General features: G+C 53.0%; 19 protein-coding genes across 56 annotated transcripts; 9 read left to right on the top strand and 10 right to left on the bottom strand.

The window, feature by feature from the left end:
* Nucleotides 1-3370: 3370 nt before the first annotated feature.
* NDUFS5 (NADH:ubiquinone oxidoreductase subunit S5) lies at nt 3371-4660 on the bottom strand. Its single transcript, XM_037381850.1, has 2 exons — nt 4325-4660; nt 3371-3665 (listed from the first exon to the last, which is right to left on the bottom strand). Exons 1-2 carry the CDS (start codon nt 4538-4540, stop codon nt 3561-3563), a joined length of 321 nt encoding a protein of 106 aa, XP_037237747.1. The 5' UTR covers nt 4541-4660; the 3' UTR covers nt 3371-3560.
* A 1093-nt stretch (nt 4661-5753) lies between these two features.
* AZIN2 (antizyme inhibitor 2) lies at nt 5754-22699 on the bottom strand. 13 transcript variants are annotated; one of them, XM_037378655.1, is made up of 11 exons: nt 22608-22699; nt 13282-13477; nt 10575-10689; nt 9232-9398; nt 8960-9133; nt 8060-8232; nt 7814-7945; nt 7316-7481; nt 6850-7197; nt 6372-6586; nt 5754-6039 (listed from the first exon to the last, which is right to left on the bottom strand). In XM_037378655.1, the coding sequence occupies exons 4-11, from the start codon at nt 9328-9330 to the stop codon at nt 5898-5900; spliced, it is 1449 nt and encodes a 482-aa protein (XP_037234552.1). In that variant the 5' UTR covers nt 9331-9398; nt 10575-10689; nt 13282-13477; nt 22608-22699; the 3' UTR covers nt 5754-5897. The 13 variants fall into 13 exon arrangements, 12 of the variants coding, with proteins under 12 accessions (XP_037234552.1, XP_037234549.1, XP_037234548.1 ...); XM_037378652.1 differs by lacking the exon at nt 22608-22699 and adding an exon at nt 13740-14860; XM_037378651.1 differs by lacking the exon at nt 22608-22699 and adding an exon at nt 13740-14860 and having other exon boundaries at nt 13282-13550.
* AK2 (adenylate kinase 2) lies at nt 12291-19703 on the top strand. Of its 2 annotated transcripts, XM_037378663.1 has the most exons (7): nt 12292-12422; nt 12927-13052; nt 14943-15053; nt 15159-15253; nt 15950-16022; nt 16590-16785; nt 18880-19703. In XM_037378663.1, the coding sequence occupies exons 1-7, from the start codon at nt 12309-12311 to the stop codon at nt 18885-18887; spliced, it is 723 nt and encodes a 240-aa protein (XP_037234560.1). In that variant the 5' UTR covers nt 12292-12308; the 3' UTR covers nt 18888-19703. The 2 variants fall into 2 exon arrangements, with proteins under 2 accessions (XP_037234559.1, XP_037234560.1); XM_037378662.1 differs by lacking the exon at nt 18880-19703 and having other exon boundaries at nt 12291-12422; nt 16590-16984.
* On the top strand, nt 19798-48121 carry RNF19B (ring finger protein 19B). 2 transcript variants are annotated; one of them, XM_037378647.1, is made up of 10 exons: nt 19798-22649; nt 35826-36515; nt 41430-41635; nt 43290-43434; nt 43881-44043; nt 44689-44803; nt 45293-45433; nt 45719-45926; nt 46716-46847; nt 47342-48121. In XM_037378647.1, exons 1-10 carry the CDS (start codon nt 22564-22566, stop codon nt 47814-47816), a joined length of 2361 nt encoding a protein of 786 aa, XP_037234544.1. In that variant the 5' UTR covers nt 19798-22563; the 3' UTR covers nt 47817-48121. The 2 variants fall into 2 exon arrangements, with proteins under 2 accessions (XP_037234544.1, XP_037234545.1); XM_037378648.1 differs by having other exon boundaries at nt 19798-22082.
* Nucleotides 48122-49424: 1303 nt separating this feature from the next.
* Nucleotides 49425-51718, top strand: TMEM54 (transmembrane protein 54). The gene is made up of 5 exons (XM_037380075.1): nt 49425-49437; nt 49941-50224; nt 50692-50751; nt 50919-51101; nt 51189-51718. The coding sequence occupies exons 1-5, from the start codon at nt 49425-49427 to the stop codon at nt 51537-51539; spliced, it is 891 nt and encodes a 296-aa protein (XP_037235972.1). The 3' UTR covers nt 51540-51718.
* Nucleotides 51719-51839: 121 nt separating this feature from the next.
* On the bottom strand, nt 51840-55487 carry HPCA (hippocalcin). The gene is made up of 4 exons (XM_037378665.1): nt 55420-55487; nt 53552-54013; nt 52763-52868; nt 51840-52481 (listed from the first exon to the last, which is right to left on the bottom strand). The coding sequence occupies exons 2-4, from the start codon at nt 53927-53929 to the stop codon at nt 52384-52386; spliced, it is 582 nt and encodes a 193-aa protein (XP_037234562.1). The 5' UTR covers nt 53930-54013; nt 55420-55487; the 3' UTR covers nt 51840-52383.
* A 9140-nt stretch (nt 55488-64627) lies between these two features.
* FNDC5 (fibronectin type III domain containing 5) lies at nt 64628-82549 on the top strand. The gene is made up of 6 exons (XM_037381185.1): nt 64628-65029; nt 74251-74366; nt 74671-74869; nt 76320-76412; nt 79794-79927; nt 80745-82549. The coding sequence occupies exons 1-6, from the start codon at nt 64951-64953 to the stop codon at nt 80784-80786; spliced, it is 663 nt and encodes a 220-aa protein (XP_037237082.1). The 5' UTR covers nt 64628-64950; the 3' UTR covers nt 80787-82549.
* Nucleotides 70517-98156, bottom strand: LOC119145085 (S100P binding protein). 4 transcript variants are annotated; one of them, XM_037381183.1, is made up of 4 exons: nt 98126-98156; nt 94515-95828; nt 94200-94297; nt 70517-70696 (listed from the first exon to the last, which is right to left on the bottom strand). In XM_037381183.1, exons 2-4 carry the CDS (start codon nt 95727-95729, stop codon nt 70573-70575), a joined length of 1437 nt encoding a protein of 478 aa, XP_037237080.1. In that variant the 5' UTR covers nt 95730-95828; nt 98126-98156; the 3' UTR covers nt 70517-70572. The 4 variants fall into 4 exon arrangements, with proteins under 4 accessions (XP_037237080.1, XP_037237079.1, XP_037237078.1 ...); XM_037381182.1 differs by having other exon boundaries at nt 96643-98149; XM_037381181.1 differs by lacking the exon at nt 98126-98156 and having other exon boundaries at nt 94515-96625.
* Nucleotides 98157-98219: 63 nt separating this feature from the next.
* Nucleotides 98220-103733, top strand: YARS1 (tyrosyl-tRNA synthetase 1). Its single transcript, XM_037381505.1, has 14 exons — nt 98220-98296; nt 98403-98467; nt 98725-98871; nt 98984-99159; nt 99400-99529; nt 99878-99958; nt 100307-100399; nt 100598-100733; nt 100962-101047; nt 101515-101650; nt 102031-102125; nt 102261-102454; nt 102596-102737; nt 102948-103733. The coding sequence occupies exons 1-14, from the start codon at nt 98281-98283 to the stop codon at nt 103056-103058; spliced, it is 1608 nt and encodes a 535-aa protein (XP_037237402.1). The 5' UTR covers nt 98220-98280; the 3' UTR covers nt 103059-103733.
* Nucleotides 103734-103946: 213 nt separating this feature from the next.
* Nucleotides 103947-120528, bottom strand: KIAA1522 (KIAA1522 ortholog). Of its 2 annotated transcripts, none has more exons than XM_037381058.1 (7): nt 120299-120528; nt 110133-110288; nt 109865-109920; nt 108516-108633; nt 108022-108138; nt 105008-107902; nt 103947-104791 (listed from the first exon to the last, which is right to left on the bottom strand). In XM_037381058.1, the coding sequence occupies exons 1-7, from the start codon at nt 120384-120386 to the stop codon at nt 104769-104771; spliced, it is 3453 nt and encodes a 1150-aa protein (XP_037236955.1). In that variant the 5' UTR covers nt 120387-120528; the 3' UTR covers nt 103947-104768. The 2 variants fall into 2 exon arrangements, with proteins under 2 accessions (XP_037236955.1, XP_037236956.1); XM_037381059.1 differs by lacking the exon at nt 120299-120528 and adding an exon at nt 111753-112146.
* A 14546-nt stretch (nt 120529-135074) lies between these two features.
* SYNC (syncoilin, intermediate filament protein) lies at nt 135075-142269 on the top strand. 2 transcript variants are annotated; one of them, XM_037382133.1, is made up of 4 exons: nt 135075-135187; nt 137735-139109; nt 140375-140499; nt 141687-142269. In XM_037382133.1, exons 2-4 carry the CDS (start codon nt 137742-137744, stop codon nt 141748-141750), a joined length of 1557 nt encoding a protein of 518 aa, XP_037238030.1. In that variant the 5' UTR covers nt 135075-135187; nt 137735-137741; the 3' UTR covers nt 141751-142269. The 2 variants fall into 2 exon arrangements, with proteins under 2 accessions (XP_037238030.1, XP_037238029.1); XM_037382132.1 differs by lacking the exon at nt 135075-135187 and adding an exon at nt 136178-136328.
* Nucleotides 142270-142657: 388 nt separating this feature from the next.
* RBBP4 (RB binding protein 4, chromatin remodeling factor) lies at nt 142658-151720 on the bottom strand. 2 transcript variants are annotated; one of them, XM_037381018.1, is made up of 12 exons: nt 151526-151720; nt 150383-150530; nt 149590-149735; nt 148089-148262; nt 147068-147183; nt 146732-146892; nt 146478-146604; nt 146286-146363; nt 145055-145131; nt 144873-144930; nt 144667-144777; nt 142658-143810 (listed from the first exon to the last, which is right to left on the bottom strand). In XM_037381018.1, the coding sequence occupies exons 1-12, from the start codon at nt 151539-151541 to the stop codon at nt 143745-143747; spliced, it is 1278 nt and encodes a 425-aa protein (XP_037236915.1). In that variant the 5' UTR covers nt 151542-151720; the 3' UTR covers nt 142658-143744. The 2 variants fall into 2 exon arrangements, with proteins under 2 accessions (XP_037236915.1, XP_037236916.1); XM_037381019.1 differs by having other exon boundaries at nt 150383-150527; nt 151526-151698.
* A 200-nt stretch (nt 151721-151920) lies between these two features.
* ZBTB8OS (zinc finger and BTB domain containing 8 opposite strand) lies at nt 151921-157946 on the top strand. 4 transcript variants are annotated; one of them, XM_037381358.1, is made up of 8 exons: nt 151921-152016; nt 153421-153571; nt 154962-154986; nt 155548-155669; nt 155900-155982; nt 156394-156446; nt 156888-156924; nt 157643-157946. In XM_037381358.1, exons 2-8 carry the CDS (start codon nt 153484-153486, stop codon nt 157727-157729), a joined length of 495 nt encoding a protein of 164 aa, XP_037237255.1. In that variant the 5' UTR covers nt 151921-152016; nt 153421-153483; the 3' UTR covers nt 157730-157946. The 4 variants fall into 4 exon arrangements, with proteins under 4 accessions (XP_037237255.1, XP_037237254.1, XP_037237251.1 ...); XM_037381357.1 differs by having other exon boundaries at nt 151925-152301; XM_037381354.1 differs by having other exon boundaries at nt 151925-152241.
* A 720-nt stretch (nt 157947-158666) lies between these two features.
* LOC119145166 (zinc finger and BTB domain-containing protein 8A-like) lies at nt 158667-166704 on the bottom strand. 2 transcript variants are annotated; one of them, XM_037381352.1, is made up of 5 exons: nt 165420-166704; nt 165199-165320; nt 163244-164231; nt 162139-162308; nt 158667-161883 (listed from the first exon to the last, which is right to left on the bottom strand). In XM_037381352.1, the coding sequence occupies exons 3-5, from the start codon at nt 164199-164201 to the stop codon at nt 161554-161556; spliced, it is 1458 nt and encodes a 485-aa protein (XP_037237249.1). In that variant the 5' UTR covers nt 164202-164231; nt 165199-165320; nt 165420-166704; the 3' UTR covers nt 158667-161553. The 2 variants fall into 2 exon arrangements, with proteins under 2 accessions (XP_037237249.1, XP_037237248.1); XM_037381351.1 differs by having other exon boundaries at nt 165199-166704.
* A 2111-nt stretch (nt 166705-168815) lies between these two features.
* ZBTB8A (zinc finger and BTB domain containing 8A) lies at nt 168816-174668 on the bottom strand. Its single transcript, XM_037381350.1, has 4 exons — nt 174321-174668; nt 173203-174170; nt 172534-172703; nt 168816-172123 (listed from the first exon to the last, which is right to left on the bottom strand). The coding sequence occupies exons 1-4, from the start codon at nt 174401-174403 to the stop codon at nt 171791-171793; spliced, it is 1554 nt and encodes a 517-aa protein (XP_037237247.1). The 5' UTR covers nt 174404-174668; the 3' UTR covers nt 168816-171790.
* Nucleotides 174669-181006: 6338 nt separating this feature from the next.
* ZBTB8B (zinc finger and BTB domain containing 8B) lies at nt 181007-191883 on the bottom strand. 9 transcript variants are annotated; one of them, XM_037381345.1, is made up of 6 exons: nt 191838-191882; nt 191168-191466; nt 190513-190963; nt 189704-189892; nt 187665-187843; nt 181007-187348 (listed from the first exon to the last, which is right to left on the bottom strand). In XM_037381345.1, the coding sequence occupies exons 2-6, from the start codon at nt 191456-191458 to the stop codon at nt 187031-187033; spliced, it is 1428 nt and encodes a 475-aa protein (XP_037237242.1). In that variant the 5' UTR covers nt 191459-191466; nt 191838-191882; the 3' UTR covers nt 181007-187030. The 9 variants fall into 9 exon arrangements, 7 of the variants coding, with proteins under 7 accessions (XP_037237242.1, XP_037237240.1, XP_037237241.1 ...); XR_005103334.1 differs by adding an exon at nt 188981-189097 and having other exon boundaries at nt 187020-187348; nt 189704-189879; nt 190513-191466; nt 191838-191883; XM_037381343.1 differs by having other exon boundaries at nt 190513-191466.
* Nucleotides 191884-191904: 21 nt separating this feature from the next.
* Nucleotides 191905-199821, top strand: BSDC1 (BSD domain containing 1). The gene is made up of 11 exons (XM_037381353.1): nt 191905-191971; nt 192154-192214; nt 192965-193081; nt 193718-193888; nt 194004-194058; nt 194456-194571; nt 194953-195021; nt 195232-195313; nt 195503-196042; nt 197099-197202; nt 197784-199821. Exons 1-11 carry the CDS (start codon nt 191961-191963, stop codon nt 197814-197816), a joined length of 1359 nt encoding a protein of 452 aa, XP_037237250.1. The 5' UTR covers nt 191905-191960; the 3' UTR covers nt 197817-199821.
* A 316-nt stretch (nt 199822-200137) lies between these two features.
* On the bottom strand, nt 200138-201706 carry TSSK3 (testis specific serine kinase 3). The gene is made up of 2 exons (XM_037382148.1): nt 201562-201706; nt 200138-200799 (listed from the first exon to the last, which is right to left on the bottom strand). The coding sequence occupies exons 1-2, from the start codon at nt 201704-201706 to the stop codon at nt 200138-200140; spliced, it is 807 nt and encodes a 268-aa protein (XP_037238045.1).
* Nucleotides 201707-203739: 2033 nt separating this feature from the next.
* Nucleotides 203740-226201, top strand: KPNA6 (karyopherin subunit alpha 6). Of its 6 annotated transcripts, XM_037380231.1 has the most exons (15): nt 203740-203857; nt 204372-204654; nt 215930-216156; nt 216808-216903; nt 217205-217304; nt 217609-217703; nt 218769-218900; nt 219128-219216; nt 220235-220334; nt 221365-221528; nt 222345-222423; nt 222517-222642; nt 223247-223374; nt 223874-224052; nt 225087-226201. In XM_037380231.1, the coding sequence occupies exons 3-15, from the start codon at nt 215935-215937 to the stop codon at nt 225269-225271; spliced, it is 1695 nt and encodes a 564-aa protein (XP_037236128.1). In that variant the 5' UTR covers nt 203740-203857; nt 204372-204654; nt 215930-215934; the 3' UTR covers nt 225272-226201. The 6 variants fall into 6 exon arrangements, with proteins under 6 accessions (XP_037236128.1, XP_037236126.1, XP_037236131.1 ...); XM_037380229.1 differs by lacking the exon at nt 204372-204654; XM_037380234.1 differs by lacking the exon at nt 204372-204654 and having other exon boundaries at nt 203741-203857; nt 215930-216063.
* The last annotated feature ends 288 nt before the right edge of the window (nt 226202-226489 follow it).

Below are 226489 nucleotides of genomic sequence, written 5' to 3' on the forward strand. Positions count from 1 at the left end.
CTCCCGCCAGAGCTGGGTGGTGGGTTTTTTATCTCTCCATGAAATTGATTGTTTTCAGCAGGTCTTTGGTTATTTTCTTTTATCTGCCAAAATTTCTAACAGAGCTTTTAACTACAACGAATAGATCCACTCCTCCCAGCCCCTGCTATTCACCGCTTGCCCTTGGCTGCGTTAACATCTATTTCCAGAACAATTAGATTCTGGATGGGTCTAAAGAGCCACTCGGGAGGCAGAAGTGTTTAGATACATTTCAATATTTCCTCCGACATCTGGACAGCTCGATGAGATGAATCACTCTTGACACCACCAAGTTGCCAGGCTTTTTGCTGAGCCCGTTTTTCCCCTCTCCCTGAAAAAGCAACCATTCCCTTTCACAGATTTTTTTTTTTTTTTTTTTTTTTTTTGCAAACAGGAGGAGCACTCCAGCCCGTGGTGCCACACGGCCCCGCATGCTGCCAACCTTCCCAGCCTGCTTTCGCTGGGAAAGGGGAGGGCAATTAAGCATCCTCCATAATGAGCGATGGAGTGCAGGCGTGGCACAGGGGCTCCCAGCTGGCCCCGCTCTCCCAATTTCCATCCTTCACCGAAGCCCAGGGGCCGATCCCGGGGGAATCGTGGTCCGGCTTGGTGGGGAAATGGCTCCCGACACACCAGCCCATGGGGTGCAGGTGCCTCCTGCCGCACCGGCACAGCTCAGCCCTGCTCGGCGCTTTCTGGAGGTGCAATGCTGGGCCCCGCATCCCGCACCCACACAGCTCCCACCCCCCCGGCTCTCCACTGCAGATAAACACCCTGCAGCCAACGGCTCACGCGGCACGGTTCGATTTCTATCCCCAGCCGTGGTTTGCCCTCTCTGTTCATGGTTTATTAGATCTGGCGGCTGGTGGCTGGCGGCACCGGCAGCCCCCCACCCCGCAGAGCCCACAGCCCTCACGCCGGGAGCGCCCCAGGGCATTTTCACCTGAAGCCATTCACGTTCCTGCCCATTTCTCCACACCGCTCTCCCATCTTTCTGGTGTTTCCCTCCACTGCTACCCAGGGAGCTCCCCTCTTGCCTGCTTTTATAGCCCAAACGCTGTAAGCCACCTGAGAGTCAGCACTGTTATGCACGTTCTCTGTTGAAACCAATTGTCACCAAACAGTTTTTCGTATTTGGAAGTGCCAAGTGAAATCCCTGAGGATTATCAGCCCCGTTACGCACAGGGAGAGCAGCTCCCCATCTCTGGTAGCCAATGCCAGGATACTGGGCAATCACGCCCAGGTCCAGCCAGAACAGGGTTTCGGTTCAATTATTCCTGCCACAGGCAGGAAATAAGAGAAAAATATCAAAACTGTGAAAAGAGAAAAAAAAAAAAAAAGAAAAAACAAAAAGAAAACACCACATTATTTCTGGCATAACCTAAAATAGAGACAACATAGGAACAGCAGCGCGCTGACCAGCGGAGCCCCGAGCGCTGGCAGACACAGGGAGGAGCCAGCCCTGGGTCTCAGACTGAGAATTTGAACCCAGACCTGGATTTCGGGGCTCTCCAATGCCACCCTCCCCCAGCGCCTGCCCCTGCCAGGGAGAAACGTGGCTCCATCCCACATGCCGGGATGACTGCAGCCTGAATCAGCCGGAGCGGAGGGAACCCATCTGGGCTGTAGTAATCGATCCATCTGGGCCTGGGGGAAGGGAGAAACCTTCCGGCTGCGCTCGGAAAAGCTGGTTTGGAGGGAGCTGCGGGAGAGGAGCTCGACAAAGAGCAGCAGAAATCCCAAAAAGGCCAAACCCTGCTGGGATGGCACCCACAGCCTGTGTGGAACTGGGGTGAAAAAAACAGGGAAGTGTTTCTTCCAGCCTATTTTGTTCAGCCATGTGCAAGTAACAAAATTCTGCTGGTTCGGGTCCCTGCGCCAGGCACCCCGGGATGGCCCAGGGGCAGGGCAGACAGCCTCAAAAGCACAGCACCCAGCTGTGGCCCCTCATACCCAAGGGCGCTACTCTTCCAGGGTCAGGGCTCTGCGGGCCCCTTCCCACCCCCAGGAAGCATCCATGTGTCTGCCACAGGGTCCGTGCCCCTGGGAGCCCAAAGCAGCGGCAGTGGCTCCCTCTCTGCAGGCAGATGAGGGGTCCCAGCCATGAGAGTTTGGTTTTTCACTCCTATCACGGTCCACATTAGGTGATACTTTAATTTCAACCCCTTAAATTTCAGGTGGACACTATCCGAACGCACACCGCTCATCAAACCAGCTGCTCTCCCCCAGCCAGTTAACCACTCACAAGGTGTTTGGAGAAAGAGGAGGTCTGCCACAGCCGCCTTCGGCCCTCGAGGGAGGACATGTCTTCAGAGGTGTGTGTCCAAAGTACTGGTGATCCACTGACAAAAGCATTTGCAGGGCAGGAGTTAAGAGGACTGTATCTACGACCAGAAGCAACAGCCCCACAGACAGTCTCTGCCAGCCAGAGGTTACACCACGCTCGGGTCAGCATTTATCATCCCAGTGTGGGGATTTGTGAGGATCAGGAAACTTATAGGCTCCACCTGTATCAAAGATTAAGCATTAAACCCACAATCACCAGTATTAAAAATATAGATTAAAGCACAGATCTGCCCTCTACCTACTTCCAGGTACTCACCTATTTAACGCTGTTACAAAACTGTGCTCAATTTGGAGGGAACGGGGGGAAACACCCGCCCTGGGAAGGGACACCACCAGCTGTGCAGGTGGGTCCCGCTGCCAGGGCCCAGCGTGGAGGGACAAACTGCCACGGCCGTGCCAGGGCCACCTGCCAGCCACTGTCAGCAGGGCTCAGCACCCACCGTGGCGCTCAATGGATCCCGCTGACACACGGGATTTCGAAGCAAAGCTCCCAGTGAGGAGACCTGCCTCTGACACACTGAAAGGGCAGGAGAGAAACTGAATCCATCCCCTACTGCTCCGAATCCAGGCAGAAATGAGTTATTTTAACCAGGTTTTCACCTCGTACACTATGACCACCAGCTGGAGAGCAACTGGGAACATCCCAGCACACATCAGTCCCTACAGTGCAGGCTGTAAATTAAGATGAAGTTTTGCAGAATAAGCTTGCAGAGGCGGGGTGGTTTTTTTCTCTTCAGGTTAATCCTCTCATTTCCAGCAGCAACTGCTGCCTCGGAGGCCTGCCCACAGGTCAGTGGGAGGGATGGGCTGCAGGCACCAAGAGAGAACTTGTGATGGCCCATGGCACCAGCTCCCTCCAGCTCCAGGAGCATCTCACCTCCTCAAGGGCATGTCCCCAGCACCGCCGCAGTGTTTTAGGGTGTCTCCAAAGCTCCCCGGGCAGCACTGCCACAGAGAGACCTTCAAGCCATGCTTCACACAGAAAAAAAGACAAGACAGAGCCAAACACTGTTCTGAAGATGACATTTACTAGCCCAAGCGATGCCCAATGTGTCATTCCCCTTCAGCAGGGGCAGGGCCCCCACGCAGACCCCACCCACTGCTACAGCATAACCCAGTTGTGCCGCGGGTTTTCTTCCCAGAGAAGCTCCACATCAATGACACCACAGGTGACCAACAGCCACATCCCCTGCAAGTCAAGGCCGCGGCTCCTCTTTGCCTTTGTGGTAGTCGGGCGGCGTGTACTTCCCTTCCTTGATCATCTTGTCCCTCTGCTTGAGGATGGTTCTTAGCCGCGCAGCCTGGCAAAGCGCACATGAGAGGGTGGGGGCAGACACACCACAGGGTGCAGGCAGTCACAGAAGCACTTAGATGGTCTCTACTGCACCTCCCGGCAGCCCCTCAGAAACTGCGTGCACATGGAACCCACGCTAACCCTGCCCTCAGGCTTCCCACGCGTGTTTGAGACTCCTGCCCAAGACTTTTGGGCTTTCAGGCTGCTGCTTCACACTTTACTCCTAATGATAATGGGGCTCTCAGCCCACAGCTGACCAGGCAGTACGTTCTCCTGTAGCTGCTGCAGTTGCGGACCGCCCATAGCTGCTGCAGGAGGAGGGCCGTGCAGGCAGGGGGGAAGGGGCTGCAGAGGACACAGCCCTGCTGCTACCGCAACCCTCCCCCCCGCCTTGGGGAAGGGGCTGCCGCAGGACCAGCCCACCCACTCGCACCTGCATACAGCCCTGCTGCCAGCAAGGCGGTGTCACCTAACGGGCCACACCCCTGGCAGCACCCCCCACCCCCATCCCCCGCCCCAGCCTGGGCCGGAGCCCCCAGACCTTCTCAAGAGCTTGGCCTCCACCCCCAGCACCCCCTCCCCAGCCTGGCCCAGCGCCTCAGCTGTTCCCAGCCCTGGGGTCCCAGTGCCCTCCCCCCCCGAGCCCCGCAGCCCCCCAGCGCTCACCAGCTTGGTGCGGTGCATGCACTCCATGAAGTCCTCGTACTCGGGCTGGCACTCGCGGCGGGCGCGGGTCTGGCCCAGGCCGTGCCCGCACTCCACCCACTCCCGCTCGAAGGCGTGACAGGCCCCGGCCTTGCCGTAGGGCTGCGGCATGCTCTGCCGCAACAGCCACCGGTCTAAATCGATCCCCAGCTGCCGCTGCAGGTCCCAGAACGGCATGGCTCCGCACTTATTGCGACACCGACGCTGTCACAACCCCGACACCCTCAGGGCCAGCCGCCGCGCTTCACAGACCTGCCACCGCCGCCGTCCTTCACGGGCTTTTCACGACGCTGCCCGCCGTCAAGCGCAAAGGCAGGCGCGACACCTACGTCGCGCTTTACGGCTGGGCGGCTCCGGCGGGGCCAGAGAGACGAGAGGCAGGAGCGGCCTCCCCCGCTGCAGCGCCCCGGGCGGGCCGGAGGACAGGCCGCCCGCCGCGCCCCAGCGCCCCCTGCCGGCCGCCGCGGCAGCATCCCCAGAACTCCCAGTGCCCTCACAGTGCTCCCAGTGCCCTCCCAGTGCTCCCCAGAGCAATGCCTCCTCACTGCCTCCACCCCAGTGAGTGCCCCCCAGTATCACCCCGGTGTCCCACTGCTCCCAGTGCGCCCCACACCCGTACATCACAGTCCTCCCAGTGCCCTCCAGTTCCCCCAGTCCCAGCTTTCAGGGTCTCGCAGCATCCCTTTCTTTGGCTGCTCGGGGCTCCCGGTGCCCCCTGCCCCATGCCGCAGGGCTGTACCTGTGCGGGACCCCCACACGCAGCCCAGGGGCAGGGGGCTTCATTAGTGCTGCCAAGGGCTCATGGAGCAGGGGGCTGCCCCAGTAATACCCACAGCCTGGAACCCACCCCCCAATTTCCATACTTCACCCCTGCCCCCAAAATCCCAGGGGTCCCTCCGGCTGCCTGAGGAGTATCCAAAGTTCAGGTGAACGGCCCCAAACTTCCCTAACAAGCAAAGCCTCGTTACCCACTGTGGCAGCCACCCCAGTACTCCCAGTGCCTTCCCCGGGCTCCCCCAGTGCTCCCCAGAGCAACACCTCCCCACTGCCCCCACCCCAGCAAGTGCCCCCAGTATCACATGAGAGCATGTGATTTACATGTCCCACTGCTCCCAGTGCACCCCACACCCATACATCACAGTCCTCCCAGTGCCCTCCAGTTCCCCCAGTCCCAGCTTCCAGGGTCTTGTTAACCTTCCCTAATGAGCAAAGCCTCGTTACGCAGCTAATTGCTCACCGCACACTGATTCGCTGCCACCTCCAGCCTGCATCCCAATCCCTGAGCTGTGCCGGACCACCATTTATTACCATAACTCTTAAAAATAACCCCAAATAGACCCCCACACACACCCGCCCAGACCCCTTTGGGAGGCAGACGCCACCGCACCAGCAGCAGGAACAACATTTATGGTTTGTGCTCCAAAGTCCTCGTGGTGGGTCCCCTGGGAGAGCGGAGCGGGATGATGCCAGGCAGGACATGCTGCCACATCCCGGTCACCGCGGGGCTGGTACCCACCGCCGGCACCGCTGCTGCTCAGATGATGCTGGCCGGCGCCAAGGCCGGGGTGATGCACGGCGCCTCAGCCGTCTCCCAGCCGCAGGATAGTGGGGCGCAGAGGGTCTCGCGGTCGTCTTCTGCTGCTGGCGGCTTCCCCAGGAAGAGCTGGACGGCTTTCCTGCAAGCGGGAGACAGCTGAGGGGAGCACCTCCTTGTGCAGGGTGGGTGTGGGGAAAAGGGAGCACCGGGGGTCTCATGCCCCCAGAGCAACAGCTGGAGATGAGCCACCCGCAGCTTCCCCAGTGAAAAACTGGCTCAAGTCTGTCAGTATTTAAAATAATGTGAGTTTTGCCTTTGCGGCCAGGTTTTGACCTCTGAGGCTGGGATTACCCCCTGACTCTCCAGTTTCTGGGACTCAGGTTTGACCCTCTGCCTTGGGCAGGGACAGACAGCATCTCCCACGGGATTCTGCCCTCCCCCTCTCCCTGCTCACGCAGGACCACCTCTTACCAGGCCACGCGGGACATAGCGTAGGTGATCTGCGGCTGGGGACACCCCCCGAGCGGGGCCGAGCTTGCGATGGTGTAGGCACCCATATCCTTGAAAATCAGCCAGTCCCCAACCTGCAGCTCGGGCAGCTCCAGGCCGTCAGCAATGTGATCCTCCGCGTGTCCCGGGGGGCCCCGCAGGCTGCTGCTGTGCGAGGGGTGGTCTGGGCAGGGTCTCTGCAGGGGACACACCGAGCAGCTGCAGGGGATGAGGATGCAGCAGTGCCACAGTGACCTGCGTCCACCTCCATCTGCCCTGAAGATCCAACCGTGGGAGCCCACAGACTCCGGCTCTCCGGGTACATCCCCAAAGCCCCTGCTCCCCCCTGGCACGGAGCCTGGGGCCAGCCACGATGCAAAGGGGAGCAGGGTCAGCTGAGGTGATGCAACACAGTGTGAGGGACCTGCTGGGGTCTCCTCAAAGCAGCCCGGACCCTCACCTTGTGCAGCTGAGGGCTGGGGCAGGGGCTGTCAAACAGGAGGCAGCTGAAGGTGCCGTGGATGCCATCGCTGAGGTGGTACACCAGGCTCTTCTTGCTGACAGAGTCTTCCTCTGGAAGGGAGCAGGGAGAGGGCTCAGGGGGGCTCAGGCACACAGGTGGGTCCATCCCACCATCCCACCCACCGTCAGAGCCAGGCTGCTCTGTGGGAACCTCTTCCATGGCAGTGATGCTGGCAGCAAAGGTGAAGGCGGAGGTGACGTAGTATCGCCCGGGTCTTGCAACAATCTCCACCCCGCAGCCGTCTGGGAAATACAAGTCCAAGGCAGAGTTGATCATGGCAGCCATCTGGAGGGGAAGAAGATGTTCCCCCTCGGTTAGCTCAGCCCCCCCGCAGGGAGCCAGACCCAGGAATACCCTCCAGCCTCACTCTGCCTGCTGAGCGCACGTGTTGGGAGCCACATACCTCTTCGAACGGAGCTCTGGTGTCCTTGGTGCCAGGGAATCCCCCTCCGATGTCCAGGAGGCGCATTTGGTAGCCCAGCTCCGTGCCCACGTCAAAGGCCAGCTGCGCCGCAGCCACAGCCCGAGCAAAGGCCTGGGGCTCCAGCCCGCGGCTCCCCAGGTGAAAGCTGAGGGGACACCCCCTCTTTCAGCAGGGTTCACTGGTCCCCAGATGGCAGCGAGGGGACATGGCGCTGGGATTATCGCTCACTGCGGGCAGCTCTGTGATTCTCGGGCACCATCCCAAGCCAGACTGCTTGGCCAGCCCCGCAGAGCCCCCCAGCCCCCCTCCGAGGGCTAAATGCCCCAAACTGGTCCCAGCAAGGGTCAGCCTCCGCCAGTCTCTGCCTTCACCTTGCTCCCAGCCACAGCAGTGGTGGGTCTATGGCCCCCAGAGCTTCCCATAGCCTGGTCCAGCCGGGGCTGAGCACCCCTGTGGACAAAGGACCATGCGCCATACCTGATGCCAACAACCTCCACAGCCTGCTCCTTCGCTGTCTCTAGCAGGTGCCGGCAGGACTCGAGCGTGGTCCCAAACGCCATGCTCGGGTGGGCAGAAGGGCTGGAATCAGCAGCGATACCCAATAACATCCTGCAGAGCAAAGCCACACTGCGTTGAGGGGTCTTCAGGCCCTCTCTCACCCCACAGCCACCCCCCCAGCTCCTACTCCAGCCCCACGCTCCACCGATGCCGCCGGACACCCACCTGGCACGAGGGTGGCTCCTGGCCACCTTGCTCAGCTCCACCTCATTGTCGAAGGTCATCAGCTGCACGCCGTGGCTGGCCGCGTACTTGATGTGGGCAACCTGCTTGCAGGGGCTGCTGTAGAAGATCTTGTCAGCTGGGACGCCGATGTTTTGAACCCGTGCGATCTCCACCTGTGGGGATACGACATGCGTGTGGGCAGATCCTTGGGACCGGTGCTGCCCACGCCTGGGCACGGTCAGCCCGGGGCCTCGGCCAGCTTGCAGCATTGTGGAGGGCAAACTGCCAGCATTGCAGCCTGGGCTTTTCAAAGGAAAATCCACAAGAGCTCCAAGGGATCACAGTGGACTTTGTCCTGGCAGGGGCAGGCTGCGGCAAGATGTTTACAAGCAGCGTGAGACCAGGAGGAGAGAAAACCAGCAGGTTTAGTAGGTGTGGGTTTGGTCCATATGTCACCTGTGAGCTGCAGTGAGGCTGACGGCTGCAGCGCGGGTCTGAGCTGTCACAACTCTTTGCACTTTCTCCTCCTGGTAACACGTCCTATCTAATTACATGGGTTAACTTTGGTTCCTTCCTGGAAATCTGGCTATTGCAAATGACAAGCAGGAGGGACAAGGCTTAAAGCCACCAAGAATTGGATGGCTGTGGCAGTGGCACCCCAGGGACGTGCCCTGCCACCAGCCAAGCCTGCCAGCTGGGACACCAGTTCCAGAGACAGGAATGTTGGTCAAAGGGTGACCAGACAAGCGTGGATGGGGATTTCTGGGCTGAGTCAGGAGGGTTTTGACAGCAGAGGGAAACTCCTGCCCCTATAAATGTCATCTAATGAACGGTGAGCTCTGCCACTCTCCCACAAATGGCCAAGGGATGCTCACCCGAGCCGTCCTCCCACAGCCCTACCTTGTTGGTACAGGCAAAGCCTGCCCCCAGCTCAGCCAGCAGTCGAATCACTCCTTCACTGCTGTTGCACTTCACTGGGAAGTAGGGTTTCACACGGGGCAAGGCCTTCAGGAAACACAGGTGTTTCTTCACAATGTCCCCAAGGTCCGCCACAAAGAAGGCTTGCTGGTTGCTCTAGGAGAAAGCCGGAGTGAGCAGCAGTCGCCTCGCTACGACCGTCTCTGCCAAGCAGGTGCTGGCTGCTGGGGAGCAGCAGAGCCACCAGCCCTTACCGCCCGGCACAGCTCCACCAGGATGTTCTCCAGGAGGTCTCTGGTGGTGAAGCCTTCCTCCACCATCATGAAATTGGATTCGTTCAGGTACCCATTCATGGTCAGGGTGTGCTAACGCTAGTTTAATGCCTCCTCAGGTAGGGTATGACTTCTAAGTATGCAACACACTGTAGAAAGAAAGGGAATATTAGGGGTAGGGACCAGAAACTCCACCAGCGTACAGCACCCAGCCTGCACCCTGGGGTGCTCCCTGTCCCGACCATGGGAGCGCTGCCCTGGGTAAAGCCCTCTGCTGCTCTCCTCCAAACCAGTGCCTCAGCTGAGGGCCCTGCTCTGGGTTAAAGCATTTTCTCCAGGTGGAGGAGACACTTTTCTCAGCAGTTCAGAGCTTTCTTCTGGCACGCAGCAGCCCTGTCTTCAGCAGCAGTTCAGGCACCAACACAGTTAACAACAAAGCCAATTTCACTGCAAAGAGGATGGCCTATATATGCCAGAACGTGTCCCTTCACGCTCTGGCATGTAGCTAGATCTGCTGTACATCGCACAGGGTGAAGTTCCCTTGCGGTTTCCAAATAGCTGAAGTTTCACAGACCCACCTTCCCAGGCACACAAGCCCCAGGAAAAGGGAGGCATCCTTAAAGAGCTCAGCACAGGCCACTCACTGACACCGGCTGACCTGAGGATGGTCTGGATTCATGCTGTGGTTCATTTCACGTCTCTCCCATGGCACAGGGTGTGGACCAAGAGGACAAGTTAAGCTGAACAATGTTTCCTGGCTCGCACACTTAAAACCTTCAGCTTTAAATTTGCACACTTAGCTTTAACAGCCTCCTCCCCTGGATCCATCCCATCCCATAACCCAGGGAACCGATGACCTAGCTCAGGCTCTCAGGAAACATTTCCACTCCAGTAATCCAGGTCTAGCTCCAGGGCTCTTGCAGGAACATGGTCTCTCAGAGCTGAAGTGAGGAGACAGAGGTTTCATTTCTCAGAGCTGCACAGCACCTCCTCCTCTGCAGAGACCTACTTACGACATTTCGGGTGGGCACTAGGACAAAGACCACACTGATCCCGGAGTGGCAGGGTGTTGTAATCCATTGAGCAAGCACCACCAGCAAACTTCAGAGATGGGGAATGGGGAGAAAAATTGGGTTTTCAAGCTCTTAGAGCTTCATACTCAGGAAAGGAGAGCGACTCCTCTAGCCTTACCCTTCACTCCCCAGAGACATCACTAACCAGCACCCAGCCCGCCCTGGTTGGACACAGAAACAATAAGCAATTAAGTGGGTCATTCCTGTCAGCCCTAGGAAAACATGCCCCAGCCTCGGACACCCCCTCCTTACCGGGGTCCAGTGCCTCCCTCCCAGGTGACTAGGCGTGCTGCCAGGGGGGCTCCCCAAAGAACACCAAGCTCCTGCAGCACCCCAAGGTGTAGCTGTGGCTGGGGGTTCGAGGTCTCTGGGGAGAAGTGCAAGGGGTTAATGAGGGAGAGGGGTACTGATGGCAGGATGCCCTCCACCCGCTATTCCCAAAACTTGGCAATCGCAGGCATCCCTCATCAGCCCCCTCCTCACTGTGCCAGGCAAGCCAGCTTCCCCAGCAGCCCGCGCAGTCCCCCCAACCCCGTTACCTTAGAAAGCATTTAAGCAGATTATGCCCATGGGTCTGCCAAGAGAATGAACTGGCCCCAGCAGTGGCTGTTTGTCCTGCTCCGGTTCCCTGCCTGCCCTAAGCCCCTGGACCAGCTAACCCTGGGGGTGGGGGGTGGGCCCTGCACCCCTTGTATCCCAGTACCCCGCTCCCTGCTCTGCCTCACCATAGCCATGGCAACAAAACCCAGCCACCCCATTGGCTGAGCTGCCTCCGAGCATCCTTCATCACTTTTGGGAAATGCTCCCCCCCGCAGCAGACACCCTAGGTTCTCACTGAGTCCCCACCGTGCCAGCAGTTCATCCCCAGCCTGACGGTGCGGAGCATGGCGAGCCTACCTGCAGCCCAGCCCTGGTGCAAGGGCGCTCGTGGCTGTGCACGCATTGCGTGTACAGGAACCCTTGAGGGGAAGAGAGCCCAGAATACCTCTGAAACGCTGCTGCCAGGAAAACGAGGCCTCCTGCAGATTAAAGGCTGAGCAGCGCCTGTTTGGCTGGGACACCGGCCAAGGAAGGTAGACGGGAAGACGTCAGGGACTGATTCTGCCCTTGTTGTGCCACTGCTGGATTCGGTGGGTTCCCAGACAGCAGATCCAGCTCTGCCATACATGCAGATGCCCCCTCAGATCGATCAGTCCTGTCTTTGCCTGCATTTGTGCACTTGGAAACAGTTCCACCACTCCATCCCACAAATACCACCAGCTGAGCAGGGGATTTTTTCTTTCTTCTTGTTAATTTGCAGTTCCCTCTCTGGTGCCGCTGAGGAGACAGTGTTCTGTATGTGGAGGGGTGGGTGCCCTCACTGAGGAGTGAGAGGGAACGACTGCTCCTGGGCTCCTGTATTCAACACTGTCGTCTTGGCTTTGCCAGGGACTATCCCAGCACCCAGCGCCAAGGAAGCGCCCGTGAGATCCTGGCCTGTTTTCCCGGTGCTCCAGCCCAGCGCCCAGCCCTGCACCGTGCCAGGCAGGACGGCGGAGCCCTGCAGAGAGCAGCGGGCCGGGAGGAGGGCAGAGCGGTGCCGGCTCTCGGCTCGCTTTCCGGAGTGCAGCGGGGGGAACCGGGCCCACGCAGCAGCCGCCGGCCCACGCCGCGCCAGCACGGCGCGCTGTCACCCACGCCGTGCCGCGGAACCACGCCCACCCGCTGCAAAACCGCGCCCACCACATACGTAGCCACGCCCCCCGCTGCAAACCCGTTCCCACCACCTACGTGGCCACGCCCACACGCTGTGAAACTACGTCCACTACTTACGTAGCCCCGCCCACTCGCTGCGAAACCGCGCCCACTACCTTGTAGCCACGCCTATCCGCTGCGAAACCACGCCCGCTACACGCGAAATCCTGCCCACCCGCGGCGGAGCCCCGCCCACTCGCCCGCTGCCCCGGCGTCACCGCCCCCGTGACGGGCGCGCAGTCGGCGGCGGCCATGGCTCCGAGCGCGCAGGCGGGGGGCGGCCGCGGGCAGGCCCCGGGCCCGGGGCTGCGGCAGGGCATCCGCGCCGTCCTGCTGGGGCCGCCCGGCGCCGGCAAGGGCACGCAGGTGAGGGGACACGTGAGGGCCCTTTGCACGGGAGCGGTGCGGGTGTCCTGGGCTGCCCTCCTGGGACAGGTCGGCGGGCACGGGCCGGGCCTGCCCACCGCCGGGCCCGGCGTCTGAGCCCCCGCCTGGAGGGACGCGGGTGCCCGGCCTCTTCCTGCCGAGGTCCTGGGGCGTGCGGCCTGCCCTTGCTCCGGAGGGCACCGCGCCTGCCTTCCCCCGGGGGCTCGGCCACACGGGCCTCCCGCCCGCAGGGACCCGGAGTCCTTTGTCCCGGAGCCCCTCTCCAGGGGCCCGGTGCCTGCCCCCGCCTCCCGCAGCTACCTGCCCTCCGGGCTGTTGTGCCGGGCCCACCACGTGTCGGCCGGGCCCCGACCGTCCCGCCGCTGCGGGTGGCGGTAGACCCCCACGGGAGGGGGATCCAGCCCCCGGCTGGGCCTGAGCCCCCGGGGTCCTGCCCCCCACCCCCCCACGGGGAGCTTACCCCCTGTCTGTCCTCTCCGGCAGGCCCCGAAGCTGGCTGAGACCTACTGCGTCTGCCACCTGGCCACCGGGGACATGCTGCGGGCCATGGTGGCCTCCGGCTCCGACCTGGGCAAGCGGCTCAAAGAGACGATGGATGCGGGGAAGCTGGTGGGTAGTGGGGAGATGTGCCGGGAGGGGCGGTGAGCTGGCAGCACCTGGAACCGGAGCAGTCAAAAGCACCGTCTAATTAGAAGCCTCAGTGACAAAACCCAATTAGTGGCGGGAGGCAGATTGCAGGGTGAAGGCAGGGGTGGGGTAGGGATTTTCCCTCTCATTATCCTGCAGGAGAAGCATCCTATAAAAACATCCTTCCTCTTCAAAATTCTTCTTTGCTTACCAGAAGCCTGTGTCCCTGGGTTGGTTCTTTCTTTCTTTTTTTTCTTTTTCACGTTGCTTTTCTGCTCATGGGATGTGGCTTGGCTGGCTGCTGTGGCTCTGCAATGCTGTTTGAGGTGCAGGTTTATTCGCGGAGTGACAGGGTCTCACAGCCATGCTTTGCAGCTCCTGGCTTCCTTCACATGATGCCTGGACTCCTGTGGGGTGGAAGACTTTGTTCAGAGGGTTCATCTGCATCCCAGCTCTTGCATAAATGCTATTTGCCTGTAACTGTAAGGTAAAAATAGACCTGGGGTGGGGTGGGTGCTGTGTAGTGCTGTGAGAGAGAGACACTTTGGATCCCCAAGAGACAAGAGTTAAGATCTTTGACACATTCATTTTCTGAATGTCCAACTGTCTTGCTAAAATAACTGAAATATCTTAGGGAAACTTGAGGGACAGCAAATTGCAGCAACTCACCCCAAGGCGAAGTGGGGTGGGTCTTGAGCATCGCTTCTGGTTGGCGTGGGCTCATAAGACCCCACGGAGAATCTGCGGGCCACAGGTGGGAAGAGCGACGTGGCTTATCTCCAGCTTTTGCTCAAAGCTTGCATTGCAACACCGAGCCTGCAGTGTCCCAGCTGGTTATGAAAGATAGGGGACGTTATCTGGCACGGCTGGTGGTATCTGCCACGTGTGTGTGTGGCAGCCGGCACTGGGCTGCTCGGTGGGTGTATCTTTGCAGCGTGGTCTGGCTCTGTGATAACTCAGCTGGGAGCACAGCAGCCTTCGGGTTGGGTTTTTACGCTTGATGATGAAGCAGGACCCCTTTCTCCAAGCAGGGTAATCAGGAAAGTGCAGAAGTGACTTGTTGCTTCACGCAGACTGCTCCCCACCCTTACGCTTCCTGCTCCAGGGCTCTTGTTTGTGTGCTGTGATGGTGTGGTCCCCAGTCCTGCTGGGTCCCAGCTGCGTGTGCTGGAGAAAAAAGAGCTGCTGAGGAGAGCTACTCTCAAATAAACAGCTACTGTTGGGGCTGCAGCATCTGTTAGTACTATCCAAATGCTGCAGTGAAGACAAGGCATTAATCCCAGCAGTATGCTGGGATCGTGATATGGGGAAAAACTATCCAGCGAGGCCAGAGCGTGTCAGGAAGTATTGGGCATTTACCTTCGTACAAGGTTTACAAGAGTCAATGAGCAACTCACCTGCTTTGCCCTTCCTGCCCAGGCCTGCCTACTGAGGGGGATGTGTGGGTGAAGGTACAAAGTAACAGGAAATAAAGGTTATGGTGATATTTTGTATTGTGAATTGGTTTTAAAAAAAAATAATCAAAACAGTTCTTCAAGCTGACTGTCTCCCTTGAAATACAGCAACCTTTGTAACAGTGAGGTTACAGCACTGGTCCAAGTCCCTGCACAGGCTGGAGTGTCCCTGGTGTGAAATATGTGTTGACAACCATGGCAGGGAGCACTTCTCTGACATGGACAGGTCTGAACATGCAGCTTTTGCCCTGTTAACAGCAGTGCCCTGCGTTGTGGCTGCCGCTTCTGGGACCAGAAACGGCTCTAAAAGGGGCCTGATGCAGCCTGGACACTGGCGTGAGTACAGCAGCTCTAGAGGCAGCTGCGTGTAAAACTGGGGTGTCCCTCTTCACCATGTGTCTGTCTCTCCTCTCCGCAGGTGAGTGATGAGATGGTGGTGGAGCTGATTGAGAACAACCTTGACTCCCCTCCCTGCAAGAACGGCTTCCTCCTGGACGGCTTCCCACGCACGGTGAAGCAGGCTGAAATGGTACGTGAGCTCCTGTTTGGGGACTGCTCTGGCATCTCCTTCCCTGGAGACGGGAGTCCCTTGGCCATGCTTCTGCCCCTCTGAGCTGGGTGTGTTCTGCTGCAGCTGGATGAGCTCCTGGAGAAGAGGAGAGAAAAGCTGGACTCCGTCATTGAGTTCAGCATCCCTGACTCCTTGCTGATCCGGAGAATCACTGGACGGTAATCCTTCTCTCCCAAACACCCAGTGCATGGGGCAGGTTTTCGTAGTCTGTGGGAGAGTGTCCTAATTTTGGATCCCAGGTTCACTCTGGCAGTGCTTAGGGCTAGCTGCAGTACTGCTCCGTGTTAGATTTCTGCTCTGTTTGAGCCTTCCTGCCCTGATCGCTCACCTGCTCTCCCGTGCCTGGGCTTGAACAGCCCCTTCGTTGCCTTATAAATAGGGGCTGCCGAGATGATTCGGTGTCCTTGGTGACCCAGCTCAGCCTTTAAGCCTGGTGTCTGACAGCTAATGTCTTCATGCTCTTGCTTCTCCGGAGCCATTACTACTCCCTTACGCAGGACACCGTGCATAGGTGTTCAGGCACTGCCGAACACTCTGTCCAGGGTCAGTTGTGGCTGTGCAGGCACACAGATGTCTCCCAGTGTTTGCTGCTGCACTGTCACCCTCACCTCCAGGAGCTAACCGCTTTCCCCAGAAAAGCCTAAAGTAAAAATCTCTTTTCCATCTTCTAGCACAGCTGCTTTTTTCAAATGCCTGAAGTGGCCCTTGATACAGAAATAACTAAAGAGATTTTTCTTAGCAGAGAGAGGCTAATTGGGTTGTTATTGCAGATGTTTCTGTGCTGATGAGTGGCAGGTTCAGGAGACCTTGTCTTCACACTGGGCTACTCTGCTGACACTTGCTTTCTCTCTTAGGCTGATTCACCCAGCGAGTGGCCGCTCTTATCACGAGGAGTTCAGACCCCCGAAAGAGCACATGAAGGACGATGTATGTGAGCTCCCAAGGCCACAACTTATGTTGCTTTGGGTTTAGCTGATGCTTTGCAGCATCCCTGGAAAAAACTAAGTTCTTTCCTTCTGTCCTGGTTTTCTGGGGAGTGTGGGGAACTGCCTGGGCAGCCTGAGCCGACAACACCGTGGGGAGTCTGGCGGGATGAGTGAAGGGCATGGCTATTCTGCAGGGCCAGCCTGGGCTCTGTCAGCCTCAGAACTTGTTGGACTGTGTCCATAGCTGAAATTGTGGTGGGTTCTGACTGGTTTCTCTCCTGGGAAGCCAACTGTAGCTGGTGTCTGCCTTCGAGGCTCCTTCTAGCAAGCAGAGTGGTGTATGGGGGCAGGACCATGGTGCTGTATCCCCTCTTCAGTGACTGCTCTGGGACTTGTTTCAGCTGCTCTGGGTTCACCCCACGCTCCCCTGCAGACCTGGGGACCACCCTGCAGCTCTGCATTGTAGCCTGTCTTGGAGGAGGGGAGCAGGGGTTGTCATAGCTGTGGAGAGAAGGGGGGAGTGTGCCAGGCTGCAGCTAGCTGGAGGTTGTCCCCTTGCTTCTCCCAGGTCACTGGAGAGCCCCTGATCCGTCGTTCGGACGATAATGAAACAGCCTTGAAAACCCGCCTGAAGGCCTATCACACGCAGACCTCTCCCCTGGTCTCCTACTACAGCAAGCGAGGGATCCATACGGCGGTGGATGCCTCCCAGTCTCCCGACGTGGTGTTTGCTAGCATCCTGGCAGCCTTCTCGAGAGCAACATGTAAAGACCTGGTTATGTTCATTTAGGGCTCTGTCCCAGGACGGAGCTCTCCCTTTCCTCTCTGTCTCTCCATCTCTGTCTCTCTGGGGCCAGGGAAGGTGAAGAGCTAAGCAGAGTAGAAGAGGAGGGGGGACAAGGCAATGCAGCCCAAGGCAGGGCTGTGCTAATTCTCAATTAAACAAGCTGTTAACGGTCTCCATCTCGGTATATGTGAACATCAGTCTGTCTGCGCATGCCAGAGATTTGTCCCCTAGAGGTCGCAGCGAGCCCAAGCACACGCTGCCAGAAATGGGGGTTTGCACCCCTTTGGGATCCAAAGGCGCTTGTTTCATTCTAGAGCTGTAGCTCCCTGGAAGGAACTGTACTTTCAGCTCCTCCTGGCTGCTCCGCAGGGGAGTGGCAGAAGGTTGGAGATCTGGACTGAGCTGTTGGGGGAAGGACCTTCACAGGGTGCTGGATAGGTGATGCTCTGTCCGCTGCAGGAAACAAAACACGGGTTTGCTTGTGGGAAGCATGTGAAAGGTTCTGTCTGTGTGTGTCAGCCCAGGGAGAGCCATGGGAGGGACAGTCTGGCTGTGTGCATGAGTGCAGCCTGCTGCTGCTCGGGGCTGGGTGAGAACTTGTTCTTGTCGTACGTGTTTTACTCTCTGTGGGACGGCAGGTTACCTGAGAGCACAGCCTGTCTTTTGTTCTGATGGGGCTTGTGGGGCACGGAGAGGGTGGGTGAGAGCTGGGAGGTTTCAGCCTCTTCTCATTTGTGAACCCCAACGCAGCAAATATTAGTGAGATGCTTTTTGCCTTTTTTTTTTTTTAAATAACATGAAGTCTCTGGTCTGACAGTCGCTGTATGTGGCAAGTTGGGATCTCCTGAGGACAAGAAAAAGACTTGGGTTTTATCTCTTCACTCTTGCCTTGGCTTTGGCCAGGAAGATGAAGATGTGTTGAGCTTCTCCTGATCCTGAGGTCTAAATAAAGCCTTATTGCAAAACAAATGATTTTTCAAGGCTCAAGAGACAGCGTTATTAACTGCTGGCTTCGTGTGCCCTTGAGCCAACGACCTTCATTATGAGACCATGGAAATGTACTTGTTTCTTGAGCAAATCAAACAGCTTTGTCAGGCTGTCCATTTGAGGGCACCATGCGCAGTGTGGTTAGTACCCTGGCTTTTGGGGGGCATTATGATGCTATATGGTGACCCTGCGAGGCTGGTGATAACCTTTGCCCATGCAGAATTCTAGCCCTTCCTAGAGGACCTCGCTGTAAATGCAGATTGGCCCAGATGAAACTTTGTCCTTTGGCCTTCTGTGGATGTTTACTGATTTAGTGTTACTGAGTACCCTTCTCTTTGGAGGAGGCGGCCTGTCTCCCTCCTGTGCACTGAGCTGCTGTGGCCTGTGTGCCTAGAGCAGATGCCTAATCCTCAGGAATCCCTTGCTCTTTTTTTTTTTTTTCTTGATAATTTCTCTTTTGTCTGAAAATACCTCTCTGTCCTCATATATCCTTTCTAGGAAAACAACCTCTTCCCTTCCAGCAAACTGGAAATAACACCAGGAACTGAAAGCAGTTGACTTGTTGCTCTTGAAAGCACGTGATTGTGGGGAGAGAGGGTTTGAAAGTAAACGGTGCTGGTTTCGTCAGCAGCCTGCAGTCCCCTGAGATCCCCAGATGGCCGTTGCCTTGTCGATTGTTTCTGTTCCCAGTGCGTGTCGGTGTGCTGGGAGGTCAGGGTAGCATTTGGCATAGGACTGCTGTGCTGCAGGGTGGTGGAAAGTGTGTTTTAAAGCTGCCCTAGCATCTCGGTGACTGTAAAGAAATTCTGACTGGGAGCAGCTTTTATCTGGGCATCTTGAGAGAGCTGCAGCTCCCTACACGCTGCTATAATGGCAGGAAAGGGTTCCCGGCCAGCTGGTGTTCTTGGATTTGGTCATGGTTTTACTCCACAGCAAGAACAATGTGTTCTTCCACTTTTCGTTCCTTTTCCCCCTTGTGCTCACTTTGCATCCAGCTCACGAGCCTTGTTCTGCCATAAACCATGATTAATTTTGGTTTTTTCCCTAAATCTATTTTTTTTCTCTTTGTTCCCATTTATTCCAGCTGAGTGACTCCGTGAACCAGATGCGACACCACCAAACGCTGCACACTCTGCTACATCACCCATTGCAGCCCTCCCCTGGGTGGAGGGGGAGGCAGGGAGGGCAGCTGGTGCGGGGTTATGATTGATGGGAGGGGGAAAAGGAGGTGGTAGACAAGGGATTTGGGGGCTAATTTGGTTGGGTTTTGTTTGGAGTTTTTATTCAGCGGAATCATTGTGAAGAGGAGATGGCCTTATCCTGAGAAATCACTGTTTGGGGAGGCAAAACAATTTTTGTACAGGGTAAAACATCTCCGCCAGTGATCAGATGTAGGTACTTGAGCTGTTAGGAGTGTAGGGCTAGATGCTGTGCCAGGTTTCTCCAGGACTTTCAGGGCTTGTCTCATGGGCTGTTAGTACTCTAAGGCCACTGCAAGGTTTGCTGTGATTTTTTTGAAAGTTGCTTCCTGTCAGCGAGGACCAAACTGAACAAATGACTCGTCATTTCTGAAAGGAAAAAAAAAAAATGCCATGGCCTTTTCCTGGAAGTTTTGGTTTTCTTGTTCTGCTGCAGTCCTAAACCCTGGCATAAAGACTTCTCAAGGTTTCTCTCCTGCTGCACAGAGGGGCTGCGGCTCTAGTCCAAGCCTGCCTTACTTGGCAATGGGGTGGCTTCTCTGTGGTCTTGACCAAGCTGGAATTCACACAATGCTGAAGAAATGCAAAAGAGACGTTCTTAATTGACTGCAAAAAATAACACTTAATTGGTTTTTTGCATTTCTTTTTAGATCAAATGGTGCCTTGTCTAACCTCTGAATCAATAATAAAATAACCCCTTTACATTTTTTATCTGTTGCTGTGTCCTCTTTGACCTGCAGACAGTGTGGAAGATGAGGAGGCAGATGACAGCATAGCCAACTAACAATTGAGCTGGGTGGATTCTTGGGCCTGATCCTGTCTCAAGGATATTGTTCTGTGTGCTTGAAAATGTGGCTTGTAATTCCTTTTATCTCTCTTCCTTGCTGAATGTGTTCCAATGCTTTGTAGCGCTATAGCAATAGTGTCTTTTGCTGGTCTTCTCTCTCCTGTTTCTTTGTGTGATGCTGAAAGCACTGAGCCCCTGTGTATCCTGACCCTTTCTAGCCAGAGCTCCTTTCAGGTATTTTCAGCTGATGTAATTCCTAGCCTTTTTCCTCCCTTCACATCGCCAGCGTGTGGAGGAGCTGATGTTATTTCCTTCTCTCCTCCTGCAGCAACTGGAAGCCACGTATTGTGTCTTCTGTTTCTGCACATTTTTCTGCCTTTCGAACCTTGTTGCATTCCTCCCTTCCTCTCCACTGGTCTCTCTAAATACACAGGGCAAAATCTGCTCTAACGCAGGGAAGAGCAGCATTTCCTGGCCTCCCTGTATCCTGCCTCCACAGGGACTCTGGTGCTCCGAGGTATCTCAGAGGAAGGCTGTTTGTGGCGTGCTCATGGAGAGTCATTGTTTCTCCACAGTGCCTTTGGTACCACCCTTGTAGCCCTGCTCATGTTTGGGGCTTTGGTTTAGGCACCGTGGACCAGCATCAGAAAGGGTCAGGCTGCATACACCCATTTCCTCCAGCAATTACTGGTTTCTTCAGCATAATTGGGCTCTCTTGCTCCTCCACCATTCAGTCTCTGTGTGCTCTGGTGTTCTCATTACCTCTGTGTACCTCCGGATTAGCATTCTCTCTCTTTTGAAGGCAAGCTTGTGCCACTCTGGCACTTGTGATGTTCTTCCCTTGTTTCTTTTGATGATGGATGTTAAGCTATGCTTTTCCTTGTTGTTTGAGATTTTTGTCCTCTACTACTTGCCTGCTGTTGTTTTAAAAACCTGTTCTGCCTGCTTCTCCTGGCTTTCTAGTACGTGGGATGGAGAAGTCTTGGCTCCTCTGGGCTGGGCTTCTTCTGTTTGATCCTTAGCTAAGTGCAGAGTGTGAAATGAATTGTTGGGGTGCTGTGGGAAAGGCTGCTGTGGGGAGGCTGTTTAGCTTGAGCCTATGTCTTCTGTCATTGGATCTGTTCTGTGACCTGTCTGTGTCATGTTGACCTTGAATGTTTTCCACAGCATGCAATGCTCTGCAGGTGCTGTAAATTCCTTCTGTTCAACCATTTCATTCCAGCAAGCTGCTTATCAGGCACTCTTTTGAAAACTGTGTTCATATTTCATACACACAATTATTCAGCAACTATAAAAGGGGAAAATTCCTATTTATAGCACAAGGACCAGCATCAAATAGGACACTGAATTCTCACTGATAGAGGAAGTGACCTGTTCTCTAATGCAGCAATATTTCTGCTGAAAAGAAACAGCATCTTGGATGGGGGGGAGGGTTGAAAAGCCCTGGACCATCTCTTTCCATTAAAAATGTGCTGCAGTCCTAAAAATACAGTATCTGCCCTTCTCCCTTGCCGATGAAGCCATCTGCAACAGAGATTGCAGAAAAACCTTTCACTGTGGATTTGTGGTTAGTAGTAATGAGTCCACCGACTCCTGGTGGTCTGGTTTGGAGCCTGGTCTTAAGTTTCCAATCAATATCTGATCTCTGACCTTGACCTGGGAGCGAGGAGAACACTGCAAAGACTGCCTGCTGCGGGCAGGGAGCACAAATCCCTTGTCTGTAGACTTTGTACACACTCATGTGTGCAGCCCTGAAACAGAACGAGCACGTGGGGCTGAGGAACAAAGAACTGGCTGAGAGCGATGAATGGAGGGGGTGGAAAGGTGGGAAGAGCGCTGGGGGGTAACTGCTGTGAGGTAAGTGAGTGCCTGTTTTGTCTGAGCCTGCTTCCCATGACTGCCTCTGCTCTCCCTTCCAGGTACGTTGAGCCACGGCTTCTCCCAAGGCCATCACCGACCTTTGCCTGCTGCTGTTCCCTGTTGTCACCCTGTCCTTCTCAGGGTGTCCGAGCTCTTTAGGAAGAGCTGCAGTGGGTGATACCAAGCGAGACCCTGGGAGGTGGAGGAACAGCGGATGGGATTCCCTCTCCTGTCGCTGTGGCAACCGTTGGGAAGGGAAGCAGCAGTGGGGTGTGATGGGCGGCTGCATGCCTGTGGAGGGGTGTGATGGGGAGGCTGCGGAGGCAGGGCTGCGCTGACATCACCCGGGGAGGTGGCGCAGAGGGAAGGGGAGTGGGGAAGAGAGAGCCAGGGAGACTGCGGAGGGGAGAGCGCTGCATCAGGAGTGGGCTCCGGGGAGAGGTAAGAGATGCTCCGGGGGGCAGCGGGTCAGGGTGGGCTCCACGAGCGGCTGTGAGGTCAAAGCCTGCCTCGGCATCTTTCTGGCTTAACGTGCTGGCGTGGGGTGGCTCTTGGGCAGAAGCAACATTATACAATGCCTTAACAGCCTGCCACAGGAGGGCTTGGTCCTCGGGCAGTAATACCAGGTCAGTGCCTGGGTGGCTGGTGCAGAAACTGTAAATGTTGTCCCTGTGTGTGTCACTGACACTGCTGGGAAGAGCCAGGAGTACCTGCACCTCCAGGATGGGCTAAAGGGACTGGGGAGCAGCCCTGGTTCCTCTCTGGAGAAGGGGATCGGAGTTCTCTCTTGGGATTAGAGCACGAATCGTTGATGAAATGAATCAGAAGTTTGGAGACCCAGTCCCCTGAGCTGCATCTAACTAACAGGAGGCTGTAAGCAGAGCTGGTGCACCGGGACCAAGCCCAGAAGCATGAATTTAGGATGGGAATCCTCAGCTGCACATCTCTAGCAGCCTCAACACTTACCCTGCCTGTCCAGGAAGCAATAGTTCTCAGGAAGGCAGCCAGGTACACAATTATTGCTGGGAGCTATCTGGATGTGGATCCTGGGGATCTGCAGACCTGGAAGGCAAAATAACAAAGTCCTTGAAACTGCTCTGGATGTCGTATTGCCTTTTAGCATAACGGTTGCATAACGGGATCTGATCTGCTAGCGGAGAGAACAAGGGGTGGCGGTCACCTCTGTGCCCTGCAGCATGCCAGTGCTACCTATGTGCTCTGCTGGCCCATGGCCCTGGAGTGAATTTCATCTCTCCTCTTAATCCAAAAGCTGGGCTCGTTCTTTAATGCTTGAAAAAGCTGGTGGGTTTACAGCTCCGATTCCACAGCGGGAGGTGTACGGACTGTACACCTACAAGCAGGCTGGGCAGTAGTGCCCTGCAGTACATTAGCAAACCAGAAAGCGAGTTCATTAGCACTTACTCAATCTGTGCTAACCGGACTTTTGCCCATCACGATCCTCAATGTGTATCTGACTGAGGAAAGTACATCTGGGGTCAGAAGCCCATTGCTGGTAACCCCTGTGGGTGTTAGAAACCAGTACTGGGGTGGAGATGGAAGGAGGCACAAAGCAGAAGCTCAGTAGGGCTGAAGAAACCTTGTTTGAAATCCAAAACCAGGAAAAGGCCAATGCTCTTGTCATGACCATTTTGCTGAAATAACGTGTTCCCCGTGTCGGTTAAAGGGCTGGGGGCAGCAGTGGGGCCATGAAGAATTGTGGTCAGGAATGCCTGAGAGTGCATGAGAGAGCAGATTTGCAATATGGAGCACAAATATGCTTTAAATGCGGGAGGCTATTGCTGCGAGATGCACGATCCTCTCCCATGAAGGCACAGATGCTGGATCTATAGGGAGCATTTGGGAGCGGCCCAGGCCGGCTGTACTACTGTCTATTTTATGGTCATTCTGTGAACAGCAACAGCTTGTGCTGCTGTGTGGGACTTCTGTGGGAGCAACGGGTCAGAGGCCCCACGCTTGGAGGCTTTTAGGAGCAAGCTGCGGTGTTGTCACCCAGGTGGCTGCGTGGCCAGCTGCATTTCATGCCTCTGACGTGGGCGGGCAGGGGAGGAGAGGACCTGCTAGCAGCTCTCTGTGCCAGCCCTCAGTGCTGCACAGGGCAGCTGTGGTGGGAGGGAGCCAGCTCTGGATGGGCCCAGGCGCTCCCAAACGAGACCTTGCTGGGCACAGCCTGAACCAGGCTTCAGGATGCAGTTTAGGAAGGGTGCAGGAAGGAGTTAACACTGCCTTTCTGCAGTTTCAGACCCCGAGGTTGCAGTTCTGCATGGCCAGCAAGGTCTCGTTTGGGAGCGCCTGGACCCATCCAGAGCTGGCTCCCTCCAGAACTGCTTCTAAGTCACGTTTCAACTTGATTTTTTTCAAGGTTATTCAAAATGTAGTGGGGGAATGGCACCAGGACCTCCTAAGCAGAAAGGCCAAGTCAAACCTCCTTGACCTTCTCCACTGCTCAGCTGGCTCTATACTTGCCTACACTGCAAAAGGGATGATCATGTGAATATTACACAGCCTGGCATCTGCACATCAGCTGAAGCAGCTGAGTCTCTTGACACGCTCCTAGTGCCTTCATGCAATCTTGTTCCACAGCCATGCTGTATGAACTGTGCAGTTGGTCCCTACCATAGGCTTTCACTGCTAGATATACAATAATACAGAAATATAATAAATGGGAACTTGTGCTCTTCTGGGTGGCGGTATGCAGCCTGCAACACAAGCCCTCCTGGGAAAAGAGGGTTGCGGACCTGCAAGCCTCTGCAGCAACCCAGGGCAGCGGGAGGAGCTGCCCTTGTGCCAGTGTCCAGAGAGGGCCCTGGAAGCTGAGCCAGGTCCTGTAAGACATTTTAATCCTTCCTATTCCACAGTCTGTCTTGGCCATGACTCCACTGCAGTGAATGTTTTCCTGTTCCTTTGGCAGGGATGCACACAGGCACTCACAGGCGCCTACCCTGTGTTTGTTTTCACTCCTTATCTGGTACCATTAAGCGCAGGCAGGGAAGGCAGCACAGCAGCTGAGTCAAGGAGAGTGGGTTGGTGTGTTCCCACCGCTGCCTGGGCCACCCTGGAGTCCCCTCTATCCTCTTACTAAACCCAGGCTGGAATTTCCTTCTGCTGAGGTAGCTATTTGTTTAATAGCTGAGGGTACTTGTGTAATCAATAGTTGTCTGGTTCCCAAAGGAAATACTACCCTTTGGCCAAATCAACATTTCTATCTTTGCTATAAACCTGGTCTTAACTCAGCTCTGGGGGACTTTCGGTGCATTCCTGAACTACCTGTGCAACCCTGCCCCTTTTCTTTCCTACTGCTAGCATTGCTTTTTCTCTCTGAGGTTAAGCAAGAAGGGCTAGAAGTACATGGAGAAACTGCTGGAGCTGTTTCACTCTCTTTGGTCTTAGCCCCTCTCATGGCTCTGCCCAAACAGCTCATTCTCTGTGCTTGCTTCTCAGAGGAGGGCGGTGAGGACAGAGTCAATGGGATCCTCACGGCCAAGGGCATAGCTGATATAACTCCCAGTCCATGGGCTCCAGGAGAACTTGGCTCAGCTGCTGTCAGCAGAAGAAAAACTGTTCCCATCACACAGCAGGACCTGTATCCCAGAGAAGCAGGGCTGGAAGAGACAGTGCGCATAGTAAGGCTCCATGGCTGCAAATAAATTTTCCTTGCAAACAGGCAAAGGCACCGACTCCCTGGAGCTGGATTTCCACTGGTTCCGTCTCAGCAGCCAAAGACTGGGCTGTGGTTCTGGGCCCCAGTTTCCTCTGACCAAAGGAGGCCACGGGGTTTGTTCTGCTGCTGGGGCAGTTGAAACACCCTTGCTGTGTATTGTTAGCATCTCTGCACATCTCTCTTATTTCCAAACCAGAAAAGGTCACAGAGACCCAAGAGAAACCCACTTCCCTCCTTCACTGGAACTCCTCTTTCTGCCTTGCACATGCTTTTGTTGCCATCTCTTGCTCGCCAAACACAGGAACAAACACTGGGGTTTGGCAGGGCTCAAAGCCCTGGCTTGTTGGATGGGAAAGAGGCATTCTTGGTCCTCAGCCCAGGGACAGGGCTCTGCTCCACGTCCACTGCCAGGTTCTCCAGCTGCAATTTTGGTGCTCATCCCATGCTGAGAGCACTGTTCCTATGTGTCTGGGGATGGGCAGTACCCCTGGGTGCTGGGTTGTGAATCCTGCAGGAGATCCACAGAAAGTGGGTGGGAATAGCTGGAGCAGGACCCAGAGCTACGTGAACCGCAGCATGCTGCTGTGGCTGAGCTGCACGTACAGTGGGAAGCGCAGGAGTCAGTGCTGCCTTGAGAGGCTTTTCCCCAAATATGCCTGGTGGCAGGGGAGCAGGGAAAGGCAGAGGGGGGCCATGTAAAGTCAGGCTGTCTCAGCTTTGTTTAAATAGGGCTGTTATTGCCAACAGTTGCCCCCTGAGAGAGTGCAGGGCTTACGCTGGGAAGGGATCCTGTAACTCTCGAGACAGCTGGGAGGCACTTGGCACATACTGCTGTTTCAGTGGCAGGCACTGGACTTTCTCTGGTGCTCAGGGGACCTGGGATGGCAGCCAGGATCAGAGAGGGCAGAGACGGTCATAGCTGCTGCCTCCCTGTTAGAAGAATGCTATGGAGCAAGAGGAGCAGGGCCTGAGTTCGGAGAAGCATTTGAGGTCTCGGTGGATGCTGATTGCCCCAGAAACCTCCCACTCAATTTTCTGCTGTGCACAGTCCAGCCTCCTCAGACAGCACAGGGGGTAGTTTGCTTAATGACTGGCTAAGGCAGCTCACAGGCAGCATCAGCCCCAGAGAGGGCAGGGGGTTTCTCACGGTGGTGAAGGGATGCAGGACAGGAGGGAGGGAGAAGCGGAATTTCCTGGCTGTGGTAAAGGTGGGCTCTGCTTGAAGAGAAGGTAGAGGGAATGGGCTTGTGGTCATGGCATTAGGTCGAGGGAAGGAAGGGGTGGGTCAGTGGCAAACCCCAGCAGAACAAACTCCATTTACCTTTCCATGCTGGCCCATGAAAGAAGGACACACCGAACTACAGCTCCCCTCTCCCCTTGCCAACCTTGTTCTGCTGCAGAGAGAACAGAGCGCTGGGGGAGCAGCCCTGGGCTGAACAAGGCTGAGGGCAGGGGCTTGGCCACCAAGGGTCAGGCTGGGGAAATATCTCATCTGAGACAAGGGAACCCTGACCAAGCTGATTTTCAAAGTGAGACACTCATATGTTTCCCACCTGGTTAGTGCTGGCTCAGCCCTCTGGAAAATGACACACGTTTTCCTTGCTGCAGGGCCAGAGGGCTGTGCTGGGAGTACTCTGCTGCTCTCCCATCCCGGCTGCAGACGGGAGGTGCTGCTGGCAGGGTGCAGAATCACTCCTCTTTCCCCTTTTGACAGCTGTTGCTAGTTATGAAAATGGGAATGTTCCCTAGCCAGTTCTTAGCAGGAACCGCCCTTTCCAGGGCTGGCTGCATGGGCTGTTTCTTCCTCTTCCCACCTCCTGACAGTAGTTAGATCTGGGTACGTTCTAGTCTTGGCGAAGCACTGGCCTTCCCTGCTCCACTCCTCACACAATGCACAGGAGAGGCCCGTGGTTGTGGCCTGTGAAGGGGCGGATGTTTGTTTCTTGCCTCAGATCAATACAATTCTTGAGTCAATTCTCTTCCTAAAGCACAAAGAAAGAAATAAGAAACGCTGGGACCAGTCCTGCTGTGGGGATTTATACCCCAAGCTGTCTGCAAATAAGCCTTGTTCCTAGCACAGAGACCCTGACACCAGCTACGGTCCCCTCTCCCCACAGTGCAGGGTGGCGATCACACCTCGCAGGAGAGTGGTAGGGACATCACAGCATCTTGCAGGAAACTCGTTTCTTGTCACATCCGATGGAGAGGCCAAGTGAGTGTCCAACAGCATGGACAAGGGAACACCGGGCAAAGCTTAGTGAAGACGGGAAGGAGACAGCAGGGTTTATTGGTACTGGAAGCTGTGGGTGTCCAAAGCTTAGCAAGATTTGCAAAGGGGTCAAGCATCTCTATAGGCAGTGAGGCTGTGCAGAAGTTACCACTGATTTTAGTTGCAGTAGGGTAGGAAACCCTGGGGTTCGGAGCTTAAGCCAATTTCTAAGAGAAAATAGCCAAACTAGCACGAAAGGGAAACAACTCCACGCCAGCTTACTTGCCCTGTCCTTGCAGCAGCCAGTGTTGGCTACTCAGAGGATACTGATGGCACAGAAGTGGGTGGATTCAGGCCACATCCTACCCCAGCAGGATGAGTTCCTTGGAAAGCCCAAATGGCACAACTGAGCTAACTCAGGAAGAAGTTGTCTGGCTAATGCCAAGGTCAGTCTGAGTAACTCCCTTCACTATCTCTTCCACTTTTGTTGTGTGATGAGGCAGGAAGCTGAAAACTCCGCAGCTGCTTTTGGGACCCCAGGCACAGGTCGGTGAGCAGCGGCCGCCCTGGTTCTGAAATAACAGATGAGTGTGTTAGCACCAAGCTCCCTGTGCTCAGCTCCCTCCCTCCCTCCTAACGGCACATGACAGAATTTCCTTGTTTTTTATTTCAGAGCTCAGGGAAAATTTCTGCCACCAGCTCTGAGTTAAATAAAAAGTTGGCAAATTCAGGAGGAAATGTGGCTTCATGCAGCAAGGGGCTAACCTTTGGAATTACTTTGCAAGTTGGTTAAGTGAAATATGATAACTGGTTTGGAAATATCCTGATGGTTTTATGGCCTTTAATAATGTCTGTACTTCTGTACCCAGACAAGGGTCAGCAGACCGCTCCAAGACATGACTAGATCCCCCTAGAGGGATAAAGAAAGAATTCTCTTCCTGTCTTTCCCCGTCTTGTTGTGATTCCCATTGCTCAGTTTCTGTAAAGCACAGGAATTACCCCAGGCCAGAGCAACCACATGGCCTGTTCCCATGAACCCCACTTTGGTATGAGAGCAATCTCTGTGTTACAGCACTTCTGGAGGTGCTGAGGTGGTATGTGTTTTGGAAACTTTGCCTCTGAGACAAAGAAGTGCAGAGTTGTTACTCAGGAGAAAGAAATACCACATCTGTGTCCTCAGGAGCAGATGGTAGGGTTTGAGCTCCATGCTAATATTCTCCCAACTGGTCCTGAAGTGACCCGAGATGTTCAGATCTCTCTGTGAGAGACTGAGGGAGTGTGGATATGTCTCTTCCCCTGCCAAGATGAAAACAGTCCTGAAAGGACTTTTCTTATTTAGCTTATACTGTCCCCAGCTCCAGCGCAGGGCTGTGAGGGTTGGGTGGCAGCTCTAAAGGGGTCTTATTTCACCGTGTCCAGTGACGCTCTTGTCCTTGAAAGTTCTGCTGAGACTTTTCTCTTCCCAGTTGTTAACTGGTGCTTTGTGGGATCAAGGCTCAAACCTCCTTTGAGGCCAAGCAGCCATAGGGACAGGCTTCAGCCACCACTTGCCCACAACAGGCAGGTCCCTCTGGTACTCAATTCACTGGAGCCTTCTCCCATTAGCAGGTCACTGCGAGCAGTGGATTATAGCCTGGCAACAGGGACACTGAAACAGGCAAGCCCCGAAACTGCAGCGCCTGCTCCACTACACAGCAAAATAGGTCGTGCATCAGCAAATGAAAAAGGACAGATGGTGTCTGCTAATACAGCTTAGTTTATGGCCTGCAGGATTAACTCACTAGTTGTCATGTCTGCAGAAAATAGGAAATGGGTGGGTCGGGTGGAGGAAACATGTGGTGTGCCCAGCCCTACCTGTGTTTGTAGGAGGCACCAGCTGGAAAGGATGTCAGAGATGCTGTGAGGTTTTGAGATGCTGCTGAAGGGCTGCCAGTGCCTCTCTGGGGGCCTGGGCACTAGAACTAATGCCTTGTACCAAGCCTTCCCATCCAGCTCCGGTTCCCACACTCCCACCGCAAAGGTCAGTGCTGTAGGGAGAAAGATGCTGAACCATGCAGGGATCCTCAACAGAGACAGGGACACTGTTTGTGGTCTCTGCGCCAGCAACGGCTCTGCAGGAGAAGCCCACAGCTTCCTGTCCTGCGCCAGCTGCAGGACAGCCTCCAGTTCAGCCTTTTGAACTCCCAAGCAGCCACGTGTCTGCAGGAGTAAGACAGAAAGCTGAGGCAGAAGCCTCAGGTCTTTTCAGTGCCTCCTCTGTGACACACTGTTCCCTTTCCTGGAAACCAGGCCAGTGCCTCACTCTGTTCTCCTTGCAGAAATCGAGCCCCGTGCCAGTGCTCTAGCTTCTCTGCATCTGCTCTCTTGAGGGCAGAACAAACCCTTCCTCGGTCCTCCACAAATGGTCCTCCTGAAGATTTCACCTTGATCCTTGCTGCCTCTGTTGCGGCCACGTTTGCTCACGTCCTGCAAGATGCTGAGCATCCCAAAAACCAGCTGTCATCAGGGAGACAGGAGAGCCTCCAGAGCCAGTGCTAGGTTCCTGCCCTGCCATGCCATCTCCATGCCTCTTGCTGGTGGGACCTGGCTCTCCCCACTGAGTGCCTGGCCACCCCAGCACAGTGTGGCCAGGACAGGGAGCTGCCTGCAGCTGGCAGAGGTGTTTGTCACCCCCACCTTCTTCTAGCCACAACCAGCTGTCACAGGCACTGGGGTTTTCTCCAGTGACTAATTTGCCTGTGTTTATGCCAACAGCAAACACATAATTGTCTGTTTAACAGCTCGGGTGAGGAGGGAGTCTGGCTGCTTTCTCGTACTGTAGGGATCAGACCAACACTTTCCTGATGGCAGCACCCTACTGTGCTAAACCTTCTCAGTTACAAATCCCCTGTCATTAAGGATAGCAGGTCACCAGTAAAAGTGAATCAAGAGCAAGGATCATTGTTATTTCTGTCCCCAAAGCCATACAATGAGTGTGCGGGACAGCAGGTGTACAAAGAAATCAGAACAGCCTGTGCTTTTATTACAGAAGGAAATGCTTCTTTTGTAGAAGGGAAAAGCATGTCAGATTACTATTAAAAGTAATTGCTTAATGCTCCTTACCTTTACGTCATTGCTGAAGTAGACAGTGGTTATCTCCGAGTCCCTGTTCGGGGTCTCCTTTCGATGCACATCTCAGTGACAGGGCTAACCCCGTGGCCATCCTGGCTGGCTGAGCCCTGGAGGAGACAGAATGGTGAGCTACATGGGCATGCAAGCCTCCAAGTTCTTCCCCCTCAAAATTTCCCCACCTCCCACCTCTTTTATCAGCTGCTGACAAGACTTGCCATGTGTGTAGGCGGCTCCCAAGCTTACAAGACGATTCCCTGCTACCCCCACCTCCATCCCTGAGAGTATTCAGGATTTTGAGGAGGGGAAGCACAGCATTCCTCTGTTTGCAGGCCTGTTCTGCAAGGGACGTGCGACGCTTTCAGAGTTACCATGTGGTAACTCTCTCCCAGTATTTCACATGACAGCATCTTCCCCGGAAAGTCACAGCAGGGAGTGGAAGATTGCTGTGCTGTGCGTGTGGGTGTTAGGAGGGAGCAGAGTGGGATGGGGAGAGGAGGTGTAACCACAGACTAAACCAGAACAAATCCTCTTGGAAGAGCCTTGAATTTGTGATCCTAGGGTTCGCATCTCCTGCCTTTTCCTCTTCATTTAAAAGAATGTCAATCCTTGTTAAGTCTAGCAGAGAAAAAGAGTCAAGCAGAATCATCTCTTCCTTTCCTGAACACATCTCAGGGGACCACGAGAGGCAAACAGAACATGAACTAACTAGATCAACCCAGAAAGTGTGTGCAGATTTGCACACTGGGGAGAGCCCTCCCCAGCCACTGGTGTCTTCCCTGGAGAGACATAAATGGCCGTTAATGACATCTCCATCTGAGAAATGATCAGAGTGCATGTCATTACAAACCAGTGTTTCCCCAGGGCCCTGGCAGAAAATGACCCCAATGAGCTTCAGTTCTTGAATACACAGCTGCTACCTCGTGAATGCAAAGCATCCCTCGCTACCGATCTCAAAGCTCTCAGAGTTACGCTTCGTCAAAGCCCTCCAACAGACCAAGACTGCCATCCCTGCTCTGCACACCAAGGGGCCCCAAGAGGACTGAGGGAAGCCCACATGCTCCTGGCACGACTCTTCAGGGCAGGGAGCTGGGATGAGAGCCCACACTGCACCTCTGAGAGGTTTAAAACTACCTTTGTGCCACTTGGATTTGTCTGTCCCTCTCGTCTTCATCTAGATCTGCGAGTACAGCAGCCTCTCAGGTTTGTCTGCAAAGTGTCACAGCATGCGCTTGGCTGTGCCCTGTGGTGGGTCCACAGGAGAGAGACCCTTAGAGCTGTAACCTGCATCTTGGCACTGGTGAATCCTGACGCCTCTGGATCCCTTTGACAGCCCTGGCTATCCCACCTGAGCAGGGCCAAAGGTCTCAACCTGCCCAGCGTGGCCAGAGCTGAGTCATTCCAGAGTGCCCCTGTCTGGCAATAAGGAAGAATTCCCGGTATAAAGCTGTTCCCCTCCTTCCCCCATTTCATCACGTCTGTGGCTATTTCACAAAGAAGTAACATGAGCTGGATTTTCTCTAAACTCAATCTGCTCCGCAACACAGCCTGTCACCCACAAATAAGCACCCATCCCTTCCTGGTTAAAGAGGGAGAAACCCCAAGAAGACCCACGCACTTCTAGAGAAAAGTCTCTTCCAGGGAGCGGTTCACACCTCAGGGTCAGAATGACCTGGAGGTTTCAGGCAGACTGAATCTTTCCGTGTCCCAAAATAGCCGTTTCAACATCCCCCTGTGTCCTGCAGGCCAGGGGTGAGAGCAACAGGCAGTTATTACCATACCTGTGACATCTGGCTAACCAGGAAAGGGGGTGGTGAGCAAAGGGGACGTGGCAGGAGCTGGAGTTTCTAATTTATCGGCTGCAAACCAAAGCCAGTGGGCCTGCCCGCCAGCACCCCACCGCAGCAATATTCCCAGCCATGGTACACACCAGTCCCTCCATGCAAATCCTCCCAGTCTGAGAGCCGAGTTTCGCAATCCCTTCCCCGCAGCCAGCCTCTGCTTTCACTCTCTGAATTACGAAGGGGAATTTTCATTACATCACCAGAGGCATCTTCCTCCTTTATGCCAGTGACAGAGCTGTCACTCTGCTTTGCAGGGGGTTTTGGGGTGTGGGTGGCTGGGCTATTTCTTTGGAAAGCAGTATTGTGCCTCTCAAAAGTGGGTTCAGCCCAGCCCAGCCTCCCTAGCTGGTCCATCCAGACTGGGAACGGCACTGGGCAGTGCAGGTTGGCTCCAGCTGGTGCCTGGACAAAGCACGCCCTGCACTGCTGCTGGAAGCTTTCCTGGGAGATACAGCGTATTCAGGTGGCTTTAAAAGTCGCCTGTGCCAAATCCTGCCCTGATTTAAGCAGCGGGGTTGGAAGTCAGCAGTCTTCTAGCTTTCTGCCAGTGTAAGCAAGAGCAAATTTGCCTATTGGAGCTGGAATTTGTGAAGCGGTTCACTGAAGCATTTGAATCCTGCCCACCTCGCCCCACCCCTCCCTTCTATTTTATTTTAATTTTTATTTATCTTTTCAAATATCCCTCAGTTAAACAAACGGTCAAACTGGTGACCATTTCCCTGCAGCCCTAGGGAGGGGCTGAGCTGATCTCATTCCCAATCCGGTGACTTTCCAATCAGCTTCTTTCCTCCCCTCCCTGGCAGCCTGCTTCCGTGCCCTCTCCTTCCCAGCCCCAGCTCCTGGCTGGGTTGGTCTCTTTTTTCAATTTGAATCAAAACAAACTACCAGGTTCAAACTGCTCCCTAGTCAGGAACATGCTGAACGGGAGCCTCTGCTCCTGGCAAGGGCTACGGAAACTTGCCACGAAGAAACACCTCAGCCATGGAGAGAACTTGTTTTCAAGTAGATGGTATGTCTGGACCACAGCAAGGTCAGGACAGTTAGAAGTCTGTATCTCTGAGCTCTGTAAAAGCACCGAATTCCCTCAAACATACAAAGACTGGCAAGAGGTCTGTGCAGCTCGGGAGCAGGGGAGATGACTCTGATGGCAGCACGAGTCCCTTGGATTTACCCTGGCCTCCCCCAGCCCTGTTTGTCGCATTCCTCATATGAAGGAATGAAGAGTCATTTCTGCCCCATCAGCGCATCGCGAGCTGATGCCTTTCCCAGGGACTCCAGATGGTTTTGCTCTCTGTCTCTCTGTTTGTGTCTGCACTACTGGTAATTCAGGCCTGTCTCACATTAGCTTTTGAGATGAAACCTTCCCACAATTAGTTACAGTCTGTGCTCTTGCGCTGCAAAGGACGTAGGGCTGAGCTGTCAGAGCGCTGTCTGGGAGATCCGTCCCACACACGAGTCCTGTTCAGGTTTCTCTATTTCAGTCAGGAGTGTGATTTTTCTAGTGAAATCATCAAACCAAGACAGTCTCTGCTACAGATGGGTAGCGACAGCCATTTAGAGATGCCTCATACCTGGCTCATCTCAGACAGGAATGGCAAATTTCAATATAATCTTGTTTTACACCAGTGCAACATCCCTCCTCCCTTTCTCTGGCCTTCTTTTCCCACCACTGAAATAGGGAGAGGATCCTGTCACTCCAGGAGCGCCACATCACAACTGTCAGAAAAATGCTAAGCTTCTTCATGCCTGCCCATTACCTGCCAGGGACCGGAGCTCAGCAGCTCACACTGCTCAGGGGCAACACGCTCCACAGACACCCTTGTAGCACCCCTGCCTCTCTTGGAGGAGAAATGTTTGGCTCCCTTGCTAAATTAGCTTGCTAATAACAGGGTTCTTGATATCCCAGGCAGGAATTTAACACTCCAAGGCCAATCCTAAGTGTGGTCCAAAACTGCCAGCTGGGCCAAAGCCATTTGTATTGTGGCAGGAATGCCAGAGCGCAGCTGAGATGAGGGATAGCTGGAAAATATCTGGGAAATATAAGCTCTAGGGAAGGACTTGGGTGCAGCAGGTATCTCAAGATAAGCACTAAGTGAGGGTATATGGCAGGCACAGAATTAATGAAGAAAAGCACAAGGAAGGTAACAAGAGAGCTGAAGGGTATTAGGAGAGGCGGAAGCTTCATTTGTATGCTTTTGTGCAGGTGATTCACTCCCTCTGTGCCTTCATTCATCCATCCATCAAACAGGGAAGCGGCATCATTATCGCTGCTGTATAGACAGGCACGGGGTCTTTGCCTACAGCAAGTCAGGCAGCGCAAGCACTGAAATGCAGGTGCTTCTGACTGGCAGCCTGGGTTCGGTTCGCTAAATCCCATTCTCCATCCCAGAGGCACCGAACAGGGCCTCTGCAGCCAGGAAGGAGCCTGGTAATAACTATGCAAATAGGCTTTGCTGAGAGGAATGGTTTCAGGAATGATGATGGCTGGAAGGCAGTGATGAAGCCACACTTGTCACATGAATAACTACAGTCTGTCCAGTCAGGAGCTGACAGTCTACAGGGAAAGCAGCCCCTTCTGTGCCAATTTAACACGCACTCCAGAGCCACAGCAGATCTTTCTGCTTCGCCTCCCCTGCATAATAAGAGGCAGCGTCCTTCCCATTAGCTGATCTGCCTTTGAACAGGAGGCGAGCTTGGCAGCCCCCATGGGCACGGGGGAACCCTGGAAGGAAACAGAGGCTTTTACATGATGTGGGTTGTTGTTTCAGTGTCTCTGCACGAGAGGCTAAACCCTGCAGTTAGGAAGAGTTCCTCAGTCGGTAAATCTCCACTCGACGCTTCACAAATATCACAGAGGAACAAGGTCCCTTGGTGGGATGAATGGATTTAGATTTAGAGGGGACTCCTGCGGTTACAGACTCCCCTTCTCCAACAAGAGACACGTTACAAAGCGAACCGCCCCAGGGAACACCCCACACTCATCCCCCGGCTCCCTCACACCCACCTGGGTCGGGGGATGCCTGGGGCTGGGTGAGGCCTGCAGGCCGCCGTGGCCCACGCCAGGCCAGGTAGTGGTGCTCCAGGCCACGGGGCCCCGCCAGCACCCAGGACGTGCGGCTGGATGCCGAGGGGAGCCGCTGGGGCGGGCGGGCAACCGGCGCCGCTACGCCGCGGGCCTCGGGCCTTGGGCCTCCCCATGGGCGCTGCCCGCAACCAAAATGGCGGCGCGGACGGCCGCGCCCGGGGCGGGGCGGGGCGGGGCGGGGCGGGGCGGGGCGGCTGCGCAGTGGGCGGGGCGGGCGCGGTGCCGCACTCACTCAGCTCCGGCGCCGCTGTCGTTGCAGCGGGGCGGTGGGACGCTGCGCCCGGAGCTGCCCCTCGTCCTGCGGAACGACCCTCGCCTGGCGCCGCCGCCACACCCGGACTCCCACCGCCGGCGGACACCGCTGCCCGGCCGCCGCCATGGGCTCTGAGCGGGACTCTGAGTCGCCGCGCTCCTCCTCCATCCACTCGGCCGCCGCCAAGTGCCCGAAGCCCGGCCGCCGCCGCCGCCTCTCCTTCCAGAGCGTCTTCTCCGCCGCCGCCGCCTCTGCCGCCGGCGGCCGCCGCCGCACCAAGGCCGAGCCGCCCCCCGCCGCCCCGCCGCCGCCCCCCGCTGCCCCGCCGGCCCCACCGCCGCCGCCGCCCCCGCCGCCGCCCCCCGAGGAAGCCCCGGTGGTCCCGGAGGGCGGCGGCGAAGAGGAGCTGGAGTGCCCGCTGTGCCTGGTGCGGCAGCCGGCGGAGAACGCCCCGCGGCTGCTGTCGTGTCCGCACCGGTCGTGCGGGGCCTGCCTGCGGCAGTACCTGCGCATCGAGATCACCGAGTCCCGCGTCAACATCTGCTGCCCCGAGTGCAGCGAGCGCCTCAACCCCGCCGACATCCGCCGCCTGCTCCGCGACTCCCCGCACCTGGTGGCCAAGTACGAGGAGTTCATGCTGCGCCGCTGCCTGGCCGCAGACCCCGACTGCCGCTGGTGCCCGGCCCCCGACTGCGGGTGAGTCCGGGGGTGCTGCCCCCCATCCTGGGACAGCCGGGGGAGGGGGGACCCTCTGTCCCATAGGGTGCTGCCCCCCGTCCTGGGACAGCCTGGGGAGTGCTGCTGTCCCCGTAGGGTGCTGCCCCACTATCCTGGGACAGCTTGGGGAGGGGGAGCTCTCTGACCCCATAGGGTGCTGCCCCCCCCCCATCCTGGGACAGCCTGGGGAGGGGGAGCCCTCTGTCCCCATAGGGTGCTGCCCTCTCCATACTGAGACAGTCTGGGGAGGGGGGACCTGCTGTCCCCCGTCCTGGGACAGCTGGGGGAGGGGGGACCCTCTGTCCCATAGGGTGCTGTCCCCATAGGGTGCTGCCCCCCATCCTGGGACAGCCGGGGGAGGGGGGACCCTCTGTCCCATAGGGTGCTGTCCCCATAGGGTGCTGCCCCCCATTCTGGGACAGCCTGGGGAGGGGGAGCTCTCTGTCCCCATAGGGTGTTGTCCCCATAGGGTGTTGTCCCCCATCCTGGGACAGCCGGGGGAGGGGGAGCTCTCTGTCCCCATAGGGTGCTGCCCCCTCCATACTGAGACAGCCTGGGGAGGGGGGACCTGCTGTCCCCATAAGGTGCTGCCCCATCCATCCGTCCTGGGACTGTTTGGGGAAGGGCAGCCCACACCCTGGTGGAGTGCTGCTCATCCCCAGCAGGTCCTGGGACAGCTGGGTGAGGTGGGACCCACTGTCCCAGGGGGATACTGCCTTTCCCCAGCAGGTTCTGGGTATGGCATCCCAGCTGGGATGGTCCTGGGACCCGCTGTCCTGCTGGGGTGCTGCCCATCCCAGGACAGCGCAGGGAAGGGTGGCTCACCCCTAGTGGGGTGCTGCTGCTGATAGACACTTCTGGTCCTGCCGAGTGCCATGAAGAGCCCTCGTTGCAGGTGTTCTTTGCTTGCTTGTCAGCAGTCTCTTCAGCACAGTACATGGGCACCAAAATGACACTCTGTCTCTGCTGCCTTGCTAGAGCATCAGGATTTGACCTTGGGGACTGTGGAAATACAGGCAAATCGGGTATGAGTGATAGGACTTGAAGGGGGTTTTAGCTGAGCCATCATTTCCCTAATTTAAAGCTTTTTTTTCCCACACAAATGGGAAGCGTGGAGTTTCCCGGCTGCGGGTATTGCTGCGAGCGTGGGGACAGTGCACAGGGACACCCTGCAGCTTCCACGGTAGGGACGAAGGACCCGAAAATGGTCACTTTTTCCCAGTGAGGATGTGTATGCATGGCACAGAGGAGTGATGTTGACTCATCCATTGCCTAAGTGAGGAAATGTCTGTCCAGAAGTCAGCCAAGCCTGATGACTTTATAGTTATGTGTGTGTTGCTTTCATTTTCTCTTCTCTTTTCTTTCAAATGAACTCTGTTAGGTTTCTGTTTGAGCATGAGCCAAAGCTGCCTGGAAAAGGGCTTTGTTCGGGAAACTTAGAGAAGTGCTACGAAGTTTAGCTAGAACTCGGCTTGGATTGCGATTGTGGGTAGCAAGAACATGAAAGGAAAGTCTGACCTAGTAGTCAGAATGGAAAGCCTGGTGGGAGGGTTGTGAAGATTTAATCAGAGCATTGTAATAGCCTTCCTATGCAAATCGGTTAACCTGGCTCAGGTTACCCATTTCACCTCTGGATAAGGGCTTGTTTCTTCAGAAGGCGACGTTAATTGCGAACAACAGCTTTGCACCTTTTCAAAGCAAAATTAACTGCTAGATCTTGATATTTCAGTAGTGCTGGGGATAAGATCAGGGAGATAGAGCAGGTTATGCAGCTCGAAGAGCAATACCAGAGGGAATGCCCCTGTTGTCAGTGCTAACCGGCTAGAGAAAATCCGGTTCCTGCTTACTGAGTCTCAGCTTTTTGGCTGCTATGATATTTATCTGTGCCCAGGATAAGGTGTAAATGCAACAGACATCGCCCAGGCTGTCTGGTTGGAAGGAGGAGGCCCCAGCACAGCCCAGAGGTTGTTGACTCTTTGACAGTAACCCAGCCTGAGTCTGTTCTGACTGTTGCTTGAGGGGGGTTTGGGCAGACTGGTGCAATGCACAGCTCTTCGTGCTAGCAAAACCCTCCTGCCTGGTTAGCAGCGTGAGCCAGGCGATGTGCTCGGGCATCCTCTGAGCTGCCCAGCAGAAGCAAGAAGCAACCCCTGGGGCTGCTGGAGACCGGGCATCTCTGGTGGAGCAGTGCTGCTGGTGTGTCTGTAGTGCTCAAACAAAGGCTGCTGGAATCAGCCCTCGGGCAGGGAGAGGAATTAATCACCCTATTCATTCTTCCCAGCGAGCTTGTGTCGCTGTGCTTATGTAAAGTCACAGTATGAATTATTTACAACGGGCTTTCCCACTGTAGTAGTGGCGGTGTACGGAGCCAGAGCGGGAGAGTAGGACAGGGGGCACAGCGATGCGTGGCACGGGGTGTCACCTACGGCCAAGGTGATGACATCCAGGGGCTGCTGGGCCATGATGGACAAAACCCCAGGCATGTGGCACACAGCATCCTATGCCTTCCACGCCTACCGCAGTCTTTGTAAATGAAAGAGCCTGGCTGTGCTGCTGGGGAGGAGGAGGACCAACATGACACCGGTGCATGTTGCCATGGAAGCGCTGGTCAATTGATGCGCCATCAGTCGCAATACAAATCGTTTTCTATGTTTGCAGCTTTTTTATTTGTTTCCGTGCTACAATCAGGTGGTATCGCTGTCTAGTGTTTGTCACACTACATCTCTCCTAGGAGCTTGGGAGAATAACAGAATCTTTAAAGAAACGGAGCTGTGTGGGCTGAGCTCGGTGAATGAGGCTGGAGGCAACCGGTGAGGCTCAGGCTCCCACAGAGCAGCAGGAGGAGGGACGGAGGCAACTCGTGGCCATCCAAGGAGTGGGCTGGAAGCGGAGTTGTGCGATTCCTGGGATCTTGGGAAGACGGTTGCTGTCATCGCTGTGTGGGGACAAGTCAGTTTCCCTTTTTGGCTGCTGGGGTTGAGCCTGGAAGTGGCAGTTGAAGGCAGCGATGTGCCAGAGGTCAGGTGTGGAGAGGGCACGCGTTGGCCGCCCGCATCCTGCTGTGGCTAATCCTGGGCACGTTGCTTCAAGAGCCTCTTTCTAGCTGACCTTGAATGTGGAGGTGTGTTATTTCTTTCCCTAACAAACAGCCGTGTAGTTTGTTTCCCTACAGCTGTGGGCTTGTTTGTGACGTTTGTCATTTCTCTAGGAATAACATATAAAAGGCAATGATTGTTATTTCTGGTAGGATTTGCTCGAGTGTTTAGAAAAACCTTACCTTTCCAGTGAGGGGTTAATTTGGAGCACGGGGTTGCTTACACTGAGTTTTCCTAGCCCACTGTTATGATTTGAAATAGCAATGTGTCATAACACAGCTGGTCAGATAGCCCTTTTTTTTTTTTTTTTTTTTTTTCTCTGAGGGTAGGTCCTTGGCTGTATATTAGTGACAGGGTGAGGATGCTTGGTGGGATCTTCCCTAGACAAGGAGTCCCTGTGGGTCAAGTTTGTCCCTTCCAAACCCCCAGGCTGTCTGTATCGTGACTCTTCTCCAGTACTGGCTTCACATGCAGGAGCGTGCAGCTGTTGATGCACACGGGCACCCTATGGTCGTGCCTCCCAGCCCTGTGCTCAGCGTGGAGATGTTGTTTCTTTGGTGATTGTGTCGTACCCTGGCAGATGAAGTCGCACAAACTCCCACGGGATATGAATCATTGTGGTATGACACATTCAGCGGTTCTCACGCTGCTGCCTCTGAGAAGAGGCAATACAACTTGAGCTACACAAGCTCTAAATATAAAACCTTAAATAGGAGTTATTCTCCTTTGACCGCTAACAAAAATACTGAGGATGAGCAACAAAAATACCCTTTGCCGTACTGGTGTCGCAGAACTGGAAGGCACTTCTGGAATTGCTCGGTTCAGCCCCTGCCAGTGGAAACGAGCTCACCCTAGGTGACTGTAAGTCAGCTTTCCTATAGTGGTGCGTGGTGGTGCTGCTTAGGCTTCTGTGTGTGCAGCACGCTTCCTTCGGGGAGCATCACGCCGCTGTCGGAGGAAGCGAGCTGGTTGAACCTGGCATCCCTCCCTTGCGCATTCAGGTGGTTTCACTCAAGCTTACTCCGAAGGCAGCGTTGCTCTTCACTGTCCTTTAAAAAAGGAAATTCTGTGGAGATCAACAAGAGCTTGCTTCTTGAGATAGCTACCCACAGAAACCCCTGCTCTTTTGCTTTTTTAGACTCATTCAGTTGATAGAAGTGCCCAGGACAGCCTCAGCTTTCCTAGACTCCTCCAGGCTGTATAGCATCCACCCGTATGCCTGTTCTGAGGAGCTGGGGTGTGTGTGTTTAGCTGCAGGTGCCTGGGAAGAGCAGCGTGAGCCTGTCCTAGGAGCCTGAACCGGCCGAAACGGCAAGCTGTTAGCTGGGTGCGTCAGGCAAGACAAATCTGGTCTGTGGAACTGACAGTGAGAACTGCCAGCAGTTATTGAGGAGAAAATTCAATATTGTAAGCTGTCTGTATAAAAGGTATCTGCCCCAAGTAACCCAATTAGCACTACTTAATTTCAGGCCCTGCAGTGCAAGCCACAGGACTGGAGAGAGCAGGAATTTGTCTAGCGTGCAGGCTGCTGTACAGCCAGCGATCAGAAATGAGATGAAAGAAATGAGCTGGGAGAGGTGTGCTGACCATCTGCACTGGCCGACGGGCCCCGCGGGGCAGCATTGGGGGTTAAAGCATGTACTCAGCGTAGCCTGCGAGCTTGCTGCAGCACCTCTTCAATCAGCTGCTCGGAGCAGAGCAGCTGAGGCAGGAGGGCAGAGCTGAATTAAAGGGCTGGCTGGACTGTCGCTTGGTAACTTTGCCTTTTACTAATTCACCTGGTGGCTTCCTTCTCCAGTTATGCGGTTATTGCCTATGGCTGCGCCAGCTGCCCCAAGCTGACCTGCGAGAGGGACGGCTGCCAGACGGAGTTCTGCTATCACTGCAAGCAGATATGGCATCCCAACCAAACCTGTGACATGGCCCGCCAGCAAAGAGCGCAGACGCTCCGAGTACGGACCAAGCACACGTCGGGTCTCAGTTACGGACAAGAATCTGGGCCGGGTATGGATTCACGTGGTTTTTTTGGTTACTCAGTGCTGCAGTTACGCTTGTGAGGCTGAGCAAAAGCCATCTGTGTGCAAAACCCGCTCGCATCAAAGCAGCGGGGCGGGGGTGCCCTGTGGGGAGCCCCGCTGCATGGCACAGCTGAGGGTCTCCAGCAGCCAGGGGTGAGAACAGCTGTGAAACTCGGAGTCATTTCCCCTTCTTGTGTTTTAGAATAAATCTGTCAGGCTCCTCCAAGAACGCAAAGCAGATCGGTAGGTGAGGGTGTGCTTTGCATCCTGCGTCACGGCAGCTCCCCTCATCCGCCCCAGCTAGGCTTGTGGCTCTTTTGATCTTGGATGTTCTCATTTCTTGCTGCTCTAAACCCTGAACAAATGGGTACTTTTTACCCTTGCAGCTTCAAATATGCCTGCTGTGGTAGTGAAGAGTAACATTCATGCCTAACTGAGTGTGGGGAGCCTCACTCCGGGCGCTGTTAGGTGTTAATAATGTCAGGTCCAGAAAAAATGTCAACCCACAGACTCCTACGCTGCCTGGTAGGAGCTGCTGTGTCTACTGAGTTCGTGTTTGTTAAAAATAACCGTATTGCCTCTGGGAGTGGGCAGTAAGGCCATTTTATAAAGTCCCACCCTACCCCCAGACAAAATACTCTGCTTTTCCCCCTATGTCAGGAGTTTAAATGTTAATATGATTACTTGGAATGGAGCTGTCGTGGATGGTTCAGAGGTGGCTTAGTGGTGTGTTGAGGTTCAACATGCCCCAGTTAGAGGGCCCTGATAATGGGCAGCATAGACCCTGCCACAGCCTGTGGTACAAACCAGCAAGCAAAAAATAGTTTCTGAGGGTTTTGAGGGGTTTTTTCATCCTTTAAAGGAGATCCCAGCCAGGAAGAGCTTAGCACTTAGCCACTGAAAGGAAGATTCTTGAGACAGTGGTTTTTCCCCACCCCGTTCTTGCTGGCTTCAACATAGTGATTAATAAGGTGCGAGCTGGTCCCGGCAGCTGGATTTCATCTTGTTGAGTGTTGCAGAGGCTGCCAGCAAAGCCCTGAACCACCGCACAGCCATTGCATAACGCGATCAGATGACACTTGAGTTAAGGAAGGGATGAAGGACCCTTATCCTGCTCTGCCAGCAGCAAACTGGGGACTGGACAGCCTCTAGACCAGACCCCCCGTGTGCAGCTGCAGACCCCCTTTGCCTTTCGGCTGCTTTTGAAGGCCAGTTTCAGAGTTCTTCTGATGCCGCCTTCTCCCAGTTGTTCTGTCATTTTTGGCCGGTGAATCACCTTAGTGGAGCAATTTATGTAATGGTTCATTCTTACGCTGTTGCCTTGGCTAGCGCAGGGCCGGTATGACTTGTTCCCAGCATTTAAGCACGTTCTGGAAACCATCCCGTTTGAGGCTAGGATAAGGTCCCTGCTGTCCAGGGAAATGGCTTTTTGGTGGGATCTGTCTCATCGATCTCTCTCTCTGAAGATAATAAGTAATACACAACAATAAAGACGCAACCGTCCCCACCTCATCTGTGCTAAGCAAAGGGGCTCTCCCTGTGCAGAAAATGCAGGTTTCAATCCCTCACGAGATCCCCCTCGTTGATTCTAATGACTCGCAGGAGAAAGTCCAACTCAGTGCCATGCTTCCTCCCCGCAGCCGATGACATCAAGCCGTGTCCGCGCTGCAGCGCTTACATCATCAAGATGAACGACGGGAGCTGTAACCACATGACCTGCGCGGTGTGTGGCTGCGAGTTCTGCTGGCTGTGCATGAAGGAGATCTCGGATCTGCATTACCTCAGGTGAGGAGGGGAGCGCCACGCCTGCCTTCCTGCCGCTGGGGTAGCACGTGCTCCTCCCAGGCTGTTTGGAGGAGGTCACGTCGTGCGTCGGCCTTTCATCCTCCTGCCTCGCTAATCAATCCGAAAAATTTTCTTCTTTCTGATCCAAAGAGATCAACTTTCCTCCCACTTGACCGTACGAGGATGCTCTTCCACTCCAAAAGCTCCTCCTGATAACAACTGCATTTGAGAGCTCTTCCCATGTTAAACACAGGCAGCGTGATAATCACCTTGATGAGCAAATTAATCTTGATGGGGGGGTGAAGAGGGAAGCCTTTTTCCTGCTGTCTACCTGCTTCCCAAGTTTTGGGTTTTGTTCATGTGAAAGTTGAAATTAGCGTTCTCGGGAGCACTTAGGAATTGCTATGGTGTTAATATAGTATTTTTTTTTTTTTCCTTCCATTAAGCCCCTCGGGCTGTACATTCTGGGGCAAAAAGCCATGGAGTCGTAAAAAGAAGATTCTCTGGCAGCTGGGCACGTTGATTGGTGCTCCTGTAGGCATTTCCCTCATCGCTGGCATTGCCATTCCTGCTATGGTCATCGGCATCCCTGTGTATGTTGGGAGGAAGGTGAGTGTGGAGAGCAGCAGGCTGGGGCTGAGGGGTGTGGGCCGTTCTCTGTACTCGAGGCATCCGGCCAGAAATTTGGAGCTGATACAAAGGGTGGATCTTGTCACAGAACCAAAATTCCGTTGTCTCTTCTGAACCTTATCTTTTGGGTTTTGTGTGGGGAGAGGGAAGGTGGTGGCTGATAGCCCTTCAGGCTGAAGTCCTCTCAAATGTATTTTGCGTTGCTCTTGTGCCTCTGCCGTGAGCCAGGAGTACCCAAGGAGAAGCCTGGTCCCTTTTTAACACATCCTGTGATGATGGGCTCTATGGGACAGTGGCTGGGCCCTAAGTGTCACACTTTGGCTTGCATAAGTCACTTGTGTTTGGATGCTGACTGCCCCAGCTGTGTGATGCTGTGGTGCGTCTGTGCTGCTAAAGAGGTGTCGAGAGGGAAGAAATGACGTGTCAGCACTGTATTTGTAGTGGCTGCTTTTTCTTAAACACAGACCCACCTGCTAGATCTGGTCTGTGAGGAGCTGTGGTCAAGATGAGGTTCCTTAAGGGTGAATGCAGCTGACAAGGCTGTAAAATCACAAATTCATGTCTTCTGCTGGTGTTTGCTCACAGCCAGGCTCTGTTCTCACCTAGTGCTTCTCCTTCCATCAGATCCACAGCAGGTATGAGGGAAAGAAAACCTCTAAGCACAAGAGGAACTTGGCCATTACTGGTGGGGTCACCTTGTCTGTCATTGCCTCTCCCGTCATCGCTGCTGTCAGTGTTGGTAAGTGGGCACAGTCCCATTCCTTTCTGGTGGGCCAGTAGTCACTGAGACAAGTGGGTAGCCCAGCCCTGTGAGATGGGGGTGCCCAGAGGGCAGTTTCCAGGCGGCTGCTTGTGTGCTTTTCTGGGCACAACCCTCCGTTTCACATCCAGGCTACCCATCCTGATGTGCTTGAGTTGGCCTGGAGCCAGCACGGGGCTTGTCTGGAGCACCATTTGCCTTGTGCCACAGCCCGTAGTGGAGTCCCCTGGCGCCACTGAACCTGGGGGTTCAGCCAAGGCTGTCTGCGCTCTTTGGGTCCCTTCATCCTGCGCTGTAGTGGCACAAACAAAGGGTTCATCCACTGTCTTGTCTGCAAAATTATGAACTAAGACCTTTAAAAGCAGCGTAAACGCAACTGGAAGAGTCCCTGCCCCAAAAAGTCCTTTCTGTCTGCCCAGCGCAGCTCAGCCTTTACCTCCTCTTAACTCAGCACATCCTGCTCCCTAGGTATTGGCGTCCCCATCATGCTGGCTTACGTCTACGGCGTGGTGCCGATCTCACTGTGCCGAGGCGGTGGCTGTGGAGTCAGCACTGCCAACGGCAAAGGTGTGAAAATCGAGTTTGATGAAGATGATGGACCCATCACAGGTAATGTGGCAACTGCTGAAGGGAAGGGGGTGGACCAAGACCCTGGGATGAAACGGTAGGGGGTCCTAACATTTCCCAAACCTGAACACCTGCATTTAGAAGCAGTTTATTTGCTTCGGTCTCCTGGTGATCAGCTGTGTAGCTCTCGAAGGAGGATCTCGTCCTTTCCTTGCCCTGGATGAGGGAGGGAGGCAGTCTGCGATGAGGCACGTGCTGCCTGCTGGCTGGCCCCCAGCTCTGCCCAGCGTCTGCTGATGCTGGTTCCTGTGCTCTTCTTCCCTGCAGTGGCTGATGCCTGGCGAGCCCTGAAGAACCCCAGCATCGGCGAAAGCAGCATTGAGGGGCTCACCAGCGTGCTGAGCACCAGCGGCAGCCCCACTGATGGGCTCAGCGTGATGCAGGGCAACTACAGCGAGACGGCCAGCTTCGCCGCCCTCTCGGGTGGCACCCTGAGCGGTGGTGTCCTCTCGGGAGGCAAGGGGAAGTACAGCAGGTAACTGAACACATGGGCCCAGCGAGGAAAAGGTAGAAGCTCCCAAGGTTTGTGTTGGTTGAGCAGGTTTAGTTCGAGGAGCTCTCCAGGACTGCGAGGGGTCCGTCTTTGACCTGGGAGTTGTGTCCTAGTGGTTTTGCATCTTGGTCTGTTGGAGAGTAACCAGTCCCAACAGGTCAGGCTACTTCTGGAGTCAGTGCTAGGCTGGCTCTTGCAAGGAGGACAAAATAAATTTCTGTCCCTACCGAGCTCCTTAAAACTGCAGAGCTGTGATGCTTCGGGTTAATTGGGAACAGCGCGGAGATGCTTGCGTGGCCTGCTTGAAGACCTTCCAGTCCTCTTATCCCAGCCTAGAGGCTTTGATGCTTCCTGTTCTCCAGTGGCCTCTAGCAAGCAGGGTCACTGCTTTCCAAGTCAGGAGGTTACACCACAGTTTTCCTCTCCGCTTGCCTGTGAGTCAGTTTGCTGGGTAATTAGAGACACGTGTTGATATGGCAGCCAGTGTATAATCACGGCTGTGTGCTCGGCTCGTGAAAATCAGTTCTTAGCAGGAATTGCATGAGTCATCGATACAAACACAACTTCGCTTTCGTCATGGAAAACAGAATGGGTTTACCTAAATGGAGCCAGAAATGGGCCTAAATGAGAGGAACTGTTGGGGTTAAACTCTGTCATGCCAAGCTGTGCCAGCACAGAGGGTCTCTTGCATTCCCGTGACGAACAGTGACCGCTTGGTGCCCCTTGGGGACCATCTAAAGCATTTCTGAGGAATCCTCTTTTTTCCTGCAGGCTGGAAGTTCAGGCAGATGTCCAGAAGGAGATTTTCCCCAAAGACTCGGTCAGCTTGGGGGCTATCAGTGACAACGCCAGCACTCGAGCCATGGCTGGTTCTATCATCAGCTCCTACAACCCCCAGGACAGGTAGGAGGACTTGCAGTGGTGAGAGGAGTGTTGGTAACGGGTGTCCTGGAAAAAATCTGTGCTCTGTGAGGTGCTGCTGTGGGTGGTGGGGTGGTGGTGGTGGTTGCACCAGCCCATTGTTCTGCAGCTGGCAAGCGGGTTGGGCCTTTTACTAGCACAGGAGGACGACTGGGGCCAGTGTGGGAGCAGCCTCCATGTGTAGTGTGGTGGCTGAGGAGGGGATCTGCAGCACAGGGCCCTCAAGGTCTGTTCCTGGCTGCTCACAGGGACTCTGGTGCTTTCCCAGTTCAGTTCAGCTCACAGCCTGGGGATGATCTTGGCTGCTGGAGGAGAGCAGCGAGCGCTGTTGTTTCCCAGATGCTGTGGCGTGATGAGCAGCATCTTCTTCATGTCTAGGAAGTGTGATCCTCCCAGTACAGCGATGCGGTGCCTGGTGGTGACCCGGTGGAACCCAGTCACTGTACCCAGTAACGTGAGGGTGCTTGTTTCTGCAGGGAGTGCAATAACATGGAGATTCAGGTGGACATTGAAGCCAAACCAAGTCACTACCAGCTGGCCAGCGGCAGCAGTACAGAGGACTCTCTGCATGTCCATACCCAAATGGCAGAGAATGAGGAGGAGGAGGACGAGGACGAGGAGGAAGAGGATGGTGGGCAGGAGCAGATGTGCAAACACCAAAGCTGTGAGCAAAAGGACTGCATTGCCAGCAAAACCTGGGACATCACCCTGGCCCAGCCTGAGAGCATACGGAGTGACCTGGAGAGCTCCGACAGTCAGTCGGACGACGTGCCAGACATTACCTCGGATGAATGCGACTCCCCTCACTCTCAGACTGCAGCAGCCTGCCCACAGACCCCCAAAGCTAGAGGTGCCGAGAGCCCAAGTGCCCACCTGAGCCACTGTGCCCAAGCCGAGGGCTGCAGGCTGGATGAAATAGTCAAACTGGAGTGCATCGAAGCCAGAGTATGAGTTGGCCCTCTCCTGCTGAAGAGCACACTCACCGTCATTGCATCTTTCGGGGCTGAGTTGTGTCCGTGTTGGCTTCTGTTTGCGATTCTCCAGCTGGCTCCCCAGCCTCGCCTCGGGGAGTTACTGTTTCTTACATGACAAAAAAGAAAAAGGAAAGAAAAAAAAAATCCCCTGCCCTCTTTTTGTTTTAATTTATTGGTTCAAGCTCTGTGAGGTGTGTAAGAGTGTAAATATGTACGTGTGTCTGTACGTCTGCAAAAACATCCTAAGGGACTATTTGAATAAAGACTCTGGTTGTCATTCGACTCGCATCCAGCTCATCCTTGCAAAGATGCACGGTGACATCCTCTGGCTGCCTTTGCCCCTTGCTCAAGGATTTGTAAACACTGCCCTAGCCAAAGGCATGGGGAAAATGAGGGCACCTCCTCTTCTGCCTCTATGAAGTGAGGTGTGGCAGCCTTGTTCTGTCTGCAGCGGCGATGGGGACAGGGCATGTGCTCAGACCTGCTGTGTCCTGGAGCCGTTGAAGGGAGAGGTCTCCCGTCTCCCCCCTCCCTGTGCAGCAGAGCTGTGTGCAAGTTAAAAGAGGGCAAGGATGGGGACTAACGCTGCGCTGAGCCGAATTCCCAGCGCTGCTGGGTGTAAGGGATCTAAGGAGACCCAGGGCTGGGCTGGCGGCTCAGGCAGGGTATTGGGGACAAGTATCTGAGCCTCTGCCTGGACCAAGCCCTTCCCCAGACCAGTCCCAGGAGCCAGAGCTGCGTCGCCGTCCCTGTAATTAATATTTTTGCTGCCTCACATCTGCAATGAGCTTTGCAGAGAGCATTGCTTGGCAAGGATCTCCCACAAGTGAGGGAGGGCTCCCCAGAACACTCCCAGCATGAGCAGACCTGGGTGGCTCTTCCCACAGCCGCCTCAGCAAGCCATTGTCCCCAGCCCCTCTCAGCCTCTTGCTGTCACATAACTTCCCTGGAAGCTTCATCAGGGCAATTGCCACCAAACCGGCTCCTCTGAGTCACCACTCGGGAAATCAGCCCCAGCCCTGAGCCCTCTGCTTTTCCCTTTGGCTGCAAGTCAATCCCTGGCACTGACGCTGCTGGTCTCTGCCCAGTGGTCCGGCAGCATCCCACCCCACGGGGCTGCTCCATCCCAGCCCCCCTCAGCCCGTGGCCTTGGACCTGGCTGGCTGGATCCCAGCCTGCTGCCATCGCTTCTGGACCAACCTGAGTGTGCTGGGGAGGTGGAGGCAGCGGGATGGATGGAGAAGGGGATGAGACAGCGTGGCGTGGCATGTTGGCACCACGCAGCGTGCCACGGCATGGCCACCAGCTCGGCAGCAAGGGGGGCGAGGGGTGGGGACAGGGCTGTGCTTCCCCTGGGCAGATGCAGGCGGAGGTGGAGTTAGCCCTTTGCTCATCCTAGGGAGCTGGTCCGACAGGAATTGAAGTAGCAGTGGGGTGCAGCACGCAAGCAGCTCCGGTGGCCTTGTCCTCATCCCAGTTGGTCCCAGCTCTGGTCCTGCCCAGCCATGTGGGAGCCCAATGGATCCGGGGCTGAAGGCCTGGGGGCATCGAGGGGTGCTGAGGGCCTGATCCTGTCCCAGTGACGATGTGTCAAGTGGGTGAGTCTGGGTCCGGCGCGGTGATTGCGACAGGAGGGTGTCCCAGCCCTACGTGCGGCTCCCCTCTCCTGCGGGGGAAACTGAGGCAGGGAGGGAGGGGAGCTGGGGGGCTGGGACGGGGTTGGGGACAGAGCAGGGCTGAGCACTCAAGTGGAGTGACGGTGGGTGCTTGAAGAGAGCGGCCCTGGGGTGGGTTCTGCGGGGGGGAACAGCCCCGCTGCTGCTGCTGTCACTCCTCAAAGCGTCGGGTGCCGATACCCAGCTGCTGTTCGCGGGCAGCTGCTCTCCCCGGAGCTTCTGCATCGCTGCAGGGGGCCCCAGCCCTTCCCAGCCCCACGGGGGATGCCTGGCCCCACGGCTGCTGGCCCCACACCGCCACCCTGGTCCTAGGAGAGCCGGCCGGAGCGGTGGTTTGCTTACGTGGGCTGCCACCACATCACCTGCCTTGTCCCCTGCCAGCACGGAGCACGTCCTATAGGGCTGTCCCCAAAGCCTGTGCTAAGCACGGTGCAAGGGCAGGAGGGACAGCTGGGTGCTGGCCACCCCACACCGTGCAGCCCCCTTACCCAGCCCTGCTCCCCCCTCCGTCCCAGGCCACCTCGATCCCAGCAGCCACCAAAGGGTCCTCATGAAAACTGGCCTCATCCTCCTCATCATCGGGCACCTCAACTTCATCGCTGGTGCCCTGGTCCACGGCACTGTCCTCCGCTTCGTGGTTGACCCCCGGGATGCCATTTCCCTGCAGTATGTCATCGCCAACGCTGCCTCCGTCATCTCCGCGCTGCTGGTACCACGGGGTGCAGGGTAGGGAGGCACGGGGGGGCATGGGGGGCATCTGGGGTGGATGCAGATGTGTGTAGGGTGGGCAGGAGGTGGGATGTGGGAGGATGCGAGATGGATGTGCTGTGGATGCTGGGTGGGCAGGAGGTGGGATGCGGGAGGATGCAGGATGGACGTGCTGTGGATGCAGGGTGGGCAGGAGGATGCGGGAAGGTGCTGTGGATGCAGGGTGGGCAGGAGGTGGGGTGCAGGATGGACACTGCTCTGTCTCCCCTTCCCTGCTCTAAATAAGCCTTTCTAGCCCCAAACGAGGTGGGATAAATGCACAGGGACTAGTTGGAGATGCAGCACTGCCCCCTGCCATGCCGAATTGGCCAGATGGGCTTTCAGGAACAATGTCAACAAGGAAAGGGGACTGATGTCCCCAGGGCAGGCAGGCGCTGTGCTCACTGACCTCCCTGCGCTTCCTCACAGACCATCTCCTGCGGAATAGCTGCCCTCATGCTGTCCCGCTGCCTCGCCCCCACCACCCTGGTAAGCACCCCCGGCCCCGCAGCCCCTCGCCCAGCACCCAGCAGGCTGCGGCCAGCCCACGGAGCATGCACAGCCACCACGTCCCCTCGCTCTGGGGAAGGGAGCCTGGACAGGCGGCTGTGCACGGCCCTGGCTCGCTGCGCTGCTTCTTCTCTCCCCTCCTGCAGAAATGGGCAGTTTTCGCCCTGAGCACCAGCAGCAGCCTGGGCTGCCTGTCCTGCCTGCTGGGGCTGGCTGTCTCCATCGGGCTGACACTGGGCACGCAGGGTCGGGCGCTGCTGGCCCCCTGCCCCATCGCTGGCATTGCCCTGGTCTCCCGCGAGTGCCCCTTTGATCCCACCCGCGTCTACGTGAGTCCCCAGTGGGCCGTGGGCTGTGGGTGCCCGCGCTGGGGATGGGGAGGATGTGTGGGGACCTGACGCCCCGTGTCCCCGCAGAGCTCCACGCTGTGCCTCTGGGCCATCTCCCTCCTGCTCGACTCGATGGAGATCATCTTCAGCATCCGCTGCCTCCTGCTCACCGTTGACCTCCTCCACCTCGGCTGCTGCTGCCACGGGGCGCACCGGAGGAAGGTGACGCCTGGTCCCCAGGCTCAGCACCGACCCACTTCCATGCAGGGCTGGGATGGACCTGGCTGGGCTCGGGAGCACCCGGGTGGGGGTAAGATTTGGCAACCTGAAGGTCTCATCCCCCCACTCTCGTTCTCATCATCCCCTCTGCCTTGCAGGTCTCCTTGCAGGCAGCCCCTGCGGAGAGCCCGGACGCTGGGCAGTGCCTGGGTTTGCTGAGGCTGGACAGTGTGGAAACTGCCTGGCTCTGAGCGGGACCCAAGGGGTGACCCCACGGATGTGCCCCTGCCAGCCCTGCACCGTCCCAGCGCCCACACAGGCCCATGACAGGACCCAGCTGCCCCCCAGCCTGGCTACTGGGCGAACGCATCACCTGGACACCACCAGCCAAGACACATGAGCCCATCCCTGTGGCCTCGGGCCATCTGGGGCTGCAGTGAGAGAGGCAACCGGGCTGGCTCCAGACCCTGCAGGGAGAAGCTTTCCCCTCGGCGTCCACGGCCCCTTTCCAACTGCTGATTGCACTGACACAAATTTTATTCTGCAGGTATTAAAAGACCAGAAGCGTGTCCCCTCCCTGCGGCCCCTGCCCGTGTGCCGGCCATGGGGAAGGGGCTGGCCCGGCCCCATGACCGTGGCAGTGTGTGCACGTGTGGGGGGTGCTGAGGGGGCCCCCAAGCCACCGGGTCTTTGTCCCCTAGGCCATGTCCCCACGCCTGCTGGAGATGCAGCGGTGGCTTTGCTGCCAGCCTTTCCCACCGGGCTGGGTTGTTCCCCTGCTCCGAGCCCCCAGTGCTGGGGGGGGACCATCCTCGCTCAGGGCAGACCCTGCCTCCATCCTTCCCCCAGTCAAGCCAGTGCGGGAGCCCCGTGGTGATGGGGACTGTCCCCCCTCAGCTCCCCCTTGCCCCAGCCTCAGTTGGGCTCCAGCTCTCTCCCCGCAAGGGGCCACGGGGTCACAGTGGTGGGGACCACGGGGACCGGGCAAGGGACAGCGGCAGTGGCCAGCTGCAGGGTCAGGGGGTGATGTGGGGCTGTGGGGGGCTGCGGGGGTCCACGGGGCTCAGAACTGCGTGGCGCCGCTGGGGTCGCACTGCAGCAGGCGCACGATGGACGGGTCGCTCTTGGCACCTTTGATGAACTCCTCCAGCGAGAGCTTGCCTGCAGGGGGGACACACAGCTCAGCCACCCGGTCCTGGCTGGGCAAATGGGACCAGACACCTCCTGGCACACACCTGGACACCCACCCACCCAGGATGAGCACCCCTGGGCTCTGCTCCCTGGGCTGGGGGAGCACACCGAGCCCCTCCGGCTGCTGGGGCTCCCCCCGGCCACGCTGGCAGACGTGAGCCATTTAATCAGCGTGCGTGCGGCTCCTTCTAAGACCCCCGGATTTAGCCATGAGACCTTTCCCTTAATCCCCTCCATCTCCTCTCATTTACCGTCATTATTAGTATCCATCTGTCGGAAGATTTTTTCCGTTCTTTTCTCCGGAGTCGATTCATCTTCAGGCATGTTCATCACAGAGGAGACCATTTTGTAGATGGCCTGGGAGAGGGAGATGGGGACCAGGGTGGGTGCAAGGTGGGCGCCTGCCATCACCCACCTGAGATGGGGGATGGAGCTCTGGGCTTTGCCGCCCTGGTGTTGTTTAACACCCTCCCCACGCCGTCAGGCTACGGGAGCTTTAGCTCCCAGCACAGCCGGGGTGGATGCAAGCAGCAGCCCCAAGGAACCAACCCGGCTGGAGCTGCTCCTGCAGGGAGGAGATGCCCACTGAGATGCCACCACCATGGCCTCACGAGCCACCTTCTGATGGCAATGCCACCAGGCTGCAGTTTGGGCAAGGAGAACATCTCCTGTCGGTTTGCCAACAACCCATCCCTCTGCCCCAGGCTGCTCGGGGACAGCAGCTGTGCACCCAGCCCCCCCCCAGCAGCACGTGAGGGGTGGGACCAGCGGGGAGACCCCCAAGATGGGGTAACAAAGGGGTGTCCCCAGGACAGGGAAGGACCAAGGGATGCCCTGGGACAGACTGATCACTGCAGCCGCAGAGCTCAGCACGTGGCTCTGCAGACAGCAGCAGGCTCCATCCCTGGCACTGTCAAGCCCTGTACCTGGGGTAACACAGGGTGCATGTCCCCAGCCCGGGGGGGGGACGGCCACCATGACACCAGGGTGACACACAGGACCACACACAAGGAGCCGCAGCAGGGTGAGGAGCCCGGTACCTGCACGATCTCCAGCATCTCCTCCCGACTGATGTAGCCGTTGCCGTCCAGGTCATACATGCTGAAGGCCCACATGAGCTTCTGCTCCAGCTTCCCGCGGGAGGTGACGCTCAGGGCGATGATGAACTCTCGGAAGTCGATGGTGCCATCGCCGTTGGTGTCGAAGGTGCGGAAGACATGCTCAGCGAACTTGGAGGCGTCACCGTAGGGGAAGAAGTTGGCATAGATCTTCTTGAACTCCTCCACGTTGAGGATGCCCGAGGGACAGTCCTTCAGGAAACCCTTGTACCAGCCCTGCAGCTCCAGGTCGGAGAACTCGGTGTTTTCCCGCAGGTCCTGGAGCATCTCAGGGCGCAGTTTGCTGTTCTGCTTCCCCATGCCGCTGGGATGTGCCGGCTGTCCAGGGGGATGAGCGCTGCAGCAGGGCAGGCACCTGGCCCGGCTTTGGGGGGTCCCTCTGTGCTACAGGAGGGGAGAGGGACAAGGCAGTGCTTCCTGGCAGACCCCGGACACCCGGGCGGACACCGATATGGTCCCCTCCATCCCCGCTGTCCTCTCTGAGCCGTCGGGGCCAGCCCCAGGGACCACCCAGCGCAGGGCAGCGCCATCCCCCTCGCGTTTGCGTAATAAACCCTTATAGCTCATTTGCATAATATATAGGTGATATATAGCTGGCATCAAGGGGGCAGAGCAGCCTGGAGGAGGGGAAGGGGATGGATTTGGCCGCCGCAGGGCACTGGCTGGGGTCTGGGTCCAGCCCAGCTTTGGGGCTGGACAGATTTGGGTCAGCTCCCTTGGAGGGAGGGTTATTTTCAGCTCCTCCACTGCCTCCGTTAATATTTGATGCCTCCAGCAGGCACTGGAGCCCCGGGAAGGACCAGGGGCTGCAGGGCTCTGCTCGGGGGGAGCCCCCTCCCTGTTTCCTTCCTTCCCTCCCCACATCCCTGGGGGATCCAGTGCACCCCATCCTGCCAGGGTCACCCCTGTGCAGCGCAGAGGGGCCAGGGGGAGGTCAGGGTGGGTGCCCAGAATCTGGCCACACACCCCAGGTCCCCATGCCAGGGGCTTTGGGGGGACCTTGACCTGCTGTCCCCACCCCAGGCTGTGTTGTGACCCCTGTGTGGGGAGAGGATGGGCTCGAGGGACTTCAATGGGTCCATGGGTGCCTGGAGCACCCAACTGTCTTATCCAAAGTAAGGAGGGGCCCCAGCACCCCTAAAGCCCCCATCCTTTGGGATCGCAAAGCAAGCAGTACTCCCCCAAGAGGAGCAGCCCAGTAGGGCGGGACCCCCCCAGTTACAGGGGGCTGGGACCCCACAGTGTCTCTCCATCACACACACACCCAGCTCCATCCCTGCTCCAGCAGCCAGAGGATCTGTGTGTCCCCACCCCACACAGGGGTCCCCAGCCAGGGCCCCCCAGGGCTGGCACGACCCCCAGCCCCACTGCCCGGGGCAGCTCTGGGAGGGGAGCCTCCGGGGGGGTTCAGCACCCTACGAGGGGTTTGCAAGGACAACCCCCCCCCCCCGAGCGGGCGTCTCCAGAAGGGTGGTTGGGCTCCCCCGGGGAAGATGCTCCTGGGGTGGGAGGGGGTTACAGGGGATTCCTCCCAAACCGGGCACCGCCGGAGAAAGGGGGGCTGCCGGGGACACACCCAAGGGAAGGTCCCCCGGGGGGGGGGGATCACCAGGCACCCCCCGGCAAGATGCGGCGGGGCGGGGGAGGGGGGCTCTGCAGCCGCCGGCGGGGAGCGACGTGCCGGAGGCTGGCTCCGTGCCCGTGCCCTGGTCTCCCCGGTTCCCCAGTGCCCCCTCCGGCCTCCCCCTCGCCCCCCACCCCCGGTCCCCCCCCTCCCCGCCTGCTCCTACCTGCCCGGGGAAGAGCCGCCGCCGCCGCCGTGCGCCAGCGCAGCCCGGGAGCGCCCGCCGGTAGTGCCCGCCGCAGCGCCGGGCTGCGGGGGGGCACCGGGGGCACCGGCGCGGGGGGGCACCGGGGGCAGCCCCCCGGGACCCTCCCCAGCCGCCCCGGGGCACCGCGCACACCCCCACCCCCACCCCTCGGGACACTGCCCCGTGCAGCGCCCTGCGGTGGGGCTTGGGGCGCAGCCCCCCGTCCCCCGGCAGCTTTGGGGGCGAGGGGAGACCTTTCCTGCACCAGCAAGGGCTGGGGCGGTGCTGGGAGCACTGGGAGGTCCTGGGGCACTGGGAGCACCAGGAGCACCGGGAGCACCAGGAGGTCTTGGGGCACCGGGAGCACTGGGAGTACTGAGGGCACTGGGAGGTCCTGGGGCACTGGGAGCATCAGCAGGTCTCAGGGCACTGGGAGCCCTGGGAGTATGGGGAGCACTAAAGGCACCGCGTGGTTTTGTGGCACCGAGAGCACTGGGAGGTCCTGGGGCACTGGGAGCACCAGAAGCACCAGGAGCAACAGGAGGTCTTGGGGCAGTGGGACCGCTGGGAGTACTGGGAGCACTGAGGGCACCGGGAGGTCCTGGGGCACTGGGAGCACCAGGAGCACTGGGAACACCAGGAGGTCTTGAGGCACTGGTAGCACAGGGAGCACCAGGAGGTTTTGGGGCACTGGGAGCACTGGGAGCACCAGCAGCACACCACTGTGGCTGTGTCAGGACACCAACCAGGCGAGGGTCCGGGGTGGGGTCTCCAAGGGCTCTGTTATGGATGTCATCTGTCCCTTCGGCAGGGTGCCATCCTGTCCGGCTGTGCGGGGGTGGGATGAGAGAGCACAAGGGTGTGTAAAAACACACCGGCACATCCCTGCGCCCGCACTGAACTGGGGATCACCCTCCCCATGCGCCGTCCCTGCCACCACCCCTGCCTGTCCCCATCCCATCCCCCCAGAGAGAGCCACTGCCCCAGGACACGGGCCAGGGTGGTCCCTGCAGGGGCAGAGAGAGCCAGGGGCCGCAGGGGTCCCCCCCATGTGCCTAGGGCATCCTGGGGGCTCAGGCACAGGCTTGGCCGTCACCTGACTGCTGGCCTAGGAAGGTGCCAAGCCAGGCATTTTGGGGCTAGAAGGGGACATTTTGGGCTGAGGGTCCCCAGCACGCAGCCGGCGCCGATGCCCCGTAGCATCACAACATCCTCAGTCATTCCAGGAGCTGGATGGAACAAAGCAGCTTTCGGCAGCTGCTCCGAGCACCGGGAAAAGGCTCCGGTGGAGACAGATGCTCGCTATAAGGAGGTGCCATTCCCAGCAGGTTTTCCTGTGTCCCTGCACCAGCTCCCTCCGTTTGCAAAGCCCGGGATTGTTCGGCAATACCGTGGGGAGCAGATGGCAGGGGCAGATGGGAGGAAGAGGCACTCTTCTCCCAATTACACAAATAAACATACATAAAGTGATTAAACCCACAGGACCATCACTGGTCTGGGGGGCACAGGGAAGGGGCTGGGGTGGCTGCTGCGGAACAGGGAGCTGGGGGGAAGGACCACTTGAAAGACCCAGGATGGGGTTAATTCATCCCAAAATCTGCTGGGCGAGGAGATCAGTGAGGCTGGTGCCTGTTGAGGGACACTTGGCACCTCCAGGCCTAAACCATCAGCCTGAAGCAGGAGATGGGGATCGGCCAAAATCCACGGGCACGTTTTGAGACACCAGTGGGCAGTGCCTGACCGAATTGCCGACGGGCCAGCAAGGGGACACAGCCCAGCCCATGGTGCTGGCCCATGAGGACCACAGGGACCTCATTGTACTGCCGGAACGAGCAGTTATTAGCAATAAAGACAATATTGGTCCCTCATTGTGTTTTTTCTCCTTTTTTAATAGCCTCATGGTGGTACCGTTGCATTGCCTGTTGCTGGAGGACTCGAGAGGACCAGAGACCTGCGCAGGCTCCTTCCTGCCCTTCACCTGCACCTTTCGGTGCTGAGCGTCCTCCTGGGTGCTGCTGTCTCCCCGACAGTTCTTCCTCACCCTCCACATCGCAGCAGCTGTGTCCATGCCCCAGCCTGGCCGAGGGACTGGTGGCTCCACAGGGCTGGGAACCCTCCACAGAGTATGGGCAGGGGTTTCGTGTAGGACCAGCATGGAGCCCAAGGAGTGTTTTGGGAATGTGATTGGGCTGGAAACAAAGGAACTGGTGATGGGAGCTGCTGCGGTGGGGTGTTCCCCCATCCTGTGTGAGAGAGATGTTTGGAGAGGGATGGGGACTGGAACTGGGGCCTTGGGGTGAAAGGAAGGTGGGGGGAAAGGAGAGATTTGGGGCTGGAGCCGGGCACCCCCTGTGCCAGGCGATGCCCCCCAGTGCAGCGGTGCTGGGGCTGGGGGAAAGCGTGGGGCCCCAAGGTGGGGGTGCCATTTCCCCTCTGATAATCTTCATATCTATTTTAATCTGCATGAGTGGCAGAGGGCACAACTGACGCAGGCTGATTTGAAATCATCCCATTTCCGACTCAAACCCGGCCCTAAACCCACCTAATCCCCACGCTGGAAGGGATTGCAGGAGGGAGAGAGAGGATAATACGGGGTGCGGGGGGCACAAGCAGGGTCGTACTCTGCCATCAAACACCAAATGGTTTACAGGGTCCCTGGGGCTGGGAGCAAATGACCCGCCCATCCCATCCCATCCCACCCCATCCCATCCCATCCCATCCCATCCCATCCCATCCCATCCCATCCCATCCCACCCCACCCCATCCCATCCCATCCCACCCCATCCCATCCCATCCCATCCCATCCCATCCCACCCCATCCCATCCCGTCCCACCCCATCCCACCCCATCCCACCCCATCCCATCCCACCCCACCCCACCCCATCCCACCCCATCCCATCCCACCCCACCCCATCCCACCCCATCCCACCCCACCCCATCCCACCCCATCCCATCCCATCCCACACCATCCCATCCCACCCCACCCCATCCCACCCCATCCCATCCCATCCCCTCCGGCTCCCACATCCTCCACCCCAAAGCCTGGTGGGTTTTTGGAGCACTGCCCTCTCCATCACCCCTTCGTCCTCGAGCAGGGCCAGGCGCCATGGCTTGTGCTCCCACCCATCGACCTGGGGGATCAGCCATGTCATGGGGAGCGGGACCATCTCCCGGGGATGCCAGGGCCCCAGAACAGCCGGGGCAGGGAGCGGGGCTGGCTCCCGCTGGCCCCAGCCTTGCAGCCAAGCTGGGGGCAGAGATGCTGCCAGGAGGATGCTGCGACAGCCGCAGGTGCTGCTGCGATGCCTTCCCTGCTGCTGGCGGGGAGAGACGTGGGGTGCTGGCAATGCCCTGGCTGGGAGATTCCCCCTCCTCTTCCTCCTCCTCCTTCTCCTTCTCCTGCTCGAAGGGATTTCTGTGGGAACTTCCTTGCGTTGTCATAGCAGCTGTGAAGCTCCATCTTCGCTGCAGCAGGGATGGGGCTGCAGGGCAGACCCTCCCCTGGAGGGGGGACATCCCTGTGTCCCTGTGCCCCGCTGCAGGAGTACACGGCTCCCTGGGGTGCACAGCTACACACACGTGTGCACGCAGAGCATGTGTTGGCTTTGGCATGGCCCTGGCTGCTGTCACCAAGCTGGTGGGGCTCAGCCATGCCCTGGTGGGGCTCAGCCATGCCCTGGTGGGGCTCAGCCATGCCCGGGGAGCCCAGGGCTCAGCACACACGGGGCATTCAGAGCCTTTGGTGATTTGGGCTCCAGCATCCCAGTCTTGCCAGCCCCACATGCCTATGGGAGCATCCTCATGTGCACCCACACAGCCGGGGTGGCACAGAGGGAGCTCAGGCATGGCCGGGGTGGCTGTGGGTGCCCTACCACCACGTCCTAAGGAGGGTTAGCACCCAGCAGACAAACAGGCATCATCCCTGCCGCCTGCTGGGGTATTGGGATGAGCTGGGAGGGGAGAGGGCAAAGCAAGAGGGGTCCAACCCCTGGCTGTGCCAGCAAAGCCCACCAAGGTCTCCCCAAGACCCTGCAGACCCCTCCTGTGGGCCCACGCTGACCCCAGAGCTTGTCCCTGTCCCCACGCTGTGCACGGCCCTGCGGAGGACACGGTGAAGGTAAGCGGAGCCGCAGCAGGGGCGCAGGGCAGGGGCTGCAGGAATAGCCGAGGATTAAAAGCAAATGCCCAGATAATGAGGATCTTTGGTAAAAAGCCCATTTGTATAATGTAAATCTCTAATAGGCTTCCTGGAATACAAAGCCCTTTGTGATGCCCGATCTCATCTGGATCAGGAGCCGCTCGCGCGCCCGCTAAAGCTTGACTTAGCACCATGGGGGTGCAGGGATGTTTCATAACGCAGCGGCTCCATCCCACATCCCCACGTCCCCGCGATGCCCACGGTGCCGCCCTGAAGCACGTACAGCGCCCCTGGCTCGGGCAGCCAAGGTCAGGGCTCCTGGGGACACGTGTCCTGGTCCCTGTGGGGCACCTGGCTGTTGGCACCTGGACACGTGTGTTCAGCAGTGCCGTGACACGGAGCTGGGAGGTCTTTTGGGGTGCAGTTTGGGCACAAGCGGCTGTATAAATGGGCCCGGGGGCGTTTGGGGGGGCTGTCGGGGGGGGCCGCGGGCAGCTTGGTGCCCCAGCTGTCTGTGCCACCTTCCCCCGGCAGTGCCTGCAGAAATGCAAAACCTCGAAGGGTGTCCCCACCGTGGAGGCAGTTTGTCACCAAGCCCGGAGGGTCACGGGGGTCCTAGAGCTGTGGTGGGGACAGCCCATGGCCGGGGTCTGCCCCAGCTCGTCCTGCCTGGGGGTTTGGGGTGGCTGGCAGGGCTGGCTGGGACATGTCCTGGGGGGGGCTGCAGCTTGTCCCTGCTGTGTCCCACCACGGGGCCGAGGATGTCACCGTCTCAGGGAGGTGACGGTCCTGCTGATGCAGGAAAGGGGAGAGTGTGGGGGGGCTGGACCCAGCCCTGGCCCTTGGCCCCCTGCCCTCCCCAAGGGCTGGAGGGATTAAACGCCATCGCTACTGCCACCAGTGCCGCCAGTGCCACCAGTGCCACCAGTGCAACGGCCACGCGTGAGCCCCGGGCTCCCCCTCGTGGCATCTCGCCCCCTCTCATGGGGTGACCGAGGGGCCACGGGGACGCGCGGGAGCGGGGGGGCAGCCGGGGCCGAGGGCCGGGGAGCCCGTGCCAGGGCTCTGGGGGTGTGGGGGGTCCCAGCCGGGGGGTCCCAGCCGGGGGGTCCCAGCCGGGGGGTCCCAGCCGGGGGGCCACACTCCCCCCGCGCCATCCCCGCCCGGCTCCCGGCCCCCGCGGCGGGACCCCGAGGGACGCGTCTGGGCCGAGGCCGGGGTCCCCTCCCGGGGGGCCCGAAGGAATGGGGGGTCCCGGCTGCCCCCCCGGCGCTGTGCGGCGTCGGCAGGTGGCAGCAGCGGCCTTCGGCAGCGCCGGGCTGCGGGTGGCACCGGGAACGGCCCCCTGGCCGCCCCCCGCCCGCCGGGCCCGCCCCCCTGCTCCCCCCCCCCCCCGCTCCCCCTGCACCCCCTGCACCCTCTGCACCCCCTGCACCCTGCCAACCAGGCCCACAGCACCCCCTGCACCCCCAGCACCCCATGCCTCCCCCCCACCCCTGCACCCCCTTCACCCTCTGCACCCCCTGCACCCCCTGCGCCCTGCCAGCCAGGCCCACAGCACCCACAGCACCCCCCTCCGCCCTCCCCCGTACCCCCTGCATCCCCTGCACCCCCTGCACTCTGCCAGCCGGGCCCCCTGCACACCCTGCACCCCCTTCACTCCCTGCACCCCTTGCACCCCTTGCACCCTGCCAGCCAGGCCCCCAGCACCCCTCTGCACTTTGCACAGCATACGCCTGCCCCCCACATCACCCTCAGCACCCAGACAGCACCCCCAGCACCCCCTGCACAGCACCATCTGCACCCCCCAAACCCCCTGCACCCCACAGCACCCTGCCCAGCACCACACCCTGGCAGCCCCCCATGCAGGACGCACACAGCCAGCACCCGGTGCAGCTCTCCCCAGCCTCCCCTGCAGCCCCGATCCCCTTCACGTGTGACCCCTGCAGTGTTCCCTCAAACATGCAGACTCCCCCCGCCAGAGCAGTGTCCCCCTGACACACAGCACACACACCCCCCCGACACACAGCATCCCCTCTGGGTGATGCTGGGCAGGGGTCCTAGGGGGCTGGGGGGGGGCAGAGGCCCTGGAGCTGGTCCCCGTGAGTAGCCACACAGGTTATGTGATGGGGTGCCAGGCATCTTCACCCCAAGGGCTTAGGGTGCCGCAGGGAGGTGTAGATGATGGTTTGGGGTGACCAAGTCTGGGGCACAATTATGGCTTGGAAGGAACAGGGTCTTCTGGGGAGAAGCATCACAAGTTCCCCTGAATCTGCCAGCATCTCTCTGTCCGCCATCATTCCCTGGGGACCCCAGGACTGGGACTGTCCCTCTTGGGGGACATCCAGAGCATCTCCACACACCACATCCATCTCCCTCATGGGCTGCCCAGGAGGTAACCTGGGCCAAAAAGGACCCCTGGCAGTGGCCCTGCCCCACAGCGCTGATTTAGGGACAGTTTTCTGTGCCATGGGGATATGGTCTCGGTGCTCAGCTCCCACCAGAGCCTGGCCTGGTGTATTTAGGGTGAGCTGGGACAGGATGGGGGCTGGGTGCGAGAAGGAGGAGGAGGAGGATGGCTGGCAGCCTCCCAGGTGTCCGTCTGGTGATGCGAGAGGGAAGAAAAGCGACTGGCGAGCCTAAGTGCGTAATTAGAGCTGTGACTTAATTGGCACACCGGGTACGCATGATGGGCTTCGCGTGGCTTGAATAGTGATGTGCTGGTAGAGGCTGGGGAAGCAGAGGAGGCTGGGCACTGCACAGAGCGGCAACGGGAGCCCAGAGGGGACCAGGGGGGGCCAGGACACCCTGAAAAGCCTTACCTGGTGATGGGAAAGGACACAGACAGCATGGGCTGCCCTGTGCAGCCGGGACCAGAGCGCTGGGAGGGGACCTCAGTGCAGTGGTGATGTCCCAGGGTACCTGCTGAGGATGGCCGACATCACAGGGCTGGGAAAGAGCAAATGTTTCCCTTTATATGGAAAGGGGAGAAGGAAAAACCAAGGAATTACAGTGTTAACTGTGTTCAGCCTCTGGAAAAATACCAGAACACATCAAAAACCCTCTTGTGGGAGCCTGGGAGTTAGCGGGGTGACAGGGAGCAGTCCTCTTGCATCTGCCAGGAGCAACCAGGGCAAAACACTATCCATCCTGTGTGCTGGGGCCCAGCCTCAGCTCGCTGTCGGCACAGGATGGGACCCAGTCCAGGCGGCACCTTCCCGGGGCCAGCAGGGCAGCCTGGCTGCAGGGAATTACTGGTTTTGTGTGACAACCCCTCTGTCTCACGGCTGCCAGGGGATTTGGGGCTCCCAGTATGGAGGCAGGGAAATGCCGCTGTTGGCAGCGTGGAAGCACATCCCGCTGTGACCTCGGCTCTGCATTTCTGCTGGCAGCCGAAGCCAGCTTGGCCGTGCCCGCCTCGGCACCGGGGGCTCGTGGTCCCGCTCTGGGTGCACAGCCTGTGGAGGAAACAACAGCAGGAGCCCAGAGCCTGGCAGGGTCTCCTGCCCAGCCTCCTGCTCCGGCGAGGAAAGGCCCATGGGAAGCAGGAGCCTGGCCTGCAGCCACCACTGCATGGCTGTGCCAAAATCCCAGCTCCATCAGCTGAGCTCACCCAGCCCAGCCACATGTGACTGGATTTGGGGTGAGCACCAAGCTCAGTGCAGGCTGCTCCGGTGAGAGGCTGAGCCCCCCCATCATCCTGGGTGTCCCGCTCCTCCCTTGCACCTTCTCCACCGCTGATGTGATGAAATTTTAATCTGCTGCCAGGCAGGAGATGAAAGGGAGGCACCGCAGGCGCTTCCCCGGGAAGCAGCCGGCTGCAGCTGAGCGCCCCGGTGCTGGATGTGTGCGGCGTGGGTACGGCCCCAGCACCCCGATGCAGACACCGCGATGGGAATTACCGTCGTCTCAGGCCGGGGAAAGAAAGCGGGATGGCACAGGGCTGGGGTTTGGCAGGACAGGGCTGGCTCCTGGCTCTGGCGGGAGCTTTTTGGGTCTCTCTGGGGCAGTGGGTGCCTGCTGCTTCCCCGGGAAGGGGCTTTGGTTCATGGGGAGACACTGGGAGCTCTACAGGATCTCCTCTACGTGACGGGACCCCCCAGCTGGGGCGTCTCTCATTGTGATCCACAAGCACGACCGCAGTCTGTGCCCAGCCGGAGGGTCCCCAGTACTGCTGTGGGAGGAGGGGAAAGGGGCAGAGGCTGCTGATGCCAAGCCCCTCACGCCTGGTTCTCTCCCCACTCCATCCAGCTTGACTCTGTTGACACCACCGGTGCAGAGTGGAGAGGAACCACCAGCCCATAAACCAATCCATTGGGATCAGGCTGGGCACAAGCGAGAGGCTCCCAGCGATGCCCCTGGGAACCCGCAGGCCACACCACGCTCCCTGGAAGGTGGCAGCAGATAAATACCTGGGCCAGGCAGGCAGCGAGGGAGCGATTCTGCCCGGACACACGGCCCAGACCCCACCATCTCCCTCCCCAGCTGCTCCCAGTCAGACCCATCCACGTGTGCTGGGACCCGCAGCCCAGGGCTGTGGCAGCCGGACCCCGGCCGGGGCAGGACCCCTTGCTTGTGCAGCAGAGGGGTGGCAGTGGTGGCCGGAGCAGGGTGACCCCATCCAGCATCACTCGCTTTGGCAGCTGGTTGCTGAGTGGGGAACGGCTTCTGTTCCCTACAACTAGTTGCCATCAATCAAGGTGCTGCCGGCTTAATTAACCCGGAGGCACAGCTAATTCCAGCAGCTCATCTAATCCTCATTAGCTTGGAATTCACGCGGGGCCTGCGTGAAATCCCGGCCGTAAAATGGCACCGCTGCTGCACACGGGGGGCTCGGCCCGGGGCGAGAGCCCCCCGCCCTCCCCCGGTGGCCCGGGGGCGAGCATCCCCCGGAGGGCCGGCCCGGGGGTGTGCCGGGACCCCGGCGGGAGGGCGGGACGGGGAAACTGAGGCAGGCCCCGGGGCCGGGCTGGGGGGGTGGGGAGCGAGCCGGCCCCGTCCCGCCGCCCCCGGGGCCGGGGGAGGGACCGGAGCGGGGCTGCCCGGCGCTGCAGCGGGCGGAGCCGGGGCTCGGCGGGGCCGCGCCCGCCCCCGCCTCCCGGCCGAGCCCAGCCCGTTCCGTTCCGTACCGAACCGAGCCGTGCCGGGCGCTGCCGGGCGGTGCTGAGCCCAGCCGAGCCGTGCCCAGCCCAGCCGCACCGGGCGGCCCCGGGGCGCTACCAGGCGGTACCGGGCGGCCGCGGCGGTACCGGGCCCGGCGCTCTCCGCGGTGCTGAAAGGCGCCGCCGCGCCCGCAGGACGCGCCGCCGGCGGGGCCCGGCTCGGCCCGGCCCGGAGCGGCTCGGCCCGGCGCGGCGCGGCGGCCGCGGGGGATGGAGCCCTTCCTGGGCTGCACCGGCGCCGCGCTCCTGCTCTGCTTCAGCTACGCCGGTCTGCGCCCGGTGGCGGCAGGTAAGGGCCGCCGGGCCCCGGGAGTGCTGCCCGGGGGGGGTGGGGCGGCGGAGGGGTCCCCCCGGTGCGCACGGGTGGGAGCGGAGGGTGAAGCGTGGGCGCTGCCTGGAGCCGTGCCGAGGGGACGGGGTCTGGGGGCACCGCCGGCCGGGACTGTGCCGGTAACTGGGTTTGGAAGAGGTGGGAGATTCCGGACACGCAGCCCCGGAGCAGCGGTGCCGGGAAGCAGCGGGGTCTCGCCCCCTCGGTGTCCCAGCGTGGGCGCTTGCAGCCGGCCATCCCCGGGGAGGGCGGCTCGCAACGGTGTGGGGTGAAAATAGGGGCTGGGGGAGAGCCAGTGGAGACCCCTGCCCAGGGCCGGGCACGGCGAGGCAAAGGCTCTCGTGCCCCCAAGCAGCGCTGGAGGCAACAGCAGATGGGCTCTGCCAACGCCACGGCACGGCGGCCTTGGCAATCCCCTTCCCCGGCTCCCGCTCACCCCAGGCTGGCCGGGGACCGCCGCGAGCTGCTGGGGGAGCACGGCTGCCCCAGAGGGGTGCGCTCTCCGGGGGCTCAGCACAGCCTGGCCACGTCAAACCGGGCTCCCTCCAGCTGAGCACGTCCTCCAAAGTGGGGGATCTTTCGGGAAGGTGAAGGTCCCCACGAGCGAGCTCTAATTCTGGAATGACCGGGACGTGCTCAGGTCCACCCTTCTCCCCTGCATCAGCCGGGCTGAGCCTTCACCCAGGCACCCCGTGTGTGTGTGCCACTCTGGGCAGGTGCTGGTGGGGGCTTCCCAGCCCAAGCCAGACACCCACCCTGGCTCTGTGCGGTCAGCTGGAGGGCCGTCTCCCTCACTGGCTGCAAGATGTTGGTGGAACAGCTGCTTTGATTTGCAAAACGCTGATTGCCAGAATATCTTGCATTCCAGGAGGCTGGGGGTGACTATTAGGGATGCAGAGCTCCGGGGAGTGGAAATTCCTGCGCCGGAGCCAGCCCCTGGAGTTGCTGGAGTTACATTCGCCCTTATCCTGTCTGCGCCGGGGCTGCAGCAACCCCCCGAATGCCTTCGGCTCTGACAGACGCATCCTTGGCCAGACATCAGCACTCTGAAGTTGCCGTTTCCCAACTGACAGACCCGGGGAGATTAATGCAACATTCCCAAAAAGGAGGGAGCAATGGGGAAAACACCGCGGCACAATGGAGGCGCCTGCAGTTGTCACAGCCCTCCCGATTTTCTGTAAACTAGGCCACTTCCCCTGCTCTTCCTTATCCTTGAATCACCTCAGCCAGCAACTGAGAGTAAACATGGAGTTGTGTCCCTGCCCATAACCGCCTTCTGCTCCCGTCTTACAGGCAGCGTTTGTGTGCCGTAAGGTGTCCGTGCCACATCACGAGCCGGGCAGCTCTGTAAACACGGGGAGCTGCCGTGTCTCGCAGCTACAGCGGGCGGTGGGGAGGCAGGAGGCTCGGTCCTGGGCTCTCAAGAAGCTGTGTGACCTTGGTGCTGTGCCACGCACCCCCACCACCTCCTCTTTCTGTGGTCTCCTTTGCCAAGGGTTGGGACGTGCTCTCCCCGCACCCCCGGCGAGGCAGCGAACTTGTGCTGTGCCTGTTTATCAGAGACGGAAAAGAGGGATGAGGGTACGGAGTGATTTTCCCAAGGTCACGCAGAGGTAGCGGCAGCATCACCACCAGCTCTGTGTCTGCAGCCCTCCCTGAGGATGTGGCCACGAGGCCACCAAGGCGTGCAAGCCAAGAAGCATTGGCAAAGCCTGTGGAGAGGAAATTGTCCCCAGCAGGGTCAGGCAGAGATGGAGGCTCGGTGATCCTTCCCCTTCAGACCCAGAGCTCATGCAAGTGGGATGCCTGTTGTGAAAGGTTAGAGCTGCTGCCCCCCGGAGAGGACCGGTGCAGGCTCCCCCCTGCCAATGCAGCGGTGAGGGTTGGGGACCGAGCAGCACCGAGCACAGGCCCTGCTCTGAAAGAGGGGGGATGGCCAGTCAGGACCATTTTGTGGCAAGGTGATGCCAAGGTGAGCGAGAAGTGGAAGCAGGACTGGGAGGACAGGGTAGCTGAGAAATAACCTTCACACTAACACTCTCTGATAGCCCCCAGCATCCCATCAGCGCCGTGGGGGTGAAGCCCTCTGACTCACTCCTACTGCTGCCTGCTCGAGAGGGTCCCGAGAAAACATCCAGGGCGGGTGGCACATCAGAAATACAATCTAATTTTGCCCCAGCACTTGCTCGGGAAGCCAGCTGGCCCACCCTGCTCAGCCTGCACGGTCCGAGCTGCCAGCAGCCCCCTCCTCATTAGACAGAGCTAATGAAGAGGGAGGTGAGCTGTGCCAGGCTCGGCGGCACAGGGCTGCTGCAAGGCAATGCTGCACAACGGTGATGAAAGACCCCAAAACAGGCCACGGCCCCTGCAACTTGCTAGGGCAAACGACATCCCTGCAAGGTGCCCGCCTGCAGAGCAACTCACGTCGGGTTTATTTTTGAGATGGAGGGGAAAACTTCACCCTTGAGCCCAGCCCAGGGCCCCATCCAGCCTGCACAGGACCTGGACCGGCCTCCAACCCAAGGGACCTCTTAACAGGGGCTCTGCTGCCCAAAAAGGGGCCAAAACTACCCAGCTGAATTCTGGTCACTGCTTAGGTTTAAAGCATGTCCTCACACCCTGAGCCACCCTGCAAACCAGGCTCCTCTTCCTCTGCTGAGGGGTGTCTCCATCCCCACCTCCTCCCCAGGCAGCCCCACCAGCCGCAGGGGGGAAGGAGAGTGAAGCCAGGGTGACAACTGGAGTGCGGATGCCGTTCCCTGACCTGTACCTCGCTGGGCATCCTCACCTCCTCCTCTGAGCCAGGGGAGCTGAGCTCCCCCATGGCCCGGCAGGATCAAACCCAGAAGCGAGCGATAGGCTCGGCACGCACGAGAAAGCAGCGTTCGGCTGACAGCTATTTGGGCACAGCAAACTGACCCGCTCCGGCCCCTTCCCCTCTCACGGAGGCCATGGAGATTCCTGGCCAGCTGATGGATGGCGTAAGCACTTTATTGATTTCTGCATTCAGTGTAGGAAAGATTTAATTGAAATATGGAGGTTTCCAACCTCCGTGTCAGCCTCTCAGCAGGGATGTTGCTGTGCAAAGCAGCCAAGGTTGTGCCATCCTCTTCCAAGCGCTGTCTCCCTCCGGGAACATACATGTGGAAAACAGAGATCCCTCCCAGAGAGGGACATGCTCGCACACATCAACCACACACACCACCACAGGATCCCAAAGCAGCCTTCATGGAATGGCACACGTGTGCTGGTACTGAATATGGCCTCATCCTTTTGGCATTTATTGTTAAATAATCCCCTCCTGGTTTATATAGTACCCAGAGACCAAATTAAGGCCTGAGTTAAGTATAATTCAGTTAAAAGCAGAAATCTATTGAGCAGCGAAGCATGCAAATCTTTATGTGTGCAGTAAAAATCAAAGCATTGGATACAGGAGCAGAGCTGGGTCAGGACCAGGCAGCAAACTCCCGGGAGAGGTCTGGGTACCAGCATCCAGCGGCTGGCTGGGAAACTCCAGGGCTTGCTCACCCTCTCTGCCTCGGACAGGTTTTTCTCTTCTTTCTCTAATATTACATAGGTGTGGGCTGAGAAGAGCTAGAAAAGACCGTGGTACCCCATCCTCCCCGGACATTCAGGTCCTGGATAAAACGTGCCAGGGCAATGACTCTGCTCTGGGCTGGCACGTTAAAACCCAAGTCATGGCACGGGTGAGATCCGAGCGAATCCTGCCTGGCTTCGCGACTCAGAGAGCCCGGCATGTGGCAGGACGGGACATTCTCCAAATTAGAAATACCCCTTCCTTCTGCCCTAGGAATTCCTGATGGCTGGGCTGGACACAGTGAGCATCTCTGTGCTCCCTGAAAAGGCTCCATCCTCCCTGACAGCATTTCCACCCGCACATTCAGGCACCCACTCTCTGGGGAACTGGCAATAAGGCTGAGGGGTGGGTAGGAGGGGGCTCGCCTATTAATAACCCGCTCGTACAGGGGAGTGGGCGGTCAGCAGGAAATAATTGCCTCTTTCTCAGGCTGAAGAACCACCAGTTGGTCTTTCTGCTCTTTGAAATTGTCAGAGCTTAGCAAATAGCCCCCCTTCCCATGCGGCCAGGAATGGGACGGCAGCGGTGGGCTCTTCTCCCTCCCACTCCCCTGCAGGCTGCCTTCGTTAAAACCCTGGGGAAGCTGAACGGCGTGCCAGCCCTTCCTACGTACCCCATAAACTGACAAGCAATTATAGCCCCTGAAGGGAGCCATGCTGGGTGAGCAAAGAAAGGCTCAGAAAGGCAGTGAAAACGAGTCTTTTTGTACCCAGGCCCAGGGAGCAGGCAGCACACAGGACCTTAAGGTCCTCCTTCCCCGTGCAGGTCGTCTCCTTCCATCTCCCGCACCCACAGGGAAGGTTGGAGCGCAGGAATAAAGAACTGCTGGTATTTAAGGCTGACATTCACTGCTGCCCGCAGGAAAGGGCATGCAGCTTGCAGGTGGGTAGCACTGAAGGAGCAGCTTCAAAGCCTCAGCAGGCATTCTGCTCGCTGGACCATGACCCAGGGGCTCTGAGGCAGCTGAGCCTTTCACGGCAGGGAAGGAGCTGCTTGTGGGAGAGGCGCTAACTGGATTGGAAAAGGCTGTGTCTACAGCGTAGCCTCAGCCATGTAGGAAGCAACTGTATTTCACTCCAGGCTGGAGTTTCCAGGACAGTTGAATTCAGAAGGAATAGTTTTGGGGCTCAGCTGGGCCCCTTGGCTGGGCAGGTAAATCCAGGAACGTGCTCTAATTTCAAACCTCTAGCCTGACCACAGGACTCGGCTGGCAGGGGTGACAAAGGGTGTGGTGTTTGCACAAATTCTTCCTTTTCCTCTAAGCAATGATTCCCCAGCAGCTTGTGTGGCTAAAGGTAGCAAGCTGGCTCTCACCTCCAGCCCTACCATAAAACCTTGTGGCAGAAGGTGCAAATTGAGAGTGGCTTCCTCGCGACGACAGTAAGGAGAGGGACCATCAGAGACGCCAGGAGCTCTGAGCATCTCCCGGTGATGTCTTTGTGGCCTAGGTACCTCCCTGGTCCTAGAGGTGCCAGACAAGACACCCCTCTTGTTCACCCCACCACCCTCGATCAGCAGCCCCACCTTCACAGGTGACAGCAGCAGTGGGATGGAGACAAACCTTTACCCTCTCTTTCTTCCTCTGCATCCCATCCCATCCCATCCCATCCCATCCCATCCCATCCCATCCCACACTACAGCTCCAGCGGTGAAGTCACGGAATCATAGACTGGTTTGGGTTGGAAGGGACCTTTAAGATCATCTAGTTCCAACCAGGGCAGGCGAGTACTTTCCTCTTCCTTGTCCTGGCAGCTGCTGTCTCGATAATGAAAAGCCGGGTAGGAATCAGTCCAAAGCTGTAAAGTATGGGGTGGGGTTTTTTTTCTCTCTCTCAAAAAGTCCATTGATAATGAGCAAAGCATTTAATGAGACACTAGAAGGAGTTCTCAGCATAAAGAGGGGATTAAGGGTAATCTTCATCGCACATGCCTCCTTGCTGTGCAGAGGCGGTTCTGACCTGCTCTTGCCAAAAGGGCCCAGAGTGGGTAGGAGTGATGCAGGGCTGAGACTCATCTGATGAAGGGTCCCTGTGGGAAGGAAACAAGACACGGTTTGAGCATGATCAGGTCTGAAGCAGCCATTCACGTCTAAAAAGTGTGATTTCATCTGAATTAATCAGGGCTTCCCCTTAAAGAAGGGTCTGCAATTTCCGCTGACGTGAAAACGAGAGCATCTTTTCATCCAAGCACACGGCTCCGATTCCAATTTGGCCAAACAGATCCTCTGCCGGTTTGCAATGTGTGATTTGCTCTGGCAGGCATCGCAGCCTCTGCGCTGGGATGAAGCTAAAACGCTAAACCAGAAATCTTGCACCATATGGGTCCCTTACAGACCAGACAGGGGATGTGCCGCCCTCAGCATCTCTGGAGAAAACACGCACGAGAAAGGTTTGATGCACAGCAGGCTCCCTGCTATCTTGCCCTCAGCAGGGAAGGAACAGCCCCTGGGACCATCCCACCCTCTGTGCCCGCTCCCAGAACATCAGCAGCTCCTCTGGCCACCACAGGCAAAGCTTCCAGGAGTCACATATGACTCTAGAAGGAAGCAAACACTTGGATTTGGCACCTCAAGGCAAGAGACGCTGACCCCCTGCAGCCAGCTGGTAAACAGAAATTACACCTTCTCCACCTGACCTCAGCCAGGCTGGCACTACAAAGAGCCGCAACCGGCCCAGGAAGCCAAAAGCAGTGTGGAATACCTTGGAAGAGTGTTTAGATTTTAGAAAGTCATGATCTCATCGTGCATCTCCTGGGAGCGGGGAGAAAAGCATCCTCGCGGTTTAAAATTTTGGTTCCAAATAATTTACTCAGCTCTGGGAACAGGAAGCTCATTTTCCTGGCTTTGTATTTTTCTCAAATGCCACGCTTAATTCTCTTTTAATATTGCTTTTATACCGGTTTGACACGACCGATTCATGTGTAGCTACTCCTAATCTGTGGTAGTGGAAGGAAAAGCACGCTCCGATCTGCTATCCCAGATTTCACTGTATTATCTGCTGACTTCAACTACCCCATCTTTCTCGCAGGTATTACTACAAAGGGGGTTTTCTAGAGTTCTCTCGACCATCCACACAGCTGATTTCTCCCCTGCCTACTCCGAGAGTCCTGCTTTGCAGGCTTCAAGCACCGCGTTGCAGCTTTGCTGAGTGCTTCCTTTCTGCCTTGCAGCCCTTCACCCTCTCCCACCACTTCACAGAGAGGTTGCTCAATCTTCTCCAGCTCTGCTAGGTCTTCCCAACTCCCCCACATCTTATGTCATCAGGAAACTTTTAAGACACTTTTCATGCTATGCCTCCCTCAAGGTCACAAATTTCAAAGGGGACTCAAGCACCAAGCGCAGCGTGCTGTACGTTCCCTTTTCTCAGCCTGAAGCTTCCTTTTTTTGATACTCTGCTCTCTGTTCCTGTGGGGTTAATTCCTCTCTTTTCAAAGGCCTCCTCAACCTAAGCTGGGTAAATCAGTGGTAGCTCCTAAAAGAAAGAAAATATTTAGCTCCTAAAAATATCCAGGAAAGGCAGCCATGCCGCGATTTAACTGTACAGCTGTACTTTGAGAAGGACGAAGTGCCTGGCTGCAGCTGGAGACTGTTTTGTCTCCCATCTCTCAACTCCGTCATGTCCTCTGTATGTTCTAGCAAATTCATCAGGCATGACTCACAGACCTTCCCTGTACGCATTCCCATCTGCTGACTGCCCCTTCCTAAAATTAGACCCTACTCTTGTTGGCACATGGGTTCAGTCACGGGGGAAGGTGAGGAGCTGCAGACCCACGTCCCTTCCTTGTGTCACAGCAGGGAGCTGAGTCCAGAAGGGACTGGTGTCAGGCTGAGGAGGACCATCCATCTCCCCTGCTCAGCTTGTCCTCGGCCCTGCTGCTGCAGCGGAGGGTGACATGATAAACGTTTCTGTTCTCCGAGAGCTGGCTGGAGACCACTGCCTCATTTCACGAAGGCCAGCCCCTGGGAGATGAGAACGTTCTGGGTCAATACCAACGTGATCTACTCCAGAGTGGAAGGACACCTCCCGCTGTGAAATCTGGGAGACCACGATGGCTTGCTCCTTCTCCTTCTGAAGTCCCAGGCTTGTGTGCACCTTTCAACGATCTTTTTGCTCACTGAGGGACTCACGAGAATCAGTCTGGGTCCAAACGGCTTGTCCAGACATCCCGTTCCTATGGGTCTCACTGGTGGGTGTGGGTCTCCCATCTGGTGGAAAGAGGAGCTCTGCAGGCTGGGCTCTGGGCGTTGTTTGGGGCGGAGAGAAAGGAATAAGGTCATCGCTCTGCTAAGTGTAGAACAGCACTGACCTTCAGGCTGGGGAGTTTCATGCTCCCGTTATTTTCTCTGTTCCCGGGGGAACATTCACCAGTAGTGAAGTCAGTTGTTAGGAGACACTGACACTACAGCTAGAATATTTTCGGCCACATTCAGGCGGCTGGGACTGACTATAAATCCAACAAGTGTTACTGGAGACATGCACACATGCATCCTTCTTTTACTGTTGACCTCAGCCCCAGCCCCAGCAGGGCAGTGTTGGGCAATGCTTACAAAGGAATAAAGGTATTATTCTTTGATGAGTATCAGCAAAAAATGAATTCTCACCCTACTGACCTCCTGGGGGTAGTTAGAGTCCTAGTAGTCTCATTGGCATTTACTGCCTTTGGGTTCAGGGCACAAGCTGGAGATTGTGAATTAAATTTGACCAGAGGAGAGGGAACAGGAGTTCAACCCGCTGCGCTGCGCACTGGAAGGACTGTGCCAAGCCTACGAGGTAAAACCTTCCCCCTTGAGATGTCAAGAAGGGCTTTGCACTCTGCAGCTCCCTTGGGAAGAGGATCCCAGTAAGTGTGCAGGAGCCCAGCTCTCCTTGGTGAGGCTGGCAGCTCCCCACATCCACCCTGCAGCTGGAAACTCAGCTGCACTCTGGAGCTGGGAATAAACACAGAGCCTTGGGCTACTGCTTTCACGCCTGCCCTTTTCACATTACAATGGTCCATCCGTGCTGTTGCAGCATGTTCTGTCCTGTTAGCTGCAAGGGGATGCTTGCTGGATGCCCTCTGACCATCTGAGTAGACAGCCATCAGCTGCAAAACGTGTATAAAAAAATTATTCTGTCAAACTAACTGGGAAAAGCAAAAGAAACACTCCCATTTACTACTCCTGAATTTCAAACCTCCAGAGTGCTCATCAAAGCATTCAGTTTTCATCCTTCCAAGACAGATTTTGCATTTCCTCCCAGCTGTCACTGTCAGACCGTAATAGGAAACAACAGAGAAAACGTGGTATGTGGCTGGGAAGGACGAGATGAATGAGCTACTCAATGGTCTGCTGTGTGGTCAAAAGAAACTCTTTCCACGGGTTCGTTATTTCACATGTCTGATGCAATTCATATTATCAGCAGAAATCTCCTAGAACCTCACTGGTAATTAAGACATACCTGCAATTTCTAGGTCCCATATCCAGAACCACATATAGGAAAGACCTTAAGCAAGGTCCTTTGCCACTCCCTTCCGTGCCCTTGCTCTGTCTCCTGCCTGCGGCTGTGACTTTGCCTCTGTAAAGGCTCTGCTCTCCCTCCTTGCAGACAGCCCATCGGCTCCAGTAAATGTCACAGTCAAACACCTGAAAGCCAACTCAGCTGTTGTGACTTGGGATGTTCTGGAAGATGAAGTTGTCATTGGATTTGCCATTTCCCAACAGGTACGGTGCCTACAGTTACCCAGTTTCAGTCATGTTCATCTTCACCCCAGGTCCCCTCAGTTTCCAAATTCTCTTGCTGTAGTTTAAGCCCATTTCTTCTCGTCCTGTCCCTTGTGGTCTCGGAGGGGACTTGGCTTCCCATCCTCTTTGCAGCAGTGCTTCACGTTTTGGTGGCTGCAGAGAGGAAAGGGTCTGATGGTCTCCACATCCGTGGTGGACAGGGCAGGAGGCAGTGGTCTTAGATGACAGCAGTGCACACGGGAGGCCTCTCCACCACTCTGTGCTCTCCTCTCTCGGCTTCCAGAAGAAGGACGTGCGGATGCTGCGCTTCATCCAGGAGGTGAACACCACCACCCGCTCCTGTGCCCTCTGGGACCTAGAGGAGGACACTGAGTACATTGTGCATGTCCAGTCCATCAGCATCCAAGGCCAGAGCCCTGCCAGTGAGCCAGTTCTCTTCAAGACCCCCAGGGAAGCTGAGAAACTAGCCTCTAAAAATAAAGGCAAGTGTGGGTGAGTTCCTATGTGGCCCCTGGGACGCCCAGGCAGTGTAGGGCTCTGCAGAGAGGAAAGCAGTATCCTGTGCAACGAGAACAGCTGGGTTAAACACATGCAGGGCCACGTGCCCTCTCACAGCCCCACGCAGACAGGCGGGATGCCCTGAGTGTACACAGCAGACGAGGCTGACCAGTGCACAAAGCGATAGAGAGATGTTGCCAAAGCCTGGCTGTTCATTTCTCCCATTTCAGATGAGGTTTAATAGACAAAGTGAGAAGGAGAAGGTTTCCAGACTGGGAGCTGTGTGTCCAGCATCCTTGCAAGTGGAGAATGCCAGGGGAAATTCCTGAGAAGCCCATGAACTCGTGTGGAACTAGACCCCTGGATGACACTGGGCACAACACCGCTGTGCTCACAGGGTACCTGGGGGGCATTCGCTGAGCCTCCTCTGCTTAGATTCCAGGACAGCGGGGGAAAAAATTACCCAGAGATTCCCATTTTTCTTATATTTCAAATATTTCCGTCGAATCACAGAAAGCTGAGGTGTGAAGGGACCTCTTGAGATCACCTAATGCAAACCCCTGCTCAAGGAGGGTCACCTAGAGCAGGCTGTCCAGGACCATGGCCAGTTGAGTTTTGAGTATCTCCATGGAGGAAATCAGGGACGTCCTCACTGGCAACTCCTTCCCTTGTTCCTCTTAAGCCAAACCAGATTGTTGAAGGTTTTCTGTCAGCAAGAATCTGTGATGTAAAAAGGGCTAGGGAGCACAGGGGTCTGGGATATAAAGGGTTACTGCCTCTTAATTACTATAAAGGACCCAGCCTGTTGCAAGGCTTTTGGCCATGGTTCCTCGGATGCTGTGAGTTCTTAACTCTTCCTGCTAAAATGATTTGGTGTCTGTAAATACTGAACTGCTGTTCATCTGAAAGCACTAAAAGGAGCACTGCTTCCCTCCCTGGAGGCCTGAACTGTAATCTTCTTAGCGCTTTGAAGCCAAGGAGGTGCATTACGCTCTGCAAAAAGGCCCTGCTCATTTCTGAATCCCATGGCTCCACTGAAAAATATCAGGCCAGGCTCCACGCTCCTGCGCTGGGAGAGGAACTGCTGAAGCATGCAAGGCTTTGTGACAGGCGCAGACGGCACTAACAGAGACCAGAGACAGAGCAGAGCGAGCCGCCACGGGGCAAGGTGACATGTGGACTTACCCCATGGCAGCTCCTCTGCGGATCCTCCCTTGCCCCAGCGCCCGCAGGCTGGCGGGGGCAGTTGCTGCAGAGCAGCTGCTGCCCTGCAAGCTCAGATCGTAGCTCGCATGAGTGATGGGCGAGGACTCTCTCCCTGCTAGCTTTGACCCTGACACATTAATGATGTGAGTCAAGGGCACTGTTTAGCAGTGTCTAGCGCAGCCCGAGCCGTGTAGTTCGGTTTCATGATGTCTCTTTCCCCTTGTGCAGATGAGGTGACAATGAAGGAGATGGCGAAGAAGAACCAACAGCTACGAGCAGGGGAAATTCTCATCATTGTTGTGGTGTTGTTTATGTGGGCAGGTCAGTTCAACCTTTCTGTCAAAAGCATGTAATATCCTAGAGACCGCTGGCTTGCTCGGTTTGCATGTGTAATCATGGAAGACCTGAAAAGAAAAACCCTTCCTCCCGTAAATTCAGCTGTAAGGGCGCCTCAGTTCCCTCTGCAGCATCACAAGTGGGGCAGTGCCAAAAGCAGGTGAATCAGTGGTCTGATCTGCTCCAGCAGGAAGTAGGTAATGGACCTGATGAACCAATTGCCTAATTTCCCATGGCTAATCCTGTAATCTCAATTTTTCCAGAATGCACTGATGGTAATGCCCTCAGCCTCCCAACAGGATGCCTCGAGCCCTTCAAATGATACAGGTCACTGTAATTATCTGGCTATTATATGACTCCAACTCTCATGCAAAACAGCAATTGAAGAGTCTCACTCTCAACACTCACTATTACATATACACTAAAACCCACTTCAGAATCAATTAAAATAATGGAAGCATGGAAAGAACAAATAGCCCCAAACATCAAAACACCAATAAACCCAGATCCTCTCAACACCTACTATTAAAATACAAAGAATAGTATTTAGTAGGAAGAGGCGGGACAATAGCAGAAATACATTAACCAAAAGGAAGGAAAAGTCTACATGAGCTCGGGACGGGGGCAGGAGGAAGGACTAGCGTTAGCTGAAAGCTGTTGTCCCCCAGAGTGCTTTGGAGCCAAACTTTCAGCAATCCTTTGAAATGCCCCCCTCGTCCTCCTTCCACCTTGCAGCCACTAATCTTTTTAATCCAAGCGGAGGTTCTGCTACAAGACGGCTCCTGTAGTATATGATTTTACAAGCAAGCCCACAGGCCCAGCTGCAGCTGCGAGCACCCAGTGCTCTGGAAAGTACAGTAAAATCATCCCAGGGCCACTTTGCTGTGGGATGTGATGGATACAGGTAGGCACATACATTAACGGAGCATCAGATCAATGTGCTACTTCATTATGAAGATCCCTCACTACGTCTTCCTGTAATAAATACAAATATATAAATTAGATTTCCAAAGAGAAGCAAGAGTTTTCCAACATGAGTTTGGGATCACATTTCAACAGAGCTTACAGCAAAACGTACCTAGGGTAGATCTTGCTCGTATGTTTGATGCTAGTAAACATGGAGAGGAAAATGCCTCTGACTCCTGCTCTGTCTGCTTAGAAGGTCTGAAGTGGCCTTAGCCAGCCTCTCAGCTTGTTCAGTTTGGAAATTACACGCATGAGTTAATGGGAAGTAAAGTTTGCACATGTTCGATTTCTGTTTAGAGCCCCAGCGTCCCCTGGCTGCCAGTCAGCTGCGTCAAACATTAATGAAAGCGCATTTACAGAGCACATTACCCAAGGGGGGATGGTTCAGGTGACCCAAGGAAATTGGCAGGAAGGGAAATTAGCACTATGGTAAATCTATGATCCGTAAAAGACAACCTTTATCGCTCTGTATTTAGGCCTCTTGTCTCAGTCAAACCACTTTCCCACACACAGAATTTTCCTGGGTCAGAAAACTGAACCACAATAGCACTGAGTGGCTATTGGCTCCGGCAACTTAACGTTATGCTCACCACTGAAACGACGTGGCCCCTAAAGGTGGTGGTCTGTCCTCTCTGCTGCTGTAAACTAACAATCCTGACTTGGTAGGGGATGCATCAGCTTACTCCAACAGAAGATTCAGCCCATTTATACTAGAGTCTGCTGAGGCAATATATCTCCAGGGAGAGACATGAAGAGGAAACCAGTCACTGATCTCAGACCTGTCTCGAAAGAGGGGGATGGAGGAATTAACTGTCCTGTACAGTTCTGCAGTGAGAATCCAGTGCGATTCCAACTGTGAATCCAGCTGACACAGAATCAGATCCATTTATAATATTTTTTTGCCCTCTCAAGTCCTGAGTTTACCATATATTACTTGCATTTCCAGAGACTGGACAGTAATTATTGCTAAAGATGATAACTAAATGAAAACCTCAACTAAAATGTTTCCAAAATCTCTAGTCTATGAGCTTTTCAGCATTTATGTCAAGTTTTAGTCGTGCGCATACAAATTCAAATGCCCTGCCGGTAAAAATCATTAATAATTACATGAAGCAACTGAACAACCGATTCAGCTCCCAGTTAGTATAACCTAAAACTCGGATCAGTGTCAGAAAAAGAAGTCGCTAATACCACAGTTTCCCTTCTAGACATATGACTTAGATTAAAAAAGGGAAGTGGGTGGAGGGAAAATCTCTCTACATCTAGTGGTTTCTTCACAAAGTCACAATATATAAAAATCCCTTTCTAGCTCTTAACCTGCCCTGGCCATAACCTGAACAAATGATGATGTTTTAGCAAATGTGAACTGGAACCAGTCAGTGCCCCAGGCTCTGAACTGAGACAAGACCCGAGCTCTCGTGCTGTATTTTTGGTATTGTTCACAGCACTTTGCTTCTTTATGCGTCAGTTTTACCATCAGAAATCACAGAATGCATAACTGTGGCAGATGTTAACCTGTCCTCTGAGGATCAGCCATTTGTTCACACACACAAGGAAGAATTTGGACCACTGTGTTTATCAGTAACACCTGGGGGCAGCTGCCATAACACCTCACTTTATAAAGCAGTTTGTGATGAGCTGGTGAGAGCTTTACATATGTTTTGCTATTATGGGAGCTGGAATATTTTCCAGTAAAGGAGAAGCAGCATCTGCCTGGGGCTGCTTAACCTCTATGTTTGGAATCTGCAGGCAGAGAAGTTATTTGGTCAAAATGTCACATAAAATCTTCCGAGAAAGACATCTGCAGTCGTCTTACGTGTCATGGCTGCCCCTGCTTTTCTCATGTGCCTCTGTGTGTGGGAGGAAATTTCCACTGGCAGCTTTTGCTGCCGTCGCTGTTGCATATTTGCAGATGTTGTCCTGCTGCTCAAAAGGCCCTGGCTTGTACAAGCAGGTACGGTACCTGCCTCTCATTTGCCAGCTCCAGCCCGTTCTCTTCACCCCAGAGGAAAAAGATCAGAGGACACATTTTCACCAACCAAAAATTCCAGGTGCTCCTGTGTTTGCAAAGCAAAGATCCCATTTAACTACACAGTTAGTGTTGATCACTATCCAAACGTAGGCTTAAAACACTTGTCCCATTTAATGGCAGGGAAGTTGGAATATAATTAATCTTCTGTCCTTCTGTCTAACTAGTTTAGCATTAAATTAAGCATCGAGAAGGAAACAGCCAGAGGGCTGACTAGCTGTGTTAGAAAATGATCTTTAGGAGCAATTGTAAATGCCGCTGAGATCTCTACCAGAAGGCACAAAGCCGGCTGGCAAGCAAGGGATCTCTGATCTCTGCAGGCTCCAGGGGCTGAGCTCCTTTGTGTGATCACTAATGCTTTTTCCTGTTAGGGGTGATCGCCCTGTTTTGCAGACAGTACGATATCATCAAAGATAATGAGCCAAATAACAGCAAGGAGAAAGTCAAGAGCGCCTCGGAGAACAGCACTCCCGAGCACCAGAGCGGAGGGCTCCTTCGCAGCAAGGTGAGATGTTGCTGGCACGCAGTGGGGGACAGGGCAGACAATCAACTTCCAGCTGGGCCTCAGCTAAATCACCCCAAAAGTAGACTCCATTAAACATCCTCCCTCCAGCTAGGATGCAGAAAGGAAACATCCCTTCACATCCACACGTGCCAGTACCACGGCTTCACTAGTGGTCTGAGCCTCCCAGATGCATCACAGCACGAGCACCTCACTCCCACCTCTGGATTAGCCTGCACATCCATCAGTAAAACAGATTACAATCCATATTTCTGGAATATCTGAACATCTTTGGAGGAAAAATGCACTGAGCGATGCTGCAGTCCTTCAGCTGCTTGGGTCCCTACTCGCCCAGCGGCCCCCTTGGGTGGCATGTGGTAAAGAGGGTATTACTCTTGCAATTAACTGATGAGCTGATCAGCAGGAGCATGGCTGGTAAGACCCATGATGTTAAAGGTATGCCATATTCATAATGTAAGCAGACTCAAGCCTATAATTTGTACCAACTTATTTCAATTAACCTAACTTTCTTGTGTTTCTATTCACAATTTGCACTCTGGCACATCCCCACCACTTCACATTTACTTATTATTTGAAACAGTCTGCTAATTCATGCTCGTTCAGAAGCAGGTAGTGCTGAACCATGCAACCCTAAAGCCTCAGCTCTGGCCGTCTTTCATTATCCTGAGGCGATGGGAACAAGAACTTTTCCAAAACCAAAAACTGACCAGCACGCTGCACTGATCTCTGATGTGTTTTTTTTCCCCTCTCTAGCAACTCCTATACATCCTTTCTTCCTTTGTCTCCTCTTCTCTCCTAGTTTCCAAAAAACAAGCCCTCAGTGAATATCATTGAAGCATGACAGCCTGCCATCTGATAGATGGACTCCATTCCTCACTCTCACTTTCTGCCTCTGAGCCTTGATGACTAGGGAGGTGAAATATTGTTGGAGCAATTTGAAAAGAGACCTGGCGATTGTCACTTGCTGGCATGCACCTCCTTGTCCATGTTCTGCAAAACATCTGGCCAGAAAGAAAAATCCTGCAAAAAACCCTGAAACCCAAACAATTAAGATGGAAAAGCATCAGTGAGACAGCTGCTGCCGGTGATCCTGTACCGGACTCACGAATCACCTGGGCTGAAGCAACTTCTCACGCACTCCTCTCCACCCTCACACTCCGTCTTCTGGAACAATTTTCCTGTCTTTGGAAATGTACAAGGTTTTGTTGTATCTTTATTTTGTCTCACTGTCACTCCACCTTGACAGTATTAACATGAGCTCAGGCATCAGTCACTGTCACTCCTCTCCAAGCAAGAAAGGAGGAAAGCTCATCACAGACACGACGAGCAACCAGATTTTGGCTGCTGTGTGCTCTCGGCTTGCTTTGTTCCATTGATGTGTGTCGTGTAACACGTCTTGCAGGTGGGTTTTTAAAACAAAACCAGGAAAAAAAAAAAAAGCATACCCCAGTTTCCATTCCTACTGCAAGAACTTCCCTGGTTGTTCTCCAGTTAGGCTGCAGCACGTCTCTTGACACCGTTGCTGTCTCTCCTATCTCGCACTGGTGCTCTTCACCTCAGGTAATCGGGGCACGCCGAACACTGAGGCACAGACCAACATGAGGGGACACCAGAAGCTGTTATTTAGCTTCCAGGATAATTTCAACCATTTTCTTCACACTATTTTCAGCTGGGCCTGAGTCCACCACCAGTGTGATAAAAGGTCCATAAAAATGTAGCCAGTCAGCAAAAAAAGAAAAAGAAAAAAAAGAAAAAAAAAAAAAGAAAAAAACTCATGATACCGGTTGCTATGCAAGGTCTCCAGTGGCAATAGCTATTTATTGTGAAAGGCTCTTGCCTAAGGGACCTTTTTCTGAGGGCTTAAGTTCTTAAATTGCTTCTTTTAGTAGGATTCCTGTGGGAAGGTCTGGTTCTCCCTACACATCCTGTCTGCACTATTTTTGTGACGTTGTAATGTCAGGTATCTGCTGGAGGCAATCCTCCAGCAAAAGGATGGCAGTGAATGGGAAAGGGGCTGGGGTTCTCCTCTCTTTTATTAAGTGCTTGATGTTTGTAGGCTGACAGGATCCCTGGGATTGCTGGTGCTCTGGAAACTGGTAGATCCAAGTCCATCACATGGAAAAATGTACTCTTTGCAGTGTGCCATGGGGTAGCTGTACTTATGTAATTACTCCACATGACCACTCCATATGCACTAGGGGATGAGGCAAGATCCTACTTATTCCATCAAATACCAGGACAGGTTGGCCTGAGTAAGGTTTTAATCTCGTTACAACAAACCTGCACTCAGATGAGCCTGGTTTAAGAGTCCCTGCAAAGAAACGGGCTGGTAGTAACAGAGTTCAGCCATCTCTCCTCTTCCACTGCCACCAGCCTTTCCAAAAGAGTTGATGCAAGAGGCACTAGTAAGTCTGCTTGAGATGCGTTGGTGAACAAACCAGGGCTTCCCTTGTGCTGGTTTCAGAAGGCAGGCCAACCCCAAAGGTCTCTTCAGTGGATCCTTTGCCAGAACATACTCCTCCATCACCAAGAGGGAGAGGTCAACACCTCTGATACAGACAGAGCAATAAACATTTTATAATGTACAATAAAAGATTAAAGGCATCTCCTGTGTCCTTGTAAGTCTGAATGTAGTAATATTTCATCTATGCAATATCTCATTAACACACACAACAGAACAGGGGGGTTTTCTCTGTGACTTCCCAGTGACTAACAGCATAAAATGTTTTCTCAGTGTCTGGGTTCACCAGAGTTCACTCTGGCTGCACGACAAGGGGGGGGGCGAGGGGAAGACTTGCAACATAAATAGCACTACAGCCATACCTAGCAAGATTCTTCAGATAGGTCTGTTATCTCCTAAGAAAGAAATGTCATTTGGAATCCATACCCCTATAAAGAGAGATTTAGGACAGATGGTACAGCATGTGCAAAATGATAAGGGAGATGCTCTCTCATAATCCTAGAGCAGACAGCCAAGCAAGCAGCCCTCAGAAGCCTGCTAGTGAGGAAATTCAGCCTGGTAATTTGGCAGGTTTGGAGTGTAGAGGGTTGTGCCTCTGTTTTTAAAGACAGTTGTCCCTGGGAGTTCCCACCATATCCCCTTTCTTGCAGTAACTGTTGTTGTTCTCTAGTGACAGGTTTAAACTATTTCTTTCCTAACAGAAATGTGCTCGCTCCTTGTCCGGTAGAAAATAATTAAAATGTAAAACATCAGCATTTTCACAGAGTTAAGCATTCGCAGGCTTTAAAATTAAGGTAATAATGCTATTAGTAATAAGAAACAAATGTAGGCTGGCAGCAACTCAACTCATCGGAGAGGGACTCCAAGCGAAGTGATTCTCTTAAAGGAAATGTTTCCAGTAATTCTGAAGGGATGCAATAAGCCCACACTTTAGGAAAAGGCGTTTCCCATTACAGCAGAAGAATTAGTTACTTCAGATCCTACTTTTCCGAGGGTCATCAACATCAAAGCTTTAACTGCTGTTTCAGTATCAGCTTCCACTGTAACCCATCAGTCAGAAACCATTAAATCTCTGGGACTGAGCCCATCTTTAGAATAGATACCTCAGTCTCATCAACTGTTGCCAAAAGATACTCCTGAGGTGTTTTACAGTAAATAAAGGGAAGACATCGAGAAAAAAATACCCATAAGACGGTGCTGAGGAAAGTCATGTTGAGCCACAGAGGAAGACACCCTGAAGGCCACCCCCATTCCCCTGCCTGTTTTCGCCTGACTGCTGATTTTGACCGGTTGTTGGGAGGCAGGAGCTAGGAAAAGGAGGTTTCAATAAATACTAAAATTCAGTAAGTGGGAAGGAGCTGGCACGCCAGGGGTCCCAGAGAGCCCTGCATGAACTGAGACCCTGCTGATGCCAAAAGCAAAGGAAAGCATTCCTTCAGCCAGCTCCGCCGACGCCGTGCAGCCCCTGGGGGACTAATCCTGTTGATTTCCAAAAAATCACTGAGCAGAGACGATGGGCACAAGAAGGAGCAAGGAGCTGAAAACACAACCCTTTTCCCATATACACGCAGCGCGTGTTTCAAGTGAAGCACCACTTGCCTTCATCCTTTCAAGCACTGTAATATTATGCCTACAAGTAAAATTTAGCCAATATATTCCTCCCCCACGAGTTTAGTAAAATGGAGCCACAGGAGGTGGTGTGGAGCAAACAATCCTGCACAGCGTGTCCTTCCAACTGACAACACACAGCATCATACATTTCGCACCACCTCCCCCCGTACAACAAGCAGCAGCACCAGCTCTGTTCTCCGTCTCCTCGGAGGAAAACGAGAACATTAGGCATTTTATCCCCTGACAGTTCAATGGCATCAGAGGAGGAAACACCTACATGACAGAAAGTGTTAGTATAATCTCAGCTGGTAATAACTTTCTGGAGGAGATGTAAATGCAGAGGAACAGACTGCTAATGCCAGTATTTGCCAAAGACATTAAAGGTTACATCACTCAAAAGTGTATGTCACAGCTGCACACCCATTTTGCTGATAAAAATATGGCAATCCATTGCCTGAGTAGTCAGACTTCACTTCCCAAGGAGAGAGTTGAAGATTATACCATATGTTATACCAAATGTAATTTCCCCACATTTGCAGAAAAGCTTCCTAACGACATGTAATGAGCTATTACTGGCTAGTCTGGAAGCAGAAGCCTAGCTGACCAAATTCAATCAGCTTTCTAGCATTTGTTAAAAAGCTGTATGATCAACATGCTATTTATGCTAAAGTATCTTCTGTTTCCTCCAAAAATCTGGTGTCTATTAAATTGTCTGATGACCCTATAGATTAAAATTATTATGTTCCTACTTGTTGGTGCTTTAGCCCACACATCTCGAGGAAAGCGAGCTGGATTCTCTTTCAGCTCATGCACCAGCATCAATTTTGTTTAACTAAGTTCCAAATGAAGAATCTTTATTATTAGCGACAGAGCCAGGAAAGACACAGCTTGAATTTTAGATCCCAGATGGAGTCAGCAAAGCTGGCAGCCAGAAAAGCCATCTTTTTCTTTGCAATCTGAACACATTGGATGCGGAGCCATTGAGTGGCAATAATGACATAGCCCCACGATGCCATTTGACACTTCACAGCACATCGCTGTCCTTTTTAACTGACAAAACCCCCCACATTTAGTGCCACCAACTGCTAAATATAATCTATTTATACCATCCAGACCCGTTCTGCAGAAGATGCAAGCAGCGTGGTACTAGACATTCTCTCAAACCAAAGGGAGGATATTATCAGCTTCCACTGTTTCAGATTTCAGGACGTAATTTCTTCCTCCCATTTAGCATTACCTTATAGCACAAAAGTAGGAAAGAGTTGGTTAGCTTTTGAGAGGATGGCAGGAAAAAGAAAACCACAGTAGTTTTAATTTCAGTCTCATTGTTTTCTAGCTGCTGCTGCTGTTAGACTGCGATACATTGATGAATGTTATTAAATTTTTAATTTTAAGACATTTCATCACAGAGCTCACACAGGGCTTGCACAAACCCATTTCCTCCAGTCTTATCTGATATTGCTGGATTCTACTACAGCAAGAATCGTAGATGGAGCCCTTGGCTACAGTCTAGCAGCAAACATGCAGTATGACCTTCCACAAAGGCTTAACACACAATCTCTCCCTCCCCTTGCAGTATCTCTACCATTCAGCATATATTAATCACAGTTGCAATGTCAAAGAATGAAATCTTCAGCCATGAGGCTGCCCAGAAGCCTAAAGTCTTTACAAAGCGCAGAGCTGCTCCATGGCAGTGTTCATTCCTGTGAAAGATTTACATTCACAAAGACCACAAAACACACATTCTGGAGGAGGTACCCGCTTCTGCCCGAGGTCCTCCAGCACAGGGAAGCTAGTCTTGGACACAGCACACGTACAGACACCATCATCCCGCTGTCATGGTAAGGTGCTGCCTGTTCAGAATAATATCATTTTCTCAGCATGGCTGAACTGGCAACAGAATGCCTGCTTTAAGAGAAGGATAATATAAATAACATCCTGACTGATATGCATCACTTAATAATCTCATAAAGAGATATGTAACAAAATCAAGACAGCTAGCATGGAAATCTCTGAGCACATAAAAGGCAACACCTCAGCATGCAGAGCAAAGGCAGCAGATTGCCTGTGGTCTTCCTGCCGCTCTGTTCCTGCTCCGTTCTATCATCGCTGATCAGCAGTGACCATCGATCACTGGCTGAGACGGAGCTTCGCTATCCCAGCAGTATGTGACTGCAACAGCTGCCGCCAGGCCTGCATTACTTCAGGGCCTCCCAAGAGCCAGTCTGTTCGTTTAATATCAGATAAACCCTCCAGCAGACAAGCCAGTCTGCTTTTGCAGGGGGGTGGGGAACAGGCTCGGCAGTCAGGCTCCTGCTAGCCCCGTTGCCTTCTCACAATGCCTGGAACAAGGAGACCTGAAGCAAAAGTCTTCCTTCATTACGTGTTAAGAGAAGGTGGACTTTACAGATATGATGGCCACATGAAACTGCCACCAAGATCACAATTACTCCTTTTTCAGAGAAGTCTCTTCAACTTGCTTTAAAAGACAACAGCCACCATGTAATAACCCCCCCAACTTCCCATTCAACAGCTGCCAATGGATGTCGCCTTCTCTTTCTATGTGCCCTGTGAACAAAATTGACAGCAGTAAAAGTCACTTGAGAGGCCACGCAGGCATTAAGAAGACAGTTATCAACTGGAGAGGATCAGTTATTGACACAAAGCCCTAACACTGGGCACGCACCACCCATGCCTGTACAACCCAGGAAAAAAAAAAAAAGACATCCCCTGCCCCACAAAATTGCTGTATATGGATTACTTTGTTAATGGAGGCGGTATTATCTCTGAGTTAGTGCAGTCAGGCAATGCCAGGCTCTGTTCCAAGCTCCGCTGCTTATCCTTTGGACAAATTACTTTGATTCTCTGTGCCTCAGTCACTGCACATCTAGGACAATGACAAACTTTGCTTTTTAAAGCCACTTCCTCCACTCCCATTTTGGATTTGAAAGGTGCTGCACAAGGGCAAAATAATAAAATCTATGAACACGACACTGAAAAACATGAGTGCTGTTACCTAAGTTTTATTTCAAGATCACATTAGCCAAAAGTGTCACCAAAAAAATTCAAAATAATATAATAAAAATATAGTACAATTTCCTCCGTGAAGAAAAAATAATTTTCTCCCTGAACTCCACCTACAAACACCTAAAGGGCTCCTAAGGCTTGTGCAGGCGCTGCTAGCACCCCTGGGAAGAGCATTTTGCAGAAGATCAACCCATCTCTCTGTTCTATACATCCTCCAAATCAATTTGTTAGGGAAGGAGATGGAAGCAGCACAGAGGCCAGCAGTTGCTGTTGGATTGTGTAGCTTAAATAAACACGAGGTCACACTCTTCTGGGCAGTTCAGAAAGCAGGCAAGTGAAAGAGGGCAGCCTCACAATAACACAGCAGAAAGGAAAAGGACATCTAACAGGTGCAAAATGTTTATAAACTGAAGCCTAAATCTCATTAAATGTTTTTACAAGAAAAGTTACAAATTAAACAAGTAAAAACAATCAAAAAAGGCAAACTTTTTCAGGGACAGGAAGAACAACAAGGCAAGACATAACCAAACCAGGTAAATCAACAGCTGCTCCTGAGTTTATAGTAAACGAACACAAGTCTGTCAAATGGAGGGGGACAGGAGCCACAAGCTGTTCTCACAGTTTAAAACCTCAGTGTTACTCAAAGGGATGGCAATCACCATAGGAGATTTAATGCCAAGGCTTAGGAGCAGGCTTTAAAGAAGGTTTTTCCACTTCAAAGCACGTTTTCTAGTTTCCATCACTGAAGTATTATGACATCTTCACATCCAACATGCAATCTTGCCTCTTGAACACCAACTACATTTGTTACCTGCTTTGAAAGGAGGTTGTTTTCAGAGGGTAACACTGATGCAAAACATAGAAGTTACCTACACAAACCAGATCACATTGAAATTGCATTTCAAAACCAGTTCCAAATGTTTCTAAAACATAGAAACTTCCATTGGCCTTACTAAAAACAGATCATGAAACAACTTATCAAAATACAAACCACTCAAAACCAGAACAATTAAAACCAACTCTAAATGCAGAAGAACCAGCACAGTCTCTCAGCCGCAAAATCAAACATTAGGAAAGGCTGTGACAGGGCTATGGTGGAAGTGGTCAGGAATGCTCTGGAAATAGTGGTGTCTGGCCAAGTTCTTGCTCACCCATGTGTAAAGCTGAACCTTTGGGTAGGTTTCCTGTTGGACCTTGGGTAATTGCTGCAAAAGTAAGTAAAACAGTTAAAACACACACAAGAGAAGTGTATGCGCAGCTGGAACAGCATCTTCTTGGAAAAAGCCTTCCTCATTCCTTGGGGCTTGCAGCTGGTACCTAATTTTCTTGTTACGAAGTTTTAAAAGGGAAACCACATTGTAAGAAGGCACCTTGTAAGTGACAACATGGAAGTTTAAAAGACTGTCCTTTCAGGAACACTGCCTTGTGCTTTATTACCCTCTTTGCAAAGCGCTTTCTCCCTGGCCCAGCAGAGAAGGCTGAAGGCTTGACTACACAGCAGTTTACAAGAAGGAAATTTTCCTCACAAAGTGCTGTACACACATTAAATACTCTCATTTGCTACGTCTAAGCACGTTCTGAAGTAACAAGACAAAACGCCATAAACTTTAAGCAGTCTTATAGGAGTAAGATTAAAAAACAAATTACATTTCAATAAGCTTGGTTATCTCTGCAGGCCTTGGAGTGTTACAAAGCTTTTCCACATCATTAGAGGTTGCTTTACCCCTTCTGCATTTTGAAAAAAACCAACTCTGCTACCTTATTTTTTTATTTGTGCACAGGCATCAGCATAACTCAGGAAATAGCATTTATAAACTGCAGACCCATCTGAAGGAACATGAACAACCACAGGGGTCATTCCCACTATCAAAAGAGTTTGGAGAAGAAGCATCTGGGTTGTCACATCCACAACACCGAGACTTTCATTTCTACAGCAGTTGCTCAGCAAGAGCAGCTAGTGACCACACAGGTCTCAAGCCAGCAAAGCAACTTGTTTGTGCCAACAGCTGGAGAAGAGATACCTCTGTTACACTCAATGTATATTTATCGTAAAGCTCAGAAAAGCTATGTTGTGACTGGATCATGCAGGCTGCTCCCTAGAGGTCTTCTAGGTCAGAGTTACAGGGGTCACGGAGCTCCAAACTTTTACTCATTACTCAGGCGCTCCAGTACTACTACCTTACAGCCAGTGTTACTGTGTACGCAGAACAGGCACCTCTACCCAAAAGAGTAGATCTGAAGGCCTCGCACAGCAAATCCTTGGCAAGAGACAGCTCAGCAGAATGCAAGAATCCTTGAATTCTTATCACAAAATATGAAACAACCATACTTACAAAACCATAAGAAACAACCCCCAACCTTGCTGTAGCATTTGCCCTTCTGCTTGCTCAGGGTAAGTCCTACAGCTTAGTGGAAGGCAACTTCCCTGGAATAATGCCCCTGCTGGACTCCACTGTTTCAAGATTCTCTCGGTACAGAACAGTGTGTGTCCTTGCCCAGTCGAAACTCAAAGTTTTTTCCATCCTGCCACTGCAGTCATGTGATTAATGTGAATCACGGTTCTGCGTAGCACTTCTTCCTTTCCAGGGAACATAACGTTTCTTGAGCAAATCCAAGTCTCCTTCATAAACTGCTGTATCAGCTTTTATTTACCCAAAGGAATAACTTCTTGTCAAAAAAAAAAAAAAGATACTTCTAGAAGAGATTTCAGAAGTGTTCTTGAAAAATCCACGTTTTGGGGCTGCATTGTTTAGGAAGGAGGGAAGCACTCCAAGACAGCCAACAAAAGGCAAACTCTCACCATCGCACAACAGTCCACATTGTCTGCAATAAGTTGATGCAATATGTGTGTCTGACTAGAAGAAATCACAACTTTTCACAAATGCTTAGCCTTCCTACAGTTAAGTTCCCCTCCCCTGCCATTCTGAGTCCCAGTCAAAATGGGTCATAGAAAGAGGGGTGTCATTTCCTACTGCCAGGGGTGCACCCTTCACCCCTACACCTGAGGGAAGACAAGAAGTTGTGCAAACTACCACCATGACTCATGAGTACTTCACACCAGTAAGAGGTTTGAGCTCCTCCACAAGAGGCAAAGTCGCAGGAGCAGACTAACCCCGTCAAGTATTTGGAGAGAGCTGTTATCTCAGTGCCTCACCTAACTATCTAACCCGGGGCTCAGACTAAGAATCCTTACGGCCATTACACATGGGGAAAGGAGACAATGACACCCTAAATCAGTTCTGTTCCATGGCAGTTCAGTTTAAAACATTTCAATTTCCTTCTCCTCAGGTACAGTCCATTCTCCCTCCTTCCCCAACAGCTGAGACCATACACATTTAGGATGAGATTTTCCAGGAAGTTCCACCCTCATTTAGAAACCAGGAGCCCTGATTATCTCAGCAAAAACATGTGATTTGCCACTAGAGAAGACCCTGGACCAGTCCTGGGGACCAGGGAGTATCACACTCCGCTAAGAACAGCCAACTCCTCCCACCACTGCCCTCGCCATAAGCCTCCTTGCAATCTGTTTTATCAGTTCCTACCCCATCCCCTACTCCAAACCCAATTTCACATCCCTCTTACAATTTAGCATTCGTAGGTGGATTTCATTTGCTTTGCAGTGAAAGCAAATTTGAAGCCCTCCTAGGCTCAGCCATAAATTTAATTCCTCCTTTATGTCAGCACAGCCCAAATCCTGTACCTTCCCTGAACACTTTCCATTCAAGCAAAATGATTTCGGGCAGGTAAAAACTGTTTCAAGATTAAAGTTTTTCCTCAGCCAGCACAGTACCAATCCACAGATCAGACTTTCAAGGCAGAATCTGCTAGCACAGCACTCATTTGTATTTCACAGATTTGTTTCTCCTTATGTTCCCTTACACTAGTCTCCCCTTCCATCACCTTAAACCTAGTGTGTCTGGTTTTTTAAAGATATCAGTCTTTGTTATTACAGTAAGACCAGATGGTCTGTGACTCTTTGTAAGGTATTTCCTCCTCCTCCCTTTGATTCAAGAGGGATCCAAGAAAATAATTTCTCAGGTTTCTCCCAGGTTGTAAGAAGTCTAACAAAATTGCTAAGCATCATAAACCTTTACCAAACAAACCAAGCCTCAACGAGAACTGCTGGTGGAGTCCTGCTAGCAGGAGCACTCAGAGAAAGCAGTGGCTGGAGGTCAGACAGGAACCACCCCAGGTTCCCAGGTACCCAGGGGTGCATAATTCTGCCAAGAGTGATCCCGCTCAAAATAACATGAGGATATATGTCTGAGCAGCAGGTGGCACGAGCACTATCCCATATGCACAACCGCAATGTTAATGACCTATGAAAGCAGAGCTCCTGAAGTACAGATGTTCGGGTGGAAACTAAGAGCAGGCTATGTTTACGGAGGGAAATGCTTTTTCTATTAAGTTTGCCCTTCCCCTGCCCACTTAAAAATGGGCCTATCCAGCTACACACATTGCTGAGGACAAAGCTAAGCAGCAGAGTGCTGACATACAGTGCCAAGAGTCACAGTTATAAAAGTAGGAGCCTCATTATTTCTGTAGACTGATACAGACTACCCATCAGAATTGCCGAGGAGGATCTCATCAAGAAGGATATGATTCTATTTACTGTTGGATAAAGGGTAATAATGAAGTGTGAACGCTAACAAATGGTCAGCTGGCAGAAATCTTGTGGTCAATTATCAGTTTCAGCCACCCATTTCCAAGCAGATGTTCAAATTGCATCTCATCTTTACATCTGCTACAACACAGCCTCAGCAGCATTTAGATTCCAATGGGAAGCTGCAAGTAAATGTATCTATTCAGGTTTAATATCCTCTAGAAACTAGAATGAGAGGAAGCACAGCCCTAACCATAGGTCATCTCCCAGCTCACTCGAGATGGCTAGATGTGAAAAGTTTACTCTGAATACAAAAAGATTTCTTCCAACCAGTCTGTGTTCAAAGATTGCACACGTGCCAGCCAGTGCAACCTTCAGCACAAAATCACCCAACACAGATATAAGAAAGTTGTATTTATAGCCTACAAGTGCAAGATACCACGCAGATAAGTGATAAGACAAAACCTCTGCTGTAGCCAGCCTGTAATTCACCCAGACAACAGAAGAGCAAGGAGCAGGAGACAGGATACAAGGAAGAACAGACAGATTACGTAAAAGAGGGGATAGCAAAGTCAAACACTACCATGAGACAAATGCCAGGAGATTTGCAATACAAAACAGAGCTGAAGATCTGTAGCAGCAATATATTAGTTACCGCTTCCCAAAGGGAATTCCCTTGAGGACTCTGAAACCTGCTAATTTTCCTTTAGGAATTTCTTGGGATCTCTCTGCATTTCTGCATCTCCTACACAAACGATATATGAGATACCGCTGCGGATCCAGGTGCACTGAAGTACTACACAGGGTCAAAGTCAGCCCACTGAGGAGGTTTTTCTGTGACAACTGGGGAAGCCCGCGCTGTCTGTCAGGCTGAATTCCAAGCCTACAGCTATTTGGAATAAGAGAGGTTTGCACTAATAGGAAAATCAAATTGTGTGCATCACAGACAATGTTCTTCCCTGGCAAAATAGATCTCTATTCCACTCACCAGCCTTGTTCATTTGGAGCTCCTGCCTGATTTTCTGTGACTCAGAACATACGTCTTGCATTTTTAATTTGAAAGGAAGAGAAAACAGGCCATTTTGGCTTTCCTTGCATAGTCCCCTCTGCATTACTTATGCTGTATTCATACACTGGGAAGCAGCCCTGTGGCTATGCAGCTGTTCGTGCTGCCCAGATAAGTGCATGCTCCGTGCAATGAGCCACAAAACTGTCAGTTTCTTATAACTCTCAAGAAATGACAATTATTGCTTATGAACGCTCAGAATAACCACAGTGGGAGGCCACCTCTAGAAGCTACCAGAACACTCTTTACCCTTCAGAACATCCCAGTTTACCCATCAACCTGCCAGATACTGTTCTTCAGCTGATATCCATTGCTGCTCTTCACTTTAAACCTCCACAGCATTCCTGATGTACAGCAGCAAGCCCCCTGTATAATGTTTCCCAGGTATCCCAAATTGTGAAACTCATCTGAACCAGTCCTGGAACAGGACTGATTGCTGTACAGGAACTCACTGGTGGTAGTGCTAGCAAGTATAGCAGGCACTTTTTATTTCCCTATTTTGAACAAGGATGTTCAAAACATCAAAGAATACAAGTTCAGCAAGCCAGGCCTCCTGCTAGGATAGCTGTCCTCCACCCTGCCCTCCTTACCAGGACAGTCTTACCCCATCCCATCGGGGGTTACCAGGTGCAGGAGCTACAGTTTTCTTCATAGGGATGTGCACACTCTGAATATAAATGTTCCTTTTGCTCAAGTTCTGCTTCCAAAACGCATAGGTGTTGTTTCAGTTTTTAAAATAAAAGACAGTGTTAATTTTTTTAGACAATTTGTCAAATTAGGTTACATAAGACTTTGCAGAAGTCCTGCAGGACTACTGCAGCCATGAACTTCTTGCAGCACTATTCTGTGATTGCAAACATAAAAGTATTTATTCGAATAAAGCTGCAAAGGTAACACACTGAGAGCAAAGTAGGAGTGAGTGTCAGCTGAGTGAACCAGCAAGTGCCTGTCCTGACTAACAAGCCAGGAACCTGCAGCGAGCCCTCAAAACCAGCAGCTTTTCACTTTACTCGAGGCCACACTGGGAACGGCAACACACGGAACATCTGAGCGCCACAAGTCTGCAGCGGCCACGGGGACAAACCACTGAACTGACAACTCCAGGCCCTGGAGTGCAGGGGTGAGAGCACACAACCCCCCCCCTGCACAGCACCCGGAGCTGCTCGGCTGCTGCCATCTGCCGGAATCACTCCAGGAGGAGAGGAGCCAACAAGCCAAAACAGCACAAACATTTCTTCTGCCCCGCAGACCACTTGCCCAGGACTGTCTTAGCAGCCTTCTTTCCAATTTGGATCAGCCCTATGTTCTTCCTCCTCTTACAGCATCTTACAGGGTAAAATATTAAGTGCTTCCCCCTCTATTTCAGTGCATCTTAAGAAAAAAATAAACGATAAAACCAGCAGCACATGACTAACCAAACTGGTTTAGGAAACTACTGGGATATTTTTCAAAGTGCAAAGGCATTTAGAGGCTCCTAAGAAATTACCTTTCTTCCTCCTCCTGTGGCACAGGAATAACTTCACCAGGTTTCTTCCCACCGATTGTCTCTTCCTGCCCAATCTGGCCTACAGCTGTATCACTGAACTAGAAAGGTAAGGAAAAAAAGGGATTAACACCTAATTTAAAAATCATTCCATGTAAGTCTCGCTTAATATAAAAATCTCACTTTCCCCCACTTGAAAAACCTTCCCTCACTGTGTAAAAATGCACACCTGTGTGCATATGGACATTACTGCAAGCAAAAATCAAAAGGAATGGAAATAAAAACATTTCAATTACAAGAATTAAGATGTGTGTTTACTTTAATGGTGTTTGATGGCTGTTCAGGTTCTGTAGACTCCCCTTGATCATCCTCTGGAGTGTCCAATTTCCTTGAAAAACAGATCTTTGCTGCTTTGGAAAGTTCTTGGTTTCTGGACCCAGAAGATGGTGTGGGACACCTTGGCAACACAGGTGCTGAACTCTCATCAGCTGTACTCTGGCCACAGGCAAGGTCAGAAGAGGGCACACATCTTTCCACACGATCACCACAGAAATTAGACTCATTCCTGCTCTTAGACACATCCCTGCTCGTAAAGGGAGTCTCTCCCTGGCAATCCACACCCAGGCTTTGCCGGCCATTAGACACCAGCCCCTCCAACTCTTCGAGAACACGGCTAGTAGCAGCTTTATCATACTCCAGGCAATCGCTTATGATTGCTTCTGAAAATTCTTTTTCAACTTCCTCCCAATAATTGGCCTCCAGAGACTGATCTACACAGTCAGCATCAAATGGGCTAAGACTCAGAAGCTCCTGAATGTCAAGGTCAGACAGCATGCGAGTTACTTGGAGCGACTGCAGATGGTTCTCATCCAAAGTAGTGTTTTCATTCACAAGTCTAGGATGACACTCAGAAGTGACTGGAGAACACTCTCTGGGCAGAGGTGCATCTGGTTCCTCTGCGATCTCTGAGGTTACCTTTGCATCTTCACTGATAACTGATGCCCCAGTACAGCTGCTGCTCTCGCCCTTTTCAGTCTCTCCATTTACATTTTGGCTCAGAGTGCTCTTTCTAGTTAGGTACCGCTCAGACTCCATGCAATCATCTGCCAAGATTTCCTGGATCTCTTCCTCAGTGTAACTGAAAGGAGAATTCCCTTCTTCACCGTCTGACGGTTCCAACAAGGAGTCATCTGGCTCACTATCATCAAAACATCTGGTTGTATCTAGAGAAATTACTACATCGTTGTATTGTGATGCAGGACTGGCAACAAGGTCATCATGGCCAGCATCATCCAGAAAATGAGGGGACCCTTGAAAGCCCACAGAACCTGGGGAGGAGAGCAGCAGTTTCTCTGAGGGATCTGGAATGCTACAGTGGTGACTCAACACACAAGCTTTCTTAGCTGACTGCATGACCTGAACCTGCTCTGCGGAATCCAACAGCCTTTTGGCCCTGGGAACAGTATCACAAACAGTAGGTGTAGATTCGTGACAAAGGCAAAGCCCAGAGGCCTGAGGGGACTGGTCATCCATGCTGCTGTCTTCCTGTGCCTCAGTGACCCTGTGCCTGCTGCTTTCAGCTCTAGAAGTCTGTTCTGAAGTTCATCTGATCCTGGTGCCCTCTGAGCAGCCCTTTGACAAAAGAAATCAGTGGGAGTCAGCTCCAACATGCCAGCAAAAACAACATCCTAAATAAAAGAAACTCAGTTGTTTTCCAAAGATGCAGTAATATAACGAGGAAGGTCAAACCACTAGCTGAGGCACAACAGTTTTAACTCCTCGATCTCTGTTACCTCTGACCATTTTAGGTCTTAACAACATATAATAACCACCAGTCCTTCATTCCATGAACGTTCTCACGCACAAGGTTGTTTGGCTTTCTCAAGCACAACTGATACAAGCCCCAATCATCAACACAATCTGTACCATCTCCTCCAAAGCTGCTGTAAATCAGTCACCCTAACACCAGATAACAGTACGTACAAATTACATTCTTTATGACCTTATATTTCAAGTACAGAGCACGCTTTTGGTATTAAACAAAGCTTCACAAGTGTCTCAACCCCCACCTCCATCCTTTAAAGATACTAATGTCTTTTTTGGGTTAGGAAAAACTGAGCAACGGAAGAGTAACTCTGTCAGGGAGCTAAGAGGACATTCAGCACAGTATTAGTCACTAACACACTCATACAAAACATAAATTATAATGAAAGATCAGAAGATAAAGAATCTTCCCATAAAATTCAATAGTTTTAAGATATTCACAAATAAAACCTGTTTTCCTCTTAGTGAAGACTCACACTAACATGAATCTTTTGACTTAAAAGCCCTGCACTCGACTCTCACGCAGCAGGAGAATCTGGACTAAGGAAAGGTATTTCCTGTCCTCTTTGGCCAAGAAATTTAAAGGAATAACTTTTGTCTTTCTGTTGCTTTGACTACTTACTGCTTTCAAAAAGAGGTGGTGGGGGGTGTACCTACTCCAGGAATAAAACCCAGGCAGTTCTGCTGCTTGCTTTTGTTATTCTGTCCTAATAATAAAAAAGCAAGCACTTTCACAATAATGCTGTAACCACACTGAAGGAAGAAAATACCTCAGGAACCTGCTATGTACGTACAGTACCTATACAAGAACACATGGAGTCATGAGCAGTCCTCACTAAATAGCACTTGCCTGGAGTTCTGTAATTCAGCACCACTGCTCAAGTGCTTCAAAGAGAAACAAAAGACAAACAGGAATAAATTAAACATAGATTTAGCCCTACAGAGTAAAGCAGTCTGATAATCAGCTCCTAACCGATAAAGACTTGGAAGAGAAACAAATGTTTTAAGCCTTTTTGCTGGAACTGGCTTCCAAAAAGTACATTTGGAGATGTTCACGTGCTCAGCCTGTAGAGGAGGAAATGGTTTCTTTACTGCTGTGACCTTCCCAAGCCAACTGACTGCAGCCTACGCTGGGTCTGTACCTTCAGCCCTAATCAACTGGTTCTGGACTCTGATAACTATGCAATCGATGATTGATAAGCCCAGACAGAGCCCCTTGCCATTTTCTGTAGTAGCGTGTTGGGTTCATAGACTGTTCAAGGATTGATACCAGGGAACGCTCTGTAAGGGTTGGAATCACTCAAACTGATGTAAGCCAAGGCCGCGGGCTGCCAGTCTCTCACCCTGTCCCTCATTCCAGCACTGGTGCTTGTACAGTCAGACCAAGCTGGAGCCAGCTCACCCCCAGCTGCAAAAGCACCAGCATGGATGGGCCATTCTACCAGGGGCTGCCAAAGGAGGGCTCTTTGGAGAGTTACACATGCTTTATGTGGGTTTCTAGCACAGTTCCAATAAATAACGAGATCAAAATACAAAGCTATTGAGAAACACAGCTCTGCCAAGGCTCGTGGACTGGCCACCTTGCCTCATCCACTCTCTGCAGCCACACACAGATCTCGCAAGCCTGCAGGGCTCCACTGCTGTGGGATCTGCTCCCTGAAAAGAGCAGGGGGCACCTGCTAGAGAAAACCATCACAGGCCACAGGGCACCAGCCCGCTCAGCCGAGGTTTGCCCACCGCCTGGGTTTCCTTCTTCGAACCAGCAAAATCTCGAGGCATGGGGATCCCGCTCCCACCTCACCCGAGAGCACGAAGGCAAACGCCAGCGTTACACGCTCACAGCTCCCTCACCTCACCCTGTCACGGGCCTACTCGCGCCGGCTACCGGCTTGGCCCTAACGGCTGCCCCTACCTCAACGGCCCCGCCCCGAGGGAGGGGCCCGGCCCACGCCCTCCCCCCGGCCAGGCAAGACACTGGGCGCCCCCGGCCCGGAAAGAGAAGTGAAAAAAAAACCCAAATAAATAAACAGAGAGCTACAGTAAGTCAAATGAACCGTCGAGGCCTACGCGAGGCCGAGCGGCGCAACGGGCCACTCTGCGCTCACCCGCCGCCATCTTAACGGCGTGGGCAGCCCCGCCCCCTGTGCGCGAGGCACCGCCTCATTGGCGGACCGCGGCCACGCCCCCCCTCATCGGCAGCTCGGCGCTCGAGCGGCGGAAGTGACGGCCAGGCGCGGCAGGCGAGCGCCGAGCGGGGCTGATGCAACCGGGGGAAGGTCGGTGGGGCTGGGCCGGGGGAGCGGGGCGGCCTCGGGGCTGGGCGGGGCCTCGGGGGCTCCCGGGGGGCTGGTGCCGCCGGTAACGCTGTCTCGTTCCCTGCAGACGCCGCTATGGAGGCCGCGCCCGGCCCGCAGGAGAAGTATCACCTCATCACACGGAACCTGCAGGTACCGGCGGGCGGTGGGCGGGCGGGCGGCCGGGGCAGGCCGCGGGGGAGGATCGGGGCCTGGAAGGCCCTGGGTGTAGCGGAGGGGGCCCGGATCAGCTGCAGGAGCCGGAAGGAGCCGCGGGGACACCCTGTGTGCAGGGTGGGCCGGAGCCAGGGCTCAGCTCTCCAGCAGCGCTGCCGGCCTGCCCGCGCCCTGCCCCAGCGCCTTCCCAGGCAGGCTCAGCCGTGCCAGATGTGTGTCTTGGCCCTGCACAGGAGGTGCTGGGGGAGGATAAGCTTATGGCCATCCTGAAGGAGCGAGAGTTGAAGATCTACTGGGGGACCGCCACCACGGGCAAGCCGCATGTGGCCTACTTCGTGCCCATGTCCAAGATCGCAGACTTTCTGAAGGCCGGGTGTGAGGTACGGGGCCAGGCTGGGAGCTCGGACCCTGCGGGACTGTGTTACCATGCTACTGGGCGGTACGTGTATTTCCCCTGACTGCTGCGGCACTGACTGTCCCCCTCCGTGCTAGGTGACGATACTCTTTGCTGATCTCCACGCTTACCTAGACAACATGAAGGCCCCCTGGGAGCTGCTGGAGTTGCGCACCCGCTATTATGAGAACGTGATCAAAGCCATGCTGGAGAGCATTGGGGTGCCCCTGGAAAAGCTGAAGTTTGTCCGAGGCACTGACTACCAGCTCAGCAAGTGAGTCCTGGGGCGCCTGGCCCTCCTGGGCAGGGGAAGGCTGACCTGGGGCTCTGCTCTTCCTGAGCTTGCGAGCTTGCGCTTTTCCTGGGTCTGCTCCCAGGCACTGTCATTCATTCAGGGAAAAAAGTGAAGGTGCCTCCAGGCCTCGGTTTCTCTCGTGGCCAGAGCCAGTTTTTGTGTGAAGCAGCTCTAAAAGATGTCCCCCTCACCAGTGCTAACTGCTGTCCCTTCCCACAGGGAGTACACGCTGGACGTGTACCGCCTCTCCTCTGTGGTGACACAGCACGATGCAAAGAAGGCGGGAGCGGAGGTGGTGAAGCAGGTGGAGCACCCCTTGCTGAGCGGTTTGCTCTACCCAGGCCTGCAGGTGCGTTGCGGCGAGGCAGGTCGGCAGAGCCTCTTGGCCAGGGAGGTGCTGGGCGAAGCCAGGACTGCAGGGGCACATGAGGCTGCATGCCAAGGTCATTATACTCCACCCCAGTATTACAACTGGCAGCAGCACAACACATAACCCAAGCACAGAGCTGCTTTTACAGCAACTCTGGCCAGCTGCAGGACAGCAGGCAGTCTGGAGAGCTCCTGTCCTTCCTAGGGTGGGTGTGCCCTGGCAGAGGCTGGGCACATGCTGGGGGATGGGCAGGATCTCTGAAGACTGAGGACACCCAGAGTGTGAAGTCCTGGGACCAGTCTCAAGGCTATGTGTGTCTCTCCACAGGCTCTGGATGAGGAGTACCTCAAGGTCGATGCACAGTTTGGAGGAGTTGATCAGAGGAAGATATTCACCTTTGCAGAGAAGGTCAGGAACTGGGGTGTTTCTGAGCCCTCTGCAGTGCTGCTGCCTGGGGCAGCAGCTCAAAACACTCACAGATCCACTGGGAAAAGCGTGTCTGTGATTACGGTTGGCACCATTGTGCTCTTCACAGCTCCTGCTGCTGCTCTCATGATCTGCAGGGCTCTAGTGTGCTGCCACGCATCCCTGGCTGTGGCTGTCTGTGCCTTGGGAACTCAACGATAGCTTTCTGGACAATAGTTCCATTACTCTGGGTCCCCAAGTTATCTGGACTCAGGAGCAAACAGGGATTGTGAGTTAAAGCTGATCTTCAGAAGAGGATTGTCCGTGACTTGCCTTCTTGCTTTTTCCCAGTACCTTCCTTCCTTGGGCTATGCCAAGCGTGTCCACTTAATGAACCCAATGGTTCCTGGTCTGACAGGCAGCAAAATGAGCTCATCAGAAGAGGTTGGTCCCTGAATAGTGGCTGTGGTCAGGGGTTCTGGGGGGGGCACAGGTTGATGGCTGGGGGCAGGGAGGCTGCACCCCAAGAGAAGGTGACTTCTCTCTCCACTCACACTGGGGTCTGAGAGCAGCAACTTCAGCATGAGTTGTCTCTTTTGGGCAGGAGGTTGGGTAAAGGGCTGGGGAAATTTCTTCCTGCAGGACTCAAAGATTGATCTTCTGGATCGCAAGGAGGATGTGAAGAAGAAGTTGAAGAAGGCTTTCTGTGAACCAGGGAACGTGGAGAACAACGGTGTCCTCTCCTTCATCAAGCACGTCCTCTTTCCCCTCAAATCAGGTGAGGGGCTCACCTTGCTTGAGCACTGGGTCTGGTTTTTCCTGTGGGTTAGAGGAGGGGACAGGAGCGTGTGTCCCCTGAAGCCAGCTGCCCCTGAGTGCCACCTCCCCAGCCACTGCTGCGGTCCCCCTCGGCTCTTGGGCAAAGTGGGGCGGGTGGTTTTTCTGGCAGAGCAGGGAGTGAGTCTTCACCTAAGTTAGTCTGAGCCTTAAAATCTCTGTGTCACAGAGTTTGTCGTTCTACGAGAGGAAAAATGGGGAGGAAACAAAACCTACACAGCCTATGAGGCCCTGGAGAAAGACTTTGCTGAGCAGGTGAGTGCTGGGAGGGACTGAACCCTCTCCCTGTCCCTGAGGATCCCGAGAGCTCTCTGGCAGGACGCTGAGTAGCTGTGGGAGATAGAAATCCACACCAGGAAGAGGTGTGGAGCGAGCATGGCCCAGTGGCTGTAGGGTGACAGGGTGCTCCTAGCCGGGAGAGCCTGAAGGTGAGAGGATGGATGAAGGATGTGGGGGCACCAGCTGTCCTGGTGTGGGACAGGACCACGTCAGCCACATCCTGGAACAGAGCAGCAGTTTAGCTGTTTTCGGCTGTTCCCAGCTGAGGCTGCAAGCAAAAGTGTCCAGAAGAGGGGCTTTGATGTCCGAGGGGGAATTAGGCCAAGGGTTGGGGTTCATCGCCCCACCCTGCGTTGTCTGGCCTCAGATCGGTGAGTCACATTCAGCTGCTCCCCCTGCCCTGGATGTTCCATGCAGGAACCCGTCTGTTTGTCATGATACAGGTCGTCCATCCCGGAGACCTGAAGAACTCGGTGGAAGTGGCCCTGAACAAACTACTTGACCCCATCAGAGAGAAATTCAACAGCCCGGAACTGAAGCAGCTGACCAATGCAGCGTATCCCAACCCATCCAAAGCCAGTAAGGAGGTGCTGGGAGCTGGGGGAAGTGAGGGCCCTGGCCACGCAGGGCTGGGTGGGAGAGTGTCCCTCCAGGGGCTGACGTTAGAGAGAAGTTCTGAAACCTCAGTCTCGAGAGGAGCCCCGGAGAGCATTAGGAAGGGTGAGGAAAGGCCAGTGCCAGGGCTGTTTGCTTGCCCCAGAGAGGACAGACGCCAGCACGCTTCTCTGGTGCTTGAGAGGCCAGCAAAGCAGAGGAGGGACTGTGCTTCCTGATACACAGACAATCATGGAATTTAGCAGGCCCCAGGGCCATCATTTGGGGGTCACTGTGCACTCCCAGGGCTTGGCCAGCTCCCTGGGTTTATGCTGAGTGGTGTGACTGTTCCCTTTGCACTGCAGAGCCTGCAGAGAAGGGCACCAAGAACTCTGAGCCAGAGAACGTGGTCCCATCCCGGCTGGATATCCGTGTCGGCAAAGTGATCAGTGTGGAAAAGGTATGGGCACAACGGGGAGAGGGGGGTAACCTTCCCACATGGTGACGTGGGCACTTTAGGGGCGGGGTGTCTGCACCCTACTTCCCTGCCACCCCAGTCCCCTTCTCTGCTCCTCACCTTGCTTCTGCTTGGCAGCACCCAGATGCCGACAGCCTGTACGTGGAGAAGATCGACGTGGGCGAGCCTGAGCCCCGCACTGTGGTCAGCGGCCTGGTGCAGTTCGTCCCCAAGGAGCAGCTGCAGGACAGGCTGGTGGTGCTGCTTTGCAACCTCAAGCCCCAGAAGATGAGGGGTGTGGAGTCGCAGGGCATGGTGCTGTGCGCCTCCAGGTGAGGGAGGGGGGCGTTGGGGCTGCACCCCTCCAGGGGCACGGGCTGGATCCCCCTCTCCTGCCCCAGGGCCCGGCAGTGCTGAGGGGCCAGGTGGGTGCTGCCTTGGGGTGACTCTGCTTCCTCCGCACCCCTCTGCAGCGTGGGGGAGCCGCGGCAGGTGGAGCCCCTGGACCCGCCGGCCGGGTGCTGCGCCGGGGAGCGCGTCTACGTGGAGGGCTATGAGGGCGGGGAGCCCGACGACGAGCTCAAGCCGAAGAAGAAGGTTTTTGAGAAGCTGCAGGTGAGGAGCTGTGCTGAGGGGCTGGGCCACAACTTGAAGTAGCTGGGGCTCCAAGAACGGAGTGGGGCAGTGCTTAGGGCCACATAATGCCCCTGTCCCCACCTCTGGGTGACCCCGAAGTAGCTATTTGTCACTCTGTGCCCCCCTGTTTGTTACTGTCAGCAAAGCCGTGGAGGAGACAAACCTCCCCTGCTCTGCTCTGCTCCCCAGGCCGACTTCCGCGTCTCCGAGGACTGTGTCGCCCAGTGGAAGGAGAGAAACTTCCTGACCAAGCTGGGGAGAGTCTCCTGTAAAAGCCTGAAGGGTGGGAGCATCAGCTAACAAGCACCAGAACCGCTGCTCACGCCTCCTGCCTGGCCCCCTCCACCACCTCCGCCAGGCTCTCCCTCCCGGTCTCTGCCATCTCCTCCCCAGTGCCCCAAGCGGGGCGCTCGGCCCTGCGGGACCTGGGGGCTCTGGGACTGAATTTGCCACCTCCCACCTGGAGAGCTGCCTCCAGCATCCCCGTCACCCTGGGCCTGCCCAGCCAGCGTCCGTGCCTCAGCTGTGGGCCAGCTCCGGGGACTGGCCGTGGCACCACACCTAAGGGACCTGTGTGACTTGTGCCTGTGGCCTTCGGCTCTACACTGGGGCCATCGGCTCGCTCCCAGTTGTGCCACAGACTGCACGCCCTGCCCACTGGTCCTGACTGGGATGGCATGTGTGGGCACGGCAGCGCGAGGGCAGAAAGGGAAGGCTGCTTGCTCAAACCTGTGTTGCTGCTAACAGAGCTGGGGGCAGCTGCCTGGCAGCCAGGCGGGCCCCGTCCCCTGCTCTGCCCGGGCAGCCCCTGCCCCACGCTCCGCTCGCCCACGGCCGCTGCTGGTGCTGCTCTTTGGCCAGGAGCCCAGGCAGCACTTGTAGGTCCGTCCTGAGCCTGTGGCGGGGGGCGTGGGCCTTAAACACTGACTCGGGAACCATCTGTCTGTCGTAAACCCAAATAAAATGTCAAGCTGACTGCACCCGGGTGTGCCTGTCTGTCCGGGGCGAGATGGCTGAGCTGGCAGCCAGCTCTGCTGCTGTTTCAGTGCTGCCTGAGCCCCCTGCCCACCCGGGAGCCGGCCCGCTGGGGGTCTGTGCCTGCCCCACAGCTCGACAGCGCCGGGAAGGGCAGCTGGCACGCGTGGCAAGGCTGTGGCCGTAAGCCAGGAAGCACAGGAGGCAGCAAGCTTCGGTCATCATTTTTACCAGCCAGGTACAGAGCTCTGAGCAGCTACTCAGCGGCAGAGGGTTGGTTGCTTTTGGTTTGGTTTGGTTGGTTTGGTTTTGTGTTTTTTTTTTACAATCAAAGAAATCAAAATGACCCCGAGTTTACAGAAACAGAAATCAAGGCTCTACCCCAGGGCCCGAAGACCAGCTCGCGGGGCAGCCAGGCTCCCCCTCCACCCTGTGGCCAGCACGGCTGTGGGCTGGCTATGCCAGGCAGTGGGCTAGTGCCCACAGCCTGCACTGCTGTGAGGAGAGCGGTGCTGGCCGAGAGCCCCTCTTGCCTCTCCATCAAGGGCTGGAGCCCTTGACCAGCGCGTCCGTCCCATCCCGCTGCTCCTGCCCGCATTCCCCTGGGAACTGCTGTGGCTGAAACCTTCCTGTTCGCTTGTCCAAAGTGCTTCAATTCCTCGCGGGCCCGGCTGACCGGGAGCAGAGCGGCTCCAGCTCCAGCATCTTCGGCCCCTGCGCTCCTCTTAGCGTGGCTGCTCAGCTCCGTACGCAAACCAAGCGGCAGCTCAGCAGGGAGGAGGTGCTGGCTCGGCACCAGCCTCGAGTCCAGTAAAAAAAAAAAAAAAAAAAAAAAAGCAAAATAAAGCTGTAGTACTTAGGAAAAGTGAAACCAACACCATTTTTGCATAAATATCATCAAGGCCGTGGAGGCTAAGGCTGTTTGCTTCCTGTATTAAGTTAGTTGCCAGTTCCACACTCGTCTGTTGACCTGCCCAGGTCCCTGAGAGAATTGGATTCCTGTCCGTGGGGGCACCAGTCCTGCAGCTTCGTCCTTCAGGCTGTCTCTCCCCGTCCATCTGCAAGGCACGAGCGAAGAGCCCATCAGGCACCCTGAGCCCCGGCTGCCCCCAGCCCTGCCCCAAGTCTGGTCCCATGGCCAGGCTCTCCCAATTGTCCCAGTGCCACCCCAGCACGGCCTGTGTGCTGGGCTGGGAGCCTGCAGCTCAGGAGCCCGAGCACCTATAGCAGCAGCAGCCCGCAGCGGGGCCGAGTTGGGCCCGCATCCCACGTACCTTGTGCCGGCGGCTCCGTGGTGCTCCTGCCCTCCGTCCCCGAGGCCGCCGTCCCCGCCAGCTCGCTCTTAGTCCTGCTCCCGTCCACCGGCACGGCCTTGGCTTTCCCATCCCGCACGGGGGAGCCCGGTGCCTCCAGCCCCGGCGCCTTCGGGCTCAGGGGGGAAGGAGCCGGCCCGGGGCCAAGCGAAGGCTTCTTGGCTACCGGAGGGGGGATCTTGCTGGGTTTTCGGTGGGCTTGCGCCTTGCCGGGGCCCTGCTGGGCAGTAGCCGGGGCTGCCGAACGTTGGCCCGAGAAATTCATCAGCTCGGCCACCAAGTTCTTCTTCAGGTCAGCCTGCGCCTCGGGGGACGAGGCCGTCTCGATCACCAGCTTCTTGGAGCTCTTGGCGAAGATGAAGCTGGCGGTGGAGGCCGGCGACTTGTGCCTGGGGGAGAGCCGGCCGTCCCCGGCGGGCCCCTCGGTGCCAGGCAGTGCTGCTCTGCTGCCCGCCAGCTTCTCCGCAGCCTCACCGGTGGACAAGGCAGCGGCCTTGAGGTGCACGGCGTGGTGGAGCTGGTTGGAAGGCACCGCGTCTTTGGCAGGAGGGGGCTGCCGTGTGGACAGGGACCGGCGGACGGGCTTCTGGGGTGCCGGCCGCTCCTCAGCACCGGCCCCGGCCCCGGCGGGCGGCTCGACGCTCACGGAGCGCAGCCGCACCATCTGCAGCAGTGAGGGCGTGACGATGGGCAGGCTGGCGTCCTCCTTGGGCACGGGGCCGCTCTTGCTCCGCGACACCGGCTCCTTCTTGGCGTCTGCCCGGGGGCCGTTGGCCGCCTTCTTAAGACTGATTTGGGGCGGCAGAGCCGGAGCTGAGGGTGGGGGGAGAGGTGGCGGCGGCGGGGGGGGCACAGCAGCCTCGGGAGGGGGCTTGGTGAGGGAAGGCGGCTGCGGTGCTCCGGCCGGCGGCGGGCCTTGCTGCTGGCTGCGTGAGGAGACGGCGGCTGAGAAGGAGGAAGATGCAGCCCCTGGGCTCGGTGTCGCTTTCTGCTCAGCTGCCGGAGACGGGGTGGCATCGGGCAGGCTCGAGAAATAGGCTTCATCCGGAGGGGGGAAGTCTGCCATGGACAGGTCGTGCTCCTCAGGGGCTGGCGGGGGAGGCGGGGGCCAGGCGGTGTCAGCGGCGGTCTCACTGGCAGCCTGGGGGCTCTCCTCCGCCTTCTTTGCTGGCGGGGGAGGCGGGTGGTAGGCAGGTGGCGGCGATGGTGGTGGTGACTTGCCGTTGGGCTTGGCTGAGGGCTCCGGGCAGACAGTACTGGGTGCTGGTGGGTCTGGTGAGGGGAGGAGGGGGCCGGCGGGGGCCACGGGCTGCTGGAGCTTGGTGGGCGGTGGGGAGAAGGGAGCAGGCACCTTGGGGTGCGGCGGGATGATGAACCGGTCCAAGCGGCACGGCAGTGTCTCGGGGGGAGCTGGGTCCGAGGCTGAGGAGGAGATGGAGGTGAGGGAGGAAGACACGGAGAGCGCAGGCGACTGTAAGGAGCAGACCCGCTCCGGTTTCTGGGGCTGAGCCCTGCCCGGGGACACAGCTGGGGGTCCCAGCCCCTTGGCAGGCAGTGTAGGTGTCCCACTCTGACTGGAGTAGCCGCTGGAAGGGGACATGGTGCGGTCAGACCCATCCGGGCAGCTCCACTTGGGCTGAGCCTGGGGCTCCCTCAGCACCACCGTCACCCCGGGGCTGCCCCGCGAGGCCTCAGGGGAGCTGGTGCCGGCCAGGTTCTCGGAGCGGAGGCTGCTGGTCTCGCTCAGCGATGACGGGGAGAAGACCTCATCCTCAGCCGTGGGGCTGAAGGGCTCCGAGTGTGGGGACCAGGGCGTGCTGCTCTCCCGCTGGGACCGCCGGTCGGGCTTGGGGGGCAGCCCCAGCACCTTGGGCTCCCCCTCAGCCTTCTGGTGCAGCGAGTAGGTCCTGCGAGGGGGGGCCGGGGGCTTCTTCATCTTCCTGAGGGAGACGCTGCGGGCGGAGGAGCGCTCGCTGGCCAGGCTGCCTGTGTCCGAGCCCTCCGCCTGGCTGCTCGTGCTGTAGGCAGGGGACACCCGGCCGCTGCTGCCCCCCACGGCCAGGAGCCCGGGGACCACTGGCATGGGGCCGGTGGCCGGCTTGGAGCAGGAGCTGGCCAAGCTGGTGGAGCTGTAGACACTGATTTGGTCAGTGTTGGAGCGAGCCGTGGCATCCTCGCTGCGCGGCCCTGCCTCGGGCTGCCGGTGGTCGGAGCCACCCTGGGAGGAGATGGTGGAGCTGTTGGAGACGATGGTCTCCGTGGACTGCGAGTGGCTCCAGTTGTCGCTGGAGGAGGAGGGCTCACGGCTGCGGGTGCTGCGCTCCGAGAAGCGGGCAAGGGAGCGCACCGAGGCCGGGCTGGATGACACCAGGCTGCAGCGGCTCAGTGTCCGCACGCTGCTCCGTGTCAGGGCCACCACGTCCACCATGGGCGGCAGGATGGCGTTGGGGATGATCTTGGACATGTAGGTGCCCTGGGGTGAGATGGACATGACGGGGCTCAGCAGCTCCGGGTGGGTGTTGGTGGTCATGCCCGGCACGGCCAGCGACTTTGGCCTCGCCATGGGTGACAGTTTGGCCGCCGTCTTCCTCCCTAGCAATGTGTCGTCGTAGTAAACGCGGTCAATGTGCTTTTGCAGGGCCGTGTCTGCCTCCTCCAAGGTTCCCAGGCAGACGCGGGCACCCCTGGTGACAGCCAGCGGCTGCAGCTTCCCGTCGATGGTGGGGATGCGGATGGCATCGCCGGAGACCTGCCCACCGTTCAGCAAGGGCTGCGGTGCCTGGCTGCCCCCGCGCCCCGCCTGCCCTCGCCCATCAGCCTCGGGGTGTCCCTTGGCTTCCCGGCTGTTCCTGAGACCTGGGAGCAGGGAGAGATGAACCCGGCGTGATCCCCAGGCAGATGCACCGAGCCAAGGCAAACAGAGCCTGGGCAACGAGATCAGACCCTAAAAATCCCCCCTTGCCCCCAGTGCTTACCCAGCTCCTTCTGGACATGATGGGGGATGCCCAGCACCGTCGTCCTCCTCTCCTTCCTCTTCTTGCCAGCCCTCTCCGAGGATTTGGGAAAGGAGTCATGCGGTCGGAAGGTGGAACCTGCGAGAGGCACGAGTGGGTTCAGCCAGCATGTGGGGGGCCCTGGCCAGGGCATCTCCAGTGCCTCCAGCACCCCCCCACTGCCAGAGACGCTGCAGGACAAGCCGGGCTCTGGCGCTCGGCACAGCCCAGAGAGGCTCCGGCAGCTGCCAAACAGCCGTGCAGCCCCAGCAGGGAGGAGACGGTGTCCATCCATCGGTCGCCCTCGCCCAGTCCCAATGCTCTGACTCAGCCGGAGCTGCTCTCTTCTCCCCAAGGGCCCCAGACCCCTGCACTGGCTCGCGGCCACGCCAACGCAGAGCCCAGCTTTGCTGCCACGCGCTCCAGCCCACCTCGCAGCCCCTCGGCTCACATCCCCCAGCCCCCCGGCTGGGTACCTTTCCGCTGGATCATCTCCGAGCGGATGGAGAGGGCGTCCTCAGAGGTGCTGTCTGTGGCACAGGAGGCCGCCCGGCTCCGGAAGGACACGCTGTCATCCTCCGAGGATGCGCATGACTGTGGGGACACAGAGCGGGCTCAGGTGAACCCCGGGCTGCGGGGACGGAGCTGCCCCGGCCCCCACCAGGCCCCTTCTTCGCCGCAAACTGACTCCGCAGCCCAGCGCTGCCGAGACAAAAGCTTCTCCGAGGGCCAAAGGCTGAGTCAGCCACGCCGGCATCCAGAGTCCTCCCACCAGGAGCGGGGCCGGGATCAGCCCCAGGGACCCCGCGTGGCCTCGCAGCCCCCCAGGGAGCAGGCGAGCCGGGGGCCAGCCCACTGGAGCAGCACCCGAGGGAGCCGCCGGCCTCGCCACCGTGCCAAGCCAGAAATGGCCCCATGGCTGCGCCGAGCCCTGCTGTGCCCCAGAGCTGGGGCTGGAGGGCTGCCATGGCTGGGAGGGGGGCGTGGGGCCGAGGCAAGGCAGCGGGACGAGGACGGGGGTGGGCAGGCAGCCATGTGGCCGTGCCGGGGACCCGTGGCACACACATGCCCCACCGGGTGGCCCAGCCCCATGACGGGCACAGCTTTCCGCAGCCCCCCATCCCTCCAAAGCATCTCTTGGCACAGACGGAGGTTGGGATGAGACACATCAGCGGGAACCACCACCCAGCCCCGCCACTGCGCCACCCTGAGCCGCTGCTCACCCCGGGGTTCCACCCGCCACGGGGCTCCCAGCCCCCCGCTTCCAAGGGGTGAAGGGGGGCAAAGGCCGGCGGGAGGCAGCGGCTTGAGCAAACATGGGCGGTGAGGCAGCGGCAGCGCGGTCAGAGCCCAGGGAAGCGGCAAAGCCCAGCTCGGCCAAGAGAGTGGGAGTTTCTCCTCGTCAGCAGCCAGGGAGGGGCCTGGCCACCAGGCTGGATACGGCCAACGGTCCTTGTCATGCTGTCCCATCACCCCACCTCGCCTGGGGCTGCCTGGTGGGGTGGGATCGAGGGGACACGGGGATGTGGGCACGGTGGGGTTCCCTGGGCAGAGCCCCCCAGGGCAGGGCAGGACAGGACACGCCCGACGCTGAGGATGGGGACAGGGACAGCACCTCGTCACGGGGCCAAAGGGACAACACTGAGGGATGCACAGCCCCTTCCTGCCCCACAACCCCCCCGGCCATGGTCCTGCAGTCTCGGCTGGTCCCCCATCTGCCCCCAGACACCACCCAGGGGGGACAGAGGGGCTGCCCTGTGTCCCCTCACCCCCAGGGCACCCCGAGAGTGCTGTGGGGCAGAGCCGGCTCCTCAGCAGGGCTCACCTGGAGGCTGCTGGTGTCCCCGTGGTCCCAGGCACCTTTGGTCTGCTTCTGCTTCTCTGCGGAGGGAAGGCAGGGGGTAAATCCCCCCGGGGGGGCCGGGGGCGTCCGGCAGTGATCCCGCACGCTCCAGCCACTGCTGCCAGCCCCGGCACTGGACTCCGGTCAGCCCCATCGCGCCGCCCACATAGCCCAGCCAGCCAGGAGCTGGGGCCGGCCAGCTGTGCCCTTCACCGTGTCCCCGAGCCACCCCAGGGTTGGGGACACCTACCCTGGTGCTGCAGGGACTTCAGTCCCTGCTGAGCCTGGTTGTGCAGCTCCTCCAGGTGCGGGGGCCGCGTGCTGGGGAAGAAGACGTTGTCGGGGCATGGCTCGCCGGCGGTGTACTGCACGCTCAGCCGCTTCTCCGTCTCGCCCTTGGCAGTGCCTGTGGAGATAGAGGGGTCAGCTCGGCTGGGGGGACACAGCCACGCTCCCACCGATGCGCTCCCACCCACAGGATGCCACCCCAGCGAGCCAGGTGATGACAGCCAGCCTAGGATGATGTTATCCCGGTCATCTCCAAACTGGATGCTGGAAATGCTGTGCAAGAAATCGCCTCCCGTGGCTCTGCCCGGCCTGTCGATATGTCGGAGTCGGGCTGTCTCCACCGTGGAGCCGCGGGGTTTTCTCCCCGCCGGCCGGAGCGGAGCTGGGACACGGCACCTTCGTTAGGAGCAAGTGAGGCAGCAAGTTGTGTGGGGCTGCGGGCGGCTGAAGGGGCGGCACGGGGGGATTAAACGGGGATAAAAAGACGATGACTTTCCCTTTGGAGGGTTGCATCATCCCAGGCCTTGCACAGCACCCCAAGAGCAGGGACTCACCCCGTGCCCAGGCAGGCTGGGAACTGCACAGACAAGGGAAATTGAGGCACAGCCTGGTGCAGCGACCGCAGAGGACCCAAATCCTTGCTCTGAGCCCCCCAGTGCCGGAGACCCCATATGCCGTGCTAGGGCCAACACGGGGGGCCCTCCACACCCTGCCTTGCAGCCCCCTCCCTGCAAACCACCGTCGGCACCCTGGGGTGCCCACGAGCAGCTCCGGGTGCTTGCGGGGGGCTGCACCTGGCACCACCCAGCCAGGCACCACCGGCACAGCCCTGCCTGCTCCTGCCCGCGCGCCGTGCCTGCCACCAAGCCTCGAATCCCTCCTGCCCTCAAAAAACAACCAATTTCAGGCTGAGGAAGGGAAGGGTGAGCACGGGAGACCAGCGAGGCTGGCGGCAGCACCCTGGGGACATGGGCACCTGGTGCTGGGCATCGCCAGCCCCACACAGCCATCCCCTGTCCCCTGTCCCCCCTGTCCCCTCCTGGCCAGCCCAGGCAGGCGGCGAGGCGGTCGCGCTCGGCTCCGGCGCACAAAGGAGCAGGCCATGAACAATGGAGCCGGCCCGCCCTGCCGCGCCATGCCACCATGCCGGCCTCTGCCTCCGCAGCACCAGCGCGGGCACCAGTGGCTCCGCCAGGCCGGGAGAGCAGGTGGCAGCGCAGGGGACCCCTGTGCTGCTGCAGGGTCCCTACAAGGGACACAAATCACCTCCAGCCCCCCCCCAGCCTCAACACGTTCCCCTTCCCCCAAGCCCTTTCTTCCCCCCATTTTGGCAGCCCCTCGCCCGACACCCCCCGGCACGCTCGCGGCTGCCTTCCGCCGAAAGGAGCGCAGTGATTTATTCCATTAACTTCCCAGCGGACAAGGCCAGGGCTGGGGTGACCTTCCCTGCTCTCCCCCGTGATGGCAGCCCCCCCCCCGCCCGCTGCGGGTGGGCTAGCAGCCGGTGCTGGGCAGGCGGGGGTCCCGGCAGGCAGGGGTTGTGTAAGGACAAGGCGCTGCTCCCTCCCTCCCGCTCACTCACCCTTCTTCTTGAAGAAAGCCAGAAGCGAGGAGAGGTTCCTGCCCATGAAAACCACCATGGTAGCCGGGAAGAGGGTCTGGGGGCGCCGCCGCCCCCCACAAAGCCTCTGCCTATTGTGCCGGGGTGGTTCTCGCCCAGCCGTGTGCCAGCGAGGCGGATGCCGGCGGCCCCCAGCTCCCTCCCTCCGTCCTCATCCGCACGGCGGGAGGATGCTCAGCCGGCGGGAGGATGCTCAGCCGGGCGAAGAGGCTCTGGCGCAGCTGCCGGCCGGTGTGCGGGGACAAGCCCGACCCCGGGGACGGCTGCGCGGTGGCAGGGGGGGACAGCCCCAGCTGCGCCCACCGCGCTCCTCCGGCACGGGAGAAGGCGAGTGGGGGCCCCTCCTCTGGCCTCCCCGCTGACCCCCGGCCCTCCCGCCTCCTTCCACACACAGCACGGCCCACCGGCATCCGTTCTGCCAGGCTCGGGGCCAGCATTTCCCCAGTCCCCCCTTATCTGCACGCCTGGGACCCTCCCCAGACCCTCCTCGCTCGCTCGCTCCCCACTGTGCACACCATCCCTGTAAACCAGTTGCTTGCTTCCACACCAGTACAGCCAACTGGGAGGGGCTGGGAGGCTCTTCCACCAGTGAGCACCAGCCCTTTTGATACACCACAGCCAAGGGTGCCAGCATTCCACCATCCCCAGTGCCCCCCAGGAGCGGGTGCTCACCACAGCCCCCCCCAGCCCTGCCAGGGAGAGCAGGGGGACACGAGCCAAGGGCGTTTGTCTTCGGGGACAGGGCATCCAGCACACGGTCACGAGAGCTGGCGGCACTGGGGGAGAACGAGATCTCCAACCAGTCTAACCAGTAGCTCCAGCTGCTGGCACAAGGGCAGGTGAAGGCAGGGGCAGAAACGCTGGGCGGTCAGGCACTGGCACAGACCGTGGCACTGACGGGCGCCCGTCCTCGCCACACAAGGTGCTGCGTGGTGGGTGCTGGGGAGCCCCGTGCCACTGGCAGGCAGCGGGGCAATGTGCCCTGTCCATCACCCCTGGGTGCCCAGCACCTCAGGAAATTCCTGAATACCCATCAACAGGTATTTCACCCCAAAAGGTGAAGAGCTCCCAGTATTTACCCAGCGGGCAGGGCCACCCTAGTGCCAGCTGGCAGCTGACATGTCAAACCCTCCTTCCCTGCCCCCCCCCCGTGGGTATTGCAGCAGCACAGGGGGCTGCAGATGGAGCAGCATTACCCAACGCAGAGAGTGAGGGTCCCACCAGACCCCGGGCACTGAACGCGCAGCCCAAGGGACAGTTCGACCTTGGAAGGGCACCTCCGCGGCCCCAGCCGGGCAGCTCCAGGCTCAGCGAGGATTTCTTCCCCTGCACCTCCTCTGTGTCCCTAACAGCAAATACAAGCAGCGCCCTGCAGCCCCTTGCTACACAGAACCCAGCACCCTGCCTCCAGCACGGGCAGGATCAGTCCCGCTGCCCATGCGCTCAGCCAGAAGGTGCCGGCGGCTGCAGGCAGACGCTCCCCGGCTCTTTTCACAGCGCAAGTAGAAAAGGGACATAATTAAAGGGCTGAGGATGCACAAAGTGGGCAGCCACGTGCCGCACTGAACGCTGCCCTCTCCTCTCCGGGCAGCCCATCACGAGCCCCAACCAAGGCCACGGCTGACGGTGGGCAAACAGCCACGAGTGACACCGCTCCTGGCTCTGCAGGGAAGGATCCAGCCCCCCAGCACGGTGTGTCCAGCTCTGCTGGCACAGATGGGGCTGCACCTGGGACCCCCCCGCACAGCACTGGGAGCTCTGCGAGCCCCCACGGGTAAAGGGGGACAGTCCCCCCCCGTGCTGCCCATCCAGGGCCCAGGTGGAGCTGAGCTTCACCCCACAGGTCTGATGGCAGCACAGGTGGAAGCTGCTGCCTGGGGCTGTGATGACATTCCCAGATGCCAGCAGACAGCCTGTCCCTGTTCCTCCTCCTTGTTCATACTCATCGCCTGTGAGGACCCAAAGGGCCTCGAGCGCATCCCTTGCTGACAGAGACACGCGTCCCTCTCCTGAGTGTGACACCTCTGCGGCTCAGGGCAGGAGGATCTCACCATCGCCGGCTGCCATCACCCAAAGGATAATCCGGGCAGGGCATGGTGGCCATGGGCCAGCTGGGGCAGGAACGCCGCCTGGCCACGGAGGAGCTGAGGGCTGACGCTGGGGAGCGTGGTGGCATGCGAAGAGCAGCCTCCGCTTCTCCTCCTGCTCCCTGCAGCCTTCGCCACCGCATCCTCCTCGCCCAGACAGCCTCGCCCCGGCGCTGTCAATGCCTGGTGAAACCTACTGGGAAGGGGACGGGAAAAGGGAGGGGAAAACCAGGAGGGAGAGAGGCCTGACTCTGCGGCAGAGGCTGCAGATCTTGGTGGGCTGAGGAAGCCGCCGCAGCTGCAGCCAGTGCGGGTAGCAACATGCCCGGTCAGAGCTGGCGCCCCGTCCTTCGTGCATTCTTTGCGATGCGCCCTGGATTGCCCCGTCCCCTCCAGGCTCGGCGGTGCTGGTCTGACACACGTGTCTCATCCGCACGTGGCAGTGGGATCCTCCCGGAGAAGGAGCCGACAGCCTCTCAGGGCTGGCTACTCTCTTCAGGATGGTCTCCCAGCCTCAGAGCCGGGATCTGCTGCTACCAGTACCGGGGATGGTCCAGAGGGAGCAAAGCATCCCCAGAGCAAGGCAAAATGATAGGAAGGGGGTGGGAACCCCAAGGACCCTGCCCTCAACTCTGCCTGCTCTGCTCTGTGTGGGCAGAGAGGGGCTGGAGGGCACGGGGTGGGAATGGGAAGGGGTGGGAATGCGAAGGGGTGGGAATGGGAAGGGCCGGGACCCCAAAGGAACACAGCCGGGGCCGTACAGCCCAGCCCAGCCATGCTGGAAGCGGGATACGGCGCCAGCCCAGCTCCCTCCTGGAGCTGGCTTACCACGCCGCTGCTCTTCACCCGGGGGGAGCCGGAGGAGAAATCCCTGGCTCCTGTCCCCCTCCTCGCCAGGCCTGAGCCTCCTGCAAGCAGCAGGTTTGGCCAGACTCCGCTGCAAACATCCATCCCTGCCTGCACGGCACTGCCTCGACTTGCCTTCGCCCTGCACAGCGGCGGGTCCTGCGGCAGGAGGCAGGGAACAGGCAGCGGCAGGAGGCAGGGAACAGGCAGCGCAGCTCCCTGCCCGCCCCTTCCACCACCACTGACTCACCGGAGAAAAATGGGGAGGAGGGGGGAGCTGGCAGGCGGGGCGGACAGGGGCTGCAAGGTCCCCAGGGGAGGAAAGGGAGGAGAACCTGCCTGCGTGTGTCCTCCTGCTCAGCGGGATGGAGACCTTGCCTCCCTTCTCCCGGCAGCCAGGGCGGTGCAGACAGAGGCAAGAAGACCCCCAGCCCCGTGGGGGTGATGCTTTCCCATGACCTGGGGGCTCCTTCCCACCACACTGCTCCCAGGCACTGCCCAGCACCACCCGGCACGCGCCCAGGCTCGGGGACTAAAGCAGAGCTGGCTGCAGATGCCAGAAGGGTGAGATAATGCCCATGGGGGGCACCATGAACCCCAACCCCGAGACCCCCACGCAGCAGCCAGCACACGGACCTCGCCACGGCTACCAAGGCCCCCGTCGTTGCTCCAGCCCCGCTGCTCCCTCCAAACCAGCCCCTCCCAGGCAGCATGGCCACTTGGTTCCCAGCCGGTGGGATGGTGCAGGCAGCCCTGCCAGCATCTCTCCGTCGGGAGTGACGCCGCCTCTTTACGAGCCCGAGCGTGTCCACCTTTCCCCTGGGCCCATCACCTCCACTCGGGCAGCTCCTGGGTGGGACCTGGCACCCGCTGGTGCCACCCTGCCCTGCCGCTGCGCCCCAGCCTTCAGCTGGTGAGGGAGCCTGGGGGCCGCCCTCGCTCCCCAAGCCCTTGTTGTTCCTGCACAGGATCCATGCCCTGGGACACGCCGCAGGATCGTGCTCTCCCCAGGCGGGATAAGAACACAATAATATTTACAGTGGCTCTGGGCAGCCCCCACTGCCAGCCCAGGGGCTGCAGCCTGACTTGGGGGCTGCTGCTCCAGCCAGAAAAACATCTCCATAAAGCAAATAAACACAACCCGCTCTGTGCTGCTGGCTCGCCTCTCAAAACACGGTCCCACGCAGAGGCAGAAATAAAATTAATTTCAAATGGGAAAACAAACTTGGATCGTTTTTCTTCCTCTAAGTCACAGTGCAGAAAACCACCCTGCATCAGCCCGGCCAGCCAACGGGCCATGGCAAAGGAGCCAGCGCAGGATGAAACCCCGCTCGGAGCCGGCACCGGCCAGCACCCCGGCCACGGCTGCCGTCATGGCAGGGGTGACGGTGCTGCGCCACAGCCAAGTCACCCTGACCCCACCGCCACCCCACACAGGCCACACAGGCAGCCCGTGCGGTGACACGCGGTGTCTCCTGTCCCATCTGTTATCAGACCCCGGGCAAGGGTCCGGCAGCAGCCCACGGCGGGAGTCCCAGCACCGCAGGGACGGCAGGACCACCGCCATGCCCAGCTGTGCCTCACTCCCATCCCCATCCCCTGCTGCAGCCGTCGTCGAGCCTCTGTCCCACCACCCACCACCGCATCCCAACCCCGTGCTCGTCCCCTCCCTGGAGAAGCCACCAAACTGGTTTGAAGGTAAATAACAGCCTTCCCCGGCCAGGAGCCGGATCCGGGCGGGAGCGGCCCAGGTGGGGAGCGCAGGGCAGGAGAGGCAGGTAGGCAAAGCCCCAAAGCCACGCAGGGCTGCGGAGGCCACAGCAGCGGCAGACGGGGACAGGCCACCGGCACCTCCTCCCTCCAAAGTCCACGGCTTTACTACAGTCCTGCTACACCTTCCCCCGGTGTCCTGTCCCTCGCACGCACACCGCCGCAGCGCCTGCGCGGTTCCCTGCCACGGTGCTGGGAGCTGGCTGCATCCCCACGGCGCGTGCCGTCATGCCCGGCGTGTTTGCCGGGTACCAAGGGTGTTCTGTACATGGCAGGCGTGCCTGTCACAGCAGGTACTTGGCTCCACGCAGGAGCAAACCCAGGAGATGGATTAGGGACAAGACCTTGCAGGTTTTGCCGCGCACGGATCCACCATCCTGCCAGCAGAATCCAACCCCACTCCTGCCCGTGGGTGTCTCGCTCGGCAGCACTGGCAGGAGGCGGCGAGGAAGCGACGGCCACGGCGATGGGGGATCCCGGGAGGAGATGGGAGAGGAGCTGTCAGATGGGGCAGGGGCTGCCACCAAAATGGGGTGGGGGGATAAACCGGCAGCAGGACGGCAGGACCCATCCCTGCCTCTCGGTGACGGGGCGCCTGCCAAGCGGGCACGGCACGGCATGTTGGAGCCAAGCGCTGGAGGCAGCTGCCTGCCCGGGACACCCGCAGATCACCTCCTCCCCTGCTCCAGGAGCAGGAGGGGGCACCGGGAAGGGCTCAGCCCTCTCAGCCGGCAGCAGGATGCGGCCAGGCGAGTCTGGCAGTGCCGGTGCCTGGAGAAAGCGCCTGTGTAAACCTTGGTGCATCCCCCGCCGGGGCAGGCCCTTATCTGCTCCAGCAGCTGTTTGCAGAGCCAGCGCAGCGTGGCTCTGGCACAGAGAGGAGCTGCGAAGGAGAAAGATGCCCAGAGCTGCTCAGCCCACCCCGGAGCTGCACGGCAAGAGAGCCAAGGGGCTCCACCACCGGCCCTCCGGCTAGGGCAGGTGCCTGCTGCTACGGAGCCTCCCAACCACGGATCACCCCTGTGCCCCAAAACCTGCCTCCCACCCCCACCGACAGGGACACAGATGCCGGGGGACCCAGGAAGCCCCAAACCTGCCTCCCACCCCCACCAACAGGGACACGGATGCCAGGGGACCCAGGAAGCCCCAAACCTGCCTCCCACCCCCCTTGTGCCCACCGACAGGGACACAGATGCCGGGGGACCCAGGAAGCCCCAAACCTGCCTCCCACCCACGCCGGCACCCACCGATGGGGACACGGGTGCCAGGGGACCCACGGCAGCTGCAGCCGCATCCCCACTGACTCTGCGGGGCGCAGCCTGGCTGTCTGCCACGTTCCTCCATCCTGACTCAGCAGGGCCCGGCAGGGCTGTCCCGATAAGAAGGCGATAAGATGCTTCAGTCTCCCTGGTGCTCAAGGACCTTCTCCAGCAGCTCCCGCCACAGACAGCCTGGGGAGGGGATGCACCCCAGAGCCAGCCAGGCCCCGCTCCGGCACAAGGACGGGGATGCGGGGTTGGCACTGGTGGAGCGCAGCAGAGAGCAAGGTGGCTGCAGCAGGGAGAGCGATGCCGGCAGCCCTCTGCCTGGCCAGCCCTGTCCCTGGGGACCACAGCTCCGGCCCTTCAGGATCGAAAGGCGGGTGCCCACGTCGCCCCACACATGGCAGAAGCACAAAGGCAGCTGCCGATGCCTGCCCGGGCCTGACCCGCCAGCAGCGGGCACGGCAGGGCCAATGGGGGTGGAGAGATGGCAACTGGGGGACACTGGTCCAGCTGCCCACCATATGCAATTAGCCTCTGACCCAACATCCAGAAGCACCCAGGGTCTGGGTGAGGGGCAAGGGCAAGACGCGAGCAACCAGGGCCCTATCTGACAACGGGTGCTGGTGCACCCAGCCCCCAGCCGGTGATCCCAGCTTCATCCTGGTGATCCCGGCTGCGCCCTCCGAAATGCTGAAGTGACACAATGCAAATTCTTTCACTTTGTGGCCACTGCACCGTTGCCATGGAGCCGCCACAGAGAACAAACACAACTTGCCCCATGTTTTCTCAGCACCTTCCACCCCACAGCCTTCGTTCGGCCTCAGCGCCGGCCCTTGCCTTGCAGGATCTGTCCCACACAGTCCCACATCGCACCCATTCCAAGGCATCCGAAACGGAGCAGGGCTTCACCTGACACGCATCCCACGGCAGCCCCGTGGTCCTGGTTCAGGGACTGGCAAGGGGCACCCAAGCCTGGCGGGGGGATGGAGAGGAGACGGAGGTCTGGATAGGGGCGGCACAAGGAAAAGGCGAGGACCACACCAAGGATGCCGACATGAGCCCCCAAACCACCTCTCCCAAGGAGGCAGCTCACCCCATCACCAGCACCGCGGTGGCTCAGGGCAGAGGCCGAGGGACAGTGTCCAGCAGAGCCGAAGAGCCGGAGCCCAGCCACAACACAGCGTGGCCAGTGGCACCAAGCCCTGGCTGCACGGAGACCGCGACGAGAGGACGACTTTGGCGGAGCCAAGACCACAGCCAGCCAGCGAGGAGAGGTGGACGGCACAGAGCCTGTGGCGAAGGGGACGCTGTCCCTGCACAGCCAAGGGCAGTTGATGTAACTGCTCCTGCCTCAGTTTCCCCAGGCGCCGAGCGCATGCTGCCAGCCGGGGCATTTCGGCACCATCCCCCTCTGTGCCTGCGGGGTTCTCCCCATCCTGGCCCCTGCCTCGCTGTCACTTGCCATGGCCACTCCTCAGGCCTGCGAGGGGTTGCCCCCAGACCCTGTTTACCCTACAGACAGCTCGGGGAAAACAGGGCAGCCAAGGGCAGGAGGGACAGCGGGGCTGGGGATCCCACAGGGCTGGCAGGAGAAAACCGCCTGGTTATCACCCCGTCGGTCCCACTAACCCCACTCTACTGATCCCAGTCCCCTGCCCACATGCCCATCAAGTCCCCTCCTCAACTCATGGCCAGGTGGGGACGTGGGGACGGTTTAGCGACATCACAGGGTAATCAGCAACCCCGGGACGGGGACGATGTTACTGCGAGAGACCTTCCCCGCTCGCATCGCTCCGCTCTGACGCAGGAACCGTGGAGGGAGCTCACCAGGACTGGGCACCCAGTGGGGCTGACTGTTCCATATGTGGGTCCAGGCAGGCACGGGACCCTTTCCCTGGCTCCTCTTCCTTGCAGAAGGGGGCTCCCCCTGCTCCATGCCTCCTCCTGGGCTTTTCAGCTGCGCCCACGGAGCCAGAGCGTAAAGAAGCAGAGTGACGGGTGCCAGGGCGGCCAGACACGCACAGGGTGAGGTGGGAAAGCTGGCAGGATGGATGCGGGGGGAGAAGCCCGGTGCTCTCTGCAAACACTGCCGGATCCGCCGCTCCCTGGGGCACAGCGGGGGAAACTGAGGCACGGGACGGGAACTGAGCCCGGGGAGGAAGGCAGCGCCAGCAGCCCTGGGTCCCTGCTCTAACCGCTGGGACGCTGCTTAGAAAAACAAATTGTTAACTAATTCGGCACATGATCTCTGTCCTGATAGCGCAGGCGAGCTGACGGCTGTCGGCTGTCCCCGGCATGTCGGCGCAGCCCCTGTGCGCAGCCACAGGTTCTTCCCCAGCTCCAGCACCCGGGGTCAAGGGGCCTGATCCTGCCCACCCCCAGCATATGGAGGGCAGGTGGAGCAAAACCTGCGGCCGCAGAGCCTCGGCTCCTGCCCAGCCCCACGCTGGGTGGAGAGAGCGGAGGCGGCAAACTTTCCCAGCCGGACCGAGCCGGGACCCCTCGGCAGCCCCTTCCCCGGCAGCCCCATGGCTCCTACCTGCCCTGGGCTTCCCGGCGCGGCCAAAGGGCCAGGGGGAGCCGGCCTTGACGCCTGCCGCGCTCCTCTTGCGGTGCACGTTGCCCATCAGCCGCTCTCGCCCTCCACCACGGCCGGGTGGAGGAGGCCGGGACGCTACATGGCGGAGCCGAGCTTGGCTCCGGCGTGGCCAGGGCTGCCGCAGGGAGACGACGGCTCTCAGCTGCCGGCCCCCATCCCTCCAGCTCCGGCTCCGGCGGAGCTCAGCTCTCGCAGGCGGCTGTGCCGGAGCCAATGGTACAGGCAGAGAGGAGGGGCCTGCCGGGATCCCACAGCACCCTCCCAGCACCATCGCTCAGCAGGGACGCATGGGTGCCACAGCCAAGCCGAGGGGTCCAAGGGAGACCCCCGCTCCCCAGACGTCCCCGGACGTCGGGAAAGCCGAGCACGGCGCTTGCCGCCAGCCCCGCACCCACCTCCCCGGTGTTTGCCACGCTTGGCTGAGCTGCCACCATTTCTGCTTATCCTTGAGCATGGCTCCGACAGCCAAGGCTACAACCCCCTTCCCGGGTCGTGGGGGTGCCAGCCCCATGGGGACGCCCCAGCCGAGCCCGGCACTGTGCAGCCAAGGCTCCAACAGAACTTCCAAGGCTGGAGCACAGCGCCCCAGGACACGGGCTGGGTCCAAGCTCAGGGCGAGCACCCACATGCCCGTCGGTGGATGTTAACCCCCTGCCACCCTCTCCACAGTCACTCCTGTCTCTGGAGCAAGGCATGCCACCAGGACATCCACGTTCATGTCGGCACACGCCGCCGGCACCTCCTGGCCATGCCACCCCTGGGTGCACCCCGGCTTCTCCCCGCTCCAGACCCTGCCCAGGGTTTTGCTCCGACAGCTGCCCACGCTGCACGGACAAGCCCTGCCACTGCCTGTTCAGAAACACGCACACCAGCTTCCCCAGCTCAGCTCTCCCTCCTGATTTTTAATTAGAACATTAAATGCTGCGAGGGCAGAGAGGGGTCAGCTGGCCAGGGGGTGGGCAATTCCTGCTGGCAATGTTTATGTTCTTTAGGTGATTCATCAAAGACTGGGATAAATAGGAAGGAAGGCTTTGTGGGAAAGGCGCAAAACCGGGGAGGTGATGCAAAAAAAACCAAAAAAAAAACCCCCCCAAAATTAAAAGTCAACCAGCAGCTTTGCCCTGACCTCCCAAGGTGATCAGCAATAAATTAGTCTTTGGACTTCAGTCGCCTTCTCCGCAATGGAAATATTGATGGTTCAGTTTCTCACCAGCTTGGTTCACTGCCCGAAAGGCACGCTCAGCAGGGCAGAGAGCGTCTTGTGCCACCGACAGTGCCTGGCACCAGGGCAGCTGCACCAGCATCCCCATGCATTTGCTGCCCAGTCTGCTGTGGGAGCTGTCGGGGGACCCAGTGGGAAACCATTCCGTTTCCCATTACCGACTGTACCCCGTTCAAGGGACAGCCTTTCCAGCTCAGGGCACCTGAGATTAAACAAGGTCATCAAGGTCACAAGTGCAATACGTCAGAGGTCTCTGCCCAGGGACTGGGGGAGATGATTTTTCCCCTGGGCTGCAGGAGCTGGGTCAGCCAGGGGCATCTCCAGCCCGGGCCAGGGCTTCCTCCCGCTGCCCAGCACCATTCCAGCCTCCCTGGGATGTACATCCCCTCACAGCAGCTCCAAACCAGGGTGCATGGACCCCCCACGCCACTCAGTCCCCCTCCCCGGTGACACGGGGGGCTACTCCGCACCCACACACGCCAGCTTTCCCAGTGAAGCACTTTTATTTCTCTCCCTGCAAGAAAAGCAGAGGGTGGAGGCTGCGACTGCCCCAGATACAGTGAGACACTTCCCCCTCCGCTCCCAAAACAGATGCCCTCCGTGCCAGCACCTACCCAGCAAACGCAGCCACCACCGGCGCCGATGCTTCGCCACCCCCAGTCGTAGCAAGCCACAGCCTCGCGTGCACCGAGGGGGCTGCGACAGGGCGACCAGCCCCAAGAACCCAGCAGAGCCCACGTGTGCCATAAATATCAAGTGGCTTCTCCGAGCTGGAACAGCCCTGATGGGGTAACTCACAGCCACACGGCAACCCAGCTCCAGCTCCTCCTGGGTCCCACGTTTCAGTCCCTGCTGTAGCTCCAGCATCCCCACAGCCTCCACCGACCTGCGTCGCTGCCCCAGGACACAAATCCCTCTGAAACCTGGGGACAGGCTGCAGCGCCAGCTGGCTGCCCTCATCCTTCACCCCAGACCTGGGTTTACATCGCTGCGCCCAAAAACCTGCTTTAGAAAGCATGGCAGGGGAGGGGAAGCATTTGCGGCTTCCCAAGGACGTGATACCCAGCACAGCTACAAAACCAGTGGGTGAGAACGGGAAACTGGGGGCAAAAGATGCTGATTCCAGGCAGAACCTCTTTTCCAGGCCTGGAACCCTTGGTTTTATTCAGCAAGAGGACTCTGGTAACAGCCAGGAGCTCAGAGCAGGAGGGAAGCTGCTCATGAGATACAGATCTCGTCATCGCAGCGTGACTGCTTCACGCACATCGATTGTCCCAAAGTCACACGCTCCCTCGCTCGGACCGGCCAGCCCAAGCAGAGGGCGGTGGGGACCCCTCTGCACCAGCACGGGGGAAGGCAGGATCCCCCCTTCCCGGTGTTTTATCCGTCCCTCCTACTGTTTTCTAAACCTGCTCCCGTCAGCAAGCAAACACCGAGCTGCCTGAATGAGAAAGGAATTCAGCCCTTGTTCCCTTCACGGGGAAGTAAAGCTCAGCGAGGCAAAGGTAACACAAAAACCCCACTTGAGATCCCCAATCATTAACAGAAATACATAACCAGAAGGGTTTCAAACGATTTCCTGCTCAAGCCGGAGTCCAGGCCGGCTCTGCCGATGACAGCTCCAGCTCCAGCCCGCAGAAGCTCAGCTCCCTGTGCTGGGTAAGGTTATTTTTTTAATCCGTGCACGGTGGGAGCCACGGGGACCAGCCCAGGGCTTTGGCTCCCGCTTGGCAGGGAAATTCTTTTTCACTTCATCGTTGCCCAGCTCCTCACCTTCCAACGGCTTATGTTCCCATCGCTGCCTGAGTCAAAGTCAATGATGATATTGTCTTATGAAATAAGACCTTCCCTCTAAAGAGAAATATGACTCCGGTGAAATAGTTTTATCGGATCTTATGGAACGTTATTCGCAAGAGTAATTCTTCCAGTTGTCTCCAGGTGGAATAGCTGTGGTTGCAGACACACCTCTCTTTGTTCGCTGAGCCGCTCACCGCTGCCAGTTCAGGCCAGCCAGGGGATTCCTGCTGCTCACATTTTCTGAAGTGTCACTCTTTGCCTTTTGCAGATTAACAAATTCATCCCCACACACGCGCGGGAACAATCCCGGGGAGCGGGAGGCGCGGGGGCAGCACTGCCTACACCTCTCCTCCCTCCTCCGAGTTGAGAACCTGGGGACTAAACCACAAAGCCTGTGTTTACACCAAACCATGTGCCGCACGGCAGCAGAGGATGGAGGAAATCAAGTGTCCGGGGAAGATTCCACATTACCAGAGCAGCACACAGGGACACGCAGCCCCACGTTGCCTCCGGCGTTCACGTGCTCGCCCACCACCCCATGGCATCGAGCCCAGTGCCACCAGCACGGTGCCCACCACAGCCCAGCCCCTGCCACTCGCTGGGCTGCTGCCAGCTCACCACGCGCACGGCAAAGCCGCCCCACACGGTTTTCGACAAGCACTTGCTGATGTTATAAAGCTCTGCGTGCATTTAAACCTTTATCTTTAACATCACAGCGTGCCCCCCCCCCTCCCCCAGTCAGGAAATCTGTTGCTGCCAGACTAAGCTGGCATCAAAACAGAAAAGAAAAAAAAAAAAAAAAAAAAGTGCAAGCCTAATTTAATATTTCTGGAACATCGATTCCTTTACTTCAAAAAGGGAATTAAGGAGAATATTGCGAAACCCGGATAAAGCAGTAGCCAAAAAGCGGACTCAAAAGCAGGACTCCACCAGCAGCCCCAGGGAGCGGGAGCAGGCTGAGGATTAACAGCCAGGGGGCTGCGGGCAGCACCCACAGAGGACAAGCAAAAGCTTCCAGCTTTCCTGCTCCCAGTTTCCACCAGGAAAAAGCAGCCACGGGCAGTAAAACGGAGCTGGCCAAGGATTCCTTGCTCCGCAGCCCCATTCCTTGCTCTGCGTTGGACCCTTGCTACAGCCCAGCCGCTCTCCCCGCCTCGGCTCCTACCCCAGGGGTTCATCACTCCTCTCCCTCCAAAGGTTATTGTGGAAATAAACACGGTTAGGAATGGCGAGGGGCTGGGATGCCAGGGATGGGGCCACGAGGCGCTCAGAGCAGCCAGGCTGTGTACAGGTGAAACAGCCCAGGGCTGGTGGCACCCTGCAGCCACCGCACACCCCGGGACGGGGCATCACAGCCCGCAGCAGGAATTATTTGTGGCAAAAAGGGAAACGGGAGAGGACCCAGCTTCCAGCTGGGATGGAGCCGTCCCCTGGCTCAGCATAGAGCCGCTGGTGTTCCCCCCTGGAGAGGTGGCCTGAAACGCGCCCATGAGCAGGATTACTGTGCCTTTCCTCTACACAGCTCAGCTGTTCGAGCAGCCAGAGATGGGATCTCTGATTAGACGGACCCACGGGTTTGATCCAAAGTGGAAATGCTTTCATCCTCCTGCTCCCATGATTCCAGTGCTGAGCAATTCCAACCTCAACAACACCCAGGTCGTGAACGGGCAGATGCCCAGCCTGAGGAGCTAGTCCTGACCCGCGTCTCCCTGGGGTGGCTCCCTCCTGCCCTCCCTCCCTGCCCCCAGCCATCCCGAGACCCTGCGCGGTCCCTCCCCACGCTTCCACAGCCGGGATGCAATGGGGATGGTCAGACGGACCCTGTCCCCTACTCCACAGCCAAAGCCACCGGTGGAAGAGCATGGTGATGGGGAGCTGCTGGCTCACAGGCCTGACCCAAACCACCCCCCAGCACCGCACAAACACTGAGGGAAAGCAAGGGGCACCCAGAGCCTGCAAGGACCTGCTGGAGCTCTCCCCTCCCACAGCTCCCAGCTGATGCTTGGAAAAATTCCCAGTCGGGGCAGGGCCTGGCCAGCTCCTGCTGTGCAAGGGCTCGTGGTGGTGGCAGCAAGGCCAATGCAGCCTCCAGGCAGGTCAGAGCCATGCGTGGTGGCAGCTGATGCCACCAGCTCCGGCGCACAGCTCTGCTGCCACCCCAGGAACGCAGCTGGCACTCAGCACTGCTGGAGCCAAGACTCCTTCCATTGCCACAGCTCAGCCCAAACTACCGCTCCGCTCCAGTCACCCTGACCCCCACCATCCAGGGAAGCGTCACCCCCCCGTCACACAGGGAAGGATGCTGGGAACCCTGGCACGTGCTGGGTGGCAGAGTGGGGCTCCCGGCGCACCCCGCACGCTGCAAGTGCACAGGGAGGGTGATTCAAGCACGCACGCAAGCTGCAAGCATTGCGCATCAGCGCTGCTTCCCTGCTGCACGCCACCGAGCAAGCGGCCACACGGTGGAATGTGGCATCTCCCATGGGATGTCACGGGCTACCAGCACAGCCTGGAGGGGAAGGGTCCTGCAGCCCCGGGGCCGGCCGTGGTACTGCACAGCCCCTCCATCAGCAGCGTGGACCACGGGCAGGTGGGCGCTTGGGGCGGGTCTCCTGGATGCGGGGATGCTCTAACCGAACGGCGCGGGCACGATGCACTTGCAAGGTGAGCAGGCTGGAGGTCCCCAAGCTACGACCCTGACAGGCAGTGACTCCGCATTTTGAGGATTAGCCGGTGAACGTTACAACTTCAGGGGAAGAAAAAAAGGAAAAAAAAAAAAAAAAAAAAAAAAAGGCTGGCAGAGCTGCCGAGGGCGTTTCTGCGCTGCAAAGAGGAACATCACATGCTCCAGCATCTCTCATTTTTTCTGCTCGGGTTTCAGCTCTGGGCCGCGGCAGCAGCATCCACGCACAGCGGGCAGGGAGGGAGGCACCGGCAGCATCCCATGGACCGGCTCAGCAGGGAGCTCAGCCTCTTCCCAAGACTCCTGTCTCCCATCACGGATCTCTACGCGCTTCTCCATGCGGGAAACGTGCCTGCGCGCAGCCCTGGATGCCTGGAAATTCGCTCCCCGGGGCAAATGGAGGAAGAAAGTCGCAGGTGATGACGTGCTGCCACGTTTGGGTGCCACAGAAGCGGCCTCTCCCTTGGCAAAAGTGGGGCGATGGCCCCACCGGCGGTGCCCTGCAGGGAGGGCAGCGGCGTGACGCAGACGGTGTCCCTGATGCCATGGGCTGGGGGAGCCCGAGCACCTTCCTGCTGCACGGGGTGGTACCTCCAGCGCCTGCTGCCTCGCTGGGACACCTACTACTGCAAAACAAGCGCGCCGAGGAGACGAGCATGACCAGACACGCCACCACCCATCGCTCTGCCGAAGGTGCCGGCTCACCGGAGACCGGGCTGAGCCCACGGAGCCCCGTAACAGGGCTCCAGGGCAGCGAGGAGAGGGCACCCATGGCACCTTCTAGGGCAGGATCGCCCTGGTCACAGTGGCAGGGACGTGGCTGGGCGCTGGAGGCAGCACCCCGCGGAGTGACCGGGGCGAGGGCCATATCTAGGACAGGAAGGGCCACACCTGGAGTACGCAAACACCCTGCCCAGGAGGAGGAGGAGGAGGAGGAGGAGGCGGCAGTGGCTGGCGTTCCTCCAGGTTTCCCTCAGCCCCAGTGACCTTCTGACTCAGTGGAGAGAGAACCTACCCAGTGAACCGGCACCAGCCCTCGGGGCAGGGGCGAGATTGCACCAGGGACTACCGGATCTGGCCTGCCGCTGCAGCGGTGGCCACCGTGGCCAGCACAGACCCCATGGCCACCACCACCACCACGGCCTTCACCTTGTTTCAGCCACTTCTACTGCCACCACTTCCACCCCTCCTTGGCCACCACCATGGCCCCTCCTTGGCCACTTCCATAGCCACCGCCTTGGCTCCTTTTCAGCCACCACTGTGACCCCTTCTTTGGTCACCTCCATGGTCAGCACCTCTGCCCCACCTCAGCCACCACCAAGACCCCTCTTTGGCCACCTCCACAACCACCATCTCGGCCCTCCTTGGCTTCCACTGTGACCCCTCCTTGGTCACTGCCATGACCCCTCCTCAGCCACCACCTTGAGCCCTCCACAGCCACCACCCTGACCCCTCTTGACCACATCCAGCCACCATCCTGACCCCTCTTTGGCCACCACCCTGACCTCTCTTTGGCCACCTCCATGGCCACCACCCTGACCGCCACTGTGGCCACAACCCTGACCCCTCCTTGCCTATCTCCATGGCCACTGCCCTGACCTTTCTTGCCCACCTCCATGGCCACCACCCTGACCCCTCCTTGTCACCTCTGTGGCCACCACTCTGACCTCTCTTAGCCACCTCCAGGGCCACACCTGTGCCCACCACCCCAACCCCTCCATGGCCACTACTTTAACCCCTCTTGCCCACCTCAGGAGCCACCACCCTGACCTCTCTTGCCCACCTCCATGACACCTCTGTGACCACCCCCTGACCCTACTATGGCCACCACCCCAGCACCTCTTGCCCATCTCCACAGCCACCACCCTGACCTTGCTATGGCCACCTCCAGGGCCACCACCCTGACCGAGCTCTGGCCACCACCCCAACCCTGCTGTGGCCACATCCAGGGCTACCATCCTGACCCTTCCAGGGCCACCACCCCAACCCTGCTGTGGCCATGTCCAGGGCCACTACTCCACCCCCACTGTGGCCACCACCCCGACCCCGCTGTGGCCACCTCCAGGGCCACCACCCCGACCCTGCTGTGGCCATGTCCAGGGCCACTACTCCACCCCCATTGTGGCCACCACCCCGACCTCACCGTGGCCACCTCCAGGGCCACCACCCCGACCCCTCCAGGGCCACCACCCTGACCCCTCCAGGGCCACCACCCCGACCTCACCGTGGCCACCTCCAGGGCCACCACCCCGACCCCTCCAGGGCCACCACCCCGACCTCACCGTGGCCACCTCCAGGGCCACCACCCCGACCCCTCCAGGGCCACCACCCTGACCCCTCCAGGGCCACCACCCCGACCTCACCGTGGCCACCTCCAGGGCCACCACCCCAACCCCTCCAGGGCCACCACCCTGACCCCTCCAGGGCCACCACCCCGACCCCTCCAGGGCCACCACCCCCACCCCTCCAGGGCCACCACCCCGACCTCACCGTGGCCACCTCCAGGGCCACCACCCCAACCCCTCCAGGGCCACCACCCCGACCCCTCCAGGGCCACCACCCTGACCCCTCCAGGGCCACCACCCCGACCTCACCGTGGCCACCTCCAGGGCCACCACCCCAACCCCTCCAGGGCCACCACCCTGACCCCTCCAGGGCCACCACCCCGACCCCTCCAGGGCCACCACCCCGACCCCTCCAGGGCCACCACCCCGACCTCACCGTGGCCACCTCCAGGGCCACCACCCCAACCCCTCCAGGGCCACCACCCCGACCCCTCCAGGGCCACCCCCGCGCGCCCCCGGCGCCCCCTCGCCCCTCACCTGGTCCCTCGGCCCCCGCCGCGGGGCTGCCGCCCTTGCGCCGCCGCCGCCGGCCGCGAAGCCAGCTGAGGGCCCGGCGCAGCGAGCCCGCCCGGGCCTTCCTCCGCCGGGGGGGCCCCGCCGCGCCGCCCCGCTCCGGCTCCCGCTCGCCGCCCGCCGCAGGTGCAGACCGGGCGGACATGGCCGCGGCGGGCAGCGCCCCGCACCGCCCCGCACCGCCGCCAGCCGCTGCCCATAGGGCCGGGCCCGCCCGGCTACAGCCACAGCCGCGGCCCCGGCCCCGCTCCCGGCTCCCGCCGAGCGCCCGGCGCCGACGGAAAGTTTCTGCGGGGCGGGGCCGGGCTGCGGGAGGCTCCGCCCACCCCCGGCCCGCCCCCGGCCCGGCCACGCCCGCAGGTGGCCCCGGTGGCGGCGGGGGGGACACGCGCGACCCTCCGCTTGGGGCCACCGCGGTGTCTGCGGGGCGAGGGCGGGTATCCCCCACGGGATGCCGGGGGTCCCCAGGTGTCGTCCCCCCCCCGGCTGCCGGGGGTCGCCAGGTGTCCCCCCCAAAGCTGCTGAGGGTCCCCAGGTGTCCCCCCCGGGGCTGCCGGGGGTCCCCAGGTGTGTCCCCCCCGGGATGCCGGGGGTCCCCAGGTGTGTCCCCCTGAGCCACCAGGGGTCCCCAGGTGCCCTCCCCTCCCGGGATGCCGGAGGTCCCCAGGTCCCTCCCCTCGGTATGCGAGGGTCCCCAGGTGTGTGTCCCCCAAGCTGCCAGGGGTCCCCAGGTGCCCCCCCTCCGAGCTGCTTGGGGTCCCCAGGATGTCATCCCCCCCATCTGTCGGGGGTCCCCAAGATGTGCCCCCTCCGCCTCCTGCAGTGGGTCCCAGCTTTGTCCCCTCGTGGGGGGGACAGGCGGGGGCTGCTGCCCCGTGGCACCCTCCGTTTCCCGGCCCCGTGTGCCGAGCATCAGCAGGAGAAAAGCGGAGCAGAACGGTCTGTGTGGGAGCAACTGCAGCAGCAGCATCCCGGAGCGGTGGCACACACCCATGGGGTGGCTGTCCCTGTCCCCAGGAGAGGAGCCACGGCCAGTGGCCGTGTCCTGCCCTTGCCCTCTCCCCACAGCCCCCACCAGTCCCTCACTCCAAGGCCCAAGGGTGACACTCGCCATGCCACCGCCGATGGCATGCGCTTCCCAACCACCACCAACCTGGGGCCACCGACACGCTCCCGTGGAACACCCAGTGCCACGCTGCTTCCCATCGCCGGCAGTAAATCAGCTCCTGAAAATGCAGTGACACAGAAAGGGGGACATGTCAGCCGCCTGAGGTGGCTCTGCCAGCCGCTGCCGGCAATCCAGAGCACTCTGGGGCGCTGGCCCGGGAATGGCGGCGGATCTCGGGAAAGGTTTCACCCCTTGCCACCAGCCGGCGTGGCTCGGGAACACGACCCCACAGATGCGGCTACGAGGGGACCACAGGATGCGCCGGAGCCGGGGCCGGAGTGGCCACACATGCCGGCGGTGCGCGGGTTGGTGGCAGGACAGTGGGAATCTAGCAAGAAAACGGGTGGTTTCTGCCGCATTTCCAGGCTTTTGGCTCGGCTGCTTTGGGTCCCTGTGCGGATGCATTTCCTGATGTGAAAAGCTGCATCGTTGTATTTAAGCCGCATCCTTCCCGGAGGCTCACAAGGGCCTGGCCGCATGCCCAGATGAGTTTGCCAACTGCTGGAAATGACTAGAAGAATTTCTAAAGCAAGAAGGCTGTCCATCCCACGGTGCCGTCTCCTGTAGGATTTGGGCACCAGCAGCGCGTGTCTTAGTGGTACCAGCGATCGGGGACGCAACGCCGAAGCCGGGCGATGGCTGCAGAAGGGCTGGGGCTCACGGTGCTTTTGTGTCACGGTGCTTTTGTGTCTCTGCCTCTCGTTGCCCCCTCCTTCACCCCCCTGAACCCAGGTTCATTTAGGACTCGAGAGCTAAATGAGCACTGAAACGCTGGGGCAGTGATTTCCCGGCATCCCCGTGCCCCACCGTGATCCCATGGGAATGGCTCCCTCCCGGGGTGAGCGCTGAGCAGGCCACTGCTCTCCAAGGCTTTGCCGACCCACCTCGAGGTGAACTGCGCTGGGGAAAAGCTAATCCCCAATTAAGGCGTTTGTGTTGACTTTCCACCGCCGGCTCCAACTTCCGAGTCATTAGCCTCCAAAAAAAAAAAAAGTTGCCGTTATTCACATCTTGCCCCTCCTCAGCTGTCAGCAGAAGCAGTTTGATAAATATTTTTGCACACAGTTATGGGGCATTGTCCAAATAATCCTGGAGAGAGGGAGAGCATCAGCCACCCTCCGGAAAGAGCTTTCAGCAGAGGGGCAAGGAAAGTGGAGGAGGAAGGTGAAGAGGAAGGTTGCCTTCAGCCATCCCTCCACTACAACCCCAGTCATAGCAGAGAAGGAAAGTCCAGGAGCTCCCTAAAGCACCAAAGCCCCTTGTGAGACCCCTAGGAAGGTTTGCCCCCTCCCCAAGAGCTCCAGCGCCAGCAGCCTGTGGGGTACCCAGCTCATTTTCCACTTGCACGGCCAGGTCGGTCACAAGGACACCGGGGACCCTATGGGAAGCGCAGCCGGTGGGACTCAGCTCCTACGAGACCAAGGCAGAGGCACCTGCTGGGGGGCTGCCGTGTGCCCCAGGAGCCCCCCATGCCTGATCCCTGCGAGGTGAGATCCCCAATGGCACCTCAGGGTGCCAAAACTCCTCAGCTACCGGCCACACATCACGGGCTTCAGCAGCCACAGAAGCTGGAGTGGCACGAGTTGGTGCAGCCAGTGCGCTGGGGTGTGCTCAGCCCGTCCTCTGGCCCCATTCCTCACCGGGGCAGCCGGAGGGACAGCTGCTCCCTCATTACTCATTAACACCTCCGGCACTCATGGGCGGCGGGGACAAGGTCCTTGCGTGGCTGCCCCAGCCCCGCCGAACCCCGTGGGTGCTGCTTCCCACCCCGCTGCGTCCCCAAGCAGGAGCCGCTCACTCCAAATCCCCCCCACGGGAACCAGAGTCAGAGCTGGAGCAGCTGCTCCACGTTACTTGCCCCAGGATATGGAAAAACCCAGTGACAAGCCCTCTCCGCCGGCACTGGGGCGGCAGTGACCCTGCTAGCGATCGTTGGGGACACGGGGACTGGTTGTTACGATGCTTAAAAATCAGCACTGTGCTTGCTGGTTTAAAAATGGGGTTTATAAAAGGGTGCTTGGGCCGTGAAAGTCATCAGTAGAGTGAAGGCAAACGGCTCCTTGCTCCGGCATGGCACACACGGAGACAGTGATGAATAAATCGCAGCGGTTGCTCTTGTGCTGGAAGGGGACAGCTCTGTCACCGCTTCCCAGGAGCATCACCCGTGCCTGTAGTGTCCCAGCCAGGTGGACATGAGAGGCAGCTCCTGCTCTGCGTGAGTGTCCAGGTTCAGTGCAGAGGGAAAGCCCACGGGGAGGTCAGCACAGCCTTGGTGCCCGACGGGCACGGGGCGCCATGTGGGATGCCATGGACATGCCGGCTGATTTGCCCCATAAAGTGCCCCACAGCTGGTGGCAGGCACTCAGTGGGGCTGAGGGCACATGGCAGCCCCAGACCCGGGGTGTGAAATCCCCGGGCACAACCGGAGCGTGGCTGGCAGCTAGCAGCTCCAGGAGGGAGCTGGGACGATGTTGGGGATATCACCAAAATTGGGTGTCCATCACCACGACTTCACCTGCACCTTCAGCCCTGACCCCGCCACGTCGGCCCCTGCCAGCGCCGTCGCACAAGCACACGGGCTGCTGATAACGTGGGTCACTTGTTGCATCAGCTGCTTGTGACGGGGCTGCTTGTGCACACATATGCACACGTCTGCATGGACACATGCAAGCACGCAGCTGTGGTGGGCATTGCGGGACCGCTGCTTGGGGCACCCGTAGGTGGCACAGGGTGGCACACGCACACCGGAGGCTGCCATGGGAGCTGCCGGGACGGGCAGCCGTGACACGCGTGTTTAAAGCCCGGTATCTTGGCTGGAAAAAGATAAAGCCGGAGTGGGAGCAGACACACTCGCATGGGCTGCGCTGCTGGATGCCGGCAGCTGGACCCCCTCCCCCATCCCCACTCATCTCCCCTGGCTGGGCCAGCGTCTCCCTCGGGAGCAGCTATGGCAGGAACGGCGCTTTCCTGGTCCCGTCTCGCTGCAGGGCAGAGCAGGACTCAGCACCCAGATAAGCAGGAACCACAGGCGCCTGGGGCCAGGGTCTGGCTCTGCTCCCGGGGAGCTCCCAAGGTCACTGCAGGGCAGATGGCACCTTCAGGCTCCCCCTTTCATCTCTGCCCCAGCTGGGCATATGCCCGCACTGCACTCCTCTTCCTCCTCCTCCTCCTCCAGCCTCATTGGGTGACCTCGCCTCCCTCTTGCAGGATCAGCCTCTTTGCCCAGGCTGGTACACCAGGAGCTGTGTGACGGGTCTGGCATCTCTGTGGTGGACGCGTGATGACCCCCCAGGTGCCAGCCCCTGGGACTCAACCGCGGTGCTCACCACATGCCGGCTCCCACAGTACCCCTGCATCACTGCCATGGTGGGCACCAAGCTCTCAGCTGGGGAAACTGAGGCAGGAGGCAAAGCGAGCCAGGCTGTTCCCAAGGGGCCAGTGGCATCCAACCCCCCAGGCCTGGGCAAATGCCCCCGTGTGCCATCTCCACGCAGCAGCTATGGCTTCATCCAGGGACCCCCCACCCAGCCAGGGCAAAGGGGCCACCTTGCAAGGGCAGGGCAGGAGCGAGCGCATGGTGCCGCTGCCCTCCGAGCCAGGATCTGTCCCTGGAAGCGCTCCCAGCTCCAGCGATGAATCACACTTTCCCCCTGAGATCAGATTGCAGCTCCTGTGCACGGGGGGCCGGGGCTGGCACCGCTGCCCCTGCCTCAGCCGGACCCCCGCGCCCTTGGCAAACAGAGCTGCAGGGAGCTGCGTGGCGCCGGGCTGGCGCTGTCACCCAGGGTGGCTGTGCTACGTCCCACCGATGCTGGCGTTTGGGCAGGTTGGGCACCTCATGGTGCTGCTGCTGGTGCCAGAGCCTCTGGCCAAGGAGGTGCCAAAGTTGGGTGAAGTTCCCTCAAACCTGCCCCTAAAGGTTGTGGGGAACAGCATGGGGACAGGGACAGGGCTGCCGCGGCGGTGCCCAGATGGTGGTGCCAGGGCGGTGAGGCCGCAGTGCCAGCTCTGTCCCTGCCCTTGGGGCAGGTCTGCCATGCGTGACGGGAAGGAAAAATCCACTGGGAAATGGGCTGGTGCCACCAGCGCCACGGAGGCAAAGCAACCCACTGCTGCTCATTGCCCCCACGGCCCCGTCTGCCGCTCACCGGCTCCGTGCCGGGGTGGTGGGGCAGGGCAGCGACTGGAGCCACCACCATTTATTCCACCAGCCACAACATTTCATCTCTTACATACGCTCCTGCCTTTTGCTTTCCCCTCCGGCAGCGCCGCCGATAACTCCCCGCCAGCTCTGTTTACCGGACCAAAGTCCACGTCGCTTCATAGGCAACGTCCGGACTTGGCGTGTGCCTGCGGCCGGCCGGGCTCTGCCGAGCGCACCGGGGTCCGGCTGCCGACACCAGAGCTGACCGTTGCCTGGTTATATCCACAAAACATCCCCACGCCGGGGCCAGGGCCGGGGTATCCACTTACCGGGAACAGCTGAGGCTCCTCAATCCCCACCCTGCCCTTGGCAGCTCATCGCATCCAGCCCAGCCGGGGCTTGGCCACGCTGCTGCCATCATCCCCCCATCCCCTACAAGGGATTGTTGGTCCCAGCCCCCCCCCAACCTGCAGGTTTCTCCCCCTTGGCAGTTTCGCTCTTGATATATATTTATACGCGCAACTTGTGCGAATTAACAGCATTCCTCTCCTATTGAGTCAAAAGTCTCGGCACAAACAGAGGCACTCCATGGAAAAAAAAAATATAGAGAAAAAGAAGGTGTGTCATGCTGAAAAAAGCAACAGGGTGGAAAAAAAAAAAAAAAGAAGAAAAAAAAAAATCCACCCAAATCTCCCTTTTCCTTTTAAAGCTCTGTTCCCAGGAGATGGACAAGCGCAGTTATTTTAAACCTGGTTTCGGCAGTCGGGCAGCGTGCAAGGCACGGGCAAGGTGACAGTGATGGTGTCAGTGACGCGGGGACAGGGTGGCACTAGGCGATGTTGCAAGCTGTGGCGTGCGTTGCTGGGCGATTTTGGGGTACGTAAGCTGGTGACTTCCTGAGCAGCGAGTACCGGCTTCCTGGGGCGCGGCAGCGGGCAGGATCGGGCCCTGGCAGAGGTAGGCTCGCTTGGCTCTAATACCGTGGGGGGTGGCCAGGCCAAGCACCCACTGGCCATGCCGTGCCCTCGTGCTGTTGCACCCGTGCCAATGTGGTGATATAGCTAAAGTATGTATTTTATATGAATATATGTTAAAGATGTAAGTGCTGGAGGGGTGGGGTAGGATGCCATGGCGGGGGAGGGTGGGGATGGGCAACCTGTGGCCGGCGGGCGAGCAGAGGTGGGAAACCACATCTGTGGGCAGCGAGGGCAGCAGCGGCAGTGCCACAGACACCATGGGGCTTGGCAGAGCAAAATGTCACCCCCTTCACCCCCAGAACGGGCGGAAAGGGGGGGCAGGGAGGGCATGGCTGGAAGGGGAAGCAGTGGCTGCGCTCTTCCATGACTGGGGTGTTGGTGGGGCCCACCTGGGGCATCTAAAGAATCCTGAGATATTGGTATTTAATACATTAATATACTTTAATAAATACCAAGGGGAGGGCAGTGCCGTGCTGCCAGCACCCTTCAGCACCCTGCTCCGTGCACAGGATGAGGCCACAGCACTGGGCGGCCATGTGCTGCATCCTCCAGAATTTCCCCTTCTAGCCGCCCGTGTCGCAGGCGAACCCCACACAGCCCCCTCCCCGGCACCCCCCGTCCCCATCCCAGCCCCCTGCATCCTGCCCAGGACCCTGGCAGGATGGGGCCCCTCAGCTCCCAGGAAGGAGCCACCAGTGCGGTGGGAAGGGACGGATTGGAGGGGGCAAAACACAAACCTCCACCATAAATCACGGGTGGGAACAGCCGGAGTGGGGTGGGGGGCTGCGGGGGGATGCTCCCCAGGGATGCAGGCTGGCTGCAGCCAGCCCTTGAGGCTGCCTCTGCCAGGGATGCAGGCAGCTTGGCCTTCCCCGCCCTCCTCCTCCCCCTCCCCCTCCTCCTCCTCCTCCTCCTCCTCCTCCTCCTCCTCCTCCTCCTCCTCCTCCTCTCCGGGGCGGAGGGAGGCAGCCGCCCGCAGCTGGCACTGCAGGCGGTGGCTGGGTGAAGCGGCTGCTCCGGGGAGTCTGATTTCCAGCCCTGTTTATTAATAACTGCCCCCCGCCCCATGCAAAGCCCATGTGCAGCGCAGAGCCGGAGGCGCTGGGCTCCAGGGGAGGAAGGTAAGAGCCCACCCAGGGTGAGCAAAGAAGAGGCTGGTATCCACCGGGGAGGGAGTCCCATGGGCGCGGGATCCTCGGTGAGGTGGGGGGCATAGGGCAGGTGAGAGAGCTGCCAAAGCCTGGGGTGCAGGGGTGGGGTGGGGGGATCTGAGGTTTGGCACCTGGGGAGCATCCCTGGACCCTCAGGAGTGACTAGGCGGGGAAAGCCCCTCTGGGGGGACCCGGGAATGCTGGGGGGCACTGGGACAAAGGGCGGTGGGTGGGAGCAAGCCCCCACACCCCACCTGCCAAGGTGGGACACCTGCCCTCCCCTCCCACCCTGCTGATGCAAAGCAGAGCTGAGAACTTGGAGAATTAATAAGTGCTGGCGCTGGAGGAGGGCAAGGAAAACCAAAGCGGAGCCCTTTCCCCACCTTTCCAGGCGCTGCCCCTCTCCAGCCACCGGGCCGTTGGGTCCGTGGAGGCTGCGATGTGTCATCGCTGCCGAAAACTCCCTTATTAGGAGAGAAAGTATCGGTGAAAATCAGTTCTTTCCATCGAGCCGTTGCTGCGAGCTGAGGGCTGTGCCAGTCTGCGCTCATTCCTTGGGGGATGACTAGACAGGAGCTCAGCAGCGTGGCCGGGAGGTGAGAGCATCCTCCCACCCAAGCCACCGGCCCCGGCTCCTGGAAGCAGCAGGAACAGCCCCGGCTCATCCCTGCGGGTTATCCTCTCCATCCTACCCCAAATAGTGCCCGGTGAATGTCAGACGCGGGTGGTTGGTGGTGGCAGCTGCAGGTGTCGGGGCTGGGGACAATGACAGGATCGGATGACTCTGCAAAGCGGAGTGCTCCTGCTGTGGAAGCTGCCGCTTGCTCGGATGCGTGCCTGCAGTGCTTTACTCCATCCCTGCCGCTCACTCGGATGTGGTGACTGCGGTGCTTTACTCCATCTCTGCCGTCTTGGAGCCAGCCTGCGCTTTAGCAGCACATTCCCTTGCCATGAGGTTATGCTAAAATCCCGGCAAGTTTTCCTGGGAGCGCCCACAGAGGTGCCACTGGGGGAGATCAGCTGTGACATGGTGGCAGTTCCCGTCGGCACTGAAGCACCTCTCATTTTTGGGGTCCGGGTTCGCATCCCTCGCTCTTTCTCCGTGCAGTCAGTCACTTCAAGAGGATTTTCTTCCCTTGTTTTGGCCCATGCCAAAGACGACAGTTTGGGTCCAAGCTGTCATCCAAGCACGCCAGCACGGTCCTGCCTGGTTTGCGCAGCCTGTGGGTGACATGGGGACAGTCACAGCAGCAGGGCCATAGCCAGAGCACCCTCAGCTCAGCCTGCTGCAGGGCACCCGCATCCCACAGGGCAGAGGGGAAGGGCTGAGACCTGTTACATTCGTTGCTCTGATTCACATCTGCTCTCCTTTCCAGGGACCTGATGGCAGAGCCTGAGCCCCCTCTGGAGCTGCAGCTGGATGAAGCCGGAGCATCCTCAGCCCCACAGGGAGCGGCTGCAGGAGCTGCTCCACGCCCGGACCTGGCACACAGCCCATCAGACCCAGCAGGGGGGTTGCGGGTGACACCCCCATGCACGGGCAACTCAGACACCTGCCAGGAGCTGCAGGCAGGTGGCAGGGACACTTCCTCGGAGCTAAACATGTCAAATCCCCAGCTGGGCAAGGATGCAGCCGGGGCTGGGATCCCGTTGGACGTGGATGTGGCAGGAATCCCGCTGGATGTGGATGTAGATGAAATAGGGATCCCGCTGGATGTGGACGCAGCAGGGATCCCGCTGGACATGGATGCAGGAGGGACAGGGGTCCCGCTGAACGTGCATGCAGGTGGAGTAGAGATCCCACTAGATGTGGACGGGGCAGGGATCCCACTGGATGTGGACACAGATGGAGCAGGGATCCCACTGGACATGGACACAGATGGGACAGGGATCCCACTGGACATGGATGCAGAGAGGGTAGGGATCCCAGCCGACACGGACACAGACAGGACAGGGATCCCACTGGACATGGATGCAGAGGGGGCAGGCGGCCCCCTGGACGTGGATGGCACGGAGCACCAGTGCCTGACGCTGGAAGAGCTGGGGAATTACTTCCAAGAGTGCATCGAAGCCGTCGAGCAGCTGGAGAAGGAGCGAGACAGCCTGATCGTGGAGCTGGGCCAGCTCCGGGAGCCGGCGCTGCAGGAGATCCGCCATGCCCACGAGGAGATCCAGGCAGCCTGTCGGCTGCTGGCCAAAGTGGAGCTGGAGAGGGACAACCTGAAGGATGAGATCCGGCAGATCAAGCAGAAGCTGTTCAAGGTGACCAAGGAGTGCGTGGCTTGCCAGTACCAGCTGGAGAGCCGGCGGCACGACCTCTCCCAGCACACCGCTTACCGGGGGGAGCTGGAGACCCAGGCTGGGCAGCTCTCGGGCGAACTGTCCCGCCTGAAGGAGACCTGTGAGAAGGAGAAGGAGGTTTTGAAGCAACGGCTGGAGGCTCCGCCGTCTCGCCAGGATAACCTGTACCTGCAGGAGAGCCGCCGGCTCTCCATGGAGTTCGAGAGCTTCGTGGCGGAGAGCCGGCGGGGTCTGGAGGAGCACTACGAGCCCCAGCTGCTGCGGCTGCTGGAGAGACGCGAGGCGGGGGCGAAGGCGCTGCAGGAGATGCAGGGGGAGATCCAGGGCATGAAGGAAGCCCTGCGGCCCTTGCAGGGGGAGGTCAGCCGGCTGCGGCTGCAGAACCGCAGCCTGGAGGAGCAGATCATCCTCGTCAAGCAGAAGCGGGATGAAGAGGTCGGGCAGTACCGGGTACGTGCCCCGGCTGGGCACCCCTCAGCCCCCCTCGTTTAGAGAGCGGGAGTCATTCTTTGCAGCTGGTGAAACATGGATGCTGAAGGTTTTGCTCGTGGGGTGGGGGAGGAGGGGGAGGAGGTGGAATATCTCCTGCTGGTTGAAGCCAAAAGCATCCCCTGCCTTGGCGCGGGCCAGGCGAAGCAGCAGCCCCTGGGTGCGGGGCAAACCCAGGGTTGGAGGGATGCGGTGGGAGAGTGCTGGGGCTTCACCCCATGAGCTGCTGGGGAAAAAAGGTTTCTCCTGATTATCTTCTCACTTGGTTTTGACCCATCCCTTGGAAATGGCCCCAGCAAGCAGGGATGAGGCAGAGGAGATGGGGGTTTCCTTCCCAGAGGTGGCCGGCGGCAGAGCTGAGCGATGCTGCTGAGCACAGGTGGGTTTCCCACAGCTTGTACTAGCACGGGGCTGAGCTGGGGGGCTTGGGAAAGCCAGTTTTAAATAAAGGTGGCTTTTCTTTAAAAGCCCAGTGCTGCCAGGGCAGATCCTGCCCTTCCCAATGCCAGGAGGGGTCTCACCCCCTGCACCCACAGCCCAGGGGCCGGGCTGCCTCCCCAGAAGGTTATTTCTGGCTGCGCCAGGCATCCCTCCCAGCAGTGTCCTGAGGGACAAGGCAATTCAATATCTGCAAGAGCACATTTGGCAAAGAGGCTCCACGATTAATCTCTCCCGTTTCAACACTCCCTGTTCTCGGCTCGTAATCGCTGCCTCCTCCCAGCCTGGCTCTGAGCAGCTTCTGGAAGCTGGTGTGTGTCCCCTCCATCACTTCTGCTCCCCCCTGAGCTGGGCACCGGGTCACCAGCCCCTGCAAAACTGCTTGTCTTGGGTTTCAGGGTGCAATCCCCCTTGGAGGACGGGACTCTGAGGCATCTCTCCACGTTTTCTTTCACCCAAATTCCTTCATTATCTTCTCCTGACTCATAGGTTTATATAGTTCTGACAGCTTCTCAAAACACCCCCCAAGTAGTCTAGGGGACAAAAGCAACAAGCCGAGCGAAGCGTGAGGACCCAGCGCATCACAGCCCAGCCCAGGCTCCCACCCTGGGAATAAAGCAAAGCTTTTGGGCAGAGGTTTTTGCAGACGGCAGTTGGCCAGCCCACGGCTTGCCCAGACCAACACCACCGATCGGCTGATCCCGACGGGAGCGTGGGCAGTGGTGGAGCGCAGGCACGGAGGCAGCCTTCCTCCTCCAGCTAATCCGCTCGTGTCTCTTATTCCCCAGGAGCAGGTGGAGGAGCTGGAAGACAGGCTGAAGGAGCTGAAGAACGGGGTCCAGCTCCAGCAGCGCAAGAATCAGGAACTGGAGGAGCTGAGGACCAGCCTCCACCGGGAGCTCTCTATCTACAAGTCCGTTTGTGTCTCATCCCGGCGGTGCGGAGGGGCTGGGAGGAGGATGGTGAAGAGGTTGGGGTGCTGAGCAGTGGTCACACTGCTGTCAGCACCGTGGGCTTCTCCTGGTTTGGGGGCATGTGGCCTGTGTGTGAGCAAGGGGTCTGGTGGGGCAGCACAGTGGGAACTCCAGACCCTTTACCAAAGAGCAAATAGGGATTTATGGAAATTCCTGTACGGCAGAGGAGTGGAGGCTGCTTTCCAAGAAGCAGGTGTGGCAGCCTGAAGTGCTGGTTTCCTTAAAAATGGGTGGGAAGGAGCTGAGGCTTAGGTTTGGGGAACTTGTGGATGCTGTTGGCTGGGAGAGAACGCTCTCCTCCTGGTCACTCTGGTGCCGCTTTCACTCAGCTCTTCATTACATGGGGTGTTTTAAAGCCCCAGAAAACGTCGGTAAGTTTGTGGCCTATTTTCCTCCCAAACTTGGCAGTTCTGTATCACTCCTGTCTCAGCTCTACACACACACTTAACCATCTTCTGTAGCTTCACTGCTACTTTAGTGTCCTTTTCTCCCCCTCCTCACTCAAACCTCCCCACGCCAGCACACCACGGGAGGATATTCCCTACCACAAACAGGTCCCGTTGGCTTTTATCTGAGACCTTAGCACAGGGCAGGAGAGCTCTGTTCCAGCTCGTCACCAGCCACTCCAAGATGTATTAACGAGAGTAACTGCACTCAGACCAGATCCCAATACCACCACGTCTTTGCTGCTTGGGATCCTTCTAGATCACAGACCGACACAAGCCTGGGCGCAGCAGCGCAGTCTCATAACTCCTGGCCATCGACACGTTGCACGTGGAAGCGATAGCGTGTGCAGCTTCTCGTGTGTTGGGACACCTCGTTGGGTTCCACATTTGCACCGGCTGCCTCAGAGTTAAGCGCGGCTCCCAGCTGCCTCCTCCCGTAGCTCACACCAAAAATTACATTCCCTTCTGTTAAAGCTGGTGCGTTTGCCAAGGATCCCAGGTTTGCCAAGAGCTAGGGCCGCACGCTCACAAGACCGCAGACTGAGCCAGTTTAATTACTTTTCATCCATACTGTAAAAATGTTTTTCAGAAACTGCATCCATCCCCCTTCCCCATTTTCTCCAGCCATAGCACCTTACAGAAATATTCAGTAGCTGAAATTTTACTTTCTACCCATACAGGAGCTGCTTAGAAATCTACGGACACCTTTGCAAATCGGAAGAAAAAGCAGAGCAGGACTGTTAGGAGCAACAGGCTTTGCTTCTTTATCTGCAGGGGAACGTCTCCTCTTGCTGCTTATCCTACCTGATGTGCAGCAGCTGCCCAAAGTCAGGAATACCAGACGCTCCCTTTGCTCCTGTGTTATTTCTGAAGGCGCTGCTGTTGATTGTGTAGTAAAACTGCTTTTCCACGGAGGAGCAGAGAAAAATAACTTGCACTGAACAACGGACATGTATGAAGAATAACAGATTTATGTTTTGCTGTGTTCGGAAAAACGTATCCCGTCTTGTTCCATAGGTGGATTGTATCAGCCTTTCCCAGAAAGCATTGTTCTGGAAGCCAGTGTTAGGGTGTTTGGTTTTTAAAGTTTACATGCAAGAGAAGCTTTATCCTTTTAACAGGGTTCTCTTTTGTATTTCAAGGGTCTCTGCTGTATTGTGACATGCTCCACTGCGGGCCACAGAAACTCGTTTGTGGGTAATAGGTTTCCACTTTATTATATAAAAGTCTCACACTGAAAATAAAGGTTGGAGTTTAAGGATCCTCTCACTTCTCAAAGCTGTCTCTCAAAGTGAAAACAAGAAGCTTGTGTGTCAAATTAAGGTACTTTTAGGGTGTCAAACTGTTCGCGCTCCAGACTAAAAAATACAATTCAATGGCCAGGGCTAAATCCAGAGCTCAGCACACTTCAGAATGCTTCAGAGCGGTCTTGACTGCTCGGATATTGCGTACTCATTTACGCATTTCAAAGAAAGTGGCAGAAACAAGAGGGGGAGAAGTGTCCACGTGTTACAAACTAAGCAATACCTATAGCAACACCTAGTCTCGAGGGCACGCATGGCTAGGGACTAATTCCTCTGCTTTCTGAAGAGGTACACTTTGCTTTTGAGACAAAAAAAAAAAATTAAATAAATCACAAAGCTACACAGCATTTACGTAGAAAAAATTTATTCCATCTGAAGCACTTACACGCAATTAGTCATGAGGAGCACGGAGAGTAACAGGTTGCTGGTGGAACAGGACACCCTAGTGGAAGATGTGCAGGAACTAGTGGTCAAGGACTAACTCCTAAAAAAAATAGTTCATCCACATTGAATTTGCTTTACATAGACCAGCTACCAATGCTGTTTTAGGTTACCAGCATGCCATCTGTGGTACATCAGTTGGTAAAAACATACAACTTTACAACTTGGTGGCTCCAAGTTTTAAAAACCATTTCACAGAAAGGAAAGAAATATATGTGAAAACACAGCTCAAGAAACACACAATAGAGCAAAATACATGGAAGGTGAACGATGCTCTGCAGGAATAGCTAAGGAATTGAAAACGCTGTTGCCCAGCAGACAGGAGAAAAGGGAAAGGAAGAAAGGAAGGAAGGAATGGAAAACCCAGAATTACTAGTAGAGACAAAAAAAAAAAAATAATTTGATTTCTTGACTTCAGTTCAAGTCAGAATCTGCAAGTCTGTGTTTTATCTGCAGAGGCAGAAAAATCAAGGTAACAGATTAACTAAAGGAATCCCAAGACTTCTGAGCTGCACTGAAGAGGACAAGACCTTCCACACACCATTTCTGAACTGCCAGTGGATTAACACTTGTATCATCTCCGTTGGCTCAAGCATACTCCGGCAGCTCTACCTATTGTAACTTTTGTTTAAATCAGGCAAAAGCCCACAGCTGTAGCAAGCTAAAAGGCAGAAGAAAACCCAGCAAAACCAAATTTGCTCTGTGTGATGAAGGCAACTAAAATGGGACAGCCAGCCCTATACGCAAGAGGGGTGCTGTAGGAAATCTGACCCAAGGAGCTACAGCATGGTTACCAGCTGAGTTGGGCTAAGCCCTTTTCTGAAGGAGCACTCACTGTCTGGGTTAAAAAGCCTGTTGATGGTATCTACAGAAGGATGGCTGAACACAAAGTCTACGTGTGTCTCAAAACCAGTGTTAAGTCAATATTAGGGTTGAGAGGGAAGAAAAGGGAAAAAAAAAAAAAAAAGACTAAAAACAGGAAAAGGTCCTCATCTAGGATCCTTGACCTTCTGGATCCACACTTCCTTCAGGGTCTTCATCGTTATAGATGTTCTCCGCCTGCGAGACAGAAATGGAGGAACTGAAGAAGCATTTACCACCACACCGAACGGGATTCCATCCACACACTTCAAAAGGTTCTGGCAGTTTGCACCGGCAGATAGGTATCACCCATCCCTGATCCCTCAAGGCCATTTAACATTAAAGCAGCATCACAAATGTTTTTCGTAACAGCCATGTCTCCAAAACATTTATCAAGTACCCTGTAAGTTACTGTAGCTTATGGAAATGTGCCTTGTTAAGAGATCACTGCAAGATTTGCTTCAATTAACAGACCCATTCTATATATTTAGTAGATCCTCTGCTTAGCAGCAGCTCCTTCCAAAAGGACCATACAGAAGGTTGCTAAAAACAAAGCCCCTGTGAACCAATTTATCCAAAAATTAGGAATATGGTCTTTCAAGGGTTATTCAAACAATACAAGATGGTTTTCTAAAACCTTCAACAGTTGGTAATTTAGGGCCAGCAAATTTTTCCTGTTCACAACCACCTTGCTCTATCTTGAGGAGGACGTTAACGTCATTTGCAAAGATTTTATTCTTTAAGACAGTAACTAACAGAAACCTCAATCTCATCTCTGGTTCTCACACACAGTTTTCCTTCAAACACAGGGCAAAATTTGCTTCTGCACTTGTATTTTCCTTTTTTTAAATCCTGAGAAACACAAAACAGTTTCTGAGTATTTGTAAACCACTGTCTCAACCAAACTTAAAGCACATTTCACTATCCCTTTGAGATTTCAGCAGCGCTACAGAGTGAATTCTGAGAGCTGTAAATAAAAGCAGGAATGCTGAAATACAGGCAGTTCAACACTATCTCTTATCTGCCACTTCCTGCACCTTCCCAAACAACTTACCATTTGCCAGACTTGCATGATATTATCTTCTGATACAGAACAAATTACCCAGGGTTCATTTGGATTCCAGGAGAAATCAGAGATCTTTGCAGTATGACCACCATGAATAAACTAGTATAGGGGAAACAAAAAGGGGAATGTTTTCAAATCTACATCGCACAGATGAATAATAGGCCAAAGCAATCAATGAGATTCAAAAGACTTACCAACAGCTCCGGGGGACCGTCCTCAGCATCTTCAGGGGACTGCTCTTCTCCAATTTTACTGTTAAAAAAAAAAAAAAAAAAGACAGGAAAAATGAAAAGGTTGGGGGTGGTTTGTTTTTTGAAGTGCAATGCCATTCATCATTAACATTTTGTCAGGACAAGGTGACTGATTTGGGATTTACCTCAAGTCCCAGACATTTAGCCTGCGGTCAGTGCCACTGGAGGCCAATATAGTTTCATTATGGGGAGACCACTGAACCTACAGACAAGGATGAATTTAGAAAGGAAGTTAAGTTTTAAGAAGCTGTAACGTGACTGACGTTCACAACAAACACCACTTTATTTTGTATCACAAAAGCTCTACGAGAATTCAAATTGATAATAACTGGAAATATGAGTACACCCAATAACATCCTAACATAGGAGGTAGGTTTGTAAACATTCACACATGGAACAAGGCATTTGAGCACCAAAACGGTACCAAATGTAACCTTTCCTCTAACAGCGACCACAAGTTATGAAGTGCAAACAACTCTCAAAGCTATTAGCTGCTCCTTACCTTAAAAAGGATTGCACAAATATAAACTATGGATTCCTTAAGTGGTAGGTACACTTTACACATGAAAGGAAATCACTGTAATTAAGCATAAGCTGCCCAAAAGCTCACATTTACTACTTGTGCTGGAGATAAATCTCCAAAAGATACCACTTAATAGGATCACAGGATTAGAAAGAGAACACATAATTCTGCACACTAACCTGACATTTCAGGATTCCATGTGTAATTTTATTTAGAGGTAACTACAGTCTTAACTAGTAATCCTTCTACGAAAAAAATTCCACATATTTTTCTTCTGAGTAAGGCACAAGCTGGAGATGGAAATATTGTATCTGCTGAGCACATGCTACCCATGATGTTACATTCTATATTTACACCAGCAAAATTAGCCATTGTTGGTTGTCACAGGATGTTCCGGTGATCCCCTTTAATGGGTACTGGCTAAAGCCTTCCTACAGGACCAAGCGAGAAGATGAAAACACTGCAGCCATTTCACTGTGCCTCCCTGCTTCAGTCTGCGGCCATGAATAATTTACATTTACGGTGTACTGCTAGCATTTCACCCTTCTGTTGTGGTTAAAGCTCTCGACCATTTCTTTGTTACAGTCTGCCCTGGCTTTCTGGACAAGTACTCTTATCTGTACTGGAGCTCTACCCCACACTGAGCGCTACACAGCTCCACAACAATAAGCCAGAAAATTATAAGCAGATGAGAGAGAAGAATAGATGAGTTTTTAAGTGCAAGTACATTCAATGAAAACATACAGTGGAAGAGAATATTTTTCATTTTTTCCAGGACAGCTAAGTTAGAACTAAGCCTGTGTGCATAAAAGGAAAAAGACACTTTATTATACCTGAAATATTTCATCTTTATGTGATTCAAAGGAGTGCAACTTCAGTTTTAGGTTCCTCAAGTCCCATAGAGCAACAGTCTAGGAAAAAAACCCAACCAAACACTTTGTTTAAGTAACTAATACATACATCCACACTTACATGTCAAAAACTAAACAAGCATTTCCCAAGTTCAAGGTAGATTATCAAGATACCTTATCAGCTGATCCTGTAGCCAGGATAAACTCACTATAGGGATTGAAAGAGAGGCAGTTGACTTCAGCTGTGTGAGCATCCACCGAGTGGCTAGGTTTGGAGGTGTTGTTTGACCGAGTATCCCAACTGTAAAGGGAAAACAAGGAATTGAAACAAAGGTTTACATCCCATTTTACCGAGGGACTGAAAAGGAGACAGGAAAGCAAGAGGGACAGAAACACTCAGTTTCTGAAGACGTTGTCACCCCACTTACATCATGAGCTTCTGATCATCAGCAACAGATCCAAAAAGAGATTCATGGAGCAGGTGCCAAGATACATCTTCCACTACTGCTGTATGCCCTGTGAAGATGGTCTTTGCATCCACTACTTTGCCTTCTTTTGGAACAGCACTGATGTCCCACAAGCAAATGGTCTTAAAAAAAAATAAATTAAAAACTGCATCTTTGGACACTCTCTACCTCCCCTACCTCCTCCCCCTCAAAAAAAAAAAAAAAAAAAAAAAAAAAAAAAGAAGAAAAAAGTCTTTTTTACCTTTGCCAAGGGACGGAAAGTGCAGATTGTACCCCAGCTATATTTAAAGTACTCACATGATCATCAGAAGCACTAAGCAAATGCCCACTCAGGTTTGGGTTCCATGACAGCCCATAACCTTCCTTCTGGTGTCCACGAAGACGCAGATCAGGGTTACACTCTCCAGAAGGGTCTGTAAAGAGGTGCCGTAAGAACTCCAGTGCCCAGTATCATTTCCAGCACATCCTGGAATAGCTGGCATTAAGTTTTACTGTGCTCTACTAAACCTTGCTCAAAAGGTTAGAGGAGGATTCTATCGAAAATGTCAAAGCGTTTTCCCTGACTGACGAATCTCCTCTTTAAAACAATGCTCTGAGACAACACAGAGCAGTCTGTCTTCTTAGCTTAATAAAAAGCACATTGCAGGTTTTTCCAAGCTTCCCCCCTTTTTTTTTTTTGGCTGGATGGCCTAGCAGTGGTCCGCTCTAAACAAGCATTACAGTAGCTGCTGAAGAGTTAAAGAAGTCCAGCAGCCACCTCCATGCTTTGGCAGGAGTCACCTGGTCTAGCTGGTCGGAAGAATAGCAGCTCATCTCAGATACTGCTCAACAAACTCTTCCTGAATGCTCTGCTGGGATGTTATTTTTCTTTCTCTCATCATCTCCAACTGCACTTTGAAGCAAGAAAGGCACTTCTGATCCCCCCCTCAAGTGGGAAGGCTAGTTACTCTATAGTCTTGATGAGTTCATCAATAAATGACCATTAATACCCTTACAGGGTATCAGGACAACAGCTCAGCTACCCAGCAAATCAGTTTCCAAAAAGCCACCTTCTACCATCCCAAATACCAACACATACAGTGACATGACAAACCACACAGTAAAGCAGAGAAAGGTAAAAAGCATACCTTTCCACATTTAAACTTCATATGAAATAACCTTTTACCAAACACCTTTAACTTAAATACCCACTTTCCCCTAAAATCACAAACAATATGCAATCCACAAAACTTTTTAACCTCTTTTTCACTGCATCAATGTCTTTGTAAGGAAGGGCTGGCTGATCTCTGAAACGCAGACATAAAAAAGAAGCAGACACCTGGTTTAGAAGGGTGTTTGGTGTAATCAAAGACAAGGACATCACTGGATGGAGTCTTGGTAGCGATGATACATGGGTTCTGTGGCATGTAACGTGCTCTGTTCACTTCTCCCTCGTGATTTATCTTGATTTCAATTTCAATTTTTCCACTAACTGATCCAAAGCCTCCAAACTCTGGAAGTAAGAATTTAGTAGTTGTAAATAAAAAGCCAGTTTGAGATCAAGACACAAAGACCCAGACCCAGTTACTGGTACTACCAAGCACTTATTCTGAAAGATAATCACAACTGTAACTGAAAGAGTCCAGTTTTGAAACGGCATGTTGTTTTAAATGTCTGTATGTGTAACGTCAAAATATCAGGACTTTGGCTAAGTTAAAGACCATTTCTTCCTGAAAATTTTTTACTATCTCAAATCTAACAACTCAAGCCCCAGATTTATCATATCTAAAACTCTTATCTGGAACAAAGATGGGTTGTACATATGAAACAGATGTGCTGTAACTGCACTTTCAAATATAACGCAGATCAGCATCGCAGAATACACAAATTTCTGGTAAGACACAATTGCTGCACTGCGTTTAAGTTAAGTAAGACTAATATAACTTGCTATAGCTACCTGATCTTTGTAAGTAAAGTCACAGTAACTTAGTAGTTCACAAAATTGCACAGCACCGTTCTGGCAAAAATACAGAGGGTTTGTTTGTTTTGTTTTTAAATTGGAGTAGTATATTCTTAATAAATACTAAAATAGAACAGAAGTAATTTATTAGACAACACTGTGTTCATGAATAACTCTTAAGAAGCCCAAAGATCAAAACACTAATTGCACAATACAGGCTACTAGCAAAAAGAAGAGCAAACACTGGATCGTTACAGACTTTCACCAGGTAGAAAGACTGATTCAACCAAGTAAACATGAGAAACACCTAATTTGTAGCAATGCTGACAGCCAACTAAGATTACAGAAAGCATCAAATTCAAGCCTGATATGCTGAACAAAACACAGTAATTTTCTTATCCAAGAGGGGCTGGTACAACAATCAGGCAGCAGAATTCAGACAAGAGAAGAACATTTGAAATGTTACACTCCTCTGAAATAAAATATTCTTTTACACAAGTGACTTTCTCACTGGAAGAGTTTATGTAATGTAAAAGTGGCAATAAAAATACCAGAAAGTAGTACTCCATGAAATTCAACGTCAATTCCTGATAAGAAAGAGGGAGGGGTGAGGTTTTCACACACACACGCACACACACTTTTGCAGTCAGGCTGCCACCTTCTTTTTTCATCATTATATTATATTATTAAGACATCACATACATTCCAAAAACATAGTATTTGTCTATTAAGTAAGTGTACCCCTTAAAAAGAAACTGACTAGCTTAGAAGTAATAGCTGAACTTTGCTGCCTGAACTTTAAGAAAAGACAGATTTTCTATTAAGAAGGGAAGGAAAAAGTGGTGAAAACTCCCCCTGGCCCACATCTTTGGTCCCTTACCTCCTTTCTCACTATCATAGTGTGAAGCATCAAACTGCGCATCATCGTTAGGCAACTGCACACTAGCTATCACGAGATGATTTTGTTCATCTGAAGTATGGGTCCCCAGGACTAACCGGTGAATACTGAAATCCTTGCCTTCAGGTCTGCAAGGGAGAAGAATTACATGAGAAACAAAGAAGGGGTTTAAAAAAAATACTGAGATGATGACAATATTCTGGGGTGACAGCTTCTTATACTAATTAACACTCTTTGAAGTTCTTACTGCTCTCCTGCTTCAACACCAACCTTGCTTCCTCCAGAGGAAACCACTTATAATTTAAGACCTCAACCTAAAACTCTTGCAGCACAACACTCTTGACAGACCACCATCCCTGTGGTGGATGAAAGTGCCTTCATTTAAGAGACCTTAGCAGCTCCTCCCGAGTACAGCTCTGAGGTGCAAGAACATTCACTGCAAGCAGTGCATTGCTATAAAAACATGGGACAAAATGGTGGTTACACAGATACCGTATCTAGTTTTATTTTTGAGTAAGTTTTTGTTTATTAAAGCTGGAAGAAGAAAACCATGGAAATCAAATGTGTGAAAATATCTTCTCAGTAACAGATGACATTTTCCCAAATTAAAACTGTCTGTACTGATTATCTCTCTAGTGTTCATAATCCTCAACTTGCTGTTGGCAAGGCAAGTTTACAGGAATCACATACCTTCTCACATTAATAAAAAGTGATCCTCGATTTAAATTATTCTTTTTTTTTTTTTTTTTTAAAAAAAGCAAAATAATCAGTTTACCTTGTTACATCAGGAAGCCACTGAGCAGTCAAGCTGGGCCATTCCAAAGCATGGGTCATTACCAAATCATATAGGAAGGGGGTATTCTTCTTCCATATTTTATACTCTTCGTTGATTACACGTTCTTCCACCGCATCATCAAAGGCTGCTGGAGGTTTTTTTAAAAAAAAATCAAGCATTTGATTAGCCTTTATGAATGTATGAGCTATGTGAATGTATTAAGAACATATTTACAATATATACGCAACACTGAGTGGGCAATTGATTAAAGCGCCAACTGCATCACACCCTGGTTTGCTGTTAGACTACTTTACTGGGGTGGTTACTAGAAGATTAAAAATCCTGTTGCATATGTGAACGCTTGCCACTGGATCCTGGTTCAGGATTAATGTTAACTGCGTCCAACTTAATCACCTCAACAGAGGCAGCATGATAAAACTCTGAAGCTCGATGCAAGGGGTACCGTGGAGGCAAAAGCCAGAATTGTAAAGATGTTTCAAAGCAGGAGGTCCAGCAATTGCTGTTAAACAGACCGGTCTAGGTGTAGCCTTGAACTGCTGGTCCCCCAAATCCAGTTTTCCAAGGCTCCCTCGTTGCCCTGGCTCTCCCACACGCCTCCTCACTCCATCTGCCACCAGCCCCCGCCCTGCGGGCGCGGCCGGGCCCTGGGAGCCCCCCGGGAGCCGGGCAGCGGGGCCGGTGACATCCCTTTGTCTGCGCCGGGCAGGCCGCAGCCCGCAGACCCCGCCGAGCACGGCCCGCCCCGCTCACCCCGGGCCAGTCGCCCAGCGGCCCCGGCTCCGGGACACCGGCTGGCTCCCTGGGGCTCGGCTGTAACCGGATCGGAAGGCGGGAAGAGGGCGGCCGCAGGGACCCGGCCCCCGGCGGCGGCGCCTCGCCGTGCCACAGGCCTCCCCCGCGCGGCCCGGCCCCGGGGCGAGGGCAGGCGGTGGGCCGTGCCCGCGGGGACTGGCGCGGCCCGGGGTAGGCCGATAGGCCGCGGTCCCCGACACAGCCACCCCCCCTCCCCTCAGACCAGCAGCCGTTACGGGGGGGGGGGGGGGAGTACTCCACGCCTCACGGAGCCCAGAGCGGAGGAGTCCGCGCCGCGGGGCCTACCCCGCGCCACGCCGCGGGCCCTACCTTCCTTGTCAGCCATGGCGGGGCGGGGGAGCGGGCCGGCGGTGGGGCGCGGGGCGGGCTGGGCTGGGCTGGGCTGGGCGAGGCGGGCGGCTCCTCCGCTCCCTGCTCAGACCCCTCCGGCCGCGGCTCTATTGTTTCCTGCCCCCGCTGCGTGCTGCTCCGGCGCCGCGCACCCCTTCGCGCGCCAACCCCGGCCAATCAGCGCCCGCCGCCAGGCCGCGGCCACCAATGGGTGAGAGGCACGGGGCGGGGCCAGGGACCAGGCGAGCGCGCTCGGCCGTCACGTGTGGAGGGCAACCGGGAGGAAGGCGGGGGGAGGAGGGCGCTGCTGAAGCTCTCCTGGGAGCCGCCATCTTCCGGAGGGGACGGGGAGGGTGCGCCCCTCGCTCGCTCTTAAAGGGGCAGCGCCCCGCGCTGGCGGTGGCCCGGTTTGGGGGTGGGGAGGACTGTGGCCGCGCTTTCTTTCGGTCCCCGCAGCCGCGGCCGGGCGGGTGAGCCGACTGGCCGTGTTGGTGCCGTGAGCGTGTGTGAGGCCGAGGCCTAGCCCGCGGCCTGGCCCACCCTCCCTCCTCACAGCGCTGCCCGGGAACCTCTGGAGCATCTTCAGCTTCCTCAGCGTTACTAATTATCTATAGTCGCCAATAACTTCCTTTTTTCCTGAGGCAGCGCAGCGGTGAGCCTGACGGGGAATGCTTCTTGGCACGCAGCTGGCTCCGGTGGGCCTGTTTGCATCGGCCGCGGGTCTGGCCGAGGCCTGGGGGATTTAAAATCAAAATGTGCGTTTGTCTGGGTTTATTCTCGACAAAGAGCCCTGGCTTCTCAGCTTCAGGCTTCTCTTTGTGACATACCTGAAAATAGAAACTGGAAATCCTGCACAGTCTTGTTTCTAAGCTGTGAAATTAGAACCATTCCTGTTTAAAAGTAGGGCTGCTGGTGTTAGGTGCCGTCTACAAATCTATCAATATTTTGGGGAGTCTTGGGCTCAGCTGTGGATAAATCTTAAAATGCACCAAAAAAAAAAACCCCCAAAGGAATAGAATAATAGAATAGCTGTTATATCTGGAGGTCTCACCTGAGGAAAATTGATTACCCTAAAGTTAATCAGGTTCTCAAATTTGTCTTACTAGATTTGCAAATGAATGCTTGCATGAAACAGCAACTGTTAAGATCTCGTCAGAGAGCCTTTTAGGTGGGGATTTGATACAGTTTATTGTTTGGTTGTGGTTTTGTTGGGTTTTTTTTTTGAATTAACAACAAAAAAAGCTAAGAAAAGGAACATAAGAAAATTTCTGCTTTGTGTGACAGGTGTATTTGCCCTGCATGCACTTCTAGGTTTGAAGGCTTAAGTACAATTACAGTCCTAAAAGAAAACTAGACTTTTTTTTTTTTTTCCCCCAAAATAAAGCAAGACTTTTTTCCTAAAGAAAAACGTGTAAAGTCACATGTGCGGGTTTGGAGTAACATACAAGTGGGCTGAGTACCCTCAGCTCTAAAATTCCTTAGTTACCTGTAGAATGAAAGTTTTAATTCACTTTACAGCTGCTTTCATAATTTTTCATTGTTACTGTATTTTATTTGAGGATGAATGAAATGCTTGGTGTTGTACACAAGGAAGAAGAAACATGCTTCTTCCCAGAAAAGGCAGAGAAGCTCATGGTCTTCTGTAATCCTTTGGCTTCACTAGCTGAGCAGAACTGGTATCGGTGAATGAGGCAGGCAGTGTGGGGTGGAACTCTGAACTTCCCCGTCTCCCAGTGATGCTTTTGATAGGAAAAAACTTAAACCGACATTTAGTCTCATGGTTTGAATTCCTGAGCCTGTGTACAAGTGTATCAAAGTGCTATCAAGAGAAAAACCAAACTGAGAGGCGATTCTCCCTCTTTCTCCCTGTGCAGCGCAGCGGTGGCCATGTTTCCTACCACCAGGAAGTGAGCCAGCATTGCTCAAGCCCAGCAGCAATGGCAGCCGACGAGAGGGACTACAACCTGACGAAGGAGCAGCAGGCTGTCAAAGCCAAATACCCACCGCTCAATAAGAAATACGAATGTGAGTATTTCTGACGCTATCCTGATGCAGGGAACGTGTGACAGCGCAGTGGGGGGCGGGGGACGGGGGGGACGGAAGGTATGCTTTTTAGGCACGTGTGAGGGTTTTTAATATGTGTTTAGGCTGTGGGATGCATCTGTAGCTGAATTACTAGAGATGAGATACCTACAGTTTTCATTACCACAGAAAAATGCCTTTCTTTTTATGAGTGCTAAAGAAATAATTACAGAAATAAACGAGTTAAATCTCATCTTGAAAACTTTCCCTTTCCAAGCCATTTCTCAGCATGGCAGTACATTTTTCTACCTCTCTTGTAGTTGTTGGTCTTCCATGTGGGTTTTTTTTTCCTACGTGCACTACCTAAAGATCGTTATTTCTCCCTTTCCCCACCCCTGGAATGTCTTCTAAGAACATGTGGAGCAAGTGGATGACAGCCCAAAGGGTTTGCTTAAGGTGCTCACCGGAGACTATTCGGTGTCTGACAGTTTTCTAGTTCAGCAGTGTCTGTCTGGAGGGACAGTGCCCATTACTCTGTTAGAAGATATATTTTTAGGAGGCACTCAGCTCTTTATTTGATAGCAGTGCAGAAATACGGTGACATATGACAAGAGTCACACTGCTTCCATAATTGGAGGAGGTTTTATTCTTCTTTTACATTCACTGGAACTTGTTTACTTTAGAGGCTGTTGTTGAGAATCCATTAATAGCATGTGAATGATCTAAACTGCATCGGAACAATTTTTCAGCTAGAGTGATCGTGGTGTGGCCGTATTTTACATTCAAGTTTGCTCTGTTTCTGCCAACCTGGTATAAATTTAAATTTCTGTCATTCCTCTGAATTAATATAAATAATGTTCATGTAAAACTTGACATGTGCTTGGGATGTTAATCCTATCTTACTAGTGAACATTGCCTTCTATTTTATATTACTTTTTTATTTTTGATTCTCTGTTTTTTGCATAATGGATGGGTTTGGGTGTGGACAGGTATATTTCTTCACTAAGCTGGAAAAATGTGCAAATCTCATCCTCTGCATGAATAATTCTCAGTCCTGCAGACTTCAGCAAAAATTTTTTACTCCTGGTTAAAGTTTCATTTTATTGCAGTTAACTTGTAGAAGCCTGTTGCGTTACAACAGCCATACCTTGCTGTATACATAGGGTGCTGACATAATTACATCAAACAGTGTTTTTCTGCTTGGCAAAAATAAGCCAAGATTCCACCTGCACTATCTTTTTCTAACATACTGCAAAATAGATTATCACTGTTTCACATCTGAAAACGAATGCAAAAATGTCTTGTTATAACAACAGTATCTGATTTTCTTTGTTCTTAATCCTAATTTTTTAAATATGTTTGGTGATATAATGCCTTTTTCCTTCCCCCTTAGATCTGGATCACACAGCAGATGTGCAGTAAGTATGAGCAGCTGGGATTTCTCAGTATGACAGATTGATTATTTCTTCTTTAAGTCTGGAGTAACTGTGAAAGACTGGTTGCAGATGGATGCCTTATGGAACTACGAAATGTCACACACTGGGTTTTCTGATGGTCAGTTTTGTTTCTGCTCTTGGGAGAGCATAGAATCACGTTTGGTTTCTTTTCTAATGTAATACTCCTATGGTCCTTCTGATTAAGCCTCTGTTATTTGGAAATGTCTTTTGAAATCTCCTCTTAATCTCTTCCTTGTAAACCGAATTTCTTCTGAGTAGTTCACTTCTATAGACATCAGTTAACCATATTCAGAAAGAACTGTCTTGTCTGTTAAAACATTTATTTTTCATATTGTACCAAGAAACTTGTCACAAACCACAAAAAGGAAAATCCCTGTAATCTGCCCAAATGCATACATAGAGAAAAGCAAGTGGTTTTTGTTTGTTCCCTTCATGTGCATTAATTCTCATGTTCTGATTGCTCACCTGCATATTACTTTGGGGTTTTGTTATGATCCAGTAAATTATTCCATGTCTTCTTAGGCTACATGCCTGGGGAGACACTTTGGAAGAAGCATTTGAGCAGTGCGTTATGGCCATGTTTGGCTACATGACTGATACAGAGACTGTGGAACCTGTGGATACAGTAGAGGTAGAGGCAGAAGGTGAGGCTGTGTTGACGTTTTATATTGGAACTGTAGGAACCCTGAGTGAGAAGGGTACGAAAATTTTGAGTCTTTACATGTAGTGCTGTTGCAGTTAATTAAAATCTACACTATTAGAAGATTCAGGTTAGCAATGCTTAATTAGAAGCCGTACATCTAACGTACCCCTAAAAAGTTTGGGTGTTCTTGCTGAGACAGTCAACTGACTTTTCTCTGCTTCAACCATGCAGGACATGACATGTTGTCTCTTCTCTTCCACTTCTTGGATGAGTGGCTGTATAAATTCAGTGCTAATGAGTTCTTTATACCCAGGGTAAGTGTTCAGTTTTGATCTTTTTCCATTTGTAGGTCAAGACTGTTCTAGATAATACCAGCTCTGAATGCAGTGTTACTTTAGGAAAAAAGGGACACAACAGATCACTTAAGTACAACACATGGGAGAATTGAAAATACCAGGGCAGAAGGACTTGAGAAACAAATTGTTAAGCTCTGTTACCGCAAATATCAATTATTAGTTGCTACGATAGGTAGGTGCAGTTCTGCTGCCTTTGCACTCAGAGTAGCAGTGTGTTTCTTTGAGGCTGCTCAAATTCTCTGGTTTTAGATTCTATCTAAGCAGTGGAATATAACCCTTGGTTATATGGCTTATAATGGGATTGACTGAGAATTTCTGCCTGAAGATAGAAGATGTCACTGACATTTTTTCCTCTCGCTTTTTTTGCAGGAGGTGAAAGTGCTTTACATTGACCGAATGCAGTTCAAAATAAGATCAATTGGGTGAGCTTAAATGATCAGTTGGGTAATGAGTATGTTTACTGAAAACGCACATACTGCCTTCAGAGTAACAACTCTCAGTACCATGATGCGCTGGAGTTCACTGATGCTTTCTAAAAAGTGGACTGTGTGATGCCACTCTACAGATACCACTGTATATATATTTATGACAAATTATTCTGTTAAAGGAAGGTTGCTGGCTCAGCAAAAGGCCTTTTGATCTGTCCAGGATTATATTGAAAGACTTTTGCCATATAAACAAAATGTCTGAACTCCTGAATCACCAAACTCTGATTTAGTGTTTAGCTATATGTGGACTTTTTTTTCTTCCTTTGAGGCTTTCAATGAAAATCTCACTGTTCTATGCTCATCAGTTAAACTAATTACAACACTTGGTAAATATTACTGCAATTCTAACCACCTCTCTTCTTTTTGTCTTCAAAGGTGGGGAGAAGAGTTCTCTCTATCCAAACACCCTCAGGTATGCAGTGGTTCATCTGTATGTACATCTTTTACATTTTAGGAGTAGGATGGGGAGGTGTGGTGTCCTTTAAATCAGACCTCTAAGTTCTTAAGGGATCCAGGTATAAACATGTCTGAATGGTATTGCAGGCACTAAACTTAAGATCTCGCTTTCTGCATGTTTTTTGTGAATGCATGCCTGAAACCGTTGACCTGAGCATCTGATGCTTCTTCAGCACTAGCAAAACTTAGGTCTGCTTCCTTTTTGTGGTGTTGATAGCACAGTAAACCAATCTATATGCAGAATGCATACATGGGTTTGGTTTTCACATTATTATCACAGCTTTTTGCTTGGTCAGGTTTTGCTGCTTCCCCCTGCCCCCCAAAAAAATAAAACACTCAAACTGATAGAAGCAAATCCTTATGTCCCCGTTAGCTCTTTAGCTGTGTCAGTATTAGTATAGCAAATGTTGATGTCCTGTCAGAGGCAAGAGGAGGACTTTGTAGTGTTCAAGAGGTAATAAAATAAAAGTTACTTATTATTTGGCCTGGCCAAGTCCTTGCCATTAGTATGCCAACTTTCTTAGTTGTTAGAACAAATACATTTACACTTTCTGGGGAGAAAAACTATTAAATTGGGTAACATTCATAGAAGGTGATAAGTACTATGTATTATCATGGACTGCTACAAGGGATGTCAGTTAGAAAATCCATGCTTCTGTGTCTTTTCTTTCTAGGGCACAGAGGTCAAAGCCATAACTTACTCGGCAATGCAGATCTGTGAAGACGAAAAGCCAGAAGTCTTTGTCATCATTGATATTTAAAGCAAGACAAGTGTGGTTGAGTGGATACTTGGCACTGGTTGGCAAAAGTCCCTTGAAAACTGTAATCCCCGTGGAAGTAACTAAGCAATTGGCCAATTAGTCATAAATTGAAGGGCATAATTGTGGGGAATCTCAGCCTGTGTTTGGCTTGAAGATCGTGAGATACAGAAATACCTGCGTGCCAGGAAAAAAAAAAAAGAACTAGTTGGGGTTTTGGGGATGCTGAAGAGAAGAAGAAAGGAAGTTGTAGGGGTTGAAAGTCTCAGGAATGCTAGTTGTCAGCTTTTAAGGCTGATACATGTGTTAGGTGTATATGAACTAAATAAGGAAATTAGTGGAGCTGCTAGCTAAAACTTTTTTTGTAGGGTGGCAGGAGTTAATGTTGATCTATATGATTTCATTTGCAGATTTAAGTGTTCTAATTCTGAGGTGACATGCCTCCTCCATATTATATAAAGGTCAGAAATATCTGTGGTGGGTCTGATTTAATGTAGAAAAATTCTGACTGTTCAAAGGACACCGAAGAAAGTATACCAATTAAAAAAACAAACCACACCACTTTTTGGACTAAAAAAAAAAAAAAAAAGGCATGCCAGCAGGTGGTGCTGAATTGCTGTAAATAAATTTCCACATGCAAGCCTAAAGCATGTGACCATAGAATCCTCGTAGCACCTATGATCACGCCGAAAAGTAGGCAGCTTTGCACCCCTTTCTACTACGGCAGCACCAGGTTCTCTGTGGGTTCGCTCCCAGCTATATCTTGTGAAAGCTGCTTTTCTTCCAAAAAGCAGATGATTCAGATTTGGACCAGCTTCCCCATTTTCCTTGAAAGGGCAATACAGACAATCCTTTAACATCAAAGGATCAAGACAAACTTTAACATCAAAGTTCACTGGATCGTAATTAATAAAAAATAATGAAAAGTGTGTTTTGTTTTAAATCATGGGACAGTAAATGTGCATTCACTGCCACTGCTGTTTCAGTGGGAGAGGAGCACTGTACGGGATGGCAGGTGCTGGTCCCACCTGCTTGTTTTTATTGTAAATGCTGCAAGTGCCTCAGCCCTGGAGGTAGTGCCTCATCTTTGTGTTGTGGTACAGTCATCTGAAATAGCTCTGTTTGCATTTCTGTATAAGACTGAGGGATAAAATCCCTCTTTTATTTTTTTGAGAAAGCTTCAATGCTGAAATAAAACTTGGACTGAAAGAATTAATTGTGCGTGAATGATTCTGGCCAGTGGTATTTCAACACTGATGACACCTGTGCTTTGTTCCCTGCTCAGGTGAGCAGACTGTTTGTACATAAGAATGCTATTGTTTGACTTGTACCTGTTTGATGGTACAGGAAATAAGCACGATGTTCATGCACTGGGCTTCCTTCTCTTCTCAGGAGCCCCTGGCCTCCAGCACATGCCCAAGACGGCGACAGGCAGGAGATGGCAGTACTGTGGAGGAGGAGCGAGACCAGGCCCGCCCGGGACGGAGGATCCCGGGACCGCCCTCGGCACAGCCGCAGCCGCGGGCGGCGACTGTCATGGCGGCCGGGCCCTGCTGCCCTTTGCCCGCGCACTGCGCGGCTACCGCCCCTCATTGGCTGGCTGCGTCAGGCGACGGGGATTAGCCAATCAGGCGTCGAGTTGAGGGGGCTTTGTTCTCTGCAGAGCTGAGGCGGCAGCTGCCGGCGGGGAGGTAGGCGCGGGCACTGCCCAGGCCAGGCTTTCCTCTGGCCCAGCCCTCTATAAACGGGACAAGAGAAATTTATGTAGTTAGAATTTAACTTTATAAAAGTGCGTGGATACCCTGTGTGCACTATCAGTCACAGGCTGTTAGCAACGCAGTAAAGACTCTGCTTTTAGAAATGCTGACAGGAACTTGCTAGAAAAAAATTTGGAATCAACATAAGTAAGTGTTAGAATATTTTTTTTTCCAGTATTTATTGTATGTACTATAACACAAGCCTTCAATTCACCTTATTCCATTTCCTCAGCTGTGGGAGTGCGAGGTTTTAAGTTCTGAGTCCTGTGCTCCCAGTGCATTACAGGAGCCCTGTGGTTGGCTGTAGTCTCTGACTGAGCTGCGGCCCACTGAGATAATTAACTACCTGAAAGTGGTTAATTAAAAATCATGCTGAAACTACAAACTCTTCCTTTTCTTGCAGTTAATTGAGCGAGTTCTGTAGTGAGTTGGCTTGTGTCTCTGTAGGATCAGTTAGATGTCGTGGTGGCTGTTCTAGATGAGAGATGAGGAGAGGAGATGGGACTTGCAGGGTGTACTGGACTTGTGGAGGAATTTGCCAAAGAACACTATTGATGCAAGAAATGTATATGACTTTAAGGGTAGAGTGGTGAAGTGCTTGGAGAGGACGTGCGCTGGTGGTTACTAAGTTTACAAATCCCAAGTTAAGAAAATCCCTTGAACTGAAAATGGCTGGAGTCTGGGAGAGCATGAGGGAATTCCTATACAGGCTTGCCCTGTTCTCGCTTTTCCCTGGGTATCTGTTAATGGCAGCTATTGGAGACAGGGAGAACCTTAATGTGAATCAATATGGCTGTTCTCAAATTCTCTACAGGGAGTTTTTGCTTGCCCAGCAGTAACCTCAGGCTACAGATTCTGCTAACAGGAAAGGAAACATAGCATGAAATGAGACATGAGACCAAACAGTGGCTCTTTATCAGAGTACCTACTGGGAATGCCATTCTCTGCTCTCAGGCAGAACGTTTCTTCCATTCTCCCTGAGATTGTTTTTTAATCATTTTAGTACTGAGCATTTTTCAGTTTCTCTAGCAAGTGGAGGTCCTCTGACCCAAATGACTGAGAAAAAAATTACTATAAAAAGCTGAAGAGACTCCAGAATTACAAAGGTTGCTTAACCGCTAAGGGAAATTGCCCTTACAAACAAGCAGCCGTTAAGCATCCCAAGTTTATACAAGCAGCAAAGCCTTTCTAGAGTAGATCCATGATCTAAGTCACCAATGTCCCACTGAAATTAAAGGGACTTGTCCTCTTTTATTACCTTAGCATAAGATAAACAGGAGTTTAAGCAAATCTTGCACCAGCCCTGAAAAAAAAAAAAATGGAAAAAACCTGACAACTGTACTTCCAGTGATTTCACTTTTATTTCCTTAGAACCACGTTAGTGTATCTTTCTTTAAAATTCACAGTACAAAACCACTGCATATCTGAAAAGGCAAACTTCTACTATCCAAGTGCACTACAGATGCTCTGTTCACTATTCTACTCTGTATGGCTGTGTGTATTCTTTAAAACTAATCATGCGTTTCTGAACTATAAAAAGCAGTAACCTCAACTCAGAAAACAAAGCTCTTGTAAATAGGTTCTTCAGCAGGAAGAATTCCACTTGTTTTCTTCACTCCTTTCTTACCAAGTTTCTGAAGTGTATATACATGTTAATTACAGTGTCAATAAAAATGTGATTTACATTTCTTAGCTGCTTACTTTAGTAAGACTTTTTCAAGGCAAACTAGCAATACTCGATTTTTAAAAATCTATGTAATACAGAGTCTTTGTAGAACTGTAAATTGGTTCACGGTTTCATTATGAAGAGGAGCTCTGAGCAAGTCTTTGATGAAATATAAACCGATTCTTCTAAATAGTTTCCAGATAATAAGCACTTTCTGGATGATATTTATAAACAGTTACACTGTTGCATATCTGTAAGTACAAAACAATTTGACTGTAGTCCAGATTTTGCTTCTTGTAATAGAATTTTAGCAATATTTAATTTTAATGAAAGTAATAAACCAGCTTTAGTTGGACACAAGTAATTTAATCTTGAATACAACAGTAACAAATACACAAATGTATCTACCTAAGATTTGGTTTCACCTTTTCATCTACCTCATCTGGAGTATCATCATTAACGTGTCGGACAACCAAGTTATACGGTTCCTCCTCCAATGTCTCTTCATCTGATTTCTGTTCCTCCTCCAAAGCCCATTTGGGACGTTTGTTTCCCGTGGAGGAGACAGGAGAATGTCCTCCATCTAAATCATCAGGGATGCTGTCAAAATTAGTTTCTGCTAGACATTTATGGCACAGTCTGTAGCGTCTTGTTCCTTGCTGAACAACACATCCTGTTAGTTCAGTTACGTGACGCTTGCATTTTCTGCAGATCAGTTTGCCAGCTTGATGTATCTAAAGAGATTTAAAATTTGAAAATGTCAGTGTTCATCCAAAAGCAGATTTTTTTAGGAAAATAAATTCACTGAATCATTCTTAAAAAAATATTAAAATTTAAAATACAATTTGTTGATTTAAATAATAAATAAAGTTGATGTGCAGCTAGGAAGCTTTTCTGGTATTAGTTCTGGAAATGACCAAACAGCTGGTACCAATGAAATCCTGTGGTGGTTTTTTTTCTAGGCTGAACCTCCAACTGAAATGGCGTACCGTTTGGAAGTGGTTACGTAAATGCTCCAGCCGGGTGAACCTTTTCCCACATGCTTCGCAGGGGTATGGTCGCTCCCCTGTGTGACACCGAAGATGACGCTTGAGGTCTGCGCGTCGTTTCACCGTGTGTGTGCAGAAGGGGCATTTGAACCGCATCCGAGGTAGGTCATCTGTTATAGAGAAATACAGGTATAATGACAAATAGCAGTAGTCTTTCTTTATGTAGTATGATTATTTTTCAGCTTAAATAAGCAGCAGTTCATTTTTCCCCTGGTCTGTCGCTAAATAGGAAAAACCCCAAAATATAATACCCCAAAACAGTATTTCTTATAGAACATGTGAAATGGCCATTTGATAGTGTATTCTTTCTTACTCGGGGTATTTTTTAGACGTACAGATGATCATAAATACATAGCTATTTTAGATAGTCATCACATCTGACTTTTCCATCAGCTAACAGTTCATAGCTTTGACATTTATAATTTCTATGTAATATACTAGGATGACCGACCACAGTCTTAAAAATAGGCAATTATAATATAATACAGGTACGTTAGTTTCCAAAGCAATGCACATAAGAATACACGTCAACTTTATTCCACCATCTCAGGCATGTGCTGTCAGTCCGTCAAGAGCTTAGATGCTTTATGTAGTGTGGCTAGAGAGTCACCGAGTTTGGGCTGGGTTGGACCTTAATGGAAATGCAGCATCCTGCCAGTGACGGGACCTTCTCTAGTGAATTTAGGTTGAATGCCTCTATTACTGCTTGGTACTGGGGATCTCACGAGAGAAATTCAGTCCTTCAGGTCCCCAATTCAATTACAGTTCTTGAGGCTTCATTAAACTCTGCTTGGGTCCAAATAAATCTGGCATGTATTGCTTTAACTTTACAGAATACCTGGGGCAAGCTCTCTGCTTCCAATTCTCATGCCCTGTTCTGGCTTCAACGTCTCTAATTCTGTTAGGTATTAGCATAGAGCAGATAAATAACCTGCAAGTCTAGCCATCGTTTTGGTTTTTCTGTAGCCATACAAATTCTCTCAAAAAGATCATCTGAATTCTTCCAGATAAAGACAAACTTTGCAAAACCATATGTATTTTTTACCTTCATTCCAACTACTCATTACACCTAAAATTGTAGGCATTGAGGTGTACAGTTCTTCTGCCTTTAATTCCATGAACTCGGGAGTTCTTGAAAGTTCTTGTTCTAGCTGAGCCACAGACCACCTCTTCGGTATCACTTCTGATTCATGATTATATCCGTAATCATCATGATCGACATCATTCTCGGCATCAAATTCAACCTCCTCTCTAACCCGAGAGATGTGGCTGGAATCTGAGGCACTGCAACCTCCGCTGGCCCGCTCAACTTTGTTTGATTTATACTGCGCAAAATCGCGGGTCTGTGACAGCCCTAGGTGTTTTCGGCGCTTTCTTGCCGAGCCCTGTTTTCTGCCTCTTTTTGCTAGCTGTGTTTCTGCCCGCTGCAGAATCACCTGTGAGGACAGGTAGCTGCTGTAGCTACTCCAGGAGTTTTCATTCACCGTATTAGCCTTTTCATCCGGGATCGAATAGGAACGCTTGGGGTTGCTCTTTGCTTTCCTTCTTGACCGATAAAGAGACGGGTGGGCAGGTTCACTGTTTGTACTTTTGGTCGAAAGGCTGAGGTAATGATCCTTTTCCTTTTCATTAATATCCAGCGAGGACTTAATGAATGTCTTACAGACATTAAGAATGTCTGTCATCTGCAGATAGCTAGCAGCTGACATTACTTCGATCACATTCTGGCCAGTTAAAGACAATATGCCTGAATACACGAAGTCCAGGATGACCATAAATGTCTCTGGAGAGAAGACCTCAAATGTCGCTATTGTTGGCTGACTCGTCTCCTTCGAGCTCTGCGAGAGGAGCATTTTGAAATAGCCGCTGCTGGCAAACAGCACATTGCGATGTGCTTTGAAGACCTTGCCCTCCACCAGGATATTGCAGTCGCAGAACAAGTCTTGCTTACGCTGTTCGTTCAGCTGCTCTAGGAGGTGGAACTGATGGGAAGAAATCTCCATTCCAGTCAGGGAGGCAGAGGAAGGCGTGCTCTAAAGTAAAAAACAAGTACAACCATGACAATCTAAACTGATGTTAGGGAATCCTGCTTTAAAGAGATGAGCTCTATTTTAAAAAACAACAAAATCAGGCATGTTTATCTCCAAGCTCCCTGCAACCGCTACCCCGCATAAACAAGGTGAGAGAAGAAACTTAAAACTCTAGAAGAGGTGCAAAGATGCCTTGGCAGGGTTATGGCATATCCTGGAAGAATTAATATTACATCGATGAAGACGTGAATGGCTCACAGACTGCGAGTGGGCCCTTGTGCCGCGGGGAGAGCGCTGCTGGCAAGTGCGTGCCCGGGGCCGGTCCGCTGTGGGGCTGCATCCGCCGGAGCGCAGCGGGCCCGCACACGGGGCGGCGGCAGCGCCCCGCAGCCCTCCCGGCCCGGGCTGCCCCGGTATTGGCGGAGGCCGCCGTCACTCACTCGCTCGCCCGGCCGAATTGGCCGCTCGGGCCGCGGCAGCCCGGGACGCCCGACGGCGCCGGACCCGCCCGCCAAAGCGCGGAGGCGCCTCCCGGCCCGGGCCCCGCGGGCAGCCGCCCCCGCTCCCCGCCGCTCCCCTCCGCCCGCGCCAGCCCAGCCCAGCCCAGCCCCGGTGCTGCTCCGCGGGAGCTCCCCGCCACGCTGCCGCGGGCGCCCGGCGCAGCCCCAGCCGCTCCCGCCCCGGCCCCGGCCGCCCCCGCCCGCCGCCTCCCCGCGCTGGCAGCGCCCCCGCTGCGGCCCCCCCGCCGCCCGCTCCCGCGCAGCCCTTTGTTGCCGCGCCTGGCTCCTTCCAGCCGCGCCCGGGGCTGCAAATGGCGCCCGCCGAGGACGCTGTGCAGCCCGCGGACCGAGCAGCTCTCGGGGGCAGCTGCCAGCGGGCCGGCGCGCACGGAGCCCGGCGCCGTCCCGGCAGCAGCCCGCTCCCAGCCGCCTTCAGCCCTGTCGCTATGTACAGCACAACCGCTGCTCACCGGCTGGTCCTGGGGCGGGTGTCGCTGAGCCGAGGGGAGCGGGCGGTGGATGCGGGGTCCCCGGCCCCGCGTCGGGGCTCGCCGTGGCTGGAGGTGACGCGCTGGTCCCGCAGCCCCGAGCCCTGGAAGCCCGAACGTGAGAGAAACAAAAGGTATTTGCTGACGTGGGCGTTGGACAGAGACGCCCGAGGGCTGGGGACACAATTAAAGGGGCAACGCACCGATTGCAGGCGCAGCCCAGCGGCTTCCTCTGCCGGATCGCCCTGCAGCCGGGGCCGCTCGCCTCTTCCCACACCCACATGCTGCCCGGGAGGCCCACTGCCTCACCGCGGACAATGCGTTGTTACTGTTAAAAGGCCAGTCTGGGGATCTTTGTATGTGGTAGGAAGGTGCCACCCATCTCTAGTTCTGTGCCATAGGATCTATTACATTACTCAATATAGCAGCATTTGTATAGCCAGTAAGTTTTGTATTCTGGCAATGGAGATAATCCTAAACCAAAGTACTGCAAGTAGGAGTGCAATGCCACAGATTGTCCTTCTTTTCCCTTCTGTGTTGAAAATCAAAGTGGGATGCCCGTTGGAAGACAAGACACTTTCAATCCTGTGCCTGTTAGAAGATGAGCCACTTTCAGTCTTGTTCCTTGAAATCATTGAATAATTTTGAGAAGGGACCTCAGCAAGTCATCTGCTACAGGCCTTTCCTCAAAGCAGGCTCAGAACATGGTAAAAGAACAGTTCCCACTTGCACAGTAAAAAGTGTGAAGTTGGAGCGTGGCAGAGAACTTCATTAGTATTTAATTTAGTACAATAGCTAAGCCAAGATACAGAATTTTTTTCTGTCCACTCCTCCCAGTTTTTCCTTAAAGTTCTTTGTTCTGCGCTGCTACTGTTTAAAATTCTGGATGTACCAAAAAAGATGCCTTGGTGCATTTCAAGAGTTAAATATGATGAATGGTTATGCTAACTCCAGTGTGGGAGGTTGTTTTAACTTGAACAGTATAGAAAATACTTAACTAAATGGCATTATAAGCTTAGCTTAGTGGCTTATCAGCCATCATTATTATAGCCGTCACTCAACAGACATACAGACTGTTGGTATAGATTTATACCTAATGGGAAAATTACACTGAAAGTCTGGAGGCACAGGCTGGATGATTTTAAGATCCTTTTCTTCAAAACTCAACCTTTTGGGCAGAATTAGAGAATTTTTCGTCTGCTACTTCATTCTCATACACGTTGTCTTCCAATTAACAGCAACCTTTAAATTGATTTCTGACTTTCACCAATGTTCCAGAAAAATTAAGAAGCAAGTGTTGGAATGTCTGTACTAGAACACTGAACTACTCATACAATTCTACTGTACTTATTAATGTAGAAACAATAAAATACAGAATTAATTATTTGGACTCTCTGGATTATATTTTACATTTCTCTGTCTTGCAAATGGTTAGAAGTCCCCACTGCCAGCTTGACCAGATTACATAGATACTGGCCTCAGCAGTCCACTGAAGTAGTTCCTTACGAATTTGTAAATGCATTAAATAAAACTCTAAACACACGTGCTTATTCCAGTCTGACTGGCACTATCTTTAGCCTCAAAGCTTCGATTAAAATATAATTTTAAAAAGCCTTTTTCTAGGATAAATCCAACTAAACAAGTTTAGCTGTAATCCTCAATGCAAATCTCAACTCCACTAGCCCCCAGCAGTTAAGGTTTTAGATAAACATTCAACTACCTAGCGCTGTTGTTGTGCTGACAGATGCTGATTGCTAGAGGGGGATCCTGGGGTCTGGGCACAGTCATTGGCTCAGCTGGAGCCAGTTGGTAGGTCAGGCATTTTTCAGCTAAACCAAGGTCCACGTAAATAATAAACGGGGCTGAAGATAGTGCTATTAGCCCCTGTGTAGGTGATCTGAAGTTCAAAGCCAAGTATTTCTGCAGACTAAGAGACCAAAATATAAGTAGACGTTGGCAGTGCTAGGTAATGGGATAACCTCTGATAGTGACCAGATGCTTCAGGGAAGAAGTATGTTCCATAATTTAATATCCAACAGATACTTCTTTTTTTTTTCCTAAGTTACTGAGAAATGGAGGGGGATCCCAAAATCCTGGAGGGTGGAGTATTTCTTCTGAAGAGCCAGGAGTGAAGGAAGGATGATACATGCAGCAGTGTCAGTCCTCTGCTAGAGATCTCTGGGCTTACAGATATTTTCAAAGCTCACGCTAAATATTTTTGCCTTTTTTTTTCTTTTTTTTTTTTAAATCTCAATTCTTTAGAACTGGAATAGAATATATACCAAAAGGTTGGAAAGGGAGATTCATTCTGAGGTTGTTTCGGGGGGTCTGCTTTTTTAAATTATTAATTTTGGAAAAAAAACCCAAACAAAAAACCCCCACAGTTGAACCTTTAAGATAAGGACAAGTGTCATTTTGGGGGATAGTAAACACAGAAGTTTAGATAATTTAATGGAAAACAAAACAATGGGATATGATGTGAAGGAGAAAAACTAATAAAGTCATAGGTTTATGTAGCAGGTAGAATTCTATAAGAAATACCTGAAAAGGGTGAAAAAAAAAATTTTTAATTCAGTGTTTTAGCCTTTGAAAGGATGGCAAGATAATTATCAGAAAATAAGGACAGAAAATAAATGTGCGACACTAAACAGAGAATGATGAATCTGTGTCTTCACTCTTGACTGTGGTTTTGTGAACACTATGATAAACACAAGCCAAGCAAAAAGAATCACAGAATCATAGAATTGTTCAGGTTGGAAAAGACCTTTTAAGATCAAGTCCAACCATTAACCAAGCACTGCCAAATCTACCACTAAACCATGTCCCCAAGAGGCAGGCTTTCAGTGACAGCGGAGAGCAAAGGACAGATGTTAGGATTGCACAGAAAGTAACGAGAGGTATACAAAGAGGAATGTCTCTTGAAGTGGACATCCCTCCAATGTTAGTCAGATGAAACAAGGCATGGAAAAGCAAGTGATGAGAGGCTGATGTACTGAAAACCAGTGAATAATCAAAACGTGCATTAAGAAGTAGTATTTAAGAGCAGTCAGAGCAACATGAAGATGAAAGAAGTACAAGGCAAAAATAATAATAAAAAGCAAACCCCAATTTGAGAGGAATTACAAAACTGTTGGTCATAGGGGAGCTGTGAATGTCTCTAGTCCCACCTCCAGCAGGAAGGCAGCCAGCCCAAGATCAGATCCAGATGAGATCAGCCATGGCTCTGTCTAGCCAAGTCTTGAACACCTTCAAGGACAACCATCTCTGAGGCTGCTTTCTGAATAGCCCATTCCAATGCTGCACTACAACTTAAACCTCTATTAGTAGACGTCAGTACAGTTCCATACAGCCTTCTCTAGCATTTAAGGATAAAATCAGCGTTTTTTTAAATAAAAAAACCCCAATCTTGTAACCTGACAAAGTTCTAAAAGCAACACATTCACATCAGTTAATTGTCAGGGAATTTAAATTCTGTGGGAACCCTATATGGTCTTTACTTTCCTCCTTGAAAAGAAAGAAAATGTTACTTCTGCTAATGAGCGGTATATGATCCTAACAGAAACATGAAGACGACAATCATCAGAGGCAATGCAAGAAGATGAGAAGAAAACAAACAGGATTACTTTCATTTAGAGAAAAACAAGCAAAATATATGACAGGCTATGTAAAATGAAGGACGTAGAAAATAGAAGGCACTTAACATTTATCTCGTCTTGCAATACAAAAATAAGGGAACAACTGAAATTAAGGCAACAAATGTAAAAATGGTAACGTCTTTAAAATACAAAACATAATTGACCTGTGGGAATCGCAGTTGAGCTAAAACTCCAAGCTTAATAAGGTACTTCAAAAATTACTACAGATATCTAGTTATGCTACTACGAATAACAATAACATATAAAACCAGTATAAACCCTTATTTGCCAGGCAAATCAACAATTAATCTGCCTATATTTAAAAAGTAAATGTCTTCACATGGATAGGTTGTTCCACTTGCCCATTTATAGCCACTTCACATCTTTTTTCTGAAGCATCTGGTCCTCAGTATTCTTAGATTTATGGCATCTAATTAGATTGAGTATTGATCCAAAAATAGTGTTGCTCCTAAAAACGCCCCCACTATTAAGAAACACTTAATAGTCTCACCTTTACAGATGGCAGGTAAGATTTCGGGCCTAGAATGACAATTTATTTTCCCCTCCCCTTAATCCATCCCCAAACACACACAGAGACTAATCCCAGCCACTTTGTATTCTGGTACAGCAGGCACTGATACCTAGAATTTATTGTGCATACTGTTTAATGTAAAGGGAAATGGAAAAATCTATGAAATCTGATTTCAGCAAGCATTTTCTCTTGAAATTTGATCGAAGTCATTCCATATTCTTTTATAGATTTCTTTGTTCTATATTTGATTTAGTTAAGGTTGCTCAGGAATATTTCTTAGCCATTTAATAATATGCATTTTAGGAGTAATAAGCTCCAAGAAATTAACCAGCTGTTTTCACATCAAGTTGACTTCGTGGACTGCTGACCAAAGAGTAACATAAAATCGAGGCAAGTGTAAGTTTCATTCGGAAAAGATGTTTTTATATGGGTGATCAGAAAGTTTTGTAAGTTCCTCCTTCCATGCACCTCCCCAAGTCTAAGCCAATGGATGATAACTTTAGTAAAAATGAAACACCACTTCTGATCTCCTTAGAACATACAAGCAGGCTGCTTCTTGAGAGCCTGCAACATTGAGGGGAAGGGCACTTAATGCTTATGCTGTGAACTTAGTAGGAAGCACCTGAGCTGTCATTTAAGAGACCTGTAGGCTGGCCATCTGCAGCCCGGAATGAAAATGCTGCACTCTCTGGTAATGATGATACTAATAAGGCTATACAGTTTTTACACAAATAAAAAGAAAACAGTGACTTTTTAGCTGTCCCTGGGAAAGAGATTATATAGTATATATATATATATATGGGATTGTTCTGTAGTTAATCCCTGGTTTCAGCCAAACATGCTTACAAAGTTGTAAAAAGAGGAAAAAAAAATTTCTAAGCTTAAGCCTATACCCACTGAGTTCAGTGATTGCAGGATGAAGACTGTATTAATACTCAGGTCTGTCTAAGAAAATGCAAAGTAAAAGCACTCCAGGTGCATACTTCTGCTCCTGTCCTGGTCAAGTGCTGGTCAAGATAAACTAACTAAGTAACAAAACAAAGTGGCTTACTTTGTTACAGAAGTAAACTTTCTTCACCATTAAGTCATCCATCTCCTGTAGTCTAATTGTAGGCAAAATTACAGAAATATGGTGTCTAGGACTTCCAGTACATCTTATTCTCGTTGGCATATAGTACAGACTGAAAAAGGTTAAAATGTATTCTCTTGGTGACCGAGTGATTCTGGGAATACATAAATTGATAATGACTCCATCTTAAAACTCATCAGTTTAAAGTGAGTACAGGTCAATACAAACAGGAGTAGTCAATGGTTTCAGATGGAAAAATCTCATCAGTTCCGCTTCTAATGATATAGTATATATACTGTACAAATTGTTCTGGCACTGTTATTGTGCCAGATAATGTGCTATATAAATAAAACGGGACAAAGAGAGAAAACAACAGCTGAAGTAACTTTGGAAGGATTGTTTCCTTCACGTTGGTGTGGAGAAGCTGACGCTGCCATTGGCAATGCTGTGGATGCAGAATTACCAGTCATGTCAGCCTGGCATTTTTGAGAGGTTTTTAAGGGGAAAAAAAAAAAAAAAAAAAGAGAGAGAGAGAATTTTACTAATGCTTATTAAACCATAGCCCAGTCTGAGTTCCCAGTTTTCAGAATGAATGAAACATCTACTGACATCAACTAACGATTCATATTTGTAATAATTTTCTTTCTGATGTGTTGACTAGGACTAGTATCTCTGTGTTTATTTTCTTGTAAAGAAACTGGCCTTGAATGAATGACCTGCTAAAGAATCTCCTTATTCTAATAAATTTTACAAGAAAGTGCTTTTCCAGATGAATGTGCTAAAACATTTTATATGCTTTTTCTTAATTAGCTGCCTTTTTTCCTTATCATAATACGAAGACTTCATGAAATTTTGTGGAAGATTATCTTAATTTCTGAATCCTGAAGAGACGTGGATATTCTGCTGTGTGGGGTATTTATACTTTATCGACAAATGATAACACATACAAACCCTACATCTCTACAAGTTTAACAAGTGGGCAATTTACAGTGCTGCGTGACTTTTTTGTTTTTTAAAGTATTTAGATCTCACTCCCTTGAAAGAGGTTTTGAAGTGACGCACTGTCTACTATAAAAAGTTATCCATGTAATACTTCAGTTCCTTATTCATCCATTATTTCACTTAAGGATGGATTATTTCTAATGAAGCAAAGCATGGGTATTCTCATAACAAAACTCAGAATGGACTCAATGGCATGTCCATAAATACATGCAAGTCTGGACCTGTCCAAGAGAAACCAGTATGTCTTTGTATGCTTAACAACAGGCTGGTGGAGGGCATATGGTCAAGACAGTACATTCTCCCTCTTATGCGAAATTCCTACTTCTTGTCTTGCAACTACCTAATATTTGGTTTTACTTCCTTTTCGTCCGCTTCATCCTCACTGTCATCAACTTGCTGAATGACCAAGTCTGTTGACCCATCCTCCACAATCTCCACGTCTGATCTGTTGTCTTCCCCATAGTGCCACCTGGAATCCTTATCCCCATCTTGTGGAAATTCAAGGGGTGCTTCAGCCTCCAAGTCAATGCGAATACTGTCTATACCAGCTTCAGCCAAACACTCATTACAGAGTCTGTAACGTCTCGTCCCCTCTTGGACCACTTGTCCTGTCAGCTCAGTCACGTGGCGTTTACATTTTCTGCAGACAGGCTTACAAGCCTGATGAATCTGGGAAAATGGGAAAATCAAAATTAATAGATTTGATAATTATCCACAAAGAAGTGTCTTTTAAGATGGCAAAAAGTATAGCTGGAGTAGCATCAAATGGTAGCAGTAACTCATTTTGAGAGACAGCATTCAAATGTTAAAAATTAAACTATCATGGACGCTGTAATTGCCCTCTTAAGCTGTTACAGGACTTGCATAGAGCAGTACCTTTGCGAGCCATCAATTAACAAAGAAATCCATCCCCTTTCATACAAATTATGCTTCAAATTGACTTCAACAAAACCAAATTAATTTTCTATTACCTCTTCTTTACGGGATTCAATATATCAACCAGATACACTTATGCTGTATTTAAGTACACTGAGAGATTTACACATTAAACAAATCATGCAGTTACTAAAAATACATACTGTTCGAAAATGGCTACTTAGGTGATCTAGCCTGCTAAATCTTTTCCCACATGCCTCACAAGGGTAAGGGCGCTCTCCTGTATGACAGCGAAGGTGACGCTTTAGGTCTGCTTTTCTTTTCACCACATGAGTGCAGAACGGGCACTTGAACCTCATCCTGGGCAGATCATCTGTTAGAATATAATGTGATTTAAAAAAATAAGTTAATTAAGTCATAACACGTCTAGTCATGTAATGCTCTAGGAAAAGGCATTCTGTAAGCAGAACAGCAAATCACTTCTATTAAAAAAATAACATCATAGGTCTTTCCAAGCACAAATATCTTCTGTTTTCCTGTAAATTACACAAGAGTGCAACAAAAGGAGGGGACTGTCAGCTATATTAAAAAGAGCACAAAACCATCCCAAACAATATTAACTTAAAAGTGCAAGGCAAAGCCGTAGACACTGAACATTATGTATTTTGAAAGGCTAGTTTTAGTAAACCAGCTACTTCAGTAAGTCAAAATTATTCAAAAATAAAGAGTTACCAACTTTCCAAACTTCCATTTCTGGGCAATACAGATGTCTTTTTTGCAACTGTACGCTCGTTCAGTAAAGCACATTTTCTCAAGGACAGAACAGCCAACTTGCAGATGACTGTGCGCCCACAGGATCAAAACAAACTTACCTTCAGCCCAGCTTCCCATGACACCCAGGATCGAGGGCATGCTCGCGTACTGCTCATCAGCTTTTGAAGACTTCGATTTACTGGAAGAACGGGGTGATTCATGCTCCTGCTGTGACACAGCCAAGCTCCTTGGCATCACGTCGGACCCTTGGCTGTACTGGTACCCCACATGAGGGGATTCAACTTCTGGTTCGATCTGAACTTGCTCCTCAGACTGAGCAATATGGCCAGTGGGCTCGGCAGCCCTGTCCTCCAGTTTGCTTGATTTATAGTGAGGAATGTCAGAAGGCTGCTGCAGTCCCAGGTGCCGGGATTTCTTTACGGAATCCTGCCGTTGCTCATGTTTGGACAGCTGCTGCTGGGCATTTCTTTGAGAAGTTGGATAGTAGCTGAAATTGCTCCAAGAGTTTCCACCCATCATACATGTCCCTTGGTCTGAACTCAAGTGTGAATGCGGCGGGCTGCTTTCTGCCCTCCAGCCGGTGTTGTACAAGCAAGATCGGTCCACCCCGTTTGAATTTACATCTTTGTCTGACAGACTGAAGTAGCGATCCTTCTCCTTCTCACTGATGTCCAGCGATGACTTAATGAACGTTTTACACACGCTGATAACATCGGTCATCTGAAGATAGCTAGCAGCCGACATGACTTCAATGACATTTTGACCAGTGAGGGACAGTTTGCCTGAATACACAAAATCTAGAATAACTGTAAATGTGTCAGGAGAAAATGCCTGGAAAGTAGCTGTCGTCGACTGACTCGTCTCCTTCGAGCTCTGCGAGAGGAGCATTTTGAAATAGCCGCTGCTGGCAAACAGCACATTGCGATGTGCTTTGAAGACCTTGCCCTCCACCAGGATATTGCAGTCGCAGAACAAGTCCTGCCTGCGCTGCTCATTTAGTTGCTGCAAGAGGTGAAACTGGTGAGAAGAAATCTCCATTCCAGAAAAAATGCAATGAAGCGTCAGTCTAAAAAAATAAAGAAAATAATTATTCTTGACTTCAGCCTCAATTCAACTCAGCCAAAGACGTCAGGCCCAATTTTACAGAGATCTTCACAAATAATCTTAATTATTTGAATCTATGAATGCATTGAAATTACAGTATGCACAACCATACACTCTTTTCCCAAGAAGAGTGATGCGAGAGCCGAATCGGTGCACATTATTTGGCAGACACGTGCGAGCTACAGCGACGGGCATCCCGTCCCAGGGATACCGGGTGGATGTGTGCGACCCGCTGGCAGCCGCCTGCCAGTGCCCGGTGCGGCGGGCAGCCCTCCAGCTGCTGCGGCCGAGGCCCGGCTCCGCGCCGGGAGCTGGCGGCCCCGCACCGCCCCGGCCCGGCCGGGCTCACACCGCCAGGACCAGAGACGGGACTCGGCGGCAGCGCCCCGCAGCCCTCCCGGCCCGGGCTGCCCCGGTATTGGCGGAGGCCGCCGTCACTCACCCGCCCGCCCGCCCGAATTGGCCGCTCGGGCCGCGGCAGCCCGGGACGCCCGACGGCGCCGGACCCGCCCGCCAAAGCGCGGAGGCGCCTCCCGGCCCGGGCCCCGCGGGCGACCGCCCCCGCTCCCCACCGCGCCCGAGCTCCCCGCCGCTCTCGAGCTCCCCGCCGCTCTCCTCTGCCGCGCCGCGCCGGGCGCGCAGCCCGCAGCCGCCCGCGCCAGCCCAGCCCCGGTGCCGCTCCGCGGGAGCTCCCCGCCACGCTGCCGCCGCCCGCTGCCGGGCGCCCGGCGCAGCCCCAGCCGCTCCCGCCCCGGCCCCGGCCGCCCCCGCCCGCCGCCTCCCCGCGCTGGCAGCGCCCCCGCCGCGGCCCCCCCGCTGCGGCCCCCCCGCCGCCCGCTCCCGCGCAGCCCTTTGTTGCCGCGCCTGGCTCCTTCCAGCCGCGCCCGGGGCTGCAAATGGCGCCCGCCGAGGACGCTGTGCAGCCCGCGGACCGAGCGGCTCTCGGGGGCAGCTGCCAGCGGGCCGGCGCGCACGGAGCCCGGCGCCCGCGGGGACTGCGGAGCCCGGCGCCGGCCCTCGCCCGACCCTCGCAGCGAGGCCGCCTCCCGGGCCCTTTCCGCCCCCAGATCCCAACGCCCTGTCTGGCCTACCGGCGTGCTGGAGCCGCCGCTCACCGGCTGGTCCTGGGGCGGGTGTCGCTGAGCCGAGGGGAGCGGGCGGTGGATGCGGGGTCCCCGGCCCCGCGTCGGGGCTCGCCGTGGCTGGAGGTGACGCGCTGGTCCCGCAGCCCCGAGCCCTGGAAGCCCGAACGTGAGAGAAACAAAAGGTATTTGCTGACGTGGGCGTTGGACAGAGACGCCCGAGGGCTGGGGACACAATTAAAGGGGCAACGCACCGATTGCAGGCGCAGCCCAGCGGCTTCCTCTGCCGGATCGCCCTGCAGCCGGGGCCGCTCGCCTCTTCCCACACCCACATGCTGCCTGGGAGGGGATGTGGTGCCCCAGATGCTGCCTTCTCACACCTATAGGTGTAGCACAGGCCTTGATTACCCAAATCTTTTTTTTTTTTTTTTTTTTTCCTTTTGGAGCTTCCTCAGAAAAGGATGTAAGATATTTTTCTCTTCATATTTGTGATCTTCTGAAAAAGACGTGTCTGAAATCCCTGTACCTGAACCTCTCACCCTCTCTCACTTGAAGTTTGGTGTCTTTCTCCTTCCTCTTCTTACCACCAGGGTCTTTTCTGTGCTTTTGACACCCTCGTTATTTCTCATAAATTTTTGTTTTCCCATGGGAGCCATTCTGCCTTCACTGTGCCCTTTGTGTCCTTTTTAGCCTTCTCTTCCACAAACTTAAGACATTCCATCTTGAAACAATTTACCATCCTTTCCCCCCTATAGCAAAATGGGAAAGACATCCAAACACTCTTTCTTTTAATAGTCAGAAACATTCTCCCAGTATATTGTATACATTTCTTTATTTTCAATTTATATGTATTTATATTGTAACAGTGCTTTTCACCAGCTTAATTCCCCCTTTTTAATAAACACCCAAAGTTTTGTAGATTCTGTCTCTTTTCAAATGCAGGCCACGCTTGTAGAATCTTTCATGAGATCCATTCTGCTTGCATAAGGCTCCACTCTGTACCTGACCAGCTTAAATTAATCATTCTTGAACATGAAAGCAATTGGAATTTACACAGTATTTCACATTAATCTTTTCAGTCCGCTGGGCAATGGTGTTAATTATCAACTGCAAACATTTCAATCTAATGTACCTACAACTAACCAGTCTTTTTCAGCCATGTCACATTGCTGGTCCGTAGTCATCCTCTGATTGGTGTCACTTGCACATTTCATGTAATTTATCTGGCTTTTACATCAAAGTCTAAAGAGTGTAATAGCAGAACTGATTCCAAAGTCAGCTGCGAGGACCGTTAGCATCTTTGTCCTCATTGTTCCCTTTTCAGGGTCACACAACGCAACCCTAGCGCCCAGCTTCTCACAGCTCCTCCTGTTAATTAATAGCGCACACCTGCACGTGGCATACTGTATGCAGCCCCGGGGTCACTCATTTCAAAGAACATATACAGGAACCTGTCATGGCTTAGGCCGGGAAAAGGGAAATGAGAAATTCTAGTGCAGCTTTGTACAGATGTCTGATGTCCCAATGAGGAAAAACATGAAGCAGGTGAGGTAAATGGAAACCTATAAAATCGTGAGGGGATCGATACGGACTGACTGTTCACTGCTTATTCCAGTGTAAGAGGAAGGGGATAGTAAATTGAGCTAGGAGGTGGCAGGGTCAGAGCAAACGAGGATGCGGTGCTTCACATAACACGTAATTAGGCACTGGCATTGCTTGCCCTGGGCTGCTATGGGTGCGAAATACGTGAGTGTTACAGGGCTGTATGGTCATGAGAGTGACTTGAGAGCTATGTATAGAAATCATGGATTCACAGAACAGTTTGGGTTGGAAGGGCTCTTAAAGATCACCTAGCTCCCACCCCCCATGGGCAGGGACACCTCCCCCCAGCCCAGGTTGCTCCAAGCCCTGTCCAACCTGGCCTTGAACACTTCCAGGGATGGGGCACCCACAGCTTTTCTGGGCAACCTGTGCCAGCGCCTCGCCACCCTCACAGGGAAGAATTTCTTTCCAATATCTAATCTAAATCTCCTGTCCTTTACCTTTAGAATGTCCTGTGCCTTAGTAAGTCCGCAAGTCACAAATTGTAGGAGACTGGAAGAGTGTTCAGGTAAAAGTATTGCTTGTATTCTTCCATAGAGCAACTGATTTTGACTCAAAAGTCTCAAGCTGGGGAATTTCATAGAATTTAGTTTATTGCCAACTAACAAACTTTCAATTACTGATTCTGGTATTGAGAAAGAAAGATGACAAACAACTAAATTGCTTGGATTGCTTAATATAAACCAGAAAATTTACTTGCAGTATCAGGTTTTAATATCGCTTGAATTCATTCCTCTAAAGTTTGATTTTGCCTGTCAGTTCAACTAAGTAGCACCCCTTTTTATATAAAATTCTACATATTTTTTTCAAATCCATGCCTAAATTATTTCATCTGCTGAAAAATTCCTTTTGAAAAGAACTATTTGTAGGTGTTTGTTCTGTTTGACTTTGTTGACTTCTCAGGTAATTGGTACTTTCACTTGTACATCAGAGACTGCTCTGCTTGGTGGATTGTAACAGCATTAATAGGACCTCAAGGGCTCTCCATCTGCTAGGAACAGGTAGTAGAATTTAAAAAGTAGGGGAAAAATGCAGTGATATCTAGAGTAGCTTAATTAGAATTTTTAAAGATGTTGCAAGTCCTTTACTCAGAGTACTTCAGAAACCTTGCCCACAAGTCTGCACAGTGCACCTAGGGACAGCCACGGAACAGACTGGCTTTCTCATATGTAGGGACTGATGTCCTGTTTTTCACACTAATACATCCCAAACAATCCACTGATTCCAGCAATTTCGGGTTTTAATCTAGTTTTTTTCTTTTGTGTTTCTAAATTTTAGAGTTACAGTTTGTAGCCAAGAAAGTTCCACTTGAAGTTGAGATACTGTTTGAGGAGTTTATCCAATGGGAATAAGTTTGGCAGCTATGTGGAGGAGGTGCTTCTCACAGCAGCAGGAGTGTTGCAAAGCAAGACTAATAGTCTGCTTTTCAGAGAACAATTTACAAATTACTTTAAAAAAATGACATTGTTAGGGCTGATATAAAAATTATTAACATAAGTTTTGCGTTGTCTCATTTGGGTTTTGGTAGTCAAATGTAATTAATAGCAAGAGCAGTTAAAAGATTTTAGTTTTCCTTAAAATAGGTGCTTCTTAAAAATCACAGACTTCAGTTATGATATATTTTCTGAATTTAAATATATAGTGATATTCCTTGCCAAAGAAAACTCAAGAGTGTATACTAGAACAACTGAAGTATCATAGTTCAAAGATTGACATGCATTGATTCACAAGATTGATTTGGCGGAGCTGTAATGGATTTTTCCCAAGTGTGTCAGCAAAGTAATATGCATTTACCAAGGGTTTTATTTTAAGTTTTGAAAACATAAGTAAAATTGTATATAACCTTGGGCTGAAGCAACACAATTCTTCCTTTTTCTACCATTGAAGAAACAGCTGCATTTTTTTCCACTGAATCAGAAATGTATCATACTTGGGAAATTAATTAGTTGCCCCCTCCCCTTTTTTTTTCACACTGGATCTAAAAATGCATTTAATGAGAAAATGTGAACAGCAGGAATTTTAATCCATGCTCTTGCAAAAACTGTTGCTTTTAAAATAGTGTTATACCTCTTAAAGGAAAAGTAATTTTCTGAGAACATTTTTGTTTGTTTAAAAGCATTTGAGAAACTGTGCGTGGCATAAAAATATATATATTTTTAGTAGTTCACAGGAGAGTTGCTGATCGTTCCATTTCAGAAAACTTTTCAGCGTTACAGGACCTAATGCCATAAGGAATACAAAGTATGCAAGATAAGACCATATCCCCGTCATAACAAAAGAACTTTTTAAGTTATGCAGACGTGGTCTGGAGATAGGGGAATAAGACAGACACTAGAAGGTAATTAAGAATGAGATTACAATTTTCATCTAATACTCTCCCAGCTTATATTTGGCTTTATTCGTTTGCAGCAGCATCATCTTTACTGTCATCAGCTTTCTGCATGACAAAGCCAGTAGACTTGGCCACAATTTGGGTAGTTAGCTGTCCTCATGCAGATCCCGAGCTGCATCCTTGTCTTCTAGTACAAACACAAGTGCTTGTTCAGCCTCCAGGCTAGCAGGAGATCACTTTGTTTTTCAAAATGACAAGGAAATCATGAATATCAAGGAAATCAAGGAATCTTCCATCTGCCAGTATGCCTAACTGAGCAGGCCATCTTCTAAACAAAGTTTACAACTTGGGCGGAGTCTGGGGTTTGATGGCAGTGTTAACAGGGGCAGCAGCTGTACAAGCATCTCGGTGTAGTTTGTCAGTAGTTTCATCTATATTAGGCCAAATCCTAATCCCACAGCAAAAGAATTAAATTACATACTTACTAGATATATTCTGTCAACACAGCTTCCCTTAACACCTAGAATTGTGAGTCACTTAGACCTTGAATTCATTCTCCACAAACGATTAGCAAGCTCTTTGGCAATGTTTCATCCCCCTTGATTGCCCTGGTCTCCTGTTTTCTTTCTCCCACAGCAAGAGTCCTTTTCACCAGGGATGGTAACAACCCCATGGCCCTCAGAGTCAGGGAGACAAGAGCAGGGACGTATGCTCCAGTGCCCCACATCTTTCATGGAAAAAATGGGAAAAATGTATGCTTACTGTGAGATTAGTATTGATTTAATGTTTTCTGTTCTTTGTAAAAGAACCAGGCTACATACAACAGTATAAACATATTTAGTACATACACAATTTAACATACAATAAAGACATATTCAGTAATGCGTGACTGTAGAAAAAATGTTACAAAAAGCACTCAAAGATGTGATCCTCACCCCTTAAAAAGGGTAAATTGCCTGTATGATGGTGATGCATGTTAATTCTCAACTTTGGTTCAATTTGTTTTTCTCTCTTCCACCCTGACACATAACATCCATGGACATCTCGGCATCGGGACAGGTACACTTGCAGATCTGGCAGATTGCGGTAAAACATCAGTGCAATTCTGTATTACTGATCTGCAGAAAATGTGCAGTTATTATATCTGGAAAGGTCTGATGGGTGCACACTGCTCCCTGGATTGTGCTGGGAATCACCTGTAAAAGCTGCACAGCTGTCTTTTCTATATAGACCCACAATTCAGAACTTTACGCAATCCTTTCCCCCATGTAGAACTATTGATCCCAAATACCTGCGGAAGCAGAGCACCAGACATCAGTCCCTTCTTTCACTCCCTAGTGCTCCTCTTTCTTGCAAGCGGCGGGGAATAACACGCAGCCGACTCAGTATGAGTGATAAAGCATGATTCACTTTATTAGCCCGAATAGCTCTTATTTATACAGTGTATCTAATTATGCATACTCAGCAGTCTATGATTGGCTAGAATCACTACCTACTCATTTACATGGTCCTCCTACTTGCGGTTAGCTAGCTTACATAACTTCTTTATCTTTACTGCACATACCTCCTTAGAGTCGTTTGTGAAGCTTGTTAAGGTCGTGGTGTACTTGCAATTCTACAGCCATCAGCATAGCTGGCAATTTCAGCTGAGGCCTAGTCTTGATAGCACCCCTGTTAGATTCGGCTCTGCTTGTACAAATGCTCTAATGATCTGTGACCCTTCTCATCCAGCCATTCTCCAACACTTTCTCATCAAAATAATCTGCTTAACATTGAATACCATTTCTTCTTTGTTGTTGCCTTTTTTTTTTTTTTTATTACCCTTATTTTACTTGTACTGGAGCACTTTTTAAAAAGTCATAATCTGCTGTGTTTAACATTTCAGTAAACAACAAAAGAAGAGTTAATACAAAATTTAAAAGATGGACTTTCAGAGAATGCTGGGGTAACTGAATTTCACATACATCAGATTCAGATGATACACATGAAAATGTTACTGTACCAGTCAATACTTTAGGACAATTTACTTTTGATTGAACTACTCCACTGATCCGTCCAGAGATACTGCATCAACTGGCAAGATTCCCACATTGGTTTTCAAAAGTGAAAAAGAAAATCTTCCTCTCCTGCCTCAATAAATATACAGCATCTTGTTTCATAATACAGTGCTGTTACTATACTGGCTTTCACCTGGATGGATCTTGGAGTGGGCTCGGAGATTTATGAAGGTCCTTGAATCTACCCATAAATCCATCTGCAGGATGGTGCCTAAAAAAAGCAGGTTCTAAAACCAGGGCATCTCCTCAAAATGTTAACTCTTGGTTAGTTCAGTGAGTATTCTATTTTTTACTTTCACACAGGAGGTGAGAAGAATCCTCCAAGTCTCTTAAGACTGAGGTATTAAAAAATGTTTGTGATCTAGAAATAGCTGCTATAGCTACCAATAGCTATTATTTAACAACAAAATGTGTCCATCTTGTATTAGAAACACAAACAACTACAAGAAGAAAACAATTTCAAAGCAAACTTCCTATTTTTGTTTGACTAATACACACTGGCTTGGGTCAGCGCTCACATACCTTAGCTATTAACAACCAAACAAGACAGAATTTGAAAAATCAGTAGCACAGTCACTGACTCTAAAATTACATTTGTGTTCATGTAATTCCCCTCCAATGCAAAAAGAAGCCAGCAGCTAAAAATTAAAGTAAGCCTTGCCACTGAAGAACTTGTAAGAATTTGAGACCTGATTTGGTTTCTAGTTCTGCTTAGATGTTACCCTTATAATTAGTCTCATGATTAATGGGACCAATTGTGTGTCAGAGCCTTTATAGGACCAGAGACTTAGCTGGTTACACTAAAAGCATGTAAGAAGTATGGAGTCGTGTATTTTGACAGTTAAAATATTTTGCATCTTGACTGGCAGTCCGAAGTTTAAAGTCTAATACATTGCCTTTGGATATTTGGGGATGGCGTTTAAAGTTGCTGTGTCCAGCACATTGTTTTGAGAGGTGATTTGGGTTTTTTTTTGGGGGGGGGGTGTGTGTTTGTTTTGATTTGGGTTTTTAGGTTTTTTTCTTTCTTTTTAATTTACTAGTATCCAGACACCTGCCTATATCTATTCAATAAAAACCAAGTAAGTTGCTATATTCACTGGTTGTGTTTTGTTAAAAATGCTCTGCTAACCTACATAGCAGAGATGATGACATCTTAACTGTAACCCCAGACCTCAAAGCACCTCTGTGTGGGCATGCATACCACACACACGTGTATAAATGGAGCCACTGGCCAGGTTTTAACACCTTCACGCCCTTTATATGATCATACATGCTACTAATATTTCTACATGTGTGGAAAAATCTGAATTTCAAACAATCCAACAAAAGGCAAAAACCAGACTGCCTTCAGTTATTTGGTTGACATGTTAGCAGCAGCCTTGAAGAGAAGAAACACAATTTTTATGTGCACATTAAGGGCACTGTCAACTTAAGTTGGATCAAAAAATCTTAAATACTAACAAAAATGTTTTAATTTTTTTTTTAAAAATCCTCAATAATAAACAAATTTGGAAATATGAATAATTTCCAGGCATTTCTGAAACAAAAAAACTTAGAAACCTAAAGATCCCAATGAAACAAAGGTGAACAGATTTCACTGTTTGAATGAAAACAGTGAAAGAAAGAAGGGGTTATTAAATTTTTCATTGATTCAGGGTATTCTAAATCAACAGATAAATAGATGTTTCAAATATCACAGTCTGTAAAAGGTTTAAAAAAAGTCTGTGAGATATGCAATATAATTTGAAATTATCTAGAAAGGATATTTGGGAGTCTGTTCCCCCCACCCCCATCCATTTTATTGTAGGCATTTAACAGCATTTCTTCTAGCCAAGATCAGTGACTGCTTCCCAGTTGCATGGATTTTTCTCACCCGGCATGAAAATCTAAAAGCTTTAAAAAGAGTTTAAAAAGTTAAGATGATTATAAAACTACAAAAATGGGTAAGGAAACAAAGTCAGTGTTAATAATATAAAAGATTTTCTTAAAAAACATCCCGTTGGCTGGATTTTAAGTTGACATCCATTCAGTTCTTTCCTACCGAGCATCTGATGCTTGCTTGCAAACTGTCACCAGAAATGGATATATTCATTTTTTAATGCCCAGAAATTGAAATGTGAGCCTTAATCTAGACACTCAAGGGTTCACTCAGTTTTTGAATGGTAAAAAATCAAAGCAACCCTCTCAGAGAGTTTTATTTTCTAGACAATCAAAAAGCTCCAGAATGCTCCAAGATCCACAAATATAGTTAGGTCACTTCTACAAATAAGGTTCAGTTTATAAGAATTTGTCATTTAAACTAGACTAAAGGACTTCAGTTATGAAACTGCCTTACAAAACATCAGTAAATGACCACACCTGGAAGATTTACAAGGTCTTGCACCAAGAGGTTAAATGCGCTACAAATACCAGTGCAGCATGTATTCCTTTCATGAAATACAGTGCAATTATGTGCAAAAAAGTACGTTAAAACGTATACTCCTAAACAAAGTCAATTACGCTGAGCTAAGACTTTAAGTAGTCTGCATGGCCTTTGAAAAGCTTTGAGAAAGTGATTATATTAGAAATAACTCTCCTAAAAACATTATTTTTGATTCTTCATTAAGCACCATGTGAATATTTTAAAACAGCTACATCATATTCTCAAAGCTTGTAGAGGCTGGATCTACAATGGAAGATTTCAGGAAAAAACATCCAAAAAACAAAGTGGAAAGCACAGCAAACAGATTTACATGAACATCTGGTCACAAGAATGCGGATAAACTACATCCGCTTCCAAATACAAAGGCTGAAGGACTCCACTGAAAACAAGGCAGCACAATATGACAGATCAATAGGAAACATCGATTTTGGTGGTCACTTGCCATCTGGAATGTGAACGGTGTACCCCCCACCCACACCCCCTACCCAGTGTTACACAAACCTTAACACTTCCATTCTCTACGCACAAGACACACAAGAACAATCTCTAAGACCAAAGCAAGCAGGTTGAAGTAAAATCACGGAAGGTCTCCGCAGTCATTCCTGCAGCTTTTACTACATACAGACTTTTGCAAGAGGTTAATCTTCCCTACTCCGAATGTCCTCATGGATTCAGAGTTTGCTAGCCCGCAGCTCAGCACAGCTCAGCTGTGTGAGAAGCCAAACCTGATAGTTTCATCGTGGCGCACTAGTCAGAACCATGCTCAGCCGATACTCCACATCTAGTGGCTTCTACCAGTATTTACAGCGAGGTGGCACCTTCATGCTAGAATGACCAGAAGTTGGGAGGCCTGGTCACTAAACATCATTTTGGATCCCTATTTATAGTCTTGCCCCACTTCCATTAGCGAGTCCGTCTCCCCACAAACACAGATAATCTGTGGCTCTTTCTCAGGTGTTCTCATATGCAGAAGTCCGTCCTTTATCAGATAAGCCGATACCAAAAGGACACACCCTCTGATGTTGGATGGACTCAACAAAAATAAGAGTAGCAGTCCAGAAGACTAGCTCTGGTAGGCTGCAGGTGGCATTTTAAAATTGCCAGCAAGATGTACAAGCCCACATTTTGCTCACATTTTCAAAAGTGCTAGGGACCCAAAACCACAGCAGGATTTTCAGAGGAGCTCAGCTCCAAATCTGGCATCTACATGAGTTGTCTCTGATGGTCTTAATTTAGATGACTCAAATAGGGGCTGCTACAGAGCCCTGAATTTTTTAAAGATCTTGTCCCAGTGATATTTCTGTGATGAAGTGTGTCAATATGATACTGTTCAGCTACCACAAAGTCAAATCTACAGATGGCCTGGAACAGGGACCACTGAAGGTTATACAACCTAAATTACAGAAAATAAATGTAGCACATGATGCCAGTATCTTCTCGTGAAGGTGGCACTCATCAAGAACTTGGACCAGACCATTTCAAATCAAGTCTCTTTACCTACTGCTGTTTTCAGGAATCACTAGTAAAGTCACTTGTTTAAAAAGAAGCTTGTTCTTTCCTCATCCTACCTGATCTGGTAATGAGTTCTTAACTGTACTTGTGATATCAGAATCACCTCTCACACGCAAATTGCAACATCACCATAGGACTTCTGTTTCTCTGAAGGATGAAGCAGATAGAGAAGCTGAATTGTTCTTCTTCAGTATGTAAAATAAAAGCACAAGGCATGCAAAAACCAACCCTAACTGGTTAAATCAGAGGGCTCTTTGTTTTTTAGGTTCCATCTCACGTTTTCCAAGTGTAAAGTCTTTACACTAAAAAACCTGCAAGAAGCACTGTCTTAAGCGAGAGGAACTGCTCACTCTGTCAGCCACGTCTGTCTACAGGCTTCTGATCTAGCACTTACTCCAGCGAGAAAGACTCATACAATTTGCATTTTCATCAAACACTTACGAACCACATAGTAAAAAAAGCATTAACAGTCTTATTTCACAGTATATTTCAGTTTTTGTCTCTTCATTAGGAAACAGTAGGTTACCCATAAGCAAACAGGCTTTCTGTTGGTGGTGTGTTTTCTTCTAAAGCTTCCTAGCTTGATTTTTGATAGCTTATATCAACTTGTTTCTGGAAAGGTAAAAAAAATCTCACCTCCTTTGAAAACCAACCTGTTATTTATCCTAGCAAAGAAACAGGAGGTCCACACTGGAGGCTTGTTGGTTTTTTTAAAATAAATACTTGGATAAATTTACATAACATAAAGCATGAGAGAGATCACTGAAGACTAGAAGAAAATATAGTCAAAGAGAAAGAAAAGGATTTGCATACAAAGAGGCTAGTAAAAACTTCTGAGATTTCCTACTCAATAGCTTCAAGAAGGGTATTCAGAGCTCTTTTATATGCATAGCTCAGATATTTATATTTATATTTAACTGCGCCTCATCTACACCACCTGTCAATCTGGCTATTTAATCTACCAGAATCAGAATTCCCCAGTAACCTGGCTGACAGCTTTTAACTTCTACTGTAAAAAGCTGAAAAGAATTGGGCAGTTCACTTAATCTAAACTGAGAGACCAGGACACTAGACACCATAACGTGTGCTTAATGTTTCTTAAGCCAAGACTACTAATGTTTAAATGACATGAAAGACACATCTGATGATCTGTAGTCCAAGCTCTTGAGAGAGGAAGATGCAGTAAAAACAATTCTGAAAGAGAAGCTTGTTCTCTAAATACCTGCAATTAAGGACACGTGAAACACATTTATTCTGTCTATGCTTTCAGCAGCAGCATATTTTCATTATCCTGGTTTGTCTGCCCTGGTTTCCAGGTCAAATCCACCAAACAAACACTTAAGGTTCACAGTTTAGATAATACTGTCCTAATACAGCAGGATCACAACTTAGTTTAGAAAAGTCCCAAGATAATGAATGAAAACTACATTTCTTTTAACATAATCTTCAGAGAGAATATGGTGCCCCTTTCACATCAGGGATTAAAGACCATGACAGCGTTATTTGAAGAAACTTGTTATCAAAACAACACAGAGGTGCTCCACCTGCAAAATCAAAACTAGGAGGCAGACACCCCACTGGAAATTGCTCAACTACAACCTCTGTGAACCCCAGACAGAAGATGCTTCACAGATTGCTGGTGCACAGCACTGAAAACTTAAAAAGTATTAAAAATTCCAGTTCTCCCCACTCTTCTATTAAAAAATGGAATAATAAAAAACAGCACAGTCTCACTAAATGGGCAAATACGCAGTTTTCTGTTGCAGACCGACCACTGTCGGGGACACTTTAAATGCTCCTGCTCTCCTCTCACTGCTACATAAGCGTTTCTCGGTCTGACAAACTCCTGTGGATTTCCTGCTTGTCATCACCATCGGCATCATCATCATCAGCTGGATCGTTTTCCTCTCCAGACTCCACATATATGGGCCAATCGTTATCGGCATCACCCTTCTCTTGGCCTTCTGATGAAGGTTCCATTAGGCTGAGGTTAATGGGCATCGAGTCCTCGTGGGTAGTGGTCACACAGGTGCAGCTGTCGCACAAGCCAAAGCGTCGCAATCCTTGGGACAGGCTACTTGTGAATGTTCTCCTGCAACCTTTACAGATAATTGGCTTGTTTGATCGATGCACCTGAAGTTAAAAATAGAACACTTTGGTAAAAAAGGCAAATCTGCCTTCTTGCTTTAGCTCTTTCTGGGCTGCTGGTTTGCATATATTCCTAGAACAGAAAAACAACTACACTTGAGCAAAAGGGCAGACAATCCCATCACATTTTCAGCGAGCGACAAGGATTTGGGGCTACCTAAGTACTAATGAACCAAATATCGGCAGCTTCACTTATTATTAGAGCAACAATCATTTTGTCCAACATATTTTGGGAAATACGGTCGGGAAATGCCAAACTACTTTTAAAAATTTCCTGATAGATATAATCTTTCAAACTTACACTTAAAGCATGACTCCGAAGGTGTTCCTGCCGAGTGAAACGTTTCCCACACGTCTCACAGGGGTAGGGTCTCTCACCTGTGTGAGAGCGAATGTGCCGTTTTAGTATTCCTTTCTGTTTAGCCGTGTAGGGACAGAACGGACATTTGTGAAGCTTGATTGGCACAACTAACACATCACCTTTTGGAAGAAAAACACAACACATTAGATTAGGCAGTTCACCAACATTAGCTATGTTGGCTTCTCATCCTCCTCGCTGCAAATCTGAGTCAAGATAATTGCACGTTCCCCTCTCTTTGTACTTGGCTTACCTGAAATTTCTGTAGGTTGGGCAATTTCAGGAGACATTCACGCTACTGCAGATGATCAAGTCCCTTGAAAACCAGCCTGCCTATACTTATAGAGCTGATACTTTAAGGGAGTTGGCTCACAACAGAAAAACAAATTAATTATTTTAAGAAGCCATTTAATTCAGTGCCAAAATTTGCTTTTAGTGCAGTGGGGTCTCTGCGCTACTTCAGCCATAGAAAGTCTCCTACTTTTTTTTTTTTTTAACGATCCTATTAGTGTTAAACAGCATTAGAAACTAAAATCTTTAAGACAAATTACAGGCAGAAGTAGCATGGATGTTTCCCATGTGCTTTCACAAAGTGCATAGATGTGGATGTGGGGAACCCACCTGAAAACATGAGTGCTTGTTCCTACTGCCATTCACTTCAGCTTTTCTATTGGTAATAACAAGATGAAGGACTCAAATATATTTGCTGATGATATTTTACTTTTCCTAAAAATCAAACTATATGCACACAAGTAATATGTAATTTATGAAATCAGATGGAAGAAGAGAGAATTCAATTTGGACGATCACATTTTACATAAACGTGGGTATTGCCAAGGTTTTTAGCATCAGCCGATATAAGCTTCCTTTCCAGTATAAAGGTTGAGATGTTACCCTAGAAGATTAGCTTTTCCTGTTTCAGGTACAGACTCAGAAAAGTGTTTGTGTATCAAGCCTTGAGCTCTTCAACAGTTACACCAAAGTAGGTGGAGCTGTAGAACATTGCCTGTGCTAAGGTTTGTCCAACCCAGTCTCCAAAAACCGAGCACCTGGTGTTAATGTGCGAGTGAAATCAACCTCACCCAATTTGGGACCTTTACAAGGTATTGCTAATCCCTGCTAAGCATTTAGAGCTCCGTTTAAAGAAATAAAAGAAAACCAGTTCTTAGACCTGCCTTGCTTCCAGGCCCTCTAGAGGTGCCAGTTTACCCTCTATCAGCTGTGAAGGGGACCAGGATGACTGGAACAGATGTAGACACCTGAAAGTAAGCGGTATTCATCCCATCTGTCAGCCTGAAAGTGTGAAAACACCGTTCTTTTATCAGGACCTTGTACTTCTCATTCCTGGCGTCTTCAGGTAGCAGGACCACTAAAAGCTGAGAAGAGATACTTCCATTCTACCAAATGCTTACAATGTTCAGTTTTAGTAGAGAAACATGACTAATGCAAGGTTTGGTTTTTTTTTTCCCCCCCACTTCTATTTAAAGCACATCTACTATTAGCATTTCTAATACGTTGTCAAAACACTTGATGTCCTCTAGCAAATTCTAGAAGCACTTCCCTTGTAATGATTCATTAATAGTCTGAAGATTTTAAGAGGGAAAAAGTAAGCAAAGTTTGCATGTTAAGATGCTCTTGCCTTGCTACATGTCAAAACCCATAGGTGCGATCTGGTGACAGCACTCTGCGCTGATTACTTTAGTCGCTGGTGACTTTAGGACTGAGTTTGTGATTTTATCAGGTTCCTTAGTTTAAAGCAGTGAGAGAACATACTGGTTTTATTGGCTTTAAGATCACACAGGCATGCTTGAGCTGGAAATAACATGAATGTAAGCTTGCTATCTAGAGTATTCAGTGAAAGATTTCCTGCTGCCCACACCGTTCCTACATCTGTCACATCCTGAACAGCTCTGGTGTTTGTCAGAGCTGCCTCTCATCTTACTAAGGCAGTTTGGACGAGGCAAGTTGTGCACCAGCATTACCATAAGCAGATAAAATGCCCAAATCCTTATTGTCCACTTCAGGAGAAATGCATATGGATATGATCTTCTTCTTCTCCAGGTCCCCGACACTGCTGCTTGGAGATATTCCTGCCAACGTGAGACATCCCAACAAGTGCTGCGCTTGGGAAAGCAGTGAAACCTCAGGTGACCAGCAGCTGAAAAGTGAGTCTGAAAAGTAAGTCTGCCTTTAGAGGTAAGTCTCCTCTTTATGCAATACCACAGAGTTTAAAGCTTTCAGTGCTCTTAAATAATTTCTAGGTATCGCTCTGTATGAATAAAGCTGATGTCTGCTCTTTTGAAGTTCAAAGTATAACAGCGAACAGATTTATCATCTAGCAACCGATGCGCTGGCAGGAGCTCCAGTGGAATAAGCTACTTCTGCTCTGTCAGGTTCTACATCAGATCCCTCTTGTGGCAGCTCAATTTATCCTTCTGATTGCTCTTTCTAACGCTAACATGAGAGGAAGATTCTTTTTAAAAATTCGCCTGCCATTCAACAAGGTCCCAAATGAGATAGATTGTTTATTAAAGCAGTATCACCAACACTCACGCTCCAGCACCTCTTTCAAAGAGACTGTAAAAGCTGTTCGGAATACTTACCTCCCAAATGCTGCACTGAATAAATGAGTACAGCTTTCTTTTGAAGTCCAGAACAATAGTTTATTTTGCTACGGCATATATAGTCAGCAATATATTCCTGAACAAGAACGAGTGTAACAAAGGAAATAGCACAACTAAGCAGTTTCCTCCTCAGTTATACAGACTACAGCCCCCCAGAGTCCTCTCACCTGTGTCCTCACCATACCAGTCGCTGTGAATGTCCATCATGGAACTCATGGCTACCCCTGCATCCTCTGGCCTACCCTCAAAGCCCCGGACAAAGTGATGAACCACATCATCCTTTCTCTGAGCTGAGCTGTTGCGCAAAAGGGCCTCTAGGAATTGTTTCATATGATAGTTATTGCAGGCCAGGTCCATCGCCTGCCCGCCGTGCAGCCCCTCTTCCATCTGCTCGAGGGACAACGGAGTCGGATACTGCGGCAGCCGTTCACCCACTTCTACCTCTACTTCATCCGAGTCAAACTCCACTTTGGGTTCCACCCCCTTAGGCAGCGAGGAATTAACGTCATCTGGAGAGTCACTGCTTACAGGGTCTCTGACCACAAGCTCCAGGGGATGGCAGCTGCTGCACTCACCGCAGGGAGGATCTCTCTGGCAATCCGAAATCCTTTCCTTTTCCTGCAGGGAAGAGACAGAGGCAGAGCACTGGCTCTTGGAGCCGTACGAGGTGCCCTCTCTCGCAGAACTAGCGCTCCCACTATCAGCCTGATAGAAAGCAGCTTCTCTCTCTATTTTCCTGCAAATATCTAACGAAGACCTTATATACGTTTTGCAGAAGTTGACCACATCGGTCATCTGCAAATAGCTAGCTGCAGACATCACCTCAATCACGTTTTCCCCACAGAGATCCAGCTTCCCGGAGTAGAGGAAATCGAGGATGATGGAGAAAGCCTCCGAGGTGACAATGTCCAGAGAAGCGGTGCTGTGGCGTCCACTATCTTGGATGTAGTGGATCAGGAGGGCTCGGAAATAGCCACTGTTGGCAAACAGGATGTTTTTGTGCGCTTTGAAGATCCTCCCCTCCACGATAATGCTGCAGTCGCAGAAGAAGTCCCTCTTGCGCTGCTCGTTGAGCTCTCCCAGGAGCTTGGCATAGTACGACTGCATCTCCATTGCTCCTGCTGCCGGGGTTAACGAGAAGGCACGGTCAGCCGCAGGGTCCCGCCACACGCCGGCCTCCCCCCGCAGCCGCCGGGAGCTCCTGCGGCCCGCGCCTGCCTCTGCCCCCGCCGGGCACAGCCACTGTGCCGCGCTTCCACCGGCCCAGCCCCGGCCGCCGCCCCCCGGCCGCTCGGCCCCTCACCTCCGCGGCCCCTCACCTCCGCGGCCCCTCACCTCCGCGGCCCCTCACCTCCTCCGCCCCCCGGGCCGGGCCGCTCGGCCCCTCACCTCCTCCGCCCCCCGGGCCGGGCCGCTCGGCCCCCCACCTCCGCGGCCCCTCACCTTCGCCACCACCACCGCCACCGCCGCCCCCCTGCCGCTAGCCCCTCACCTCCGCCGCCAGCCGCCCGGCCGCCGTACCGCCGGCCGCCTCCCGGCAGGGGAAGTGACGTCACGGGGGGCGGGGCCTGCGGGGTGAGGGGTCGGTAAATATTGGTGACGTCAGACCGCCAAGATGGCGGAGGGGTGAGTCTGGTGCTGCTGAGGGGGCAGCGGCGCCGGGGCCGGGGGGCGGCGGGCGGGGCGGGGGTCGGGGGGAAGGCCGCGGGGGGGTGGCCGGCCGGCAGCGGGCCGGGCGGGGAGCGGGATGGGCGCGGGGCAGGGCCGCCGCGGCCTGGGGGCTGCCTGACGCCCGTGTGCTGTGGCAGGGAGGACGCGGGCTGGTGGCGGAGCTGGCTGCAGCAGAGCTATCAAGCCGTCAAGGAGAAGGTAGGAGGCGGCGGGCCGGGCCTGGGGGATGCCCCGGTTCCGGTGCCCCGGGCTGGGCGGGCTGAGGCAACCGTGGCGCTGGCCGTGTCCCTGTGAGTGCTGTACCGCGCTCCCTGCGGGCTGCGGCGCCGGCTGGGCCGTGGCCGCCACAGTGGCTTTGGCAGCGGCGGTGGCTTTGGCAGCGGCGGCTCCGATGAGCCCTGAGCCCTGCCTTGGTGACTGCCCCACGGCCGAGGAGGGCAAGCGGCTGCAGTGCAGCCCCTGGCCCCGGCGGGCGTCCGACAGGCGCGCGTAGCGGGAGTTCTGATGTATTTGTTCCAACTCCGAGAGCCAGGACTGCTCTGCTGGGACCTTCTAGCTCAGGGGAGCAGCGCTGGGCTCCATTGATGTGAAGTTCACCACTTGAGCAGGAAGGGCTTGCGCTTACAGCATCGCTTTCTGATGTGTAATTTCCTGCCTGTGACAACATTGCTTATGTTAATTACACACAAAACTCAGAACAAGGCTTTTCCTAACTTGTCTTCCCCTTCTTAGCGCAAAAACCCCACTGTAATGTGTTTTGGGCATAGCAGTTTCCCATTGTTGCACTGGTTATTACAGTCTTAGCCGTTGCACGAGTTGGGGTAAGTGCTCAGCTGGATTAAAGCCTCTTGCCCTTTAATCCTTGTACTGTGCCAGGTGTTCCCACAGTGACTGTGACTTTGTTGGAGAGCAGAAAGGTTACACAATCTATTTGTCATCTTCTTACAGTCCACAGAAGCTTTGGAATTCATGAAACGGGACCTGGCTGAGTTCACTCAAGTAGTGCAGCATGATACGGCCTGCACTATCGCTGCTACAGCCAGTGTGGTCAAAGACAAGCTGGCAGTGAGTATAGGAGTGAGAGAGCTGGGATTCTTGTTGCAGGAAGAAAAGTGGGGGGTGAATAGCATGTACTTGCATTTGAGGGCTCAGTCCTCTGAACAAACCCCAACGTATAACCACAAGCTTCAGGTTTCAGACTTTCTCCCTGTTGCAGGTTTGGTGCTGACCACTGTGTGGGATTTCCTTGCTGTAGTGTTGAGAAACCTCTGGAGACAAGTGGAGAGAGGTTTCTAGTGCCTTCCCTCTCCCTGTGTGCCATCTAGGTGGCATCCTGGCAGCGTCACTGTAGCGTGACATCAGGTCTCCATGCAAGCTGTCAGCCGTAGCCCTGCACAGCTGCTGTGACAGCCCAGCTCCCCAACTGGCCAGTCCTGAAACCTGGCTGTGTCCTTCCTGGCAAAGCCTAGGCTCAGTTCCACGTGAACCTATTACAAGGCCTGCCTGCACACCCCCTCCCACCTGGGGCTAGTGCCTGCCATCACACCCTGCTAGCCCAGGGCTGGCCACATAGTCACCTTATTAGCACTTTTTTGAAGGGAGAGACTTCTTGCTTCCTTAAAGGAACATAATCCGTAAAGACAGACTTGTCCTGCTGCTGCAGGCACTGTTACTTACACTCCGCTTCTTTTTCTCTTGAAGAGGGCAGAAGGTTCCTCAGGTGCAACTGAAAAGGTGAGGAAGGGGCTCTCTGACTTCCTGGGTGTCATCTCAGACACGTTTGCTCCCTCGCCGGATAAGACCATTGACTGCGATGTCATAACACTGATGGCAACGCCCACAGGTACCACAGAGCCCTATGACAGTGCCAAGGTGAGTGCCCCATTCCCGGAGCTTCTCTCCAGGATGTGGAATCCTGAGCCCTGTCCTCTCAGGGCTCTGCTGCTGCCCCTACTGACAGCTCTGCCCTGTGTGTCTTCTCCTCCAGGCTCGCCTCTACAGCCTTCAGTCAGACCCAGCCACCTACTGCAATGAACCTGATGGTACGGTGGGGCTTGGCAGTGCTGCAGAGCCAAACTGGCCCTTGTGTGGCGTCTGTGGGCCATCCTGGATTGCCCAGAGCCTTTTGCCAGCAGGCCTGCTGGCTTGACTGTAGATGAGGTTGCCGTGTATAGAGAACAGATCTGTCTCTTGTGTTGGGGACTAGCTTAGACTGAGAGTTTGCTGGGCCAGTTTAAACTGCTGCTACAGCTGGCACTGTGTGGCCTTGTGCTGGCAGAGGGCCCACGACACTGGGTGGGTGCAGAGATCCACGTCTCCCTCTTCCTTTGCCCCTTGCTCAGCCCAGCTGGTCTGTAGCATCTTATCAATGAAACTTCCCAAAACTGTTCCTGCCTTGTTTGTGCCATGGATTGTTATCTCTGTGCTTGTCCTGTACAGGCCCTGCTGAGCTCCTTGAGGCCTGGCTCACTCAGTTTAACCTAGAGGAGAAGAAAGGGGAGATCGCGGAGCTGTTGGCAACCAGCCCTTCAATCCGGGCTCTCTACACCAAAATGGTAAGGCCCTGCCTGGCTCCTGTAGTGGGCACCTTCTGACTTGAGGTGTGGTGCAGGGAAGCCCTGAGCTGCTTGGGCCCTGCAGTTGGTGGTAGAAAGGACTGCAGTTGTATGGTATAGATGTTAGACAGCATATTGTATTCTTCTTCCCTGCTTGTTTGTCACTGGCTTGGAACAGAAGTTCCTCTGTAGCTGTCCAGTGTGTGTCAGACCGTCTGCCAGTGCATACCTGAGGCTTCATCCCAGGTCTGTGCACCTGCAAAGGCAGGTGTCTTGCACAGGTTACAAGGGTAGCTGCAAGGCTTGGGAGGAGAGAGGAGCAAGGCGGCAACCGCAGCGCTCCCTCTGAAGTGACTCATTGCATTTCCCTGTCACTCCCAGGTCCCTGTGGCTGTGTCCCATTCTGAATTCTGGCAGCGCTACTTCTATAAAGTGCATCGCCTGGAGCAGGTAGGTCAGGAGGTGGGGGTCTTCCTCAGTGGGTAGGCGCTCCCGCCAAGGAGCTCTCTGATGGAGACGGAAGAGGCAGAAAGATACATCTCCTGGAAAAGCAGGGAACTGGGATGCCTTGTCTGCATTCTTGTTGTCGCTGACACTGAAATGCCTGGGGAAGGAAAGGGCTGGAGACGTGAGCAGCTGCTGACGTAGAATTCCCTGCAGGATGAAGCCCGGAGGGAGGCTCTGAAGCAGCGAGCGGAGCAGAGCATTCACCAGGAGGAGCCAGGCTGGGAAGAGGATGAAGGTGGGTCAGATGGCCGGGGGTCTGTGGGAGGGCTCGTGCAGACCTCAGCAGCTCTCAGAGAGGGTGGTGGCTCCTCCTCGCTGCCGCATACACAGCTCCCAGCCCAGCCGCTGCCAACCCTGCTGCACTGTCAGCTGCTGCTGCTGCGCTTGTTGAAACATCTCTCGCTTCTCTTCTGCCTTCCTACAGAGGAGTTCTTGGGGATGTCACCCCTGCCTTGTGCAAACGTGAAATTTCCAGGAGCAGCAGAGAAAGAATCTGCCCCAGCAGCCCTGGAGGGAAGCCACCCCACTGCTCACAAGGGACCCTCAGAGGAGAGCTGGGCCGTCCTCCCTCCAGAGCTGGCCCCAGCAGAGGGGAGCCCCTCTGAGAGCAGTGAGAGCATCTCCCTTGTGACTCAGATTGCAAACCCTGCTTCTGTGCCTGCTGCACAGCTACAGACTGGAGCGCAACCAGCTGGGACCAGAGACCTCTCCCAGAGGCTGCTGGAGGCCACCGTGGAAGAGCAGAGCTCCCTGCCAAAGTCCCCAGAACCTGGTCATCTTTCTGCACCTGCCCGGGAGTCAGCAGCATCCTCAGAACAACCAACTGTTACAGAGCTCAAAGAGGTGGAAAGCAAAGCCCAGGGCAGGACAGAGACTCTGAAAGAGGAAGGACCAACAGATCTACGTGTCTTCGAGCTGAACTCGGATAGTGGGAAATCCACTCCCTCCAACAATGGCAAGAAAGGTGTGTATGTGGGGCCCGCACAGGGCCTGGAAATCTGCTGGGGGTGGCAGCTTTTGGGGAAAGGGTCCTGATTTTATGATGATGGGGAGGAGAAAAGGGATTTTGCCGGAATCGCCCAGGAAGGTTAGAGTCAAAGGCCGTCTAATGGCCAAAACTGAAGTGGAAGCAGATCCTTAGGCTGTTGGGCAGGGTCAAGTCAGTCATGTCAGATAGTGACAGTTTGCTCTTGGCAGGCAGCTGGGCTGGTGCCACAGGTGGCTCTGTCCTGAGCACTCTGCTGAGCCCCATTCTGTGCTCCCTCAGGAGAGCAGAGGTTGAGAAGCCTCCAGGACCCTGACATGTTGCAGCTCTGGCTGATGTGATCTGGAAACCTTTCATTTCAGGGGATACTGCCTCCCGCAGAGCCTGCTGCAGGTCCCCCAGCGTAATGGTTATGTTGGTTATAGGTTTATAAAGTCACTGGAAGCAACCCAAGGTCCAGCGAGGTGGGCAAGTATCATGCACTGGGGCTGCGAGCAGAATAAAATGAGACAAGAAATCAGAAGTCTGCTGGCTGAGCGGAGTAGGCCTTTGGTCCCTGGCCTGCTGGGTGCTGGGGCATGGCTGTGGTCCGTGTAGGGAATGTGGCAGTTCCTCCCCGCTGCGTGTTGCCCCTAGGAGCATCCCTGCTGCTCCTCTACTCTACCTCAGGGGGTTGTTCTTTCTGTTGGGGCCTATGACAGTCCCCATAGCTAAGTTGCTGCTGTCATTACTTACCTGTTGCGTCTTCTGTGTGACTGAAACGTGACACATCCTAGCTCTCCCAGGCCAGAGGGGAACGTGGCTCAGCGTTCACGTCTCCCGCTTGTTCTGAACCAGCCCTTGCTGCGAGGGAGGTGCCGTTCAATCCGTCCCACCTCTGTTACCTGGCAGCCCGCTGTGGGGGATGGGGGAGGCCTTCTTCCCTCAAACAGGAGCCTCTCGAGTGCCAGTGCTTGGGCAGCTGTGTGCTTTGGGCAGAGTGACTGGAGAGCACGTGCAGCTCTGATGGCTCGGTGGCGATGTTTGTGGTTGCAGGCTCCAGCACTGACATCAGTGAGGACTGGGAAAAAGACTTTGATTTGGACATGACTGAAGAGGAGGTGCAGCTGGCGCTCTCGAAGGTGGAAATGTCTGGGGAGGTGAGTCGAGGGGAGGTGCTCACTCCAATAGGCAAGAAGTTTGCTCCCAGAAGCCATCAGCAACTCCTTGGGGTGATGCTGCATGAGCTCTGCCGTCGCTGGGTGCCTCCCCTGGGAGGTGGAGAGAGGGAGAGAGACTGCAGTGCCTCAGAGCAAGGGGGCAAAATCCCTCTGCTCGAGCTGTGCCGGGGGCGCAGGCTGCGCGGCAAGGCAAGTTGCAGCGTGACGTGGCTGCCGCTCCGGAAGGGCAGTGCTGCAGCAGGCAGCTGCCTGCCTAGAGCAGCTCAAAGGGGGCTGCTCCGAGGTGGGGCTCGCTCTTTGAGGGTGCAGGCTTGGGGTGGGATCTCGCCGTGGGAGTCACGGCTGTCAGCTGGAGCAGAGAGCGGCTGTCTGGACATGCTTAAGGAGGGATGAGTGTGCAGGTTCCCCAAAGGGAACAGAGCAAGCGAAGCCCTGTTGGGAGGGTGTGGGAGCAGGAGGATGTGTCAGGCTTCGTGCTGACTCAGTGCCCCGGGCAGGAGCATCTCGCGACAGATGGCTGTTGAGTTACAGAAACAGAGGGATGTTATTCTTGTTTGCAGCTGGAAGATGAAGAGTGGGAAGACTGGGAATAAAGCGACTGCTTCCAGTGTGTGTCACAGGCTCATTTCCACCATCGAATGTGAATTAAATCACAGACTGGCTGTTCCTTTGTGTGTAACTCTGCTGGGGATTGCAGTTCCAGGCTGGAGGAGTTTCATTCCTGCTAAATCCTGTGGGCAACTCAAGCGACCCCTTCAGACCTGGAGGAGGAGGAAGCAGGAGTTCACTCGTACACTTAGCTGCTAGGGAGCCCATCTTCTCAGTAGGTCCTAGAGACTGGCCAAGCCCAAACCGACTGCCCCAAAAGTGTCGAGTGGGGGCAGATGCGACACGTGAGGGGTCCCTAGGGTGAGCTGGGCGCTCGGGCACCTGGCAGGATTGCTTGGTGCCGCTGGACTGCCGGCTGGCTGATTTGTTTGCTTGTGTGTGCGCATGTAGTCTGCAGTACAGCAGTTCAGTGGCTCTTGGCTGCAAGCTGTGCCTGCTCGCTCGCCGCTCTGCGCTGCTGGCCAGGCCGTCCCTGGAGAAAGCCCCTGTGCAGGGGGTGGCCGGGGGCTGGAGATGCTGCAGTAGAAGCCCCTTCTGCTGTGCCACTCGTTGCTGCAGAGAAAGGCAGTTGGCTTGTGGCTTTGACCCAAAGCTGGGCTGTGCCAGAAGAAGCCAAATGCCCTGCCAAACCCTAGCTTGTGCCTGGCTTTTCGTCTTGGAAGCTTTTTCTAATGGAAACTGCTGTTTCCTGCTGCAAGAGCAGCAGCTTCTCCAAGAGCCAAGGCCTGCTGCTTCCCCCTTTGCAGCTGCACTGCCTTCCTCTACTGGATTTTGTGTATTTCTAGTTAAATTCTCCAAGCAAAGTACTTGTGGCTTGCTCTTACTTGAGCCCTTCTGGGCAGGCAGTGATTTGGGTCATGCTGGGAGCAGAACCTCTCTGTTGTGGTGCCCAGTTCAGCCCTTGCAAAGCCCCAGTCTGGCCTGCTGACCACTTCAGCTTCTGCCTTTGGCACCAAGGGGCTCAGCGTTCCCTCTCCCAGCCCAGGGGAGGCAGAAGCACCTGAGCGTGGGGTGTAGCTGTTGGCTGAGGCTGTCCCCGCTCGTTTGACTCCCCTCGTGCCACCTGCACCAGGCCCCACGGCCACCAGGGTCACAAGCTTTGCTGTGCTCACTTGGGTTCTTTCACTGAAGCCCCCTGTGACTGCTTGCAATGCTTCCCTCGGACCCACAGCCCCCGCCTGTGGGGCAGTTCCCTTCTAATGTCACAAGATGCTCCTTAGTGGATGTTGCTAATATACGATTATCCTAAAGGGACAGAACCCTCACTACTGTCTCTGGCCTTTTGGGTGGTGGTTTTATATGTGCTACCTTTGTCCTTCTGCCTCTTCCCAGGGGTGCTTCATTGGAGCTGTGGATTTCCTTCTGCTTTTGGATAACATTAACCTAGGTGCACTTGGAAGAGTTGGGATTTGGGGTTTTTTTTCCCCCACTTTGGGGAGATTCTCAAGCACAGCTGCCTGTGCGGATGGATTGGTGGCAGCGGTGACTTCAGATGCTTACACAAGAACGTGTCTGTCCTGCAAAACCCGTGAGGGTGTGGGACTGAGCTGCAACTCCTCCCTCGTGGTGCACGGTGGGCCCAGCAGAGCCTCTGAAATGTGCCGCAGCCTCACCCTGTCCTGGACTCAAATTTAGCTGTAGCGGGAAAACTTGTGGGTGACACCAGCAGGGGTGGCTGTGCAAGGGGCTGGGGGCTGTGTTCTCTCGGGGTTGGATGGTGTCACAGCTGGATCCCTGGGCCTGCAGCAGAGCTCCAGAGGGTGCAGTGCTCTCGTCTGTGTCACTTGATTTTTTTTCTCTTTAGTCAAATTAACCGTTTGGTTGTCTGTGCAATATTCTGTTCTGAAGTACTCTGCATCTCCCTGAGCCTTTTCTAGCTGGGGTGAAAACCAGGAACAATTCTAACAGCTGGTAGTTTTGTAACAATGACTTTCTCCAAACCTTTTACAGACTTGCAGTTAACAGCAATTAAAGGAATTCTACAGAGTCTCTGCCTGTGTCAGGTGTTATTCCCTTGGCCTGTGGGGTGGGGGTGGCTGCCTCAAGACGGTCTGTGTGTCAAATGCTTTTCAATTTCCCTTTCCTCCCACCCGCCTTGGGGGGTTACTTAGTTGGGGAAGGTGGGACACCCATGGGGGGCTTTGAGTGAGCCGCTAAAAATGTCCAAGTATGAGCTAGGCCTTGTCTCTGCCAGCCAGAGGCCTGGCACACCACCTGCGAAGCTGGATAGGTGGAAAACAACAGCAAATTTATAAAAAACTTAGAAACTATCTGTTCCGTTCATGGTGAGCAGGGCAGGCTCTTCTCAGGGGTTAGTGAGCCACGGGTGCCTGCTGACCACCTCGATGGAGGGTCTCAGGGTTGCGTCTGGTTCCAGAAGCATTCTCAGGAGGTTCTGGCACTCCTTGGAGATGCCCAGGTGCCCAGGGACAGAGACACCTTTCTGCTGCTGGTGCAGCATCTGTGGGATGTTGGTGTTGTCGAAGGGCATGCGCGCGCAGAGCAGGATGTAGAGGATGATGCCCATGCTCCAGATGTCGCCTTTGCAGCTGTCGTGGGGTATGCCCTGCAGCACCTCGGGCGCCGCGTAGGCTGTGCTGCCGCAGAAGGTCCAGCTCAGCTCCCGGCGGTCCCTGGGGAGCAGCTTAGCAAAGCCAAAATCCGTCAGCTTCAAGGTGTTGCCCTGCAGCAGGGCATTCTCGCACTTGAGGTCGCGGTGGACCACCCCGCTGTCGTGGCAGTACCAGATGGCCTCGACCAGCTGGTGGAAAAGCGCCCTGGCACGGGGCTCGGGCAGGGGACCCTCGCGGAGCACATAGTCAAAGATGTCCCCGTCCTCCGCCAGCTCCATCACGAGGCAGATCTTCCCCTTGGTGGATTTTAGCATCTCGTGCACGCGGATGATGTTCCTGTGGTTCAAGCACTTGACGATCTGGAGCTCCCGGGGCAGGAATTTGTGAATGAAGTCTGCCGAGAGAGGAGGGGGGTTTGCTCACGGGGCTGTCCCTGAGCGGCTGGCTCTGGGCACCCCTGCGGCGCTCGGCAGAGGGAGAGGGCTCATTCCGGGGGTCCCTGTTTCCTTACGGCCTGGCACCGATCCCCGCGGCTGCTCGCTGGGGCGGGATGCTGGGCTCCAGCAGCGCTTTGCCCTCCTTGCGGTCGGAGCAGCGGCCACCTAACCAGGTCCTGCTCCCCAGGCTGCAGCCCTGAGCTGCACTGCGGGACCCCCCGGCACTGCGGGACCCCCCAGCACCGCAGGACCCCCCGGCACTGCGGGACCCCCCGGCACCGCGGGACCCTCTGGCACCGCAGGAACCTCTGGCACCACGGGACCCCCCAGCACCACGGGACCCACCCGGCACTGCGGGATCCTCTGGCACTGCAGGACCCTCTGGCACCACGGGACCCCTGGCACCGTGGGACCCTCCAGCACCACAGGACCCCCCAGCACTGTGGGACCCCCTGGCACCACAGGACCCTCCAGCACTGCGGGACGTCCCAGCACCGTGGGACCCTCCAGCACCACAGGATCCCCCAGCACCATGGGACCCCCTGGCATCACGGGACCCTCGGCACTGTAGGACCCTCCAGCACCACAGGACCCCCCAGCACAACCTGCCCCCTCGCTCCCAGGCAGCCAGGGTGGGAAACCAGTTTTCTACTGGGAATTCAAAGCCTCCAGGGAGGAACAGTGCCTCAGCCTGGAGCCCTTTCGGGGTCACCTCTTACCTTCTGGAACTTCCTTCTTATCAATTATTTTAATTGCCACTTTCTTCTGGTGCTTTTGGGAAAAAGCCTCCTTCACCTTGGAGTAGGTCCCCTCCCCAAGGGTCCTGCTGAGCTGGTAGCCATGGGCAAGCAGAAACCCCTCCATGTCCTCGTGGGGCTGGGACCCTTTGCTCCCCCAGTTCACCCAGCAGCGACTCTGCAACAGCCCGGGGGGGGGGCACAGAGGGACCCTTTAAAGCCTGGGGGGGGCATTGTGATGCAGCCGGGTGGTGTCACTCAGGGTTGTCTTGGTGAGCCGGGGTGCGCTGGGTGGGCTCTCCCCGTGGTCCCCTTGTGCTCTCGTTGCCGGGGGTCTCGCGCTCGCCCGGTCACCCACCCGCTTCTCGCCGGTCAGACGCACCCAGGGCCCGGCCATGAGCTCCCGGCGGCTGCCGCAGGTGCGCAGGTTCCCGGTCGAGGCTGGCGACTGCCCCAGCTCGGCGGTGCCCCCCGAGACATGGGGGCCGGCGGGCGCTGAGCAGGCTGCGGGGAGGTAAGGGGGGGCAGGACCGCCGGCAACAAGAGCAAACAAAACGCAGCTCATTTTGCTCCCAAAAGCATTGGCTGATGGCGTGGAGGGGGAGGCCCTCCTGGGATGTGCCATGCTGTGCCGTGCTGTGCCATGCCATGCCGTGCCATGCCATATCAGACAGTGCCATGCTGTGCTGTGCCAGGCCATACTGTGCCATGCCACACCATGCTGTGCTGTGCTGCACCATGCCATGTCATATCAGACAGTGCCGTGTGCCATGCTGTGCCGTGCCATGCTGGCTCATGCTGTGCCATGCCATGCCATATCAGACAGCGCCATACCGTGCTATGCCATGCCGTGCTGGCTCATGCTATAGCATGCCGTGCTGCACTGTGCCATGCCATATCAGACAGTGCCATGCTGTGTTGTGCCAGGCCATGCTGTGCCATGCCATGTCATATCAGACAGTGCTGTGCCATACTGGCTCATGCTGTGCCGTGCCATGCTGTGCCATATCAGAGAGTGCCATACCATGCTGTGCCATGCCATGCCGTATCAGACAGTACCATGCTGTGCTGTGCCAGGCCACGCTGTTCCAGGCCATGCTGGCTCACACCATGCCATGCTATGCTTTGCCGTGCCATGCTGTGCCATATCAGACAGTGCCATGCCATATCGGATAGTGCCAGGCTATGCTGTGCCATGCCATGCTGTGCTGTGCCATGCTGTGCCATGCCACGCCATATCAGACAGTGCTGTGCCAGGCCATGCTGGCTCGTGCCATGCCGTGCTGTGCCATGTCACTGACCTCACACTATTCCCTCCCCACAGGCAGCTGCAGCGATGCCCTGGCAGCCACTGCCTGACGCTGCCCCACGTCCCCATTGACACATTCATCGCCATGGGAGGCAGAGGCCGGCCTCGCACTGCCTGACGGTCCCTGCGCCCACCACCGCTGGCCCCAGAGCCGCAGCGCTGCCAAGGACGCAGGCTGGGGACGAACTTTGTAATAAAAGGAGATCTTAGAGCGGTTTTGTGTTCAAAACCCATGCTATGGTGTGTTTGCCATGGGGGGTCATGGGGTGAGAGGGGACACGGCAGGACAGGACATGAAGGGACAGGGCACAAGGCGATAGGACACAAGGGGACATGAGGGGACAGGGAGTGAGGTGTGGGACACGAGGGGACAGCACGGGAGGGACAGGACACCCACCAGGTGATGGAACATGAGGGGACAGGAGCTGAGGGAGGGGACAGGGCATGAAGCAATGGGACACAAGGGGACAGGGCACAAGGTGATGAGACACAAGGGGACATGAAAGGACAGGGATGAGGGGTGGGACACAAAGGGACAGGACAGGAGGGATGGGGCACCAGGTGATGGGTCAAGAGGGGACATGAGGGGATGGGGATGAGGGGTGGGACACGAAAGGGCGGGACAGGAGGGACAGGACACCAGGTGATGGGACACGAGGGGACAGGGCACGAGGCGAGGGGACACGAGGGGACAGGACACACGAGGAGACACGAGGGGACAGGAGTGAACACGGGCGCCGTCCCTGCCGCGCCGCCCCCGCCCGCTGGGGGCGCCCGAGCACCGCAGCCGCCCGTGGGGAGCGCCCCGCCCCGCCCCGCCCGCCCCGCCCATCTGGGGGGCGGGGCCCCGCCGCGCGAGGGAGGTTTGTCCCGCTCCGGCCGCCGTCCGCGCCGCTCGCCCTCCCTCTCCGGGCCCGCCATATTGTGGCCGCCGCAGCTCAGGAGCCGCCGCCTGAGGAGCCGCGATGGGTGAGGGCGGGCGCGATTCCGCCGGTCGGGGCTGCAGGACAGCGGGCGGGGGGCGCGGGGAGCGGGGCGCGGGGGAGGGGCCGGCCGGCCTCCGGGGCAGCGGGGCCGGCCCGTCCTGGTGCCGCCCGCGTCCCGCACCGGGAGCCCCGGGCGCCTCCCCTCAGCGGCGGCGGGGCGGCCTGGCGGGGCGGGGGGCTGCGGGCCCTGCCGCTGAGTCATCCCGGCGCGGCGGGGCCTTCCCCGCGCAGGGCTCTCGGAGCCGGCTGCCCGCGGCCTGGCCCGCGGGGGGCTCCCGCTGAGGGGGGCTCGGGGCGGGGGCCGCCCCCAGGGCCAGGCCGCCGGGGCAGGGGGCTGCCGGGGGGGGGCGGTTGCCCGCCTTAGGCAGCGCTGTCAGCCGCTCGGAGACCGGCAGCTCGGGCCTTGGGCTGCCCCGGGCTGGGGTAGGGGGGTCCGGGTGGGTAATTAATGCGGCAGTAATCGGGTTGCTGGGTGTCGGGGGCTGTTTCTGCTGCAGGCCCCAAGGTAAAAGCCTCCGGCGGTGGCGGTGGTGGAGAGGAGCTGCTGCACCTGGAGCTTCGTCAGTGTGTGATGTGCTGTCACATCCCCGGTCTTTGTGTCAATTAAATCCTGAAGTCTGAAAGAGTTTAGGACCTTGTGCCAGTGTGGTCCGACACACCTGTCCACCGTTGTAATAACCCAGCAGGACCTCGGCCATTGTAGCTTTCACGAAATAAAACTTCAGCAGCGGTGTCAAGCTTATCAAGGCTGTCCCCGTGTGGCACGTCCCCATGGGCAATGTAAGCAGACACGTCTCCTGACACTGTGCAGGAAAGAAGCATAGTAGAGGAGTTTGCATCTTTGTAGGCAGTACCATTAAATATACTTAAGAGAAGTAGCAGGTAGCTCTCTCTGTTAGCTGCAATGAAATCTACGTTGAAGGAGTATTGTCCTTCAAAAAGTACTTTAATAGCAGTGGGCTCTTGTCGCTTTCAGCAAAGCCTGAAATTGAAGCTCCCTGCCTGGGGAGGAGAGGTGACTTTTTCTTTTTTCTTGAGGCTTCAAGTAGTAAGACAGGATTTGAATGGATGAGGTGAATGGGAAAGCCAGGCATATTCTCTACAGAGCAGAGTAAAAATCTTCTGAGAACTAAGCATTAGGGTCTTCCTCATCTTCACCTGCAGTATTGTCTTTTAACCAGACTTGCCTTTGAAAGTCTTAAAAATGACCTTTGGGGTGGGATCCAGCTTGATCAAAATGATCTCATCAGACACTCTCCTGCCATCTTCAAATCCCTCCTGTGATGTTCTGGGAAAAGTTGCTGGTTGCAAGTCTATGGCTGCAGCACCTCCCAGTCCAGAACGGTTTTTAAAACTTAATTTATAGCTTGAGATGTAAAATCTTGCCTGGTAACTTTGAGTAGAAGAATGTCCTTGGGCCTTTCAGTCAATGTCTGAAAACGGCCTGTGTTATCTGGAGCTGAGGATGTCCATGCAAAGGAGCTTCCCACCACTGCCTCCCCATTGCTTCTTGGAATTTGAAGCAGGTGTTTTTCTGACAGCAAGAATTTAATACTCCCCTTCATTTGAATTATCCTGATGTAACTTTTTCTTGACTTTTAAAATAAACTGAGACTGCTTTTTCATTGCTTTAGGTTAATAGGACTAAATGGTGGCAGTGCAACATCATTCCCCCCCTTCTTCTATGGTGCAGGCTGAGAGTGCCACAGTGTTCCTAAGTAGTTGTGATATTGGTCTTGCCTGTGTTGTTAGAAATGCTCATCAGTTCATTCTTCGTTTGCTATGCAAATGATGTGTTTAAATGCTTTTATAGTGCTGTTTAGCCTGTGGAGAAGTATGTAATGCTTGATTCTTAATAAAACTTTTGTGGCTGATGAATTTAACTAGGTTTTTTGGCTATTTTGCTTTGTTTGCTTGTGTTCAGGAGAGCAAACATGAACTTTGTGAAGGGGAGCTTGATCATTAAAATAGTGTAATAGTGAAAGTACTAATGCCTTCAGCCTTTCAGCTTTAAACCGTTGTGTTAGTGAAGTCCAGATAAACTCAAATTTGCTTAGCAAATCAGACAGTATTGTTTGTTTCTGGAGCAAAGCACATGTTGGGAAGGATGAGGTTGTTGGATTTTTATAGCCCTTTGTAATTGTCTCTGACTATTTCTGGTTGTTTTTAACCTCCTATAACTCTCACGGGTCAAGTGTGAGTTGACTTAGTTGAGGATTTAATCCCTGTTTTAAGAACTTCTACAAAGGACTCTCTGACCTCAGGTGACAGACTGTTGTACTTGATCAGTCCACTCTTCAGGAAATCTGAATGCCTCAGAATGTGTAAATCAGGTGGAAGAGGACTTAAAGCCCCCAAACCGTTCTTTTTGGGAGGGCTGAAAAGATCAGGAGGAGGTAGAATTGAAATTAACGTGTATCAAGACCTGAACCGAGGAATAGGTGGGTTCTTTCTACATCAGCGATGGATAACCTAAAAGGAAACCTAATCTCAGACTGACCCTAGTGAAGGACAAGTGTGCTGTAGGACTGTTAATTTTCCCCAAAGAGATATTTTGCTTTTCCCTTCCCCCGCCACAGCCAGCACCATCAGCGAAGCTGTTGCACATTCCAGTAGTGATATCACATCACTGGCTTTTGGTAGCTAAACCAGAAGGGAACAAGCCAATGGTGGCTGCTGCACTAGAGAGCCAAATAGCTGCATGGATAAGCGTTTTACTAGCACAGCACGTACTCTGTGCGAAGTGCCTGGCCAGAGGACGGTGGCGGGCTGGGTTTAAGACTGCTCTGAAAGAGAACTGGCTCTGCGTGTGCTTATTTGCAGTAAACGCCCAAATAACTTGTGTGAGAATATAAAAGCAGCAGAGTGAACGTGCAAAATAGACCTGCACAAGTGACAGGATGACAGAACTTGGCCACTTTGCCAGGGTTTAACAGCAGCTGGGGTAATTCCAGGGCTGTAGAGGGATTGTCTTGTGTTGCTGTTTATTTGACAGGGCTTCTTAGGTAGTGGTTCTTCTGTAGGCACAACTGTTTAACTTCCTTGTCCCTCTGCTGTCTTCTGAACAAATGAACTGATTTGGTTTTTTCTTCACTGCAAAACTATCAAGTGACACGTTCAGTATAAGCATCTGTTCTTGGCTAATTTCTGGTAGCAGTTCAGAGCTTTTTTATACAGTCTGTACAGGTAATTCAACTACTTTTATGTATTTATTATAATTAACTTCATTTAATTAGTATGTAAGAAGGACAGATTATTTAAGCTTCTCTTTCTGTAGTTTCAACTGAAATCATAAAGTTGTCCTGGACGCTTTCTGGAAGAGAATCCTCTAGAGATATTAATAGATCCATATCTGTAGTTTCTGTCAGGACGAATCCTTATGCTATCTTGCAAAGCGAGTTCTTAAGCTCGTAAGAATTGACTGAAGATACGTCTATAGAGTGCTGTAAAATGCATTACGTATCTGAGTTTCTGAAGAATTTTTGTTTCTGTTCTTTAAGTTAAGGAACTCCTTCGCCAGTGGGAGATGGAAGGAACAAAATTCACGTAAGCATTGCTAATAATAAAGTGACGCTCTTTACGAGGAAACCGGTGATTAACGTTGATATACTTGGCTAGATGAAGAGAGACACTTTGGAGTTTGAAACACTTCAGAAATGCCTAATACTGTTTACTTGTCTCTTGCATTGAAGGTTTGGGTTTTTTCCACTTAAAGCAGCAGCTTTGGTGATAGTCTGACAAAGAGTCAATGAGAGGGTGAATGCAGAAGTGGCCAGAGATTTTCTTTTCAGTTGTAAGTAGATGATAGCAATAAAAAACTATGTTTAAAACTGACATGCAGTACCTGAACGCTGAATCGTTTCCAGCGTTTCGCTGTCAGTGTGTTCGTGTGAGCTGTATTGGGTAGCTGACTGCAGAAGTAACAAGTGTTTTTTGAGTTATGAGTGTTAACTATTAAGCCTTCTGGAGAAATGTGGGTTCATGAAGCAGTAACCTGTAGTCAGCCTGATGTCCACTTCCCACTGACTTGTGTGCAGCCTCAGAAGATGATCAGCATATTCTTACAGGCCCCTCCTCCTCAGAGCCAAAAATATCGCAAATGCTTTGATTATTTATTTATTTTTTTAAAGAAATGCCTCAGTTACTGTAATTTGAGATAGCTTGAGTATCACATGGAGTTTTTAACATTGTTGGGGAGGTGACTAGACTTACACCTCTGATTTAACACTTCTAAGTACTCCTAAGTTACTTCTAAGGTAAGGTTCATTTTCTTTGTGTGATCCAAACGTCTCTGATATCTACTATTGCTAAATCAGTTTGCTTCAGCTGTCTTCTGTTCCTGAAGGGCACAGTGTTGAACGCACAGGCATTTTGTTGAACATAGACCCTGCAGAGAAAGACACCTACCGAGCTTACTGTCCTGGTGACTGTTGTGGAGAAGTCCTATTTTTCCTTTTTCCATTTCTGAACCTCCTTGGCACCCTGGCACGGGGTGGTGGTGACTTATATGAATGTGATGTGGTTTATCTCTCTCTCTCTATGCAACTTGGTGACTCTGAGAAAATGAGGAGACCAAGGGCAGCAAAGAGTAGTAACCATTCCTGTGCTGCTGCTAGATTTTTCTTGCAGCAGGAGTATGATGCTGTAGGAATATATGTTTAGCTCGGAGCCTGTGCAGACGGGGAGGCAGGAGGAGATGGGAGGTTCCTCTGGGTTTTCAGGTAAGCATATGAAATGGAGAAACTTCCTGCTGGGTAGGAAAACCCCAAAGAATATAGTCAGTAAGGCCAGTCAAATGAAACAGAGTTCACTGAGCGTGTCTTGCTACTACTGACAAATTTAGGGGGGGGGTTAATTGTGATTGACCAAGTTTATACTGTCACAGTGAAAACTAAGGTTGGAAGGGGCCTTTGGAGGTCATTTGGCCCAGCGCTTGCTCAGGGCTGGGAAGCTTTGAAATGTACCCAGTGGGCACTAATTGGCAGAGCAGTGCTGATGGAGTTCATCAAGTGTATTCATTTACACTTGCATAATTCTGCTACCCTTCTCCGCTCCAAACACGTGGCTGTCAGTCTTCCTGGCTGGCCAGGCTTTGCCTTAGGTATGTGTCTTATGCCCAGCAACAGCGCTGTAATAGATATCTTATGAAGATTACCTTTGTGAAAGGGTGTTTTGGCTTAAAAAAGGCCTTGTCAGATCTGTCAGCGTAACTGTTTCTCTGCTCTGCCACTTCGGCCTGACTCAGCAGCACAAGTCCTGATTTAGATGTGTGAGTCCCTGCAGTGACTCAGCTTGGAGGCTTCAATCAGCAGCTGAGAAAAATGTATGAAGTAAATGCTTTTGGTAATGCGGAGAAATGGGTAGAGTGTCATCTGGAAAGAAGCAAGGGTGGGTTTCTGATCCAGTAACATTAAGAAGCCGTTATAATCTTGGCGTGGCAGTAATGACCCTGGAATTAGTTTTCTGGCTGAACTACTGTGGCGTGTGTTGGCTTTTATGTGGATGCTTACAGGATTTAAGTGCTCTGCTGAGCCTTCAAAGTCAAACTTTCACACTGTTTTTCCCTTTCTTTAAAGTGGTAAATACCTCATGGTCATTCAGTATGAGTGTGGCAACTGTACTAGTAATTCTTTGGTTTACATGACAGCTGGAGGATTTTTTTTTTTTCCCCTCAGTGAGACCAACCATTGCCAACAAAACAGGAGGCAAGTTTCTTCCATGTCCTGAGGAGGTTTCCTTTGCACAAGGAATTGTAAAGATATTGTTCAGTTAAGCTTCATCCATAAGTTTGTTTCTGTAGCTCTTGTAAGAGGATTCTCAGCTCACAGAACACCTGAAGTCATTCCCAGCATAAATTATTAGCCTAATAAAGCCTTGCTTTGGCTTTAATGGACGGATTTTTATTAATAATTTGATTCCAAAGGTGTTAGCATTCAGTAATTGTTGACATGGGGACTTCTTAGTGTGTATGCCAAAGGAGTGCTGTATGCTAGGAGGCATGATCTCATAGTGGCTTTAAATCCCACTTAGGCAATTTTTTTCTCTGGGGAGACTAAGAAAGAATAATGGGGAAGTTGATTGGTTTCATGTGGGCTTTTAGTAGTGTGAGTTTTGAGGATGTAGGCAAACAGTCTTCTAAAACAAGTTATAAAACTGTGTTTTAACTCATCGATGCTTTCAGTCCTGAAAGATGTACCAGTCTTGGGCTTACATGTGCACTTAATATGGACCTGGAAAGGCAGCTAATTGCTTCATGTTCTGAAATGACCTTAGGAGATGATCATGGCCATTTACTCATGCCTAGTTCATAGTGAGCAGAGTTACTTGTCTGATACTTGCCTTGTCTCTCTTTCTGGCTCAGGATGATGGAGATGCTGCTTCAATCTCAGTCCTCGTTTGCAGCTGGGCGGGTAGTGGCTTCATGGGCCGTCCCTAAACGAGTTACAGACTTCCCTTGAGCATGTCACCCTGCAGAGCCACTTGCGTAGCTAAAAAATTTCTGACAGTACATGTTCCCTTTTGGCCATTCTGCCAAGTTTTCCAATTGCTGCTGTTTTCCTTGGGACAGAGCCTCTGATCCAAGACTTCCAAGTGTTTTGTTTTTTATGTCTGCCTGGTCTCTGAGGTGCCTGAGCAAAGCTTTACACAGCTATGCTTTATTAAAGTAAATCATCAGACATGTACAAATGGAGTTAAAAATTTGTCCTTCAGAGCCAGGGTTACCTGCTGTTACGTGTTCAGGATATAGAAATAAATCTTTATGTATGCAGGCTGATAATCCTTACTCTATTTAATGTCTCATGTTAGCACTGAATTTAATGCCTGATTTGGCATCTTGGGGCTCATAGTTGGCAGATCTGATTCAAGGTGCAGAGCTTGGATGCTCGATAGGAGAACTACTGAGATGCAAATACTGTCACTTTTTTTTTTTCTGTGGAGCTACTGTGAATAAAGTTCACTAATGCAGGGAGATACTTGGGTACAAAAGGCAGTGACTTGGGGTACCATGTGAGGTCAGGGGATTCCTAGAGCAGACCAGGCTCGGTCAGAAGTGCTATTTTAAATCAAGTCAGTCTTGCAAGTCTTAAGTTCACTGTTTTCTTGAGTGAACTCTGTGAGGTTTTGTTGTAAACAGCAGATACTCAAGTGTTCTTCCTATTTGGAAACAGTGTTAAAACTCGTGTAGATTTGTGGAAGCGTTTGGTCTGCAGAGGTGTTGGGAAGAAATGGGTTCAAAGCTCTGCAGAGTCAGTTTTTTAACACAGTACAAGCTTTTACCTCTGCATTTTTTAACTCTGCCCTAGGGAAGGTGAATCGAAGAGGCTGAGGTAAGTGTGGTGCACACCCAGAGCCCCTCTGTAAGCAGTGGTCAGGGATGGCAAAATACTGCTGAGGAAGCACGGGTGCTTCAAAGGGACTTGGAGTAGTCTGTTCTAATCGACCAGTGAAAAAGGAAAAGGTACAGATTGTCCTGTTCCAGGGTAATCAAAGGGATGCTGGACTTGGAGAAAAACAGATTCCTAGAAAACTAAGCTGTCTCTTGCAGCAGGAGGCTAGAATGGTAGGAATGAAGTATAATAAGCAAGGCCCTGAAACTGAAGTAGCTGGACTAGCTTTTGCTGTTTTTGGAAAAGCTATGTTACTGTTTCCACTGGTGGAGGGCGTGCCTCATTCTAATTCTGTCCTAATTCTTGTTGTTTTCCTTTCTTTTCTGACAATATATTCATGCTGTGCTGATATTCTAGTAGAACAGGGCAAGCTCTGGCCCTTGCAACAGTCCTGCTCCCACGCAGGCAGGCACCTGGGCAGACAGGCTTGAGCTTAGCTTGCTCTGGGGGCGAAAATACGGTTTTGTGCCTGCTGTGAAGGGACAATGCTGGGCCTGTGTGTCTGGCCATACTGTCCAAATGCCTGCATGCCCCTCTTGCATTGCCATGTACTGAAGTATTTGGAAGATGGGCAGTAAGCCTGTCCCCTTTCTTCAGCAAGTTGCTAGATGGGCTCACAGCACTGTGCCTCCTCAGGCACCCGTGCTTGGGTGCCTGCAGCCTTTCCCCATCACATGAACGGGTACCTGTACCTGTCGTGCCAGGAGGATGGTCAGGGGGGCGGCTTCTGGGGAGAGATAAGTGGTGAGCAGGCTGCAGGCACTGCCAGAACGGTTTATCTGGTGTGCAGTCTGTTTGGTGTGGTCTCAGGGGAAAAAGGGGGACCGGGAGCAGCTGCAGGCTGCGCAAATTGCTCCGGGTGAGCTGCTGCGGTATAGAAGGAAAAAGCCTTGTTGCCCAGCTTCCTTGGAGTGTGCTGCAGGTAAGCTTGGAGCCCTGGAGTTCTGGCTGGAACAACATCAGAACAATTTTGTAATTCTAGGGTGTGAGCTGATACTATCTTGATTTAAGGCAGGGCTTAGCTGGTTCTTAAAGAAGAAAAAACTGTCCTAGGAGAAGTGCAATGCGAGGTGCTGTCCCAGTAGTACAGCATTTTGTAGAGGTTAAAATCAGAGCTGCCTAAATGCAGCAGCTAAAACTTTAGAGCAGTTAAAGAAACTTGCTCTAGTTAAGTTTCCACTGCCACTTTACAGTCGAGGGCTTTTCTGTAAAAGTGAAACTTCTCAGGTGCAATGTGAAAAATCTGTCTTTTGAGTATCTTCTGTGCATCACTCGTGTCTGAGCAGGTGATTGCTTTCCCTAACCTGACAGTCCGGGTTACTCCAATAGTCTGGTTTAGTGGGATTGTTCTGCGGGTATTCACACTGATAGAATTTAATAGTTAATAACAAAGCGCGACTTGCAGATACACTGGATGAGCTAGATGTTTTGTACCAAAACACTATGAGTAAAGAATTTGTACGTGCCTGGCATCCTGCTGTCTGTTTTGTTTCATGTGTTTGGGCTTGCTGCAGTCCGTGGTGCCTACAGCATTTGCTGAGTTCACTGTGAAGTCATAATCCTGCATTTGTGACATTGATCCATTGCCATGGAAATGGGGTATAATGTCGCAAATTAGCATTCTGATGTCATTAAAGTATTGACACAGATGATGGACTGGAAAAAGTCAATGGAAATCATCTGAAGAGAGAAATGTGTGCAAGAGAAAATAGGAAATTAAGTGCCAGAGAGACCGTTGCACAGTGATGTGCTGTTACACCGCTGATGTGAAAAATCCCTCTTCAGGGGCTAGTTGTATCTGGGGCTTCCCTGCAGTATAGCAGTGTTCTTGATGCTCTGGAAATACAAATCCTTAAACCACACAAGCTGATGAGCATGCTGAATGTGCTCTGAGACTTTGCAGCACGTCTGAGTGTCTCTGGCTCTTTTCTGGACACCCAGAGCAGGGTCCAGGGTGTGCCCAGCTGAGTGGGGTTGTGCAAGTTTAGAGGCAGCTGAACTGTCATGTGTCACTTAGCTATTTATATGACTAACTGGCTGGAAATCCTGTGTATACTGTTAAGTCATTTAATCACTTTTTTGTCTTCCTTTTCTTTAAAAACTACCTTTGAATTGGAGGCTTCACTTTCCAAAGGGAGGTAACTAATTTGTCTTTGTTAGGGATTCTGTTGTAATCTTCAGAATTAAGATAGCAACTCTTTTGTGTGGCTGTACCAGCCATTAGCGTTGGGTAGTAATATGAATACAGTGACATAGCAGTGCTAGTTAAATACACTTTCTGAATTAAAATGTATATGTAGATGACACACCTTGCTACTGTAAAATCAGATATAAGCATTTAAAGCCTGTAGATTTTTTTAAAATCTTCTGTCTTCTGAATTAACTGCTTTCCAGTTAAAAAGAATTTAAAAATTCTTCAGTCTTGCCATACAGTGCTGCTGGGAAGAGGGATGGATGAGTGGGAGCGGTTGCATAGTTCCTGTGATCTTCAATCTCTGCACTTTGCCATGTAAATGGTCTTTTGGAAAGTACTGTCAAATGCCTTTAGAGACAGGCCAGCTCTTCCTCTGAAATTCATGAGAAATGAACTCAGGAAAAAAATTAATGGTTTAATAGAGGCTTCGTAGTAAGGCTGTCAGGTACAGTCCAGCTGCCGTGTGTAGTGTGGTGTGAGTAGGTTTCTTGCCTTGGCTTTATTGAGGACAGACCTTATAAAATGGAGTATTTAAGAAAGGTAAACTTCTGTAAGGCTCAAGATTTTGCAAGACCTATTGTAAGTTGATTGCTTCAACCCTACAATCAGTTTTGAGGCTCTATGCCTTTTCTTTAGTGGTGCTCAGCATGATGTAGTCCTTTTTTCTTACAACTTCTGGCTACTTTGCCCTAAGCAAGTTACTGAAAAAGACTTTCTAACCTGGCACTGGAATACAGCTTTTACTGCCGAAGAGTTGAGGTTGGTGGTTTGTTTTTAGCTTCAGAGGTGCCAATAAACTTGCAACCCATCATGCTGCACCTCTTCAAGCCTGGCGTTGTCTTTGGGTGCAGCTGTTGGCTGATGAGCTTCAAAACTGTTTCACAACTCTGAGCAGCGTGGGGTCAGGGCTGTTTGCCAGGGACATGCCTCTCTATTACAGTGTAAATCACCAGAGGAACTTGGGGTTTGGTGGAGTTTTTTCTCGATCCGTTGCTTTTCAGAAGAATGTCCTCTTGAAGTTTTGGCTAGGGAAGAGATTGCCCTCTTAGGAAGCAGATGCTGTGAAATAGCATTTTTTTTCCACAATGCTTGGTGTCTTTTTAGCTGTTTTGGGGAAACAGTAGAACTGGAAGTTGGGGTGTTTTTTTTTTTTGCTCTCCTGTTAAAATACGGGGTTTTTTTCCTAGTTGTTTCCTCTTTCCATGGCAATGAAATGTTGGATATTTGTACACTGTATGTGTCAGGTTTTTTTTCTTTGGCTTGGCTGTGGGCTTTCTTAGTAGGAGGGCAGTAAGGTCTGAAACTTCTCCAGCTGATCTTGGAAGGACTCCAGAATGGCTGGAGGCAATTGATAAGTCAGCCTGAAACTTCTTGTAAGCAATGTGGCTGAGGAGTGCTTAAAGCTTGAAAGAGGAGAGGTAAGGAGGTAGTACTGCATACTTCCACAGGACACTTCTTCCACCTGCCCTTAGCAGTTAGAAGAAAACAAAGATAGTGGCCAGCAGACTTCTGCAGAGGAGTAAGTTGCTCTCAAGGTTACTGAGCACTCTGTTGTGTATCATGGTTGCTTCCTTAGTGCCCTGAGAAAGGCACAGGTATTACGCAAATAATCTGTCATAAACGGGGGAAAAAGGGAGAGTTTGGAAAGATGTAGAAAAGGAGTGGATGTGGTTGAAACAGTGGATTACAGCTGGATGCAGCCTGAGGAATTTATATCCTTCTGTGCTCAGGTTACTGCTTGGCCTTGGTTGCCTTTAACTGTGCCAAATAGTGGAGTGTCACTTCCCTGACTAGGAGGCAAGTACACAAGTAATCCAGTTTGAAGTACCGCATTAGTCAGATATGAAGCAGCAAAATAAGTAGGTCAGGTACTGCACACTTGCAGTAACCTGGTGGGACAGACGTGGCCTATATGTTATGGACAGCTTTGCTTTTTGCAGCATTCTTATTGTTACTGTAAAATCGAGGCCTTAGTTTGCTGTGAGTTCTGTTGTATTTTTGCCATTCATGCACCGTGCACCTCTGAAACTTGGGGAGAAAAAATCAGGGTGTGGTTTATGCTGTGATGATACAAGGGAAATAATTTCTACTAAAAACAAAGTAGAATTTAGTTACAACCCTCCTGAGGACAGTGGGGCTCTTGGAATAGACACCTTTCACCTGGGTAACGTGCTCAGTATTACAAAGTTGAATCCAGGTTCCTTTTGGAACAGTAAATCTATTCTTTTGCTTCCTAGAAACTTTGTAACACTTTTGCCTTAACGGTATATCACAGGAGCTAAGGTTAGGATCATATTCCAACTTGAAGCTTCTACTTGAGTGTTAGAGACCAGCTCTTGCAAGTAAGTTTGTTTAATCTGGCTGTTCCATGCTGCTTCGTGTGCACAGGCTTCCTTGTCAGAAAGGATGTGTGGGTAAAGGAGCAGAGTGACAAGAAATCTGAAACAGATGGGGTTTTTCTTCCTCTTCACAGAAACCATGGCGAGTCCTGCGAAGGATAACTATCGAATGAAGAGTTACAAGAACAAAGCCCTAAATCCTGAGGAAATGCGTCGGAGAAGAGAAGAGGAAGGAATTCAGCTGCGCAAACAGAAACGAGAGCAACAGGTAACTGTCATCTTGACTAGCTTGTGTACAGCCTTAACACAACCAGGATTGTGCTGCTGCCAAACTGGAATCTTCAAGGATCTGTGCAATAAGGTTCGTTGGCAGTCCTCTTGTTTTCCTGTTCTAACTCAGATCTTGCTTTTCTCTTTTTCTTTGTACCTAGTACAGAGTGTAGCTCACATCAAGAGCTCTCCAGGTGCTTTGTCCTTGGGGTACTGGAGGTTTTTATTCACAGATCCTTGTTTTTCAAGGGGTTTTTTTGGATTAATTGGCGAATGGGGTTATTTCCTTGAGAAGCAGGAAGAGCAAGTGAAAGTATGGGCTGCATATATTTCTTAATTCTGAGCTGATTTTTTTGGCTTGGAGGGCTATGAAAGTAAGAGGTGATTTCCAGGTGATGTGTGTGGCTCAGACTAAATACTTGCTCTGTTAGTGTACCATCTACAAGCTGCCTTCTCCCCAGTTTCCCTAACTTGTTAGGTCAAATTCTGCACTTGCTTGTACCAGTGTCTCGGTGACTTGTGCATTTGCATATCTGAGGGCAAGACTTGGCGTGTTTTATTATTGGGGTTTGTATGCCAAACTAGTCTTCAGAGTGCAGAGCTGTTATTAATGACCGCTTCCCTATTCAGGTTGCGTTCAGTCAAGCTGACTGTATCTTGTTTGAGGAACAGGAATGTCTAGTTTTGAAGACTGTTCGTCATTGCTTTCTAATAATGACTCCTGTGTTTTGTTCCCCACTAGCTCTTTAAAAGAAGAAATGTGGAGTTGATCAATGAAGATGCCTCCATGTTTGATAGTCTCCTTGTGGATTCTTATGTTAGTTCCACAACATGTGGGGTAAGGTGCCTTTCCTTGTTGCAGTTGCGCCTTCGGATAGACTTAATACTGTGGACTGCATAGAGCTGACAAACTTCAGTGGTTTTTTTTTTAGTTCTTGCTTTTGGGAATGTTGGAAATATTACTACCGTGAACTGGAGAGGTTTGCCAGGAAGTAAATAGTGTGCTGTAATCTCAAATTTTGAAGCTTTGGATTACTAGCTAAGCACAAAAATCACAGTAGGCTGTTGTGACTGTGATGCCTTAAATAATCTCAGTGTGAAATGGAACCATTGTTCTGTCCCCCTTTGCATCTTTTCAGGAGGGAGTGATCACGAGAGAGATGGTAGAGATGCTTTTCTCAGATGACCCTGATCTACAGCTAGCAACTACTCAGAAATTCAGGAAGTTGCTCTCCAAAGGTAAAAAGAACTTATCCCTGCCATGGGATCTGATGTAGCTTTTCTTTTGCAAGCATTTTTGCACATGTATTATACAGAAGTTTGGCAGCTTTGAGCTTGGGGCAAGAAAGTGAAATCTAGAAACTTGATGATCTATTATATTGCTAATGATTTACAGTTGTATGAATTGTACAGAAAGTGATTCCGGAGACTTGTCCTGCTGAACTCAGTACAGCTTGAGATCATTCAATTCAGTAATAGTTCATGCTTGTTATTCCCCTGCATTAGACCTATATACAGTTTTGATGCTGCCTTGCTGTTTCAGAGCCGAATCCTCCGATAGATGAAGTGATAAACACTCAGGGAGTGGTGGACAGATTTGTCGAATTCCTGAAAAGAAGTGAAAATTGCACACTACAGGTAAAGGAGATGGGTTATGAATTCTTCATGGCATGTAGCTGTTTAACCTTCGCAGCTTAGCAACATGAACCCACAGGTGCTCTCAGGGAAAAGTGGTGTCTTAAATCTAAAAGACACAGGTTATACGATGTATAGGAGAGAACGTAAGGCTTAGGCAAAAAAGGAAATTATAAATTGCTCTAAATTCTTGAAAGAATGCTGGCAAAACCAACATAGTTCAGCTGCAGCGGAAAAGAATTTGGCCTTCCTGTGTCTGATATTTCTGCTGGGAGGTAGTGGAGCCATGGAATAAATGTGTAGGAAGAAATTCTGTGAGGAAAAAACCTCCATTATTGGAGACTTTTAAATACAAACTAAGAGTCTGTTGGAAATGGGTTAGGTAGTGCTGATCCTGCCGTGGGGCAGAGGGACAGACTAGATGGCTTCTTGAGATTCCTTCCAGCTTGGTAATAACTATAGTTACTTTGTAGGGGTTAAAGATACTTCCATACATGGAATTTGATCCGAGTTGATGACTGCCTTCATCTTTCTTCCTCTCTTCTGGCCCAAGGCCATGGATTGTAGGGGCTTTCAAGAAGAACTGAATGGAAATCTCTTTTTAAACCCGAGTGGCAAAAGCAGGGAGCTTGCTGCTCAGCTTCACTTGAACTCAAGGCATCTTTGTGGTGCTGGCCAGATGAGAGGGTGGGCTAGAACTGGCTAGTCTGCACTAGGTATAGAAAACTTTCTACTCCACATGTGTTTATGGGCTATGTGGCTTCACTTTTCTTGCTGGAAAATGCTTGTGTAGGTGAAATGATGTGGTGTGACTGGTGATGCCTTCACTTGCTAATCCTTTGATAAGCTATAGCCTCTGAGAAGGCATTTAGCAGATGTGGCTTTTGTATTGCTCAATAAAATAAAATCCTTTCCTTTTCCTTTGAGTATTGAGGTGTCCTGTTGTGGTATGCTTTCTTTCTTTCACAACCTTTTAGTAGAAGTTGAAAGAATTATAACCAAAATTTAATGGCATATATTTTGTGAAATCAGGATTTATTATTTTTGTCACTTATTTGCTTGTTTCAGTTTGAAGCGGCGTGGGCATTGACGAATATTGCATCAGGAACTTCTCAACAAACAAAAATAGTAATTGAGGCTGGGGCAGTTCCTATATTTATAGAGCTGTTAAACTCTGACTTTGAGGATGTTCAAGAACAGGTAAGGTTCATTTCCTACTTTGGGGTTAGGGAGAGAAACACAGTGGCTTGCACATAATAAAAATGCAGTGTTTAAAATGAGTGACCAGTGTCTAACAGCTGGCTCCAGACCACAAATTGAAGTACTGTTTGACTGGAATTACAGGAAAATGCTTTCTTAGCACACTACCCTTTCTTCCTCTGTTCAGAAACTGCGTGAATGCTAAAACTGTTGCTGTTTCCTTCCAGGCTGTCTGGGCATTGGGGAACATTGCTGGAGACAGCTCTGTCTGTAGAGATTATGTCCTTAACTGCGCTATTCTTCCTCCCTTATTAATGTGAGTAGCCATGAATACTTGCCAATACAGTTCTTGAAGTCCCACTGTACTGCAGCAGAGCAATATTTGAGCTGGGCGAATAGATTCCCTAGCAATGTGTGGCGGTGATCACTGGGAATCAAACCATTGGTACCAGATAAACTGGCAGTTGAGACAAGGATCTGATCAGTAGCGTGGGACTTGGTAGATAACATGCCTTCTCACAAACCTTTACACCGCTCTGAATCTGAAGCGGGTGCTGTTGCAGCGCGCTTGTCTTTCTGAAGTCACCAGACTTGCTGTTTTCACTGCGTGTCCCTCCAGGTGCCTGCTCTTTGTGCTTGTGCTACGGACTCCAGGTGCTTGTCTGAGTGGGCTCCTCTAGGGCTGAGGAAAAGGCACAGGTCTCTGTACCCCACCTTGCCTCTGCAGCTCCGGTGTGGTGCATACCCACCGTAGTCAGAAGATCTGGCTGTCAGGCATGTGCTCTGGTTGCTCTGGAAAGAATCCATCTTGACTTTATCCTGTCCCTGGCAAACTGATGCTTTGTCACAAATGCCGTGGCTTGTACTGCTACTTCTGTCAGTCACCTGTCAGCAGTGATTGTTGACTGAAGTCCTCAGCCCACAGGACTTGCTGTCCTCATGGGAGCTGAGAGACCGTGGTTTGTGTCAGTCGGTCTCTAGTGAGGACTGTCCGACCTCACATAGGGGTGTGAGTGTCTGCCTGGGCTGAACTTGAACTTGGAACTGCACTTGACTAACTTGCCCTTCCTTCTGCAACTTGTCTAATGTGGAGCTTGCCTTCTGACCCGTGTCACTTGACGTTGTTAGGAATAATAGCTATTTATCCGAAGAAGTAGTTGCATGTCACTTCTCTTCTTGCTTACTGAGAGGTTCAAGTGACAAGCAGCATAGCTTGAGCTACAGCCAGTGGAATAGTGGTTTGAATTCCTTAAAATCATACTCGTTTTTGTTCTTTTGATTTCCTTGCTGGCGTCTGCATGAAGGATTATAATTCATGGTAACTGTCTCTTTAGGCTCCTTACGAAGTCCACCAGGTTGACAATGACACGAAATGCTGTCTGGGCCTTGTCAAACTTGTGCAGAGGAAAGAGTCCACCACCTGAGTTTGATAAGGTGAGAATAAATCCCTTGTTGGCAGACAGGTGATGGGGAGATCCCCAGTGAAGCTGTTTGTCTAAATTATTTTTGGCTGTTGGACTTCTGTAAGTCATTCTGGGAGGGAACAGGGTGAGGCTTTTCCTCCTGAGCTCGATGGCACTGTTCAGCAGATGTTTGAGTGCCTGTTTGATTTTCTGCCAGCCTTTCTGCTGAAAATTCCGTGTTGGCAGCCCATCAGCTGGACCCCTCAAATAAGGGGCAAGCCCAGGCTTCCCTGCAAGGTAGCATACACACACTGTGGGCTTTTCTAAACGCTTTTTTTAGGAACTCTGCATTTTTGAGACTTTGCTCGAATTGTGACTGAAAACTTGATTCTGAGACCTCTAAATGCTACAAAACAGGACTCCTGTAGCTACGTGGGAGCTGTGGTAGCTTTCCTCTTTCCCTTTCCTGGTGTGCTACTAGCACTAACAAAAGGTTCTGCTGGCCTTTCAGGTGTCTCATCCTTCTTTGGTAGAACAAAAATGTTTTAAGATCAATGTGCTTTCACTTTTTTTTTTAAGTGAAAGCTTGAGTGTCAAAGCTGGGAAGCCTGTGGTGAGGGATGACATCTGAATTGAGTGTGAATATAAAACCACATCTAAATTATTGAAGTACTCGGAGGTGTAGCTGTTGATGGCTGTTGCTCTGAATGCTGAGCTATTTAGGGTTATTAAGAATAAGAAATGGAGCAGTACTCTTACATAAGACATGTAAGGAGCTTCCAAATGACAGCATGCACAGTAGCACTCGTCTCAGGAGTCTAGACTTGGTCCTGGAGGAACCAATGTAATTTTAGTTTAGCAATAAGGCTGTGGAGGTAACTTTAGACACTGTGATTATGAGGTACATGAACCAACAAGGAAGCTGCTGACTTTGGGGAGGGCAGCTGTGGACATCCAGGGCTTATCTTCCCAGTCAGCATAACCGTGTGGTGTTTGCATGCAGATGTGGCGGTCCTTGACAGGATGTGATTAACCTTCTGGGCTGGTGGTTGTTGTTGTAGGTATCTCCGTGCCTGCCAGTGTTGTCCCGATTATTATTCAACAGTGACTCTGACTTGCTGGCGGATGCATGCTGGGCTCTTTCCTACTTATCAGATGGCCCCAATGAGAAAATTCAAGCAGTTATTGACTCGGGAGTGTGTCGGCGACTGGTGGAGCTGTTAATGTAAGTACCTTGTCTTGTTGCTTCAGCCCAGTGAGACTGGGAAGCGTGTGGCTGAGCATGGGTTCATATCAAAACCCGTCAAAGCACTCTTCACACCTCTCATGTGCGCAGGATCCAGGTGATGGGTGCCTGAGCTGACTTTGGAGCAGTACAGGGCCTGAAGCAGGCTGAGAGCTGGAGTTTACTGGCTTTTCTTTCTGAGAGAAATGCCTGGAAGAACTTATTGAAGAGAAGTCAGACTGAGACTTCTAGTCTGTGAAAGGAGAGAGGACTCCAGAGTGTCCTGTGCTTTCAAACTTCAAATGTGCTTATGGAAGCCTAGTTACTAGGCAAATCGAAGATGGCAAGAATAATGTCTAGCAAAAGTCAGCTTGGTTTTGTTTCTCTGATATCTGTTTGGAAATTTGGACAAAAATGTTTGCTGTGTGCAGTTTGAATGAGCCTCTTCTCTTTAGCATCTTCAGAACTGGTAGAACTGTAAGATACTTGCTTCCAAGGTTCTCCTGAAAAATTCTGGGTGTTGTCATGGGGTTAACATCTTTGTTCAGGAGGGATATGTAAAAGGTAAGATCTGTAATTAAGCTGAAGGTGATGGTGATGGAATTGGCACGTAAAGGATGAAAACTGTCTGTATTGCACCTTCATTTTCAGTTTGCTTATCCAGTGGCAATATGGCCAACTTGGTGTGTTTCTGTATGCCAGGGGATGGAATTCTAAGTAAATAATGCAGGAGATACTGGGGAGAGAATCTTCTAAATATCCAGGTGCGTGTGATGTAATAGTTGTGTTTGTGTCCTTGCACCATTTTCCCTGCAGGCACAACGACTACAAAGTGGCCTCCCCAGCTCTGCGAGCAGTTGGCAACATCGTGACAGGGGATGACATCCAGACCCAGGTGAGGGACACGGCTGTCCTTCAGGGCAATGTAGTGCCCATCACCTCTGTACCCGAGACCGGTGATCTCACTTCTGCTTTCTTTTCTCAAAAGGTGATTCTGAATTGTTCAGCTCTGCCTTGTCTCCTTCATTTATTAAGTAGCCCCAAGGAGTCAATCAGGAAAGAAGCCTGCTGGACTATATCCAACATCACAGCGGGAAACAGAGCACAAATACAGGTACAGTCTTCTCCAGCTCACCTGTCATGATCCCACGTTCCAAGCTTGGCATTAAGAATTTGCAACTTTTTTCTGATCTGACACTTAGAAGCTGGTTTTGTTCCTATCTCTTACTCTGCAGTAATTTGCAAATTTGCTTGCTCCCAGCCATCTGCCAAACAAGAGCTAAAAAAAGCTTGCTAATTGTACCATGAAGGACTAGCCTGAAATGAGTCCCACAGGTTGGATCGATGGAATAAGAGGAGATCCAGCCCCTGTTTCTCCATGCTCAATTAGAGATACCCCTTTGAAAAGCTGGAGCTTGTGGAGTTTTAATTATCCTTTTAATGACCTACATACAAAGGCAGATAAGTGATGAAAGCACTCCTACAGTATTGATGCAATAATAGGGATTGTCCGCTGTGCCAGTTAAGGAACTGAACATCTAGCATTAATAGGATTTGGCTGAGGGATGAAATGGAGGAATAGCTGAAGGGTATGGCTTGAAAAGTTCTTTTACATTGGAAAATGGAAGTAGAGGTTTCTTTCAGGTTGTTAATAGCCTTTTAGAAACCATGTTGCCAATTCAACTTCTTACTACTTTTTTTTTTTTTTTCTTCCCCAGGCAGTCATAGATGCAAACATTTTCCCTGTACTGATAGAAATCTTGCAGAAAGCAGAATTCCGCACGAGGAAAGAGGCAGCATGGGCCATTACAAACGCAACGTCAGGAGGAACTCCCGAACAGATCAGGTACTCCCTGTGGCTGCTCTTAGGGGAAAACTTTAGCTATGGTAGCCTTGTCTTTATGGGAACTGCAAGACAATTAAAGGGAGTAATCTGGAGAATCTCCAGGAGAGTAGCTGAGACACAGACAAAGCTGTAGCTGGATTGTATACTGTGCTGTAAACCGTAGCTTCCTTCTGAATAAGGATAAGCCAGTCCAGACTACTTTCTCTCCCCCCACCCCCCCCCCACCCCTTAGTTATCTTAACTAGGCTAAATGTCCAAACTTGATGACAGCTTAAACTTAATTTGAGTAGCACCTGGATTTCAAAGGGAGTTAGCAGGTTTCTTAGAGGGGGTGTGTATACAAATGCAAATAAATGGCTAAGAATTAACCTTGCAGAACAGTAAATATATACGTTAACTTAATTGTACTTTGACTCGTTTCCCTTGCTTTTGCTAACTGAGCAGAGGTGATGCTTGCCAGATCCTGAACAAGTGTATGGTTTTGGTCCTCTCTCTTCAGATACTTGGTAAACTTGGGTTGTATCAAGCCTCTTTGTGACCTGCTGACTGTCATGGACTCCAAGATTGTTCAGGTGGCATTGAACGGCCTGGAGAACATACTGAGGCTTGGAGAGCAGGAGGCCAACCAGAGTGGGACAGGCATCAACCCGTACTGTAGCCTGATCGAGGAGGCCTATGGTAGGTTGTGGCTGGTGGCCTCGGTGCTATTGACCTTGAATGCCACAGGATGTATTGACAGGTGTCTACTATACTAGGCTTTTTTTGGTTGCTTTTCTGCTGTGTTAAGGGATCCAATATATTCCAAACTAGCCAGTATTTGCTCCAGTAATCTTGTCTTTTTAGACTCTTAACGATTGGGTGTAGGACAAAAATACCTGGAAGTAAAAACTGTCATACTTCTGATCCCAGCTTCCTAGACCTGGAGGCCAAGCTGATAATTGTGGCTTGCACCAGTTGGGAGTATTAATCAGAAATAAGCTGAGCTAAGTAAAAGTGACACTTCTGGGTCTAAGATTGCTCTAACTGTACCTGGTTCTACACTGTAGATGTATAGTAGAAATCCAGAGAGACTCAACTTTCCCTGGAGTGCCTTAATTTGGTGGTTTTTTTTGTCCTGCTCTTAATGCATTGAGGAGCAGTTCCTATTTTGGTCTGAAACTCCCTGTATGCTGCCAGTGTCTGATTTGCCCTCTCACTGACTCTTACATTGTGTGTCCTGATTCTCCCAGTAAGAATAATTCTTGAAATTCTTGAGAGTATATTGTGCTTGGGTGCTTTCTGTTCGGCAGTGAATTTAATTAGGACAGCTAAAGCTGTTGCTGCCCTTCTGCTGGAGGCTACTGGAACTGGCTCTGCTTCCTTCTCCTCCCTACCCCCTGTAACTACCAAACTGTTCAGGGCCAGTTGTTTTAATTTCACTGCAATCTCATTCAGTCTCCAGCAGGGAGCTGGGAGCACATCTGCTTTAGCTGTGTCAGCAAAACCTACTATTGAAAAAGACATTAACGCTGCCTGATACAGATGAAATCCCAAGCAGCTTTGGAATAGTTAGCTTTAGATGTCAGTGCTGCTCACAAAAATGCAAATCTTAACACAGACAAAGGTTCTTGCAGTGAACGGGGGCAAGGGTGGGAGGATGGATGTGGGACAGTGCAAATATCAAGATCTCCTTGTTTCATTGCATTCCACTTTTTTTTTTTTTCCCCTCCAAGGTTTGGATAAGATAGAGTTCCTACAGAGCCACGAGAACCAAGAGATCTACCAGAAGGCCTTTGACTTGATTGAGCACTACTTTGGAGTAGAGGATGACTCCGCTTTAGCTCCCCAGGTAGATGAGAACCAGCAGCAATTCATCTTCCAGCAACCTGAAGCCCCCATGGAAGGTTTCCAGCTATAATGTGCCCGCGGGGTGGGGAGGGGGGGGAAGAACACCACAACCTTGCCAGAAAGCAACTGGGAGCAGCTGATCATCCCATCCCCTCCTCGCAAATGGAAGGCTGAGCACCCACTCCACCTGTTAGAAAACTCTTCTTCCTTCAAACAACTAGCAACAGTGCTTTGTCCTCATGAAGAGAAGGGGATGTTCTTACACTTTTCTTTTTGCTGCTGCATACGTGTCTTTAAAGCTGGCATCTGGGTGGAGGAAGGACACTGAGGTAACAGACTGCACCTCTTGGGTTATATTTTTCTTTGTGGTGATCTCTTCCAAATGTCACTTCTTACCTTGGGTACTTAATTGAGATTCCAGCATCGGGTTGGGTAAGAACACACATAGAAAGTAAGCATTCTGACAACAATAATTCTGGAAACCTGGGTTGATCTATTTAATTTTTTTTGCACATGTTACTCTTTATTAAAGACTCTAATTTGCCAAGAGCAAAGCTTAGCCCTGGCCTTTCTGCGCCCCTCCTTCAGCGGACAGTCCTGTTGAACCTGGGCCAAGTTCCCCTGAAATATACTGTAAATGGACAGAGAAATGAGAAGTTCTCCCACTCCTGGGAATATTTTTCTGGGGGGAAGGCTTCTTCCCTTTGTCTAGATTTTTTTTTTGGTTTTGTTTTGTTTTTTTGAAGAACTGCTAGTGGTATTTACAAGGAGAAAATAAAAAAAAAAAAAAAGGCAACAAGACCCCAAAGATGGTAACTATGAAGAGGGCAGGATGCTTGAGTGGTTTTTGAAATGGGAAGCACAGCTGCTGTTGCACAGGCTTTGTTTGCATTGCTACTGACTGACGTCACAGAACTGTTGAAATGGTGAAAACCCATCTTCATCTTTACTTGAAATATTGTAATTTTTTTTTCCATGAAAACATGTTTTGACTTCTGGGGTGGTGGTTTTTTTTTTTTCTGACTTGGGTTGGGGTGGATCATTTTATGGGTTGGAGGAAGAGGATGTAGCTACACTTGACAGCAGTGTGTGGTATTAACTTCAGTAGCAACAGGCCTGAGTTTTCAGGTTTACCTCCTGCTCACAGTTGGATCATGTACATTTTACTTCAAAAAAAAAAAAAGTTAAATCTCTGTATTTTTTATATTATATATAGGTAGATATTTGTCTAATTGGGCTTCAGAGAAAAATATATATGAAATTTCTGTAATTTATGTAAATAGAGCGC

The sequence above is a fragment of the Falco rusticolus genome, chromosome 3, assembly GCF_015220075.1.
Source record: "Falco rusticolus isolate bFalRus1 chromosome 3, bFalRus1.pri, whole genome shotgun sequence".
Lineage (NCBI taxonomy): Eukaryota > Metazoa > Chordata > Aves > Falconiformes > Falconidae > Falco > Falco rusticolus.

Coding starts and splice junctions, on each gene's coding strand:
- NDUFS5 (XM_037381850.1), bottom strand. CDS start 4,540: ATGCCGTTCTGGGACCTGCAGCGGCAGCTGGGGATCGATTTAGACCGG. Junction 3,666..4,324: donor GCATGCACCGCACCAAGCTG/GTGAGCGCTGGG, acceptor GCGCTTTGCCAG/GCTGCGCGGCTAAGAACCAT.
- AZIN2 (XM_037378655.1), bottom strand. CDS start 9,330: ATGAATGGGTACCTGAACGAATCCAATTTCATGATGGTGGAGGAAGGC. Junction 6,587..6,849: donor CCAGCCCTCAGCTGCACAAG/GTGAGGGTCCGG, acceptor TGTCCCCTGCAG/AGACCCTGCCCAGACCACCC. Junction 6,040..6,371: donor GCTATGTCCCGCGTGGCCTG/GTAAGAGGTGGT, acceptor TCCCGCTTGCAG/GAAAGCCGTCCAGCTCTTCC.
- AK2 (XM_037378662.1), top strand. CDS start 12,309: ATGGCTCCGAGCGCGCAGGCGGGGGGCGGCCGCGGGCAGGCCCCGGGC. Junction 12,423..12,926: donor GCGCCGGCAAGGGCACGCAG/GTGAGGGGACAC, acceptor CCTCTCCGGCAG/GCCCCGAAGCTGGCTGAGAC. Junction 15,054..15,158: donor CGGTGAAGCAGGCTGAAATG/GTACGTGAGCTC, acceptor GTTCTGCTGCAG/CTGGATGAGCTCCTGGAGAA.
- RNF19B (XM_037378647.1), top strand. CDS start 22,564: ATGGGAATCCTCAGCTGCACATCTCTAGCAGCCTCAACACTTACCCTG. Junction 45,434..45,718: donor AGATGATGGACCCATCACAG/GTAATGTGGCAA, acceptor TCTTCCCTGCAG/TGGCTGATGCCTGGCGAGCC. Junction 45,927..46,715: donor GGCAAGGGGAAGTACAGCAG/GTAACTGAACAC, acceptor TTTTTCCTGCAG/GCTGGAAGTTCAGGCAGATG.
- TMEM54 (XM_037380075.1), top strand. Junction 50,225..50,691: donor CCGTCATCTCCGCGCTGCTG/GTACCACGGGGT, acceptor GCTTCCTCACAG/ACCATCTCCTGCGGAATAGC. Junction 51,102..51,188: donor TTGATCCCACCCGCGTCTAC/GTGAGTCCCCAG, acceptor GTGTCCCCGCAG/AGCTCCACGCTGTGCCTCTG.
- HPCA (XM_037378665.1), bottom strand. CDS start 53,929: ATGGGGAAGCAGAACAGCAAACTGCGCCCTGAGATGCTCCAGGACCTG. Junction 52,869..53,551: donor AGATGCTGGAGATCGTGCAG/GTACCGGGCTCC, acceptor TCCCTCTCCCAG/GCCATCTACAAAATGGTCTC. Junction 52,482..52,762: donor GATGGATACTAATAATGACG/GTAAATGAGAGG, acceptor TCCCCCCTGCAG/GCAAGCTCTCGCTGGAGGAG.
- FNDC5 (XM_037381185.1), top strand. CDS start 64,951: ATGGAGCCCTTCCTGGGCTGCACCGGCGCCGCGCTCCTGCTCTGCTTC. Junction 76,413..79,793: donor GGTGTTGTTTATGTGGGCAG/GTCAGTTCAACC, acceptor TTTTCCTGTTAG/GGGTGATCGCCCTGTTTTGC. Junction 79,928..80,744: donor GAGGGCTCCTTCGCAGCAAG/GTGAGATGTTGC, acceptor CTTCTCTCCTAG/TTTCCAAAAAACAAGCCCTC.
- LOC119145085 (XM_037381183.1), bottom strand. CDS start 95,729: ATGGATGACCAGTCCCCTCAGGCCTCTGGGCTTTGCCTTTGTCACGAA. Junction 94,298..94,514: donor AGCCATCAAACACCATTAAA/GTAAACACACAT, acceptor TTACCTTTCTAG/TTCAGTGATACAGCTGTAGG. Junction 70,697..94,199: donor CCACAGGAGGAGGAAGAAAG/GTAATTTCTTAG, acceptor TCCTTCCCACAG/GGACCCTTCATCAGATGAGT.
- YARS1 (XM_037381505.1), top strand. Junction 101,048..101,514: donor AGAAAGACTTTGCTGAGCAG/GTGAGTGCTGGG, acceptor GTCATGATACAG/GTCGTCCATCCCGGAGACCT. Junction 102,455..102,595: donor ATGGTGCTGTGCGCCTCCAG/GTGAGGGAGGGG, acceptor ACCCCTCTGCAG/CGTGGGGGAGCCGCGGCAGG.
- KIAA1522 (XM_037381058.1), bottom strand. CDS start 120,386: ATGGGCAACGTGCACCGCAAGAGGAGCGCGGCAGGCGTCAAGGCCGGC. Junction 108,634..109,864: donor GGGACACCAGCAGCCTCCAG/GTGAGCCCTGCT, acceptor GTGTCCCCACAG/TCATGCGCATCCTCGGAGGA. Junction 104,792..105,007: donor CACGGAGCCGCCGGCACAAG/GTACGTGGGATG, acceptor CGTGCCTTGCAG/ATGGACGGGGAGAGACAGCC.
- SYNC (XM_037382132.1), top strand. CDS start 136,285: ATGTGCAGCGCAGAGCCGGAGGCGCTGGGCTCCAGGGGAGGAAG. Junction 136,329..137,734: donor CTGGGCTCCAGGGGAGGAAG/GTAAGAGCCCAC, acceptor TCTCCTTTCCAG/GGACCTGATGGCAGAGCCTG. Junction 139,110..140,374: donor AAGAGGTCGGGCAGTACCGG/GTACGTGCCCCG, acceptor CTTATTCCCCAG/GAGCAGGTGGAGGAGCTGGA.
- RBBP4 (XM_037381018.1), bottom strand. Junction 146,364..146,477: donor CTACAGGATCAGCTGATAAG/GTATCTTGATAA, acceptor TTTTTTTCCTAG/ACTGTTGCTCTATGGGACTT. Junction 144,931..145,054: donor CTAAATGTCTGGGACTTGAG/GTAAATCCCAAA, acceptor TTTTTTTAACAG/TAAAATTGGAGAAGAGCAGT.
- ZBTB8OS (XM_037381354.1), top strand. CDS start 152,215: ATGCTTCTTGGCACGCAGCTGGCTCCG. Junction 152,242..153,420: donor TTGGCACGCAGCTGGCTCCG/GTGGGCCTGTTT, acceptor CTCCCTGTGCAG/CGCAGCGGTGGCCATGTTTC. Junction 154,987..155,547: donor GATCACACAGCAGATGTGCA/GTAAGTATGAGC, acceptor ATGTCTTCTTAG/GCTACATGCCTGGGGAGACA.
- LOC119145166 (XM_037381352.1), bottom strand. CDS start 164,201: ATGGAGATTTCTTCCCATCAGTTCCACCTCCTAGAGCAGCTGAACGAA. Junction 162,309..163,243: donor AATGAGTAGTTGGAATGAAG/GTAAAAAATACA, acceptor TCTCTATAACAG/ATGACCTACCTCGGATGCGG. Junction 161,884..162,138: donor TACGTAACCACTTCCAAACG/GTACGCCATTTC, acceptor AAATCTCTTTAG/ATACATCAAGCTGGCAAACT.
- ZBTB8A (XM_037381350.1), bottom strand. CDS start 174,403: ATGCCCGTCGCTGTAGCTCGCACGTGTCTGCCAAATAATGTGCACCGA. Junction 172,704..173,202: donor CATGGGAAGCTGGGCTGAAG/GTAAGTTTGTTT, acceptor ATATTCTAACAG/ATGATCTGCCCAGGATGAGG. Junction 172,124..172,533: donor TAAGTAGCCATTTTCGAACA/GTATGTATTTTT, acceptor CCATTTTCCCAG/ATTCATCAGGCTTGTAAGCC.
- ZBTB8B (XM_037381343.1), bottom strand. CDS start 191,458: ATGGAGATGCAGTCGTACTATGCCAAGCTCCTGGGAGAGCTCAACGAG. Junction 189,893..190,512: donor CTGGTATGGTGAGGACACAG/GTGAGAGGACTC, acceptor CTTACTTTTCAG/ACTCACTTTTCAGCTGCTGG. Junction 187,844..189,703: donor GGGCATTTTATCTGCTTATG/GTAATGCTGGTG, acceptor TTCTTCCAAAAG/GTGATGTGTTAGTTGTGCCA.
- BSDC1 (XM_037381353.1), top strand. Junction 193,889..194,003: donor AGCCCTATGACAGTGCCAAG/GTGAGTGCCCCA, acceptor CTTCTCCTCCAG/GCTCGCCTCTACAGCCTTCA. Junction 195,314..195,502: donor AGGCTGGGAAGAGGATGAAG/GTGGGTCAGATG, acceptor GCCTTCCTACAG/AGGAGTTCTTGGGGATGTCA.
- TSSK3 (XM_037382148.1), bottom strand. CDS start 201,706: ATGGAGGGGTTTCTGCTTGCCCATGGCTACCAGCTCAGCAGGACCCTT. Junction 200,800..201,561: donor TAAGAAGGAAGTTCCAGAAG/GTAAGAGGTGAC, acceptor CTCTCTCGGCAG/ACTTCATTCACAAATTCCTG.
- KPNA6 (XM_037380229.1), top strand. Junction 217,305..217,608: donor CAGGAAGTTGCTCTCCAAAG/GTAAAAAGAACT, acceptor TTGCTGTTTCAG/AGCCGAATCCTCCGATAGAT. Junction 220,335..221,364: donor CACCACCTGAGTTTGATAAG/GTGAGAATAAAT, acceptor TTGTTGTTGTAG/GTATCTCCGTGCCTGCCAGT.